General features: G+C 47.9%; 15 protein-coding genes and 2 long non-coding RNA genes across 23 annotated transcripts; 6 read left to right on the top strand and 11 right to left on the bottom strand.

Annotated features, from left to right (window-relative positions):
* The first annotated feature begins 15,377 nt into the window (after positions 1-15,377).
* LOC108024111 (diencephalon/mesencephalon homeobox protein 1) lies at positions 15,378-50,225 on the top strand. 2 transcript variants are annotated; one of them, XM_050889142.1, is made up of 6 exons: positions 15,378-16,170; positions 22,566-22,616; positions 28,758-28,978; positions 47,369-47,543; positions 48,729-49,428; positions 49,646-50,225. In XM_050889142.1, the coding sequence occupies exons 1-6, from the start codon at positions 15,573-15,575 to the stop codon at positions 49,905-49,907; spliced, it is 2,007 nt and encodes a 668-aa protein (XP_050745099.1). In that variant the 5' UTR covers positions 15,378-15,572; the 3' UTR covers positions 49,908-50,225. The 2 variants fall into 2 exon arrangements, with proteins under 2 accessions (XP_050745099.1, XP_050745098.1); XM_050889141.1 differs by having other exon boundaries at positions 47,369-47,558.
* A 3,402-nt stretch (positions 50,226-53,627) lies between these two features.
* On the bottom strand, positions 53,628-55,555 carry LOC108024248 (uncharacterized). The gene is made up of 3 exons (XM_017094130.3): positions 55,296-55,555; positions 54,936-55,208; positions 53,628-54,357 (listed from the first exon to the last, which is right to left on the bottom strand). The coding sequence occupies exons 1-3, from the start codon at positions 55,365-55,367 to the stop codon at positions 54,262-54,264; spliced, it is 441 nt and encodes a 146-aa protein (XP_016949619.1). The 5' UTR covers positions 55,368-55,555; the 3' UTR covers positions 53,628-54,261.
* A 12,617-nt stretch (positions 55,556-68,172) lies between these two features.
* Positions 68,173-123,705, top strand: LOC127011590 (uncharacterized). The gene is made up of 3 exons (XR_007764688.1): positions 68,173-68,306; positions 68,391-68,490; positions 123,457-123,705. It is a non-coding gene; the product is annotated as an uncharacterized LOC127011590 (long non-coding RNA).
* Positions 70,365-71,142, bottom strand: LOC108024127 (uncharacterized). Its single transcript, XM_017093909.2, has one exon. It carries the CDS (start codon positions 71,091-71,093, stop codon positions 70,545-70,547), a length of 549 nt encoding a protein of 182 aa, XP_016949398.1. The 5' UTR covers positions 71,094-71,142; the 3' UTR covers positions 70,365-70,544.
* LOC108024081 (uncharacterized) lies at positions 71,757-72,690 on the top strand. The gene is made up of 3 exons (XM_017093856.2): positions 71,757-71,813; positions 71,878-72,336; positions 72,397-72,690. Exons 1-3 carry the CDS (start codon positions 71,783-71,785, stop codon positions 72,570-72,572), a joined length of 666 nt encoding a protein of 221 aa, XP_016949345.1. The 5' UTR covers positions 71,757-71,782; the 3' UTR covers positions 72,573-72,690.
* LOC108024212 (membrane metallo-endopeptidase-like 1) lies at positions 77,604-79,522 on the top strand. The gene is made up of 2 exons (XM_017094071.3): positions 77,604-77,839; positions 77,902-79,522. Exons 1-2 carry the CDS (start codon positions 77,631-77,633, stop codon positions 79,475-79,477), a joined length of 1,785 nt encoding a protein of 594 aa, XP_016949560.1. The 5' UTR covers positions 77,604-77,630; the 3' UTR covers positions 79,478-79,522.
* On the bottom strand, positions 79,618-121,400 carry LOC108024213 (sex peptide receptor). Of its 4 annotated transcripts, none has more exons than XM_017094072.3 (5): positions 121,382-121,400; positions 89,238-89,720; positions 87,029-87,159; positions 84,293-84,354; positions 79,618-81,950 (listed from the first exon to the last, which is right to left on the bottom strand). In XM_017094072.3, the coding sequence occupies exons 2-5, from the start codon at positions 89,611-89,613 to the stop codon at positions 81,227-81,229; spliced, it is 1,293 nt and encodes a 430-aa protein (XP_016949561.1). In that variant the 5' UTR covers positions 89,614-89,720; positions 121,382-121,400; the 3' UTR covers positions 79,618-81,226. The 4 variants fall into 4 exon arrangements, with proteins under 4 accessions (XP_016949561.1, XP_016949564.1, XP_016949562.1 ...); XM_017094075.2 differs by lacking the exon at positions 121,382-121,400 and adding an exon at positions 103,420-103,522; XM_017094073.3 differs by lacking the exon at positions 121,382-121,400 and adding an exon at positions 89,788-89,843.
* An 11,923-nt stretch (positions 123,706-135,628) lies between the features above and the next one.
* On the bottom strand, positions 135,629-137,561 carry LOC108024133 (hornerin). The gene has a single exon (XM_017093915.3). The coding sequence runs from the start codon at positions 137,403-137,405 to the stop codon at positions 135,819-135,821; it is 1,587 nt and encodes a 528-aa protein (XP_016949404.1). The 5' UTR covers positions 137,406-137,561; the 3' UTR covers positions 135,629-135,818.
* A 2,380-nt stretch (positions 137,562-139,941) lies between these two features.
* On the bottom strand, positions 139,942-140,819 carry LOC108024136 (lysozyme). The gene is made up of 3 exons (XM_017093918.3): positions 140,626-140,819; positions 140,338-140,487; positions 139,942-140,269 (listed from the first exon to the last, which is right to left on the bottom strand). The coding sequence occupies exons 1-3, from the start codon at positions 140,786-140,788 to the stop codon at positions 140,124-140,126; spliced, it is 459 nt and encodes a 152-aa protein (XP_016949407.1). The 5' UTR covers positions 140,789-140,819; the 3' UTR covers positions 139,942-140,123.
* Positions 140,820-141,758: 939 nt separating this feature from the next.
* LOC108024128 (ubiquitin carboxyl-terminal hydrolase 16) lies at positions 141,759-147,386 on the bottom strand. 2 transcript variants are annotated; one of them, XM_017093910.2, is made up of 5 exons: positions 147,223-147,386; positions 146,317-146,744; positions 145,269-145,879; positions 144,079-145,208; positions 141,759-143,784 (listed from the first exon to the last, which is right to left on the bottom strand). In XM_017093910.2, the coding sequence occupies exons 2-5, from the start codon at positions 146,695-146,697 to the stop codon at positions 142,580-142,582; spliced, it is 3,327 nt and encodes a 1,108-aa protein (XP_016949399.1). In that variant the 5' UTR covers positions 146,698-146,744; positions 147,223-147,386; the 3' UTR covers positions 141,759-142,579. The 2 variants fall into 2 exon arrangements, with proteins under 2 accessions (XP_016949399.1, XP_016949400.1); XM_017093911.3 differs by lacking the exon at positions 147,223-147,386 and adding an exon at positions 147,068-147,171.
* Positions 147,387-154,778: 7,392 nt separating this feature from the next.
* Positions 154,779-166,602, top strand: LOC108024130 (frizzled-3). Of its 2 annotated transcripts, none has more exons than XM_017093913.3 (2): positions 154,779-155,222; positions 164,654-166,602. In XM_017093913.3, the coding sequence occupies exons 1-2, from the start codon at positions 155,016-155,018 to the stop codon at positions 166,178-166,180; spliced, it is 1,734 nt and encodes a 577-aa protein (XP_016949402.1). In that variant the 5' UTR covers positions 154,779-155,015; the 3' UTR covers positions 166,181-166,602. The 2 variants fall into 2 exon arrangements, with proteins under 2 accessions (XP_016949402.1, XP_050745101.1); XM_050889144.1 differs by lacking the exon at positions 154,779-155,222 and adding an exon at positions 162,559-164,589.
* Positions 162,340-163,268, bottom strand: LOC108024137 (uncharacterized). Its single transcript, XR_001768132.3, has 3 exons — positions 163,145-163,268; positions 162,811-162,948; positions 162,340-162,588 (listed from the first exon to the last, which is right to left on the bottom strand). It is a non-coding gene; the product is annotated as an uncharacterized LOC108024137 (long non-coding RNA).
* Positions 166,603-169,012: 2,410 nt separating the features above from the next.
* LOC108024134 (crossover junction endonuclease MUS81) lies at positions 169,013-170,982 on the top strand. The gene has a single exon (XM_017093916.3). The coding sequence runs from the start codon at positions 169,101-169,103 to the stop codon at positions 170,367-170,369; it is 1,269 nt and encodes a 422-aa protein (XP_016949405.1). The 5' UTR covers positions 169,013-169,100; the 3' UTR covers positions 170,370-170,982.
* Positions 170,399-173,900, bottom strand: LOC108024129 (RUN domain-containing protein 1). The gene is made up of 3 exons (XM_017093912.2): positions 172,515-173,900; positions 171,217-172,017; positions 170,399-170,708 (listed from the first exon to the last, which is right to left on the bottom strand). The coding sequence occupies exons 1-3, from the start codon at positions 173,684-173,686 to the stop codon at positions 170,519-170,521; spliced, it is 2,163 nt and encodes a 720-aa protein (XP_016949401.1). The 5' UTR covers positions 173,687-173,900; the 3' UTR covers positions 170,399-170,518.
* Positions 173,901-175,525: 1,625 nt separating this feature from the next.
* LOC108024135 (3-oxoacyl-[acyl-carrier-protein] reductase FabG) lies at positions 175,526-176,375 on the bottom strand. Its single transcript, XM_017093917.2, has one exon. The coding sequence runs from the start codon at positions 176,367-176,369 to the stop codon at positions 175,614-175,616; it is 756 nt and encodes a 251-aa protein (XP_016949406.1). The 5' UTR covers positions 176,370-176,375; the 3' UTR covers positions 175,526-175,613.
* Positions 176,376-178,014: 1,639 nt separating this feature from the next.
* On the bottom strand, positions 178,015-181,005 carry LOC108024131 (synaptic vesicle glycoprotein 2C). The gene is made up of 8 exons (XM_017093914.2): positions 180,535-181,005; positions 180,282-180,460; positions 179,631-179,812; positions 179,333-179,568; positions 178,980-179,272; positions 178,762-178,921; positions 178,575-178,702; positions 178,015-178,508 (listed from the first exon to the last, which is right to left on the bottom strand). The coding sequence occupies exons 1-8, from the start codon at positions 180,987-180,989 to the stop codon at positions 178,453-178,455; spliced, it is 1,689 nt and encodes a 562-aa protein (XP_016949403.1). The 5' UTR covers positions 180,990-181,005; the 3' UTR covers positions 178,015-178,452.
* A 37,306-nt stretch (positions 181,006-218,311) lies between these two features.
* Positions 218,312-219,013, bottom strand: LOC108024082 (uncharacterized). Its single transcript, XM_017093857.1, has one exon. The coding sequence runs from the start codon at positions 219,011-219,013 to the stop codon at positions 218,312-218,314; it is 702 nt and encodes a 233-aa protein (XP_016949346.1).
* Between the last annotated feature and the right edge of the window lie 23,467 nt (positions 219,014-242,480).

Raw genomic sequence — 242,480 nt, 5'->3', positions numbered from 1 at the left:
CCGGACAACCCGAGATTCCCCTAATACTCCACGTGTAATACTGGATATCTATGGTGGATTGTCTTGTTGACTGCGTTCGACTGGACCGCAATGAGTGTAAATAAATCCAAAGGGAAAATGCTTGGGTTTTCCGAGCGAACGCAGGATTACACGGGGCAAAGGAAGCGGGGCGAAGGACTCGAGGAAAAGGACGCGGAGCAGGACGGACAAGGATAACAACTTGGCCGATTGTCAAGAGGGCTCTAAAGCTTTTAGCTTAAATACACTTTGGGCCAACTACTTGGAGAAGAACTTGGGGTTGAGGCTGTCGTCCTGCCATTGACATATTTGGCCGGCCGCGTCCTTGCGCGGGAGTAATTTAATTTATCGTTTCTATTGTGTGTTAAGGGCACTGCAATGGAAAATCGCCATTAAATGCAACTTAACGAAATTGCCAACAACTCACTCGGGTTCCTCCCCATTATTTTGGCCTGCGTTGCTTAACAGGCGGAAATTAAATCAAAATGCGACGTGACGCATACGCACCGGGGTCCCATGGCTATGGGCAGGCGCAGTGGCCACACATACACGTAAGCCCACAGTCAGAGGGCTCATTACCACTAATACCGGTGCGGGAAGCAATATGCAATCCTTTGAGAGGAGGGAAAAAGCTCAAGTTTCCCCTTTCCTGTTCCTTGAAAGCTGCTTGCAAAGTGCTTGCACACTTTTCAGCGCTCGCAGTCAGCAATCCCCGACTTAGTCGGGACACGAACCTAGGGCTAGCGCGTCCTGAGGTTCGAGGACCTCTAGACTTATGGATAAGCATTATCCCTCGAAATAGATTCACCAGGAAGGTTACCCAAACCTCTTTATAATCACTGCGCAAAGAGAGAGGTAGACTGCAGCTTATAGCACAGGAAACCTACTTTTTGTATATTTTATTAGGAGTGCAACACATCTTTTAATACCTATACGATTATTATAATAGAGGCAACAATTGAATCTCGAAAAATAGGACAATGAGGCGTTATTAGAGCTCCAAGCGTTAATATGAAAATACTATTTTACATTAAATTATAATGATTTACTTTTAATTTACATATCAAGACCCTGATAGGATACAAAAAGAATATTTCGGAATATTTATTGGATTCAAAGAAGATAGTCATCAACAATAAACGCAACACAACTGGAACATTTTGAAAATACGCCCTTTAGCAAAATGAAATGTGATGTGCTTTTTGTTTATAAATTTTACTCTCTAAAATACATAAACAACCCACTCTATGTGTTATTGGATTCCCAATTTTTGAGCAGCCAGTGTTTAGTTTGCGCTTGTGGATTGCTCGACAAAATCCAAGCCAAACCAATGGCCCGTTCTTCAAGGAATGAAAGAGAGTTATTGGAATGGGCACTGCGGAAGTCAATAAGCCCGAGTAGGATTACCTTGACTGCTGCGGAAAGGGCCATGGTATAGGAAAATAAATGGTAGGGTGTGGGTCTTTCCCCTCAAGTGCCGAACCACTTCAAAGTGCAAATGTCAAAATGCACTTGAAGCCACCGAATCGCTCGATTACTTATTAAGCATTTACTCTAATTTCCATCGCGCCTTCTAAAATTGTCTAATTGCAATCTGCGGATTGGGGAAATGCCTATTATGCAATCAGGACTGCATCTGCATCCCAGTCTGAATGTGGCTTTCCCTTCGTTCTGCCGTTCACGCCACTTGCGCATTATTCAAATTTTGAATTTTCAACTGAAAAACAAAAGCGAAGGCGCTCCATTCAAAAAATGCAAAAAAGAAAGGACAAGAGAAAGAAAAGGATTGAAATGGTATGGAGAGCCGTCGCCGTTGCCGCAAATCCTTTTATGATAATTTCTCAAGAGTGTCGTCCTTTGATCAAGCAAGTGCCCATTCAAGCATGAATGTGAATATGATTTCCAGCCACACACCCATGTGGACTTAATAATTCGTTAAGCGAGATTAAAATTGCTAACTGCAGCCGCCCGACCACCATGGGCCCAGATCGCTGGTTCCGAATGAAATGGAAAAGGGCACCTGCGGTGCAAAAGGTTCATGAATCAATGAAAGCTGCTACATTACAGCATAACGTTCATTTTTTCAAATTTGGCACATCCAAATGTTATTTTAGAATTGTAGAAACCAACAAAGTCTCAAGGGGAAACAGTTTTTACGAGAAGTCTAGGAAGCCCTGCTCGTCTTGTTGAGGTATATCCCAAATAAATAAATTATACTTATGAACCTAAGGTCGATAGCTCGTTTTGCCCCACTGTTCTCGAGAGCCACCTGCCCATATCGGGGACTCGTTAGTAGTAGGATTTATTTTGCTGCCCTCCACGCTTTGCCCATTATTTTTTTGTAATATGCAAAACTGCAGTGGCTCTACACCTCCTTGAAAACCCACTTCCCCACCTTCCCCACCTTCCCCACCTTCGCCGTCAATTTTCGTTGGCTTTTTTCACCGGGTCCGTCGCTTGTTTCCTGGGAAATCATTGCAATTAAAGCGTAATTGTTTTTACGCATTTGTCCACTCCCCTCCTGATCCCATTCTGCACCGACTGCTTAGCTCGGCTCGTGTCTTTTCAAGAGCCTTCGGAGGAAAAAAGCGAACGGAGAAATTAATTTACAACATTCATAATGCACTGCCTGCGCTTAATTTTCGCGCATTTGGTGGGAGTGGCGTTGAAGGACCAGAACCCCCACGATTTGCCGGCGAATACGAACGTACGAATTCATTTGCATAATTTTTTAATACTCCATTTCGCCATTTCGGGCGGAGCATCGTTAGCTAACGAGGTGAGGATGCGGTGAGTCCGGGTCCTCGGGCTCTGGAGTCACGAGACGTGGGGGTGTCCTCATTATTATGTTTGCGCACCTCGTGGAGCACACACGGTTATAATGCCCCTATTCTCAGTCTGGCGTTTTAAACTCGATCTGCTCCCCGAGGACGGAGACCACTCCATCAAAATTACGCTGAAATAGGTTTATTTCCTTTAAGAAAAGCCTTCTTCGCCTTGCTTTCTCGCACTTCTCCTCGTGTGCGACGGGCACTTATGGTTAGTTACCAATTACAATGCAGTTATCAGAAGGTGTCATTTTTTAGAATACTTTCACAGTTTTTGTGCAAGACTCCTCAGTTTAGGGAACACTATTAACATTTTTTCGTTTCTGGGGGTGCTTCTAGTTTCTCCGTTGTTTGCTTGCACATGATTTGTCAAAACTTCGATTCATGCAATTACATAGATACTTGAAGCCCATTAACCATTACTCGCAAGCCACCGAGCGCTGCCAACTGCCGTTTAGTCTATATTTGAGTTTCGCTGGGGCTCCGCCAATTATCCAATCAAGAGGCGTGTGCAAATCGATTTCCAAAACGGGAAAAATGAAATAACTCGATTGAGACCTCTCAGAGGCGTATCACCCATGGCATATCCTAAGACTTTAATTGGTTCCAACGAACGGAAAAAGCGGGCACACCCTTGAGAGGCACTTTCACGTCGTTGCCTCATTAAAAAAGGTGAAAAACTGCTGTAATTGTTTTTACAGAAGCGGCGGAAAAGCGGAGAAGCCAAGTGTGAACGCGGCCCGTAATTGGTTCTGACTGCTAAATGAACCATTTACCAATTAAACCCGATTGCCAGCCAAACCTGGGAACTCCAGAGCCGGCGAACCATGTGTGAGTTTTTCACCTGGCCTAGGGAGGAGACCGCTCCGAGCCATGTGCCACGGCGATAGTCGTGAATGGTCAGAGTATAAAAATTGTACAAATACCATATATCCGCCGTCGAGGAACATCAGTTACCACTTCGTCGTACAGATGGACTCATACGTATGTCAATGCCAATCAATTCTGAGCCAATACACAAAGTTCCTAGCTTTAAGGCATCTACCAAGGCCAAGTAGTTTGAGGAATCAAAGGATCATAGCTCTGTAATACTTTTAAAATGGCGAAGTCACGCTACAATCTCTAAGCATTGCTCGTTAGCTGCCTCTCCGAAATGCTTTAGTCACGCTTGAGGGCCCAGTAGAATTGGTTGAGGAACGGAGGAAAAAAGGCTCTTTAAGGAGTTGTGTAAACGTTGCCAGGCTGCTGGAAATCGTTGGGAAAGAGCGGAAAGCACTCGCAAAAGTTGCTGAGCCATCGGTCGAGTGGAAAAGCACCTGTCCCTCCCGCTTCTGGCTGTCTTTTTCCAGCGCAAGGAGAGGCGGAGCCCGGGTGCCTGAAAATCCTTTGTGTTCGAGGCGGAGGAGGGCAATTCGAGGCAATTGGCGTTAATCACTAATTAATTGGGCTATAAGTCAGCCTCCGATCGCCCGTCATAATGAATAATGACTGGCGGGTTGAAATGAGATAATGAGTGGCGGAGGTGACCAAGTGGCGGAGTTCTTGATGGTTCGTTATACATTATTGGTCACAACACGAATTATTCGAGGGTGTTGGTTCTAAATTATAATTTCTAGTGATATAGAACGTGGATGGAAAGAAGAAGTTGAGATGGCGAAGAACTCATGTTTTCTTCTTCACGCTTCCATTTATGATAGTTTTGGTGACTTAGACTTTGTTTTGTTTAAAAGACTCGTCCGAAAACAGACTGGGACATTCGGTTGGTCAAGGTACAATTGAATTTATGTCGAGCCGAGGAGTTTGCATTATATTTTAATTACCAACAGCTCTTCGAGTTTCGCAGACGATTTCCTCCCGAAATGTACTCAGCTGCTGTTGCGGCCTTTGTTTGTCCGGCCAACTGTTGCTACCGAGGATTGCTGTGTTTTGCCCCTTGAGTCTCTCGACCTTTGGTCCCCGGTCCTTCCCTCGCCGGGGAAAGGTCAATGCTAATCCCTAATCCCGTTCGGCCCTATTCGCACCTCTCCTGTCAAACGGCGTATTGACATTGGCACTTCTCGGGCAGGATTATTATCATAATTACTCGGCATCCTGTCGTGTTTGTTCTGCAGATAATACAATTACAAGTAATTTCTGCTGCCCACGACGATGGGCCCATTCTGAAGCCGGACAAAGGCGCACTGCAAGTCCTGCCAGGCCCTGCAAAGTTCTGCCGAGTGACCTGACAGTCTGACAACTGTAGTGTAAATATTTTGACAGAAGAATGCCAAAAATGAGTGCTTCTTCTGCACAAGGCAGGAAGATCCGAATGAAGAGGAGGAACAGGTCTCAAGGATCGGGATCGTACCTCGGATGAGTCAGCCTCGAAACACGCAGACGACAGGGCAAACTGATGGGAGAAGGGGAGCGTCAGGAGTCTTGATCACACTGGGAAGAATACGAGCGAGTTATACAGGAAATATTCTGTTTATGTAGCTTTCTAGTGGATTACTAAAAGCGAACTAAATCTTCTTCGATCCTAAGCAGTTTTTAGATAAATGTAGTGCCAAAGGCTACAACGATGAATCAGACACTCGACCTTTAAGCCGACAGGTTAGCCTCTTGAACTCCTCGAGAACGCGGCAAGTAGTCGAGGACTTTAGTGATGGAAGCCTGGCCAACGTCCCAAAACACTTTTTAGCAGTTCAGAATAACAAAAGAGGGTATCGGTGGGTACATCGGTGCGTCGTCCTGTGCAATGTCCTAAACCAGCGACTACGAGTGCTGAATCGAAACGAATAATTGAAAGTTATAAGAGAATTATCGCCAACTGATGATTACATACACGACACTGCCTCGTGGCCTAGAGCACTCCTTCACTTTGCAACAATCGAACACACACATGCACTTGAAGTGTCCAGATACACAGGCTTTGCGTGAAAAGACGATATAAGCTGCAACTAAAATAGAAATCAAGGGAAATGGCGAGAAAGGGTGGGGACTTGAAAACAAAACCATAAAGTGCAACTCAGATGGCGGAAGTGAAATGAAATGAAATGAAATGAAATGAAATGGTATGTATGTGCACAAGTGCTCCTGTGTGTGTGAGCTGCATTTCCCTCTGCGTGCACTTGCGTGTGTGTGAACATAATGAAAAAGTACTTCATTAAAAATCAAGTATGTGTTGATTTCCATATGAAAACAACAACAGAGACATGAGCCGGCCGAGGAAATGCTAAGTACACGTACGTAATGCACTAGTGGGCGGTAGGTGCCACGCCCCACCCCTGGGGCGAGCGGTGGGGGAGAGGGGCTGCTCGGACCATTGTCACAGGAAATGAGTTGAGCCGTAATGCAGGAGAAATGGAGAAAGCCCCAGACTCCGGCCCAGAATTGAAATTAAAATGTGTAAATGAAAAAATGAATAAATATGCACGATGGGGACGGCGATGGCGATGGCGTGGCGATGGCGAAGGGGCTCTGCAAATACGGAATATAATTGCTACATTTCGTATTAAGCGCCCGTCGCCCGCTCTGCATAAGCCCACCCACTTCCGCTGCTGGGCAAATGGCAACAATTGAAAACATTCTTTGATCTTTCGCATGGAAATTAATTTCTTGTGCCTTTTTGTTGCTCCTCAGCCATTATTATTCGTATTATTTGCAATGAGCGGGAGCTTTCGACGGGGAATAGCGCCCGGTAATAAGCGATTGGAGCTCTCGATGGGCCTGTGGAAGTGTGATATGGAACCGAATTCCGCGGCAAAATAATGGAGCTCCGAGGGGCTGAACGTTGGTTGTGGCATTCATTTCAGAAGGGCTCGTTCTTGAACCGTACTTAGCATTTGGTAGTGTTTAAAAGCCCGGCAATGTGTGGCACTCATGCCTATAAAATATTACGTTTTAGCTATGACGCGAATTGAATTGCAAGAATGGAAATATTACGTTGGTTAAGGTATAAGTACCCTTTTTATGTAAGTTTAAAAATAAGGTTGCTAAATATGCATTTGCTTGCATCTGTATTGACCTACACCGTGCTTATTATAGATTGGAGATTTAATCTAACCATTTTAAAGCAAAGATAGTTATTGGAAATAGTTGCAAACTGAAGATAGAACGCTCCGTGCCCACTCGTCTGCTGACGTTTTGCGATGATAATGATGAGGCTGATTTACCCAAACCCAGATACTCATATGGGCGCCGTCTGCCCGGTGTGGATTTGCATCACAATCAGGCCTTTCTTTTCTTCTTGGCCTAAGCCACGCCATTTTGTGAAACAATGGAAACACAACCATGGACCGCATTTGTGGCTTGAACGGAAACCTGTGATACGGGGAAAACTCCAGTACGGATACGAGTGAAATGCCTGTCAGGTGCACTGGGAAAAAACGCAGGCAGTAACCGGGAATGTAAAGCTTTCGGGGTGTGAAGTAAGGGAAATATTGCTGGAAATACCTTCTAGAAGCAAGGGAACCCACCTTCAGTAAGCCGGGCGTTTGTACCCTTGGATAATATGTGTTGTCGCGGCCATTTCCGCAGTGTTCCTTCTTCCAAGCGCGAAATTTTGCAATTTGCGCATAATAATCATGATAATAATAATCGCACCCATACTTGGTTTTTTACCTCGGGCCAGGGCGTTGGCGTTCGCCGGAGAAATATCGCAAAAAATGTGGAAAAAGTACGGAAAGGAAAATAATTCTAATGGGGGCGTTCTAGGCGGGGCATGGCGAGCATGTGTGTGTGGGGGTGTCATTCGCCCGGTTAATTGTGGTGGAAATGGGGTATGTGCTCTGTTTCCCACTTGTGAGAATTGCGCAATTTTCAATTATTTCTTGGGGAACTGCAGAGCGAGGTACCCGCCCAGGGGCCGGGAGTAGGTGGGCGTGTCGCTGCAGGCTTTTGCATAATTATAAGCTGCGATTCACTCCCGGCTTGCAAATTATAATTAATGTAAGCCATAGTGTGGGTGTCGCCTTTTTCAAATGCTCATGTGCGGGGCTAAAATTATGCAATGGTCTGATTATGCAACTGTGGAGAAAGTACTCAAAGCAATATGAGTTAAAGCCCTCGCCAAGGATACCTGGAAAAAAGAGAAGTAGTTGTTGCATTACACAAAAGTAATGCTAATGGCCACAGGACTTCTGCCTAAATTTCGACCAGCTGTCGGGACTTATTACGAACTGTGATGGCAACCTAAGGTGTATCTGTATCAATTCCCACAATTCTATCCTCGAGGTTCTCACGACCTGACGAAAGTAACCCAGTCAGTAAGTTATAAATTAAGCAAGAGTCCATTGGACATCACTACAAGTAGTCAATTTATGTCAAATAGTACTATTTTATATCTTTATCCTAAAATTGTGTTGCCTAAATACATTCAAAAGTATCTTCCTCAAATATAATTTACCCGCTTTCGTTCTTCTTTTAACATTTTGATCTTTCCTGTACCTTAAGTACGTTGCAGCTCGATTGAGATGGGTTAGGCCTCACATTTAGCAGTCGGCAGGCTTATTCATTGTCCTCCGCTCTTTAAGTCCTTGCAAGTCCTTTCCATTTCCATCCAATTCAGTTTCTTTGATTGCGATTGCGTGAATATTGAACAAACAAAAAAAAACAAAAAAGCGACAAGAAAGGAAATTAATCAAAATTCGTGTCGAAAATTGTGAATTGGATTCTCAGGAAAGTTGATTGAAACCGCCTAGTGGGTGGTTTTTAATCTCTGGACCTCAAAATGATATTCACGCTCTTTCAGCACAAACAATCAATCGCCTTGCACTTTGGTTTTGTTTTCATTGGGCTCGCTGACGTTGATTGCCAACCGATTTTGTTGTTATTTGCCAGATGGTGAGAAAAGGCAGAATAAAAACGAATAAAAAAATGAAACACAAATGTGTGTGTTTCTTTCGGTGTACTTCGGTTCCAAACACATGTTTCGTGGACGGAAGTCCTCGTAGTGCGAAAGCGACTACTTTATACAGCCGCAGAACGGATATCTGCTGTAATGGCCCGATCGAAACGAGAAAGGTATTCCAAAAACTAAGAAGATTGCACTTCAAGACTTAAGAAATTGGCATTGGCTTAGGAGAAAAATCAGTGAAAATGTAAACGTACAAATTTAGAAAATGTGTGCTGTTGGCCCTGGGTTTTTACCCTAGTCGAACGACACTTCATTCGTTAAAATCCCATGCCCTCTGCAAAAGTTATTCCAGGAACAAGAAACAAGTTATTTTCAAGTTGAACATGTTTTTCCAATTGTTTGTGGGGTTGATGAATCCCCTTTTGATGTTTGGGTTGGGGTCCTCATGGGTGTATTAAGTAGCTCAAGACAAGATCCTTTGTTCTAGGACATTACCATTTTTTGGCGTTAAATAAATAAAACAGATCTCAAAAACTTATAGTTTCTATATGTCGCTGCACGGGTAATTCAATTTTTAATCACGCTGCCCATACTAAAATTGTCTTAATTTAATATTTTAAATACAAAGTGTATTATTTCTTAACCACTTTTTGATTTTTATTTCAAGATTGATGCGAACGATTTCTTTTTAAATTTTAACTAAAAGCCCTTGATATTCTGCACATGATGTATAAGACTTATTGTCATAAAAATGAAGAGTTGGAAAATATTTAGCTAAAAAAGTGCATCCAGTTAGCTATGCCGCACTAATTTGATGAAAAAATTTCTTATTAGATATTAAAATATTTTATTAATTAAGTACGGGATACAGTGAACAAGTGGGCGTGGCCTTGCCAACGAAGCTATATGATTTAAGTGAATGAACTCCCATTTTCTAATTATTTTTTAAACAACAGACTTTTATATCAAATAAAAAAGGGTCTTAGCGAGGCGCTTTGAAAGTGTAGTTATTAATCGAATGTACAAGCATTTTCCGTCCAAAATGACAACAGCTGATCCCCATGACCCCTCAGCTCGCTAAGAGGTGTTTTGGAACTGCCATTCTTCGGTGCTCCCTCGACAGTATTCCGATTTCGTAGTCCTCCTCTCGTATGCAAATCGCACTTTGAATGACTCACCAGCAAGAGCCAGCGAATACTGTCGACCACAGGGTTTCCACAAAAAATAATTTCGAACAAAAAGTTGGCAAGTCTTGCGAACGGAAGGACGCCTCTGGAAACTCCATCGGTCACAGCTTGACGGGAAATAATAAGATTTGCACGCGACTCTGATTTAAAAATTAACAAATAAAATGCCAGAGAGCGTGGATGGTGGGGGAAAGAACTCAAATAATAAGTAATGATGGCAGCGGCGGAAACGCCTGCAATTTGCCACAATTGAAAGTGGCTGCCTTCCCCTGTTTTCGCCCAGCAAGCTGCCATGTTTTCTGTGTTCCGTACTTCTGCCTCTCGTTGTATTATAACGCCGCGCCGTACTCCCATGTTCAGGCGAATCGCGCCCCTTTTGGTTGGCTGCCAAGTACCGCCACCATCGAAAACATCAAAAACCAGGCGTCTAATTGAAGTCATTCCCACTTCCACTTCCCAGTCCACTCTCGCTCAACACTCCCTTGCCCCCGGCGGCTGCTTTGCATAGCCGGAGTCCGCTCATACAATTTGATTAACCCATAAACGAGCGCGGGACCTTCCATCATCATTAGCGACCCGTCGACAGCGAGCTACACTGAGCCGAGCTGGGGTTCTGCTTCAAGTCGCACGACAATAAAAGTATGGGCTACTTTATTGATTGTATTTTCGCAAAGTGACCCCTTTTTAGGTCGTCTTTGTAGCTGAAGCTCGTTTGACTAGCATATATCTTGAAGCGTTGCTCACAGCCACCAATTAATAAGCACCCAACAAAGCCACAAACAGTATGTTAAATACTTATTTAACTGTTTCAAATTAGTATGGTAGTCAGGCTTACTTTTAGCTTTACTTCACTTTGGTCAAATTTACCACTACTACACTTCTTGTTAGATCCCTGTCAAAGCAGGGTGGCTTTATAACGCAACACCTAGACCATGGCTTTTTTGTCAGTGTGGCGACCATCGGAGGTACTTCTGTGCTCGTATGCCACTGGCGGCCACTTCTTCTGTTACACTTCAATTGAAGCTCGGCCATTTTGGATTTCACACTCCTCGCTCCCTTATTTCACTATTGTTACTGTGTTTTTGTGCTGCTTCTAATTTGTTTTGGCTCTGCGCACTTTTGTTGCCTATTTTCTAATTTGAGGCTACAACCACCGTCCATGGGCGAAGTTTCCACAACCCCTAATCACGCCCCACCCTCCCTCCGATCTGGTGTGTGCAGTGCAGTGTTTGCCTTTCGGTTTACTCAAGTGCCAACTCGAAAGCCTGTCCCATAAATTGGTTCGTCGTCATTGTCGAGCACACTCTTCGGCCACTTCGGAAGCTCACACAGCCAGATATGGTGGTACACTGGAAGAAAAGGACCCTGGGCCGAACAGCAGTGCGTCTGAGGTGGGTGGGCTCCTCGCCGGACCTTGTTTTGTGGGTTATCAGCCAAATAGTCTCACAAAATGTATTTTCCTGTTCTGGCTGTTCTGCACACCTTCTTTCCTTGCAATTTTCCCGTAATAATCAGCCGATGTTGGTTTCGGAAATATCATTGTGGTTAGTACTCGGGCTCGGTTGCAGAAAACGCGTTTTCAAAAAGCATCTGGGCGGTGAGATTGAAATTTCTCTGCATGTAAGTACAGCATGAAAACCCAGTACCACCCGAACCAGTCCAAGAACTGAGCATATAGCCCAACGGCTGTCGGCGAGCATCCTCGCCTCGAGTGCTCTCGAATGATAAATCATTTTTCCCGGCGCTCACGCAAATGATGATCGAGTATTTTGTACTGCAGCTCGTACGTTGCTTTGCCGGGTGGAAATTAGTGCAGATAATCCCATTAAAGGACGCACATGTGTATGTGTATAGCGTCTGAGAATCGTTTTCTTCCGTGGTGGGATATACCGTCGCCTATCCCCATTAGCAGTTTGAATAATCCAATGCAAACTGTACAATTATGAAATCCATTACAAACACTTGCAACGACGTTATTCGTTGAAATGTCTATAAAAATACCAGCCTTTGTCTAAGAAACAAATTTAAATAGGCAATGCAATCATTAAACGAGAACTGTATCCAAAAACTACTAGTGGATTAAGAGAATCCCGAGGACACATTATTAGCGAAAAGTTTCATTAGCTAGCGAAGACACGAACCTGCCAGAAACAAGGATTCGCTGATTGGCTTTGTGCAAAATTAGCCATAAACGCCACAGTGGCGCCATCTGTGGGCATGGCCACAAAACTAGGCTTCTCAAAGGCAGAAATCAGTTTCCCACGTTGTTCAGGCGAAACAAACAATTAAATAGTTGAAAAGCAAACTTGAAATTAACAGCGCGAGCAACTGTGGACAAAGCCGCAGAAAAAGCAAGCACAACAATAAATAATAGTAGTGTGATGACGACGATTATAAGTCACAGCTAATACCAAATTACACCACTTGAACGGTAAAATAGTATGCTCTACAAACTTTCGTGGTACATAAATGTGGGTCTCGGAACCTTCGGTAGATAGGAATAATGGTCAAATGACTATACTCGTTGTATACTTTTCAGGAAACGTTAGAAGACGTAAATATATTAGTCACGGTCTTTCTCATGAAATGAATCCTTCAAAAGGTGTGTAAAAGTTTTCGAAAACTTCAGCAAAAGACTTAACATTTTAATATTAATAATACCCCAAAAGTTTGTATCTAATTCATAACTACTGTATTTTGTTTCGCGTTACATATAACCATTTACAGCACAACTTTTTCAGAGTATTTAAGCCTCGCCAGGGTGCCAACACGAAAACCTTCGTTTGAAAACTTGTCTGTGCTCTTCGGGCCATTATCGTCGTTATTATGCCATTGTGGCGCAATTAAAGTTTCAACTAATCACATGGCAACAGTTGTGTGACAATAACATTGTCTAAAGCCCCTGAAAACCCCGTTTCCCCGCGAAGATTTACCGAGATTTGTTCACACCTAACAACTTAATTACTCAACAATGGGCCTGTTGTTACTTATGCCATTTTGATTTATTATTATTTATTGCTGCTTTTTGTCCAGCTTTTTTTGGCAAGCCGTATAGCACCTGTCACTCGGCCATCACTCCAAAAAAATGCGAGAAACCCGCTGGGGAAGCCTACACAAAAGTAACTGAACCTTAATTGTTCATAATTAAGTTTGTCCATTCCGATTGTATGTTGAGCGGTTGTGTGTGTGCCAAGACAATAGTAGTTAAGTAAATAAATCTCGACACATAATTGACAATCGATTTCGGTAAACTTTCGCACTTGAGATCATAATTAAATCATTTGGCGGGCCACGTCGACTACCAGAAATGTGAAGAGCAACTCGAGGCGGAATGGGGCACCCGGTATCGAAATATCCCACTTCACATAAGGGCATATACTAACGTACGAATATATAGCCAGACTGTCCCAGGTAGTCGGGCTGTCAGTCCTTCGTTGGTACGTCAAAATATTTGCAAACAAAAGCACAAAGGTCCGAGCTTCTGGGAACTCGAAGGACATGCCGAAGGACCCAATAAAAAAAGAAAACGCCAACATTGAACTGTAGCCAATAGTCTCCTGGGGGCACTAGTTCTCGCCAGGAAAGGAGAATACCTCTAGGATCGGATTACCCACAATGTTCGGCGAAACTCAATATTTATTTTGACAGGATCCCCGGCGAATGTAATTGCAAGTTAATTAACAATCAAATTCCAGTAAATAAAGGGACTTCGCTTTACGAAATCGCAGCCCCAAATGAATCATCCGGGGCAACCTGCTCTAAAAAATATCGGATTACCCCGCGAATTCTTCAACTACGCACTGCTCGCTCCCTTTTGTTCTTCCGACCGCCCTCTCTTTCTTCCTTAATGACAGACTGCATGACCCGACGCTCCATGCGATCCATACGCTCCATGCGATCCATGCGATCCATGCGATCCATGAGATCCAAACGATCCCTGCCTCGAGTTCCGTTTCGATCCGCTCCCATTTCTGGCCGTGTGAGCGCTGGCATTCCAATTGTCCGACTGGCGCGTGGGTTTCTCTATTTCCCGTGGAGGGCCACTGGGGGGCGTGGGAAAAGCCCCGAAAGAGCCCTGGTCCGACCGTTGACAAGTCTTTCTTCGCTTTCTAATAATTATCAAATTATTGCTCTTCCAAAATTAATTTAAAATACCTATTTAAGACATGCAAAAAAAAAGTAAGACCTACAATTATTGTTTTCGCGCCTCATGCATGCGTGCTTTTTGTTTCAAGACCTTTTTTAGCGACAAAATTTACTTAACAAACACATTAAAATTGGCTATCTTTTGAAAGCTTAAAAAATGCTTAGAACGTAAGTATCAATTCTCAGAGTAGAAGTAGTTGTAGAAGGGGTCGTGTGACCAGTCTGGGCTCAGCCCAAGGTTCTTCCCTGTACTATGATCGAGAGGGTACTAAGCTCCTACCGCACCTACCAATAACTCTGTGTGGTACACTCCACCAAACCAACGCCGGGCCATGGGGACGAGTTTCCTGCGAACCAAAGCCCACATGCGACCCGAAAATCTTTCCAATCCTGCGAAACTGCGCAGCGAAGGACTCTCCCACTGTCGTTCACACAGGCCGTGGTGTAAATGCTAATTTACGCATTTCAATAGTACAAGTTCGGCAAAAATTTTAATTAGACTGCTTTTTTGGAGGGCATTGTTGGGCGGACGGCAACTCGGACCAAAAAGTGAGTAGTTTGCAGCGCAGACCGAATGGAGGCCCGTTTTCGGGCCATAAATTGGCGTCCTTCATTGAACGGAGAGGAGTTTGAGCTCTGAGTTCCGAGTTCCGAGGTCCGAGGTCCGAGTTCGCGTTCGGGTGGTCGAGGCAACTTTTTCTTTTATTTGCCCGGCCTTCTCTCTCTTTTGCTCTCTGGACCTCTTTCACTCACACAAAATGGGCGACGCACACTCTGGCAGTACAACACCAATACCACGACCAGGGGATCACCACTACACCGACAGCTGGTTCAAAACTGGAAGTCGAAGGGAAGACTGGAAGGTTTCGCGTGCGCGAGAGGAGCACGGCTAGCTGCCGCTTGGAAGGCGAGCTCTGCTCTCCTCGCTCTCACGCAGAATAGGTGTTGCACATGCGCCATGTTGCCGAGGGGAAGTCCCACGTAGTGCCGCCTCACTCGCACCCGCTGGGCCGGGAAGAGTGCGGCTAGCGTGCGACAGAGACCGCCCCTGAGCATTTACCGTTGCCGGGCAGAGCAGCCGGCGCCGGCGTCGCTGCCGGCGTGCTGCCGTCGCCGCTGCAGATGTTGCCGCTGCGCTTGCCACGATTTGAGGTCCTCGGAAGGCAAAGCTCCGCTGGCCGTTTACCGTTTGTTAGCTGAATGCCTCCTTGGCCAAATCCCAGCGAAATGCAGAGCCAAGTCGGAGGCCAACCACCAGCAGCAACATCACGCAGCAACCCACGGCAGCAACAGCACGCCAGCAACTGCGACGACAAAACTCCTGGTGCACATTAGCGCAGGCAACAGTTTAACGTGGAAATTATTGCGAATTTGTTGTGTTTTCCTGCGACGCGTGCCAGCGCAATATCGCATTTCGCAGATCGCAATTCGCACGCCGCGTGAGCAGCAGCAGTATTGCAACACAGCGCACTGCACTTGGTTTTTTTCGGGGCACTAGCATGACTTTTTTTTGGCCTCAGCCCCATTTAGTCGTAGTTTCAAATAGTAGCAATTAAAATGCCGCAGCGTTCGCCCTTTGCCATTCAGGAGCTGCTGGGCCTGGCGGTGGCGGCAGCAACAGAAGCGCCAACCGACTTGACGACGACGACGGCAACTGTTGCCGGTGCACCGTTGGCCAAAGAGCGCCAAGCGGCAACACCGCCAAAGACAACAGTGCCAGCAGCAACAGCAACAGCAGCAGCAACAGCAGCAGCAACAGCAGCAGCAACAGCAACAGCAGCGACAGCTACAGCAGCAGCAACATCGTACGGCAGCGGGGCAGTGGCTGCAGCCGAGGGCACTCCGGCAGCCGCCTTGGAGGCCCAGCAGCAGCACCACCAGCAACAGCACCACCACTACAGGGAGCACCACCAGATGACCATGGCCTCGCGAATGGCCTACTTCAATGCCCACGCGGCGGTGGCAGCGGCCTTTATGCCCCACCAGCTGGCCGCGGCGGTGCACCACCACCATCAGCACCACCAGCAGCACCAGCACCTGCCACACCACCACGCGCACCACCCACACGGGGCCGCAGGAGGGCCCCCGCCGCCGCCGCCGATGCAGCACCACCACTCGCACCCGCACTCGCACCACCCGCTGCTGCACGCGCAGGGTAAGCCACTGTCCCCACTACCACAAACTAACGAGCCACCCACCGACCACCCAGCCACTCAACCACTCAACCACACCGAAACCCAACCAGATTCACCAGATTCACGACGTGGAGCAACGAGCTTGCCAAAACAATTAATTACAAATATTGTGTGACGGCGAGTTCCACCCACTGTCAGACAAGACGGTCTCCGAGTCACCCTCGACAGTATCCGATCCAAGTCCTTCATTGCCGGTGATTAGGTGTTGCTACACAAACCGGTGTAATGTTCGATAGGCCCATGTGAACGAGTACTCAGAGCCCATTTCCAAATTTAACATGTTTGAATAGTTTCCCGTCTCACCTGATGCAGATTATTTTAAACTCGACCAAGTATTTTATGCGAGTTTTGAGACCTCAACCAGGTTCCTCGCCGTGTGCATGAACAACGACAAACAAGTGCAAACGCAATTAACAGTCGCAACTGGGTTTGTCACCTGCCAGCCAAACAATCGTCGGCCCAAGCACCCAGCCGCTCGACCCACTCGCCACGCACAGGGAGCCGCTGAGGTGGCATACGGGGGAATTAATCAACGGTGGCCGTCCAAATCAGCCTTGCCCCAGTAGAGCTCCCTCCTTACTCCCCACTCCCCACTCCCCCCTCCCCCCTCCGCACGCCTCGCGCCTCCAGCCCCACCCACCGGCCGCCCAGGGCCCCCCACTCAAGTTGAGCTGCTAATTGCGGAGCGTGTGTGTGCGGAGTGGTCGGTGGGGCAGGGGCGGGGCGATCCCGGACAGGAGCGGACAGAGCTGGACCGCGTCTCCGAAACAGGGGTCTTCTAGCCTAGCTCTAGATAAATGCTTCGCACTTCTTCTACCCGAACCTCCAACCGGTCTCCAGAACGCATGAGAGGGAACGCGACAGTTGCGTGGGTTGAGAGGGGGGCCACTGCAGGGCCCCCCTTCCGCACACTGAGAAAAACCCACACACTCGCAGCGGACTCAACTCGACTGCGGGACTGCGGTCTTGGCTCGGAGCTCATTTGCAAGTGGCAATATCATCCCGAGTCGGGGCGCTGACAGCGGACGCAGATAAACAGAAAGGCACCGAACAAGATGTGGGGAGTGCTACACTGAGCAAATCGGTGGGCTGCTATCAACAAGGCGACGTGCTGCTCTTGAGGCTGTTTTGCTTGGGCAAAGGCACCTACGATAAAATCAATACTCCAGAGAACCCATCGGCCTAGTTCGCGGACTGCAAGTGTTGTACAGCTCTTTACTGAATCGTAGATGGATATCGACTATCAGTTTTGGAAACATAATTTTTTCCTCTGCCGAAAGAGCGGACTGCGGTAATCCTCCACACTCGAGTGGCAGCTGGTATTATTGTTATTATTATTTTAATTAGCGTTGAAACACCATCGTCATCTCCGGCATCCACTGCCCTGTACTGATTCACCGTGCCAATTTCGCTGCGCACTCTACGGGCTACATACGAGTGTACGAATGTGTGTTGACACACGGAGTTTGATCTGTACACCCTGGCAGAGGGCATCTTAGCTTGAGTAACAGCCCAGTCGATGTACGCAAAAAGTATCTTAGTCATACCAAAGCCTCCTTTCGACCGGACTTCTGTATGAGGCAGCTACCACAGAATTTATCAACAATTAGTGCCCTCGCTTTAACTATATATATCTAGTATATACTCTTACCCCGCCACAAATTATTTTTGTACTGAACGAAAAACGATTTTCTTTTTATAAACATTGGATGCCTAATCATGATTGTATGACCTTTTAGGACCGGCTAAACATTTCAAGCACGTACATGGTTTTATCTGCAGAGTATTCAAAGTTCTTCCTGCCGAAGCCGGCTTGATTTCATCTTTTGATTTGTGAAATTTGCTGAGGGGTCACTTCCGGACCCTTTTGCGGACTTCTTTGGCTCCATATCCACGTCTTCTCTTCGGCCGTTACCCCCTCTACTGGTGGTGCTGCTTTGTTTTAAATGTAGTACTTTTTATTGCACATATTTCCAGCTCCGTGGTAATTTGTGCTCAATAAATGTGGGAAAGGCGCTGGCTGTGCACGGAAGTCATTTTGGGCATGTCGGTTCCTAGATTGGTTTTTAATCGTAACTTGTTCACATCGAGGCGCTCAGCTGAAGGACCGACTGCTTTGGGCTAACGATCCCTTTCACTTTCTGGCAAATTTATTCATTTAAACCATCTTCCCCATTCTTGTACGGGTTAAATCTTCTTTTTTGTGGAGCATTTAATAGCGAGCTTAACGGGGAATGAAATGGCATATATTCCATAGATAAATATTGGACTCCAAGTTAGGTTTTAACTATTTTAGGGTGTGCCGTAGTCGAGGCTTAGTCGTGCTTTTAATGCGGCAACCATGTATCCGTACCACATTTCAGGGTATGTCACGGTCGAGACTCGCGCCTGTTGTTCTTAGTGCTTAGTTCTGAGCTGGTGACTGCTGCTTTGTGCTTTTCCCTCATGTCATCCCATTTAATTTTGCATATTGTCATCCCGTTCTGCTACTCATCGCACAAATATTTCGGGCCTGGGTTGTTGGTTTTATGCCCATTTGCGTGCCAGTTCGTCAATTAAAAGTTCGCGTCAAGTTCGGTCGGATTTCGGGCGGATTTCCTGTCCAGCGCTGAGTACTTGGCGCCTTCCATTAAGTGCCTTTGATCTTTTACCAAAGGCGAGCAGTCGGAAAATTGGTTACCCACCGACAGCGCGGAGGGGTGGGGAAAGCAGCGAAAGCGATTTTTCCTCGCCTTCCCCTCATATAATTGACAATTCGCACTCTGGCTCCTCGCCGCTTTGTTGTGACACTCGCTTCGATGTGTTTACACCCGACAGCGAACACCCGCAGCCCCACCCGCAATTCTACGTGTGCTCGTGGACCTCTGCAAGTATTTCGGCAATTCACTCGCGGCTCGAAATTAACCATTTTGGATTTTCTTGTCGGGCTGCCAAGAATGCAGGAGAATTGAGGTAAAAATACACGCGTGCATGAAAATATATCTATCAGTCCGCTGTGCTTAACAGAGCGAAGATTTCCCATGAACCGGGGGCTGAAGGTATTCCAGCTCGAGAGCATGTACCTTGCTGACCAGCTTTCCGTTGGCGACGGAAGTGTTGCAACCGGTGGCTCCGGAATTGCTAATTGCGGCCTGTCAGTCTGCCGAAAACCCTATCGCACCGCCCGGTGCGCCCTTTGATATTTGAGCCACTTTGCTAATAGCCTGCCCCAGCAGCGCGTATCTGTGTGCCCCTCGGCTGATAGAAATATTCTCAATTGTAGTTTCGCCTCGGACATTGTGTGCGGTCGTCGTTTGACTTTGCTTTGATTTTGGGTTGACGTAAATTAGAAAAAAGCGAGTGAAAACGGGGCAATGTGCGGGAAAGCATGTCGGTGGTCGGGGAAAAGTGTCGGCGAGCGCCCTTCGTTTCTGAGTGAGCGGACTAGCCGTCGAGTGCCCCAGCCCACAGCCCACAGCCCACAGCCCGCCGCCCGCCGCCCACAGCCCGCCCCACCCATGCCTAACCCTTGCTTCCCGCTCTTCTGCGTTGTCTGAGGTGTGAAAATGTTCGACGTCAGCGTTCCACGAGTGCAGTTATTGTTTCAGTTGTTGTGCTGCACTCTGCCACCGCCTTTCTGCCCACCCAGCCCTCGCAAGCTTGTTTTTGGCACTTTGTCACACTTTTTCGCTTTGATTTTTTGCGAATTTAAAAGTCAATTAAAGCAACTTGACGAGCGAAGTGCCGAGTGCCACTCAAGGGTTAATTTGTCCGTGCCAGTGTGAGTGCGAGTGCGCGTGAGTGTGAGGGCGAGGGCGAGGCGTGCCTGCCTGGGTGAGGGTGCAGTTGACTCACTGCATTGGCTTTGGGCGGAATAAGCGGCAGTAACGGCCGATTTTCCGCACACAACACCACTGAATGGCTTTTAGGCCAGAACTATGATAGTTCCGACAAACAAAAGTCCCAGCAGCAGTTCTGAAAAATGCGTCGAATAACACGGACTATTTTTGTCCGCCAACTCCCCTCAATGTAGGCATTCGAGTACTTATAAGCCCGATTTTCTGCCCCGTCACACGGCAATCAGAGCCGGGTAATTCGGGCAAAAGCCCGACTCGCCTTGGCTGCACACCCGACCGCCTCCAGAGGCGCCGTTTGGGGGGCTCTGCGCGACTGGGACAGGAACCCCCTCGGAGAACGCCCCTGCGCTGCGCTAATTTTATATCGCAAACAAACACGATTTGGCACTTGAGCTCGCTTCTTCAGCGGCTCGAAAGTGGGATTCCGGTACGGATTTGGACTTGGATTTGGCTTGGGTTTGGATTTGAATTCGAGATCGGAGCTCGGAGCTCGAAGCTCGGAATTCGGTTGCTTTCACTGGCCAGCAGCCGCAGCATTCGACAGCGGCAGCAGCAACGTCAGCGGCAACACCAGCAATCACAACTACGACTGCTAATTATTCATAGCACGGCCATCTATCTGGCCATTTGGAGAGGCTACTCAGCACTTTTTCGACTGGAAATTGTTTCAATTGTGGCCGCGCCGTGATTCACCTGGTGGGGAGACCGAGTTCACGCTGGATAGGTGATAGCTGGACGTCGGTCGTCGGTCGTCGGTCGTCGGTCGTTTACTCGCCTGTTGTCAGCCTGGGTCTCTGGGCTGGTGGTGGAGCTGGGGAAGCATAGCCCCACCGAAAGGTGGTTGGTGGTTATATCATTATTATATATTACGAATGTTATTTAGGTATTATTTGCCAGAGCGATACTTTGGCGGAAAATGTCGAAGCGATCCCATCTCAAGAATGCCTCTCAAAAATGTGAATCGAAAAGTGTACCACAAGTTTGCTATCTATATTCATGATTTAAGCCAAGTTTCACTTAAGATAGCTATAGATAGAGAGATATTTCACTTTGCTAAGAACGTCGGACAACCAAGTTTATCGAACTCGATGTTTTATTTTCAGCTGTGAAACTACATTGCCGTAAGACCCGCATAACTTGGAGTGTTGGATTTGAGTAGTTTATAATTAATTCACTTGATTTTCACTCACGACGCCCGGCACACTTGTTTGCCACATGTGCCCGGAGTGGGACACCGAAGCGGCTACTTGCATGGCCTCCGGCGTCGGCGGCGGATTGCGGCGGATGCCCACGACCCACGCGCTCCACGATCGCCCTGTGCGGTCCGCCGCTGCCCCCGGTCGCCCGGGACTTTTCCATGTTTTCCCTTACTTACCCCAAGTTCGCGGTAGGCCCCTTCCGCCGGCGACCCATATCAGCTTTTGTCGAGCGTTAATCAGTTTATAAATACTCCGTCACTTGCAGCTCCCGCGCTTGCTTCAGCAGCGCTTTAGAGCAGTTTCGCTCACTGTGTGCAGTATCGAATTTCATTGCAAGCGGAATTCCTCGTAGAGAGCTAATAAATGCGGTTTGATTGTCGACGTAATCGTCACGTTATTATTGCTGGCATATGTCGAGGTCCCTTTGTGCTCGCGAAATGCGTCACCGGGAAACAATTGAGGAGTACAGCTTGCGTTCCACTTCCAGTGCCACGGCAGGCCAGGCTCCCAGTCCCGGCCCAGTGCCCCTTTAGAAGCCCGAAACAAAGCCAGCCCAAGCACACAGAACCGAGCTTCTGCGAACTCCAACGAGACGAACGCCTTGAAACAATGAAACATCGACCAGAAATTAGCGCGGTTGTCTGTCAAATTTGATTTCGCTTTGATATGTCACTCGCCTGCCGGGAAGGGCGCAGAAGGGTTAACGAGGCGAGGCAGGGGTTAAGACTGCAGAGCGGGCTGGTCTCGATTTCGATTTCGACGCCGAGGCCGCCGATTTGCATTTCTGAGTGCCAGCTATACTCAGAGAAAAGTCTTGCAGCCCCCGAAAGTTTTAATTAGGCTGCCCAAAGAAATATTGGCTAGAGTATTTATTTATATTTAGTATTTAGCAGTATTTACTTCATGCCTTGCATTGTGAACGGGAACTTGCATCGTTTTTACTTGCATTTTTTTACTCACATATTTTCTCAGTGCATACGTTCGCATTCATGAACTATGCCATGTGCAAGCGACGCTTTTCCTGAAGTTTTGAGTGTTGATTTCGAGGCCTTGCTTGGCTGATAAATACAAGAAATCCCAACTTAACGTACAATTGGTTACATTATTTGCAAACAGTGTTTATGTGGATTTGAGACCAAAATACGCCCATTTCCGAGAAGCTATCATCCTGGGCTAGCGACCCATCAATATATTTTGGACCAATTCCGCACTTCTTCCGAGGACAAGCGTTGCAATTTGCTGTTGAATAGAGACTCAGCTGATCTGACTGACTGCCCAGCCACCAAAACTAATGCACTTACGTTCCTCCTCTATTTGCAGGATTCCCGCAGCTGAAAAGCTATGCCGCAGGAGCCGCAACATGCCTGCCCGGTAAGTTCACACTGCTGTGCAGTCCGAGGGATGACAAAATTGGAGGGAAGCCTAAAGGTAGGCCACACATCCCTGGTTCCTCCGACCGAAGTCCCTCTTGCAATCCTTTCAGCGAAACCGAAAAGCCGAATGTCCTTCGCCCACCAGAGGGCTCTCGCCTCGCGCGCTGCCCTAATTAATGGGCATTCCTGCACTTCAATTTGAGTCATGGAAGCCGGTTCCTTTAGGTCCCTTGCGGGCAGGCGGGGCGTGGCCAGGGCAAAGGGCAAGGGGTAACGCGCACAGCGTAAATTTCACATGTCGCGCACATAAATTCCCCAAATTGCTAATAAAATAAACAATTTAGCTAACGAAAAACGAAGAGGAAAACACACGCTCGCACGAGAGGCCAAAGTCAAATAATGAAATTTCCATTTTCATTTTGTTGCATTCGTAACGGGCAATAAATATTTTCAACATACGCTTTTATACGCAATTTGCACGCGCATACATCTCTCCTCGCATCCTCGCAGCCTCGCAGCCTCGCAGCCTCACATGTCCTGTCCTCCTGCCGCCCTCTCTTTCGCTCCCCTGGTGCCGTCCCTCTCTGGCCAACCCTTTCGGCAGGGGCGCACACAAGCACGGGGGAGTCCCAAAACAAAGGCGAGTAACATGCGGAGCGCATAGCTCGTCTAATAAGAAGGGATCTGGGATCTGGGACCTGGATCTGGAAACTGGTTCGAGGCACAGGAAGGACTGGAGGTGCTGGGAGGGGCGGAGACGCGCACAATGGGCCGGGGAACCACCACGAGTGCACCAATAAATCGGAGCCAGCCAGGAGTCGGCAAATCACCGAAAACGGATCCGCTGAGACTGTAGTGCGAGATGCTTTAATTTGGTAATGGCGTTTTGGGGCTGGGTATGATTTGCATGCACTCATGGCTATGAGGCATCCTTCCCCATTGTCGTAGGCTCTTCCCGGGACCCTTGGCCCCACTTAATTGCCCTTTTGGCGCTGCTGCGCGCTGTTGTGCCTGTACTGCTCCCGAGGAGCTCTTCTAGACCCTAATCTCCGACTGGGCCAGGCAGCACGAACTTGGCCACTTGGCCGCGCATTCTTTCCATTCTGTTTTATGGACGAAGTGCCCTGCTTAAGTCTTCCACTCGACGCCTGCATTCTTCCAGAGGAAAGCCGAGGCCGGCGGTAAAGCGGGGAAATCCGGGGCGGGGGCAGCCACTTTTGAGCCATTTGCTGCGAGCAGATTGCAAGACAAGATTACACAAAAGCCAAGAAAAAGCGAAGAAGCCGGGAGACTGACAAGTAGGGCAATTTGCCTCGAAAGCGGGAGGGAAGCCGACGGACGGAGGGACCGAGGGACCGAGGGAGTGGGGCTGTTGCACCATCGTGTTGCACTTGTCATGGCTAAGATTTTAATTGGCATTTTTCCCTCCGTGGTGGGCTGCCACCCCAGAATCCTTTCTCCTGCGCGTGTCTAAGTTTTATTTGCTGGCCATGTCGAAAGGCAGGCGGCCCAGAAGATGTACGGCTTAATTGAAACACGCAAGACAAACACACATGTGTGAGGCGAGACCAATCGCGATTCACGCCGCACCAGTTGACTGAATACGTGAACATGTCAGGGTGATAAAGGGCACAAGGCGGGCCAACGAAGCGGGAGAGGGTTAAGGCCTTCGCGGGGAGCAGAGCAACTTAGTCTGGGATCGGTAAGGGGATCTGTACCGTCGGGAATGGTGGAATATCTTCGGCGATCGGCTTGGGGAACAAGGGAAACCTACGGGTTGCGAGGGGAAAGAAAAGAGTGTAGGAATTTTACCTCTTATGTTGCCTCCCTGCCTCAAATTGTCCCTTCCTGTATCCACTGTTTTCAGTGCAAGCCTAGAGGTCTGGTCTGGCAAGTGTACGCAAGTGTAGTCGCTCTGACATTGTGCGCCATTCGTCCCCGTCTAATTGCTCCTGCCTGCTGCCCCCTGACCCCTGACGCCTGACCCCCCGGCACCTCCCCACCGACCCTGTGCCGTCTCCCTCTGCCAACCTCGTGTCGGCTCTTTCGGACGGACCCGAGCCCCTGGCCTCCGCTCCTGTTCCTCGTAATTTGCGCACTCAATGGAAAATTGTTAATTAGATTCCTTGCTTGTCGTGCTCGCCTCTCTCCTTGTTCCATTGTCTCGTCGCCACTGGGAAAATGAACCCACCAGGCTGCCTCCCCCTTGGGCGGCGCGTTTTAGCCGGCTTTGAGCCAGCGTGGGCCAACGTGATTGCTGTTGCCAGCAACGCTGCTGTGCGCCACACATTTGTATTGGTCTTGTCTGCGAGGGCTTAAACTGGGATCGAAAACCCCTAAATGCGATTTACGAAGTTCAAGTCACCTCCGAACTATATTTAAAAATCGAGGAAATGCATAAATAAATTGGAATTTGACATCCTGTGGTAAAAAGAAGCCTAGAATGCTATGTAAATATTAGCCCACGAGCTCAAAGTGCAGCATCAGCGCATCAGTAGTAGCGGCAACAACAAGTGGCACAAGTTCTGCAGAGACCTTTTGCTCTTTCACTTCCTGCAAGCACCTCGAAAGTGGGCTTTTTCCTTTCTGGCGAAGCCCTGCCGCCTTACCAAGAGCTCGAATGATGATACTGAAAGAGATAGACCCGTGTTCGGAGAAAGAGACCAAATACAGCTGGAGAGTGCGGCTGCATATGCCTAAGACGTGTTTCAAAGGCCTGTTTAAATCGAATTCGTTTACCAAACAACCAACTAATGAAGTCATTATGTGTGTAATAAACTCAAAGTGATTGGAGGATAGTCCTCAAATACTTATCCAACTTTCAGTCTGCCGGGTGATTTTCTTTTAGCTAGTCTAGATTCTCAGCCCACAGTCTCAGCTGTTATTTTGGACACAACAAGTTCACTTCCGGTTGCCTAGGATGCATTGATGGGCATTACAAACGCAATAAATCGGTGCCCGTCACCCGATGCCCGATGCCCGATCCAACCATCCAACCGCCGACTCCAAGAACCGAGCCATCAAAACTGCTAATTGGAGCGTTTACTGCCCCTCACCACAGCCCCTTCCGATTCTCCGCGCCGGCGTGTGCGTGTGTGGCCTCTGTTTGATTCCTCAAGCAAATAATTCAATTTCATTTCTAATTAGTCCGAAAAAAGCGTACGAAAATGAGCGAAAACGCGAATGGCAGTTCGCACTCCCACGCCCACGCCCACGCCCACACCCACCACCCACACATGCACAAAAACGCAGCCACTTTGGTGCTAATGCAAACTGCGGCTTGCGAATGCCCCTTCAGCGGCGACGTCGTCGCTGCCGCTGCCTCGGCCGGCGGCGACAGCGCAGCGGCGTCGCTGCCGCGTTGCCAACAACTCAGCCACTTTATTAGCGTATTTTGCCACGAAACTGTTTATGCGACACACACACCAGCGCACTCCAGCGCACACCAGCACACACCAGCACACCAGCACACACGCACTCGCACACATGCAGCTGCCGCGACCAGCACACAGACGAGGAATTAGTCATTTTGTTGGTTACTTGATGCAAGGCGGGAGGGAGGCAGGGAGGCAGGGCGGGGGCAGTGGGGGCAGGGACGGAGCCTGGGCGGAGAATGCGGAGCAACGAGGCCGGAGGAGGAGCCACACTGCCAGCACTTTCTGCACTTAGTTCCGAGTAAAACTCAACTGCGGATGCCGTACGCTTTCCAGATCAGCATTGTAAATTATAGGGAACTTACCTCAATCACACTGTGTTTTCGGGTACAACATGGATAAAACGAGTCATCTTCTAATGTTACTTTTATTGGTCCATAGACTCATCTAGGTCGTTCTTAGGATCACTTTTTAAGGTGTCGGAAAGTATGCAGGGAAATATTTTTAACTTCGGATATTGGCCTCGCTCCACATTGTTCTCCCTGTAATTTTGGCCAGCAGAGGAGACGCAGCTTACAAAATGAACAAGGCGAAGGAACAGCACGGTCTGCAACGGGAAGGGAAGTGGCAACCCCCTCTTGGAAGCGACAACATTTTTTATGCGCTTTTGAGCAAATTAGATTTCCTAATTAAATTTTCTAGTGAAATGCGCATAAATTTCATAAAATATACTTGCCAGGCAAGAAAGAGAGGGCGACTTTGCATTCTTTGTGCCCCAAACGGGAAGAGGGAGAGGGAGGGCACGAGCGGGTGAGAGGGGGACAGGGAGACAGGGAAAGGGGGAGGAATGCTGTCGCCCCCCATTTGGGTGGCGACATTTTTTGCTGTGGCATTTTCCAGCTGACGTCGCCGACATCCTTTCGTCCTGCAGCCTTCGTCGTCGTCTGCTTAAAGTAATTAACTAAGAAAATTTTAATTGCTAATATGTTGTGATGCATGTGTGTGTGAGAGCGTGTGTTAGTATGCGTGTTGGCACGTTGGCGCTTTCAGTGTGTGTATGAGCTCATTAAAGAGAGAAATGAATTCAACGTTGCCTACTTTTGTGCGCTCTGAATTAACTGATTCGTGGATATGCGACTCGCCTGTTTTGGGTTTTCAAAATATGGAGCTTGAATACGTTTAAATTCATTTCTTATTCAAAGCCTTTATAACGTATTATTATAAACACCTCTTGCAAATCACACACCATCAGAACACAAAAGTCCGGATATCAGCATTTGTGACGTTAAGGCTCGACATTCGATTAAATAAATACACTTTTTAAAATGTTTTTTATGTTTAGAAGTGGCCTCGCACGCCTAATTTAATATTTTTGAAAAACAGTGCAGCCAAAACCAAAATGTCAAAAACGACCCATTATTTAAGGGAAACCAGATGCTTCGATTTAATTAGATTCTGACCGTGAAATACACACCCAATAATTGAGAGAGCGCTCGAAACGATTTCCCCACACCCCCACGAAAAACCCGAACAATGAAATTCCCTTTAACATACCTTGATTCATCCTGGCGAAATGCATTTCTGCCTGGTAATTCAAGATGCAGTTTTCAGCCTTCATTACACGCATTTTCACTAGCAGCTCTGGAGAAAAATATCACGAACATTTAGTGGGAAAATCGGGAAAACGGGAAGTGGAATGTTAATGGGGATGAGGATGATGCTTCACTTGAACCACTCGTCGGCCGCAACAGCCTCCTTCTACTTCATTTTTCATATCGAATTTCAATGCAAAATGTTTTTGGCTGCACGAATGCGCCTCTGCCCGCGCGTGTTTTGCGTTTCATACTTTTCCACACTTTTCCATGCTTTCCACACTGCGGAGTGGTCCAGGCCACTCGATCGCCGAACAGCATTTATGTTTTCCGGGTGCTCCAGGCCCCAAGTTCGATTTGGCCAAAACAAGGTTGCTTGGCAACCCTCGACGTCCTCGGTTCCTCAATTCGCCAAGTAGGTTCGGCCCTACGGCCTCAACTCATCTCCAGTCCCCAGGCTCATCAGCAACCTCGACTCATCCTCAGGCCGCTCAACTTTTTACACAGAAAAACCAAATTGGAAAAATATTACAAGTTGACTCTTTTTAGTACGCATCAAGGTATAATTAACGTAAAACTATCCAAAGGGCTCAAGCGGGGTTGTATCCAAATTTCATTATATAAACCTTGGAATCTTCATTTATGACTTATGGCGTTCAACTAGCGCACCATCATATAGGAATTATTAGGGGAACTTTACGTTTTTTTCACTGTGCAAGACTCCACTGCCACTCATCGGAACTCAAATCGCGCCTGTCAACGCGTGTCAGCTCCTTCCTCGAACCGCACTCCCATCCAGTGCCATCCTCCTTCGACGCTTTCACTTTCCCCGCATTTCACAGCCTTCTCAAGTGGGGTTTTCCTTGGAACAAACTGATGTGTGCGACAACCCCAAACAAAAAGGACGGGTGTACGGCGCACAAGTGGGAAACTAGATACAATTATTAAATATTAAAACAACACACCACCAATCCACTTCAAGTCGCGCTCCGGTGCCATGTGTTTTCCGGCACCGGGTCGTGGGACTCCCATCAACTAATTTGACAAGCACGCAGGGGAAACGATTGAGTGGGCTAGGGAGTGTAACTATTTTTGCATCCGAGGAGCGTAAGCTATGTAGGCTCGGATACTGGCAGGCAGACCAGCAGTGACTGATGTCCCCAATATTTGCAGGCTCCCTGGCGCCCAAGGACTTCGTCATGGAGAGCCTGAACGGGTTCGGAGTGGGCCCCAACAGCAAGAAGAAGAAGAAGAAGCGGCGGCACAGCCGCACCATATTCACCAGCTACCAGCTGGAGAAGCTGGAGGAGGCCTTCAAGGAAGCCCACTACCCCGACGTCTACGCCCGCGAGATGCTGTCCCTGAAGACGGAGCTGCCCGAGGATCGCATACAGGTGAGTCAGCCCGGTAACCCGATATCGCGCATTGTCTCTCGCCGAGCTCAGGTCCTTCCACTCTTCTGTTCGCTCGGCAAATTAACGAACTAATTATGTACATCCGCCGAGTAGGTGTTTGCTGTTGGCAAAACAAAAACGCGGCCAAGGAATTTGCATTTCCTCCGGGCCGCAGAGGCTTTGTCTTCAGTCCTCCATGGGCTTGTTTGGATGTCTCCGCCCTGATTTTTCACACCTCCTTCAGTCTGTGTGTGCAGCGTCGTCATGCCAAGCCGTTTATAACCAGCAATCGGGATCGGAATCTCGAGTGCAGCCCGTTCGCCAGGAGCCCCTGCCGCAGCGGGTGTAGAGCTGGATGAGTCGTAAAGCTGGGCGTTTGGCGTCGAAAGAAGCTGAACTTCATATGAAGAAGAACTGCATAGGCCTTTTCGTACCTATTACCTATTTTCCAACATATTCGGAACTACCGACACACATTTGGGATGTGCTAAGCTGAAGTCCCCATTCTGATCATGGCATAGCCCCCGTTGAAAACGCCGCCGAGCGTTCTGCGAGCCGGGACCTAATTGAATTCGAAAGAACGACGCGACGTGGGCCTAGGTAAAAGTGCGCAGCACTGCGAGCGACGCAGAGCCCGGAAATAATTTAAAGTCTGATTCACGCTGGCAAGTGAGACGGCGATAGGGTGGAGGGCAGCGCAGGAACTTTCAGCAACGTTTGCGAATTTATAATTAAGCATTTTAATGGCCGTCATTGTCCTAAGCCCCGGCCGCGGGAGCGAGCGGGACGGAGCACCCGCGGCTGCCAGTGTGTGCGTTCGTCGAGTAAGCCTCAGCGGCCAAATTGCCACCCTTAAAAGGCAGCCCCAAAAGGGCGGTGTGTGCGATTAATTAGCACGCAAAAGCCGTGATTATGGCGCGGCTGCTTGCGAGCTGCCTTTTTCATCCACTCGCTGGCTGGCAGTTCCGGGTTGTCGAGCGGCTCTTTCGGGACCGCTCCTCGAGCCTCTTACGGGAGCGCTAATGGCACGCTCTTCGCGGTTCCGGGCACTTAGATACCAGCACATGTCAGTGCCAACTCGATTTGAGGGCGATCGCTTTAATTTTACCATCTTTTGGCGTAGTTTCCCAGGTGGGAACGGCTTCTTTGCACACTTTGTGCTACTTCGAAAGGAGTTTTCAGTAGGCCCAATTTGGATTTCTGTTCCTAAGGCACAGCCATAGCACTTCTCAGTTCATAGTTCGAAATATCGCAATAGAAAATGTAGTCGGTGTAACTTTGTTTGGGCTTGAGCCATCCTGAACGAACGTTGTTTATTTCAACTCGGCGGAGCACATTCAGCATAGGAAAACAAAGCTGCCCGAGTTGTCCGGCGAGTGCGTAACTGTGGTTAGTGCTCACCTGAAGATATGATCGCTGCTAATTAAAACGCAGCTCAGGCATGCAATTAACCCACTGAGCCCAGGCCGTCGCCCGCACACCCTCTCACATTTCAACTGGCTTTCTGCAGTTCAAATTGATTTTCGAGTGTGTAAAACTTTCCAATTACAGACTTTGGAGAAGGACATCCACACTCGCACTTGCGCTGGCACTGGCGCAGGTCTATATATATATGTAGAGCACTCTGAAGGAGCTTTGGCTTTGGGATTGGGATTGGGATTGGGTTCTCGGGCTCCCGGGCTCCCGGGCTCTCGGGATCGAGATTGCTTCGGGGCGCATGAAGCGTTGCTAAAAGCGAGTCCAATTAGTAGCATTACTACTAACACTTCAATTCTGGCCACTAGGGGCCACCCCCCACTCCCCCACACCCCCGCACCACTTTCTCCAGTGCGCTCCGTCTCTCTCCGACTTGGCAGTAAGGGCAATAGTCAACAAAAGCAACAAGGGCAGGGGCGGGGGAAAGCCGGAGTGGAGCAATGGCGCCAAAGCTCGGCCATTTTGTGTGCTCAGCTGTGCGGGTGGGGAGGTGGGCGGCGAGTTCGAGGGGTGGGGTCAGGAGGTCGCAGAGGGGTGGTGAGCTGGGGCCTCGAGGAGTGGGCACTACGCTAGTGGCACATCAGTTGTGGGAGTGGCAGGAGCGTAAATTTGCATTTAACGTTGTTTGCGGTGCCCACAAATGGAGTCCACCCCTGTCCGCCCGTGGAACCCCACCCGTGGCCTCCCCCTTTCCCCCACAGTGTGTGTGTGTGAGGGGCAAGGACTCGACAGTTAGACGGCCAAAAAATACTGGGGAGGACCGAGACAACCGCAAAACGATGCACAAGGACGGGAACGATGAGAGGACGAGCCAGCGACCCTGCCTTACAATAGGCACTGAACCAAACATCTTGTCTGTTCAAAAACCAAATGAGTTGTATAACTCATTCGGGGAAAGTAACAGCACTATTCAGACCAAAAGCTTTAGAAGCCTTCTGTTCCGGAATGACAGTGGCTCTGGAAAACTAACAACATGTACGTAAACAAACTCAAAAATGCTCCCCCGAAGCACACGGATACTGTCTCCCACTCACACAGGCACACGGGCAGAGCCGGCTCGTCGCATGCGTTGCATATTTTCAGGCACTTAAGCTATTTCCACGAAATGCACACACACAGGCACAGGCACAGGCACAGGCTCAGGCACAGTACCCTGTCAGCAGAGCCACACCCACTTTAACCCCCCACAGCCCACCTTGCCTGTGCTCGGCAAAGGAAACTACGACTACAAGTACACACTCCGTATTGATTTTAATTGAAAAATTGTTAATTTTCCATGCCAGTAGCAGCAGCAGCCCCGCCTGCCCCGCCTGCCCCGCCTGCCACGCCCACCCGTACACCAGCCTCGCCTCCTACCTTCGCCCCAACTTTCGCTCAGCTCGCAGCTCGCAGCTCGCAGCTCGGAGAGCCCAACTGTGAACTTGAAGTGAACTTGTTGTGCTGCCAATTTTCGCCGTACGTGTGTGCGTGAGAGCTGGCCTTGTATTGGTGTGTCTGCGTGGTGTGCGAGAGTGTCTGTGAGTGTGTGTGCACGCTGCCTCTGCTGTGTTTTGTCTGGGTAATTACACGTTTCTGTGTGAATAAATTTCCAACCCCGCAAATTTCGAGGCGGATTTATTCATTCGCTTTTGAGTTGACTTTGAAAGCCCTTGATGGGGTTTTACCGCCTTATTGGGACGTACGTACAGAGGCTCGGGAGGCAGCTGCAGGTTTTGCTTTCCACTTGGGACCGGCAAACTAAAATTGGCCCGAGATCCCGTGCTCCTCGCCATATCGTAGAATCTGGCGAATGGATTTGGGTAAATATTATTAAAAACCTCTATAAACGGTGTAATGCCAAGGTAAAAGTAAGAAATCGTTCGATACCATGGGGAAGCCTCTGCGAGTTCGAAAAAGAACCGCTTACATGGGTAACCACAACACTACTTGGTAGAGCTGTGGTAATCATCAGATAATCACTCCTCCACACTCACTGCTTTTTCATTCGTATCCCCAAGTTTCAGACTTGAAGTCTTTTCCCCCGGCGAGCGGTAGAAATTCTCCGCAGTGCAGGCCCTTTTGAGGTTCTACGAAACTAATTTGATGAAGTGTCGACGCTTCCAAGGGAAAAATGTCTGGATAGAGAGCGACCGCCGCCGCATGTAAGTGCATGCGGTTGTGTCCCAGACGTGGATTGTGAAGTCATTGGAGTAGCCACGCCACAGTCTCCGATTGGCACACACAAGTCCCTGGGAACCCGAAAAAACCGGCCCGAAGAGAGGGCAACTCACCAGACTTATGGCAGACAGGTCTGCTGCCCGATGCTGCCACTCGACGGAACACTGTCTGCGGTGCTGGCGATCCACTTGCCCGCCAGCTCTGACAAAAGTTCACAAAAGTAGCTAAATCGGGTTTAACAAGCTTTTGAAAACATTGGAGATCTCTCGCAGAAAAATAGCTGAAGGCAGTAAATTGGGTTTTAAAAATATCTAAGCTGAAATAGATATATCCCATAAATTCATTAGCGATACAAGAGATTGAATTGACTTTCAGATCAATTGGCATTTTCCACATCCTTTTAGATGTATGTGAAATATATGAAATCATTCTAAATGTCTTTTTAGGTATCTGAAAGTGTGCAACACCTTATTTTAAGCTCCGAAGTACAAAGGACACTTAGTACATTTGGAAAGGCTTCTCTCCTTATGCACTGCATACTTTTAGACACCTAAAATGTCTTTTAAAGGTGATTTTAAATCCCCACATGTCTACTATCGGTAGAAGAATTTCATGGCCATATCTACAAAAACCGAACTCCGCATCCGCAGCTCTGGCTACCTACCTCAGCTCTCACTTTGCTGCATTCTTCGTGCTCTATTCCCCGTTCTTCAGTCCTCGCCAGCGATTCTCGCCTTTTCTCATGATCGTGAAACTTCTTCATTTTGTTGACTCTGCGCCGAGTACCAATTCGTTTAAAATGGTATCAGTTCCAAGAAAAATATTATTTTTTCATAATTTCTGGAGTGCCTTAATCTGTTCCCTGCAGTTCGATGTGCATAATCACGGCGACCGGCAAGCACCCCGTTCTGGATTTTCTGGTCTCTGGTCTCTGCTCTGGCTTTCTTGAGTGAAAACAGGCGGTCTGGAGAGTTGGTTCGCGGTGCCCCGCAACCCCTCGTCGCTCCTCGGGGTGTTGACGTGCCCCGCCGCACAAAATAAAACGTCAATTTCAAGAGTTTTTCTTGGTAATAATTAGTAGCTGAGGTGGGCATTTAAATACTCGTCGTCCGTCGTCTTCCATTTTGCTCCAGTGATTCTTCTAGTCCCCCGCCATCGGCAGATTCCTCGTATTCGGGTATAAATACACTCGCCCCGCAGCCGAATAATAATGCATATAATTGCATTTTAAGTAGTTGCTGCCTGGAGTATTGTGTTACCTTTGGGCTCATGTCATCCCTGACATCGAACGCGTATGCCTGGTGCTTTTTCTCTTTCCGTGGCCCTGGAACGGGGGCTGGATAAGTGGATTTGAATATTCCGCACTATGGGTTTCGAGGGAAATGCACCGAGAGCCCGAACAGCAAGTGGGTGGCGGTGGCTGGCCATCGAGAACTTGGCCAAAGACTGACCTTTTGTTTAGGCAGATACATTCGCTTGTTAATATGTGATTGTTATCGTATTTATAGCCATGATAATTTATCTTGAATTTTAATATTGTACGCGCACCAGTCAATTACCGCTCATTTCCGCCACAGACAATTGGTAAACGCCGGTCCCGGCAAGAAAGCCCCGAATAACTTCCCGGGCGAATGCAGGGCTTGTGTTGTTGTGAAGGCTTTTCGCCCTCGGAACACCATTGCCCCTTACCTTACCTTGCCTCAATGGCAACAATGTGCCATTGTGGTTTGTCCGAAGGTCCTGCGCAATCCCATCCCCGGGTCCCTCGGGAGTGTTGGGATAACATTTCCGGGGTGAAAGCGCGGAGGGCAAGTGCGCAGTAAGTTGCCGGGAAGGATGGCCAGAGGATGATGCTGCGATGACACGTGTAAGTGCAGCCACATTGTCGCAATTACACTCTTTCTGAGTGGTGCGCAGCGCGCCCGGCTTGTTTGTTGTTTATTTCGGGTGCAGCACCGCCCCCGAACACCACCCACTGCGCGAAAACGTGACCTCAGCCGGATTTGCCGCTACCCCGGCGGATGGTAATTACTCTTCTTGCACGCACTCGCCATCACCATCCGCATTCCAAATATCATCGAACTTATTAGTGCGAAGTGAGCACGGCGCTCGCTCATTTATCCAATCTAGCAGCATGCACGACTCGTCTAGGCCTCACCGCTCCTTCACACTACAATCGTTTGCTTTTATGTTATAACGCCAAATTAACAGACGTAGACATCACCAAAATGTGGGGACATATTTCCCACATAAATAAAGCACAACTTGCTACTACTAACTTAGCCGGAAAATGTCCACCAGCGAGGCCAAATTGTATATGAATTTAATCCGCGATTTTATCTCGACCCGGGCCCAAACGAAGCACGAGAGTGAAGAAGCCCGGGAGTGAGATAATCGAAGCACTTTTCCCCATTAACTGCTCGAGTGAAGTCACAGGCTGTCATCGGACGAAGTAGATCAGTTGGCCCGTAGCCCCGTAGCCCCGTAGCCCCGTAGACCCGAAGCCACAATCCAAAACCCAATCCGAGGAAGAGGGCAATCTGTTGAAGCCCTCGATCGCCCGATTGAATAAGGCCTATTATCGCGCTTTGAAAGGCGTAATTACCGCACGACAATCCAAACGGAATGTGTTAACTCACATTTGTATTTACTCAGTAAACACTATCGTCAATCGTTCGGATTGGGAAACCAGTCTAATTTCCAGCTCCCACACACAAAACTCGTTGCTCCAATTGGACTCATCGAGCAGTACAGATACGTGTATGCCCATATGGGGGAGAGGAAGTGTGAGAAGCGTCTGTTGTACATCGGGAAATTAGTCATTTCGAGACCGTTCCCTTGCTGGGATCCCCAGCCTACAATAAAGTGGGAAGATGTAGTTAGAGCCGGAACTAGACTAACCTGTTTATTTGAATTGTAATCGACTGTACTGTGCGTAGCCCATCACCAACCCCTTTTTTAAAGGACAACTCTTCTCTGTAATAAGAAGCACTCAAATATGTATACCCTTATTTTTGAAGTCCCGCGATGACATGAGTGCGAAGCTGCCCACGGGAACACACAGATAGGAGGCGTGCGGATCGCAATTACAACCAATTACGCCAAACAACCGAATTGTGAATACCCCGGGCGAAATCCACTGCGGACACATACTACTCGAAAACTCGGACAGCTCAGGTGGAACGAGCTGCGACAGAGCAGCCACGAAGTCTGGCCACACTGCGCACGAACTTAGATTGCCCTGATCACTCTAATTCCGCAACTATGGCAAATTTCGGGCAATTTGCGCCACAGCCTTTCGCTTTTTCGCAGCATTGTCTGCGCCCGGACAATGGCACCCGAAGAGCGGAGGGGCGCGTTGGGGAGAAAAATATAATTAAAAAGGTGTTATTATATTTTCACGCCTCGGCTGCGCGGAAAAGTTACCAGACTAGTCCGCCGGGGCGGGGGGTTAAACAAAAAGCGTCAACGACTCTTACGAATTATTTGCAGAATCATCAAATTAAAGGTTTGATGTTGATTTCAACGAGCCCCGCAGCACGAGGATGAGGATGGCGGTGCATTTGCCACGTCCACACAGCCACATCCACACCCCGACCCACGTATGTGTGTTTACCTGTGTGCCAGGTGAGAAACGAACAGTCATGGCCTGCAACTGGCCCCCTTGCGATCGAGTGTCTGTATAATTTTCGTTCGTTCTCTCGAATTGGCTGTCATAAGTTTTGAGTAGAAAATTGGTGTGCAACAAGCAACAGCAAATCCGATCTCATCTGGCAACGCAAACAGCGAAGTTGCTGTTGCCGCAAAGGACTCCTTGATTGCGATAATGAGTTATACTTAATTTTCTCGCGCCGAATGTACCCCGGGCCACTTGACGGCTCGAAAACAAGCAAGCCCCTCGAAGGCCGCGGGAGCACTGTGCAGGACAGCGGGGGTTTCAGGTAGACGCGGGGACTTGGAGTGGATAAGTACTCTGCGAACGGCAGTCCACGTAGTGACGAACTCGCATCTGTACGGGCAGACACGGTTTATCGCCTCGCCCTGGTCGTTATTATTTATCACTATTCGCCAAGGTCAGACCCCGAAAGGGCCCACTGAGTTCCTTTCTGCCGCCGCCCTGCCCATTTGCTAAAAAAGCAAGCGGAGTTTTGGCACTTTCATTGTTTGTCAGGCCCCAAAGGCCTCCGAAAGGGTTGCTGGCGGCAGGAAAATTAGGCGCGGCCCGGCAATTAGGGCAAATAGTTTTCCGAACTTCGGAACCCGTTCTTGATTGATGGTCATTCACGACTGGCTGCCTCTAATTGATGTTTGTCCGAGCCTGGCGAGTGGGCGGGGGCCCGCTTCCGCCGGTCGTTTCCCCCTGCGCTTCCATTGCGCCCCACTAATCCACACTTTCATCTCTGGCAGCGCACATTTTCCAATTTTCAGGCCGAAGCCGAACATGAAAATGAAACTGAAACTGAAGCGAGATCCAGATACAATTGACATTATTAATCGCGTTTCACGCTAATTTGCAACAACAAGTGGCTTAGACTGAAATATTTTACAATTTGAGCTTGTGAGCCCCTGGGGACGTGGGCCGGCAAACAGAAAACAGAAAACACAAAGCACAGAACACAAAACACACAACACTTGCAGAAGGAGGTTTTGAGAAAATTAATTTTACAGATTGAAAACATGGCAGAGCGCCGTTCCCCGGGGACGGGCGCTGCGACGGGCGGAGTGGGGTGGGCGGGACGGTGCGGGGCAATGAGCCTTGTCATCTCCGGACGTACCACCTTTCCCCGTAATTGAGGAATTGTCGGCGAATTATGGTCGCATAATGGACTCGGCCGGTGGGGCTGCGCAGCATGATCCCGACCATTTATATGGCGCAACTCAAGCCGCAGAAGTTGTGCACTTTATCAACTGTTGCGATTCGGAGGCGTGGCGCCACGCGGCGCTCCGCTGCCTCTGTCGGTGACACTTCAATTGGTTTACGCAATGCAAAATAAATTCACACAAATTCTAGGGCACTGGGCATAGGCGAACGCGGGCTGCCCTCGAAAAGTGTGCGAGTGCGGGAAAACATTTTGGATTTCCCCACTAGGAAATCACTGGAAACCCTTGAAACTAGGAATGAATACTGTGTGCTAATCTGGAACGGCAAGTGCGACTTGGGTATTGAAAGTCTGGGCTTACACAGGGTAGGGTACCCAAAAGCTGGCGCGGTCAAAGACGAGTTTGGGGCTCACGGGGTGGCGCAGGGGCGCGACGTGGCGCCTGCCACGGTTCAACTTTGGCTTGGTGCACGCAAATCAGACAATTTGTATCCAGCGGCGAATATAATTGAAAAATGATTGGTTTACCATTAATGAAAACGATGATGACAACGACAACGGCAACGGCAACGACAGCGCAACAACAACGCCGCCTGCTGTCACCGACAGACACCTGCAGTTGCGTCTTCGATTGTTGGGTCAATCGGCCATCGAACGCCCGATAATCGAGACAATAATGACGACGACAGGCGCGATATTAACGAAATAATGGGGGATCACGAGTGTGATAAAGTAACCGCTGAGTGCCGACAATGTGCGAGTTTATTGCGAAGGGGAAGGGTGCTGGAACTCGCCCCTTGTGCCATTTCCATTTAAAGTACCAGCACAGAGTTCTTCAGCTACGAACACACGACTTGCATGAAATACATTATTGGCTGGCATCGATAAGGCATAAACTTAATTGTGCATAGCCCTTAAAACACTATAGTAATCGTACTAGTCGGACGATTGTTTAGTAACTGCAGAAAAAAATAATAAATTATTATGAGAACAAGGAGTGCCTCAACTAACGCTGCATAGGAAGCCCAGGAATATGCGTGCTGACTGTTCTACCTTTTATAGTTTCCGAGATGTCAGCGTTCACACGAACAGAAAGACATGGCTAGATCGACCTGGCTGGTGATCCTGATGAAGGATATACTTTATGGGGTCGGAAACGCTTACCCTTTTACCCTACGAGTATGCTATTGTATCAGATGTGACACTTTAACTCAAAACTAAACGAGACACCCCTACTTTTTTAGTTTGGGCATGCAAATATATTCCTGATTTGGGAACTGCATCGCCCAAATATTCTGGAATTCCACAGTCAAACAAATCAGCCTCGGGGCCGTTCGTCATGCTCCTCTCTGCTCCATAACTTCGAGGAGCCGCCTGCCGCCCGGAGAGTGCCGGAAAACCCACCCATTCCCCAGTCGCAGTCGCCTCGTAATCTGTGTCACAGGACTTAGTCGCATTGCCGCACGTCCGGCGAGGAATTCCTATTTTGCGTAGCTACCCGGGAACTCGAGGAACGCGGGACTTATTAACATTAAATCGCCGGCAGCTGCCTGTCGCCGCAAATTGGAAATTCCATCATTAATTCTAATAAGATTATTAGTTCCCCGATCGAGCAGCTTGGCTCGGGCTGGGCCGGGCCGGGGTGGGGATTTGTATCTCGACACCTCGAAGTCAAGTCCAATCAGCCGCAGAACTCCGGTTCTACGGTTAACGGTTGCGGTCGACGGTCGTCGGTCGTCGGTCGTCGGTCGACGGTCGACTGTCGTGTGAATCGCGGACCTGAGATATGTATCTGCCGGCTACCCCGAGAACCACCACCCATCGACGGTTTCCCGGACAACGCTCGGGCAAATCCAATAAGCATAAGTGTGCGTCAGAGTCCCAAGAGATCCGAGGCCATTGAGTGCGAAATGAATGAAATTAGCGCGCGTTAATCATAAACAAACGAGCGGGCGAGGGTTTTCCCGGGAAGCAGGGTGATTGGGCTGGCAACCCTTTGTGGAGGAAACCAAGGACTGGAAAACAAACAAACAAATTGCAACAGTTCTCACAGTGTGGACGCAGACGCGGACGGACAACCTGCTGCGATGACACGCGTTCCCCGCGCACTTGCCAATTTGCGACGATGTTTACGACGATGATAACTACTCAACTGGGAAACCGAACTTGGGGCAGCACGTTTTAGTGAGTCCTAGACGAGATTTACTCGGGCAGAGATTTATGTGTCGGTGGTTTTTTATGGGAAAGCACCTCTGCCACTACAATGTAGCATGAGGCGAAGACAAGAGGAATAAATGTTGCGAAAATAGAGCCTGAAGGGGTTAAGAAGAGTATCGATCCCTAATTAAAGTTGGTACAAATCAGAACCCTTTAACGTCGCAAAGAACCAATACTCTACTGGGGTTACCCCGTCTGAGCAACCACTTAGGCGGAATCCATGAATAGACGTACAAACTGGTCCGATTACTTACTGCACACACTAATTGTCTCGCGATTGCTTACGTCAAGTTTTGGCATTGCAGCACCCACAAACCGCCCCTTTGCGGCCCCTTTAACCCCTGTTCGCCCCATGCGATCTTCTAACGTAATTAGAAAATCGGTTCATTAATCATTGGGCATTTAAACATCGTTTGGCCGTAATTAATAGTTCGACGGCAATGGCAATTGCATTGCGAGCCCAAAGTCGAGTAAAGGTCATTAATGCGAGTATGACTCGCATGTGCAGTTTTCCTCGGGCTGTGTGCCCCAGTTGTTCCGCCACCCCCTTCCTCCTGCCTTTAACCCCCTCGATAACGCCAAAGTCAAGCCTTTAGTTCCGTTTGCGTAAATTAATACTCGACTTACGGAGAGAGAGTAAACCAAAAAATCATTTCGCATTTACATTTCTTAATCCGGAAAGCTGAAAAGCTCGCCGCTCCTCTTTCTGCGAGCAGACCTTTTTGTTGAGTGAAACAAAAAGAGTTCGCGCCCGTTTATCTCGTATGAAAGTTGAAAATTGAAGTTCCAGCGGAAAAACGCGGAGGTGGCGGAGATAAAAGAGGCAGACAAGCGACGAAGTTTATGGCAAAACTCAGTGGGTTTTAAGATGCTCTTGCCAGGGTTGGCGAGAAGTATTCACAAGCTACTAATTCTAAAATGTAGTGCTGTACGTGGTACAACTATTTAGCATTTAGCACAGTACTAGAAACATATTCCAGTTACGTGTTAAGTGTTGATCCTTACAACAAGGCACTAAGAAGAATATTAAAACCTTGTTTTTAAAATGGTTTCTGCACCGCATACAAAGCCTAAGTGTATTTTCTGCCAAAAACAAGCCTTTTTGGGACCTCCAAACTACTTCTCGAAACTGTCATACCCTTTGGACAGAGTTTGAAAACCGAATTCCACGAATGTCAATTGAATATTGCATATAAACTGCGGACTGCCGTTATGAAATTTCCACACGCCTCGCCGAGCTGACTGACTCGCAATCGCTCGACTGTAGTCCCTCACCCAGCGAGGCCCCACGGAACCACCCGTGAACCACCCAACCACTCAGTCGTTCGAGTTGATGAAGTAAACCAATAAAGGCCGCACACGAACTCAATGGCAAATTCCCTCCCGATTGCAGGGCAAAATCGAATGCACAGGTGCACATGTCACCTGAAAAGGACGAGGAGTCCTGCGACCCGTTGCATATGCAATTTGCGCAATTTTGCAGCCCCAGTGAGCAGATATTCGCCACCCACCCACAGTCCGCACCCGTAATACCCGGCACTGCCCGAAAATCCCCTGGATGGGGAATCGAAATACTCGCCCATTGAGAACCATTGATTGGTTACCAATATTTTAATTATGCCGGAAATGACCAGAAGGCCCGTGACCTCTGTGTGTGTCCGGCGACACAGGGTTAAGCAGCGTGTCCTTGGTCCTCGTAAATTACGGATAAATATCCCAAACACACGGCGTTGACGTGGATAACACACTGCAAACAATTTTGGGAATGGGATGTTCTGTTTTTAATATGCTCTGCTTGGATTTTATTTACCATATTGAAATTGAAATGTAGAATATTCTTAGAACAGGCATCAGGATCTCTGCGGAATCGCTTCACAGTGACTTCGTCTTCGGCCAATTTCGCTTGGCCAGCCATCAAAAGGCGTTTCCTTCAACCGGACAAGGGGCGTGGCCCCTTTAGCTGTGCTCCATAAAAATGTCCGTCAAACTATTCACCCTTACACGCCCCTGCAAGGAAAATAATAAATTTTCAATCAGCAAATTGATGTCGTGATTCGCAGCGTATTGGACTGGAAGTTGAGATGGGAATGGTCAAGTAATCATTTAGCGGCAGATTGTCCAAGCTGTTATCTATATTAAAGTGGTTGCTTGCGCGGATCCACGGGGACTCGGGGTTCAAACCACTGAGTGGTTGACATTATCTACTCCAGTCCTGATTGTTTGCATTTTAGCAGAGTATTGTTGGGGGGATGTTTTATGTTTCCCAGTCAAGTGCGTTAGCATCGATTGATTAAAATTGTGATTACGGCTGCCCAGATATTTAATCGATTCTGAGTTGATTTACTGGAAAATAAATGTAATCGCATTTTAAAAATGGACTGTCTCCTTTTCCGTATTACAAGTTGGGGTCAGTGTCTTTAAATTAAATTATTTTAGACAAATGAAAATTTAAAAACAATTTTAATACAACTTTCGGATAAAGAGTTTATTTTAATTGCTTAAATTATTGTTAGATCCCGATTCTGAAGTTGGAATTGTAAGAAATTTTGGTTTGATTCTGTAATTTTCTACATCAAAAGTTTTCCCTGCGGCGGGGGTCAAATGTTAACCCATTTTTACGGATCCTTCAAATGAACTTCTAGATTCCATGACTTTAGTTATTGTATCTTGATTTAGACGTGGGATACCTCTATGAGTTTGTTTAATTCTCTAAAGTTCTACATTCAAACCGATCTTATACAGGAGGGTAAAAATTTTGAGCCATTTTCTTGTTCGATTTTTCCGTAATACCACTGGCAATAAAATATTTGGCTTAAGCGATGGTCAACATTTTGGACCATTTTCATGTCCGATTTATTCGTATTTCCTAAGGAGCTCAGCATGGGAGCCCAAAACTGCACTTCTAGATTCCATAACTTAAGTTATTGTATCTCGATTTAGACGTGGGATACCTCTTTGAAATTGTGGTTGAATTTTCTTATATTTTCCCTTAAAATATTTGGCTTACAATATGGTCGAAATTTTGGACCATTTTCATGTCCGATTTATTCGCATTTCCTAAGGAGCTCAGCATGGGAGCCCAAAACTGCACTTCTAGATTCCATAACTTTAGTTATTGTATCTCGATTTTGACGTGGGATACCTCTTTGAAATTGTGGTTGAATTTTCTTATATTTTCCATTAAAATATTTGGCTTACAAGATGGCCAAATTTTTGGACCATTTTCATGTCCGATTTATTCGCATTTCCTAAGGAGCTCAGCATGGGAGCCCAAAACTGCACTTCTAGATTCCATAACTTAAGTTATTGTATCTCGATTTAGACGTGGGATACCTCTTTGAAATTGTGGTTGAATTTTCTTATATTTTCCCTTAAAATATTTGGCTTACAAGATGGTCGAAATTTTGGACCATTTTCATGTCCGATTTATTCGCATTTCCTAAGGAGCTCAGCATGGGAGCCCAAAACTGCACTTCTAGATTCCATAACTTTAGTTATTGTATCTCGATTTTGACGTGGGATACCTCTTTGAAATTGTGGTTGAATTTTCTTATATTTTCCATTAAAATATTTGGCTTACAAGATGGCCAAATTTTTGGACCATTTTCATGTCCGATTTATTCGCATTTCCTAAGGAGCTCAGCATGGGAGCCCAAAACTGCACTTCTAGATTCCATAACTTTAGTTATTGTATCTCGATTTAGACGTGGGATACCTCTTTGAAATTGTGGTTGAATTTTCTTATATTTCCCATTAATATATTTGGCTTACAAGATGGTCGAAATTTTGGACCATTTTCATGTCCGATTTATTCGTATTTCCTAAGGAGCTCAGCATGGGAGCCCAAAACTGCACTTCTAGATTCCATAACTTATGTTATTGTATCTCGATTTAGACGTGGGATACCTCTTTGAAATTGTGGTTGAATTTTCTTATATTTCCCATTAATATATTTGGCTTACAAGATGGTCGAAATTTTGGACCATTTTCATGTCCGATTTATTCGTATTTCCTAAGGAGCTCAGCATGGGAGCCCAAAACTGCACTTCTAGATTCCATAACTTATGTTATTGTATCTCGATTTAGACGTGGGATACCTCTTTGAAATTGTGGTTGAATTTTCTTATATTTTCCATTAAAATATTTGGCTTACAAGATGGCCAAATTTTTGGACCATTTTCATGTCCGATTTATTCGTATTTCCTAAGCAGCTCAGCATGGGAGCCCAAAACTGCACTTCTAGATTCCATAACATAAGTTATTGTATCTCGATTTTGACGTGGAATATCTCTTTGAAATTGTGGTTGAATTTTCTTATATTTTCCCTTAAAATATTTGGCTTACAAGATGGTCGAAATTTTGGACCATTTTCATGTCCGATTTATTCGTATTTCCTAAGCAGCTCAGCATGGGAGCCCAAAACTGCACTTCTAGATTCCATAACATAAGTTCTTGTATCTTCATTTAGGCGTGCGATACCTCTTTGAAATCGTGGTTAAATTCCCTTATGTTCCTTATTAAAATATTTTAGATTAGTTTTTTTTAGATAGTCCAAATTTTGGGCCATTTTCATGTCCATATTTTAAGATATCCCAGTTTTGAAAACTTATACCTCTATGAATGTTGACCGAACTCTCTAGTACTACTTTAATTTTTTTCTATTAGGCGATGGTCAGCATTTTACCCAATTTTCAATTGGGTCTTTGTTTAAAAGCTTTCATAATTATAACTGACACAATATTTTATATGGATAGACAGAATTACTTCTAGTTCTCTTGTTTTATATTTTAATCAAAGAGCACTCGAACCCAACTCTTGTTGAAGAAATCACAACATTTAATGACTGTTCAAGTGTATCCATCTATCAGTGTGTTAGTATTTGCAAACCCAATTTCATGTTCTAGAGGCAGTTGTGTAGGCCTTACGATTCGGTCTGGCAGCGAATTTCCGTTTTGGAAATTTATGGCATTTCCCTCTTTGATTTCCGCCCTCAAAAGGCCCTACCGAAGTTGCCGGCCCCGCTTTTCCGGTCGCCACTCCGGTATCATAATGACGATTGGATCCGATTCTGGGTCTGGATGAAGGGTGCTGAGCTGAGCTGGCGGGTCTCCAAATTGCAAAATGATATAATTCAATGAGAGTTGATTAAATTATCAGACGAGCCAGTGGCCTCCGGACGTGGATGTTGCTGCTTTTCTGCTGCTGCTGCTGCTGCCTGTGTACCTTGTTAATGAAATTTTCCGCTCCTTTGGCAGAGGCTCTCGGGCCTGTGTGTGTGTATTGTTTACACCGAGCCGGCCTGTGTGTGTGCTGTGTTTGCCATTTATTATTGCAAAATGCTGCTGGTGTTGCTGCTGCAGCAGGCTTTTGTCTGTTGTTGCAGCTGATGATGGTGACTGTGACGTTGACGTTGCATGATGAAATAACAAACCGGATTAATTTGATTTTGCAGCCAGAAAGGCCAAGACCGAGGCCCGAGACCCAAGACTCAGGTCCTAGCTTCGGTTCCCAGGGCCCAGTCACCAGTTCCCAGGTCCCAGTTCCCAAAGCCCCAAGTCGCAGGGTCCAAATTCGGAGGGGCCCTTGCCAGGAGCCAAGTATCCGGGTGTGTGGAAATTAATTTGACAAGCGCTGGCAGCGCTCCGGAGCATAGTGGAGGGTAATTTCAAACGCGGGATTTATTTGCACTCCCACGCCCCAGTAATCCAGCTGGATGGCAGGCCGATGCACACTTCGCACAGTGCTAATCGGAAGGATGGGGCTTTCGGCCGATAAATGGTACACCAGATGAATGAAACTAATCCAGGCAGAGCTGAGCAGCTTGCACTGGTCAGCTGCTATCTGTGGCTGTCACAAATACTAAGATATATGTTTATAATCTAAATCATTCATATAATAACAACTCACATAAGGTAATATTGGAACAACAATATAGGTTAATGAAAGGTATATTTCTGTTTAAATGATATATGATTTCTGCACTCTCACAATAATTTATAAATGTTATGGAGGCCACCGTACCAGACGAGCGGCACTCTGCCAATAAACCCGCGATAAGTGCTGTGTTTTCTGGGCTGCACCGAAATGCACTGAGTGGCTGCCTCGAAACTAAGTGCATAAAACTATACGTAATATATATGGAGCGGACGCCTTTGGAAGTCAGAGTTCGGGCTTGCCAATTTCTCAGGCAAGTGGGTTCCCAAGATTTATGGGGCTCCTGGTAGGCAACCAAGTCTTGTGACAGAACCCCAAGCCGAACCACTTTATCTTCGTTTTCCGGGCCTTTTCCCGAATTATTTTTTCGGGAGAAGTGCCACGCCCAGTCGCCCAGACGCCCAGTCGCCCACTTACCCACTTAGTCCGCGCACACGGCTTGTGGCGATTTGTTCAATCCGTGGGGTTGCGTTTGGATTTGGCTGAGCTTCTGGGCTCTGGTGCCTGACTCTTGGCAAGCGAATTCCTCGCCGACTTTAACGCCTCTCGGCCCCTGCCCAACCCTCTGCCGTCCCCTATTTTCCACATCTCGGCTTTCTCTGCTTTGCATATATTGCTTTTTTATTATAAATCATCCTTCTGCTGCCTCCAAGAGCCACTTCAGCTAGGGCTCTTTTTCTTCGACTCCGTCCTCGTCCTCGTCCTCGTCCTCGTCCTCGTCCTCGTCCTCGTCGATTTCACATTGCTGAGCAACCTTCTGGAGTTGCTTCCCTCCGCACCCTTCCGCCCGCTCCTGACCCTCCCCCTTTTGCTGGCAAGACTAATAGCAGAACTAAACGATTTGATGGACCAGAAAAATGACGACTTCTTCCCCAGGACGGAGGGTACGGATTCCGCACCGGGGGTGGTTGAATCCTTTGGCCGTCTGGTTGGCAAATCCTTTTATTGTGACAGTTGTTGTTGCCGGCCGCCTTTTGTGAACAACATTTAATGTTTTCATATTATTATCATTGTTGTTGCCGGCGAAGAATCGGTTTAATGTTTCGGAAGATAATCTAATTTGGTCACTTATATGCGAATATGTATATCATTTGCCATTATGTGTGAAGCAGCGGCGAGTGGGTTGTCGATGGTGTGGCATCGACGTAGCTAAACGCTTGAAGGGGCTCGGTTTCCGGGGGAATCTACCAAGTCAGTATGCCAAGCAGGGATTGCAAAATCACAGGATTATAGGGTTCCCTGGTATTATAAGGGCACCAGATCAGAAGGGAGACACACCAATTGGCACAGGAAATAAATGTATACTAACATTAGGCTTTACAGAATTAAGAAATTATTTAAATAGTATCTTCGATCCCCCTTTGTCCATCTATCTTCACTTCAGCTACACCCCTGCCTTGGAACTCAAACTACAAGTGGGCTACATGTCTGTGCGTTTGGGGCAGCTGAAAGGTTTACGGTTCAAGAATTAGCATTTAAAAAACATTCCATTTACATTTTTTCAATTTGAATGAGTTTTTGTTTAATAATTTGCAATTTGCATTGCATTTTCCGAGGATTAGACTTGATAGCCATTGGCCACTGATGAGGTCGATGTCCATATGGCCGAGCACTCTGAGCGAAAGAGAAAATGGGAGTGATATTCAAATAACTTGCGCTGAAACACCGGAGGAAAACGGCATGGTATAGTCAGTACGAAATAGACCTCCCCAGCAAATGAATACGACAACTATCCTAAGGAGATGACTTTACCCCATAACGACAATAATTGAGCGTTTATTTCCAGGTCTGGTTCCAAAACCGCCGGGCCAAGTGGCGCAAGACCGAGAAGGTCTGGGGTGGCAGTACGATAATGGCGGAGTACGGACTCTACGGGGCCATGGTGCGGCACTCGCTGCCCCTGCCGGACACCATCCTCAAGTCGGCCAAGGACAACGACGCGGTGGCTCCCTGGCTACTAGGTATGGAGCAGAAATGTAAATGCAACAATCATATCGAATCTTCACACTGACCCCTCTAGCACCAATACCCGCATCTCGCACTAGGACACCTCTGCCAAAGGCTTTTCAAGGGGGCCCCATACTTCTCAACCGAGCCCTGAGTCTTATATTTTAACTGATCTTGACATTCACATTCAATAGTTTAAATCCATACCAACGTTTTTATGAAGAGCCACTCTTTTTAAACAGCTGTATAGCTGAGCTACCATACGAAACACATGCCAATATCGAGAACCTTAAGGAGGTTTAATTAAATTTCAAGCCACATAAAGGACCGTGGCTCGGGGATTATAAACAGATAGCGCTCGGGCGAAATTGTGAGCATATTTGACGAGCATGTCCAACGACGCTTTTCCGCTCGCCGTCATATGTTGCGCGCATTTCCCGGGAATGACTTTGCGGATTATCGGGCGGAGTCCCCGGTACAAGTGTCGCTGGTTCGGGGTGACTGCGCTCCCTTATTCGTTAATAATCGCTTAATAAATGCAAAATGCACACGCGACGAGGGCGAAGGGCGCAGGACGCAGGACGCAGGACGCAGGACGCAGGACGCAGGACGAGGGCCCGCCACCGAATTCCCGTCTTATTTGGCATTTATCGTTTATCTATTTCCATTGTCAGCGGCCTCGAAGGGGTGGTGTCGGCCGGGCAGTTTGGTGTGCTTCAGCGGATTTTACGAGCTGGCTGACTCGATAATTAATTCCCAAGTAGCCGTGGCCAAAGGCTCGCTCGAACTTAAGTGGCTTATGGTAGTCTTAGCGGATTTCTCGCCCAATGGGGGAATCGGAACAGGAATAGTTTTTAATTAAGTCGATATGTCAAATTAGTTGGCAATTCGTGGGACCCTAAGCTGGTACAGAATCCATTATTTTGACAGCATGATTGCTTTAAATTTGATTTTTACTGGGCAAGAGAAGAATGTAGTAAGCAGTCCTGCTTCCTTTCTTTCGTTGTTTTCTTAATGATCTTAGCAAACTTTGTTGGAAGTTTCTGTTTTTTGTATGCATTTAAGTAGGATAAACTATCACTGTAAAGTAGTTCGAGTTCTGTGTAATGTATTCTGTGAGATGGTCCCAAGGTTCCTCCAAGCCCAAGCAGAATGTTCAAAAGTAAACCACTGACTCAGCCATTCGACTTCCCCGACAGGTATGCACCGCAAGTCGATCGAGGCTCAATCGGCGCTCAAGGACGACTCGGGGGTGAGCGACCACGAGGACTCGGCTGGCTCGAAGTCCGCCAACTCGGAGGACCTCTGCCGCTCCCGCGCCCTCAGCTCCTCCACGGAGTCGCTGAACGTGGTTAGTCCTGCGCCCAGCAGCTGCACCAACTCCGTCTCCACGGCCCCGCCCACCTCGACGAGCGGCTACGCAGGGGCGGCCTCCTCGGCGGCCACCACGCCCACCGGGGCCACCACCAACAGCTCCGGCAGTCCCCACATCGAGATGGGCTCCCCCTCGCCGCAGCAGCAGCAGCAGCAGCAACAGGTGCCGCTCTACATGGGCGGGGGGGTCGGTGGCGGTGGCGGTGGCGGTGGCTGCGCCCCCAGCTACCATCCGCTCCTGGACGCCGCCAATGCCGCTGGCGCCGGAGCGGCGGCCTCCAGCAAGGACTTTCACATGATCATGAACACCGCCGTGGCAGCGGCAGCAGCAGCCGCCCAGCAGCAACAGCAACACCAGCAACACCAGCAACAGCAGCTCCAGCAACAGCAGCACCAGCAACAGCAGCAGCACCAGCAGCAGCACCAGCAGCAGCAGCAACAGTCGCAGGTCATGGCGGCAACACCTGGCTTGCATGCCCACAACCTGGCCGCCGCCCTCATGGAACACGACCCGGATACCTTCAGGTGGGTCTTAGCGGTAGTTTAAAACAAAATTACTTCTCCTTTGTTGGTTAATTTTACTTAACTTTGAATGATTGATGTTGCTTTATTAGCCACCTAATTTTTGGGGCACATGTGTCTGTGCTTGTTGTGCTTATTGGTTGATTAACATTTTTATGGAAAACAAAAAGTATTATCCGGTTTAAGTGCTCACATTAACCATGCAATACGTGTGATCCAGGAACAACTCAATCGCCTGTCTGAGGGCCAAGGCGCAGGAGCACCAGGCGCGCCTGCTGAACAACGGAGGACTCTTCCTGCAGGTGCGCAGGTTCGCGCAGGGCCAAGTGCAAGTCCAGGACCCAAGTGATATGTTCAAGCTGAAGGAGGAGCACAACAACAACACCCCACAAGCCGTCTCTGCCTCTCCCTCGACTTCCCAATCGAATGTAAAAGCGGAGCTGACTGCCAACGGATCGCTGAAGCACTGCGAGGAGGTCTAACAGAAGCCCCGGGGAGCTCCCATTTCGCAATTTCCCGAGGCGCAAGTGCTTGGAACCCAGGACACACCACACCAAACATAAGAAAACCTTTTTTTTACTAGACCCTAGGACATACTCCTAGCATAAGATCTGTAATCGCACACTTAAGTAGTGGCATGGGCTGCTTGAAGGTGTAAAACACGATACCGTAATATTTTGAATACATTATTCATCGAGGATAGTTTTATTTTTAAATTAAGAGTAACACCTTGGGCACCCACGAAAATGTCAGATTGCTTTACAGCGCTGGTTGAAATAAACGTAGGAATGTATGACAAATCAAGCCGTTGTCTATATTTGGAGGATTCCTTTCATTTTCTGGTTAAATGCGATTATAGTACCTTCACATCTTGTTTATGATAATCAGCAACACTCGTGACGTTTGCAACGTAGAGGATGTGGAGAATGTAGCAAGTGTAGAGTGTCAGAGGATGCGGGGCATGTAGAAAGTAGGTATGTGCGCAATGTAAGCTAGGTGTAGAATGTCGGGGCACTGCCGAACACTATACATGTAAATTGAATCAAGGAAGTAGAACGTAGAACGTATACTTCTTGTAGAATGTATAACATGCGTCGAATGTCAAATGTAGATGACCTCCGGGGGAGTATCTCCATTTTACATGACTACCGTTCGTGTTCTTGCGAACAGCGCCCTCTGGCTCAGAGGTGGGTCTGTCCAAGCAGTGCATCGGTAACGTAGTGCCGCGTCGGTAAGCTAGTGTCGCTCGTCTACCTCACTGAACGCAGAGGACGGAAGTGGCTTAACGCGCTGAGGCGCCCGCGAGGGATGGCTCCTCTGCGACTCAGATGTTCTTCGGACGACCCGGTTCGACTCCCCTTGCGTAGATACTCCGTTCGCCACACACTCTTTGCACTACGCATTGCAATTTAGTGTGCCGTAAACGAAAGGAGAGATAAATCTTCTCTGTAGGAAGCTGAATGGTCGCCGAATATGATTTCTAGACCTTCAGTGCCAATAAGCTGAGAGACAATCCTTTTTGTCTCCTGATTGGCACATTTTTTTTATTTTTATACCCGTTACTCGCAGGGCAAAAGGGTATACTAGATTTGCCCGAAATGTGTAACAGGTGAGAGGAAGCCTTTCGACCCCGTAAAGTATATATATTCTCGATCAGGATCACTAGCCGAGTCGATCTCGCCAAGTCCGTTTGTCCGTCCGTCCGTATGAACGCTGAGACTGACCCATTGACTGTGCCACGCCCACTCCAATGTCCACGAACGGCTTAAGCGCTTAAATCTGCCTACTGCCCACATAACACATACTGAAGTAGCGGGTAGGTGGCGCTTTACAATATCGCCTTTCTGCCTATCTCCACTTGAGCTGAGTAAAGGGTATATGATAGTCGAGATACTCGACCATGGCGTTCTTCATTGTTATCATTGAAATAATACATTATAATATAATAACAATAAACTAATAATACAGTTTTGTTGCTCAAGAACACTATAAAACATTGATGCATTAGCAACCGCATCTATGTAGTTTTAGTAGTTTTTATGGACGGTTGCAAATGGCCTTAAATACCTCATTGCCTGTCCTTTCAAATTAGCCGCAGGACAAGGGGACGGGATGTGCGGCAACTTCTGGCTTAGGTCCACCTTTAACCACGGATAAAATGCGGATGCTGAACGTGGAAAGTACTGCCAGTAGCGAACAGCAGGAAAAGCAACAGTCTATGAACCCCATTTATTTTGTCCGCATTAGCATCCGAAAGCGTTTGCATAGCTGCGGCCTGGTCAAGAGGGGTCCAAAAAGGGGGCAGAGGGGAGGAAGCGGGCGCTGGGCCCGCATTTCAACGCGTCACTTAACTACCGCAACATTTGGCCTGAATGAGATTGAAGTGGGGGTGGAAACAGACCCCAAAAACAGTCTAAGGAAAAGCGTCTCAAATTAAAAAGATCCTCATTAAAAAACAAACGAGCGCAAAATACACAGTTTCTGAAAAAATCCCAATTGGTAAAAGTTTTTAAAATTTAGGGTAAACAAAGAGCATATTATTTTATTGGTATATATATTTTAATATATTTTTGTATTATTATATTAGTGAAATTTATTGCTGTGGTTAGGTATCACGTTTAATTGGAAAAACTTAAAATAAAATGGGAAACTTATGCAAAGTTAGAGTATTTTCATGCTTATTTTATTTTTGAACGAATTTTCACCAGTGCAGGACCAAGCCAGATAAATTGCACGAGGAACGGCGGCCTGACTTTGATTAAACGCGCGTTTGATTTGAAAATGATTTCATTAATTAGGGAAGGTCCACCTCTTAGCCCCGCCCAGTAACAAATTATACTTCGGGCAAAGGCTAGCCCCAGTCCTTGTGGTTATTATGGCCCTCGAGGACTCATTTCGTTTGCCGACCATTGATGTTTTATCGCGGATATTTCGACAGCTAATTAGGCCAGGAAAGAATTATGAGCCGGCCAAGATTGCCATTGCCATGACACTCTTTCCAACTCAAATGCGGCCTTATTAACGGAAAAGAACTCTCTCTAAACTGGGTCCTCTTCCGAATTGCCGGCTGCATAAATCACTCGCCGGCAGGAAGGGCGGTTCCACAAAATTTCCACAAATTCAATATGAGCTCGGTCCACACGATTGCATTCAATCACTCAAGGATTGACCCTTTGCTCCGCTTTTCCGCTTTCCCGCTTTCCCGCCGCATCATCCTGGCAGAAGGCTGAGTAACTGGTAAACAAGACTAATTAATTTTACTTTACGTGACTTGCATTGCCGAGAAGGTCGATGGAGGGGCAAAAATTAGTGCCCATGAGGGTGGTGCTAAGAGCCGGCGGCAGAGAAATAATTAAAAGATCATTTAGCCAAAGGGGCGGGAAGCCCAGCCGGAAAAAGTGTGACTATATTAGCACCAGACAGTCATAAATGTATAGGACCAGTACTTAATAGGACCAAAACGTGGAAGACTGGGAGCTCCAGAGACTTAAAAGCACCCCTTGAGGGCACTGATACACATCACCAACCTGCCCTAGCGGGTTGTGGTCAGTGCTCCATTCGTAAATTTTATTTTTTAGAGGGGCTTATTTTGAATATACTTCGCTCTTCATTTGGTCGCTAGCCGGACTTGGCTGAAAATTTGCTTATGCTCTGCCAGCACTATGAATAAATCGCGCCAGAAATGGACAGGAATAGGGGCGAAAACTTCATCAAACCGAGAACAAGAGTATAATAATGAGGCGGCAGCCTTGCGCAGCAACAACAAAGGCCGGGCGGGAGTAATAACACCAAGGTGAGTGTTCATCTGAGGGCGCTGGGTGGCGGTGGTGGCAGGTCCAGCAGATTTCAAAAGTCCACAACGGCAACAGCTTAAAGAAGCCAAGACAAGCCCAGAAGCAGATAGGAGGTCTTGGTCTTACTTTCAGTAAGAATAAGATGGGGTAAGCAAAGGTGTGCAGCTGGGCCACCTGAGGGTGCGGAGTACTTGCTTTAAAGCGGGCTACGAATGTTCTATAAACTGTGTTTAAGCCAACCGCTAAAGAGCCAGGGTGGCTTGGCCACTAATGCTCAATAGTCTCAGCGTGGATCTTGGATATCAGCAGATCATATGCGTATAATATATTTTGTGGTTTAGAAATAGACATTTTATATTGTTGGTCCACACCGCAATCCATATTCACTCATTGACCAGAATATATAAGTACATTTTACGTATTGGTGTACGGATATGTATTTCCACTTAAGCATTACAAAACATTTGTATATTTATAATCATAACAATTCAGTGCTTATAAAACGGTTCACAGAAAGCACCGTGCCTCGCACTTACCAACTAGCTATTTCAAAGTTTATTTACTTGTGACACACAAATATTACTTAACTGAGGTACATAAATGAGTACAGATCTGTATATACATGTACGCTTTGTTAGCCAGTTATCAGGTGAGAAACACAAAAGGCAGAAGCCCAGGTACGAATATCTCATCGGAATTTCGCTCTCTTCGTGGTTTCCATCCGGTATTTCTCATGGTTTTGCTCGCTGCTACATATATTCCTTTCTGGAGTCGGCTGCCCTTATCCGCCTCACTTCTTGACCTATATCTGGCGACTATTAGATAGTCATGGCGACACCCAATAACTGTTCCGGCGACCAAATCACTCCATATTCTCCGACCCCAGCGCCTAACTATCAGCCCGCAGTGCTCAATGCAACAGATACTCGCTCTCACGCACACAGACCCCGCTCTCGCACAGATACACACTCGGACCACTGTGGAGCAAACTAGTAGCAGAGCCACCGAAATCAAAACTGGGACTGCCCTCCGGAATCCGAGTCTATATGGTCTGGGTGGCTACCTCCCTTTGGCGACTGCGCCTGTAGTTCCCGTAGGCCTCCAGGCCGTTGATGCAAAATGCGGTCAGCCCGAAGAACTGCAAAGGAAAGAGCGGCGGGCATTAGAGGGGTGTAAAGAAGGTCGCCCTGCGGCCACCCAAATCAGAGATCCTACACGGAAAACGCGCAGTACGCATTGGGCAGACCTCTAAAGAAGTCTCAGAAATGCATTCCTAGTTCCCGAGACCTAGCGTTCCCACGGAACGGACAAGCGGACAAACGGACAAGCGGACAAACGGACAAGCGGACAAACGGACAAACGGACAAACGGACATGTCTACATCGACTCGTTCTGGTGAAAAATGTATATCATTCTGACATTTAGATACCTTTAGCCGACTGTACAAACAAAAGGCCTTCCTATTAATACATATTTTATACACTCCCACATTACCTAAAGAAAAGAGTGCCTTTTACTTTACAAAATCTTGATACTGTACTGCGGGGCGAGGCACGTTTCGCCTCTAACTGGTTTTGGCAGAAATCGGCCGTGGACAAGGGCCAGTGTGCCGTCAGCTCAAAAGCCACACAAGGAACCTATTTTCCCACCAGAAACCACCCGAAGGCTGGCCGGTCTTGGGGGCGGGAACCGCCCACTGCGGGGAGCAGAACTTACCGCTGCCGCCGTGTAGGCCCCGATGTCGAGGGACAGGACGAGGCCGGAGGCCGCGAAGTAGGCCAGGGCCAGGGAGGAGTGCACCGCCAGGGACCAGGTCGTGGGATCGCACCGGCAGAACTGGCGCTGCCACACGCGCAGGTACCTGGCCAGGAGCAGGGCCAGGGTGGCCACGAAGCCGATGGACACCACCGCCAGGTAGAAGCTGCCGCGGAAGTTGCTCACGCGCACGGGTCCGCAGATGATGCACAGAAGTCCCACGAAGCTGCACAGCTGTGGGGAGAGCGGGATGGGCGATGAATGGGGAACCGATGCGAGTGCGCGAGTGCGCGAGTGCGGAGCAACTCTGTGGCTAGTTACCAAGCAGGCCAGCTTGCAGAGGCCCGGCATGCTGCGCAGGTACTTGCGATCGTAGTCCTGGCTGCCCGACATCGCGGCAGCCTTCGCTTCGCCCAGGGGTCCGGCGGATCAAGGGGTCCAGATACTGCAGCCGATCCAGCCAACCCAGCCAATCCAGCCAATCCAGCTTGTCCCAGAACCGAGTGAAAACAGCGCCGCGACTAGCTGACTAATTCAGACTGCGCTCGCCAGCACGCACGGAACGCCACTGAGCAGAACGCCGCTGAGCACGACGAACTCTGCTCGCGAGCACTCGGAATTCTCCCACCGTCTCGCCACTCCAACTCGGCGGCAAACACCACGCGAGAGAGCCACCAGGCACAGTGGGGCGGGACGGCCGGAAATGCGGGCGAACGTCGGTGCTTTATCATTCTGAGTATTCCTATTTTCGAGTAACAGCTCTGGAAAATATTGTAGGTATTTGAAAGCAGAATAAAACATTGAGTACAGATGAAGCTTGTTCGGTGAGATAGTTGAACTCGTGCACCTTACATTTTCTCTTGGCCTCAAATAAATGTTTGATCTTTTTGTTGCTCAGACCCAATGAAATCGAGTGCGAGAGCGATGGTGTTAGTATGAGCTCCGATTCTTGGTCTCGTTATTCAAATGTTCACCAGGGAGTGTTGGGGCTGAAACCTACAGCATGACTCACCTCCTCCAGGGACACTCAAATGTTTATTTTCAAGCAAGTTGGTGGTGGGGTGAGGAAAGCTTTTGATGACGTGCCAAGCTTTTTCTGGGCAGAGTGACGCCGTGTTTTTCCACTTCCAACAGAAGATCGCCCAAGCCTCTGCCGCCGTTCCCTCGGCTTTGCTTCCGTGCCCACCTGCATCATTGGCCCTAGAGCCCTTGCCCCCGAGCTGATGAGGCCGCTGGACGGCTGAGGCTCAACTCAACTCCGCCTCGTCGTGATAAGTCCACTCGACGGCAATTCGTTATCAGCCACGGCCGAATCGCTTATTTTCGTACTTACCGCAGCGGGACTAATTGATTACGTAACTAGGCACAACTCGCACCCGAAACCGAGATGCAAGTGCAAATATTTCGAATCCAGTGCAGTTGCAGCGTGATTCCCAGTTCACAACGAATGACACAAGCCGCACATCGCACCGCACAGCACACCAGGGCACACGAGCGGAAATTCGATTTCCACAGCCGAAGTGGGAATACGCTGCCTCACTATGTTCGGGAATGTACATTAAAAGAGCTCGGCTTTCTGGGGAGTTCCCAATACCTATACTTATTTTCCAAATATTTGCCTTTACTACAGTACTTATTTACTCATTTGTGCACCGTGGGCCTACTTAAGGCATTATAATGCATTCCTACGTTCATATTCTATTCTATTCTACCTCAAAGCGTAGCCTACCAACGGACTGCTCTTTGAAAAGTCTTGAATACCTTACAGGGTAGGCGAAACACTCCGGCACGACGTCAAATTGAGTTATATTAATTGGCTAATATTCAGGAGGTGGTTCGTTTACCGAACGGGTGCATCGGAGGCGGGGCCACCCCGCCCAAGGTCGCTTGCACAGTCGCCTCGACCGACTGAGGCCCGTATACATGCCCAGATTCTAAGGCAGAACGGAAAATTTCGAGGGCGCTTTCCACTCGACGGAAGTCGGCACCAGCAGCCGGAAGTGACCAGTGTAAGCGTAGGCACAGTGCACAGATACTGTGCATCTGCACTTGAGCAACGAACCGATAAACCTTGCATGTCGAGGGTAGCAAACAGTCAGAGCATGCTTCACGACTCCCAAAATAGCACAGATGCTGTGGCACGAGCATGCCATCGATAAGCAGCGAATCTGCTGATTAGGATGTGTGGGGAAACCCTGAGTGCCGACTTTCAGTCAGTGATTTTGTTGGCAACGACTTCCACAGGCTGTAGTTACTCTTCAGGTCTCAGTGTTCATTGGCGATTTGGCCCTTTTGAGGATCAATCGCAGTGCAACCATCGAACCCTTCGTACTTCAACAGAAGTAGACCATAATTGATTTGAAAACGACTGAAAACCCAGTTGTGGGGCCGCAGTGCTAGCCACGGGATATTCATCTGACGCCCAATGCACTCTGCTGAAAGCGAATGTTTAGCGCAACTTATTGGCTGGCCGGGGTCGCTTTCGCTTTCACTCGATTTCCCCCACGTCATGGATGGGGCCCGGGACTGGGAAGCGTGGGTGCATCTAATTAGAGGAGCAGTCGCCGTAATTGGCAGCTGCTGCATCAGCGATTTTGTGTGCTTTCCGACGGGATAATGGGGGCAGCACCAGGCTACCGGCATGTGAGCTCCATAGGAGTGTTCTGGCTTTCACGTACTGTATGAAACAGGAGGTAAATTCAAGGGCGAGCGAACTAAGTAGATTGAAAAATTAACAATGTGAAATGGCTCTTTTAATAATATAGAAGAAACTCGAACCCGGAACTGCTTCGCCCCCCCTGGAGATTCACTGGGGGCTCCGAAGGATGACAAACTTGGCCATAACTTGGGCAATTAGTCGGAAGTTGGAGTAACCGCTGGCGACCACGGGGATAATTAATCGCAGGCCCTCGAAAGATATGCTAGGTATTCAGACGGGAGCCATTTCTCATCCTCGACAAAGGAGTGTGCCAGCTGGGAATCTGCCAGACACAGAGTTGCCCAGATACACGGCTCGACTCGAATGCAAATTTCGTGCAGTGGCTGTCAGACTCTGCAGCTGACGTGACGAGACCAAGAGCCCGAAGCACCCCAGGACTCCCCAAACATCCCCGAAGTAGCAACGACCCCGGGTGTCTGAGATAGCGGGCGAATTTGAATCTGCGTTGCCTTCGTATTTGGGTGCCTTCTTCTGCAGCCGACGCCAGCTGCCCAGGGCTAGGCAACCACCCCTGGGCGCCCAGCTTTGCCACTTCCCCCGCTCGCCCAGTTTCACCCCACGCGGAATAGGACATTCATGCGCCTTATAAATGATTATCGTGTGCACTCAAGTGCCAACGCCATCAATCAAGTGTCCAAGTGCAACTGGATGACCTAGCTCCATCCTGCAAATGTCTCATGGGCTGTATCTGTCGCCCCTGGCTCCAGGTCCTCGATTGCCGGGAGTGAGGCGAAGCCCTTGAATTTTCTCTAAGCCCATTGTAAACTCCGTTCTTCTACGAGCATGTGCTGCTCGGAGGAGGCTCCTCATAATTAGTTGGGGACTGTAGTTAAGTGACTCGAAGTCAAGCATTGTACATTCAGTTCGTGTGCAGAATGTGGAGCTGAAGGTTCAGAGAGCATTAGACTTCGCTGGTGGCTCCCCTTAAATTTGGCTTCTGCGGGTAATTTATGCTGATGAACTGCTCCCCCTTCCGTGCCAATCAATTCGCCAATCAATCAGCCAAGTACGTCTTCCTGTGGCCCATTAATGGCCCGCTATAAGTGTATGAAAACGTTGAGTTTCAAATCAACTTAATTGGCCTGTGGTTGGCCCCGTCCGCACCAGGGAGCCCGGCCCCGAGCCCAGAGAGTCCCTACTTTTCACAAGCTTTTCGCACTGTTCCGCCATCCTCACGCTACATCTTGCGCATCCCCTTCGAATTTCGCTGCCCTTGCATTTTAAAGCAATTTTCTGCGCGTGATTTTTGATCAATTCGGGGTTGGGCTGGGGGTCCGAGGACTCGATTGCCTCGAGTGCCCGAACTTGCCTCTTACGTAGACGCTTCGCTGGCTCTGAGAAGTTGTCTGCCACTGCGAAAGCTCGGCTGCAGGTGCAGGTGCCCCAATTGTTTTGCCTGAGTGGCTGCTTTTTTCAATTCGAGTCTGGATGGAGGGCGTGCAGGCAGTCAAGCCGGGAAAAGCCACAGTCAATGTGGCGGGGAAATTGGATTGGCACGTAGACCACTGACCACGTAGGCAAAAAGCCAGGAATTTACGCTTGCACACGGTATTGGTGATAACTCAAGTACATGTGTAGCAAACACTACACCGGTCGACATGGAAACCAGTCGGTTAACAAAGACCACTTCCCGTGCGGCTGGCTGGGCCCTAATTGAGGTCTGGGCTCCTGGCAGGAGCAGGAGCATGCAGAAGTCTTATTATTCAGATGGACCTGGCCCTCATTGTCCGGCTCCTGATGCGACTTTGTGCATCCATTGAATTGAATTGGCAGACAAAGGTTCTGTTTTGAACGGATTATCGGGAGGGAACCAATTAGGTGTCCAAAAGCACGCTGTAGTTGTCCCTAGTGTAAACTATTATTCTACTGAGAGCTGCGCGTGGTATGTGTAATAAGTTCTTAATTAGTTGATGAAGGCAAACGCTACCGTTAGCAACAGGAACTACATAATTCTTGCAACAATAAACGGATTTCGTTGCAAGTGCGACGGGGTTTTCAACGGGCTCTTCAGTTTCGTCTTTTGCAAGAGGCACCAAAAAAAGTTCATAAACATGCAGCAGAAAGCTAGACAAACATTGGTTCCATTTTAGCTTGGCATAAAGCTGAGATAAGTGATATAAAAGAGGATCAAGTTCGGGGAGTTCCCTGTGAGTCCACTTCATATCCTTTTTCCTCAGATTGTCCATCCTTAGTTCAATTACTGAACATTACGACGGGAAAATTGACTTCCGCGAAATTGTTGTCCTAGCGAATATAAAGCGAACATAAAGATATCTCCCAGGCACACATTCTCGGGCAATAGAAATCGCTGCTTGCATACCCGGTCGGAAGAAAAACTTTGTGAAAAAATAGTTTCTCGGTTACTCAAGGCGAACGAATTCTTCCCTTTTGCAAAGGATTTCCTTTCAAGGGAACACAAAAATATCGATTGCACTTTACCTCTAGGAAAACCCTTCTTTTGTTGACTGTCCTTTGGAAAGCGAAGCGTTCTTAGCAACAAGGTACCGGGAAGCGATTGGACGTGGGAGGTGTTTGCTTCCTACTGGGTATCTGTGGCACCCCGGCGTCGAGCGGGAAATGGAAATCTAAGCTGATGATTGGCCCCTCCCTCGCATCGAGTGCCTGTATGTGTGCAGCCTCGCGCTGCACATAATAATCAAATTATCAGCTGCGTCGACTGGCAGCTTTCCCTCCGCCGGAGGTTCGAAGTAACGAGGTGCTGTGATCAAATCGCAAATGACATTAACAGTTTTCAATTTGCCCCGTGCTCGCAGATGGTGCTGGCAAATGTCGCCCATTGAGCGCGAAGCTGAGATTTCCCGGAAAGAACCGCAGTGACTCAGTGTTATTCAATTAAACATTGAATAAAGAGGTGAACCGATTATAAATATATGTGGTAGGGAAGACTCTGGGAAACTTCTCTTCCGGTGTCTCCCAAACGCTGTCTCAGGGCCCTGGAAATTGTGGATTATGTTCCATAATAAGAACATCTATAATAATATTTAACATGATGCTTTTGCTTGATTAAATACCATTTAAAAACACATGTCCTTACCTCAGCCGTGATTGCTCTAGAAAGGCTAGCACAAACTGCAGAAGCTACCTTGTTGCCAAACCTGTGGAAGTCATTATGTTAAGCTGCTTCTCCGTACAAAGTGGCCGAAATAGACAGAAAGAGTTAAATCAAATAGACACATTTGAGAAGCCAGACACTGAGGTCTCGCATACAGATTCGCAATGCCTTTCACTTTATTTCGGCGCACTGTTATCAACCCTTACGATTGGGTTTGACTTCCCTGCCTTGGGGGAAAAGTTGTTAAACAAATGAACAAGGTATTAAATAGGAACAAGTGGTTTCCATTTACATTTAATAGCGTTTTACGATTCCCCCGGATAATCGAAGTAAAACAATGGCCAACATTCGTATGCACAAAGAAAATAATTTACATGAATACGTATTTTTTATCGTGTGGAAACTCAATAAGTTAAGCGAATGTAGTCGAGAAGAGAAGCTAGCCCTTGAGTACACATAGTGGAGTTCCCAAAAGTATATGCAGGCCATGGCTTTTCGACGAAGACACTTGAGCGTTTTTATTCTCTTACTTTGCCTTCTATGGTCGACTCGTCCATGTGCCCGAGAAACTGCGATACTGTGATTGCCGCAAATCGGGATCCTTAAATCATAACAACGATTCCCGCACGCGCTCGCATATTACGATAAATGGCCTTGTCGAGCGCCAAGGAGCAAGGACACTGGCCGTTGGCTGGGATGGGGGTGGGGTTGGGACTGGGATTGGGAATAGGATTGGCACTGGAAGTGCAACTGGGAGGGGGTCTTCGGGCGGAACGCGCCCGTTCCGCTCCTGTCTGCATTTGATTGGCGTTTCGGCATAATTGTATGTTAATAGCCGGAGATGAAGAAGAGATGACCAGTGGCTCAACAGCTGGCGACTGCAGGCGGGGAGAGAGCTAATGCCAAAGTTATTTTCAATGTGCCCTACACTGGGAGAAACAAATACAACTCGCGCTATTAAGAATGGTGAAAACCGAAGATTTGGGCTTGGCGCTTCTGGGAATCCTCCCGCGCCTACGTTTTCTTCTCTCTGCAAGTGAAGGTCGGGCCTTGCTGGGATACACCAGCTCACCTCTCCCAGCTCCCAGTGCACCCAGCACACAGACACAGTAAACCAGGCCACACACAGCTCGGTGCTGTTGTCATACGCGCTTATGAGCTTGACCTTGACATTGGCAGTGAAAACGCTGATAAACTAAGCCCTAATCCACTGGCATTATGTACATTCGGCACTTTGCCACCAGACAAGCGAAACCAGAGTGAAAGCCGAAAGTGAAAGCCAGCTGTGCTCCCATGAACGTCCCGGCAAGGGCGGTGGGTGCTGGGAGGTGGATGCCGGGATAGTGGGTGCTGCTGTCCGGCAGACTGGGCCAAAACAAAGGCCAAGTAAAAGGGCGCCGCCGGGATGGGAAAGCAGGAAAAAGTCCGACAGCCAGCGAAATAAAATCAATTTTCATTGTAATTGGCAACTTAAAGGATTAAGCCGTGGATATATCTATTACTGAACTGCCCGGTTCCCGGGGCGTTCCTCGGAAGGGGGAGCCGGCTGTCTGGCAATGCAATCTCGGGATTAAGGAAGTTTATCTGCTACAAGGGCCAGCTTCAATTGGTTCGAGATAAACGACCTTAAAGTTCCCACTAAAAGGTATTTATACAGTGGTTCTCACCTCACAGTTAAGATCGACAGAATATACTGAGAAAAGGGTCTGTACCTACATATATAATACATCCCAAAACGAACTCAAGCACGTGTACGAACGTACGAAATTAAGTTATAGCCGTTTTCAGGCCCTCAAGCTATTTCCAGTGGCTGACTTTAGTTCACCCAGCATCCAAGCATCCGTGGGATCCGAAAGACCGCAGGTTGGGATGCACTTTACCTGCACTTAATTTCACTTTGGGCCACGAGCCACCGCCTTGGCTCAGACAACTTGGCCTTCGCACTAATTTATGGCCGAGTCTCAGTCCTGTGTCCCTCGCCCTGCGCCCCGTCCTGCGTCCAGCTTGAGCTCCTCTAACACATTATCCGCGTTATTGTCGTATATCAAACATAATGGTTGCCGGCCAGCAACTTCCTGAGCGGCTTTAATGGCGTTCGCATGTCCTGGAGGAGTGTTTCAAGGGGTCGGAGTCGGTCTATCTGGGACGGAGCTGTATCTAGCAGTCTTCCGAAGAATCGCCCCTGCCTCCGCGGGGATGGTCGCAGCACTGTGTTGACAAAGGCAGACTGCAGCATGTGGCGAGCCGAGGGGACCTGGGGCTACCTGTTAATCAATCAATATTTAAATGGAGGGAAGCCGTTTCGCCACTAGCACAGTCCGCGTGCGAGTTTCAATCTCGAGCAGGAGAGTCTGCGAGCTCCCAAAGTTCAGCGGCCTGCCTCCGACTGTTTGTGAGTGGCCGGGCTCAGCCCTTCAGCTGTCAGCGGCTGACGTCAAAGGGAAGGCACTTGGAGTCGCTGCTTTCCGCGGGCTGGGGAGCCCGAAATGAAGCTGTCGCGTGTCGCGTTTGCTGAGATGAAATGTCGCCGAACGGCGCAGAGACGCCGATTTGAAACATTCCCCCCGAAATGCGAACGGTTTTCTGGCCAGATTGAAAGTGCCTGCCACTCCCCCTGGCCAGCCCCGACACGTCCTCGGCAGCACGCTCACACGTCACATTATGCTAATCAGGTGGCGACTGCGACTAAGGCGCGAAATCGATTGCCCTTCAGTCGGAGCGGGCGAGCGGATTCGGTCCACACACACCCAATAAATGCGCAGGAGCACACGCAGGGAGGCCTTGCAAGGACGCGGCGTCGCGCCTAAAACAATTTGCTGCAGCACAAGTGTGCCGTGGGAAGAAAGCAGTCGCAATAAGGAGCCGTGTCTGCGGAAAAGCCCTCGAAAATCCACCGACTCGCGGCTATTTAGTGGGTCTTGGCGAAACTCCCACCGAACTGGCTGGAAATTCGCGGCGTATCCCTGGGATAATGAGCTGGAAAATTGCATTAAAGCTGCGATTTCAAGTAGTCGAAACAAACAATTTTACCCCACCTACAGTAAGCCCCCTAACATTATTCATGGTGCTTCAAAGGAATTTTGCACATCAGTTCACGACGTATCTATGAGCCAGGACTGTGGCCATTCATGTACCTCAAGAACTACACGTTTCTTCAGTTAGTGTAGCTGGCAGTCCCGGGCCCGGGTCCGTGGTGGCAGCAGGATGGGGAAAAGCTGCCCCCGGCAATCGGGGCCCAACTTTTACACCCCAATGCCACACACATCTGGAGAAGGAAGCTCGCACATCGATAATGTGCAAATGCCAAGTACACAAATTCGCATGGGCGAATTACTACGCGAAGCGTGTAATAAAAGTAAAATTTGTCAAGAGAGTTGACTGCATTTTTATGTCAAGACACATTATGGAGCGACGGCGGGGCAGGCCGGTGGGGTGTCCAGGGGGCAGGACCCATAAAGAAGTACTAGTGACTAATAATGTGGGTCTTAGCAGGGCAGTTATTCTTAGTTGCCGTGTAGAAACTTTTCCTGCTCCATCCGTAGTAAAAGATGTCATTTGATTGCGTCCCTCTAAAGTCTCAGCCAGCATCCCGCCTTGCGTGGAGAACTCCAACTTATGCGAGGCCAGCCGCAGACTGAGCATGGGAATGTGTTGCAGTGTCCACCGAAGGCGGCGGGCCGCTGGGTGGGCGGGGCTCCCCACCGCACACCCACGGGTGTCCGCCTGCATAGGCCCATCCGAATTGACGTGTCATCAGTTCTCGGGTGGAGCCACCGCCTTCGCTCCGGGAGAGGAGTGGGGTGGGAGCCGAGTGGCTGGTCGTGTTTCAAAATTGCCGGCAATTTGTATACGCAGTTTTGGGCCGAAACCACTTGAGCCGCATAAAGATGGGCAGCCCGCCTCCTCGGGGAGCCCGGGGAGGGACATATGTCACCCGATCCAAATGGCCGGCGCTCACGTATCCGAGCAGGACGCTCCGCGTTGGTACATCAACTGCGAAGGAGGGAACAATACACCCCCATGGAAACCGCCATGTTATCGGGAGCATCCCCCACCCGAGCTTATCCAGAGATGCTTATCGCAGTTCATATTCTTATTTGCCTTACGGTTATTTTCAGGCGGTCAGAAGTTTTCCGGCTCTTAGGAAGATAGCAAGCAGACCCATACAAAAGTTTTAGAAAACGCATGGGCTAGTCAACAGCAGCGGCTTTCATGGAAACAAAGTATCCACTTCGCTGTCCCACAGAAACGCCTTAAATAGGGCCTTGCTGCTTGAACTCCCTGCGAATGCACTACGTTGCCAGTGTGGCGCCTCTCAAAGCAGGACTCCCCCTAATTAGGCTGGCAGAGTCGCCCATTGCCCATGCCCGAGGTCGGAAAAGTCGGCCGGTGGCGCAGCCAGGCTACTAGCCCCACCTCCCCATTTTTCAGCCATTCTCCGCGGATTTTCCAGGTAATTACCTAATGTAAATGAAAGCCCGGGGCCATCTTCTCCTGGACTACAAATTGCATTCGTTTGGCTGCGAAAGTTGTGTCTCAGTTGCGGGGGGTCCTCGAAAGTGGGGAGGGGGAGTCCCGGGGACCCGAGAAGTTTGTTGACACACTTGGTCTCGGCAATGAATGGCAATAATCGCAAGTTAAGCTCGGCCCTCCCCGCCGGCGAGTTTCCCAAGAAAAGCACTTAGAGCGCTGACTAATGATGCGGCCGCAGAAATCACGCACGCCTATTGCCAAAACAAAGGTTTTTGGCGGGGCCAAGGGCCGGATCCGGGGGTCCTGGTCCCCATACGCGTATGGACTCCTGATTCCGGGTCCGAGTCCGAGTCCGTCCCTCATGACACGTCAGCGGCAGCGTCTCGTGCTCCATTTGCAGGCATTTATATGTGTCAGCGTGTCACGACCGTCATCAATCACATTTTGGGTTATTTGTCAGCCGAATAAATACACTGGGAACATTTTGGGCGGGCTTTCCGAGGAACTGGGTGGCCCTGGCCTTTTCGTACAAAGATGTGTTTTTGAAACTCGAGTGGCTTGCCGATGTGGTCATGTAAATATTTATTTGCTTGCTTCACGCAACTACTTTTGTGCGGGGTGCTCTGCTCAGTGGACTGATGGGAGCCTGGACGCGGATTGGGTCTAAGAAGCCCCTGACATTTATGACTTGCCACTAAGAACCAGCGCGCCTCCATCTGTTATCCCGGCTCGCCCATCCGGACATTCGGGCTGCAGTTTCTGCTGGCCATTTCAAATGCAGCCGAGGGCGTGTGTTGGCCATTTGTCTCGCTTGCGGAGCCGGGGACGGGGGCCGTGAGGAGCGACTGCCTTCCGGGTTCGCCCCTGGCTCCTGGGATCGATTAGGAGCATCGGATAATCAAAACGCCCCTGTCGGCCTCCACTGTTGTCGGCTCGCTATTTTTAGCCGAAAGAGTAAATTACTGAATTATGCAAACTGTTTTATTCTGGCTGTTTCCCCACGCGGCAACTTCTGCTGCTGGGCATTGTTCGGCGAACGGGGACAACCGCGAAAGCAAACACGAGCACAACTAAGTAAATAAACAGGGAGTTTCGTGAAAAGTTTAAATGTATGCAGATGCACGCCCCTGCCGAGGGGAGCGACACCCCTTGCATATGAAAACGAGTTTTGTTTGCTTTCATGAAGCAATTTCCACCGTCGATTGTTTCCCCATCGCTTTTCTGCGAGCCGCTCGGAGGCGACATTAAATCCAATTAAGATGCAAAATTGACCCTCTATCAAGCGTATTACGAAGCCACATTTGACATTTTGATGGCAGCTCGATGTGGCGAAGTCACCCAAAAAGAAGCCTACTAGCTGGTACCCTGTTGTGTTCCCCTATTATCCTACATCTGCATCTACTGTATGCATTGCCACCACATAACTACACCCCCTTGGTGAAGAGTGACTTTGTCACCTGACCACACCTTAATCGAAACATAAGCATTTTTGGGATGTGCTTGCGAGTGTTACCCCGCCAAAGAACTCAGATACCGAGGGGCTTTTCGTGGGACTTCGCAGATCTCGCGAGGTTTTCCGGCTGCTTTGGGCGGATAATTAGCCTCGTGATCTGTCGCCGCCGAACTCATTTGCAAGTAATTAAATTGGGCGACGGTTTGTCAACAAGTTGCCAGTCGGGTCACACACACTTTTCACCGCCAACTCATTAGGAGACCGTGGGAGTGGGGGTTGGCCCTATGTTTTCCTGCGCCCTCCGCGACCTTCACCGCCAGCCTCGTGTTCATCTAATTTCATTTCCGTGGTGCAATCAGCGGACGCAGTTATCCGGCTTCCTGCAGCCTGCTTGTAGTGCGTCCCGTCCTGGGAAATTAAACTGCGAGCACTATCCGGGATCCGGGACGTCGGGGCTCTGGGCACGCCTCGCACCCGCAGGGTTCGGTAATGTTCTTGGGTACATTCTTCGCCGGCCCCGTCGCCCCCAATTTCCGCCGGGCCCAGCAGTTTATAATTATGTGAATGTGGCTGGGCAGACCCGCCGATGCACTGAGAGAAATCGGAGGAAATGTTGTGGGATGTTTTCATGCGTCTTAGTTTATCATGGGTCCTCAGTGCTTCCTAACCTGTGTTCCTCCATGAGCTCAACCTATGCTGGGTTTCCCTTAGTTGCAACTGACTGGGTCAGAAGCCAAGTGCTGATCTGCACTGCAATGTGTTAAGAGTATTACACGAATTGTAAGACAGAAAAATTAAAACTGCATGTTCAATAGTTAGCTTATTCTCTAGCATGCTTTTGGGCGGCTATATATAATTAATAAAATGTATACTTAATAAAAACCTTTCAAAACACTGCACTTCTAGGCAGAGAATAGCCAACTGTGGCTGGGTTAATTCATAGTTGTGTTCGCCTGGTACTTTAAAACAGAAAGTCGGCAAAACCGTCCCAAATGTTTTGACCCGCGATACCAGGCGAACAGGAAATATAGGTAGCTGCAAGGGAATTCCTTCGATTCGCTCCACAAAAATGAGCCGAAATGCAAATTTCTTTTTCGTGGGCTCGTACATACATCCAGGCGAACATAATTTGGAGCAAGTGGAAGTCAGTTCCGGGGAAAACAACCGTTGGTTCGTTCGCTCACCTGGCATACGTGTACTCACAGGGTATGCACTTGTACAAGTGTGTGTGCACTTACCCATCGCTCTCCCCATCCGCCTCTCGCTCCGACTCTCCGACTCTCCGCCCTCTGAGCTTAGCTTTGCAAGTGTATCAATGAGCAGTTCTTGCACTTGTCTCCGCCTCACTCGCTCGACCTGCCAGGAGAGCCCTCGCCCCGCTCTCTGCCTCTCCACCCGCTCAAGGTCTCCGCTCTGGCCTGGAGTGCGTTCCCTAAGCTGGGCTTAACTTAGTTCCTCTTGACAAGTGCGTCAATCAACACCCGCGCGCGCGGTCCCCACTAGTTTTCTCGCGTTTTCTTTCGTTCGTGGTTCCGCGTGTGATTTCTCACCGTTAACTGTGCATTTTCCAGCCATTTTCTGGCCGTTGCAAACCCTTTACCTGCATTACCATAGGTATGTCTTCATTAAAAACTATAATGTTTAATTACCCCTTTTTTTAATAAATTCTACTATTTCCTTTCTTTCCCTTTTTTCAAGGTTTTGCGAGAGGTGTTGGCCTATAACTGCGCATTTTCCAGCCGTTTTCCAGTGATTTGCAAGTCATTTCCAAGCCTCCTGCACCAGCTTATGTATGCAGGTAAGTGTTACCAACTGAAAATGCCTTATATTTTCCAGCTATAGCTACTTAAAATCCATGTACACTGACTTATTGGCTTTGTAATTTAGTCTTCCCAACTGGGAAATCTATACCTTAACCGTTAACTGTGCACTTTCCATCCATTTTCCAGTAATTTTCGTTTCTCTATTCGTTCTTTTTCCTTTTGATCGTGGCACTGCGTTTTATTTTTAAACGTTAGCTGTGCATGTGCCAGCCATTTTCTGTCACTTTCAGCCATTTTGAAGCCTTCTAGGTGCATGCACATGCAAGTGTATTAAAAACTGGAAAGCATTATATAAACCCCGTTTTATGAGTGAAATTTGAGTTGTCCGTTTTTCTTCCTTTAGTTCACTTCTCTCTTTCTCCTTTTGGTTCTACCTTTGCATTTCCAGAGCAGTAACATTGGAACATAAATATGTGTGTGCTCGTTAAAAACTGGAATGCATTATATAAGCCCCGTTTTATGAGTGAAATCTAAGTTGTCCGTTCGTTTTCTTCCTTTCGTTCACTTCTCTTTCCTTTCGGGGCTCTACGTTAGCACTTTGGCCGGTAGCTGTGCATTTCCCATGTGTGTTAATAGATATTATATTTAAAAAAGAAAAAAAAACATGCCTAAAATTATAAGTTCAAGTCAAAGTTCCTTGATTTAGCCTCCCAATCGGGGAAACTTTTCTCCCGGTGCATCCCGTCCAGACAGGCCGACGGTTATCCTGACCCTCATCTGCGCCTGTGACCTTTCTGAGTCCCTTTTTGCGGTGCCCCACGACCGTCATTTGGCGTGTGTGAACAAATCGCGGCGCTCCGTCGATGGGTTATGGCTGGCCTGACCCCGGGCCATCGGGGGGCACTGGAACTGCAGCGGGAAGGGAACGGGGCTCCCCGTTGGCCGGAGTTCGCGGGCTAGTCGCTGCGAAAGAGCCTTTTAATTGAGTTGCGGCACCGCACAGCGATTCGACCAGGTATCCACCTGCACTGTGCCCGCGGATTTCCCGTGATTGATAATGCGATTTTTCATGCAGAATCGAATTTTGAAGTTTTATGAGGCTGCATAGTTGACTTACACACAGGCCTCTTTTGCAATACTGATAGTATTGGTCGATTTGATCTTGCCACTTGGGGAAATCGTTATTTTCCGGCGCTGTCCGCCACTTGACTTACACGTACTTACTATGAAGCCACCAAAGGATGGCCCACGTCAACCCTTTCTGCCCTCGTTTCGCCGCGACATTGTCCCCGGCTTACGTTAGGCGAAGCACGACAAGTTCTGCTTTGGGCAGGCCACTCGAAAGGGGCGGAAAATCGGCGCACGGTGGCCTCCCCTTAACCCGGCTTAAGTACACGCGCCACGCCCACTCGGGACCCTGCGTGGACCACCTACTAAGTGTCATCCTGCCCTCTCGGGACTGCACTGAGAACTAAGGGTGTTTCGGAACGAAATGCGTAGTCCAGTCAATTTTATTTCATATAGAGATTTGCACACCATCACTCTGAAGCACCGAAGAGAGCCGAGCCAATCCAATTCTGAGATTTGTTCTTTGCTGTGGGCCGCCAAAAGGACCAGACCCCTTCCTGGGGGCGGATGGCCTGCAAGCCTACGAAGGCCCACCTGTCAGCTGGTCGGACTCCCAGCACTCTGTTGGCACGCTGGCCCACTCGACCCCACGTCCAGTGGCCAGAGGAGCGCAAGCATGGCACCTACACCGCCCCTTTGCGCCCGAATGCACATTTAAAGACCTCCCACACACACAGGCTAGCGCGAATATCAAAACAGCAACATTAAAATGTGTTTAAAACAAAGAATTCGGCCAACAACAAAAGCATATAAATCCTTCCCCTTAATTACATTTTGAATATATGGTTATTACGATTTTATTCAGGCGGAAACAAGTTCACATCAAGGCTTTAAGAAAGTCCATATTTGTGTGGGTCCACCTAAGGCAGAGGGAGGGGGTAAAAAAAACTAAGGCTAAGCAGGGGTCGACGCCGGGATTCCATTGGGGGTCCGCAGAGGGGGTGCTCCTCACGGGGCAACCTCAGTCCTTGATGATGATGGGCCTCTTGCGGCAGCGGCGGATGCCTCCTCCCACGACGTTGCCCTGGCAGCTCCACTGGCTGGCCCGGACCCACTGGTTGAGCTGGTCGCGGACGCAGTTCCTCCGCTGGGCCTCGCAGCGGGTCTGCAGGATGCAGGCGCCCTGCTGGTCCCTCCAGCAGCTGGCCTGCTTGTCGTCGAGGCACGGCCTCCTCTGGCACTCCCGGGTGCGCTTGCCCTGGCTCAGGGGCCTCTGACGCAGCTTGGAGGCGCACTGGCCCACGCCGCTGGTGCCGGGGATGTTGCGGCAGCGGGTGATGCAGGTCTCCCGGATGGGCTCCAGGCCACTGTCCCGGCGGCGGCAGTTCTTCTCCCTCAGGCGGCAGGCCGGCAGGCGGGTGCACACGTTGGTCACCTTGTTGCGGATGCACACGCTCTTCCCGGAGGAGAGGCCCGTGCACCGGCCGAGGCAGGGGCGCCGGTCATCGTCCGCCTGGGTGGCGGCGACCGCCAGGACGACGAGCAGGAGGCACAGGCTGAGCTTGGTCATGGTTTCTCTTGAGGATTTGCTGGTCTTCGGTGCTGAAAACTAGAGCTGGTTGATTGATACTTTCCGCTGGCCAGGCCGGGTTTATATAGCACCTGGAAGCAACTGGGGTTCTAGTTTCGCGCCGAAAACGCCACATGTTTTCTTGTTTGTCGCGGGCTTTGTTCCCAGACATGAATGGGGGAGTGCTTTTTTACGCCTTGTTGGGTGATCTGTATTTATTTTTATTTATTGCATGTTATTATTTTTGAAACTCTATTCTCGACTCAGAATTTAGATGGAATTGCCCTTGCGCTGCACTTTACACTTGTTTATCCAGGTCCTGAACATTACTTGTGGTGTATTAGGTAACATATACCGCTGAGGGGAGGAAGGTAATAGACTAGATTGTAGTGCTGCAAAGCTAAAAGTAATGAGTGCGCAATTCGTGGTATTTAACCATCCTCATTTCTTAACCGAGACTCCAGTGACGCGCTTCCCAAGTGTGCAGCAGCTGCAACTGCCTTGGGTTAATGGCTCTTGACAACAATGAAGTGTAGACAAAAGCTAGAGCCACGCGTGCCACCGAAAACTCTTATTGGCTTTGCTTTCGAGGCTTTTGTTTCGTTAAGAGATTTGTGGTATAAATAGTGCAGACTGTTGGCCAAAATGGCATCAGAAGTTTGTGCAACTCCCACAAGCAGTCAGGCAGAATGAGCAGCTACCAACTGACTTTCATCTTGGGTGAGTCTTCCGAGTTTCATGAGTTTCTGTGTATTTCCAAACTATCTAAATACTGGCTGCGCAGGCATCGCCCTTCTGTGCGCTCTGGTGGGTGGCACCACCCGGCCGGCGAGCACCCGGCGTCCGCTGACGACCACCGCTCGCCCCTCCGCCCGTCCCACCGCCAGGAGCTGCCCGCTCTTCCCGGAGGTCTGCTCCAGGGGCAGTCCCAAGGTCTGCGGCAGGACTCCGCGCGGCGAGTGCCAGCGCTTCGAGAACATCTGTCACCTGATGCTGGCCAACGTGCTCCGGCTGCCCGAGGGGGTGCGCCACACCCGCGACATCGAGTGCCGCAACGTGAGGGGCGACGGCGCCGCCCACCGCCGCCCCTGCTTCAACCCCTGCCCCGCGCGCCCCGTCGTGTGCAAGAGGGCGCCCCCCAGCCAGCACATCTGCGTGAGGAGCCGGAACGGCCGGCAGTGCAAGGTGCTGGGCAACGCCTGCCAGTTGCGCAACCAGAACTGCCACAGCCAGCCCAGGAACAGTGAGTAGTCTTGCGGGGGTACTCGAGCAGCAACACCCTAAGCACCTTCAACCCTTCCAGACTGGCTCCGCACCGACAGGAGGCGCTGTGGCCAGCTGCAGCTGGGCGACAAGCCGCAGGAGTGCATCCGGGTGCCGGTGCGCAGCAGCCCCAGGACCACCCGCAGGCCGCGATCCACCGCGTCGCCTCGCAGGACCACCACCACCACCACCACCACCACTGCCAGGTCGGTCTGAGGGTCAAGGACATCCGGGCTCCACACTTAGCTCCCCCTGCAAGGAACCCTGCACCCCAATTTTTTTTTCAAGCAACTACTTTGTATTTTAATAAACCAGCTGCGAGTCCTGACTAAAAGGGTGTTTCAAAGAGTGGGCTGATACTAGCAATGTAAGGGAATACCGATAACGAAATTTGCAGCCCAGATATTCAATATTTTATTAAAATATGGTTCTGTACTGCTTGCAAACGTATCAATTAATAGTAGGAACTCTTTTTAATGTCTGAAATGCTTCCAATTTAAATGAAGCTTTTCAACATGATTTATTATTGAATATTAGTTTTCGTATGTGATTGCGTGAGACCTGTACAGTTCATTATGCACATACGGATCCTTTCATCCGAATCTTGCATCAGTGTAGTGCCCAAGCTTTCTTCTCTGGAAAAGTCCCCGCTAATGACCACTGTCGTTCCCCAGCCGGCTTCTCCGCCCATTCCACCTACCCTCTGTGTCTTGGCATCGCCTAGACAACGTGAAAAGGAGGGGGAATTTGGCCGAGAAATCGAAGTAATGACAACTCAAGTTACCATCGAGTTCCATGTTGATTCGAATGGACTCCCCGCTGTCTAGCGGGGTATGTCTGTCCACAGAGCGCTAATTAATTGATGGCTGCCAGCCAAATTGACTGAAATTGCATATTCAGGAGGCTGCCTGTGTTCTGGTTTGCTTCTCGGGCGGAAAGTTTGGTGAATTATACACATTACGCATACGCAGTGGCGAACACGGCTGGGCAAAACAAATGCTCAACTGCCGCTGACTGGCATAACTTTCCCTGCTCTCCTCGTCTTTAATTAAAATCAGAGTCGGATTCAGGTCCTAATCAAGCGAGTTCGGATCGAACGACTCTAGCTTGCGGCGGAGTCCGTCAGCGCTTCCATGGTTTCTGTTGCGGATTCGAGTGCAACGGACCCGTTTGATTGATGAACAGTCGTTGTGGCTTCCACTTGCAGGGAATACTTAGGTACCTTAGGTACCACGCCTGCCGAGTGCTCCATGTACCAAGGTCCAAAGTTACAGCCGCACGGACTGTATTCCTTGCCAAGAGTGCACATGTGAGTGCTTTTGTACCAAGAGAATGTTTCGAAACGGGGCGGGGCAGCGGTAATCTAAGCAGGAATTGCCGGAATCGTCTGGTTCTCGGGAACTCCGAGGAATTCAAGAGTATCGAGTATGGCACCGTATGACGCTTCCATGCATATGTCATACATATGCTAAGATCTAAACTATCACGCATACCCACGTCTTGAACACAACAAGTGTTCCCTGCCATTGTTCTCCCAAAGATGTACTTTCCCCCTGGAATCGGCGTGTTTTCCATCACATTTGCTTCTTATCCCTGCCCCTTTTTGGCTTCCCTTTTGCCCTCCCACTTCCCACTTCCCATTTCCCATTTGATTTCATTTTGCGGTCTCGAACTTTATGACAGTCATCTACATCTGTTGAACTTGGGCCGGCGGCGAGCCGTTTGTCATCTCGGTTCAACTTAATGAATGCGAGTGTATGCCGAATGGTGCGTCGACGGCCCCAGGCCACGCCCCTATTTGTAGCTAGTTCGGGCGCAGGCGAGGTTGTTAACTAATTGCGTTGATTCATAAATTAGGAGCACCTTTGATTGCCGGTTCGTGACTGTATCCACTGTGCCCACACACGCACATACAGTGGGACTTGGCCCCGGCCAATGGCTGACCGCCTGGCCGGGCGTCGAATGCATAGGAAGGCGTCCACCCCTGGCCCCATGCACTGAAATAAATAATTTAAATGGCTTATAAGACGCCAGTAAACATAATGATGTGCGAGTGCCAAACAAGAACGAGGTCGGGGTCTAGGTAATTACGAAATATTTTTAATATCAAGCGAATTTCTTCTGTGCAATGGTGAATGGAGTCCTTAATGAGCGAGCCCCGAAGAAGCGGTGCATATTTAGCCACTTGACCGCCCATACGCGAACCTCTCGCAGGAGCACTTCCTTCGGGTGGAACTTGCAGAGTCATCGGTCGACACCCAGGGGGGCAAAGTCGGCAGGCATGGGCGAAAATTTGGGGATGATAGATGACCCGCCGTTATCGGACAACGATCACACCTGCCCCCAAAAGCAGCAATGCTTCTTTTGCAGGGGCCTAGAAAGCGAAGAAAGTTGCACTTTAATTTCACAAAGCAATTTAACAACTCAATAATTGGTAGGGGCTAGCTCGCTTAAATAAAGAAGTTAGATGCACACCCAAATGGGATCTTCTGCTTTTCCAGTTGCCACGGCTCATAACGGCGGAAACTTTCGGCTGGCTATTTCGAATTCACTTTTTCCCAAAGTGCTCTTCAGAGGGACTTTTAAAATTACGAAATGAGCCAACCATAAACATAAACTACGACGAACTGCCGCAAGCGACAGTTTGCAATTAAGCATAAGCCCAAGGGACGCGAAAATACTCAGACAAACCGCTGAGAAATGCAGCCTCAATAGCAATAAAAGCGGCGTTAGAAGCCTGAATTATCTGAATTACACATTCAACTTACAAATTTAAATCAGGCATAAGTATATGTTCCTAGTTTTTGGAAGAATTTTTGGTTAACATTGAGAGAACGCTTGCTGAACGATTTCCCCAGTAACTCTGTAATTTCCGCTTGAGAATATCCCTCCCCATAATGGTTACAAGTACTGCCGAGTACAATGAATAGCTAGAATTAATTCATGTGGCTTGTGCGGTTGCTAATATTTGAATAAGGCGGTGACTTCCGGAAAATTGCAGCCATTAAGAGCAAAACGAGCGAGAATTCGCGGACCGCAGGCCTTCGAAAACGTGGCACTTAACACCCAGGGCTTGCGCTCAGCTATTTCATCAGAATGTCCAAATATTTGGGAACCCTAATTAGTAGCCCTGGCAACCGGTGTCTTTTTGTGTGTCCAACATTCTCACCGAAGTCCCCAACCGAAAAACAAAATTTTTGTGTAGATATATCTTTGGAAAGAACAAAATAATGGCGACAAAATTGACCGAAAAAACACTGATTGCATTTTTGAACGCCACCCTTGAACCCACCAGCTTCGAGGGCATCTTTAAAAGGTTCACCATTCCCGGCCAAAGGGACGGCGAGGTAAAGAAAATCAGGAACCGATTGCGGAGTCTCTTGGCGGCTGGACTGCGTTTGGGACAGCTCAAGATGCTAAATGGACACTTCATCACAGAGGACCATGTGGACGAGGTGGAGAAGCTGTTGGGCTCCGAGTCCCAGGACGAGTCGGATGATTCCCAGGCCAGTTGGGTCAGTGTCGACCAGAAGTCAATAAGGTTTAACAACGATTTGCATGATGACAGCGTCTAGAAAATTGGATTTCGGTGCGCTTGGAGCATGGATGCCAGGGGTCTCAGGATGGCTTAACACAGCCATCAACATGTCCTTTTATAATGACTCGGTAAATGGGAATTGGGATCCTTGTCCATAGGATATGACGAGGTCGAAGTTTCGGAGGGATTCTCTCAGGCCCCTGTGACACCATCAATAATTTCAATAACAGAATACGCGAATATGAAACTTAATAAGTACATTTACATTTGCGGATGTGCATGAAATATGTTGAAAATGAATTAGCGATCGGCTGAGAGCTTAATTGCCTTTGACCATACGCCTCCATCGATACTCGGGCACCACGGCCGGCTTACCCCGTCGCACGATTCCACACGAGCTCATCGGGGAGACATGGGTGCTGGGTTCGGGGTACGGCTCGGACTTGGGGCGGATGCGGGCCGTAATGGGGGACTTAGACAGACATAAGCCACACGCAGCATTAAATTGGCATTAGGTCAGGCCAGTGGACCTCTATGTTTTTGCCCGAAATTGGATTGAACCCAACTTGTTTTCCTTTCTCGGCCATCGCCAGACATCCGAGCGTTCTGAGGGCGATGGGGCACAACAAGCCACGTTGTCGCTTTAACTTTTATTTATTTTCTTAGACGCATTTTGAAAAGCCAATAAGCAGCTTTCTGATTGATTATCTGCTGCCCGCTCATTGTCTCCGTGTTGATTTGGCCGCAGCACACACGCTCAAGTACAGGAGGCCCTTGCTATGAAGTTCGCTCTCTTGCTTAGCTTTTCTGCCCTATGTCCACAGAGTTAGTGGCCCGATTCACGTTAAATGTAGTTGTACTTGTAGTCCTTTTGTTTTTATAACAAGGTCTGCACCACTAGACACCAACGTTGGGGTCCACTGTAGCTCTACGCCTTTCCATCACTGGGCCCTGCATGTGTAGTTGTGTGAAGGGCGTCAATCAATTTTGAGTGAAATAAATGAGGCTTGTTCAGCATTTTGCGCTGCCAACACTTTGGGGCCTCGAAAGGGCTTAAAATTGTAAATTCCTCCCAGACACATTAACCCGTTCCATCGTTATAAATTGCTGCTATCTCATCGGAAAAATGGAGTGGCGACCCAGGTTCCCGAATTCAGCTCGGATTCCCCTGCCGCTTTCAGCAGGGGCTCAAACACACAGGGAAAGTTGCCGAAAAACCCACGACTTGAAGAAAACTTTCAAGTGCACTGGCGTTTTGCCGCATTTTTGCAACTCCAAAAAGTTGCCTTTCTCCATGTGAACGATCTTAAACTTTGTGGTTTTCAAAATGCAAAAGTTTTCAAAATCGCAAAAACTGCAACAAAAACACTTGTTTTTCATAACGCGCTGGGATCTGTGCAGTTTCAAATTTCAATTTGTGAAGTCAGAATGAAACCTAACAAATAATTTGTTGGTCTGTAAAGGAATATTATACGAAGAGTTTGACTTGGCTGTTATTATTAACATTATTATTTTATCGTATGAAAAAGTTCAGTTGTATTCAATTATTTTCGGTGTAGTTCACTTGTCTAATGGGGCTGAAAGTAAATCCCAATTATGAGATGGCCTCCCAATCAAGGTTTTTCCGGGTTCCACAATCATCAGATGCGCATATTGATTTCGATGGGGAAGATAACGCCCTGAGCGGTGTTCGGTGAGCTTTTAGGTTTATTTAGTTTGGCGCAAGCCCTCTAGTCATGCGATTCGAGCTGAGGTGGATGGCCATCCTCTTGGGCTCACTTCTGACTCTGGGGAAGACGGAATGGCCAATCGATCCCTGCCAGAATTTCTATAAAGCCGCCTGCGGCAACTGGTCCACCATTCACGCCGAAGATCCATACTCGAGCTTGGTGGAACAGTTGGACTTTGATTACCAGGAGAAGTTGGCCGAGCTGTTGGAAAATGAGTAACCTACCCATCCCGGAATGGGAACTGGAAAGGATAATAATTGACTAATGTTGATTCCAGAGAGCAGGTCGAGGAGCCCCGCTTCCTGCAGCTGCTCAGGGACTTCTACGCCTCTTGCCGGCGACCGCTGACTAAGGATCAGGTGCTGGGATTCCTGGAAAGGCTGATCGAAATGCCAAGCCTTGGGGAGGAAGAGCTCACCGTGGGCCTAACCGCCGCCTTTCGTGTTGGAGCTCTCTTGGATTTGACGAGTTTCGATCTGGAAAAAATATGGCAGGCGCTCCTGTTCCGCACGGAAGATTGGAACCCAAATGAAACGAACAGGGAGCCTTTGACTGGCCAAAAGTTTGATCTTCTGTGGGCAGGCGGGCTAGGAGGAGCCGATTTAAGGAGGGACATCTTTTGGCAAGAGCTGAGCTGGCTGGAATCCCAAGTGATGAACACTTCGTCGAACGAAGCCTCTGACGGGGCCCCTGCCTATTGGATGCTGCCCTGGCCGGAGTTCAGGCCCGACTACAGGCGGTTGGCCCGTTTGCTGGCCAACAAGTCCAAGCGATTTATACTCACCTACATCTACCTGAGGCTAAAGCTAGTCCACGGGCCCGGTGAGTCTTGGCGCATAGGACGCGCCGAGTGTGCCGACCACACCAGACAGATCCTGACCCACCCTTCGGTTTGGTTGGTGGAGAGGAGCCATCCCAGGCTCGGGGAGGAGTCCGTTCTGCAGGACATTTTCCAGGAACTCAAGCACCGCTTCGGCCAGAGACTCCGAGCCAACAGAAATAACTTCTCCAAGCAAACGCAGCAGTTTCTGCTCTCGAAACTGGACAGGATGACGTTGCGTCTGAGTGTCCTCCCCAGGAGGTGCTCGGAAAGGAGCTTGGAGCAGCGTATCAACAGGCACTACGAGGATGTCCACCTCAGCCCCACCGACTACTTCGGCAATCTCTTGGTCGGCCTGAAGCACTCGAGGATGCAAAGGGACCAGTACGACCTTTTGTCCATGATTTCCGGGCCTGCCTCCAGGAACAGCTTGTACCCCGTGCGGGCCTACCAGTACGGCACCTATGCCTCGCCCTTCTACCTCGTTGAGAGCAACATGCTGCTCGTGCCCCTGTCCCTGCTGGGGCCGCCCCTCTACACACCCCAGCAGCCCCAGATACTCACCTACAGCGCGCTGGGCTTCGTGCTGGGCCACGAGCTGAGCCACGGCTTCGATCCCGAGGACGTGGTCCTGAACTCGCGGGGCACAGCCAGCTCCACGGTCAGGAGGGAGCTCAGGAAGAACCGGCGGTTCCAGCGCGAACTCAACTGTCTGAAGGGCCGCTTCGGAAGTAGACTTAATGAAAAGTTCGCAGACGGCAGCGGCCTGGATCTGGCTTATTCCGCCTACTTTGACACCGCCCAAACGGATGGGAAGAAGGATCGAAAGGCCAGGGACTCCGCCGACCAGAAGCAGCAGTTCTTCCTCAACTTCGCCCAGTTCTTCTGCTCCAGTGCTGACCTTTCGGAGGACAGTGCGGACCATGGCAGCGACAGGCGAAGGGTCAACGATGCGGTTTTCAACTTGCATGCCTTCCAAGAGGCTTTCGGCTGTCGGACCTCGCAAAGTCGAAGACAGTGTCGCTTGTTTTAATTTGATTAAAGCCCGTCAGTCGATGAACCGCCATTAAAAGTAAGATATGTTCGTTTCCATTCTAAAAGTACCCGTAATATAGCTAGGAAAGAGCTTATAATAATCCGAAAGCATGCAGCCAAAGGCAAAACGCAACTGTGTGACATTAATCAGTTTATTTATATATTATTGGATGCACCGTCGAAATGTATGTACAAAATCAGATCGTAATCAGATGAAGCGGACCGAAGCTGTCGTCGCCAAGTACATATAAATAGTTAACACATTCCATTCAGACAGACAACTTTCAGATATAGTTATGCCTGCAGCCTACAGATGTGTGGTTGCAGCTTGAGTTGTGGTATTGGGCTTAGTGGTGGCTTAAACACTTAAACTAGAAACTGTCGTGTAATTGTAAACCGCTTGTACACACATCAACACCTCAATACACTGGCTTTTTTGGTTCTTACACTAGAAAAAAAATGTATGCGTAGCCTACAACATCGAGTTGAAATTCGTTACGACTGACTTGTTGTGCTATGTGTGTTTCATTTAAATAAGTAAACTCTGGGGCTCAAAAGGTTTACGAATTTAAATTTTTAGATTTTCCAACCCTACAGCACCCTACACCTAAGAACTTTGATTAGGTTACAAAAATATTTTACAAATGGGCACACAAAAGGTTGCTCAGAACAACATTCCTACCTAGGCCTTGACTGCAAAGTCTCGTAAATACCTAAAAATAGAACGTTATTTACTGATTACTAGAACTCATTCAGTTTTGCCTCGAAATCCGAATGTTGTAACCTTTGGGTTTCCCGTAAGTACGCTTCTTATATCTACCAGTGTATCTTATTGTTGCGAACTGCGCATTTCCCCGCCAGATTTTCAGCTATCACTTCCTTAAAGTTCCCCGCGTATTTTAGACCTACTGCGTTCTGCAGACCCTTAGCCGTGAGAAAAACATCTATAAGCCTAACCCTTTATACTTAGTGTGAATATGACAACAACGCACATTAAAAACACTCAGATTTCAAGTGGACCAACAGGGGAACTAGAACATTTACTATTCGGTATGGGTATTGTTCAGGCTTCTCTTTGCGAACTGGGGAGTAACCGTTTCCCTTTTCCTAAAATATGTATCTGTAAACACGTTTAGTCTGTCTATGGGGACTTAATTGATTTCTCTGATACTGGGTAAAGGTATTGTAATCTGAAAATGTTCCTGGTACGTATTCGACTCCTGAAACCTTACTTTTCAGCTCTGTTTAGAGTTATACTTGTGTGTGTGGGGCTTGGGTGCGCTGATTAAGTTGATGTTATGCTAAGGAAATTGCAATGAAATTCTTTGTTTAAAACTCTAGCTAACCGAAACCTTAGGAGTTGGGACAAATTTAGGGAGCTGAGACCATTCACGATGTCAGGACATACCTAATGGCCTTACAGGGGGTTAAATATAAATGTCGCCCTCCAGGAGGAAACTGATGGGCCGAACTGCGGATCTCTGGCGGCCGAGTCCAGTCAGTTCCCAGTCTAGACATTGCGCTCCTCGCTGATGATGTCCATGGTGCTGACCCGGCGCTGCTGGTGGGGCTGGGGATGGGTCTGCAGGTGGTGCGTTACCAGATGCTGGTGCTGCGGAGCCGGCTCGCCACCGATGATGACCACCGTACCGCCCCCGAGGGTGGTGGTGGTGGTCGTCCTGGTGGTGGTGCTGGACGAGCGACGGTGGTCGCTGCTGCCCCGCCGCGGCACCAACATCACCAATTACTAGAGGACCGTCTCGTTGGTGCAGGTGCGGGCCCCGTTGACGATCGAGTACTTCGTGGAGGTGTCCTTCTTGGTCATGAGCCGCCCCAGGAATATCTCTTTGAAGGTCTCCCGGAATTGGCGCGACATGCCGCAGTAGATGCCGAAGTTGATGGGGTAGCTGAACACCAGGAAGAAGTTGGTCAGCATGATGCAGATGTTGGCCAGGCCGTAGTCCAGGAACTCGATGATCAGGGAGCTCACGATGTGCATCACGGTGACCACGGCGATGGGGATCTCGGCCAGCAGGAACACGGAGACGACCACGATCAGCATCAGGGTGGTGCAGTTGGTCTCCCGCAGCTTCTTACACTCCTTCTTCCGGTTCTCCCGGAAGAGCAGCTTGCGCCGCTCCTGCGCCTGCCGCATCGCCGCGAAGAGCAGGATGTTCAGCGTCACCAGGATGATGCAGGGCAGGAGGTGCACGAACAGCACCCGGAACAGGTAGTAGCTGGTGTAGTACAGGTTCACCCCGATGTACTCGTGCACCCACAACGCCGTCTCCAGGTGGCACACCTGGGTGGGCCTCCCGTTCCACTCGATCTCCAGCGGCAGGTAGGTGCGGTCGAAGAACCGCGGCAGCTGGTGCAGGATGGCCAGCAGCGCGATGTAAGCCGTGCACCGCCTCACCCGCGGCATCGTGCACCAAGTGCGGGCCATGGGCGCGTGGCACACGTAGATGTACCTGGCGAGCAGTGGAAATAGGGTGATAAAATTATTAAAAAATTACATGAACAACTTTTCTATTGCTTTAGAAATGTATAAAAAATAACCCTTGGAACACCCTTGGAATGCTTTCTTCTACCAGTTACGTACTTTCCGACGGAACTCCACTAGTACCGAGTACCCAAAATAATGGACTTTATCTGATGTTGTTTTTCCAAAAGAAGTCGCGGAGAAGCCCTGGCTGCGCTCCTGTCAAGTCGTTAAGATCAGCTAACGAGCTCGGGCGTCCTAAACGCATTTGCGTAATATAATTTTATGGCAACGCCAACGGAAGATAAACCAATTTCCCCAGGTGGGAATTTACGATGGCAATGGAGTGACAACGAATTGGCCAAGTCCTAATTTGAGCCACCACCACGACCCCTTGACGGGCAAAGGGAGGGGCAATCAAAGGCCATCTGAAAAGCTAATCAAGTTGGCGCTTTGTAATTTCATAATTTGAGTAATTTGTGAGGGGTCGCCCTGCCGAGGAATGAATTTGTTTCCTGTGAAGATTTGGGCAAAAGTTTGCCCCCTTATAGTTGGTCAACATAGGGCCCCCCCCCCCAAACTTCGCAATCCCGAAATCGAAGAATCTTTGATGCTGGGCCTTTGGCGGGGATTGAGCTCCGTGGTGGTGGTCTAATTTATGCGCATAATAATGGCCACGCCCATTGCCCTGACACTTGAAAATGGCTTTCAATCAATCTTTCATTGAACCTTTGTCAGGCGGGGATTTCATTAAAGTTGAAAGCACGAGGAGTACTAACAAAAGCGCAGAACTCCAAGGACGACGGCGAAAAACGATTGGCAGGCGGTTAGTCCCAAATGGAATTGATATTAATAAATGAATAACATTTAGCCTGCTTATGCTCAGACCCTTCCCCCTCTCTCTGGTAATTTTAACAATTTGGTTAATTTGTTTTAATAGGCTGACCCTTAAAGAGAGAAGAGTCCTTCGAAAACAACGCCCAAACCTCCAAATCTTTTTCAGGGACACAATAAATCAATCAAGAGAACACGTCTGAAGCAGGCAACGATATCGTGTATAGGAATCTGCTACAGATAGACATGTTACGCAAAGCACGAGGATTTTAAAGAACAAAAGGGGAAATCCTATTATCCCCTTTTGGTGGGATTACCATTTGAGTGGGAGCGCTGAGTGTGATCCCTAGGCCCTTGGAAAGGGTAAGTCTGCAAGTCCTAAGGCTTTGTAAAGAATCTATACTTCGCTGTTCGACGTGCTTTTAGGTAGTATTCCATCTTTAGGTGAAATCGGCAAGGGCGTACCTATACATTGTGTTGTCTATAGATCCCCTCGTGAACATCCACTCACGCCCCTTCAAAAGTGTGCCAATGGGCCCGTTCTGCTTGCGGACAAAAAGCGGCCGCCTACATGCACACGCATAGCATACATGTTGTGCTATATGAAATTTTTATGGAGAGTGTCACTCACTCAGTGCGCCCCTCGCAACCCCACACCCCCGCACCCCGTCCATCAGCGAGGGCCATAAAAACACTTGAAATACAATAAGTTGACAACAGCCACAGCAGCAACAATAAAAACAATGAACGCTGAATGTTTTTATCGCGCTACTGCTCCTCGGGCAATTTTCAACGCATTTTAGAGAGAACCCTACCCCTTCCCCACCTTTCCGCCATGTATAAATATTATTTAGCTATTTGCTGGGGCACAAGCCACCCAGCCACCCAGCCACCCAGCCACCCAGCCACCCAGCCACCCCCGCGGCTTCGGCCACTTGAAAACGGCCCAGAGTCGCATAATGGCCAAAATATTTATGACTATTTTTTTGGCGCTCTTCAGCAACCACTTCACTTTGCAAATTTATTTCGAAAGCTGTAAAATTTATGGTCCTACACATGAGTTAATAGAACAAAACGCCAGGCCAGCAGCCCCAGCGTCCTCGGAAATGTGCGGCCCCTTGTGCCCCGAAGGTGGGGTGAAATATATGCTGCCCTTCCGAAATTAGTTGACTGTTCGAATTAGTGGCTCTACTTTATGGTCTCGGTGGCTGCAGAAGTTCGGCTTTAAGGACCAGGGCCATGTGGCTGCGGGCAATGTGCCATCAATCGATCGATTGTCACTCGCATTACGCATACGCAACGCTGCCTCCGCCAAGGTAAGGCAATTCGCTTGTTTTTTCCCTCGGGGCTCTGACACTTTACTTTTGCCCACACAAAAACTGATTTATGGCCGCCTTTGACGAGTCAACGAGTCAGTCGTCCACTCCCTCAGTTACATCTCAACCAGGAGACCCGTGGAGGGCGGTCCCACTTTTATTGGCCTAATTGCACACTTACCTTTGCACGGCGAGGGCCAGGGTTAGCCAGACGGAGATGGTGTGGCACATGGCAGGCATGATCTGTAAGTAAAGATGTGGGAATGTGAGTGGATGTGCTAGTACTATATGGCTTGCAGTGCGGATTGGAGCAGGCACACACACAAGTTGTGTGTTCTGTGGCATACTTTCGGGAGGCAAGTCGTCAAATGAGTTGCAAGTGGGTGTCCTTAAGTGAGGAAATAGCATTGGAAACATATCGCAATTTGTGCCTTGTATTCATCCACCAGGGAAGCAAGTGTACTCCGTATCGTTTATTTCATTATGCTTGGGTCTATGCTGACTAAGTCCACATATTACAACTCCCGTGAGTTTCATAATTTAAGGAATAATATTGATAGTAATGTAATGATAATAATATTACAAACGTTTCGAAACGTTTACTTTATAATCGTTGGGAGGGTATCAAAAAGTTTTCGGTGGGACTTCAAATGCCATTAAAAACCAAATTATACGCAGTCCACCTCAAGAGAACATTCCAACGGGAATTGGACAAGATATACGGCTGCGATACGTGAGTAAATCACCATTTGGCCCAAAGGCCCAGAGAGTCATTCCCAGCCCGTCTGCCAAATCGGATTTGCGGCGCTCAACTGCATTAGCCAGCGGTTAGAAGGTTGAAGGTAAAAAGGCCGGAGTGAGACATCCGAGAGTCTTGAAATAGGCAAAAGGCCGTTTGCCACCTCCCCTCCGCCTGGACAGGTGTCTGCTCCATTTATGGACCATTATGAGTGCGGCTCTGCGGCAGACAGCGCTCCACCAGCATCGCTCTGTGGGCTTGACATCGGACTTAGCCATATAATGCACAATCTGTGGCCTAATCCGGTTTATGTGTCTGACTGGGCTGCAATTACACCGACACGGCCAGATAAACTCGACTGGATATTTTACAATGAAACGGCTTCCCCTTTTTACATTAACATGGTGATGATGCGCGCCATTCTGGGCGCAGAAGGGATGGGAATTGGGATTGGGAATGGGAATGGGAATGGGAATGGGAATGGGTATGTTTATGAGAAGGGGAAGGGGAGTGGGATTTGGATTGGGTGCGGAAGGGAAGGGGAGGAACGTGCTGCCGGAGCACATTCATTCAGGGGAAACGAAATGGAATCTCCAACTTTGATGCTGCAATGGCCGCCTGGTGGTTATTACCGAAATGAGGAGTGCCGCCCCGCAGGATGTGAGTTGAATTTTATGGCAGTCATACGCAGAGATAGTCTTGCCGCCCCTCGCAGCCCAGTCAATCTTCAGCAATCAGGCCCCCGTCCCTCGAAATCCAACTAGACCTCCAGCCCAGCTTGGAATTTAGCTGGTACAAATCCCCGGAGAGTCCACTAACAGCACGTAGCTACAATGAGCCACTACAGTGGGGCGGAGTGCGCTAGAGCTATAGTCTTCGTAAGCATGAGAGTTCGCCTAGCGGAACTAGTATTTAAAGTATCGAAATAGGCAAATTTAATAAATATTTCGGGCCTTGGATCATTAAACTCGGGTCTCTAAATAAACAAAAGTACTGCTGCTGTTTTAATATATGCCACAGCTTATCTTCCTTCAAAGCATGGGGCCAAGCCATTTTGATAAATGAAAATGGGTTAATTGCACTTATCACCCGGGCCTTTCTTTCGCCCCCATTCGGCGCACCACCATGCCTCTTGGCTTTGCCGGGAACCGAGGGCCTAGCTTACAACCAAAGGGGGTGGGCGTCTTATCAGCTTGACACAACTCCATTGAAGTGAGTAAACAGTTTTGCTTTGCCAACCCCTAAGGCCCCGATCCCCGATCCCGGATCCCATAACCCCCATGGCCCCCATTCCGCGCCCTTCGAGTGCCATAAATTGAAAATGTTGATTAATCAAGGCAAACGTGCGAAGGGCAGGAACGGCGAGGAAAGCTCGGAGTTTGCATGGCACTGCTGGAAAAACGCTCTCGAATGAATAAGTGTTGTGAATGGCTGAATGGCTGAGTGAATGGGTGGATGAGGATGTGAATGTGAATGTGGATGTGGGTGGGCGGGGATTCCCCGGTTCGAGGGGCAGCAGGTGGCAAATGGCAAGTGGCACTAGCAGCGTTTTTCATTTTTTCATTATGCTGACAGAAGTGTCACACACAAAGGGGAAAATCACGGGAAATGGGGAAATGTAACGTGGCAGCAAATGCGATAACGATAACGATAACGCGACGGGATCCAAAACAAAGCATCGTTCATCAGTCAGAGACAATGGAACCGGAGGGGCAATGAGTCCGAGAAACCGAAGGAGTGGGATGACAAAAAGCTCCAGCCGAGCGTTTTATTTAGGTCAATGAGCGACGCGTCTTCCCCGGGAAACTTGGGTGGCTGTGGGTGGCTTGCGGAGTGGAAACGGACGGGGGCAAACGTGGCCAGCAGCCAAAGCAAACAGTTCTTCGCTTTTCGACCAGCCTTGGCAATTAGTTTGTGGCAAGAAACCTACATTGCAGAAGCAGATACACTCACAAAGCAAACAGGGCTCATTAAACTAGGAAATAATATTGCGAAGTGTTCTGTTCTTGATTGCAATTTTCGGCACATTGGTATGTAATGATAATCGTTTTAGTTACCTTATCTTATCTAAAAAGTACCCGTTTTTGTTAAAAACCAGTTAGAGAATCAATTTCCTTAGTGCAATTTCCCCAAGTGAAAAATGTGGTGGCCGGTGGCTATTTGGTCTTTTTGACTTACCTCATTGAAAATGCTATAGGCCAGACACATGGAGACCGGATGGAGCGGCTTATAATGATTGCCGAATGTGTACATATACCAGAGGCCGGGTGCCGGAAATATGACAGTCAGCATGTCGCATATAGCCATCCCTGCGGAGGGAGAAAGTGGAAATTATGTAGTAGGAATTATGGTAATGCTTATGCAAATCAATTTGATGATTTTAATGTAAATCGATTGGGTGATTGGCCACCAGAGGGAGCATGGCGATGCTGATGCCCAACTCTCTGTCCCAATTTGGACGCATCTGTAATCCGATTTCGGAGCTTAGAACCGATTCGCTGATCAATTATTTACGATTTCCCAGACCAAAGAGGGTAAATTGGCTGTGGATGCTGCTGGAGTGCAGGTATCATTTGTGGCCAAACATAGAGAACTCCAAGCAACAAATTCGGTTGTCAGATTTCGCATTAATCAAAATACGAATTAGTTTAAATTACACATGAACAATCGTATTGCTGGATAATTAACAATTCATCTAAAGCACGGCTAAATAAAACAACTAATCCAGCTCTGTCATTTCCGCTTGCTCCCGGCCCAGTGACATTTGAACCTCGCGAATGCTCTCAACCGACTGACGACACACCCTGGTGACCCGACCTTTGCGCAGTCATTGGCATGACAGACCTCTGTGGCTTCCCGGCTGTCTGCACATTTAGCTGGTGGTTGCAGCGAGAACCAATTATCCTTTCCTTATCTTCGAAGTACATTGGACCAGGTACCGCATATCTAATCGACTTGTAGAGCATATGTGCGATTTTGTAATATCGAATGGAAAACATTTGTTAAGTTTTAGTAATTATGCAAGTGTAAATTCGTTAGCTTTGGGAATGTTGAAATTCAAATTAATATTTAACCACATCTCGGTGACAGAATAAACACGAAATGTGATGCAAAACTAATGACCATTTTTGGTCACGTTTTCGACAGTGTTTCAAATCGTTTCTGTTGTGGTTGCTGCTGCAGGGACAGAGTTCATTTCTCGTTTGGTCCGCTGTCACTTGAACCGAATGCGATTAGCCTTGGCCTGCGCTTGACACCCGGGGCGGTGGGTTGTGGGTGGTCCAGGCGGCGGTTAGGGGGCGACGGGTCAAAGGGTGACCCTAACCCATTGACAGCCGGACGCGAGAGAAGTACTTTAAAATTTCAACTTCTTAAATGCGCCTGTTTTCGGTTTGCCCGAATATATTTGGGAACACGTGGTGAGTATTTAATTGACTTCACTCAAGTCCGATTACTTTTTCCGAGTACTCTTCGAGAATATTGATATACGATTTTTCTAGTTAATGGTAATATTTATTAAATTTTAAATGAATACCAGAATTCCCGCACTAATCATTTATTCGAGTTGGCATCACTTACAATGATTACGGTCCTTGCCTTTGGGCTTGGCTGCAAAATATCTTGGCTTTGTTAGGAATTTTATACTCTTGTAAGACATCCAGCTCTGTTTTCCCCATCGCCAGACAGCAAACCATTAGCATTACACACGCTATTAGAATATCTCAGCATTACGCGGGGTGGGACAGATCCCATGGGATGAAGTCACGAGGAACGGAGGCCTATGGAGGGGGCTTTAGGAGCACGCACATCGCCAGCTATTCAAAATCTCACAAAACTTCTGAATGATTTAACAATGTGGCACATTAAGCGCCCAAAGGGACGACGCTCCGAGGACACGACTTGAACACCGTGGAACGTTGTATACCCTTCTGATAAAGATGCGTAATCTATAGAATTAAGAACTGATCTTATAAGTCGCAAGCCGCTGACAGGGTTTCTTATCGTAAACAAATTTCTACAGCACAGTATACTTATTATTCAATAGTTTTTATAATGTCCTAATAATGTCCTCCTGTTCAAATATAACCGCCGTGTCAGCTTGCTCATGGGGTCTATACTTGAAATGGTCTTAAATTTTTACTTCTGACTGAAATAATAATTGGGGAAATCAAAATGGCCTAACAATGTCGTGCGCTGGGGCCTTTAATGTTGGCTGACTAACTTAAAAAACGCTTTTAGATGTTAACAATAAAGTCCAGAATATATAACAAAGCATTGTAGGAAACGCTTAAGTGAAATACAGACAGATATCTTGAACAACCCATTGTTTCTATAGTAGCCTTAGGATATAGTAACCCGACGAGTAAAGTTCGATTCGCAAACTCACCCATCAGAACAAAGTTGGTGGGCGTGGCCATGCTCTTCTTGCTCAGGACGAGGACGATCAGGGAGTTGGAGATGATGGTGGTGATCAGCAGGAAGGGCATGCAGTACCCGTAGAGCGGAATGGCGTAGTCCAGGGGGGAGTCGCAGGTGAGGTTCCAGTAGCTGACGTTGTTGTCCTCCATGCGACAAGGCTCGCCAGCCATCTGCTGGTAGTTGGAGTAGTCCAGGCTCTCGTTCCCGTAGTCGGGCAGCTCCAGCTGGGACTCGTTGGCCGGCAGGTGGGGTCCGCCCACGGGGCGCGGATCCCCGAGATCCATTTCCGGGCTGGCGGATGGGGCGAGACGGTACTGGTACAGCACGTCCGTGCTGTTGTCCATAGCGCGTGATTTCTCGATGGGATGCCCCGCCTCCTCCTCAGTTGGCAGGAGAGCTCTGCAGACGCTTCATTTCTGTGGATCTACACCGTGCTATTGATGTTTTCGTCCTGAAAAGAGATACAAGTCGATACAAGTTACTTGGTAAGCGGAAAGGGTGTTTTTGGTACTACACACTACATTCACACGTTTCCTCATCGAGACGGGATCTGAACTGACAGATCCGCAGAAAACGCAGCCCTTTTAAACTGTCCTCAAAAAGATAGTGCTGAAAGATAGTGCGCAAACTTATGAGAGGGGCTCGAAAAAGCACTGGCTCATAAGCACTGAATGGAAAGTACTTTAATGTTTGTCAAAGCCAAACAAACACGGGCCAGAGGCTTTTGCATTTACTAATCCTATTTGTCGTTCTACTTCAAACCAAGCATCGTGTTTACTTTGATTACTTTGTACTCATCTCAAGTTTAGCATTGTGTGGGCAAGATTCCGCTATAAAATGCAGCTACAATTAAAGCCAAACGGCAGGGTAAAACGTCGTGACAACCGCACCCCCAACAGTTCGAGGGCTGATATCAAATTTCGTGACGAAAATTGATTACACTAAAGACTTTCGAAGTATATATACTACAGGTCTGTCGTGTTGTAGCGTGCCGATTTTCTTGGGCATATATGAGTGGCACTCACTCGGTGCGCTTCGACACTACGCGCACGGCTCTTCGGAGTGATTGAAATGCAAGTTTCCAGATTCGGTTTCCCAGCTAAATGCTTGTTTACTTCTCCTGCAGTGTTTTCCATAGACTATTTATACTGGCTACGTACGTATGTGTACTACGACTAAGCAGCTACATTGATTTGTTCGTCCGCAGCTCGTTTGTCCAAAACTTTTGACATTGTCCGCAATTTTGTGAAAAACATTCTGCACCTGTCGGTGTGCAGAATGTCTCCGCGTTGGAAATAATCCAAGCAAACAAACCTTGCAAAAGGTTTAAAGGTAAACAGCAGACCAAAATGTTTGTTTGCCAGCTGTCATGAATATCCAAATCGACCATGATTTCTTCATGAGCGCACTAAAGGCGTTTCTGTTTGACTTGCGCTGCCTGGGGAAATGCAGGATAAATCAAATAAACTAGTGTTTTAGTTTGATTGGTTGTGAGATTGAAAAATCATGAATCAGTCCGTTTAACTATACCCGAGCAGAACGGTGTATTGTATTCGTCGAAGAGTTAATAACTAAGAACGGGCTGAAGGCCTTGCGAGGTTGTAATCACTCGTACCAGCAGTGAACCTGCCAACAATTCTAATCACTTTAATCTCCACTGAAGTACGATTACTGTTTTCCGAACAGCTCGCCACTTTGGGCTGAAACATTATATCAGATACGGATGTGTTCGGCCTTTTCGACCTTCTTTTGGCCATGATCCCGGAAGCCAACTAATAACAGAGCATTCGGCATGTTTATGTCATGTTATGCTGCCTTTTTAATGGTTTTATTTTTCGCATTGCCAATCCAAGAACTTTCCCAATATTTCGACCTCCGTTTGCTGTTTTCCACTTCTCTTTCGTCGTGGCTACATTGACCCACATAAGCGCAAGAAGAAGAATGGCCCGGGGTCAGGGGTCGGGGCTGTCTCCCAAGGAGAATATTGAATGTGGACAGAGACCGAGGAACTCATTTATTCGAAATGTTCTACATGCCTAATGCGATTTAAGTGGGCCATTTGAAGACGGCGAGCAGTGAAAACGGCAGTGCCAAAAGGGGAAAATTAAAGAGCGTTTGTGAAAGGGGATTACCAGTCCCTCCATAAGAAGGGATGATAATTGTTCATTTGCGGTGCCTTGAACAGGCCTGCGCATATTTCCATGACCGCTAAACAAACCATTTTATGAATTAAAAAAACAATGGAAGCTACAGCTCTTGGCTGCTTAATTTCAATAAATGCGACGTTAATCATTAAAATAAACACTTCTTTCGGATTTACAAACATAATTTATGTACACGACTGCATCCGCAGTTTATTTATTTTAGATTAAATTGTACAGCTCATCAATAATGCGAGCACAATGCATTTGCACACAATTGAGCGAATTATTAAATCAGTTCCGGCTATTTTGACGCGGATTGCTGGGCATTAAAGAGGATCCGATCGGGTGGATCGGGAAATGCGGAAGGCGGAAGGCGGAAAACAGCCAATCTGAATAATCAACTTGCCATTGATTGTTGGCTGCCAATCAACGCAACATCAAATGTCGTGGGAGCATGCAAAATGCAATCAAGGCCGTCTGCAACAGCGGAACGGAGCGGAGGAGGAGCGAGATGAGCGAAATGGAAACAGCATGAAAATATCAGGAAAATCGCTTGGAGGACCCGTCAGTTACAGCCGCGAAACCGCAGTGGAAATTACTCAAAGCCGGACCATCTCCTTCCGTTAACCCACTGGCAGTCCTCTCAATTAGCCCTTGAAAGCCCACTCCGAGTCGAAGAAGAATCCCGGCGGGAAATTCTGCTCCACTCCTCAGCGGGCTGTTGGCTATCAGTCACTTTTCTTGGCTGTATTTTCCTGCACAGAGGAAAATGGTTCAAGAAATGCTTAAATAAATATTAAATGAAAACCACTTAGCTACTTATCCTTCAGGATCCGTTGGCAATTGAATCTTACCATCTTATTGATAACCACGTGAAGTACCGGTAACCAGTCGACACAATCTGCCAACTCCATCTACTTGTTCGCGAGGCAAGAGGCGCCTTTTGAAATGCATTAAACATGTCAACTGGTGGACAAATCCCAAATGAAACCAAGTTTCGCGGCCCCGTGTATTTAACTTAGTCGATTTCCCGGTGGCTCACTAATTGTGCTCTCGCCTTGGCTTTCTCTTGACTCACGCTCTGATCTATTTTCCGTCCGGTTCGCCCACCCGCTTTCCGCCCGCCCATTCACATGGACATTAGCCGCCATCTTTGATCCATCACTACGTGAGCGGGGAAAAGGCGGGAGGACGCTTATGAAAAACTTTGGCAAGGACAACGCAGATGCGAATCTTTCTTGCAAACAACACGTGCACATTTCGAAGCACGCCAGGAGAAAATATCACCCTACTTGGTTGTACGGCCAGACAGGGAAATAAATAACACAAATTCGATATAATTCATCTTTAAATTATTTTCTATATGAAACAGTTTTTAATTTTTGTGTGATGAATGGTTGTATCCTAGGCAACCGATAGTTCCTGACCACACAAACATTATTCGCCAGACCCAATTATCCCTTAGCTGACTTTTAACCAACGATACATCCAACTAGGTGCGCCAAGTCTTTCCGCGTGAGCTCACGTACACTCGGATGCACGCTCCCACACTTGGGCATGGGGAAGTCGTCATCATAAGGCGATTAGTGGAACTAAAACTGCCATTAAAATGCCTAGGCTCCAGCCCCTTTTCTCCTTCACTATGCCTGCCCTCCTTGGCATGGACATCTATCTGCAAATGAGTTTCCAATATGTAGTGTAGACCCGCCCCCAGAAAGGCTTCAATAGTAGCAATTGAGCACTATCTCCGAGCTGTGTGAAATTGATGACGAGAAGAGCACTTGAGAATTTCACCATAAGCGAACTCAGTACAACTTTATAAGGCATTTCACCTAGCATTTTCGGGCTCAAAACAAGCATTCAATATATGGGCGAGTTGCAGGGTCGATATAAGCAGTGCATCGGTGTTTGTGGCATTTGCGCCCCACTTTCCACGGCCTGGTTACGCCCACTTTCCCTGTACCGCCCTCCTGTACAAGCCATGCTTTCGAAGGGCCAACCGAAAAAAATCGATCTGGTAGAACGATGTCGTCGCAATCGGGGGAGCAGGGGGATTTGCTTTCGGTAGATGAACTTAATTGTACTTTTTAGCTGAAAAGAGCAGGAAATTCCCCCAAAGGCCTGAATGGCTGAGCGTGGGAAATAGGGGCGTTGGAAAAGCGGGCATGGCCTCTGCCCCAGGACAAGATGGATGAAGGAGGGAGATGGGGCGGGCGGGGTGGCATGTGCCGCTGGATGGCTTAAGTAATTTCCCATTTTCCATTTAGGCGACTCTTTTGGCATTTTGTCTTTGCCCTCCGGTTTTTAATGCTTGTTTTCCTTGGCCTGTTCCCTTCGGGGGCTTTACTTTTTGCTGGCATACACTTAATTTTTATCACATTTGGCAACGCAATAAATAAATTTAACAAGAAGCTGACTTATAAAAAATCGGGCTCCCTATAATAAGGTAGAGGAAAATGTAACCACCTAAGTTTAAGTCTGTCGATCTAGTTTTAGAACCATCATTTTATAAGAGTAGATATTGTATAAATATACATCTAGCTAAATTTAGTTTGTAACCAATTAGTAGGCGCGATTATATTTGTGCCTGTCTATAAAGTGTGTTTGCCATTGACAATGGCACCCCACTTTGCTTTTACCGAAGTGGTTTTCAAGCTTACTTGTAGACTTAATCAGTTAATCGGTTTGAGGATAGGAACTTCTGGCCTCGCACTCCTATTAATTTCTCGGCTTTTACAGCTTGCTGTGAGCAAACAACACGAGATAAAGCAGCGGCGTTGGGCCGAGCGGCAAAAGGAAACTTCCCAGACATGTTGAATTAGTATTTCACATACGTTTTCCCGGTCTCGCACTTTCCACCGGCCTTCCGTGGCTTTCCCGCCAATCGCTTAAAGCGTTTAGAGTTTTCCCGCCTAATCGCCAGGGCGAAACTTTTTCGATTTGGGAATTAAAATAAAGAGGCATCAGCAATAATAACTGGATGGCCCAGGCGGGCCCCAGGCGGGCCATCCAGCCCACCAAGTAAGTGTTTCCCGCCGCCGAATTTTTCAAACTTTTCCCGCCACCCCGCCACTCTGCACACGTGGCTGGGGCTTTCCCGCCACTTTCGACTTCAATGGGCAATGCCAATGCGGAACCCCAGCCCTGCTACGCCTTTTGGAAAGGCCGCCTAGATAAGTGATAAAACGCCACACGCAAATTGGCAGCACCTTGCGTGCCTGAAGCACATAAAAGGATTAGATGTCTGCCTCGACATGACAGCCTGCCACCAATGGCAAAAAATCCGAACGAGAGTATCCCAATCTGAAAAGGGAGTTCCGCTTTATTGGGAAGATTGTTGTGTTCGAAGGGCCGCATCCGCACACACATCGCTTTTCCCGTCAAGGAAAAGCTTCTTGCTTTTCCCGAGGGAGTGAGAAATATTGGGCATTATACGGCATTAACTGATTTGTTTTTCAGATGCTCCTTGCAGGTTCCGAAACTCTGTGTGCAGTGCACTTTGAGATTGGTTGCGAAAATGTATGCGAAAACTGATTGCCCGAGTAAGCGCCTTGTTATTATTAAACCAAGTACTCATCTTGCCGAATGGTTTTCAGTACACTTAATTCCCATTAGATGTGCCCTTCCTGACTGGGGTGATCTTTTCGAGCCCGGTCACCACTGCGGATAAGCAACGTGCTTTCATCGCTCATCCGCAACGTTTCCCGGGGGGACGGGTCGCCGCAGTAATGAATTCGCCTCACGGCTTTCGCCTTGTGCTGCAGTTGCCAGAAAAATGAATCATTCAAACAAAAGTGTATTATCTAGGCACCTGCTGCAGCGGGCGGGGCTCCTCCATTTTATTGCCAATTCAATTTGAATTCCGCAAGCTAAGCCGTGAAATGCCGGCCATCCCGCATCCGCTCCACGCCGGAAATGATGTTCGAATGTGCACAGCAAGGTATGCCGAGAACCTGGAATCCCGGGTTCAACAAACCCTGAATTTATATATTTGAATGTAAATCGCGCGGTGCGTGTGGAATGCAGTTCGTTATTCCAAATGGCACGCATTTACATCGCAAAGCCGGCTCAAAGCCGGGCGCTAAGCACTTACCCGTACCGCTCCGCCGTTGCCTTTACGGTTACCGCCGCACTTACAGATACTTTGGCGTTGGCCCTAGCTTCCCCGTCAGCTTCTTCAATGTATGCAAATGGCCGCCCGTGGAGCGGTGGAGGGCAGTGGTATCATGGCATGGAGGCGTTGAGTAGGGGGAAATAATCGAGGGCATGGGATTTTGTGCGAATATCGATCGGCCAATATTTGATAACCTTTTTTTGGTATTTCAAAAAAGTAATCAATTGACAATTTCTTGTCTTATAAAAAGTGTCCTAGGACCTTTTATTTGTTTTCGCTTTTTTTACACGTCGCTTTGAGCCCAACATTTTTTTTCAGATACACAGAAAAAGGAAATGTTTAGGTAAATAATAGTTGCGACTCCTTCCGATTTCGTTGTGTGACACTCAGAGCCGAGTGGAAACCCTTGGCAAGGTTTAATTTTTAATGTCGCGCTCTGAAATGCAATTATAAAGTGAGAGAAGCAGGGACAAACGCAATTTGGTAGATTTATAAATCCATTCAAAGAAAGTATGGCCGGCAGACTTGAATCGCTGCGGGTTGGCTCACGAGCTTCGAGAGTTATTCCGGCCAAGAGGAGTGATTTAACGACCCCATCGCCAGTTGCTTTCAAGCTGTGCAACGTTCTTCAGTCCATCGCTGATTCCTTACACAATTCCTTTATTAAGCCAAGACCCGAGTAATTTAGCAAGTAATTGCTGTGGTTAGAAAGTTCCTCCAATGTTTGACCGACTTCAAGCCACGGCTTTATTCGGCCTGTGCAATTCGAGTCTCTTTCCCCTCGCAGAGCATTTCAATTTGGTTGCTTTGCAGCTTCTGTTATTTTTACATAATACTGTTGAGAATTTAAGCTGCAGCCGAGTGGGAAAGCACTTGTGGTAGGCAGTGAGGGCAGAGCCACGTGCTCGATATGCAAAGCCGGCCGAAAATATGATCGACTGAAATGTACCTTTACTACCTAAAAATATGTGAGCGAGGTGAATTTAAAACAAGGAAGAACGCTATAGTCGAGTGCCTTGACCATCAGATACCCGTTCCTCAGCTTAAGGGAGTAAATGAGAAATGGAGATACATAACCAGCAAAGCGCTATTTTATGGCGCCACCTAACGGCCACTTCAGATTCTATGTGGGCGGCAGACAGATTTAAGCGTTTAAGCCGCTTGTGGGCGTTACAGTGGGCGTGGCACATTTTTTGTAGGTCAGTCGATAGGCCAAACTCACTGAACTTCAATATTATAATAATCAGTTTTCGCCATTGGGAGTTTCATATCGCACCATTGTCATTATCTCTGAACATAGGGTGTGCTGAAAACCCCACTTAAAAGAGGCGGAGAACACATCCAGCACACATCCAACGGCAAATGCGTCGTTAACATATGTTGCAGTCGAGTTTCGCAACCAAATTTATCCGCGTTTGTATTCCCATGTGTGTGCGAGCTTTTTCTATAACAATTTGCCAAATGTTGGTGGAAAATGTGCGAGTTTTTCATATCTAGGCAGACACATGAAGAGGCAGAGGGCGAACACATTGCCGGGATCCAGGCTAAGTCTTTTCGGCCGCCTCCATTGAAAAGTGGCTAAAGTGTTGGGCGCACTGAGTGCAGGCAGAGCGGAAAATCACAAGGAAGCAAGCCGCAAACATGTGCCAAAGTTAAACAACAGTTTAAAGCGGCACAAGCATACTGAAACTTAATTTGTTGTCTGCTCGGCGAGTGGGACTAAAGTTGATAGCCGCAGATTGAACAGGGCGACTCTGTTTCCAAAACGTATGACAGCTGATACTGGGGTTTGGAGGGCTCAATATATAAAATATATCCAATCCAGCGCAGAAGTGAAGTATTACGGGAATTACCATTCACTTTACTTGTAGTAAATACACATATTTCCGAATATGCAGACGCCCAACTGATGAGGGGATTGGGTCATTAATCTGCACATAACAAGTTGAAAGTTGGCAAAGCCCCAGAACAAAGCCAAAAACTCGCAATAATCCCGGCACACTTGTTCGCAAACTTTTTGCCTTACTATAGTTATGAATCGGGGACTTTAAGTCCCTGCCCACCGCCCACTTTCCGCTCTCCGAACTGGGGGCCAAGAAACATCAAAAAAATGGCAAGACATCCTAATGTTTTACAACATTTTGGCTTTGTCGCCAGCCACTTGAGGCTCGCAAAAAGTGTATAAATATTTACAAAGGCGAGGTGAGCAGCCTCCAGACAGGGTTTAATGTGCTGGAAAGCCACTTGGCTGCCGAATTGAAATAGTTGCCAGTTTCCCGGCCACCTGTTCGATTTTACGCAAAATTAGGCAGCCGAAATGGGCGAACTGGCCCAAAGATGTGACCACTAATTGAAAAAATGATCGCTGGCCATGACATTTTATGGCCGAGATTTGTCAGGTTGCGCGGACTTGCAGATATGTGTATCTGATTGGCACACCATTTAATAACAACAAGTCACTCAAATTTGGCGAGCTCTGATGACAGATTAGACCAAAATACTCGATGTTTATTTTATGGTTTAACATCGCTCGATTTATGGCCAAGCGAAACAGTTTTCCAAATTGTCTCAATTAAACCAGCCGGCAGCAATTAAAGTTTACATAGCCGAAGGGAATTCGAATTTGACACCGCATGAAAAATCAATAAAGGAGTACGCACCGCCGCGAAAATGATTCCAGAGCTTTGCCACAAAAATGTTTTATTGAAAACGCAAACAAAAATGTAAAATCGAAATAGTTGGCAGGTCCCCAGGCAGATGGGCAATAAAGGAACCAACTGAATCAACAGCAGTGTGAAGCTTTACATTTGGAAATGTGAAACTATCTTCTACCCTTGTGGCTTTCTCGTGATTTATTATCTAACGCATTCAATCGTTTTCTAAACGTTCTGTTCTGATCGATCTTAAATTCAATACCTGCATAGGCGAAACACCGAATCTAATAAATATTTAATGAAAAACCAGGAACTGGCACCTGAATTCGTATCATTCCGTAAAAATATTCTCACTCACTAACAATTGAAATCCTTTTTAACCCAAAAAAAGGAAGGCATCGATTCCGATAGGTGGCCATCACACTTTTAATTGGGCAAATAAAACAAAGTAGTCCCCTGGCATATGCGAAGCCCATCTGCACAATATAATAACGTCAGCTCCTCCCCAGGGCTCAATCTTTTGCTGAACGCCCTCGTCCGCCGCGCTGCAGTGGGGAAATTCCGCAAACTCGCTTTAAGTCAAATTTCAGTCCGTGCAGTGACAACAATTGGACGCCATTGGCGTATTACTTGACCGCAACCCCTCGAGCACTGCCCTCCCCCGAAAACCCCTGGCCCTGGCATACGTAAAATAAATTAGATTGGCAAAATATGAAAATATTCCCGGCACAGAGTGCCCGACCAGGAGTGAAGGACGGCGGTTTCCCGGTTTTGAATTCACTTTGGGGTTTTCCTGGCCGAGCATCCTCGTACTACAATTCTGTTCTACCTCTGCCGATTGCGTCCGCATATGTGCTCCACCCATACATTGTCTATTTATTTTCGACTTCTCGGCAACACTACAAAATCCTAATTGAATTGCGTCAATGGGCTCGCTAAATCAATTTTAGGAGACGCAGTTGGTAAACAAAAGATATGCTTGGGTATACCTATCCAGATGTGTACTTGGGCCCTGCGGGCGGTCAACGTGCCAACCGATTTACGATCTCGCCGCAGATATATGCCTGCGAGTCGGTCTGCGTCCATATAATTTGATTTAATTATTTTGTGCCCGCTCGCCGGCTGCCAATTAGTCTTCGTTCGATGGCGCGCTTACTTCCTCTGCCCTCCGCCCTCTGGCCGATTTTTCTATTTTCGTTCCGCTTGCTATTTGCGCCGGCAGCTGAGCTCTTGGCCAACTTTTGATTGACCTGGCCCCTTGTCGCTCCGAAGTCCGAAATCCGAGGGCCGAAAGCTGGAAGCTGCGAACAAAAGCTGCGAGATGTGCGCCCAATTGGATTTAATTATGCAAAGATATTTATCTAGTCCTCTCTCGTTCTGCCCTGCTACCATGTTGTGGGGAAAGCGGGGAAATCGGGGAATCGGGAAAAGTGGGCAAAGTCGGAAGGGAGAGGGAAAGCACAAGTTGGGATAACAAAACATCTAAATCCACTGCAAGCTTTTGGATATGCAAGAAAAACTTTGGCTATAAATTGCTTCTACAAATTGGAGTACGGAAATCCCTAAAGAAACTTGACAAACAAAAAGATTTTATTGGTCTGATAGGCGTAGATATTTTAAAGTTGTTAATAAAATGTGGGTGATTTAAAATAAGACATGTATTTGTATATTATTGCTTTGCCTACGGCGAGACTTTTTGAAATTGGCGTTCCTGGATGTTGTTTTGTAATTACAAATACCTTTGCTAAATCACCAAGAGCTTTTTCGTTTCTGCGTTCCACTTGAATTCATTAATTTAGTTACAACACCCCTGTTAAAACCGAAATAAACATCATTCATAAGCGAGCTCTTTTCCTTGGGATCATACTTTAGTTGAAGCCCCAGACCATCTCATTACGAATCCGACACAGATAAAACCAACCTCCGGGGGAGAGGCATAGTACAATAGTAAGATTGTTTAAGCCACGTCCCTAGGACCTGTCTCTGTCCGAAGGCGCATCTCATTTCCTGCCGAGTGCTGCCATTTTCCAAAGCGTATTTCACAGTCGAACTCTCGCGTCGCCCGTTTCATTTATTATTCTTGTTCAGTGCATAAGTCGCAGCGCCCCCAAAACCCCGAGATCAGACCCCAAGCGAGGGCTAGGGCAAGGTGGAAGTGGAAGTGGAAGACCTTCGAAAATTGTCACGAATCGCGGGCGGAATGAACTATAGTCTGGGGCACGTGTCTGCGAGGGGCGGGGGTGGGAGGCCAGTTCCTAATTAAGTGAAAAGAAAACATGAAAAAGATGTTGGCGAAGTAGAAACGAGTCAAATGTGTTCCACACAAAAAACTCGGATCGAAGGAAAGAGCAAGGATCAGCGGTATCTCAAGCAAAATATTTAAAAATTCGAATAGCTGGCAGATGCATTGGCTGGGACTGACTGGAATAATAATAGCACTAATCACAGGGAACAAGTCGCCAGACAGCTGGCCAACTCGACTGACCAAGGCCAAGAGCCACTTTCCCGGGACTTGGCAGCAGTTTTCGCCTCTCTGATAGCGCACAAAATCACTTAAGTCTCGGCGAACAGCTCCCAGTGGTCACATTAGTATGAGCTCGAAACCGAAGACGGCCGAAACGGGCCATCTAGAGATAATTTGAGGGCCAGCCAGACCGACTGACGGAAAACAACTACCCATCAAAGGCAATATTGAAATATTTAGAGATCCACCCAAGAACTCTTGTGCTGACAATATATAATGCTTGTGTTTTTCGCTTTGCGCCGTACTAAAAAAGTAATTGGGTGTTCCACCATCCAATATACCCCACGTTAGGTTGCCAAAACCGGACTTCTTCCTTACTGGGAAATCATCTTCATGGCTGGACAATTATTGCCTCGCAGCCCCCAGTAAAATCTCCTGGGGGAAAATTTACCGGCAGATGATAAGGACAAGATTCAGGGCCCAACGTTCATCAAGATAATTACTGCGGCCAGCAGTCCCCGTCGTCCGGAATCATAAAGAGTATGTGAAATGTCTAGATGGGGAATTGGAATTATGGCGATGCCCAGAATGATTTGGCAAGTCTCCACTACTTAATCAACGCTGTTTGGGAGAAACCACTAATCGATGAACGCTTTGTTTTGTGTTTTGAAAGCTTAAGTTATTTTTGACCAAATTTCCATAGCGTAAGTACCTTCTTTGACCACAACTGAACGATTGTGTCTTCTAATTTTGCCCGCCCTTCGGACCGACACTTACTTTCCCCGACCGGTTCATACGTCACTTGCCATGTCTCAGCCTCCCTGTTTTCCCGGCCCGTTGTTATGTTCCTCGGGGGACTTCCCTCGTGGTTTCCTGTGCATTCCAGCCGCTCCACACGCCATCCCAATTCCACACATCATCGGAGTTTTCCTTAACTAGTTTGATGCCTCATAATGAGCATTTGTCGCAGGCCGCAGAAGTGCGGGGCACTGTGAGAGGAACAGCGGAAAACCGGGAAAGCCGGGGAAGTCGGGACAAGGCGAGGAAAGTCAGTAACCAGCCGAGCCAGCTGCTGACCGAAATCAATCGAAGCGAATCAATTACTGCCATTCTGCAATATCAGTCGGCAGTCTGCCTGCTCTGTCGCTGTCCTGTCTCCGTCTCCTTCGACCCCCCCATCCCCATCTCTTTCCCTCGCCGAGGGTCGTCGGTCGCCGGTCGCCGGTCGCCGGTCACCCGTCGCCCGTGGAATCGGCCTGGAGTGAAGTGCTCGTCAAGTTTGGTAATCGTGACAAATTTCCACGAATGATGCGCACACTTCATTGAAGCGCCGATATCGATGCCATCGAAGGCACCGAATGCTGCGGCACCGCTGCCAGTGCCAAGTGGGCATAATTATGCGTAAGCTTCTGTATATAAAGTAATGCCCGCTGGGTCCGTGAACTGTTAATTTCTATGAAAATGGCGTTTGGTGCGGCTGTCGTTGCCTTTGTCTCCGATTTTGACTTCTGCTCGTTTGACTCTGGCCAAGGGTTCACTTAACCAATTTGGAGCGTATGCACAGCGCCCCATGGAAAAATACGAAGCAGTCGAGTCCTAATTGTGTGCAAATTGCAAGCTATATTTAAATGTTATGCAAAACTGATCACATTTGGCATTTGAGAACTGTCTCGTAAATAGTATCCCTATATGTGATAGGCGATAGGCGAATTGTTCTCCAACTCGTATCAGGACTTAAAAGGCTGGGGTCCCTTCTTTTAAATTTGTTATGAGGCTGCTGCACTGCTTCAATCTTCCCCCGACAGCTTGTTTATTTCAAATGTTAGGTTCTCCTGTTATTCAAGGGGACCGCAAGGCGTGTATTTCCTGTGTGCTGCACCTGTGATTGCAGCTCCGCTCCGGCGGCCCTGCCCCCCCATAAAGCCGGGCTAAGCTGGATTCGAGCTGCGGCGCCTCCCCCTGCCTCGTAGGCCAATACTAGAGATGATGTTTTTGCTGCCGGTCCTCGAAGTTGTGGCTGTTCGCACCGCTTCGCTGAATGTTGTTGACAGGCTTTCAGGGGACCTCGAGACCTCGAGACCTCGAGACCGCAGGACCAGGACAACCCAGCACCGTCGTACACACGCCCTTTTCTAGGCACCCACACTTACATACTCGAATACGGCGAACTTGGCATCCATTAAATTGAGTTTTTATATTAAGACGCTTGGCAGACGACCGGACAAGCGGTAATGGAATTAGAGTGCCCCCTCTGCCCTCTGCCCTCTCCCTCTTTCCGCACTCGCCGTCTCTTTCGCGGCTGCTGCTATCTAATTTTAAGTCGCTAGCCGGCAATTAAATGCAATTTGTTAATATTTTTATGGGATAAGAGAGCCGTTGGCTGTTGTGCATTTAAGTGGCCGTTGTCAAGTCGGCTGCAAACGAGGCAAAATCGAGTTGTAAAAAGTTTACAAGGTCAGTTCGCCTACAGTATAGGCTTTCGATTGCCACGTCAGTTAGGTATATTCGCACAGGCCCCACGTCGCTGAAACTAATTATATCTTAGGAATTCAGCTCAATAACAGCAAAAGGGGTTTCTAAAAACGAAGACAAGGCGCGACCTCTCGATTATGCAATACACCCACGGCACTGTGCTTTATCGGGTAAGAAACCCCGATTGATATTATCAATAGTTCTTTATGGTACTTTACAGGTTAAAAAACCTTACAAAAGGTTATATGCGAAGCCGTTCACCTTAAAATAGTACTTTAAACTATAACTACTTGTTTGCTTACTTGAGGAAAATGTTTTGAGGTTTTACAAGTCAGAATGGTAAGCCAAACGATCGTCCGACCTTCCGTTCCGAAAGCGAACTTCCTTATCCACCGAAAGCTCGAGCTCAACTGCACGCTATGCAAAGTGCGTCTCGAAATTTTAACTAATAATTAAAGCAAACGACCCAATATTTTCTAATCCTCCCAATTAAAATCCATCAAAACTAGTTTACTCTATGACGCCATGCCTAGTAAACACCCACTTTGTCGCAGACCTTTATGAGGGCACTCTAGTCATTTGATTTACACCTTTCACCGCCTCAAAGTCTCCACTTGAGGCGAGAAAACAAGCGATAAATATTGCACATACGCAGTGGTGTGCGCCGCGAGCCCGAGAAATGCCAGTGGAAAAAGTCGAGTGTGCAGTATATCCGTGGGCAGTAAAGCAGTCACTGTTCAGCAATTTATTGTCGAAGATATGCACGGATATCTCAATTGAGTCGAGCTGTACATAGAACGTGGAACAACTGCGAGCCGCGTGAGTTGTTTCGGTGTTAGCTGGAAAACTGATCCGCCTCTCAGTTCAGGGGCAAACATGAACAAGCCTTTGAGCACTGGCAGAAAAGTAGCACTAAGGTGGTTTGGCATGCATTTCAAATCCATACAAATACATACTAACATTTAACAACGACCGAAAAGATGAACGCCAAATCCAATATAGAGTTGGCGTCATAAGCAGCCGAACTTTTTTCCAGTGCTGACAGCGGTCCCTGCTTGTCAGCCTGTTTGCATTGCTTACCAATATTTCTTTTTTGGCCGAGTCCGGCAGGAACACTCAACAAATATGCAGCCTGTGTGGAGAAGATAGCGACGCAACATCATGTGCACTGCTGGCAGATCCCCCAGCAAAGGGCCTGGAACAATGCGGCGTGTGGGACGGCCCGCACCCACCGCGGCCCCCGTGGAACCTGAATCTGGGCGGGCGAGTGCGGATATGCGCGTGTTTAGGGAGACTCGCCTTAATTAAATTCCGGAATAAAAGGATTTCGCTCTGGCCAGGACTTTAAGCTCGCCTTTATATCTTTTGACAAAAGCCTTAGCGACTTATGCGAGTCAGCTGGCAGCCACAGATTTTAATTGCGGCTATAAATCATAGGCGAGTCGAAAACCTCGGCCCATCTCACTCCCCGGGTCTGTCAACCTAATCCCAACCATATGGGGACTCCCGCCCCGGGTTCCTTCCTGGTGTTCTCGCATGTTGGACCAGGCGCAATGAAACGCCATTATAGAGTATTATGTTTAGACAAGGGACGATAAGCGGAGGTGTTGGGTTATCAATTCCTATTTGTTTCTTTGGATCACCTCACCCTCCCGGTGTATTCGTGTTTCGAGGGATGTAGATGACCGGCCTAAATTACTGCGGTTTCATTGTTCTGGGGCCCGCCAATCATGCTGATGCCTTCACAGTCCGTGGGCCGAGTTCACAGCACACAAAAGTTTCGCATTAAAAAGTTCACTTAGTAGTTGTTATGGTTGATCCGGAACCCCCTTCCAATCGAGGAAACGTGCTGGGAATTCATCAGCATATGAAGCGCTCCTTCGGCTTATTGTGGCGAAGCTTGGATAATTATTGCAAACTTTTGCCGCACGAGCGGGTTGTAGTTGGGATTGGGACTATCTTTATGCGCCATAAATTCGTGAGTGCAAAGTTAGCCGGAAGTTTGCGGCCGCACTTGTTTGAAGCTGCTCTGTGTAGTGTCTTTAAAAGCCCAACTAGTTTAAGGGAGAGCGTTGTGTTTAATGGAAACATTGCTTTGTTTATATGCAGCATGATTGCTGCAGTGGCTTCCCCATCGGACCTCAGAGCCACCTTCAACACCTTTTAGCCACTTCTGAAACTTTGGCACAGCTTAAAACTGCCCCCTAATCAATTCCCGCAGCAGCCAGCGTTTCTTGCTCGACCCCTCGGTTCTGCCTGCCGCAAAGCCGAAAGTCCCGGGTAATCCAAAGTGTGTCAATCGGATCCGCAGTTCGATGTCCGAAGGGCGGAGCCCATAAATCGCTTGGCTAATTGCCTACTTAGACCCACATCTTCGCGCTTCACAACTTTTTAATGGCTGTCAGCGAGACTGCGAGAACCGCACACTTGCCCCCGAACCGTACTATGCACATATGTAGCGTAGTGGCGAGTCGACTAAATGCCCTTTACGGATTATCTGCGGCGGCAGATCTTGGCCAGACTGGCGCGTGTTGCAAATAAATTCATCGTTTTCGGTTTGGCCTTTGTTTCTCGCTGCTTCTGCTTCTGCTTCTGCTTCGGTTTCTGCTTCTGTTTCTGTGCCTTCTCCCAGCAACAGCAACACTTGCCACTTGTTCGCCGAGCATTTTAAAATCAAAAAGCTCGCAGAGCCGCGCCGCTCGTCAGTGGCGAAGGTCACGACGCCGTCTCGTTCATTGTCCAACATTGTTGGCATCGTTTCCACCCACCGCCCGCTGGTCCGCCCACTGGCCAACCCACGGCCACGGCCACGGCCACGCCCACCGCCCAGCGGCCAACTGGAGGCGGCAGGGAGAGATTTAAGATTGGAGAAAGTCATTGCTCCATTGAACGCTTTAATCGTCTCACTCTGTTGATGAAATTGGAAGAATGTGTCCTGTTTCGCCATCATAAAATAATTAGCACTCTATAGGTGAAACATCTCAACATTTATCAGTGTGAATGCACCCAATCCTGTGCACAGCACTTGAAAAATAATACACAATTTCTCTTTTTGTTGCCGCTGAGCCTCAAGTATTTTATTGATTTCATTTGAATGGAGCTCTCCGTTTTTTGCCGCACACGATGAATAAATAATCATTGTGGACTTTTCTGTTGCAGGCAAATTTGATTCAGTGCAAAGGCAAAAGCAATCAATCTTTTATCAAAAGACTCAATGGAACAGCCGAACAACATGGCTAGTTTTTGAGCCACATCTCTGCCCGGATGTAAATTTAATTCGACTTATGAAAAATAAATGATGGGGAGATTCATGAGAGCAGAGGAATTTAATATTGCAGCGCAGAAACTTTTTAACAGGGAAATATTGCATGGTAATTTCCAAAAATGAAATGTAATTATCTTTGTGCTTACCTTGCTGAATTGTGGTTTTAGTTTTTCCCCCACTTTCAGAGCTCCAATATAAATAAACACAAAGTGCTGCAGTTTTTGCAGTTTTTGCAGTTAGCGAGGGGAAGGGGCGAGTCCATATATCACTCATACGCCCGGGGGTTCCAGTTCGTTCTGCTTGTCAGCTGATAAGAGCAGCTCCTCCGGAACAACCACAAAGAAACGAGCTCTCGGGAAGAGCGAGGGATCCCAAATTTGTCCATCACTTCGGGCTCTCTGTCGCCCGCCCCTGATGAATCTGGGCAGCGCGCATGATTTGTAATTTATTTTCGCATTTTCGGGCGCTCTAGGGGCAAATAAATCGTCGCAGCCCGGCTAGTCATTATATTTTAAATAAGGTCCACAAAGTATCTCGGGTCCTGCTAATTGCTACAAGCCCTGCCTTCCTCTGGCCCCACTCAAACACCCAAATGTCCATAAATTTGCTCCTTTTCGGCAAAATAAGGGTCAATGTGTGAACATGCAAAACACCAAAAGGGGAAAGAATCGGTGGAACATCAACATCGAGTCCTGGGAAACTTGCGCTTCTGTGTTTGGTTTCGCCGCCCTGTGTACTTTCCATCCCCCTTTTTCTTCCGTTCGCCAGCTCTTTTTATTTCCCACCGCCGTGTCCGTGTCGCTTGGGCAGTAAAATGCCATTTGAACTACAAAAAATACCTGCTGGAGATGGAGGACATTTTGGAAAGTGTGTTAATGCAGGCAAATGTACAGCAGATGCGATGCCTTTCAACCCACGAACATGGATTTCGGAGCTTGGTGAGCTGCTATCCGATTTCTACTTCTTAGAGTTTAATCCGAGATCCCCATTTAAAATCACCTAAGTGTCAGATGCGCCCTCGAGTCTTCCATCGCTCCTCCGTCCGCTGCTGCAGGGCGACCTTTGTGGCGAAAACTATTCCACGGCGCGCTCTTAATTGCTGTCCCAGAATCAGAAAGTCGAAAGCAGACTGCCCAAGTCGGACTTTGATTTGCTAAGCGACTCCCCAACATGAAAGTAATTGCACTTCTCTGGCCCCGGGTGACGTTGTTTCCAATTGAAACTGGCAGACGGACAGATGGACAGATGGACAGATGGACGTCTGGACGTCTGGACAGCGTCCGAGAAGGCAGGGGCAAGGTGGGAGGCGGGGGAAAATCTGTGCGTGTCTGGGAAACTAATGTGCAGACACTGCGATTTGATCAGTCGGTCTGGGAATCCGGGGGTCTGGGAGCCCGGGGTAAGGTAAACAATTTGCATGAACGCCTCCGGCCTCTGGGCGTATTAGCAACGTTTGACCAAACATTACTTTGGCATCTCAGATGTGTTAATAATACAATTTTATTTGTCTGCCGGTCGGAGGAGGCGGAAAGGAGGAAAGTGGGAAAACGAGCGGAAAATTTACGATGCGTGCAATGAGGCCCCCATGTGCAGGGCAACAAACGAGTTCTGTGGCCTGCGCCGGACCATTTTTGAAAAGGGTTTGACATTTAAGGCATATCCGCACACACAGGGTCCAAATCGAAAAAACGACGCTAAACGAGGTCCGAACGAGCGGCAGAAATACTTGCGCACATAACAAATAAAATAAAGCAAAATTCCGAGGGTTTCGCAGCTGCTCTGAAGGGGTCCCCAAAAGGTCGGTGGTCGGGGCTCCGGGATGTCACTTCCTCTGGCCAGTGCTGAGCTCACACCCGAAAAAGAGCCCCAAAAGCACATTTGCCTGACCAGCATAGACAAATTGAACGCAAAACCTTTTCTCCGCAAAAAGTACAATAATACGGCCACAGTGGTTGCCAATGCGTGCAGCTGTTCAAGGTAAAGTACGTACATATGTGACTGCACATAAGCACATCGGAGACTTTCAATTGAACTTCTCGATTTACAGATCCCAGAAGCGAACATCCCGAAACAAAAGCATGCTGCGATGCCCGAAAACGTTGGCCTGGGAACAATTCAAATACTGTCCTACTAACTGGCAATGCTTATTTCTTTACAATCTCAACCCTTTGAATCAACCAAACTTATTTTAGGAAGCTGACAAGGTCCACTGTTGTTTCTGAGGGCCTTTGGTGGGGACTTCAAAAGGATAAGCAGAGCGGAGTGTGTTACACATTCATTACACATTCAAACTCGCAAAAAGGTAGGCTGACCTTTTTGTTAAATATCCCAGTTGGAGCACGAGCGGCGGGATGAGGGTTCGTTTGATGCCTAATGTGCTTAATGCTTTATGCAGGGCAGTCGGGGGGAAAGTATTATTAAACCAGAGCTCAAGTGCCGCAAGTAATACGTTTAGTTTATTCATTTGGGGACAGGCCCCCGGTGTCTACTTCGCAGCCGCAGAAATGGTGGTAAACAATATTCATTTGTTTTGAAAATATTGTTTTATATTTAGTTGTATGTAAAATTGGCCTCTGGCTCCAGTGTTCGACAACGATAATCTATATTGATCGAGCAGCCCTGTCCGAAAAAAGACAAAGTGACAGTTCTGGATACGCTTCTTGTACTGGGTGCACGGGATACTTTTCTACAATTGGTAAAAGTTCCAATCACCACAATAACGCCAAGCCTCGTTGTTGTTCTAAGCATATCGTGTGAGACATTGTCACCTTTGATTTCCTTCCTTTCGCCCTCATTGATGATTACATTACTTAGTTAAGCCCATGTGCAATCCGCTGCGGCACCCCAATTTTCGGTCACGCAACCCTAGGTAACACAATAGGGGCGGTGGCCTGGGGAGGGGCGTGGCAAGTGTGACATCCCCAAACTACACATTTTTGAATTGAGCAATTTGTAGCTGGTGGCCCGTTTGTTTCGCAATAATGCCAATAATAAGGACGGACGCGTGTTGTTTGTTCGCCACTTGATAAATGATATGGCCGACGGGGGTTAAGCGGGCGATGGGGTGCGGCTGGGCCCCGAAGGTGTTAACTGTCGCAGCGCTTGGGCTTTCCTTCTTTTCGGGCTTCCCCTCCTCATTTCTCCTTGCAGTTTGCCGGGGCCTGGCCATGATTAAGTTGTGGGGCGTGTTTTCCACTGCCAGCAGCTGCTCTTGGGCGTGGACACGCCCCTCGGCCACTACAGATACATAGAGTTTATACTTCAGACCAGTTTATACTACAACCATATATGGGTCGCTTGGAGGCGGGGACGAGAACAATTTGGAGGACAACCGGCTATTCAAATTATGTTATGACAACCGAAGAGATTACGCTGTGTTTTGGTAAATTTGTTCTAGTTGACCTTAAAGAAACTGAGACCCATGCCAACTTTATGGTGTGGTCTTTCCAACACTTTTGAAAGCCAATAAGATATTACAGAAATCTTGTGTCTTGTGATCTTTGCAGTAAAACTGAAACAATAATACATTAACTTTTGCTTTACTTACCGACGGCAAGAGTTTTCAGTCCACCAAAAAACGTTGAGCTTATTTTTGGAAAGCCTTTAAAAATTATTCAGTATTATTTAAAAAATGGATTATTTACTTATATTATGTTTCTATTTCAACCCCTTTTCTACATTGCCAGTAAAATAGGTGGTGACCAGCACATCTCAGAAAAAATGTTGGGACCCTAGTATAAGTATACTACTTTTATCTTCAAAGGACAAATTTGATCAATGTGAAATTTTGGCAAAATATTCTCCCCGAAGGCAGTCGAGGCAATTGATGTCCATTAAAGTCGAGAGTAACAGAAACAGGATGAGCAGATTGCACCTAAACTCAATTTCATTTATGCGGCAATTGTGACAAGGGCCCCATTAATCGAGAACACTAGTACACATCGACCTAATGTCGTCGGGGAATCGAACGGAATAAATATGTAAATTCCAGCAACAAGAAGCCGGCAGATATCGTTATATCGAGCTCTGGGAGTGAGGTGTATCGAACAAGTGGTGCGTAAAACTGATGACTAGACACGTTGACAATCCAGTTTGCCAACGACGACAAGTTGGGCCATTAAAATGCCCGAGGACTGGGAATAAAAACACAGGCAAACGAAGCCGCTGCCCTCGAATGCTTAATAATGGCCTCAACGATGCGAGACGTCTTTCTGCAGAACAACTTCTTCAAGCCGCAACAAAACAGACTGCTATACTATTGTTGTAATGTATTTAATACTACGAAGAAACGCTACATTTGTTAGGGAATATGAATATGAGTCAAATGTCCAAGAATGCCAAACACTGTAAATGGAGTCCATTAAGCCTTGACTTCCCGCCATCTGGCAAGCAATCCCAGATGCAGCTGCAGAAGCTGTGGCATTCCTTCCAGCGCAGTTTGAAGCTTAATTTTCGGCTTGTATAAGTTGTATCTATTGCTAGTAATCAGGTCCTGCTGCCCCAAGTGGCACGCAGCGTGTTGCAGGTTCCTGGGGGACACTGCAAGTTGTTGGTGGATTGTTGTTGGTGGACTCACGCTCATTTAGCAGCGCTTCCACTTGGCGATGTGCGTAACTTTTCAGCTAGATTGCCCTCGCTCTTCCACTTTCCGCTTTCCGCTGCAATCTGCAATTTTGTTTTCCCTGCTTTTTATTTTTGTTGGTCCTCCCAAAGCACGCCCTCAATTGTTTTCCATTCGAGTTCCCCCTCGCTGGGAAATGTTTTATTGTGCTGAACGAGGGTCTGACTTGTATTAGCGTAATTCCCGAGCTCATCTGGCGGCGAACTGTGATTGCGGTCCCTCCAGGAAAACCCCCTGTTGCCAGCAATCTTTTGGAGTTCATTAATTTTTATGCCACAACTTGGCATTCGAGTGGATGAGCTCGGCTTGGAACAGCTCACTCGAATGCAAATCTCAGGTCGCCTTTGTTGCTGCGCTAATAAAAAGCATAATTCCGGGGAATTTTCATATTTATGAGCAATGGCCTGTCCTTTCTGTCTCACTTTCGCTGCCACTTACACTTCCACTTGCTCCAGACCAAGGCCTGCAGCGCGTGTTGCCGCTCTACAATTGTTGCAGTCATACGCATAATGCCCAAGGAACGTGAAACTGTTGCAAAGCGCAATAAATTTTCAAAATATATTATCCCAGCACGAGCACTGACAGCGCGACGACCACGCTGCGTATGAGTGATATTTTGGGGGCAAACCGGGGTTTCGGCGACAGTTAATGTGAATGTGAAAGTGAACGAAGTCGCTCGCAGACGGTCAAACACAAATAGGTTCTGACAAGCTCCGGCGGCTCGGTTTTGATTAAAGGCGTACTTTGCGCTACTTGTGAAAGCTGGCCAAAGCCATCAAAAGAGAAATTTAAATATAAGGTGTTTGCGGGCCAATCTCTATTAAATACATAATTATTCGTTTCTGAGTTCATGTTTTGCCCCTCTAAGCCCAGATGGACATAATGGCCTGAACCTTACCAATTTGTGTAGTCTGGATTAGGAAAACGCCGAGCACAGGTGCACTCCCATTACACTTACGACAGCACGATTCGGCTAGCTTCTCCTCGGGGTGACAACTAAGACAGCTAAAACTGGTAGTTCTTGCTACCTGTCACAGGAAACTGCGCGGCAAGACAAACCAAATGTCGCTCAATCACGGAAGCGGCAGCAATAATGCAGGTGACGGGCAGCAGGGCATGTCTGAGTGCCAGGGATCTCGGCCAAATTGAAGCTGGCAGAACGTTAACAAGGCCAAATCACGGCCGAGCCTGCTAGCCATGTGCATACGTGGGCCCAAATGCCCACATCGCATATGCGCGGGGCTGTGGATTGTCCTCGACAATGGCTGGTTATATTTATCATACATTTTCTTCGCTCTTATTTCGCCGGCTTGCCAAGCCCATATGCAAATTCATTTTTGCCTCCCACAAAGGCCCCACATAAACATTTTTAATGCCTGCATATGCCAATAAAGAGGTCGTAACATCAAACAACAGCAAGAGGAGAGCTGGAAAGCTGGAAAACCGAGAAAGCCAGCCCTTGATATCAAAAGGACTTCTTTGTTTCTAATCGCTCAGTTGGCTGGAGCACGTGTTTACTGAGTTGTTGAGCTGATCACTTGGTAAATATACGAAAAGAATCCAAAAACTGTCTCAACATATTTTTTCAGTGTGTATGTGTGCCACCAAATAATTGTGGGAAGTACATACACTTTTTGTGGCAACTAATTGGCGGAGGGCGTGTCCCTAATTTCCCTCTTTTTGTGGCTATTTCCTCGGTCTTCTTTTCCTCGAGGAAACTTCAAACAAAACCTCAATAGCTGAAACCCCTCTCATAAAACCTTCCACTTCTCCCGCCCCTGGCCAGCATTTCCCCCCTTTTTCTGCCCTAAAATAAGTACATTGTTCGAGAGCTGCGGTTGCTGAATTCTTGTACTCTTGTTTGCTTAAGTTACATTTTATGCACAGTTTATGTTTGACCGGTCCTAAGTTGTTCCACAAATATAAATTGGTTTATTTCTTAAGGGTGCGGTTATTGGTTCGTATCTGTGTGTCAGGGCTGCCGTTCCTCCGTTTTCAGATATACGGACACGCATACGCAGTTTAATTTCTGCAATTAAGTTATAGGATTGTGATTGTCGAGAAAATCGATAAGGATAAGCGATAAGGTATTAGCATTATACAGGTGCAGAGCATCAAAGCATGTTTGATGAAAATACCGATTTCAATCAAGTGCGAGCATCAAACTTGCAAGTAAAATGTTGGGGGATTCTAAGAATTCCCTGTTTGTTGTTTTTTGAATGTTGTTGTCCCCAACTTTGTTGATTTTATGCCGAGCGCATGAGCTGACCGCAAATGGTGCGTTATTCAGTCGATACTTCAAGGGCACATAATGCATTATTTATTCCGTTGCACAAAACATGAACATTAAAAAAAGAAAATATGTTAGGTCTATGAAGCATACGAATCTTCAAAAAGCGTCCCTACTTTTATAAGGGCTTTAGAGGGGAAATTCCGGGATGACAAATAAAATCCAGCCACCTGATATGGTTTACTTTGCCCATCCCTTGCAGCTGCATCATTATATGCCTGGATAGTCCCATCATCTTCAAACCTGGCGCCATCGTCATCATGCTGTAGTTTATCAACTAAGTCTTAATCAAGCTCAAAGTTTTCCCTTGGCTTTTCAAGCGCTGGCTGCTGAGATGGTGAAAAACTCTGCCAAAAGTTTGCATGCTTTACCTTATTTTAGCTGCAGCCAGTTGTGGATCCAAGATCCGGGTTTTATGGCCAAATTAATAAGTTTGATAAAAGGCAGGCGGTTTCTGGGTGCTGCAACTTTTTGAGGCCCCGAACTAAACCTAAGTGATCTCGGCGCAGGACATTAATGTCGAGGCACTTGCGAACCAGTGGAGAAAAATCGATGTCGCAACGCCCACCACGTGGCCACGCCCCCGTAAGGCCGACCTCCATTTGGTCCACCTTCATCCCTTTTTCCCCGCCAGGTGACAGTTTATAATGAGCACTCATTACGATTCGCAGCCAAAAACGAGTACCGCTCTGGGGATATCAGACGGGGATGGTATTTAAAAGATAGTTTTGTTGAATTCCGTGCCATTTCATATCCATTCAGAATTTAACATAGATTATTATGCACACATGTATTTCTATTTACCTCAGAAAAATGTATCATTTATTTATTATGACGATATGGCCAAGAGGGTAACCCAAAGTCAGGTCACATGACGAAAGGACCAGATAAACCAGCAAGCCCAGTCCAAATGTTGCATGTGCGCCAGAAGAAAGCTGAACGACAGTATTTTGTAGCTGTGGGCTTTTCCCCAGTCAGCAATCTCGACTGGATATTGTATATCTTAACGGCTCAGTGTTTCTTTTTCGGCCGAGTGTTTAGAGGCTAAATATGTGAGACCACATGCCACATGGGTGGTATTAAATGTACTATGCTGATGCGCTAATCGGCTTTGGTTGCAGGCTCTGTACTAATCCCTGGGCAATTTCAATTAATGTCTGGCCAACTAGGAGTCAACTGATAAACCCTCTGCAAACAATGGAATTTATGGGTCAACTCCCGTCCCAAGAACCAGTCCGAACGCATAAATCAACCGGAACATCAATAAATCAGAAACTGTTGGCATGCCATCAAAACATGGTCAACTGAAGGACCTCAATTGCATTCATATCCAATTGTGTAATTTAGTTAGGCGCCGAGGGGTTAGGGGCGCAAGAATAGACCAAAGGCAATGGCAATTAATACACATTTTACGTTGACAGCAATTTATTGGCAAAGCAACAAGCAAACAAATCGAAACTACTATTAATTGTAGAACACACTTTGCCTACACATGCTGCGCATCTGTGCCTTTTTTGCTTTTACAATACGTTTACAAACATTACAAGCTCGAAACATCGTAATCAAGGTATAGGGTGACAAGGACCCTGACAAAGTAAATAAGGCAGAAAAAGTTGAAAAGAAGGCAGAATAAGAAGGAGAAGACATTAAAAGGGGCTGTTTAAATGCCTTAGAAAGTTTGAAATTCTTTTCCCCTACATCATTATGCATGTACATTTCTTATATTTACGTAGAAAAGTAAGTCATAAGATTTTGCCAATTAAAATGGACATATACCCAAATAAGATGTTGCTGTCGCCTTTTAAAGTTTTCAAAAAACTTTATGGCAACAAATAATGCGTTTTAAAGTATGGGAAAGATTACAGTGTCTTCGGTTGTCAAAACATATTCCTGCTCAACTTTTAAATTAAAAATCTATGGTTCACCATTTTTTCAAAAATATGCGAAATAAGAAAGTGCAAACAGAAAGACAACTCTGAGGTGACGAAACGATAAGCTCACCCATAAAGTAGAACGCCATTCGTGATTCGGAAATTATGGTAAATGCTTTATGTGGAAAATGGAATCAGAGAAACTTCATTATGCTTGTGTGCGTGCCAACTGTGAGTTGGCGTTTCTCCGCCCGACTTAGTGCCTTTTTCCGGGCTGATTGCATAATCAGTAGTTTGATTAAATAAATGATTAAATAAAATTGATTGATTTGCTTGCCAAAAAAACTTGCTTCTGAACAAACAAAACTATGAAAAAACCCACTCCGGGCACACTCTACTATAATTAATTTCTTTTTTTGCCTCTGGTTTTGCACATTGATTAATTTCGTTCATTTGTTCGCCATAGGCACTGTGTGTTTAGATCTATCACCCGTCAACAATGAAAAACATCTGTTGTAGAAGTACGTACGATTCATTCACGAAACTCTCTCCCTCAAGTTATCGAATTTAGAAGCTTAGTTTTGAGTACCCCTTCTGGAAACCATTTGAATAACGGAAAGTGTACCATAGGAATATGCTGAAATTTTGATTCTCGTTAAGAAAATAATTTAAGATTTGATTCTGCACAAATCGGGATACTATTACTCAAGTTATGGGAGTTAGAAGTTCAATTTTGGGTACCTTTTCTGGAAACCATTTGAATTGCGGAAAAGTCGAACATGAGAATGGGCTGAAATTTGGACTCTCGTTAAAAATAATGATTTAAGTGCAAAATATTAGGGAATTCAATCACAAATTTAAAGAGGTATACCACGTTGAAATCGGAATACCATAACTCAAGTTATGGAAGTTAGAAGTTCTATTTTGGGTGCCTTTTCTGGAAACCATTTGAATTGCGGAAAAGTCGAACATGAGAATGGGCTGAAATTTTGACTCCCGTTAAAAATAATAATTTAAGTCAAGAATGTTAGAGAATTCCACCACAAATTCAAAGAGGTATCCCACGTTCGAATCGGGATTTCATAACTCAAGTTATGGGAGTTAGAAGTTCAATTTTGGGCGCCTTTTCTGGAAACCATTTGAATTACGGAAAAGTCGAACATGAGAATGGGCTGAAATTTGGACTCTCGTTAAAAATAATGATTTAAGTGCAAAATATTAGGGAATTCAATCACAAATTTAAAGAGGTATACCACGTTGAAATCGGAATACCATAACTCAAGTTATGGAAGTTAGAAGTTCTATTTTGGGTGCCTTTTCTGGAAACCATTTGAATTGCGGAAAAGTCGAACATGAGAATGGGCTGAAATTTTGACTCCCGTTAAAAATAATAATTTAAGTGAAGAATGTTAGAGAATTCAACCACAAATTCAAAGAGGTATCCCACGTTCGAATCGGGATACCATAACTCAAGTTATGGAAGTTAGAAGTTCTATTTTGGGTGCCTTTTCTGGAAACCATTTGAATTGCGGAAAAGTCGAACATGATCCCACGTTCGAATCGGGATACCATAACTCAAGTTATGGAAGTTAGAAGTTCTATTTTGGGTGCCTTTTCTGGAAACCATTTGAATTGCGGAAAAGTCGAACATGAGAATGGGCTGAAATTTTGACTCCCGTTAAAAATAATAATTTAAGTGAAGAATGTTAGAGAATTCAACCACAAATTCAAAGAGGTATACCAAGTTGAAATCGGAATCCAATAACTCAAGTTATGGGAGTTAGAAGTTCAATTTTGGGTACCCCTTCTGGAAACCATTTGAATTACGGAAAAGTCGAACATGAGAATGGGCTGAAATTTTGACTCCCGTTAAAAATAATAATTTAGGTGAAGAATGTTAGAGAATTCAACCACAAATTCAAAGAGGTACACCACGCTCGAATCGGGATACTATAACTCAAGTTATGGGAGTTAGAAGTTCAATTTTGGGTGCCTTTTCTGGAAACCATTTGAATTGCGGAAAAGTCGAACATGAGAATGGGCTGAAATTTTGACTCCCGTTAAAAATAATAATTTAAGTGAAGAATGTTAGAGAATTCAACCACAAATTCAAAGAGGTATACCAAGTTGAAATCGGAATCCAATAACTCAAGTTATGGGAGTTAGAAGTTCAATTTTGGGTACCCCTTCTGGAAACCATTTGAATTACGGAAAAGTCGAACATGAGAATGGGCTGAAATTTGGACTCTCGTTAAAAATAATAATTTAGGTGAAGAATGTTAGAGAATTCAACCACAAATTCAAAGAGGTACACCACGCTCGAATCGGGATACTATGAATGGGCTAAAATATAGACCCTCCCATCGGGGTCCAATAAAACATGCTCTGAGATATGCCCTTTCTGCAAACCATTGGGAATACGGAAAATTCAAATATGAAAACCAGTTAAAATTTTTACCTTCGCCTAAAGAAAAATTTGAATGTATATTACTAAAAAATGCAAAACGGGATCCAATAACTCAAGTTATGGAACACTAAAGTGTAGTTCCATTCTATTAAAATCATTAAAAAGGAAAAATAAACCAAATTCGTTTAAAAGAATCCTGTGCTCAAGCATAGTTTATACTTGTAACATTCTTTCCCTAGCAGCTGGAGAAACCGCACTCCCGTCCCCAAGAAGAAAACGAAGGGTCTTAGTGGCAATCTAAGTCCCGACTTCAATGAAAATAGCGGAAAAGGGAAGCCAAACCTGTTGTGAGCCAGCTCCTCCACAGGATCCACACCGTAACCACGCGGTTTCGTTCCCGCTGCTTTCCACTTCCCGCTTTTCAAGCATTGTTTGGTCGCTCCTCATCAAAAGGAAATCCCAGCGAATCCCCTTCCCATTCTCACTCGCATTTTTCACTTGGCTGATGTTTTCTTTTCATTGGCATTTGTTGAGCCGTGTAATAATTGCTACTGTGCTTACCTTCGAGAATGTATGAGAACTAACATAAAAACTCGAAGGTGCCCACAAAAACACATTTCCTAACTTCCCAATTTCCAAAGTAAAATATTTCCTGAGAAAATCTTGAAACAAAAGACTGTTGTTGAAGAGAGATATTAACACAATTTAATAGCATTATTTTTCAGTGGGACTAACACAAATTCAATGATTCTGCTGGCTCCTTTCGGAGGAATCTACGGCTGTGTATAAATGCTTATTAGTTCCTCTCATTGGCAGGGAATTTAAGGTATCTTTTGGGGAATAAATTCCCTTCCTGGCGGACCTAAACCTCATGTCCTTGCCTGGGACGATTTTGTTGCCACACAAGCACTTCGATGTCAATGAACCTGGGCTCCGGATTCTTCCTATGACAGCATCGCTGTTGTTTACAAAGGAAACCCGAAAACGCTCCTGCACGCGCTGCTCGGCTTTTGAGGGCTCCGCTTTTTGGCGACACTAAATCTGAATTCAATATGTTGTCGGTATAACATATTTCATCTTTGGTCAGCCTCGTTTGCATAGTCGCTGTGTGTAAGTGTGGGCAAACAACGTGTTGTGCCAATATTGACTAGGCCCCCAGGCTCTTCTCTCTATATGTATACACATATTCACTGAGAAAAACAAAAAACCAAAAACAAAAAAGCGAAATGCGGAAAGCACAAACAAATAGCCAGGGGAAAAAGGGCCAGATAAATTATTGAAATATTGCCTTTCGGTGGCATGTTTGTAAAGAAATTTAATTAGGGCGATTATATTACCAAGACCAGTTCTGGGCTCTCGTGTTTCACCGGGGGACCCCTCATCACTGGCCGGCATTGATTGGTAATGAGATCACGGAGTTGACTTTGATTGAATTGGGTTTGCCTTTGAGTTGTTTTCCCAGCCATGATTAAGGTGGATTTTAACCTACTCCCATTTCAATTAGTTACAGGCTTGCCTGGTCAACCAAAGCGATATGCTTGCAGTCACAGCCCACCTGTGCTAGTTAATCAGTTTACGATAGATGATCCACACTCCCAATGAAATACCCTCACCATGCTCTTTCGAGGTCTATTACCCCTTCTTTTAGCAAGTACATTAAAGCTAATAGTGAAACGACCTCAAGTAACTCTTTTGCAAATTTCAAATGCCAACATCCAACTTTTAAGCACCCACAATTGCACTTTAAGCATTCAGCAAGGAAGGCCGGCCGGAGAAATCCCCGAAAGCGAAGGCAAAACAAAGAAAACTTTGGCTGTAAAGCATTTAAAAAATTAATTGTGACCTTTTCTTGCCGGGCACTGCGATGCCCGATAATCCTTTCACCGGCATTCATAAACAACCGGGCCAGGAGTCATTAAAATCATGATTAGCAGAAGCCACAGGTGCCGTTAAGTGGAGCCCAAGCGGAAGAAGCGGTGGTTGGGTGGGTCAGCGGGTCACAGGGAGCTCTGTTTGTCTGCCGCTTGACTGGGTGCAAACTTAGCCGGCATTGAAAGCGACCAACTGACCGACCGCAAAACCGGACAGAGGGATCTTAGTGTTTTTCTTTCAATAATTCGGCCCGAAAGGGGGCGAAAGGGCGAATTCCCCGAGTTCAATGAGGTGGGTGGCGGTGCAAGGGCACAAGATGGTGGCCAGCGGCCAAGGGGTTTCGGCCATCCGATTCGGACCTCCGACATTTGCCCTACCCGTGCTGCATTTTCCCGGGGCCTTTCGTCTTTTTCTGGCGTGCCCCTTTTTATTGTGTTTCCCGACCGCACTTATGCTTTGTTTTGTCCCCAGGTCAAAACTCAATGGTTTTCCATGTTTTCGCCATTTGTTCGGATTTTCCTTACACGCCGTGCTCGCTGCTGATAAGCCCTCTTTTCCTTTGCAATTCGGTGCATCATCGACGGGAATCGATTTTATGTCGGCCTAATGTCGTGCAAAAGAGCTAAATGCAGGTAACACTGATAAAAGACCAAACTCTGGATTAAAAGTTCGGTTGTAACTCAGGAAGTGTAAACGTTGAAAAGGTGCCTTTTAAGAAAATGAACTACCGTTTCATTTAAGGACAATGGATTAGTAGAATAAAGATTCGATTTTGTGTTATCTCACTGCAATAAATCTTATAGCACGTATGAATCCGGTGCAAATTGCAAGTACAAATAAAAACCGAAATTAACTTATTTTTCAATCACTTCAGTGCACTTCGCAGATCGAATCTCGAGTAGCAAGCTGATATGTTTTTCGGAAGTTTTTCTCATGGCCAATTAAAATTAATTAAATAGTTTATACTTGGTAGCGGCAATTGGAACTGGATTAAGTACATTTATTGTCGATGCAACACTTTCCGATTTCCACGACCCCTGAATTTCACATCGCAACTGGCCATTCTGCACAGCTCAGCTGAAAGCATTAAATGCCTCTAATTATAATAGTTTTCTGACTCAATAATGGCTTATTGTAATGTAAGGAAAACGATGGGCCGAAACAAAAGAAGGTCCTTTCTGGCCACAAAAACATCGGACACTTCTAACCAAGATAACACTTAATTCTGGATATTCATGTTCCTTTAAGCATTTACAATTTTTTCAAAATTATTCCTTCCTCAAGCGTTTTTTATGCTTGATGTCTAAGGTCCTTGTTCCCCGTCAAAACTAACTTTACTTCCCCACTTTTATCAATTTTCTCGGCTGCAACTCGAACTTAATGTAAAGTCGGGGCAAAGTGCAAGTTACTGCCTCACAAGTTCCACACGGAAAGTGTGTTTTTCATATCAATTTTTGCTCTCCGCTTTTTGTTTCCTCATTTTATTAAACTTTAAGCTGTTTTGCCAGCGCAGACTGCGAAAACTTTGCGCCGGATAAGATCCACAGAACTATGCGGGCCAAGAGTCGGACAAAACGGTTTAAAATGCAATATTTGAACTTTCGAGAGCGAATCTCAAGAACATGGAGCACGCAAAGTGTAGTATTTGGGGAGTTAAAATCAATTTCTGAAGTCGTTGGCACTTTTGTGAGAGCCCATTGGTCCAGGGTACCTTATCACAATCCACAGCATTAATTCCCTGTGATGTGCAGGGCCTTTTCTACAAATGGCCAGAATATCGGGGCAGAAAACATTTTCTTTGATTTCGGCGAGGAATTCAGTAGCTCGTTTATGCCTTGTTTAGGGCCACCGGTACATTTTTGCCATTGTTCGGCTGTCAGTTCGGGTTTCCCATGCCCTTTCACAAAAAACAAAATAGGCCAAGAAAGCGATATTTACCTGATAAATTCCTGGCACTCGCAAACTTTTCTATTTATTTAGCTTTCGTTTTTATGGTCACAGCACAGAAACAAAAATGGGTAAAAAACTGTATATCTGAACTTTCGTATATTTTTTCAAGGTTTTTGTATTTGTTGAAAAGCTTCTCGCATTTGTTGTGATATTTGGTGATTTTCAAGAACGTTTCTCATCAGCAGGAATTCGGTTTTCAACTAGATGTCTTTTCGTCTCCAGTTTTCCCCTTAGGTCTGTGTGTTCGCCTTAAAAAACCCGCAACGACTGAATCAAAACAAACAAATTTCTTTAGTTTTATTCGAAAAAGTGGTAGCGGATATTTCGGCAGCGGCTTCCCGTTCGTCGGCGCTCGGAAAAGCCTCGGAAAAACATCAATGGAGTGTTCCCAGCTGTTGGATATCCGTTTTTTATCCGCCCGCCTTGAGTTTCCACGTTATCCGCGCGTCTGCGCTTTTCCCTCGCTCGGCACTTTTTTTGTTTACATTGCCCCTGCTTGACTGCGCTTGTTTGCCTCGCTTTCCCCATTTCCCCGGCTTCCGAGCCGCTGGCCCGGCATTGTTGCTTTTCCTAAGCGTTTTTTAATCTCTTAGCGCCGCGCTTTGTTTCTGAATTCTCGAATCGAAGCGCTGCTCTCAGCTGTTTGCCATCGACCAGAAGGTCTCCAGGTGTTTGACACTTGGCCCATCCACCCCATCCCCTCGAGAACCCGAGAACCCGAGAACTCGAGAACATCTAGCTTTAACCACACCTCGGCAGAACTTGTTTACACCTTGACATGTCCTGCAGACGGCGGAAAATGGGAAGCATCCCTTGGCAGAAAGATTAGCATTACCTTTTCCGTTTGCGTTACTTGGATTTTTAATGGTGGCAGTTTACAGCCAAATTTACTCGCTCGGTTTTATGACCATCTTTCCTAGAGCTATGCGGTTGCTGTTTTATGCTCTTGACTTTTGGGTCATTGGCTTGCCGGCGAAAGATCCGCGAAATGGGAAAAGTCATCAGCTTTTACGTGGCTCGGAGTGCGTGGAAATGCAATTTCCTCATCAGTTTCGCTTGGGCCCTTTGTCGCAGGCTTGGGTTCGCTTTAATTCCTTGCATGTGACTGGTTTATTTTGGTCGATTTCAATCGAAAGCTGATTCGATTTGGCACTGATTGATCCCTTGTTGCTCGGATCTCCGCAGGATGTGTGGCCTTCTGCGCCCAGGTGAGCCATTAGGAGTTCAACGATTCAACCCCCCAGGACTGCACTTCAGGCCCTTTGTCGGCTCAAACAAAGGGGAAATTGACTTCCTTGTCATATTTGCGACTTGCGACCAAATCGCTATCTGAAGCGTTGCTTTGGTTCCATCCCAAGCACTCGAGTCGCTCGGGCACTCGATTAGATCCCAGTTTATGAGAGGCCTTCCGGAATCAATAAGCCAATTCACTTAGCTCAAGTCGTTGACCGAGTGGACGGCTTGTGCACGGTGAAAAAGTGCGGAAGAGGGGCCAAAGGCAAGAGAAGCCCTGTATCCAAACAAATATTTACTATTTGGATATGGCGTTTGCTTTGTTCAATGATGTAGCAATCGAACTACGTGCAATCCTAGTTACTGCTCCCACTGTAAATACTTATAGTTAATACCGACGTGTAAGAGCACTGCCATTTTCTCTCAGTGTTGCGGCAAGCGGCAAGCAAACGTATTGACTTGGAGACGCTTGGAGTGTCCCCACTTCAGTGATGTTTCTTTACAATAGGCAATATTTTCACAAACCATTCTTCTTTGCCTTAAGTGCTCACGAGTAAAGCTCCCAAGGTTTGAGGTGCAGGCCTTTTACCTATTATATCTGCGGAAACATTGATTTATAAAATAAATGTTTCAGTTGATTTTAACCGAATCAGAACCGTAGTTTTTTGTGCGAGAATTTTAAGCGGACTTCCGCCACAAAAGCAACATGCAACCCCAAATTCTCAGCACGTTCCACTGTCAAATTTTCGTCCTTTGGATTTCGCCCGGGGGACTCTCTCATACGCTTTGAAATGCTAAGTTTTCAGTTGCATTTCCAATTTCCATTGCAGTTGCCGTTTCCGCCTGGTGCCACTATAATTGCATTTTTGCACTGCAGTCCGAGCATCAGCATTACGGTCAGGAAGTTTTCCCAGGACACTAGTGCCAGTGCCAGCCACAAAAGCATGTGGGGCTGAGTTTGAAAGTGACGACGAGGAAGTGCCAAAGAAACCCCGACAAAGCTATTGAAAATACTGCAAGGGATCAAAAAGAAAATTAGAACAAGTTATCCTAATATTAAATAATATGCAACATATCAAAAGCGGGTGAGTACTCACAAATTATGTACAAATGCATTTCCCCACCGATAGCTTATTTGATAACATGCCGCTTTGAAAACCCTCCTTCTAGGGGCCCCCTCTCGTTATAAGTTTTAATGTACAGAGCAAAGTGAACTTTCAAGCCCAGAGACCCAACCTGGTAAATAATCAAGGCCACCATGCTCGTATCCTGGCAGGTATTGGGTGTTGCAGGCAACGCAGTTGTGATTGACATGCCTTTGGGGCTCCACTGGCGATTCGCCAAGAACCCTGACAGCCGTAGGAGCCCCGAGGGCCCGGAAAGTGCGTTTCAATTCCGGCAAAGGCGTCGGTTAATTCGATTGGAAACTGTACGTGCATACGAACCGACAGGTGTCCCATCAAGAGGCCGCATTCACATTGTTGCAAATCCGGTGTCAAGTGCTGAGTCCTTGAAAGACTCTGCTAGAACACCTCAGTACCGCCTCAATGGCACTCGGTGTTTGCGAGTGTTTTAGGGACTACACCCCGTACGGATTGTACCAATTTACCAGTACAAAACCTCCTACTGTAAGCATATCACAATTATCACATGATCTTACTTGCCCCTTATTATATTTAATGGATTTTCAAAATCAATCATAATCACAAATCATTATGTACAGTAACCTCTGCATATATCAAGCTAAGCATGCTGACTTGCGTACCCAACGTGCAATATAAAGAATCTACATATAACATGTCGAATGTTTCGTGGCTTATCAATAATCAAGTCTTTAATTTTACGGAGCGCCAACCTTCAGGGCATTCCAACTCTTTCATCTTGCCGCCGTATTCCCTCCTCAATTCATCAATTCAGGGGCGAAGGTGACGAAATATCCGCACACAATGCGTGTGTTTGTCGCATTGGTATTTCTTTGACAACCAACAAACAAGCCCCTTCCCGGCCTTTTTCTCTCCGTGCACCTATCCCCCCACACGGCCCGGGGCACTTGTAAGGACTTGCGAATGTGTGTGCGCTACAAATTGAATTCAACATATTTGCTTTAAATGCTTTCACCCCGTTTCGGTGGAACTTCCTCTCGCAGCTCTCCCCTTTGAGGGCCCGCATTGACTTTGGTAAAACACTTGTATTTCCCTGTATCTGAAGACATAAATGTTCACATCCCAGTGCCCACTGTTCCATCACTTCTGACAGGGGTTTGATCACCCAAGTCCCAGTGGGCGTGACTGCTCGTGTGGGACAGATTATCGCTTAAACCATGATTACCACAGCAGTGGCAGTAATTAGGGGAACGAACGCGGGGAGTGGGTGTGTCATAAATACTCTCAAGATTGAAGTATATCAGCTTCCAGCCACGAGCGAATGCCCCGCAAATGGGGACGTGGGTGGGTGTGGGAAAGTGAACGATGGGAGCAATTTGCTATTAGTTACCTCGGTTATTGTTATGCGTGTGTGCTGCGTGGGTGTCGGAATTCGGGAAGTGGGCATGTGGGATGTGGCGTGGGATGTGAAGATGTGCGGCAGGAGTGCGGTCTGCTTATGCATTTGCTAACGCTGTGTGCGTGCCAATGTCCCCCGAGGAGCGGGGCTCAGCTCCACATGAGACCAACTCCCCGGCGCACTTACAAATTGTATAAATGGCAAACGAATTTGTCTGTGAAAAGGGAAGGCATTCGCCTCCGCCCTCACGTAATTTCCCCGCTGCGCAGAACCCTGTTCTGCAGTGCAAATGCAACTGTTGGCTTGGAAAATATCACAGGATATGGCGAAAGGAAGAGCTTCCGGTTCGATTCATAGGCAGAAACTATGAGGCGCTCGTACGCCACACAAGACACCAAGCAAATCGATCCAACCCAGAAGGAATATTGTAAATAAGAATACAACTGCAATTTTCTTAGCCTTAGCACCCCGAACAAAGTGCAAATTAACTGTGAGACCACTGCTCCCTTTGTAGTATTTTCATTGCTCATGAAATTCCGATCGGAAGTGGAGGGTAAACCACTGCCGCGGGATTGTTCTGTTCCCAACTTGAATAATTATTCATAATTCAGCGGGAATCACGAACAGTTTGCCCGATCCGGTGGAATTACAAAGGGCGCCCGGCGAATAAATTAGGTTAGCGGAACTTTCCGGGCGGACGGTTGGCCAGTGGCCAGTGGCCAACGGCCTTGAAACTGAAGCAAATTAATGCGAGCCCGGGCTGCTTTGCAGGAACCGAGGGCAGCAGATAATTCAATAGAGCGCGCCCCACACACACATTTAATGTGGCTTTCAGGGGTCGGGTGCAGGGTGCGGGGTGCGGGGTGCGGGGTGCATAACGCATACGCCGCGTGTGCAGCGGCTCCTGTGGCGGCCAACTATGGCGCAGCCCACGCACCCCGCCCCGCCAAAGGGCAGTTTCGTTTGGGCTTATCCCCTCCTCGCCGGGGCCCCGCAACCGCCATTCCCATCGCCCTGCAGCCGCCATAAGCAGCGGTTTTCCGTTGCGCATGGCAACTTGCAGCAAAAAGCGCCTGACAGACGACTGACAGATTTTGCTGCGGAGGTGGGCGGCCCAAGGCCCAAGGCCGACCACCTGCCACGAGCACTCTTTTTGCAGACACCATACCCTGGAAAAGGAATGCCAGATGCGTTTGACTCTCCTTTTTCTGCGGAATCTCGGAATTTATATTACCTTTTTCCTTAAATTGCGCCTTTTCATCTTCATCTCGTGGGTTTCCCAGAATCCCCAGTGTTCTTGCTCGGCTTAAAACCAACTTTTAACTTGTCACAAGGGACCTGAACAATGTATTTATATGTATTTTGTAAGCTTGATTCGTTAAGTCAAAAACCCGTGTCCACCAGATAGGGTATTGTGCTCGCCCGCAGGCGTGAGGAACTGCCGGCTCCAACCGCGGCTTCCGCGTGCTGCGAATGGGCGAAATTAAAAGCATTAAACTCAAGCTTACTTCGATATTAGCGCGACATAATTGTCTGATTAAGTGGATGCCGTGCCTCTGCTCGCCTCCTGGCAGGAGCCTCTGTCTGGCAACGCGGCGTATGTGTAACGTAATTTGGCAGCCTGACAGCTTTTGCGAAACGTGGAACTCGGGGTGCAATTAGCACGTCTCGCTAGACTTTTGGTCTGCTGCTTCTTTGTGTCCTGACGGTTGCCGGCAGTGGTTTGATCACCACGAGGTCCCTCGAGTAGGAGGCTGTCTAAAAGGTTCCGCCGATGCTCGGCAAATTGCGAAAGGGCCCGATAATCACAGGCGATGAGCAATTGTTCCCAGGGCCCGAAAGGGTGGAGGCACAATTAAATCGCCGACTCAAGGATGAGCAGCACCTTGTGGCTGTCACTCCCGGCAGGTCCTGTTGCCGGCGTTGTCTTCGCTGCCGGATAACGGGTCTGCGAGGCCACCCCTCTCCGGGATCAATTCGGACCCACTCCTGTCCTGGCCAGAAAGTGCCTTAATGGGTGGCCTCCCCGAGGATTAGTACGCATTAAGGTACTTCAACGATCTGATGAATGATTTTGTCCTACTTACTTTCATCGCACATGCTTGTAGCGAGTTTCGCAAAATAAAAAGTTGGGTGGCAAACAGCGCAATACTATTTAATAATTACAACTTATCAGATTTCCTCCGTCTGAGGCCGGCATTTGGCTGTGCCACCGGATACCCGAAGGTCTAGTAGGCAGCAGTGGCAGTGGCAACTTCAAACACTTCGCTCGTCTAGCCCCAGTCATAATTAAGAGCAAGTCCCTTTGTTTTCTTGTTGTGTTACTGAGGCCGCAGCAGGGGAAAAAGCGGAATATTAAGTTAATGTTTTAAGCGGCTTGTCAAGCCATGACCTTGCCCCGCCGGAGAAGGCAAATAAATGGAAAAAATGAGCATTTTGCGCCGCCTCTCATTACAATTTAATGCGCTCGGCTCGGAGGCTTAGGAAAGATTTAAACAAGAGCCTCTTCCCCCGCGATCCCGAAAGAAGCCATTAAAACGGTTTAGTTAATTAACATGCCATCCGAGTGCCCCGGTATGTGGTGCTCATTGTAAATGCATGGAATCGATTTCAGTGCCCAACTCTCGTGTCCACCCGCGGGAAAATCGATTGGGCTGGCTGCTGGGCGCAGTTTTCCACAGCCTATGTACTTTCAAAGGCACATAATGATGATATGATATTAAAATATGATGCTGAGGAACCGCAAGGGGTGAATAGCATTACGGAGTGTGTTGAACATACAAAGCTATCCCCTTGAAACTACGAACCAATGCAAGCGGAATCCGCTTCATGACACTTTTAAACGTCGAGTTGTTCTTTAAGTGCTGCCACGTTTCTTCGTAGGCTTTTAATTTATAGCACACTTTTATTAAATTTAAGTAGCCCCTGGCTAGCCACGCACTTTAATAGAACATAGAAACGCCGCCACAAAGCAGCGTTACGGACTCCTCCAGGACCCAGAAGCTGTTCAATTTTGTAGCCCTTCTCGAATTGCGATGTAACAATAAGCCGCTTGTCTTATCTGTGGGAATGCAGGAAAACTGCTTTCCCGCCGGCAGCAACAGTTTGTCCACATGGCGCATGTGTGTCTGTCCGTCTGAGTGCCTATGTGCCTGTGTGCTTGTGTGCCTGTGTGCCTGTGCAATTTTTCTCAAAGCCAACAAAGTGAAAAGTCCTCGCTGGTGGCACGTAATTTATGCACGGCATAAAGAGCGATGCACTCGGCAAACCAGGACAAACTCGACTTGGACGGAAGGCAATCTGCTGTCGCCGGGTCAAATGCTCGAGTGCTAAGCATCAATCACCACTACACTCATGGGCCGCACAGTCGCTGCGCGCGGGGTCCTTTTTCCCGCCGCTCGTGTGTCGCAGACTGTATTGATTACTTATTTGTTGCGGCTGGCAATGCAGCTTTTAATTGAATCCGAGAGACTTATCGACGGCGGGATTAGACTGCAGCCATGGAAACCCAGTGCCGGGTGAAACGTACTTGCTCGTAACGTGTCCTTGCCTCAGTTGGTCTGCAGAGGCAAGAGGGGCGTTAGCAAAACGACCAGCGAGTGCCGGAAAATTCACTCGGGTGTGGGGAAAGGGTTTCCAGTTTAAATTAATTCGGTTGCTAAGAAAGCTGGCTAAATGGGAGCCAGATGAAATAAAATATCCATGTAATACTCGAATGAAATGTTGATTAAATGTGGGTTCAATGCGCAGAAAAACAATTTTTAATAAGAGGGCTGGTTATAAATGAAATGATAATAAGGTGGTGAACACCTTTCCCGAGACCTGTGTGATTATTATGGCTCATATGACAGTAATTCACTGGTAAATAAATAATAAGCTCTGCCAATAGGCTCCCATTAAGCGGTCATGTTCCTCCGGCCGAAGCGAACAATTAATCAACAATTAAGTATCGCTAGCTCGGAGTCAACTCTCCGGAAACTGCGAAAAACCGAGGGACCTGCGAATTGCATGGCAAGTATAAAGGGCAAAACAAAGGGAAAACGCGAGGGGTAATGCAAATGTTCCATGCCTTATTATCGAACCCAGATGAGTCAGCCCGTGTTTTCCCCTTGGATATCCCGCACATTATGCATTCCTTTGGGCCATTAATCCATCTGCGAATCCCTGAATTATTGAAGTTTTATACTGCCACGAGCCACTCGCCATCATAGCTGGGAACACACACGCTGGAGTTATTTTACACACGAACGAGCACGACTGCATTTTCCATTTTTTATTTATTCGGTAAATGACCAGAGCTCTGATTCCGCCTTAATCAATTTACGAGTCGTCAAAGGGTAATGGGAAAATATTCGAACCGGCGGCGACTGCGGAAAAGCGGGCGGAAAACTTGTCGACGGTCTTTGATCACTTGATGTTGCACGGCTGCAAGTTGGCAATCAATATCTAATGAAATTTGGAGCCCCAGCTCGCATTCGAAAAATATCCACGGGCCAGGAAGTGAATGGAGACGATACGCTGAAAATATAGCAACATGTAAGAATGAGGAACGAGGATTGAAGCTGACTTTTAGGACGTCATGAAACAAAATGTAAAAACGTACTTAATCAATAAATTGGCGTTCTTTTCACACTATGAAAACATTAGGTTAAGTTACTGCCCTATGGAAATAAGTGTACGTTGAAAACCCCTTAGAAAGGGCAGTTTGCGGGACATTTAAAGGCTTCCATCAAAGGGTACGCCCAAGTAAACTTTTACTTTGGCCAATTTAGCAGTCGGATGTGGGGTCCGGGGTCGGGAGTGGGGATGGGGAGTGGGAGTGGGAGTGGGAGTGGGAGTGGGGGCCAATGGTCAATTACGAATGCTATCCATGCCCAATGGCAATTTAATGTGCTCCAGTCCGTAGTGTTTTTCGAAAACAATCGAAAACCGATTGACCAGGGCAATAAAAGTCATTAAAAAGTACATTAAAAGCGCTTCGAACACGAAGTCGATTCAGTCCGAGTGGGATTCTCCAAAGAGAATATTTAGACAGCCATTTGGCTACTTATATGCGTACTCAAGTCCGAAACGATTAAACTAACATTTAAGCTGACTGATGGAGTAAACAAAGCGTTCGAGTGGCGCAGACTTGGGGCACTATTGAAATGGCAGCGATAATTGCAGACGAACAGCGTTATCGCCGCGGGGCTTATTGCTAATGAACGGATAAACAAAGGCCATTGTTGGCCCGAGAGCGAAGCTATTCCTGGCAAGTGCAACCGCCTCGAACTTCTGGCAAACGTCCCAGAGCTGTACATGCTGTCCCCTGGCATCTCACCAAGTCCAAGTCCAGCTGCTTTCTCTGAGGGATGCCCACCTGGTGTGACCAAACGAATTACTCCAAACTGGAGCAGTTCCGCCTCGGTGATTCGGACGGCCCGAGTCGATGGAAAACGGGAAAATGGGCTGGTGCCAAAAACTGAAACTAAAGTAGCAAAGTGTGTAGCAAAATGTAACACAATTATATTTTTATAATACGAACATAAGGGGCATCACAATTCGGAGAACCGAATGAGATGGAGGATTCGTCAGTGGGGGATTATAATATTGAAGGTGCGTTCTTAAAATTCAGAGTCCGCAAATGGCCGACATTAGCTCGACTTAACCTACAACTTCTGCCCCATATCAAGGCTACCCGGATCCAATTTGGAAACAGCCGCATTTGCTGTGCCATGCCCAGGTCCCGAGCTCATTGCCCAATTCAGCGATAAGTCAATTTAGTTTACACTCGGTGAGTGCCTTTGCCTTTGCCCTTCTCTGGCGCCTTCTCCCGCCGTTCGGCGCCCACTTCCTCAGCCGGGCGGCAGCACTGTCACCTAGATGTACATCGCCACACAGGTGCTGTAGCAGAACGTCCGCTGGCTGGGAAAGTTTCGCGTGTGCGCGCCCCGAAGTATGCAGCTCGAGAGGAAGAAAGGCGGAAGGCGGGAATGGGCGAGTGCTCACTGCGTGTGCGGCGGGTGTTTGGGAAGTGGTTGAAAATTTGTCGTAAATATTAAAATTTCATACGTTTATGCAAATTCATTTTCGACGACTTTACTTCCTGTCGTGCTTTCGGCTTTCGGCTTCTCCTGCCCACCCCCACAGCTCCGCCCAGCCTCTGCAATCTCATGAGCACTTGAAGATACACACGACCAATACTAGACGACCTGCGAGACAGTATTGCTATGGTCAATATTACAAATTTAATTGGGCAATTTGCCTCAAGGTGTTTGGTGCCATTTCCATATCGGTGACGTCGGTAACCGTTGCGACAAACCTCCTCAAGAGGCTGACACCAAGCTTGTGAACCTGTTTCTGACAGTGTACCCACACCTTTACCCACTGCGGAGTAAGATGAGTTGTCGCTTTATGTGAAAATGAACATTTATTAAGTTGAAATTACATTACAAATAATTTTCGTATTATTGTAATGCACACACACGTGTATTTGCCTACGAATGGGGCACAGGGCCGGGGGCGTGTTGCACGGCGTAATATTTATGTAAATGTGTACTGCTGCCGAGCACCCCGACTATCCCCGTCTCCTGGCGAAGCATCTCTGACGGCTGTCAGTCAGCCGCCTTTCAAGGCCTCCCCAGCTGCCTCTTCCCTGCGCCACTCGCCTATTTATTCATTTACATAAAGTACTTTAATAAAGACTGATTTAAATACACGAGTCGCAGTGCGTGCTAGACGAGGGCGGGCTAAGTAAACGGAATAATTGGCTTTAATAGCGTCCAATTTGTCACATCTCGTATGCAGATTTTCAGCAGGAAAGCAGGAAAGCAGGAAAGCAGGAAAGCAGGTCCGCCTTCAATTGAATTGCCATAAATTGCCCCAGCGTGGCGGCATTACAACCCGGTATTTAATACTAAAAAGAACCACAAATGAATGGCCCTTTAAATATTTGTATTCCGTGGCTTATCATATTTTATTGCATACGCATTGATGTCCTAGTAAATTGTACACTTAATACGTCTGATCCCTTTTCCCTTCTCCTATATAAGTGCCAGGTACCTCTCGTTAAAATGCAAATGGGTAAAGACCAAAGTAGCGGGTGCATTACAGGTCTAATATGCGCCCTAAGCATCGCGCATACGCAACGTTGTCCTTGCAAAGTGCACTTTTTGTTCTTCAGTCTTGCCTTCGCCGTACCGTCTTTATCTTTCCCTTGTTTGCTTGCCCGGCTGGTGAAAATAAGACCGAAAACTGCAGGTTGGAATTTTAGAGGGCGGAAGAGCCGGAGCCCAGCGCCCAGAAACCGAGAACCCGGCGAAACCGTAAAAGCTGCGTTGCCGGACAAGAGCTGCATGCGAAATGCGCTGCAACTGGGCCAAGGGTTATCTCTCGCAACGAAGGGAAGAGCTGTCGGGGTCAGTGGAAGCTGTAACAATGGACGGTTGCTACAGTTGCCACTGCTCTGGCACTCCGCTCACGTAACATTCGTATAACTTTCTTTGTATCTGCATTCGCACCTAGCCACCTAGCCACCTAGCCACCTAGCCACCCAGGCACCTGTCCCCCACGCCCTGGCCCTGTCCCGGCCCCTGACAAATACAAATATCTATTGTGTGGTATTACGGCGCCCATTGTTTGCCAGTTAGCCGAGAGGGGTGCCCGAAAAAAGGGAAGCAAGGTGGGGGCTCCGGACCCCTTGCTGGCACTGCTGTCAACTCGGCTTATTCGCCTTGATATTGCGTGTATTACGGAGCAGAAATGCCATTCAGTCCGGCAGCGGAGTGCATACTTTTCGGCTGCCGCGCAGCGGGCAGAGCGGGCCAACAAAGGCGGAATCGTGCAGCGTTCTGCGGCCTTGCAACACTTGCAGTGTCCGCCGATACCATGCAAGTGCACTTCGCCCTACCCCTCAAAGGGCCGGCTAAAGTCCCAGGAGTACAATCTGGTGATCGGTGTTATCCTTGCTGCTTGTTGCACTGATCTACGAAGAATACACAAAGCATACTTCTCCCAAGGGGTTCCGAGTGCGAACTTCTTTTCAGTATTCGATTCGATTGATTCGCCTTATCCAGCTCCCGACTCAACTTTGCATTTCCCTCTGCGGCTGTCACACGCAGAGATAAGCCCCTCGGCTCTTTCCACCTGTCCCAGGAAAACGAGGAAAATGATTTAAAAGTATGTATGTGTGCGTACCCTCTTAAAGTTGAATCGCAGACGGAGAGATACAGGAAGTGGAAGGACGGAAGGACGGAAGGATTTGCGCCGCGTCCCCCGATCCCGCCGCCATTTTCCCCGCTTTCCCTCCGGTTTTCTGTGCGTGATTTTGTTTTAGATTACCCTGAGCGTGTTTTTATTTCAACATTGCCAACATGTGGCAAAATTATTTCCGCTCAAAAATCGACTTCCGGCAGCTTCCTCTATTCATGCCACACTTTCCGTGCTTGTGTTTTTCGCTTGTTGTTATTTTCCCCTTCATCTGCTCTTTTTTCTGGGAAATTGAAAGACCTGCAAGTGGCAATGAAGGTGAAACCAGGGCGGGGACCCCACGTCTTGCACAGTCGTATAAGGATTTCTCATTGAGGGACGTTTTATTATAAATTATCGCAACTAAAGTGGTTTGATTTCAGTTCAAGCGAAAAGTAAAAACTTGTTCCATTGTTCATACTTGCCACTGGGAAAATGAGTGCCATAAACACATAAACTTTCCCGATTGCCGACGCACTCAAAAAAACAACGAGCAACAACGAAAGAGCAAAGGACAATGGCTGCGTCCGTCTCACTGTCCCAAAAACCGTATAAAGTGTTCCTCAGAATTTTATGTTTTCGTTCTTACCTGTTGCCGGTCGTTTGGCGAGCGCAAGGTATTTTCCAGGACTGTGACTTCCTGGTCTGCCGTGCGGAGGTCAGGACTGCGCCCAGAACTTGCCATCGGTTGCGGTGTTTCATTATTAAACAGCACTTAAACCAGGCAGGCCAACTACCGGGCAAGCCGTTTCCCAGCTGTGTGCCGCCACTCCAGTGGGTCCTTACCCCCGAAAACTCCTGTTCGTGCCCCTCGTGCCCCTCGTGCCCCACTTCTGCCGATCTGTCAGACAAGCTACAGACCGGAGCAATCCCCTCGTGCCCCCACCCATTGGTGAGGGACAGCTTCTGGAGTCCCGAGGAAGGGTTCTCGGAATGTGTTCCCACCGCTGTTCCCAGTATTGCGCTCTCTTAAGCCTTCGCAGAAGGAGAAATCGGCGGTGAAGAGTGTATCTTTTACTTGAGCTGCATCACTGAACTATGAGCACGGTTTCCTTGGACTACGTGTTGAGTATATATTTCTTTTGTCTGACGATTTTATTATTATTGCATTGTATTGGCTATTAACTGTTGAAAGGCGTACCACTGTTCCCCGTTCTTGGATCTCTTTAGTGCTTTAGGTGGAGAAAGCTGAAGCAAAAGCGCCGGTACCCCTCCCTAGAGTATAGAGGGTATACTTCATTTGTGCAAGCGTTCGAAACTGAGTGTTTGAGTCATCCCTTAAAAATATTCCAATGGTGCACTCCGCGAGAGTGGTTTTTAGTTTCGTAAAGATGTGCCAAGAAACAACTTTGCTAGCAAGGGATGTTGAGCCAGGGTTCGATTTTTGTATTGTTCTATAATAAATCGGCGATATTTTTAAAAAGTTCGACAATTTATTCGTAAGTAAAAACATTCGGCTGATACCAAAGCGTATTAAAAAATGGGGTTGCCATGTTTGCCATGTTTAAAACCGGCTCAGTCCTTCCCCTCGACAACTAGGAACAGTTGACTGCAAACTCTTCCCGAAATTTCTGCATATAGGGAAGTCCATGCAAACCTATTTCTTGCTTGCCGAGGGCTTGTACTAGTAAATCCCAGTAACTTTCCGCAGGCTTCGAGCCGCTGAATGGCACCTTGCTACGGCTAAGCACCGGCACTTAATCAGGTTGGGCACCCAAAACATCGTAAAGAGCCAGTCCATGTTTACGCCCTTATCGATGAACTTATCAATCCTGTTATCACCGTCATGGCCTTGTCATTGGAGTGGGCAAAACCTCTAGGAATACCCATCTTATCGGGATTCGTCATACACGTAAGCCCCACGCCGTAGACGCCATCTGTTCGATTTTAGAACTTTATTTCCCCTCCACTAATAGACTAATTACTCGTCGGCCATTACTCATATTAAAGTGTTTTTCCCTGCTTTGAGGATTTTAAAGCGTCTAAATTGGATTACATTTATTTTGTCCTTTGTCCTCTTTTTTGCGGCTGTGCTGCTCTTATCACTTTCGATGCATTAATAATGCAATTTAGTCATTTGCGTGCTTCGCTCAACCGAGTGGTCACATATAATTAAATAATATAATTATTGGCGCGAGAAGAGCTACACAGCCCGCTAATGCAAAAGCAGCAGGTAGTGAGGAATATACATTTTAAACCGGGTAATAGTTGACGAAACTCTGGACTTTAAATGGTGCCACAATGCTCAGCCCTTTCATAAAGAACACAATGTGCTGATTTAGTTTTTGGTTTTATTAACATTTTTGAATTGATATATAATTTTAGATGTTTTTCGTTTCTACATAATAGTAAAGCTTTTCGGGGTATAAAATTGATAGTGGTTGGAGGGGAATACGTATGGGATATGGGAGGTTAAACAGATATATTGAAGGAATCGATGGAATCTCATGCTGCCTGTGCTCGCCTAGCCACGATGGTGTCTGTGTCCATGACCTCGTTTTCCGTGCTTCTTCTTACCCTTCTTGTTCTTTTCCTTGCCCGAGCAGTTTTGGTTCCCGCCTTTCTCGTACTTTTCCTCACCACCGGACGTTGGTCTTTCCCGGGATCGGGATGGTGAGTGTCCACGACGGCCAAGGAACTCGGCTGGTGGTTCAAAAGACTGACCGGGATTACCGTGGGATCCAAGGGGTCCATGTGGTCCATGGGGTCCGGGGGTTCCAAAGGGTGGTTGTTCCCCTTGGGGAAAGGGAAACTCCGGTCCAAAGCAATGGTGTGGCCCTTGATGGCGGCCATGATGGGGACCACGACGGGGACCATGATGGGGCCCGAAATGAGGTCCAAAGTGGCTACCTCCATGATGACGGTGCCTATGTGGAGGCCCGAAATGATGGCCACGGTGGCCCTGCCTTCTCTCCACTTGGCTGTCCGAACTAGAGCTGGAGCTCCAAGAAGAGCTTGAGGAGGAGCGCTGCTTCCTGCCCTTTCCCTTACCCCTCCTCTTTTTCTTCTCCTCCTCGGAAGAAGAACTGGAGCTAGAGCTAGAGCTAGAGCTGGAACTAGAGCTGGAACTAGATCTGGACCTCCTGCCCCTCGACTTGCTGGGGCCTCCAGAAAGGGATAAGGATCTTTCTACTGGACGGCCAAACGGTCGACCCGGGTGGCCATTTCCCTGTCCGTATCCGGGTCCAAATCCGAATCCGAGTCCGAAATCTCCTCGATATTCGTGCTCAAATCTAGGCAGAGATCGGCTCCTCCGGCAGGCCGCGCGGTTGTCCAGGGCCCACGGCAGGCCCATCGACCGAAAAAACTGGCGCTGATCCTGCCAAGGTCCCTGGTAGAATCTCCAATCGAAGTCAAAAGGGTGATGGGGCGGTCCGAAGTGAGGCCCGAAATGGGGTCCAAAGTGGGGTCCCATGTGGTGGGGTCCGTAGTGGTGATGGGGTCCCAGGTGGTGGCGCCGGTGGCGGCCATGATGATGCGGCCCATGACTATGCTTGTGGCCATGCTTGTGGCCAAATCCGTGACCAAGCCCGTGGCCAAAGCCATGGTGGCCATGAGGTCCTCGTCGCCAAGGATTTCGCCGCCATCCGTATCTGTAGAAGTTGATCTCGTCCTCGGAGCTGGAGCTCGAGCTGGAACTGGAGCTGGACGAACTGGAACTAGAGGAGCTGGAGGAGGAGTTCGACTCCTCCGCTGCCCCCTGCCGCTCTCGCTCCTCCTCCCTCTCCTTGGCCTGCTTCTTGGCCAGCTTCTTCGCCTTCTTCTTTTCCTTCTTGGCCTGCTTCTTTTGCTGTTTCTTGCCCTTCCTCGAGCGCTTATCCTGGCACCTGGCCTCCTCCTCGGCCAGCAGGACGATGGAATGCTCCAGCATGCGCTGGGCTTTGGCCATCTTCTTGAAGGCCTTGGAGTACCGCTTCTCCGAGAACCTTGCCTGGATTCTCTCCTCCCGGTCCTTGGGCACCGGCACCTCTTCAAAGTCGATGTCAAAGTCGATCGGCTCCTGGGGAGCCTGCTCCCCATCCTGCTCCTGCTGCTTTGCCAACTCGCTCATCTCGTCTGCTCTCGAGGATTTACCTTCGATGGTGTATTTTTGTTTCGAAAGAATGCTAATGCTTTGCTGGAGGGACTCGCTTGGTGTTTCTGGTTATTGTTCGCTGGGACACGCTCTTCCACAAATGCTTGGAGACTGATGACAACCGCTCGCCGGCCGGCACTTTTTATACGCTCGGAAGGTCGTCGCTTGTCGGCGCCAGCGGGAGGCGCTGGAGCAGCGGTAAGAACGCCCAACTATTGGAGCTCTGAAATGCGTCGGAGACAAAGGGAGAGCCACTGGGGTACAGTAGAGCAGGTCCGAGAACTTTGCGAAGGCTACACTGAAATTCTCGGCACAGTCCTGCCCTCCGAATTTCAAAAGATTTGGAAGTCTTTCATAAGCGAAATCCGCAGTTTATTTAAATTTAGAAACCTTCGCAGAAAAATAAAGCCCCTGGCACATTATGTTTATGATGATATATTAAACACAAGTAGCGAAAGTAAAAAGTTACCTTACCGTTCAAACAATTTTGTTTTGAAAACACTTTGAAACACTAAGGATAGTGATAGGGTCTCGATTGCGGATCAGTTTTCACTGAGATCATTCTTCTATGAGACTTTGATAGGCTAATTTATGATCTGTTTTAAAAATTCGTATAATCGATAAGTAATAGTTGCTAAGTTGTCAGAAAATTCACGTGAAGGTGGGTCCACTGTGGCTCATTGCACTCTCTCAGCACCGCTCTCGGCACTGTGGGCGAGTTGTTTTCGCAATTCGCTATCTACTACGTGGATTAGGCGTCGTTCTCCGATTGGCAAAACAAAATAAAAAACGCAAACAACGCTTTTTGCTCTGGGGAATTTGGTAAACTTTTCGCCATGTGATGAAATGGGCGCCAAAACGAAAATTAACCGATCAAATTATCAAAAAAATGAAATTCGATGTACGCTGCATTTCGCAAGTTTATGAAAATACGAAGCCAGACTAAGAACAGTCTGGAAAAAGGTCCCTAGCGACGTGCTGTTGATCAAACCTTATATGTAGGACACTTGACTGACCAAAGAAAGCCGGAAAAAATTTGGGCACTTTTCTATTATTGAAAACATTTCTTCTATCCCAGAATGTATTTTTAATTATTTCAGGGATCGTATTTATAATAGTTTAGCGATTTTATCATTATCACGGCACTCCAGAAAACATTCACAAGGATACGGCAGGAGGAATATCTCTTAAAAGGAATTTGTCACAGTTTAAACATATTTTCCCAACTTGCAAAGGCTTAATAAGAACAGCACTGTATTTCCACATCAAATCATGTATCATGTTTAATTATTCCATTACTAAATAGAGGTAGTCCCTCATAAATCACACATTACTCGTTTTTGTTAACTTTTCGCATGAAGCTTTTACGATCTTTAAGATCATATGGTAAGATCTTACTTTTGTTAAGTGCAAGCTGGCAGCTTATGGTATTTTCTAAAATTATTTTTCCCATATCAATATTAAAAGTGGCTGAATTTTTCTTGTATTTTTTATTTTTATTCACATAATAATAAATTATATATAATTATAAATTGGACGATTTCATAGAAATCATTTCAGGGAGCACTTATATAATGTGACTAAACATAATTGTTAGCCACTTAAATTCACATAATAACAAATCATATAATTGGGGGCTTGGGGGACTTCGAAGGAAATCATTTATGTATAAAATGAGGATAAATATAGTTCGAAGACCACATTTCATGTATCTTTAGGACTTGGACACGAAAACAAAATATAAGCATACACTTTAGATTTTATTTCGGCTTCAACTTTGTATCACCGCAGATCAACGACTGAGGCACCAGAGCTCGCAATCTGTCGGGCTAGCACAGTTCCTCTGGAGAACCGGTTCGGGGCGGCTAATGAGTCACATAAGGCGTATGGGGTATCTTATATAAGGGTCGGTGTTGGGCGTTTGGGGCAGGCACAAAACACATGCTCAGATACTAAGATATTTTTTCTGGCACTGGGCACTGGAATTTTGTTTCCTTGACTTTGCTTATTTTCCATGTTGCTTGGAAATTTCTTTTTGAACACGTTGCCTAAAACGCTCCGGATGGTTCGGCCGAGGTCGCCAAATTAAATCTTGCGGTCGTACGGGACCGAGAGCCCCACGTATTTGGATGGCCTCTCTAAAAATGAAGAGTGGGGCAGTGCGAGGCGAGCGTAGTTTCATGATGTGAGTCAATTGCTCAGAAAAGCTCTAAAGTTTTCGCAAAAAATGAACAGAGCAAAAAGCTGCGATAACTTGGTAGTTAGAATGAACAGAAATCGCAGGGTATCAGACGGCGATATAGAACACACCGCGTTGACAACTTGTTAAGATACAAACTAATTTTTCACTTTTCTTTAAAATTCCCAATATTGGAAGTGGTTCAATTTCTACATTTTTAACCTGCGAATCTCCGCCGAACAGCAAACAATTTAAGGGAAGAGCAAATGTTGTTAAACAATACTTAATAAACTAATTTTTCTGGATCCACTTCTATTTCAAAAGATGGTTGGATAATATTGTACTTTCCAATTATTTTTGTGTTTATTTATTATTTGTCTTAAATAAAAAATTCAGTTTGCGTCGCATTTTTAGCTATTCGTTTAGCCATAATCGAATTTGTAACGGAAACCCATTACAAAGCTTAATCTTAAACAGGCAAGCTCTGTACAACCCATGGAATCCGCAATTGCTTCCTAAATCCCACAGATGACTTTAAGATTAGGCAGGTTCTGGGTGTTACGGCAGTACCGCTGCCATCCCGCCCAGTGGCGAAACCCGTCCGAAGTCTGAATGCGCTTGGCACAAGCTGCCGACTCCCTCAAATTTTCCTCCAGAAGATCTAGAGAAAGTGGATCTTGATAAAAAAGGAAAATGCGTCGGAATACTGGAATGGAAGACTTGTCAGACCTTCGCACTTGACATTGCAGGTGCCGCCGCGCCGTCCCTCTTGACAGAATCTGCTGTTGATCTGGAACAGTCCGTAGTTCCGCGATCCATTGGGATTCGAGGTGGTTCTGCTGGTCTCCAGTTCGCTCTCGTGCTCCAGCAAGCAGATCCCTTAGATGGGAAAACAAGAGGTCGCAGAAGATGACAGTTATTGATTTGGTATTAATCACTCAATTACTGTTCGGTAAAATATGTAATCGTTCTCGTACTAAGGTACTATCATCTTTTCAAATCATATTGCTCACTCACAATTGGAAAGCAGACTTCGTTCGAAGCCATGCTGCTCGAGCAGCTTGCGGGCCAGTTCGCAGCGCAGGAACCGCTTGGCAAAAACCACGCCGGAATCGCCGACCAAGAGCAGTCCCAAGCCCAATCCCAGCCAGAACCACGATCCGAATAGTGCAGCTCTCATAGTGCGACTGGAAAACCCAGCTTTGAGTGCCCGACTAGCGGCGAAAGCCACGTGAGCTTGACTAGACGCCCCCGGAATGGATTCGGATGAAACGCGGGTCAAATGGAAGGGCAGATCGTCGAAGCCCCATCATAGATAAGCTGGGACTGGGAACGACGACAGCACCCAAGGGTCCCTCTGTTCATCGTGCACTTCCTTTTCTTTGAAACAACCATTCAAATAATAACTAAGTTATATTCAAATTCCCCCTCAAGTAAGCATTGCTTCATGCTCGTAGATTTTATTGCTTGTTCCTAAAGTCATCCCCTAATTTATCACAAAAGCGTTTTCAATTTATTAGTTGATTTATCTTGTTTTTTTCAGCGACTCAGTTTTATCCCACTTAATGTACTTTTCACATTAATTAATTAAATAAAAAATAAATTTGGGCACTAGCAAAAAATAAGGTAGAAAAATTTAATAATCGAGCCCGTGGTCCATATTTTCATATGGCGCATTTTAAAGTTCACGCACGAACTGGGATCTGGCAATAATATTGAAGCGTCTTAAAATATCTATAATTTTCACTAAAAAATGCAATTTTCATAATTTGCCCATTGAATGTTGTACGAGAGGCTCAATAACGCCCTCTCTGAGCCCTGTTCATAAATCAGTACAGATAAAGCCTCGACTTTGGCAAAAAATCACAAGATAACTTTTGCATTCATAATTCGCTTCTCTCTTTAATATACATAGAGTCCGTGGTTGGTTATTTATAATTTAATGGACAGCTAAGCCTAGGTCATAAGATAAACTGTGTTGTATAATTTTTGTTTCGCGACCGTATTAATCTCTGATGCCATTTCCTTCGCTACGTAAGTCCGAAACATTTACTTCTCGGCGAAACTTGTAAATGTCTAAGTGGGCGGTTGTATATCGGCCCGTAATAGTGTGTATAGAAGGTGTACGTTCAAATAACTGAACATTTAAATATATTGGCAGAAGCGAGCAATTGGTTGTTTTATTTCATTCGTATTTGTTATAATAACTTATGAATATCTGCAAATAGTTTTTCCTCGGTTTTCCCTTCTCATCCCTTATATTCCTATTGTTTTGTTATCTCTGCGCTGATTTCCTCCGGCGCTTTATCCTCCATGTTTTTATGATCTCGGTGTGCAGTGTGTCGATCAAGCAACGTTCTGTCATAGTTCTGGGCAACGTTGGAACCAAGATAGTTTAAATCTAACAAACTTGAAAATATCCCCATTAGTGTCTTTCAGTAAATGATCAAACAAAATTAAATGTAAGCCACGAGAAAAGCCGAACTCCTGAGAACTACAATTTTAAGAGCGCGTCTTTCTTCGCCGTGTTGACTAACTAAAGCTTGTCCCAGGAAAACTTAAATGTACAACGAATTTTGAGTGCGAGAAACCAAATGCATTTGTCGTGTGTGAGTATCTGCCTTCTCCTTCGCCGCCACACTGTCGGACTCTGTCTCTGTCAAAAGTCTAGGTTTTACCACATCTTTCACTACTTTCCCTATGCCGTGCATCCATGCTTTCTCTTCAGTCCACGTCGTAGTTTTCTACTTCGATGTTTTAAACAAAATGCAGTTAAAAAAAATTAAATATCAAAATTAAGTTTTTGGGCAGGGTGAAAATAGCAACGAAGCCCAACGAAAACATTAAATTAATTAATGTATACGTGAAGAATATCCTATGCTAGTTCACGGAACCACGGCTGCTCTTCTCCTCCTTTAATGTCCCTCCCTTCGCCTCGCGCCCTCCCCAATCTTTTTAAAAGAACTAATCCCTAGTATATGCGCTCGTAGAAGAGCAGATAGGCCTGGGCCTTCAGCGCCGAGTCCTCGCTGACCTCCTGGACACGGGAGTCGGACACGTAATACCATTTGCCGGGCGGTGCCTGCACGTTAGCGGCCTCTTCCTGCGGCGACTGCTGCTCCTCGAGAGGCGTGGTCGTGACGGCTCCCTCGTCGGAGGTGGACGAGTTGCTGCTGGAGTTGGTGAAGTCGTCGCTGTCGTCCATCGCGTGCAGGTGTAGGTCGCGCGCCTTCTCCTTGGCGAGCAGCTCTTCCAGCTTCTTGAGCTGGTCATCTTCCTGATCCAGCTCCGCCTTGCTCCCATGCGGCAGGAACTTCCACCGTTTGTCTTCCGGCGTCACCTTCGGCCGCACCTTCACGTACGCCGTGTAGTGGCCGCCGTACATTCCACCGGAGTGTTCCACAACGCCGTACAAGGCGTAAAGCAGCTTCTTTTGCTTGCGATCGATGTTCGGCAAGTTTTTGACCTTGGAGCCGCAAAAGGCGGCAATGTCCAGCAGATTGGGATAGCTTACCGGGCGAGTCAGCTTTCGGAAGATGCATCGCGGTCCCAGCTGGAAGCGCTTTAAGTGCAGAATGAGCACTGCCGGAGGACTGGAGACCAGCAGCTGCTTGGTGGCATTGGTGTTCACCGACTTGGCCTTGGGGTCGCTGCCGTTGATACGCAGCGTGCAGCTGTCGCATCCCACCTTGTTTTGCCCCGTCATTAGCTCGACGGCAGTGAAGTTGTTCATGCAGGACTGCACAGAGCACTCCCCGTCCTCGCACTGGTAGCGCGGCGCTATCGTAGTGCTCCAGTCCGAGTAGCTTTGCGTGCGCACCCGCTTCGCGCGGGTTTGGGCTTGAGCCAAGGCCTGGGCCTGGCTTTGGGTCTGGATCTTGCTCGAGTTAGGGGTCTTCTCTGGCTGCACGGCCGCCTGGTCTCCACCTTCCTCCCCTGCAGTTCCAGTGAGGACGCCCTGCTCGGCGCCCCCCGAGATCTGGCGGATCAGGGAGGCACCCTTCTCTGAGAGGCCTGCACTGACAAGGCTCGCTGGTGCAGAGGTTTCCTCCGGGGCACCTGATGATCCAGAGGAGCCCGAGTTGTTGTTGCCTGTGGGGTTGGTGCCGTTGGCGGCACTACTGCTTGTAATACAGTTGGTGGCAGTGGGTGCGGGACTGGTGGCAATGCCAGAGTCTGGAATAGATCAAAAATGATAAGTTGACTTCTTGTGTTCATATCAGACTACCATTAACAACTTAATGCGATTTTTCTTCCTAAATTGCTTATTATAAAATTATGTAGCTAGTTAAGGTAGAGGACGACAATGGTGTAACCTTAAACTTCATGAAAGACATCCTATTGTTAATTACATTTGTTATAAATTAACTTATTGATGTGAGTTTAGCTAGCATAAAAATGTTTTTGCTCACTTATTTATAATTCAAGAAATACGGAAGTGAGCCAGCTAAGCCCTGCTCTTCCACTTACCGTTCTCGTCCTCTTCGAGAGAATCCTTGTCCATGTGCTCCGGCGTGTCGTCACGCTTTTCACCCATCGGCTGGGCATTGCCGTTGCTGTCCGTGTAGAACTTGGTCGGCACTTGGGTCGACGGGGGGGCGGCGTCCTCCACTAGATTATCCTCAACATCGGCATCAGAGTGCTCCGAGGTAGTCACACTGGACGAGGTGGTGTCCTCGGTATGGTCCTTGGGCTGTTCAGGTCCATCGTTGGCCTGGCCGTCGCCGGCTCCCAGAGAAGCCAACGGTGCGCTCGGCTCGCCGGAGTCGGCTAAACCATTTCCGATCCCGCCCTCGTTTCCATTTAGCTTGAGGTTCAGTTTCTGGGCCTGCTTGTGGCGCTGGTGCTTGGCCGCACGCTTGGCCTTGCGCTCCCTCTCCTTCTCCTTCTTCACCTGTGACTTGGAGGGACCTAGAGACGCCTCTTGATCGGCGTGCAGGAAGAAAGACGACGACGTGGCCGTAAAGTTAACACTGCCATCCGAAAACTTGGTGTTGATCGACGTCTGACTGGGCGTCTGGGTGGAGCTGATACTGGAGCTGCTGGCCGCAAGGGAGAGCTCCGGGCTCGGCTTTCGGCGCTGAGGTGGCTGGGGCTTCTCCACCGCCACGGGCAGAGACATGTCCAGGAAGTACTCGTGCCGCGAAGAAACGCTGTGGCAGTCCTGGCAGGTGAGCGTTGATACAAGAAAGCCGCGGAAGACCTGATCCGGGCGAAGGATGCGGTCTCCGGCCTGATTGCCGTAGATCTTGCATTTCTGTCGCAACTCCTCCGAGACACTGTCCTGGTCCTTGTAGCCGAGGTTTTGCAGTATCACGCGCTGGTAGCGCTTCAGATCTTCGTTCCGCACGCTTTCCAGGAGCTGGCGCAACAGCTCGTGGGCATCATGCTGGTCGCCGCCCGTGAACTGCGGACACTTCACGCACAGCTTATCAAAGAGTCGACTAGGCGTAAAGACACTGCCACCTGCTTGGAGTTCTTCGAGGGCATTGGCCAACGCAGCGGTGAGTACGCCCCAGGAGGAGAGGGTGCCCTTGATCATGGGCAGCTCAATGTCGCCCTTATCCTTCAGCTTGAATGTTCCTCCGGGCAGAACGAATCTATAGAGGGGATGGCAAGCTGGGTATATTCTATGTATTTTTGGGTGCATCTGAACTTACTCTTCGCCAGGCTCCGACAGCTCCCTCAACACACTGAGTAGGAACGGCGTCTGGGCGAGGCACTGCATCACCGCATTGAAAAAGCAAGTATTGCCCAGGTTGGTTAGCCCGCGCACCCTGGGCAGACGATCCAGTTCGTTGCGCGGCGTCTCCAGGGCTAGTAGGCGCCTATCCGCGTTGTTGACGCCGACGGTGGCGATGGGCTGGCCAACCCTCTTGGCCATTCCCGGCACACTGGTCAGCGAACCTGAGGGTGATTGTCCTGAATTGGGCGGCGGCGGTGGCATCGGAATGGCCGCCTGACCGCCTCCGCCCGAGCCCGCCGTCACGGCCCCTCCTCCGCCGGAGTCTTCGAATGATCCTCCCGTCATGGGCACCATCGGTGTGAGGTGCTCCAGTGTGGTCTTTATCTTCTGCTCGATGTAGCTAATGGTGGGCGGACTGGGCGTGGCTGTGTTGGTGGGGGGCTTCTGGGCCAGCCGCTTGACCAGCTCCACGCACTCGAGCAGGTTCTTGCGCAGATTGGAGCAGATCTTCATGTCACACTCGTAGCACCAGATGTCGAAGGAGCGCGTATTCATAGCCAAGGCATGCGAGTCCGAGTGAGGCGTCTGCGAAGGGCGAGAGATTGGGATTTCGATGACTACGTACAGATGAGCGACACTGGCTATTTCCGATTTCTTTGTTTTAATAACAACGTAATTAGATTGGTTCCCAACGTAATAAACCATAGATCAACTTGACTATTCAGAATTCGACTTCGAATGTTTCAAACTAAAGCGAAATTAAACTCATGGCTATGTCGGACTGCAGCAAGGTACTATCAGAGACTGTTGTTTCATTTTACGTGGCCTGTCAACTATTTAAGTTCAAAATCGCAGTAGGTGCAAATTACAATTAGCTGGATTTTAGCGAGCTGGTTACCAGTGAAAGCAGAGGCGAATAATGATACACTTGTTGGGAAGTGGGAAGAAAGGCTCTGTAGACTGTGTCAAGGGGAGTGATTTATGTTGACATAATCTCCTGCCGTCCCAGATCCCCTGCTCACCTTGAAGTGTTCCAGGGCATGCTTGTGCCGGGCCCTCCCGCACAGCTGGCTCCCGCACTTAAGGCACAACCACAGCGTGCTGTCGAACTCAAAGTCCCCGGGATCTCCGCCAGAACCGGATGCGCCTGCTGCCTCTGCGGCCGTCTTGCCCAGCTTCTGGCACTGGAGGCACTCGTAGAGCAGGCCAGTTGTCTTCAGGAGCCGTCGCAGCCGCGTGGCGTCCACGGCCTTCTTTATGTGCTGGCAGCTGGCGGCGGTAGGCGTCGCCCCGTCCGCCAGTCCGGCGGAGCCAGTGAGCGGGTTTCTGTGGTGAAGCTCCTCATCGCCAGAGTCCGTGGAGCTCTCGTGGTCGTGGCTGTCCGCCTGACGCTTCTTCACCATGGCGAGCAGCTGCTTGGCCTTGGCCTTGGCCTCCTTGTGGGCGCGTCCTGCAAAGAATGGAGAGAAGAGAGCTGGTTAGCGATTAGATGGCTCTGACTGCAGGAGTTAGAAGCGGTGGCTCCGGGCCACTGCGCCGATGCTTGCTTTCAAAGAAGGCAATCAGGCTGGAAATCTGGGAGCAGGAACGGGACTGCCACATCGTAGTGCTTTCGGTGCGGATTTGGGTTTGGATTGACTGACTTAATTCGCTTTGTTATCTTTGTTGTCGCTCGTCGCACGTTTGGACTACCGTGCCAGGATTTGAGGTTAAGTTCGACGCCCCGCTGCCAGCCGTCGGTCTTGCAAAGCGCCCCCAGTTCCCCGCACTCACCACGACCAAGGGATACGAGGTCCACTGAAACCTATACGTACTGCCCCTTTTCGGGCGATTTCTCGGAAATGGGAAGGACTCTGCAGCAGACACACAGCTCGCGCCCGCACGGTTGCCTCTTGTTTTGCCGAATTCCCGCGTCGCACCGACTTTACCTGGAATTTACTCGCTGCGAAAGGCGCTGCACGTGAAAAGCAAACACATATATCTCACTGAATTCGCTTTTAAGTCGTGCAGGGTATAAAATAAATATGCGTAATTTGCAGCTAGAGGTGGGGAACGGAGCTATCGGTTATCGACCAATATCGGCGCAAGGAAATACCAAAAATACTCCCGGCTCAGAGTGCCCTGAGCAATCGGTTTCTCAGAACTCTATCGATACTTCCACTCAAGCTCGGCGATTGCTCAGTCCGGTTTTCGCGTTTTCACTCAAGTGTTGGTATGTTTAACTCACCACGGTCCGACTTTTGGCGGCAAATACTTTGTTTTCAAAAATGCAAAATTATTTTGACTGTTCGCGCAGTTTAACGATACATTTGGCTAGCTTTAACCACCTAGGGTGGGTAGATTACCTATTTTGCCTAGCGCAGGCTTGAACCGATTTCAGACTTTACGATATTTTAAAAGCATTTAAATGTGAAAGAATTTGTTTGTTACTAGGAGTCTTACGGAATAGAGTTATTTGCTTAGTTTCTTGCCCTCGAGCTAGCGTAATACTGCTTGGGCCCTCTAGCTTACGCATTCCCACAATTTTTTATTTCACCTATGACTATAACTATCCTCTACCCACCTACCTTTGTGAAAAGCGGCGCTTTCTATTCTGCTATACCACTTTTGTTCCGAGCTACATTGTGTTCAGACCAAAAAATACACTTTTATATTTATATTCGTGCCTGACCGATACAAGTTCCATCTCCTCGCGATTCTAACGGCAGATCACAGTGATGGGTCGCCGACGATAGGCGAAAAACAATCGAGATAACTGTACCAAAACACCACATTGTGTGATAAAATGTTTTGCGTTTATCCTGGATTCAATTACCTGGCTCTCCTCGGCTCAAACAAATGTACTCGAGTGCGCAGGGGATTGATCCGACCTGACCTGGTCCTGAAATACAGCAGAATGTGTCCTGTCGACCGACTTAATTCAGCAATCAAAGGCGAGGCAACAACAAGGCGAACGGTGTCTGAAGAAACCTAAGGTAAAAACCCTATCATAAGGAACTTCCAGACATAAAGGCCCTATAATTACCAACACCCAGAACGCTGTAAATGCATCAAAATTGAACCGCCCCTCGGGCCATATTTCACAAAAACACAGGGAGAACAATAAAAAGCGAGGATCCCTCCTCCTCGCGAGACCCGGAGGAGGAGGGATGAGGAGGGTGCTGGAGGATGGTGCCGCAAAGCGTGCATGCGAAGTTCGGCTCGCCTCATGATCCCAACACTGTCCACACGGGCATAGGAACTCTACCAGGTATGCCTGGCGATTTTGGAGTGGCAATAGACATAAACGCAGACTTCTCGATTTAATAAATTAGGTGACTTAAGACTCCCCTTTTGTCGTGTATAACTGAAAAATGGTAGTATTTTCATAGTTTATAGCTCAATGTTATTTCCCAATGCTTGGATTGTCTTTGAAAGATTTGTTTTCCAAATAATGTGGTATTTTTCATGTCATTGGTTTCTAGTTCTTCTGTTCACGCCACTTCGAAAGTATTTTGAACAATTCCCTTGTATTCTGATCTGCTGTGCCTCTAGACTAATTGTAGCTAACCGAATTTTGTGGCTCACGAATGCGTATCCTGTTCTGTACCATCTTCCAACCACCCTTTGAAGGCACAGGAACTGTGCGCATTAGGCCTTAAAGTGCATAATAACAGCAGAGATAATTCCGCGAGAAAGATGAGTGGCGTAAAACCCGCATTGGACACGGAAAAATTCCCCTCCTTGGACGAGGATACACTTGGAAAAATTCAGAACCTTACAGGGGCCACGACGCCTAGGCCACTCTCTGAATCATAGACTTACCTACGAATTGTGGGGCCGGACAACTTTTCCATGCGCACATGTTGATTTTTAGATGTTACAGGATTGCGGTTTTTAAACCTATTTGCACAGGCTACTTGGGGCTCTTTTTTCAGTGCACTCGTTTTTGCCTCGTCTCGATTGCCTTTACAAATTTGCCATAATGAATATTTCGCAGAAGACGTAAAGCGATTCCCGGTTGGCTGCCGTTTTGCTCCCGCTCCATGTGGCTCTGCTGCTCTGGTCCACCTCCAGGCCCCGCTCCTTCACCCATGCCCAACCCTGATCTGGATCCCCCTCGACACGCCCCTGTTTTCAACCTGCAGCTCACAGTATCCATTATGACGATGGGTCGAATGCAAAGCGATGTTTGCTTTTTGATCTTTGTACGTGGATCCTTCTCTCTTGGGTTGCTGGCTCTTATTTCCAGCCCGTGCAATTCATGGAGTCGAAGTTTCACTGAGGGTCGCATGAGTCAGGAGTCGATCCTTCAGGTTGACTTGCCATGAGGTTAAACGTTAATTTCAGTTTATTTTCAATAGTTCAGATGCACTAAAACCCGAATTAAGTATAATAGGAACTTTCCTCTGTGCGCTCTGAGCCCATAAAGAGCTTGATTCCCTCCCTCGGTTCCCATTTGTTTTCTGGTCAGTCTCCCTGGTAATCCCAGGTCCTGAATCACTGTGTGTGTGTCCATCCATTGGTTCCGACTCCAAAGATGGTCTTTTCTTACCTGGCCGAAAGGGTTCCAATGGCATTATCATGCGGACCCGACTGCCGCTGTGTTATCATTTAATGAACGCCCCAGCTTCCATTCCCCGCTCTTATCTAAAGTAAAAGGAAGACCATTCGCCGGCCACAGTGTCGGCACTTGGAAAAAAACCCACGAAAGGAAGCAAAGAAAATGTGTTTTATATTCAGTTAAACTTTGTTGATTTACGTTCGTTGGTCTAGAGCATTAATTATTCTTTTTTTGTACAAGTTTATTCATCTGGATACTGGTTTTAACAACTATAACTATACAACTATAAATGCCACCTTTGCTTACAGTTCATAAGCAAAAATCGCATCCCGAAAATACCGTGACACCATATTATTTTTACAGTGCGCCGCAACTGGGCCCTCGACTGCAGCGCACTGTTTAAATAGCGATAATCGTGGATGCATCTACTAATTAATTGACTCTTTGTGTTCGCTTCACTTTACTTTTCAGCTCTTACTTGCTCGCGATTGCCACCATCTGAGGGCCCTGGCTCGGATGTCCTATCTATCTGGACGGCGATCCAGCAAGAGGCCGACCAGCCGACCAGCCAACCAGTCATCCACCATCCGACCAGCCGCACATCTCATTTCTCGCGGCACTTTCGTTTCATTAAAAGCCTGTTTCAATTTTCTGCACTTTAGTGTCTGATGCACTTTGGCATCTCGAGCCCAGGCGGGCCACTCAGCCGTGTTTTTTCGTCCGATTGTGTCCGATTTTTCTTATGGCTTCGGCCCGCCTTCCTTGTGGCCTTAGGACCGGATTGGGCCTGGACTCTCGCAACATATAGTTGCACTTCGTCCAGCCAAGGGCCCGCATCTTTGCAAGGCTTTATTCGCCTGCTTCCCCTGCTCATCGTGGCTCGACCTGCGATCGGGCCTTTAACCCATGGTCGCAGAGCTGCGGATTGGTCCAAGATGAAGCGCAGAATTGAATATCCCCAAGTCGAAGCTAGTAACGAAGAGGTACCTTTAAGTACTGCACTAGGTTCCAGGTACTAAGTTGAATCTCGGGAAGTAGCTTGTGCAATTCGATTTTCGCGCTGTTTTAAGACAATGGCTTGGCCACGCGGTATCATGGGCCCAGTGTGCTGATAATTTGGACACCTAGTCCCTTATCTAAAGTTTATTTCAGCTGAGAATGGAAATTCCCAGAAACTGGCGTTTGTATCTCTGTGGGGTCGCTCAATTAGCACCTACACAGGGCCGGACAAGTCGAGGGGGGATTTCAAGGTGCCCTCCGCGAAGCTCTTCATTTCCTGCCGGGCAACTTTATTAGCGCACCGCGCGGCTTGCATCTTTGCCGCCGCCTCGTGGCTCTCCGTCCTCGTCTAGCCGGCTGTGCCTCTCCTTCCCTCCTTCCCTTCCTTTCCGCCAGGATATGACAAATTATCTCGCCGCTCGCCGCGCCCCCGCCTCCGAGGTTCGAGCATTGCGTCCCAAAGATGGATGTCTAGGTGCCCGGACGAGTCTTTCGCGATCCCTTGTCATTTCATTTGCCATTTCGCATTTCGGTGTTTTTAGGGGTTTTATTGTCTGGCCGGGTCCATGGCAGCCTGGGACCCAGCTTTGGCTCCCCTCCTACCTGGATTAGACCACGTCCGTTTCGTTGCGACAGCATATCGGTTTCTCCAGGATGGAACCGGGCACTCAACTCCTTTGATTGGGCCTATTGCAGAACTGAGGCACTTGTGTGCGACAGGCACGCAGAAAGGCGGATCTTCAAGGAACTATGTGTGTATTATAATTGCGATGCATAAGGGTTTGCGTAGGGGGAGCACTGTTAGGCACAACTCATAACTACGAGATTACATGACGTTGTTTCAAACAGTAGACACAAATGATTTCTGTGATATGTTCTGTATCTTGTTTTGAGTCCTCTTGGGAGCCCTTGAACCCCCTTAGGTGCCCCTTCCTCTGTATACCTTCTGTGTGCAATCCCCGAGTCGCCATATATGTATTCATCAGGCTGCCTTGTCACGCCGACAAGCCAACTAAAACTAGAAGATTTATGTGGCCAGTGTAACCGAAGAAGCGGGATTATCCAATGCAACTGTTTGGCAGGCGGTGCAGGCCTGGCTCTCCCCACCTCCCCCGCCTTGGCAGAAATTCTAGATTAGCTTAGTCTGGGCAGCGGTAATTCACACGGTGTCCCCGACCAACGGATGGTTCTCCGCATTGTAATTATCGCATTATTCCTATGGCTTCTGCAGGAGGAGCGAGCAACGCGTGGGGAAGAGGAGCGCTGGCCGGCAGGAGAAGTCCCGCTGGGAGTCGCCGAGTGGATTGAGTTGCAGGCGGGCGCCACTCGGAGGGCGAGCAAGTCCACGGATCCCTTCTGCGACTCCGGCCGAGGATGAGGATGTTCAGTTTTTCTTGATATACTCATGCTGCCAAAATCGACAAACTGGTTTGTATTGGTAGGGCAAATTCAATTTCATAGTAACAATAATAATTTGGGGATTTTGTTTGATGCCGAGTAAAATGTAATTTGTTTATCCACTTTTTTCTTGGCCCTAGTCCCCCCTGTTATTCCTTCGTAAAACTACCCGCGAGCGGCGACCGAGAAGATACGTAAAATAAATATTGACGGGCGTCCAATTCGCAAGAGCCAAAGCAAAGAAAACAGCAGAACGGAGGAGCCAAAGGGGAAGCGCAGAGCAGAGCAGAGCAAACATCGTGACTCGGAGCGGCGGCAAAACATCAAGCGCGCTGAATAAAGTACTCAAAACGTATTTAAAAGTACTAAACACAAGTACCAGAGATTAATAAGCGCTTTTGAACTCGGCCGACCAGAAAACTAGTTGGGAGAGCGGCACACCGCTCTGCAGATACTCGCGTATCTGTGGGATACGATTCGGCTGGTGGGTGGTGACTCACGTCGGCCATCCCGACCACCGGACCGTCGCAGCCCGCACATCTTTCCCAAACATCGTGGGGAGACGGCGCTGAAATCAAAGTCAACCGGTCGCCAAATGGAAAATGGCAGATGGAAGTAGGCAAAGGAGACGGCGTGGAAAATATGATCGTTTTCCACGGTGACAGCGCCCAACGGCTGAGCAAATCCTCTTGGAGCGGTGCCGTTTGAAGCCGGAAAGAGTTCGAAATGACCCGCCTAATGTGCTGGGCGAAATACTATTATTACTACACACAGCATAAGCCATGCTAGCGATAAACATAATAGATACACTGGAAATGCATGCTATTTGTGTTTTGTAACATAATAATACCACAAATAACCAAGTGCTTCTGCCATAACAGAGGTCTCTTGAACCGAGCCGATGATCACGGATGACTAATGTTCCCGGTCACTCTCCTCCGACAAGGGGCCCATACCAGCCCAATTGGATTAATCTCCCCGATCCCGAGAGTTCGTCACCCGAGTGCGAGGTGTGCTTCAAGCGGGCACTTAACAGAAACACTATTGGGCACCGAACATGGAATCCTAAGGCCCGAGTGTGGAACGAGTATTGGGCAAACAAAAGAGGCAGGCTAGGTGGGAAGGAAAAGGCCAGTTGCAGGTGCCTACACTAGCCATTGTACCCAGCCATTGCCATTCCCATTCCCATTCCCATTCCCATTCCACCCTCAGATCGAGATCTGTGATGATACTCTTTCGGGCGCGTCTCTGAGTTCGAAAAACAAGCAACAAAGCGGCCTGCCCTGCGCCTCTTCCATCCTCGGACCCCGATACCTCGGGTAGTACTTACTAGGGATTAGCTGCGTTGACTATTGAGAGGTCTGAGGATTGGGGGATCGGCACAACACGCTAAGTGGCTAGAGTGTTATCACTACTGTGTTGTGATCGGGAATAGGCGGCCAAACAATGCGAAGGAACCATCAGTAGGGGGCACATAGGAAGTGTATAGGTTCCAAATTTAAATCAACCCAGGCCAAGGAAAATAGAACAGGTGGCTGCCACCTTCCGATCTAATGCCATACGCGTCTCCTTGACTCCGCCTTCAGTCTCGCAGAGAGCGAGAATCCGCAACAGAATTTGCAGCAATTCGTTTTGATCCGCGGTACTCCCCGAGGCACCCGGCAAAGGCAGTAGGAAGGGCAGAAGGAGAGCCCGGCCGAGGGGCAGAATCTTATCTGGCTGCCGGAAATCAAAGCACACATCAAAGGTCGCCGCCGCCGTCATTTGCAGCGTGTGGGGATCGCGGTGTTCAATTGCATCCACCTCAACCTCCAGCCAGCCCCACCCTCCGCAGGTTCGCCATCTCTCAGTTCTGTTTGATGTTGCTGTTGTGGTTGGTCGACGTTGCGATCGAGTTTCCTCGCCATTCACTTGAGAAAAACGTGGCCAAGTTGGTATTGTAATTGTTACTTGTACTACTACTTCTACCTGTGATGGCATATAACTTGGCAGCCGAAGCCCGATTTCATGGTGGCAAGATCTCTCTGTGGTAGCTTCGATGCTTTCGATGTAAAACTGATGCTCAACCTAACTTTTTTTCTATCAGTGCACGGTCTGGGTCGAGCCGAATGACTCTCCGGCTTGTATGGCACGGCAGTCACTTAGGAGCTCACCTGCCGGCCACTGATGCTCCCCTTCGCAAGATGTCCAATAGGTTGAGCAGCACAATCTTATTGCTAACTAAGTTACAACGCTGCTGGACTTCCCACACTGTACTAGTAACTCTGTTATGAAATAGCACCGATTTGGGAACCACTAAACTTGGGTTAGCAAAGGATGACAAAGGCTGCCTGTACCTCCCAACCGTTCACCCCAAGCACAAGGACATATGTCATCTACTGCCTTCCAATTTGAGTTTCCTTTCCGAGGGAATGGCTAAGAAGCGGCGCATTACTTATATTTTATATTTACATTTATTTGGGCTTAGGCCCGTCGAGCATGTTCCAAGCCGGCACTCGAACAAGTTCGAGCCACTGGGAGCGGACAAAACCCAACGAGCGGCGAACGAGCTCCGTCAGTTTGCTCGACAGACCAGTGACTAGCGGTCACGCCTCGCAGTTCTCCAAGCGGATTCTTGAGAACCCAGCGGAATACGTAACCTACCAGAAGCCGAGGCAATCATACGACAACACAACACATACAATTTTTTTAAGTGCTCGCGAGTGGAAGTAAATGCGAAAACCCACCCTGGAGTGCCCAACATGACACCCTGAAACCAAGTTAGCCCCACAGAGCGCCACAATGTCCGCCAGAGCGGTCCTGCTCCTGGTCCTGGTCGTGGCCGCGACCTCGGCCAGCAGTCCCGGCCACAGTGGCCCGGTGGCAGCCGGCCCGAATGGATTACAGTGCCAGCCCATCGCCGTTTCCGCCTGCCAAGGTCTGGGCTACAACATGACCGCATTGCCCAACCTGGCAGGTCACACCAACCAGCTGGAGGCCGAGCTGCAGGTAAGCGGGCCGAGCTGCGTGGAAGCTTGGAGCCAAGGAACAGGCATGTCCGGGTATGGCATGACCGCGATCCCACGTTGTCGATAAGCCCGGCTTTTGTGTGGCCCATGAAAGTAGTTCCCGTCGCTTACGTGCGAAAAACAAAAACACAGACGGCAGCGTCTAAATAATAAAGTAGCAGGCAGGTAATTGGGTTTGGGAAACTCTAAAAACGCGATTCAGGCACTTAAAACACCCTGAAGTTAAACGATGGAGCTATTCGGAGTTGTGTATCCGAATGTGAAGAACTGAGCCGATTCTGGTTAGCAAGCTTTGCCTTAGATTGTAGAAAAAGAGAAGGCGACAGGCAGCGGCAAACAACAAGTGGCTTAAAAATCACAAACTCAAGTGGAAAGTTCGAACTGTGGAAGACGGACACGAGGGGCGTTTTATGGTCGGACCTGTGGGGGGAGATTTTCGGAGGGCGGCAGCCATCAAAGTGGTGCCCGGCCGCCCCACAGCCCCACCAGCCCCATCCGCCGCCTACACTCCGGTCGCACTGTTTGCTTTTGGCTTTTCATGTTTCCTGACGCTCCAGAGATATCGGATAAACACAAAGCCACGGAGAGCAGCAGTAAACAATGTCTGAGCAGTACTGAGAAGCACATCAAAGCAGGAGACTTTCGCGGTTTTGAGGGTCCGCTTAGATGAATATTTGATGGGTCTAATTGCACTTTCGTTTGGGGCCAGACACGGGGACCTATTTAAATCAGAAATTATCAAAGCGGATTTCGAATTAGTTGGGACTTTTCCCCCAGACGACGGTGAAAAAACACGACTGACTGACAACGTTGGGAAAGCCTTTGGCTCATCCCAAAATTTTCCTGCTGGTTGCATGCCCAAATAGGCCGAGACTCAAGCATTTTGGGCTATCTCCGTTCATAATTTGCCGTAAAAATGGACCATGAAAATCGCCGAGTTCCCTGCGAGCGCGTGGAATGGGCCGCCGAGGGGAAAGACGGCTGAACGGGCGGCCTTTTAGTGGAAAACTCGAAAAAGACCCACAAAAGACGGTACTTAGTCAGGGAGATCCATGCGATGAACCGGCAGAAAGAGGAAAGGAACAAATGGGCGAGAAGAAAGAGCGCCGCTGGGAGGAACATTGACCAGGCCAGCACTGAGAAAAATTATAAGTACCTTCCCATTCCGTTGAGGTAGTCTGGTATTGAAGTGGTCATAAAGAGCAAAGAAAACTAAGGACCGCAGTGAATGTAGAATGTAGAATGTAGAATGGGAAGAACGTAGTACCCACAATATTAATGAAAATACCGCTTGGATCGGTCTGCAGTTTTTTGTTTTCCGCGCGCAGCTCGGGTGGAAGCTGTATCTCTGTTGCTTTTCTTCTGTGTCTGTGCGCTCTGTCGGGTCCATTAACACCTTTCGTTTGGACATCGGTTCCTTTGAGCGTATCTCGCATTTCATGCCCATGCCCGCTTTCGGATAAAAGGCAAATGTCGGTGGCGATGACGCGGTGTTGCTGCGTTGTGTTTCGCTGTCGATGCCAACTGCGGACGCTGGAGATGGCGGGCTCGGGATTTTTCCCGACCAACCTTGCTCTTGGGCTAGTTTTCAGGAGTCAGCAATATCGTTTTCCACGTTAGAAGCATGTTTTAGGCAGTTTTCTAGGCGGTATCAGTTTGGATTCAATGCTTCTAAACTTAAGGAGCGGCTTGGCGTATGTACAACCAACAGTTAGGAAGCTGTTTTTGATTCATTTCTTGGACCTTGAGTTCCGGCAACACCGACGGACAATGAACACAGCCGACAGAGGCTGCTGACCGGAGACCACAGTTTCGATATGGTCTCTTCTTTGCCTTTGCTTGGGTTTTATTTGGCTCGTATTTTTGGAGGGCTGCGGAACGCGTCGCCGCCTACTTTGGCATCGTGGCGCTGGAGGGAAATGGGGAAATAAAATGCATTGTCTGGTCTGAGACTGGGTTGTATCGGTCTTCTCTGTTGTCTACACAGAGAGCATTTCGGTGGCTGAATTAGCGGAGTTTCAAAGAAAATGCATTATTATCACGTCCTTTTAAAGTTCAACAGTGGGCAGACCTCTTTTGTGAGCTACAATTTTCCCAACTGAAACTTTCAACAGGTATCAGATTTTACCCGCAACACTTTTACTGCGTAGAGGAAAACAGCCGGCCAAGCCTCAAGTGGCAATTAACCAGCCTTCCTGCCTCCGAAAACAAAGTCGAAACGAGCGAAAAGCTTGATCGGAAGAACGTAAAAGATCAAAGCGTCTCGAAACTAAACAGAAACGCAGAAACCGAGAGATCGGGTGTACAGCATAAAAGCCATAATACTCTTGAAGTGTGTGTTTCTACGAAATTTTCGAACCCGATAACAAAGTGCTCGAGATCGAAACACTGGAAGCATTAAAAAAGGATGTTATTGTTCATTTGTATAATAAGTACCCTCCATAGCGCACTAAAAAGTGTTCGACGAGATCTACTACATCTACTCAAATGCCTTGGAAAGATCGAATGAGGGAAGACCCCATCGAGAAGGTCGGCTGTGGTATCACTTTCGTGACAATTTCAAGATAGAAAGTGAACACCAAAAGTGCATTTCTCCTGAGGTTGTCAGTTTGCCGGGTTGTTTGTTCGTTACTCCCCAAGCCCTTCCCTCTTCCCTGTTCTGGGAGTGCCGACAAAGTGCTCGTCAAGCGACAATTACAAGTAAATTAATTAAAAGTGCGTCCCACTGGGTTTGCGTTCCACAGATAACCATCGAGGGGCTGCCTGCACATGGACTATTTGTAGTTAGCTCTACACGCAGAGAAGCGTTTTCGTATCTACAAAATAGGTGTCCATTTCTAAGGTTTCTTGCATTCGTGGGGGGTAACAGTAAGGGTTGTTAAAAAGTAATACTTTAACATTGGATAGAGTAAAACTTCAGCTCTTTTCTGACCCCATGCTTGGGAGTTTACTTAAAATGGGGGGTAGTTTCAACACCGAAAGCTTAGGTGACAATCTGAGGCGGCGATTTATGCTAAGTAATTGTAAATATTTGAGCAATAGCACTAGCCGTTGAACGAAGGTCCGAAAGCCAAGCAGTTCTCCAAAAATAAACAAAACTTCACACAGCGCCGCTACCAAATAGATGGCAGCCATAAACAACAACAGCAACGGCGACGACGGCGACGACGGCGACGATAAAATTGTTTGATTTTCAAAATCAGAACCCATTATGAATGCTCAGCAACCAGTTGCTGGTGAAAGGGAAAGGGGCTGGGACTGGGGCTGGGGCTGGGCTGGGCCTCGGAGGAAGGCTTCGGTACCGGGAATGCTCTGCTGGCCAGTGGAATGCCGTCGAACTTATTTTTTATGGCAATTGCCTGCGGCTTATCGCTCTCCAAAGGCCCGTATCAGCCATATATATGAACATATAGGCCGCAATACTTAACCTTAGGCAGGGCAAAGTACATGTATCAGCCGATACCACACTATCGGTATCTAGTCGCATTTGATTAAATAAATTACCGCGAAGAAGGCTAGGGGAGGCGGTGTCATGGGTCCGACTCCCCCTCAGGCAGTAATTTCCAACACTGTAACCCTGGCTTAAATATCATAGCTGAAGGTTTGCAAGTGTATTTGAGCCAACATTTCTGTTGCGATGTGCTTGGGGCATTATGCCCCAGCTTAGATGTCGTCAAGCGATTATAATATCCCGAAGCTCCTCTGTTCTTCCGACAAATAAAAGGCAACTAATGTGTTTGCATTTTACCGGCAAGCCGAGGAAAACGAGGCACCCCGGAGTTAATCCGGCGGACGGCTCTGATAAGATGGGTTACTTTCCTTATCGCAAAGGCCAAGCACCGGTTGTCGTTGCTGCTCCTGCTACCTGGCTTACGTTCCACAGAGCGGCACAGCGCCAGAGCACTCTGTTTGCATTGTAATTATGGCAAAGACTCGAGGCATGGGGCACCCATCAGGGTAGCTTTCGAGTCGACTTAGCGCTGATAATGTCAAAAATACAGAAAACCTGCTGCTTTGTTGTTTCCCTTCGGCGACAACTGACTGAAGTCCGGCGGATGCCCTTTCGAGCACACTGAAATTAAGTGACAGTTGGTTTTTTAAACCCATGTATCTGTATTGTTTTTGTTCTGGTCAATGGCATCGCATCTCATATGTACTAATCAATTAGTACATGTAGTAATTTTGAATGAATTTATTCAAGATCTAGCAAATTTCAAATGCATTTTCAAGCGGATTTGTGTCGAAAAAGTTTTCAGTGCTGCTAGGTATTTTAAAATTGATGCCTGTGTCTGGACTTTTTCGCTGGAATTTTCGGCCTGGCCACAATCCGTCTCCATAATGACGGTGAGACAGTTGCAATGTTGACGAAAATAAAATGGGACAGCGCAAAAAAGCATAAGAAGCCCCAGAGAAACATACAAAAAAAATTAAAAACCGAAAACAATTAGATCATTCCTTTGCGGCAGCTTGTTGCTTTTTCCCCGGCTGCTGGCACACACGCAAAAATGCGGCAACGATTTTCAAATGCCTTCCCAGTCGGCGAATTGCAGGGCAGAGGGTAGGAAGAGGAAGCGGGAAAGAAGGTAAAGATGAGGGGGAAGAGCGAAGAAGGAGGAGCTGGAGGCCTCCATGGAGAAGAATTCTGAGAAATTTCAGCTCGGACCTGTGGATGCGCTTTCTTTAAAAGTGTATTTGAAGAAAAGGTTGAAAGCTGCTTAAAATTATTATTCGTTAGGAAAGGGGTGTACGAATTGCACGTCCATTGCAGGACTTTTTGTTCTTGTTTTGAAAACCAAAACTATGTTTATTGTTGTCCTTTAAAAAGCGATAAATTGGGATTAAGTACTGGTTACTGAGGCCAGTAACTTAGAGGAGGGTATTCCAGGGAACAGCCAGGCCTCGGGACGCGACGCAGATAGGGAGAGTAGAAGCTCGGCGGCAGCGCGTTTGTGTCTTAAGTCTTTTGTTTTGCTCGCATGCATCGGCGGCAGGATGTGGAAGATGACGGCAAGATGTTGATGTTGATGTTGTTTCTGCCGTTGTTGTTATTACTACTTGTTGCTTTTGTTGCTCCCCGTAATTACATGGCAATTAAGTTAATTGAACCGCGCGCCTGCGCACGCGTGAATTGTTCTCACCGACACCCAGCCCGAAGATCTCTTTCTGCCTGGAAATAAAACACGAAAATGAAGAAAAACAGCTGGCATCATTTGCATTGTGGGCTGCGCGTACACCGGCAAACGGCAGCTCCTTTCGAAAATGCCAGAGCTGCAGACGGCAGCACATACATAATCTTCCCCTCCCCCTGCCCCTCCCCAAAGCCCGTGTGGCTCGGCCAGTCAGGTCCTCCGCCCGATCTCATCCGGGAGCAGGCGAGCATCTCTGGCCGGGAACCGGACAAACATGTCCGCATCGTATTGCCAACGGAGCTGGGCGCAGATCGCAGGGCCAGATTATCTAAGCTGGCAGCAGATCGAAACACCCAACAGAACCATCCGCGAGCCTAGGGAACTCAACAGTGAACTCAAAACTCATGTTTTGGCGTTAGTCATCGCATTTTTGGGGCCTAAGCTTACAGTCTAACAAAATCTGTATATCTGCAGAACTAGTGATAAATTTGCACTGTAAATTCGACTGAGTCTTTAGAGTTAAAAAAACTTAAGTACAAATGCGTTCAAACAAAGACCTTCCTGTGTAGAAGGCAGATGCTGGTAGAATGCCCTCTGGTGTTTAGGGGACGGCTCAGAATCCGCAGTCAGTTGGCGCGGAGGTGCTCCTTGGGACATTCCGCTCGACAGGGTTTGCCATTGAATGACAATCCTCGCCAGTCAAAATGTCAATTAATTGTAAGACGACAGTCGAATGTCGTCGGCATCACGTGACAGCTCTGGCAGCGGTCGGCGGGACTTGAAAGGCCGGCTAACTCGACTAGTCAGCTGGTTTAGGCGAATTAGTGGCGCTCGAATACAGTCATTCGAACGGATCCGTATCTCTTGGATGCCGGCCTATCTCAGCTAGGGCTTATTAGGAATGCCAAACCGCTTTGCATCCACCGTTGAGGCATGATATCATTGAGGAGCAGCTTTCGTTTTGGGTGTTTTGGCGATTTATCATCACATCGTTGTCGCCACGGGTCGGCATCTCCACTATGCAAATTCCCACCGCGGCTCAAGCCGCCACCAAGTCTGCCGAAAATTAAAAGACAGATATTCTGCTTAAACAAATTCCCAGCCTTAGTTCATTCATACATGTTAGCAGCTTTGTTCCAAAAACTGTGTATAATTTGTTTTGAAAAATTAAAGTTTCTATGTTGACTTTACTTTATGGCGGCAGCTGCGGTCGCCGCTCGCTAATGGCAAACGCTTTCGCAGCAAATTAAATCAATTCGCTTTGAAGTTGTGCCGCCAAAAAGTCTGGTCCGCAGTTATCCCCGGACAGCTGTCAAATCGCATCAGCCCGAACGGCTTGAAGCGGCAACCACACGAAGCAAAGCGCAAGCCAGATATGTACCACAAAGCTGAAGAGTCGAGCACACGGAACCGCAGAGGCCACAGATTTCTGTGGGTCAAACACGACATAGTGAATAAACTTAGATCAACTTGGGTCAAAACTATCTGCTGGTGTTTGGCATCTCGACTTGTGCACTGGCGGAAACTGAACCACTGTTACGTGAACGGTTTATTGGTTTGGTTTTTACAGCTGCCGCAGCATATTCAAATTGATTTTTAGCACAACAAGTGTGTTTATTAATAGCCAAATCACTTCCTGGGCAAGGCCATTTTTATTGCCATATCCATTCGAAATCCCCATATCCCCAGGCGATTGCCCAGGTGCATAGGACCACGCCACTTCTTTCAGAGGAGCGGTCCGTTTCCTTAGGGTCCGGAATTGCCACTGCCTGCTTTGAACCATACATTAGGCCATTATGGAGACTACCCGAGCGTACCTCAGCTCCCAGTCGCCTGGCTGGGGACGGGTTATCTGGGCTGAAATGAAACTGGAGCGGTTTGCGATTCCGACCCTGTTTTAAAATAGTATTTATATTACGCGGCGTTTACCACGTGGATTGTGCACTATTAGTTTCGCAAAAAAATACATTCAATGTCAGAGTACCGCTCAGCACTCTCCTTTCGCTTCGTTTCTGCGACTACCACTGGCTTTATTTGCTGCTCGCAGCCATTAATCAAATCGAGAACCATTAAGTTTGAGTTTGGGCTTGAGGTGTCAACTGGGCTGTTGGGGCTGCCCTCCTGTAATTGAATTGTGGATAGTGCCGGCTTCGCTGGGGGAAGAGGTACGACAGTGTTTTCGGTCAGGCGGAGTTCATCCGAAAAGAGTGAAACGTGCTGCAAAAAATTCAAATAACGAAACGAAAACCAAAACCAAAAATCAGGGAAAAAGCTGCGAGTCGACAGGCAAAAAGAGCCAGAAGGAGCGGAGAAAGAAAAACCCAAAAACCGAAACGAAATTTGCTTTTCGGGTTTTTAAGTAAATTAAGCAGAACGTTTTTTGAGGTTCCCTCTCTGTCGACGACACAGAAACTTATTTCATGGGTTTTGTAAACTCACCGAGCCCATGGACTAGGCAGGCAGCGAAGTCGTCCATCTGCTTAGCTAAAAGGCGGCTTAGGGCCCACCAACGGGGTTACATCTTGTACAAACTGGGCTCTTAAAGGAATGGCACAATCATGGGCAGGTTTCGCAAAGCTTTTCGGAGATTGTGTGGAGATATGACGATTAGATAATGAAGATTTAATAATGAAGAAGAAGATAAACTCCTTGCCTCAACGGAAAAGTTTTACTAAGTAAGGAAGCACTCTGTTCCTCCAGTGACTTTGGGCGTTGAGCTTCTTGGGCTCTCGGCCACGGTTGTCCCCACCTGCTTCGCCCCTTCTTCTTTTACCTGGTCGCCGCCTCTGTCGCTCCGAGCCCCCCTCTCACTCCCCCGTGGGGTCCGAGCAGGTCTATTAGGCTGATTGCCTTTCCGTCTCTTTTCGAGCTGTTGTGCTGCTCCGCCTGGCTTTCGGCCAGACGATGATGCGGTTCACTTGCCGACTGCATCATTAAATTATTATTGCGGACGGCTATTTTCCAGAGAGCTGCAAAGCCACAAAAATTGGAAATCGCGTGTCTAATGCTCCATTCGAGATGCCCGGCGGCTCTTGGCTGCCGGCCTTCTCCGCTCCTCCACTGCTCCTCTTCTCCTGCTCGGCCTAATGTGGCTTAATTATACAATAACAATATTGTTTGCCAGCAAACAAAGAGACCGGGCCGGCCATCCGGGCCACAAGTCCCCTGGTGATCTGTTCATCGGCCGTCAAAAGCAGAAGGAGATTCTCTTTCCTGAGAAAACGTTTCTCGATAATTTGATGCAGCTTTTTGCTCCCCAGACTTCTTCGGTTTTTTAGGTTGGGTCCTTGTTTTTTCTTGCCCTGCGCAGACTGGTTGAAAATTCCTCAAACTCATAAATGTTGATGCGTCTGGTTCGTCATCCATGTCGGCATTTCTGGTGCGAAGGGCCATGGGCTGGAGTGCACTCAGGGTTAGAAGGGGGATCCAGGAGCTAATCTAAGCCTTTTTTGTCAAACATGTAATTTAGCGAAGCTTTAAAAACTTCAAATATCAATTGCCTTTGCCTTCCGCGCGCTCCCTTGGCTGGAATAATATCCAACCAGCTGAAGTCGAGCCGGGATGATAGATTAGATTGCATGACTGGTAACTGACGAGTAAATGCCATCGACAACTGCAAATGGAGTGAGCTCGTTCACGAGGAAGTGGCATCGGTTTTCCAAGTGCGAAGTCTGACGCAAGTCTTCACCCCAAACACAGAGTGTAGTTAGATTAATTATTAATTATTAATTAGGGAAAATAAACAACTACAGCACAGTGTGCGTCTTGACAAGATTTTAACTTAAAACTGGTGATAAATCTCCACCATCAACTAGCTTACATAAACGCTGATCAAGAGCACCAACCCCTGATGAAAATCAGAAAGCAGCACAAGTCATCATTTTGCAAGTGCAGCTTATTTAATATCAGACATTATCCGGCGCAAACAAACTACAATTGCGCCGTTCAACTGTTGCAAATAGCAAACATTTGTTCAAGTAGCTAATTATTTGATGCTGCTGGCGTGTCGGCGAAACAACAAAGGAGGACGAGATTTTATGGGATTCGTATGAGATAAAATTCAGAAACAAGAAGAAGTTCAACAGAATCAGTGGAGGGATCGAAAAAATAAAATTGTTTATGGTTGGAGGAAAATCACCTTAATCAATTGATTTAAAGTTCTGGGTACAAGTGAAGGAAGCTCAAAGACAGTTCGCAGACACTTTAGAAGCCACTTCGGTACTTGCAATGAAGTAACACAGTAATCTAAGCAATGTTGCCATTATTCCTTCCATTTTGACAGATTGCCAAACTGCTGCCCCTCATAGAATCCGGATGCTCGCGACGCGCCCGATTCCTGCTCTGCTCGTCGCTGTTTCCGCTCTGTACACCGGATGTGCCGCGCCCTGTCACCGCCTGCAAGTCACTGTGCGAAACCGTAAGGGGCGAGTGCGCGGGGATCGCCCCGCCGGAACTGATGGACCTGTGGCCCTCGTTCCTCCACTGCGACGGGCTGCCGCAGCCAGAGAAGCACGAGCTGTGCATGCAGATTCCCCAGAAGGATGTCGTCCCTGGTGGGGGTGCAGTGAGTCCGCCCACTACTGGAGCGCCCTTCGTCGAGGATCACCCGCAGACGTACCGCTTCTGGAAGAGCGGACCGCCGCTAGCTCCCGACCTGAGCGGCGTCCTGTGCCCGCAGAACTTCAGCGGCAGTCCCTTCAACCCGGAGGAGTGCGTGCCACAGTGCCAGAGGGACGCCTTTCACACGAGTGCCCAGAAGAAGATGTCGGAAGTGCTGGTCCTGGGCCTCTCGGCCGTCTGCTTCGTCCTGACCCTGTTCGCCCTGGTCACCTTCTGGGCGGAGCCCACCCGGTTCGGCTACCCAGAGAGACCAGTGCTCTTCCTGTGCCTGTGCTACAACCTGTTCAGCGTTTGCTACCTGGAGCGGATCGTGTTCCACAACCAGGCGCGGATGCAGGACGTCCAGGTGCAGGGGCGTCCGATGCGCTCGGCCTGCCCGCTGACGCCCCCCTGCTTGGCCTCGTACATAACCACCTCCTACCTGAGTCTGTGTGCAGCCAGCTGGTGGCTCATCTTTGCCCTGTGCTTCTATCTCTCCTCCCACAAAAAGTGGTCCAGCGAGGCGCTGGAGAAGCGATCCGGCCTGTTTCACGTCCTTGCCTGGGTGCCGCCCCTGGCCCCGCCCATCGCCGCCCTGCTCCTGGAAAAGGTACGCCCGAGTGAGCTGACCGGAATGTGCTACGCCCCGGGCTTCGTGGAGCTGCCTGCTCTGGTCCTACTCCTCCTGGGGCTCTACTTCACCCTGAAGGCTTCCAGGTCGCTGCTCTCCCTGCAGCAGCAGCTGCAGCCCACACTGGCCCACCACCGGTTCGGGCAAATCAGGAAGCGCTTCGTGGTATTCTCCCTGCTGTACTTCGCGCCCACGGCCGCCGGCGTGGTGGCGGCTCTCTGCGAGCGGTACGCGGACTCGGTGCCCAGCTGCTCCACACCCGAGGACTGCCTCTCACCCACCCCGCTAAGTGCCTGGCCGGCCTTGGTGCGGGTGTTCTTCCAGCTGGTGGGGGGAACTCTGACGGGACTGTGGGTGTGGTCGCGCAAGACCTGCGAGAGTTACAAAAATCGCCTGGGGGCCAGCGGCACGCCCACCTCCTCGATAATTAACCAAAGCAAGACGGCCGGGGCTCTGCCCAAAAAGCATTTGTACACGAGCGGGAAGTCCATGCTGCCCAGTGGGGGAATCACTCCCCTTTACGCCGGCATTAGTTTCCACAATGTGCCCGTCTACAATCCCAATCAGTCGGTGGTCTAGGGCTAGCAGAATCCCCCTCCCTCGCTGTAGATTGAAAAGCATCCCTCCATCAGCAGCTAATCCGCTCAACCGCCCGCTTCATTCCCAGAATTCTAGAAGGCTAAAAGCTCTGATCTAAGTACAGTGTTGTACGCCTAGTTCGTAAGCCTCGAAAACGAAAACTGAAATGTGTTAATAGTTTTATATCATGCCCCGTCCCCAACCACCCATCTCCAGTTTTTATTAGTAGTTCTTTAGCTAATCCTAAGTTTGTAAATAGAAAAATGTTTTATTACTCTTTGAAATATTGTGCATACCTAGTTTTAAGACTACCAATTAAATTTCATAGCCTAATAAGAAATGTATACAACATTTAAATTAAATGAAGATGGATGAATGGTGTGAGTAAAAGTGCGTGGACTGCCCTTTATTTAATAATTTAATTTATATGTCGTCTAATTAATGTTATTTAAACATGTATACGGACTAGGTAAGTAAGCCTTCCCGCGAACTCTTTAGTCACCTGCTTTCTCACCGTGTTGGTAAATGATGCGAAAGGTGCCGCAGAGAGGGCCTACGGTTTGCGTCGTGGAATTCCGAGGGTAAATGATGCGACTCAGTTCATCTGCAACTGCAAAAAAAGCTAAAGTGTTGCTATCTCTTTGGTCCGGGCGACGGCAATTAGAAGGAAAATGCTTAATGACAACCCCATCGTTGATTGCCGTCGTTTTGGTGGATGCACCTGTACATCACCTAGTCCCCCAACAGTATCTCCGCGAGCTTCCTCTTTTCTTTTCCACCTAAGAGTGTCACACACATTACGTAAAAGACTGTGCGTAATCGCGTTTTCAAGAGGCGACTGGCCAGTACCCCGCTCTCTGCCTAAGTCCCAAATAGAAGGCTGTAGCTGTTAAAGTACACATGAGAGACACAATATTTTATTTAAATATTTATGATATAAAATGTATATATTTATGTATAAAAGAATGTCTAAAAAGTCTAAAATATATGGAAGTATACTTTTGGACTCCTAGAATTACCTGTAAAAGTTATGTAAAACCGAAATATAAAAAATGTTTAGTTAGTAGGGCAAAGTCATAGCCTACTGGGTTTTTGGCATGGTCAGGAACATGAGTATAAACCGAGGCACAATTAAAGTGATTGGAGCAGCCACACCGCGCGCCTGCCACATTTCTACCCAACAAATTGCCGGGAAACACAGCAGCAACATCACCACCACAACCGCTCTTAAGCGGGCATGCAATTTACTTGTGCGCCAAGATCAAAGCGATTAATATTAATGCCGTCCTGCCGACTCCAGCTAGCGGACCCGGATTCTCAGACGAGTGGCGGGCTTGACATGGCCCTGGGCCAATCGGGCAGGGAACCAAGCCCACAACGAGGCAGGCCAGAAGCGATTCCAAGCCAGGTCTCACACTCTATCGTCATTCAAGACGGCGATTTTACCCCCATCCTGCACAACAAAATATTAGCTTGTAAGCTACACTACTAGTTCTCATAAGTGCACTTCTCGATCTCATAGCTTGGGTTTTTGGATCGCGATTTTGAAGTGGGATATCTCTATGGGTTTGTATTTTAATTCTATAATATTCTACATTTAAATATTTCTTTTTAACGACGGTCACAATTTTGTCCCATTCTCATGTCAGGTTGATTCGTAGTTTCTATGGGATCTATAATAGATACCCAAAATGGCACTTCTAGATCTCATAGCTTGGGTTTTTGGATCGCGAATTTGAAGTGGGATACCTCTATGAGTTTGTATTTTAATACTCTAATATATTGCATTTAAATATTTATTTTTAACGAAGGTCGAAATTTTGGCCCATTCTCATGTCAGGTTGATTCGTAGTTTCTATGGGATCTATAATAGATACCCAAAACTGCACTTCTAGATCTCATACCTTGGGTTTTTGGATCGCGATTTTGAAGTGGGTTACCTCTATGAGTTTGTATTTAAATTCTCTAATATACTACATTTAAATATTTCTTTTTAACGAAGGTCGAAATTTTGGCCCATTCTCATGTCAGGTTGTTTCGTAATTCCAAAGGCATCTATAATATATACCCAAAACTGCACTTCTAGATCTCATACCTTGGGTTTTTGGATCGCGATTTTGAAGTGGGATACCTCTATGAGTTTGTATTTTAATTCTCTAATATTCTACATTTAAATATTTCTTTTTAACGACGGTCGAAATTTTGGCCCATTCTCAAGTTAGGTTGATTCGTAGTTTCTATGGGATCTATAATAGATACCCAAAACTGCACTTCTAGATCTCATAGCTTGGGTTTTTGGATCGCGATTTTGAAGTGGAATACCTCTATGAGTTTGTGGTTGAATTCTTTATTATTCTACATTTAAATATTTCTTTTTAACGACGGTCACAATTTTGTCCCATTCTCAAGTCAGGTTGATTCGTAGTTTCTATGGGATCTATAATAGATACCCAAAATGGCACTTCTAGATCTCATAGCTTGGGTTTTTGGATCGCGATTTTAATGTGGAATATCGCTATGAATTTGCGGTTGAACTCTCTATAACTCAAAATAAAAAGTTTTCCTTAAGGCAAATGTTAAAATTTTGGACTATTCGAATGTGGGGCGGATAGAGCCAGATGACAGTTATCGATGAAAGGACTTCGAACCGAACAATGAACAAAGAATCTCCAGCCAGGATATGACTAACACGCCGAATTAAAATAGCTTTTAGAAAGGTTTAGATTGAATAAAAAATATCGTGTAGTGCAGAAGGTAGCCTCTAATCGATTTCAGCTATCTACCGATAGTTGGGTGCTAGTGTCACCACTAGCGACCAGAGTTGCCGGATCAATACAGCCGCGCGAACATTCATGGTGAAATTTGCCTTGTTTATTGGATATTTGGCTTGATAAAAGTGGAAAGGTGGCTGTACCAAGTGATGGAAACCCGTCTGGAGGTGCGGCTGCGAGAGCCGAACCCGTTGTTCACTCGCTGGCTAGAGCGCTGGCTGCGGGAGGCGGAGCGGCGCCAGCAGAAGTCGCAGTTTAAGCTTCGCCAGGCGCTGGAGTCCCTGAGAAGCTACCCATTGCCTTTGTCCAGCGGACGGGACTGCTCGATTCTCCGAGGCTTCGGGGGCACTCTCTGCCAGTTGATCGACGAGGAGCTGCGCCAGCACAGGGGCCTCCGTCTGGCGCCCCAGGAGGACGTGGCGCGGGCGCAGTACGAGCAGCAGGTCCAGGAGGTCGTCCGTCAGGTGCAGGTGCAGCAATCAGTGCACCAAAAGCGCCAGGTCAAGCCCAGGAAGCCGAACAAAAAGGATCTGGCGGAATTGGCCGCCCTTGAGGAGCGGAAACGCCTGGTGGAAATGCAACCGTGCGCTTTTCAGTTGCTCCTCCTGGTGGACACCCAGGAGACCAGTGGTAAGAACAAGCGGGTGCTAGACCAAACGCGGAGCTACCTAGAATCGCTGGGAGCCCGTCATGAGGTGCGTCGCCTCACCATCGGCGATTTTCTTTGGGTGGCCCAGGATCCCCAGGGCAACGAGCTGGTCTTACCGTACATCATCGAGCGCAAGAGGATGGATGACCTGGCGTCCAGCATAAGGGATGGTCGTTTCCACGAACAGAAGCACAGACTGCAGCAAAGTGGCCTGAGGAACATCATCTACCTGGTGGAGGACTACGGGGACAACGAGCAGCTGGGCCTGCCACTGGATTCCCTGCAGCAGGCTCTGGCCAATGCCAAAGTTCAAACTGGAGTCCAGGTAGTGCGCACGGAGAATCACTACCGATCCATGAGTTATTTGGCTGCGATGAGTCGTTCTCTGGGTCAGATCTTCAGCAACAAAAGGCTCTATAGCGTGGAGCGCGGCCTAACCGATAAATCTTGCCTGCTTGTGGACTCCCAGCTGGGCTTGCTCAAATTTCGCGCCCTCTATGAAGACTCCGCCAAAAACGCCCAGCTCACTGTGCGAGAGGTCTTCGTGCAACAGTTGCTACAGCTACATTCGCTCTCCCTCGAACGAGCCATGGCTATTGTGGAGCGGTATCCCACGCCACGCTGCCTGCTGGAGGCCTACGAAGAGTGTCCAGAGCCAAAACAGGCGAGGCAGCTCCTCTCCAGCATCCCTTGCGGACCCCTGGAGCGCCCGCTGGGCGACAAAATCAGCCAGTGTCTGCACGAATTCTACACCACGCACTTTCGTTAGGATTAGTAATTGATTTAATGGGACATATCTAAAGTTATATACACGAGTTTATACATTAAGTGAGAGAGAGAATACGATTCGGACTGAAGTCCCCGTTGGACATTGAATAGTGTGATCTAGTCTAAACCAAAAATGTACAAGTCAGCCGCTTAGATGTTGCGGAAGTGTCGGATGGCCAAGTCCACCGGCAGGTCGAAGTCAAATCGGGATAGACCGTCAATGGAGCGCAGAGAGTCGCGGAAACCCGTGCGGGCCACATAGCTGTTCGCCGAGTAGTACGTGTCCACCAGCTCATGGCAGCTGAGGATTAGATTGAGCCACTCCACCAGCAAGTGGGAGCTGTTTGGAAGAAAAGCAGTTTTAATGGGATAAGTGAGAACCGGGGTATACTCTTGTCGCCAAGACATAAACTTAATTTCATTTTGAAATCGTTTAAGCAAATCATGATTGATAACCCGCCTTTTGATATTCCTTGAAGTTATAAAAACTTAATGGTAAATGTTAAACCAAGCATTTGTGGTTGGTTGCCAATTACTACGGCCGTAAGAATAGAAATAAAAAACCTATCTATTTAAAGTACACGATCCTGATTAAGGATCGCCTAAGAAGTTAACTTGTCACGATTATTGTTCGTTCCAGTAAAGTAAAAAGTAATTATACTTCCAGACCGACAAGTATGAACCATACTTTTCGGGTGTATTACTTTTACATATGTATTAGGGTAAAGCCGAAAACTATGCACTACAAAGCATTTTCCTACAGTATTGCATAGTTTGGTTAATGTGTAAACTCTTCCTCACTAACTCTGTCTTGGTTTCCCGGCATTTAGCTCTTGGCAAATACTCACTTGAGTCCGGCGCAGACGAAGGCCTTGAAGTGGGCGTTGTTGCTCCGTTTGTAGGGACGATGCATGGCCAAAATCATGCCCACGGCGCTGAGCAAGCTCTGCTTGGCGGTCACCGCTTGGGCGTCAACAATGTCCAGCTGGAAGCTCTGCGACAACTTGCGGGCAGGCGTGTTGTTGTACTCCTCACCGTGCTTCAACCTATAATAGGCCAGTATCAGCTCCCAGGCGTGCATGGCTCTGCCCAGGCCGAGGAACTGCGAATCCCCTCCAGCTGACGGCGGGACCATCGGAGGTGCTGGGTGCAGACACCTCATGAAGGGAACCATCAAACTGGAGGCAGCCGATTCCGCTGGGATGCGCAGTCCGTGCTGGATGAGCTGCTGCAACGTACGGGCAAAGTTCTTGCGCACCACCGTGGTTAGCTCCCTGCCAATGGTGGCTATGGAGTCGCCGCGCATGTGCGTCGTCCGCCGGCTCTTGCCCTCCTTCTCCCATTCGAAGTTCGAGTAGCTGATATCTTCGTCGGAATCGGAGGATATGGCTCCGCCAGCCGCATATGGAGCCAGCTCGTGACCAGTTGGCACTGCTCGCCGGCAGCGCGGTGGTAAAGTGGTCAGCGCTCCACTCTCGGAATTAATAACCGGATGGCCAGCAGCGGAGGAAAAATTGGATTCGGCCTGCTGTTGTTGCTGCTGGCGTAAGGCGCGCTTGATATTGGCCAACTTCTCGCGGTCGCAACTCAAAGTGGCGGCCAAGGCAGCCACCTCCTGGATGTCCACCTCCAACTGGGCACGCAGGTCCCTAAAACGAGGGAGCGTAAAATCAGGTTGGTGTTCTTTTCATTGAGAATGTCTAAACCATCAAAAGTGAATACATTTTAGGTATACTAACCCAAAACTGTGTGTTAGTGTACGTATCTATTAAAAACCTTTCGGACTTTTCGAAAGTAAATACTTTGATCGGATATGAAAATCCAAAAAGAAATCAGATTTGCTGCTTTTAGAAATATATTTTCTTATCTGCCATTAATAACTTGCCCTTTCTCAAAATCTACAATTATTGTGGGCACCTGTTGCCCAAATGTTTTCGGTATTAACTGAAGGACTCGAAAAGTTGTCTTAATCAGCTTTGAAATTCTACCTTTTCTAGGCCTAAAAGTATACTCCCAAAGAATTAAAATATGTAATGTGCGAATTAAACCTAATATTAAGAAAAAATCAGAGGACCTTGAGCTGGGAAGTATAAATCTACTATCAGAAGTCTCCGAGTTTGTAAAGGGTTTGCTAGGTTTTTCTTACCCCCAGTGGTTGCCCTTGTGTGTCTTCTTCAAGGAGTTCTGCTGGAACTCGTCGTGGCTTCTTGGCTTCGCCAGATGGGTGCTGGCGAACATTTGCATGAGGATCGAAGCCTTGTCCAGCAGTCCGTGGGCTTTGCTGTGCAAGCTCTCCCCGCCCGAATGGGAGCCCCCTCCGGAGGACAGTGGAGGAGCAGCAGTCGTGGCGGGGGCGCTGGCCATCCCCGTAGCCGGGGCAATGGAAGCCGCTTGGGAACTCCGGGCTGTCTGCTTGGCCGCGTAGCTGTTGTAAGCTCCAGACAGAAGCTTCAGTCGATCCCCCACGGATCCCTCAACCGCATCGCACTGCAGGAAGGCAATGAAGCGCTCCAGGTCAGTGATCTGCGTCTTTAGCTGGGCCACCAGCTGCTCCTTCATCTTCAGCGGGCCGACGAACTCACCGATGGCATTGTCCACCTGGTGGCGCAACTGTTCCGTGCTGAGCGCCGGCAGCTCGTGTTGCTCCACCTGGAGATTGAGCTTGGAGCGCAGCTCGTCTAAGATAAACTTTTGCTTCTCGAGCATCACGTGTTGCGGCAAGATTCCAGGCTCTCCAGCCTCGTAGGCTATTTGTTCTAGCTCAGTGAGCTGGGACTTCAGCTGTTGGATGAGCTGGCTGTCGGCACCAGGATCCTTTTCAGCCTCGACGGAGTCTTCTTCTGGCTGAGACTCCTTGGTCTGCACTGCCTCCGGAATGCCCTGAAAGGCAAAGTCCTCGAGGTCGCGAAGCAGTTGATCTCGCTCCTCCGCTGGCGCCTCCACAATTTGGCGAACTCTCAGTTGGACGTGGGCAAAATGGGAAGTCAAGGCCAGCAGGGAACTGGTGAGCAGCTCCTGCTCCTCCTCGATGCTCCGCAGACGAGCCAGTTCGCTCCCAGTGCTCCCACGTCGCGTGTCCGATTTCTCTAGTCCGGGATCCAGCTCGCAGTCCACGCCAGAGCTGGCGCTGTTCGCGTCATCGTAGTTGGCTCCCAACGGAGACCATCGCTCGCTGAGGAGCTCCTGCTGCTCCTGCTCCTCCTGCTCGACCTCCGCCTCCGCTTCCTCCTCATCCTCGACAGGAACAGGGCCAGCTGGCAGCTGACCTTCGACCGTCGGGGAGAAGTCCTTGGACTGCTCCGTCGTTTTCATCTCCATATGGAAATGCTGTCGCGGATTGGATTGCTCTACGTGGTTTGTTTTCCTCGGTTTTTCCGTGCTCTCTATGCTTGAGAAAAATCAATCGCTGGCTTGTTCCGCTTTCTGCGCCAGCTGGCCCAGCTCCCTTGCTCTCTCCTGCTCTTTCCTTCTCTGGCTTCGGAGAACTTTGGTGCCAGGGGATGTGTGATTGGAACGACGAGCGCGCGGCCACGGTTTCTGACGCACTGCCAGTTTCTCTCGAAGCTGTGACCAGAGAGGCTTTTCTTGTGGGGTTTTCCGTCTGTAAGGGGGTGGAAGTATCGCTTTAGGCCACTTTTAAAGAGCTTCAGGGTGGGTTGCTATCCGAACTCACGGAAATAGCTTTTGAACTTTCATGTCCACCTTTCCAACATCAAGTAATTTTCCCTCGCAATAAAGGATAAACTTTGAGGGCTTTAAGCTTTTACAGTCACGGGATGAACACTTCTCTCGATGGCTTTATTGTTGGGGCTAAAAAGCATGGCTCTAAGCGCTATATTTCATGCTGGAAGCTACAAAACCTAGATTTCCTCCTAAACCTGAATCAATTTCTTCAGAGGCAGCCCATAGCAAAGTCTGTTGTCTTCTCAGAGCTCCAGTCAGAAGAACATTTTTAGTTTATTTTTTAAATAAATACCAAACAAGTATTGTTTAGCAAAAGCCCCCAAGGGGCTTCTTAAATAACCAGTTACATTCTATGCCTAAAGTTTATATACATACCTCTAAAGTATGCGATCTCTTGTATTCTGTTGTTCAATATACGTTTGGACATTTATATCTAAAATTCGAAGGCCCGGCGATGATAGAACCCTTTGATGGCTGTGCGCCCCACTAAAAGCTGGAAGGGAATTCTGCACAGCTTGTTAGCTTCCTTCAGTGCAGCATTTGAGCTTCTCACCAGTCCCCTTAAAGCTCGTCCCAAAGCTGTCCCAACATCCCGAGTTGATTACTCTTTTGAGGGGCGGGGACTCGTGAATCAATGCCCATTATGACCTACATTATCAGCGTACGGAACGTTGACCGCGCCGGGGAACATGCGGCTACCCCCTGCACACCTGCGAGTAAACATTGAAATCCCCAGTTATCTTCGAGTGCTTTCTGATAAGAAGCCGGCGGAGATTAAACCGCAGCAAACGCTCTGCGGTCGGTTCTCCTGTCGCTGACAAGGCACGTTATCAACTGCCGGCTGATGATGGGCCCGATAAGTCTGTCAAGTGTCTGACACAGCAACCATGGCGGTCATTTTGGGGTCACCCCCGCGAAGTATTGAACCAGGCTCTCGAAAAAGAAAATATTTCAATTAGTAGAACAGCCAGAACCGCTCTTTTATAGCTATTCCCCTGGAAAGAATGAAACAATGAAACTTTGTTTGAAACTTTCGGAGATTGTCTTAGCTACAAGATTATCATTGGGGCCACCCTTTACGAAAAGTTCGTTTTAAAAATATTAATCTTTAAAATTGGCACAAGGTAAGGGATAAAATAGGTTTGAAGAGCTGTCCACCTTAAGGATGTTTAACTCGTTGATCACTAGAAAGGCTATTTAAACTGAAGCTTTGTTTGAAGCTATTTAAGATTGGGGCCACCCCTTACGAAATATTCGTTCTAAAAATAGTAATATTCACAATTAAAACAGATATGTGAGATCTAAGATTATATGGGCTTGAAGAACTTCCCCTCTCAAGGATGTTTCTAGTTGTTGATCTTTAGTAGGTTATTTGAACTGAACCTTTAAGAAGTTTCATCTTGGCAGAGCCCAGCTTAATTATTTTCTAGCTCTTTTCTCCGCCAATTCTCCCCCGATTGCTTGACACATCTCTTATTCAGTGTGGTTACAACTTATTTATTACAACAAAAAAAAAGAAGTGGGGAAAATAATGGAGGAAACGTAATTACGGGCAGCACGCTTAACGAGGCGTCAGATTGTTCTTGCCGCCATCGATGGGGAGGAGGGCGCCGGTGGTGAAACTAGCCTTGGAGCTGGCCAAAAAGGCCACGGCCTCGGCCACCTCGGTGACTTCGCCCACACGGCCCATGGGGTGCGAGTTGATGGCCCGCTGGAGCACCCCGTTGTACTCCTCGTCGACGATGCCGATGTTGCGGTGGATGTTGGTCACGACGAAGCCGGGATTGACCGAGTTAACGCGCACGCCCTGCGGCGCCATCTCGAGGGCCACGATCTTGGTGAACTGATCGAGGGCGGCCTTCGAGACTCCGTAGCTGAGGGCTCCGGCGAACGGACGAATGCCGGCGCAGCTGCTCACATTGACCACGGCTCCCTTGGTCTTAAGCAGGTGCGGAAGCACCGCCTTCGTCAGGAGGACAACGCCACGCAGGTTGGTGTTCAGCACCGAGTCGAACTCCGCAATGTCCAGGTCGATGAGGCCACCCTTGCCCAGGATGCCGGCGTTGTTGACCAGCACGTCAATGCGCCCGAACTTGGCCAACGTCTGCTCGACAATCGCATCCGCGTCCTTGGTCACATCGGCCACCACGATTTCCGCCTTGGCGCCCTTCAGGTTCTTCTTGGTGGCCTCCAGGTTGGCCACATTGCGACCCACCAGCGCCAGGGTGGCCCCTTCGCGGGCCAGCACCTGGGCAATCGCGGCTCCAATTCCGCTGCTGGCTCCCGTCACGATCACCACCTTGTTGCTGAGACTCATCTTGAACGACTGGAGCCGGAATTCGCCCGGAGCTGAATTTATGGAGGTGCTCTCTCGCCACCGATAAGATAATGCCTGCACTCCGAGAAATGAAGGTGTTATCTATGATAAGTTTAAGAAGGAAAGGCAAGGCCAGACGGTGGTTTTCCCTTGGAGCATGAATGGCTTGCTTGCCTGGGATGTTTGTTTATTTTGGTAAAAATACAACACTCGATTTATGAGCTTGGACTTTATAAGTTTCCAAAATGCCATAAAGTTAGTTTGGGGTTTGGTTAGCTGACCTTCAAAAGGGTCGAGTTTCGACTTTTTGAGTTATACTGTCTGACAATAGGGCTTGAAGTTTTTCAACTGTTATTTTTTAAGCTCCGAAAAACAACCTGGGACAGTTGTGGGTGCTTGGAAGTCGCGCAATCATTTTTCGCAGTGTGGACGTGACGTAAATCGTTCGTTGCTCTCCGGAAAAACAACCTGTGGAGGTTCACCTTGGGCCTCCGAGGGTCTTTATCGATGCTCTAGCATCGCATTAGCGTCCGCGATGCCTCGGCTCGGGTTTTAAAAGTCAGAGCCCAAAGTTTTTAATTAAAACTTTCCGAGGGTCTTGTCTGATTTCAAGCATTTGCGAAATCATGGCTATCGCCTAGAAGACGGGCCTCCTAAGACGCCCCCACCACATCCAAACTTCGAGCTGGGCGCCTCCGTTGTCAGATAATTAGCATTTCCATTTGGCCTGAGTGGGCGCTCGTATATCAACGCCTCCCAGCGAGATAAGGCGCTCGGGGTCTCCAGCTGGAGGACATTGCAGGCGATTATGGTACAGTGGGAGTTCGGTACCCCAGCCCACCAGTGTCCGCAGATAAATGGACTTTTGAGATGTCCAGATACCATTGGCTGCTTAATTTATTTCGACTTAGGACTGCGACTCGGCCGGGCAAGTTCCACTGTATTTACACTTGATGCGGCCCAAAGGGCCTGGCCCACGATGGTGTGTTTGGCACTAATCGTTTTCCTCGCTAAGCGGTTCTCTCTGGCTCGGCAATTACTCAAAATCTATGACTGAGTGGATTAATTAATTAAAGCGGCAAAACAATGCAGGCTCGGGCCCAAACAAATGTGTATGTACGTATGCCTAAAATCCGATTTCCATTATTTGTATCATCGCTTCCAGTAAACGGGAGGATTTAGGTTCAGATTTCATTCGAGTGCGCCTAACTGCGGACTTTAAACCGCTCGAACCTAAGACATGAGGGAGATAGACTTTCAAATTGACTAAAGCAACCATGACTGATTTTATGCTTTTAATTAATAACACATCCAAACACAGAGGGCAAGGAGAAGTAGTTGGTCGTTGGTCTGCGTTTTCGCCTTCGCTGAGTGAAGGATACTCCAGCCACACTTCTCCGCACTCTCGAGTCGAGTCCTTCGATCCAACTCAATTTGTCCCGGGCGGAATGTCACAATGTTGGACTGGCAAACGTGATAAGCCCGGGCTGCTGCCAGCTGCCAGCTGCCAGTTGCTCCGATCCCCGCCTGCATTTCTTGCTTGACTTCTTGTGCAGTCACTTTTAACGCCAAGTCAGTGGCAGGACATCAGAGAACGGAAAACAGGAGTCCCCCAACCCAAGGGTGCATTGATAAGTGCCAGCGGTTTATGGAAATTGATGGGGAGGAATTCGTGTAATTGACAAGTGAAACGAAATTGCATACAAATTGCTTAATCCTAGGAACTTGCAATCTAAAATAAATTAACTTTTAATTAAACCAAAGCAAAAGGACACAAAAAAAAACATCGGGAAAACAAAATGGATTCTTTGACGAGCCGCAGCTTGTAATACCCTTGCAGGTTGATTGAATTCGAGCTCGAGGTGGGGGAGCCGAGAGCAGGACCATGTTTTGGCTTAAATGTTGATTAAATATCTTTGATCTTTTTACAACGGACACTTATTGTCTAATTTATAGTCGGACCATCTGAACAAGGGCCATGCCTTGTGTCCTGCAAGAGTGTGAGGAGAACTAACCTAGGAACTAAGTTAAATACACTATGTACAGCAGTGGAATGGAACTGAGTTGAAAGCTTGTTGGCAGCTCACTTCAAGGCAGCCTTGTTCTTCAGCGGCAGAAAGGCGGCCATCAGGCATCCAGCTGTGCGAAAAGGAGCAGGGATTAGGAGGTCTCCTTCGAGGTGGACTTCGCTCTCGAGCCACTTACCCAGCATGAACGAACTGATCATGAGGAAGGGCGGCACACAGCCCAATCCCATCAGGGCCGGGAAGAAGATATTGCCCAGCAGGGAGCCCAGGCGGCCGAACATCATTTCCAGCGACACAATCATCGTCCTGGGGGATCGTAAAATTACTCAATGACAAACACCCACACATGGGGTCTGGGAACCCACCTGAGCGAGGTGGGGAAGAGGTTGACCGAGGCACTGATCACCGAGGTGGCGGAAATGCTGCCCATGGTCACGAACAGCGAGGCGATGGCCACTGTGGATACCGCCGAACTGGACCAGTACATCCCGATGGAACAGCAGCCGGCCGCGAAGAGTCCCAAGGCTGAAATAAACAGATTAGTTCGGTCGATGTATACATTTGGTAAATTGCTGGCGCTCACTCATGATGCGCTTGACGCCAACCAGATTCACGAGGAATCCGGCCAGCATGTAGGCTACTAGGCCCGCGGCAGCCACAACCAGATTGTTGGTGTAGGTGGATGCGGTTATATTCACAACGCACTCGGCGTCTTGATCCCTCCGCATGGCTGCCTCCAGCTGGCGCTCGGTGCGATTGACACTGAACTCCAGGATGTTGCAGATGCTCGTCGACTCCGACTGACCCTCCATCAACAGTTCGAACTCGTTGATCGACGCAAAGAGCTGTGGCAGCCACAATCGAAAGGTGTTCTGCCTGTAGGATTAGGATTTATGAATACTGTTTCTTGGGGATAAACCACACTCGAGCACTCACCCCAGGAGCACGCAAAAGTTGAGCAAATACACCCAGAGAGAAAGGCCCAAGTAGGGCTTGGTGAAAAGTGGCCGCAGCTGGGTGAAACCAGAACGCAGAGAACTCTTCTTGGCGTCCTGACACTCTGGATCCTGAGTTTCAGCATTCTCGATGGGCATTTTGATCTCAGCCGAAACATCTTCGCCCTTCTTGTGTCTTTTTTCAGGAACGATTACTTCATTGGCTAGCAGCTTGATCTGTTTGATATGTGGTTGATGGGATATGAACAAATTGATCAAGATTGAGGGGTTTCACTCACTGGAAACGAGTCCTTAGGCTTCCGCGAGTTCAGGTGGTACATGAACTTGAAGGCCGCCAAGGCCTCCCGGTTGCGTCCCTTGGACATCAGAAACTTTGGGCTCTCCGGGAAGAAAAAGAAGAGCACAAAGCTCAGGAAGCTTGGCACCGCAGTGATGGCAACGAAAATTTGCCAGGAGGTCACTGAAATAGGTGGGACTTCAATTAGAACATGGTACTTCAAGAAGGATTATATCTTATTGTGCTTAGTCTGAGACAGCAGACTTATTAGGGTTGTAGCACCACTGGCTTAGTGCTCGCAGTTCTATTGTTTAAACACACTTCTGTTCTCTATTCCATAAACTTGATCAGTTTCGTACAATGTTTGGTTAAGATCCGGTCAAACAACCTGCATAGGTATATGGGTGCCATACGGCAGTCGTTTGTTGTTTGCTCACTGCTCCTTGAATTTCGCGGAATCGGTTAAGCTATCTAAGCTGCTTTTACAATTGGGAGGGCGCGTGGGACTCATGTATCGTTTGACTGATTGCCCTCGTGGGGGATGGGGCCTCGGGTATCGCGTATAATCAGCTGTTCCCTGGTAGCTCACCCGGTTATCAGTCCGGCTATCGCCTTATCACAGCTAAACACATAACACGCCCTCGGCACTTACGCGTCAGAGCCCAGATACGGAGGTTCCACGTTTGGGGCAAAATCAGCATGGCCAATCCCGGCAGCGTGAGTGTTGCAATGGAGAACATGATGCCCACTATCATCATGATTCGCTGACGATGCTTCCGTCCGTGGAGTTCCGTCAGATAGGTCATGAGCACGGCGAAGGGGCCACTCATACTGGAGGGGATGAACCAGAACACAGAGATGCAGGTCAGGAGGCAGGTCATTCGTGGCCTGGATGAGGTACTTACCAGAAGCCACCAAGGTACTTGAAGACCATCAGCTGGATCCTGCTTTGACTGAAGGCCCCGCCCAGCACGAACAGCGTATCGGCGGCATAGCCCACAATCAGGAGCTTCCTCCTGCCCTTCGTGTCGGCCAAGTAGCCCCACATAATCGCGGAGCTGATCATGCCCGCATAGGTGATGGCGTTCAGGATGCCCTTATCCAGGAGGCTCAGCTTGAGATCGCACTCGGCGCTGGGCAGAATGTAGGACATCGTGGAGGTCTCGTAGACGGTGCCCATCGCCGCTGGAACGGCGGCCACCAGCAGGAAGATGTTGAACATCCCAAAGCCAGCTGCATCGATGGCGGTCTCGAAATCCGCCGCTGCATCTTTCTGCGGAGGATCTTCTTGCTGCTCCGCAATCTTGGGCAGCTTGGAATCGCCGGATTCGGCGGGCGCGGGTTGTGTGGATTCGCCCATCGTGCTTAGTGCTTGGATCGCCTCTGCTAACTGAACTTGAGCCGCTGGGCGGGTACGTTATATCTTCCAGACGGCGCTGAGGCCTCAAATCATCTCTGTTTGACAATAGACGAGGGAAAACAAGCGATGCTGGTGCCAATTGGCAGTGCCTAGCGACTACGGGTTACCCTGCAGAATCTTGTCTTAAAGAAAACATTAAAGAGCAAACGGTTGGAGAGTATTGCTTGTTGACAAATCACTTCACTGAGTGCCCTTTTCTCCGCCAGTTAGTTGCACTACAGAGAGTTGTGTGCCTTCTCCAGCCAGTTTGCGATTATCTGTCGCCTTAGGATAAAGGCTGAGGGATTTCACGAGGATTCATTAAGGCCTCGAAATGTAATCCTTTTTCCAGAGTGGTGACCCCGCGAATTCACCCTGTAATCCATCAACTCCTTCCATTTCGGGCAGGCATGAAAACAATTAAACGCCTCCCTGTTTATTCAGCGGTTTATGGGCTCCCCATCATCCGCATCATCAACAGTATCAACAGTATCTCTGGCCCCTCGTCGTATACCCGTATGTGATCACTCCGGCTGCGACTGTCCACGCGAATGGGGGGCTTTATTGTCACCGTGATTCGGTTTACTGATTTGGCGGTTCCCTTAAAGTAAACCACTTTGCACGTACACAAGGGGGAGTGTTTCATTGCACCGCAAAAGCGAGCTTCGTGGGTATAGTCAAAAGGTTATTTAGTGGGATTCGGGAAGCCTTTCCCCTATGAAGTGACCTAGGCCGGTACTTTTACTGCATTTATCTGGCACTGGTATTTAATGTTGTTCGGAATCTATCAAAAATTATTTTTATATTTTGAGATGAACTCACCCCTATATTAAACACCCAAGCATTCTTTTTAGATGGTACTTTGTAGTCGCCATCAGTGCGTTCCGGCTTCGCACCTGTTTTGATTGCGGCTCCTATGACGACATGGCAGCACCTCTCTGATTTACGTGGGCTCCCCGTTTCACTTCCATTTTGCAGGCGCCGACTTAGCAACCGTGGCGTCGTCACCGGGCTAAACTAATTGCGATGATTACGGGTTATGAGTTGGTTTCCCTGCAAAACTTTTCGGGATTACGATTACTCATGTAGGAGCTTAGTGCTGTGGTCTGGTTCGGCCGGGGCTGCTCTGGCCTGGTGGTCTGGCTTGGTTTTCGGCGTGTGCTGCGATTTGTTTTCACAGAATCCGAATCTGGCCGGCACAGTGGGGGCTTGTGGGGTCTCATGTGGCATAGATCAGGATTTGACAGTAATTAAGCGGGCTTCGAGCGGAAGAATCCGGAGAAACGAGTAATTAGTCCCCGGCGGGAGCTTAAGCGCAACTTTAGGGCTATAGTACCGCTTAAGTTTCTTCTGGTCCGGCTCCCGAGAAATTATGTTTGCTGATAGGTCTATGATTCCCGGCTTAATTTTTACCAACCTTAATCCACTGCTCTTCGGTGGCTCTCCTTGCGATAAGCCTCTCATGCTTTGTGCTGGTGCTCCTGCCTTTGCTTAAAAGTTAAGAGCCCTTGCCAGAGACATTCTCGCAGGCCCTGTGTAAAATCCAGATTATCTTGCACTTGCACAAAATGATTCATTCATGGTGCTCAGTACAATTTAATTAAGGTAAACAAGACTTCGCCATGCAAGACCAGTATTTAAACGACTAAAAGAAGGCGTTCATGCAAAAGGAGCCCTGCAACATCTGGGCGAAACCACCCCCATCCCAACCCCAAACCCTTGCGTTTCCCATTAACCGCATCGCCTGCTCCCGAGCACTTTCCCTAGGCACTCCTCCCACTGTTTTTGCACAGAGGGCCCTGACCATGCCCAGTGGCCATAAAAGACATGACGAAATCTAGCCAAGACTGAAATTTTTCCACGCTACAGTTTGTTTAATTTCATCAGCTACATCTACAGCGGCGGATGCCAAGGGCGAACCAGATTCGCGGGACTGGGCCAGGGGTGTACGCAAATTTCTTTGCGCTATTATCTAAGTCAAACAGAAGCGAACGGGGCGAGCGCCAAAGTTTTTCACCTCCGACAATCGGAGCCCACAGTGTCAAGGGGGAGGGGTGGGCTCAGAGGGGGAGGTGCACGGAAAAAAACACTACACTTTTCATCAAGCGATAAATAAGAGCCGGTAAAGAGCCGGGTTCAAGTCCTCTACTGCCTTGTAAATGTCCTACGTTGACGATTGCACTGGTGGCCTAATAGTAACTTGGGTGCTTCAACGAGTTCTTAACTATTTCATCCTTGGAGAACTGTTCAGAGTTGTATGTCGGTGCGTTCTGGTCAAAAAGTACGTAGTTCCACATTCAATTTCCCCAGTGTAGTGGTGTAGTTAACGGCTTTTCATTTTGGACAGCGTCACAACTTGGCAACAAATTGGACTTTTGTTTGTGTTTGTTAAAAGGCTTAATTTGTTGTGCTTTCGGTCTGGCTGGGGAAACATTATGAGAGAGTGCGGAAGGGCTGCTTTCGGTGGGTGGCTTCAGGGCGTGCTGGGCGGTGGGTGGACGGCTAAAGTGCTTCAAATAACTTGACGCTGTGTCCAAGGTGTGCGGTGTGTGTGTTGAGGTGTGTCTGCCTAAATCAAGCTCAAACAATTTCAACTATTCGAATTGCCGAGCCATGGCAAGAGCATTAGAGTGCCGCCCACACACACACACGCGGTCCCCGATTACACTGGGTGAAATCACCTCTACTTGGCAGAATTTGAAAAAAGAAATTGGCGTTCGAATTGAAAACAATCCGTGAGACGAAAGCGGCCGAGAGAAGCACTTGTTTTTGTGCATTAATCAGTCATTTCAGTACTTGCTCATGGCAAATAAAGCCTATGAGAGTTGTGAAGACAATGGCATGGCACATGCATTTACCCGACTTGCATTTACTTGAATACCTTGTAACCGAATTTTGCGTTGAGGATATTTTCTGATGCGGTTAGTGCAATGTTTATACTTTCTTCCTTCCTTATAAATCTAAAGATTTTTATGAATAAGCGCTCTATTTTGAATATTTATGCAATGTGTTGTGGTTGAGTTTTAGGTGTATTATTGGTACTGAAGCGCATTACAGGTAACAGGCACGATGTTGATCGATGACACTAGACTTTAGGTCCCACGTTTCTCGCAGTGTGTGGGAAACACACACACGGGCGAGGGTGCATGTGGCACTCAGCTGCTAACGACGTGCCCAAGTAAATGTCAAACTAATGCCCAAGCTCCGCACCGCAGGAGCCGGGATGCCAAGCCACGAACCCACCACCTGCACTTCCATCTCCATCAGCACCTGCAGGACCCCGATCCCCGATCCCCGATCCCCGTTCCCCCGATTTCGGCCCGACCATTCCACCGCAAACTATCGGCGGCCATTGGCAACTCAATAATGTAATGTCCCTCATTGGCGCTTAAAGTTTATGTATGCCCAACCATTTCCACCTCCCTCCTCTGTTTCCAATCGGTTGTTGGCTGGCAGTTAGAGATGAGCTTGAGTCCGTGGCCATCAGTCCCTGATTCCCATCCTGGTATCTAGTACCATCGTACTTTCGGGTTCACTTCCCACTAATACTAAACGGACAATGCCAATCAACATCCTTTACTGGTGCTTTCATTAACAAATGTTTTCTATCCCCTAATAGTCAACATTGTGTATTGGACATTTGATTGTTGTGGTAAAGGAGCTCACTCCATTATACCAACTGAAGTTCCTAGATCGGCCACTCCTCCCTTGTCGTGTCACGCCACCATCCTCGATGGAAGTGCAGTCCCGCCATAGAAGGTGAAAAGTTTTATGCAATTTATTGCATTTAACGCTTGCCAACAGCCAGCGACAATCCCCAAGCCCCGAAGCATGTGTGTGGTTGAGTGAGATTTTGTGTAGTGTGCCCGGGAAAACACAATGCCACCGGGCAAACCGGAGGGCGGAGAAGGGATGTAGGGTTACCGATGAGTGAGCGAATTAGTGCGTGGACTATTACTATGGCAGGTGCCATCGCGTGCTACGTTTAACTCCAACTTCAGCCACTTTGCCGCCACCTGTTGCCACCGGCTGTCTCGGGGCTGACTGCTCCGGGTTGAAAGCCACCCTTCACCGCACCTGTCGCAACGTCGGTGCGTCAGTCAGCCAGTCAATCAATCAAGCAATCAAGCGGCCCAGCTGACTGGCGCGTAATTGGATGGTTATAAAACCTGCTCAGTTAATCACTTAAACGGCAATTCTCCTTCGATTGTGGATAACATTATCGAAGTCCCATAATCAAACTTTATTCGCCCCCACCCGATTTCATTACGCTCCTGTGAACACTCCCCAGTGCTTGGTGTATTTTCATTCTTATTTTCTGCGACACTGCAAGAAACTTCGACTGAGAATGCATTTTTCTCTTGATGAAAACGTACGAACCTAAAGAATTCGCGAAGGGTCTTTTCAAGTATCTACGGATGGAAAGGTTATGGGGTATTTTGGAGGGACATTGTACCTTGCTTAGCGAACAATACTGTAATAGTTTCGGACCGAATCAGCCTAATGGCCTATAAATCCTAGTCGTGCTAGGACGCTAGGACTCGGAAGTTCGAAGCAAGAGTTTTTAAAGGGTTTTGTCGATCAGTGTGCCTATTATCCTGCTCTTCTGCCTCCAAATGTGGCCGTCAACACTTTGTTGTGCTTGGGCGTTCCCGCCGTTGTTGTTGGTTCTTTGATGAGCTTAGGAGGATGTTCACATCCGCATCCGCAAAAGCTTGTTCCGAGCAGCAACTAACGGTAACGGCAACGGTGGGCGCTAACGGGGTAATCGCCGGTAATGTGCGCTCAAGGCTTAGCTCCGTCATCCCGCTCCCCTCCTGCATCGACACCATTTCCATTTCCATTCCCATTTGCATTTTCAGTGTTCTTCTCGCTTTCCCGCACGCTCACACACTAAAAGAAAATAGAGCTTCTTTGAGGTAATACAGCTACGGTAACTATTTTCAATTATGTCTCACATCCCGAAGGATGTTTTCATTGATTCTTGCGGATACATTCACTCAATAAATTAAAATCTCTCTCAAACCCCTTTCTAGAAAGACACAAATCCCTTTGGGAACACAAACTTCTCTCCGTGCAGAGGTTAGAGCGCGAACGATAGGGTCTACCGCAGGAGCTAAGCCGTGCCACATGCTAAATTCCTTGTGCCTTTAATTTGTTATTGTATTGGCGTGCCGAATACCTCCACCGCCACCTCCCCCGCCCACACCCGGCCATCCCCGCGCTCGCACCCCACGATGGCCACTCAAATTTCAGCGCTGTTGTTGTCGTGCGTCCAACCACATGAGGCATTCCACCAGCATTCTGCCCTTCTGACCCTGTCCCTGCCCCTGCCCGGCCCAACCCCTTTGCCAGCCGAACAAGAAACTGTGCAATTTTTTAGGGCCACCGAAAACAAAAGGCAGGCAGACCAGCAACAACAACAGACAGCGAGTACAATAACCAAAATAAAAATGGAAGCATCAGCCGGAAAAACAAGCTCACATGTGTGGTAAAACAGGCGACAAATGCGTCGAGTTTCGAAAGGACGTCGCTGAAGCCGCAGAGGGAGCCCTAAAAAGTATGCTACGATATATTTGAAATGCAGAAGGCGATTCAGTTTAAAAGCAAACCTCTCGCAGTACTTGGTATCGTCTTATCCCCTTTTGAGCAATGTTACAACATCGTTGCTTGAAAACTCAACTAATCGTGCAGTTGAGGAAGTATTCTCCGATCCTAAATACCAAGCCCTAAGTTATGGAAATTTAATACACTTAAACGCTGCCAATGGGGCTTCTGAAAATTTTGTGGGGCTTGGGTGCCGCCTGCGCCTGCATGTTTATCAGCTCATCTCTAATGAAACGTTATGTTATGCCGCCGCTCGCCCGTCTTCCCTTCTCGGGAAAACTTTTTCCACCGAAATGCGTTGTTGATGGCAGCAGCTGCCGACGCTGCCGCCGACTTTCCCGCAGCCGTTAACCGCCCACGCACATTTGCAGCGCTCAGCTTCATTAGATGCGCAAATGAGCAGCGCGAGGTATTCGGGGACTCGGGTTTCGGGGGCACTGGTCGCCGGGTCTCTGGTCACCGGAGCACTGCAAACGGCCGGGCAAAGGTTGTTGTCCAACACAGCTTTCGTTTGGCAATATCAATTCTAATATACCCAATTTGAACAATTTGTTTGTTTGACCTGACAAAGTTTCCGATAACTTGCAGAACAGGGACTCAAAACTACACTTTCGGAGTTCAGAAACTGCTCACTTGAATCCGCATTTTGAAATGGCTTGGCAAAGTAGTGGACTTTCGCCCAGTGTACGTGTGAACTTTAGCAGCTGCCAGCTAACGGCTACCGACTGCTCTGCCCTGCAGATCCAGCACCCCGCCCCCTAACCCATGGCCCCCTCCTGCTTAACCCGCTTTAACCCTCTGCGACCGTCTGGCAGCGACAGCATTTGGTGTTTGGTGGTTTAGCGTTTTGTTTTTGTTGCATTTCCCGTTCCCAAAACGAGGAGGGACTCGGCTCTTTCGGTGGATGGGAAGTGGGTGGAAGTGGAGTAACCATCCAGATCCAGCGCCCCACCCACCGTTGCCACATCATACGGCGACCCTGGGGGCTCAGACCCGAGTCTGCTGCGGAGATGGGTTCGCTTGTGGGTCAGGTCGTTGCGTAGGCTTAAAAACAACTTTGCAGATCGCCCTCCCCCCACTAACCCTTTTGCTGCCCCTCTGGAACACCCGACCCTGCACAGTTCCACTTCTGGAAGCGTTCTGTGGTATTTGCAATCCGGCTTACTTAAACGATTTTTCGCTTCCTTGAATGTTTTAAACAAGTGCATCAAAGTTTTAGCCTTGCCTGATTTGTTTTTGCATCCGTAAACCCCTAAACCCCGGGCTACTACTCTTAACCCTGTGCTGCCCGCTGGCCGATTGCCTTGCTCTGGCAGTTAATTGCTGCAGTTTTAGTTTTGGTTTTTGGTGCTGTGTCGCCGGCGGGCGTTGTGTAAATGTTCTTGCCACGTTTTCCGCACTGTGCCGCACTGCTCGCACACAGAAAGAATGTGCTGTGAGGTGCTGCAAACACCAATTCACATTTTACACATTACTTCAAGCCAGACGCCAGAATATCGAATGGAAATAATACTTGCAATGTGGGACTATTCGAAAATAAAATGTTATGTTTGTCAACACATATGAGTACCAAATACCGGGCTGTTTTTTCTCTGTGTACAAACGTATTCCCAAACCCCCACACCCACACGCGCATAATGCACTTGACACTTGTGTGGGCTAAAAGTTGAGCATGGAAGCTTTCAATGCTTTTTCCCAAATGGAAAACAAATAACAAGAGCGTTAAACAATCAGCAAACGAACAAGTGAAAGACCTCACATGTGTATATATCGGATTCAAAGATACAATCAGCAGGATAATAGCTACAATAGCAAAGCAATGTGGTATGCGTACACTTTTAGAAGTCGGGCACTCACCGCTTATTGAACAAAATACACAACTTTCTAATTATAATGCCCAGTTTTTGTGGGAGTCACAATGAAAATCAAATAATAATTGCGAGTGAAAGCGGCTATACGCTGGGAAAACATTAGCATGAAGTTTATTATCGTGAGCTCTTTTATTCGTATGTGGTTCTCATTCAACATAAATCTAATAATTTTATATGATTTCAGTTAGTAATGGAAGGAAATGTAAGAAATTTGAAGGCGCGACTATTTAATACTCTATATCTGCACCACATGTGCAACTTTTCACTCATGCATTTTCAATAAAACATGAATTATTTATGCATTTTGCGATCCAATTAGCTGCATATTTAAGCATTCGAATTCCGGCACATAGCTTGGCAAATAAATATTCCTCATGTCTTATACGTTTTTGTATTTTAAAAGTTTTGAATTCAGAATTTTCTTCTGCTTTCCCTTGTTACTTTTTGAATTTCAACCATTGTGTTTTTTTGCGAAGGGAATAGCCTTAGAGAGGAGTGAATAGCTCAAAGGATCAGCCAAAATTATTTTTGCTTTCGAGGTCGACGCCTAAAATTAAATATGCATTTTAAAGGAGGACTGAAAAACTCGGCATTATCTAAAATGAAAATATTTGAGTTCGAAGTCCCATCCAGGGTATAGCCAACTTCGTTATTCGTTAATGCTGCGAATGTGGCTTTATTCATGACGATTCTGTTTGAGACATTTAGTAAATATTACTTAAAGCAAAAGCCCGACTAATTGTTGCCTTTTCTGTGCTTCCCAGCGGAACCACAGCAGAATCCGAGTACAAACGCACAGATACGGATATATGTACGCACACGAACATATATGTATGCCTTAGTGATTTAGGAACCTGACTAACCACTTTTCCTTCCAACAATAGGACAAGAAATGAATTTCCCCAGCTCGCTTTAAAGCCGACAACATTTTTTGGTTGCCATTCGGCTTGGGCCATAAAATATTTGATTTGTTATGGAAATTGCATTTGGCGTTTGTGTTCGTCTGTATTTTACATCCAAATATTTTTGAAATTTTTGCTTGGCGATTCTATCTGCATCCCTATCGGATCTGGGCTATCTCTGCTTGATTGTTGCCTTTTATGGTTTTTTGCCATGAAGTGGGGCGTGGTCAATGATTTTTAATAAAATTACAGAGCGTGGCTCCCATTTGGTTAAACATTTGTGCATTTCGTTAGGTCGGAGAGAAGTCGAATTTTGTTTTCATGCAAATGATTCCAGCCCGTCAAATGGAAATGTTCGTTTTCGACTGTACGACCCCAAAAACCAACAGACTCTTCCTCCTAGTCGCTTTAGGCTTTAAATAGCAAGCCAACCCAGTAACGAAGAATTTGAAAAATAGCAATTCTATCTGAAAACCAAGTGAGTGGATAACATCTGGAATTCTGCACCAATTTCCGAATTCCAAAGAGAAGAACAGAGGGCCAGAGTGACCGTTCGCCGGCAGATTTGTAAGCTCCTGCTGTAAGTTTGCATCCCTGGCTTCGCGGTATTTTTCCGGCCCTTTACCTGTGGTCAACTTTCGCACTCGTATCGTTTGTCGAAATCAAGTTTATATTTTATGATGTCCAACACCACTTATTACGATATAACTAAGGACCCCAACTTGGTGAGCAGCCGCATCTTCCTGGGCAATGTGCCGGACTGCACACCCATGGAGCTAAAGCGCTTCTGCCAAGCCGTGGGAGCCGTTGTCGGCTCCAGGATTGAGGGTCACTATGGCTTCGTGCAGTACGAGACAGAGAGGAAGGCTCAAGTAGCTGCTGTGATCCTGAACGCATCCACCTTCAAGTCGCACCAGCTGACTGTACGCTCCACCAACCTTGATTGGACTGAGAAGCTGTATAAAAATTCCGAGACCCCGGGCTTCCAGCTCAGAGAAGAAAAAGATTCTGAGCAGCGGCAGCGTCGCCCTGATCGAATGCAAAAGCTCTTGGAAAGACTGGCAAAGGGCAGCTGGCCTTTGAACTCATCGCAATACGAAGAGGTCATCGAATACTTGGAGGCGGAGAGAAAGGAGCTATGGAGGGCAAAAAGTCCAGTTCCCGAGCTGAAAACTTGAGCTTCTTTATAACATCTATGAGGATACAGCTATAATTACTTTAAAATAACTACTACTTTACTACTTTATTAAATATATAAGAACAAAAGATTTAAGTTTCAGTTTCCAATTCTGATTATTGGCTTTCTGACTGGACAGTTAGTTACATCAACGCCTATGCCTTAAAGGGTTCGTCCCTGATCATTGATTGCGCTACAAACAAGTAAAACCGCTGACAATAAGCAATAAATTATAAGTGTGCTTCACGTATTTTGGTTTCCATACACGGGCACAACTGGACAAATGGATTATGTACGAATCATGGCTGTCGTTTCCTTAGGATGTCCTTGCTCTGCACTCATTAAAGTGCAGGCACTGCACACTGAATCCCTGCATCACATGTCAGTGGCGTTGGCCAGTTAGCCAACTGGTGTGTTCATCAAATTCAGTCGCTCTCCGAGAGAATTTCGAGCCTCGGTTGTGCTGGCTGGCTTCCTTCCCCTCTGGCTTTCAGTGTGTGCCGTCCGTGTGCACTTCCTGTGTGCAGCTGTGTGCGTGCGAGGTCCTTTCCGGCTTCAGCTAGGCGCATCGCATATGTGGAGATGGTCAAGTTCAACATTCAATTAGAATACATTACAGGCTCAGTGACATGCAAACATAAACTGTCTGTCCGACCGTCTGAGAGGGGGCGGGGTCAAGGATGGGGGCAAAAGTTTGTTCACACATACACAGACACAGACACACGCACACTCACCCGTAAACACACATCCTGTCCGCATAGTTTTATATTCATATGCATATTTCAGCTGCGCCCCCAAATGTGAGCAATTTTCTGGTTCTGGCTGGTTGGGCTGGCTGAAAATGTGAAAAACTGGAAGTGGAGGCCTTTTAAAGAGCCACTTTAAGTCTTCGGGTCTCGTGCCACGGCCGCAGCCCAGCAACCACCGCCCCGGGTTTTCGACTGTTGCTTTTGCCAACGCTCTCATCTTTTGCTGGTCGGAAATTTTTGCAGTTTCGGTTTCAATTTTGCCTGCGGTTTTACACACGACAAAAAAGCATTCCCAAACATCAGTTTCCCCGCACAGTCGCAATATTTTCGTATAGTTTTTTATTTAGAAAATAAACTCAATCACGGGGCGGATCTTTAAAAGATGTTGAACAAGTTTCTAGGGTTTTTAGGTCCCTTTTAGTGGTGTCCTGGCAGCGAGTTACTTCGATCGCGAACGACAGATGGAATTATTTAGAAAGACGGCGATCCTTTTAACCTGCACGCTTTAAGAGGTATAGTAAGTGACTTTGAAGTCCTACGTAAATGAACACTTGACCTGTGATTTTAAAGTAAGTTCGAACCGGTTTCTCCCCGTGTGAAGTAAGGGATATGCTACGCTCGACACCTTTCCCTTTCACCACCGACTGCTCTTCTTGGCCTGTTTGCTCATGGCCTTAACATTTTTATGGGCCCGGTTGTGTGTGGGTTTTATGACTTTGTTATGAAGTTTGTTAGGTGTAAATTTGATGGGCTCGGCGGAGGGGAGATCCCACTTCGGGGGCTCGAAACTATATTTTTGCCGGTTCGGCACGCGCCACTAGCCGGGTTCCTTTTCCACTTTTTATATCCCGTACTCTCGCTTTGCAGGCTTAATTGCCAAGTCGTAGGCAACATAATTTATGGCCTGCCTGGCCGAGTTATGCAGTGGAGGTGGACTTGGACTTGGCTGCTCCGCCAACAGGAAGCGGAACTGGAGAATGGGAAACGGCAACTGGAGCAGCAGCGGCAGAAGCAGGAAGAGCTGCAGAGATGCCCCAAACAACCCGAACCGAGAGAGCCTGCAAATTGAATACAAATTCGCTTACAACTAATTAAGCAGAAGGCTTTTGTGGCTGGGGAAAATGGCAAAAACCGGGCTGAAACACCCCATCCCGCCCTCTGCTCTGGCCAAAAACTTTAATTTGGTTAAGCAAACATTGGAGGAGAAGCATAAAGGGCCATCGCAGGAAGCCGAAAGTTGCCACAAAGTGTTGCATTCGCATTCGCATTCGGTTTTCCAGCACTACAAAATTTCACCACGCCCCAGTTGAACCCGCCGCCTCCTCGGGGGACATTTCACTTTCCTGATTGGAATGAAGTACAAAGGAAATTCCATAATGTACTGCCGGCTGTCCACAAACGGGAGACGAGGTCATCTGCATCTGCATCTGCATCTGCATCCGGATCCGCCTCTGCATCTGCATCTCGTATTTCCCGTCGCGTCCCTTTTTCTCTGCCACTGACACTTCACACCTTCACTGCGATGAGAAGATGAGAGAAGTTCTCGAAGCGAATTCCCCAACGGGCTGCGTTTTTCCTGTCCCGTCCTGTGCTGTCCAGCACGAAAAGGGACACCCGGGTTTACTGCAATTTGCTGAATTAATAACAACTCCCAGAGCATTGAAAATTGAATTTAGAGTGTGAAATATGAAATTTATTGCACGTCAATTAGTTTTCGTGCTCTTTGGCCAACTTTTTGCTGTCGAAAGTTTTCCGTTCCCATCATTCATGATAACAAATAATTTAGGTTCCCCCGAGTTGCCCAGCATTATGATCCGAGAATTCCTTCCGGCACTTTTCGCCCCAGGTTTCCAGTTTCCTGAGCTGGCATCACATTTATTTGTTTTCGCTCGGGAACTCCAATGTTTATCTCAAAAGTTGTCCTGTCCGGTTCTCAGCTTAGCTTATAAAGTTGGCTCATATCTTAAAATATTTATTCCGGAATAAATCCAAAACTGTTGTCTAGCTTTCCCTCCTATTCGCCAACATTTCCCGCAAACTGTCCGATTTATGTTGCCCCACAACATTTTTGCCACAACATAATGACGGCGATGATGCATGATACCTGATCCATCCGTCCTTGGACTCGGATGTTTGCTTTTTAAGCGCTGGCTAAACGGTTCAGCTTTCCTTCGGATTCAGAATCGTGGCAATCCGGGTGGCTTTATGGTCTCCAATAATAATGACAAATCGGTTTACCCGCACGTGTGTGTGGGTTTCTGTGGGACAACTTTCACATCACGTCCAGTCACAAAATGAGTCCATAAAGTCCAAAGGCCGGGACCCTAAAAACGTGAATCTCGGTGAGGGCTATAAAAGCCGAAAGATATAGTACGGTTGTGCGGCTCTACAGATGCGAGGTACGAGATACGAGGCGAGCGGATTCATGCGGACACACAAGTTGCATTTTGTTGAAAGCGAGAAGGGCTGGAATAATTGGGGGAGTTTCGGGATAGGGGCCAAAGATAACGATTACGCCTGACTGGGCAGGCCACCCCACACATATGTAGGGGCCTACACTACCAGAAAAAGCCCATTCGAAAGGAGACACAGGTGAATTGTGTGGTCGAATATTTTTGACAGGCAAAGTGTGGGCATTCTTGCTTTTATTCGGCATTATTTGGACTTTTATTGGGTGTTTATTGACTGTTTCACACACTGCTTGGCTTTAAAAGCGAGTGCTTACTCATGTTTGCATGCGATTTATGCCGGTGTTTGCATTTCAGAAGCAGCTCGCACTTGCCATTAAGCCTAGTTTAAGATACACTGGCTTCCCATGCGAACTTTGCTAAATCGAATTTTTTACAGGCAGACGGTGGATCAGCGACCAACTCAATGGATTTCCACTTTCCGACGAAAATTGTGGCTGCTTTCGCAGTGAAGGACCAATAGAGTGTCGCAATTGTGATCGGTCAGTTGCCCGCGCGGTCAGCCAGTCAGTCCAACCAACCCTTTGCCCAATCGAGACCCGTACTCTGGATTAAACAGCTGATCAAACATGATATATATATATTAATATATTGTTTACACTTCATACACTGTGGGTGAGTGAATAATATTAGAGCAGTAAGCCAATGCAGTTTAAGATCCCCACAACACTTGCAGTTAGCATAATGCGGTGCCCAGTTTGAGATTAAAGTAGCATTTGCAATGTAGTAATGGTACACTTTTTTGTGTGCACCCCTGGCATTCAGTCTGTGTGGCATTAGCATGTGTCTTGGCTGGCAATGTCAAAAACCGTTTATGCTCCAACGCCTTCGCACAGTTTGCCGCACAATGGAGGTCCTCGACTGCGCCCCCGATTTTGCCACACCCCCGACTTCCATGCGTTTGGGCCTCCACATTCCCTGCCGTTTGTTTCTGGTGTTAGCTTAAACACGATATTTATTGGCTCACCACACACACTCGCTCGCTTGGCGACAAGCGGAGAGGGCTGTTCAGGGGCGGGCCTGGGGCCTTGCCAGTCCGGTCGCCGGTCCCCGGCCCAGAACAACCCAACCGAAGTGAGCCGAGATCGTCGCCAGCCAACGCAACCTTTCACAGCTTTCACAGCTGACATCTCGATGGAGCTGTCCTGCTATCGTTACGCTTTCACGAGTCGGGTGCTGTGCCTCCAAGCGGGCAACTCCTTTTGACCCTGCTTCCTACATCTTTGAGTCTTAAGGAATGAGAACCCCTTTCCCAAGTTCCACCCGCTGATTCGCCGACAGCCGTAGTCCATCGACAATTCAATTTTCCATGCCCAAGTCTAAACCCCTACATATTTTTATAGGTACTTCAGGGTATTTGCGAATCCCCCTGCCCAAAGCTCTTCAGCACTCTCTGTATTTTTGTTTTCTTCACGCTTGACAACAGGGGATTAAAGTCCTCCCTGCGTTCTTTTTGCCCGCCCCTCCGACGCAGCCCCCGGCAATATTGCACCCTGGGAATGCCAATCGATTCGGTGACACGGTCAGGGCTGTACTGCACACGGAGAAAAATCGTAGCGGTCTGACATACTGCAGAACAATAAATTCGGGAACGCCAGTCAAGTATTTCAGAGCCGGAATAACTAACCCCTGGGGATTGGGGGAAGTTGGGAACGGGACCGCTGCCAAAAACTAACGAATACTGCCCGATTTATTTCTGTGTCCCCGTACTCGCAGACCCGGTCTCGTACATATTTGCAAATGGGCCCTTTTCCGCCCAAGGGCCCCGCGTCGCCCGCCATAATTGTATCTGGCTGCTTTTTCTGCGTGCCCCTTGGATGATGGATGTTATGCAGATGGATGATGGTGTTGGACCAGGCCACTATCGCCCTCCGTAAGTGGGGCACTCGGGGCGGCTCGGGGCCGTGGCCCCCGGACGGACAGCTGTCACAATGTGTAGGGCAGTTTGTCATACGTTTGGGGCTGGGAATGTGGGCATGAGCTGTGAAAAACCGGCGGAAACGGGCTGATCTGGCCGGAGCGCCTCTAAGCGTGTTATCGATAAGTGCGGCGATTGGCTTGGTTTTGTTCGCAGTTGGCGCGGGGATTTTAGTAATTCTATAAAAAAGTTCAACTGACTACGGGCAGATTTAACTTTAATCAAAAAACGCTCACAGTCAAGTGGACTTTTCAGCGTCAATTTCACAATTTCAATTGCCTTAATGGTTACGTTATAAACGTTTTATTAAGTAGGGACCGAGTTAAGCTTATTCGGGCCGTGGCAATCAGCATTAACAGCGTTATCACAAAGTTAATTATTAACTAATGAAAATAAAATGAATTCAATTTGCTATGCGGTTTATCTAAGGTAATTTTAAATTGATTTCTCGTTTTGTGGGCTTTAAAGAAATAAAAAGTGAAAATTATACAGGGAAATTGTTTGTGAATGCTGGAAAAAAACATTTCGCACCCACAAGTGTGTTTTTCCTAAGGTCATTTCATTGAATAATTTAGTATTTTGCATGTAATTTAGGAAAATACTCAGTTTAAAGGCCAAAAAAGAGTGTTTGCACATTTTACATAATTTAAATGAAGCCAAGCTTCTAAAGCGATCCCTTTCCCTTTGCGGCCGGTAAACATTTGTTTAAAAACATTGATTTATCGCAATCACATACCTCGCCATTACATTTCCAGGAAGTTGTGCCTTCAGCTTGTTGGTCTTGCTAACTGCCAGTTCCAATTAATTGAATATTAACCCCTTCTTTTGTCAACTGACACTCACTGGGGAAGACTATTCTGCTATTCTGGTCCTGATTACTCGACACTTGCGTGAACAATAATAGCGCTTATCGCTTATCGATAATTGCGCGGTTTTCCGGGGCTAAGCATAAATGTCAGTCGACAATCGCTGAGTTTTCATTCAATTATCGAGGCAATTTAGGGCATTGTGCCATTGTCATCGCCGGAGTTCGATTGCTTGGGGCCTGTGTGGCCGCTAAGCAGAGGGCCACTCCCTGGCGGATTGGGGGCTGCTGGTCTCCCTCATTCCATTCTACGCCCGTCCGGACCAGACCCCCGTACCAGAACCCAAGTGTGGTGCCATTTTGAGCCGCTTTGTCGCCTGCTTTTCAAGGGAGTATTTATGCCTTGTGCATCTTTAGTCATGGCTGGGAGAATATGGCGATAAACATGTCTGTCCTGGCTTTGCTCTGCGGGGATTCCCTGGGCAGCGGGGTGTGCAGGTCCTTGGAGCCCGAATCCCTGGGTCCCTGGAACCCCGCAGAGGACGAAATGTTGATGCTGATAACACATAGTTACCACCATAATACATGCTTGTCATACTTGCACTCGCATATCATTTGATTTACGCTTTCTGTCGCACTCCAAAGTGATATATATGCGTGCCACGCCCTGACGACCCAGACCCGAGCCCGGCCCCACTGAACCACCCGGCGCCCAGCCACCCGTTTTTATCCACCGCCGCCTCCCCGAATGGCAATGTATTCAAACATTTCAGTTTCGGACTGATGGCGGCGCAGAATCAGCCATAATTGAAAGCACATCGCCCACGGATTAGGGATGGACGCGCGGGCGATCGCTTAGGTTGCTACAAGGAAGTGGATATAATACTTAAAAAATGTACGTATGCACACAACATAATGCACGATCGGGGACAGTTACTGCCCCTCTTGAGGGGAGGTGGAGCCCCTGACAGGGCCCCATAAATTGAGGTCCTGCGTGTGAGCAGTCACTTTGCAGGCGCCTCGTTCGCACGATGTCATCTTCAGGACGGCGATAGAGATTTGCCCTGACAGATGGGGTCATATGCATACGAGGACGGCGAGGGACATGTGTAGCAAGCCATTTTCAGTTTAAGTGGCAATACGATTTGTATTCTTTATGAGTGGGGGCCGTGCGTCCCTGTGCGTGGGTGCGCCAGCCAGCGATCCCTTGGGTTGTATTGGATTTGCTTGTTGATTGCTTTGCAGTTTTCGCTCCCCCACCTCGCCCATTTGTATTCCCATTTTCGTTTTGTATGGGGCGCTGATTATCCTTGAACCGAACACTTCCCGCCCGCAGTGGCGAGAAGTCTAGGATATCTCCTCCTTCGGGGCAGCTGACGCTGGGAGTTTAGTTTCATTTTATTGCATATTTTTGGGAGCCGGCACATGAATGTTATGGCCTTGGCTGTAATTTGTGTGTCAGCAGCAGAAGCAACGGCAGCCGAGCAGCAAATTATGTAACTACACTTGAAATACAACTACACAATGGCCAGATATTACCATTACCCAAGGATGTGGGCTCGGGCGACTGGGCATTGCTGTGGGTGCTGTGTGTGTGCATTACATTACCAGGGCGTGTGCGGGGCGCCTTTGTTGCCCAAACAAAACACAGTGAATCCGAAGGAGCGATTCAGCCCAAGCGGCTGGATAAATCTCCAGAGTCAACCTTATCAGAGGATACCCCTTAGCAGTGGGACACAAAAGTAGTACCCTTTGTGTGTGTATGAACGCAGGCTTTAATTTGAACAGCCAAAGCAGATGGCCAACCGGCTTATGCCAAGAACTGACTTTGAAGAATAACCCGGACTTGGTATTTCACGCACAAGAATTAAAGCTGTGCGGACATATGTTGAATATGAGCTCCAGCAAATATTGGAAAATAGAGTACAATATTATAAATGGGGTTTTCAATCAATAGCCACTCCCAATCCAAAGCTGGCATTCCCACCCCGGATGAAGGGCACTATGCGCCCGCTGAGGGCGTAAGAAGGCTAAAAGCAGAGCTAGGCGCCCGCATGTGCTGAGAGCCCAAGGGGCGGAGGGAGGAAAAGCGTGGAAAGCCGGGGAAACGGGGAGAGCGACGGCGGCGACAACAGCTTGCATAAATTCGTATTGACAGAGTGCGGAATGGAATAACTGTTAACTTCCATTCGACATTCGTTGATTCACGGATTCATCGCCGATGTCTTTGTCAAAAAGTGGGAAAACTGAAAGGCAGCTCCTTCAATTTTCCACTCCTCGATGATTTGTCATGTGAAAACGGGGGAAGTGTGGGGCGAGGCCGAGGGTTGAGGGCGAGGGCGAGGGCGCGGGCGGGGCAACTCGAGGAGAACTCAAGTTAAATGTATGGCGTTCGTAAGTAGCTCGCAGAAAGGTGATGGAGCATCCCAGCAAAGTTTTTCGAGTGGCCCAAACGGAGGAAGTTTTGCAGTGGCCTGGGGAAATTGAGATTTACACTGTTCTTGCGGTTTGGCTTACTTTGCGTCTGCTGACTTATCAATGAGGTCAACAATTGTTCAGTGAAATTGAGTTGGTATTTGTGTTGCACATTTACCAGCCGAAAACCGGCTTTCAATAGTGTTTGGCGCCCTCCGACTTTCTGATTGCCCCGCAGAATTGTGGGCAAAATGAAGGTGTTTCAGATGAATTAGCATAAGTGGAGCGTTATGCGAAATCAATTCGGAAAGCTGGCCATTAAGCACAAGATATCGCGCATACGACGGTGTGCCCCGAGAATTGCGCATACGACGCGTTGCCTCCTTTGGCTGAGCTCATCTGCAGGCTTTCGCACACGCCTCACGAACGTTGTGACTCCAATCAGACGCACCCCGCTCTTCGATTTGCGATTTGGGCTCTCCCAGCAGCCATTTAAAGCCGCGAAATTAATTCAAAAATTATGAAGATTGCTTCCGATATGCGCTTAATATGCTTAAGTACACAAATCACACTCACGCACAACACGCTGCGCGCACGAAAAAGTGCATAATAATAATAATGAATGCGGAATAATAACACCCCAACAACGGCAACAAAATGCCATAATGAAATGCACGCTGCTCTGCCAACAGCAAATAATTTTCAATAGTTTCCACGCCATAAAATGCAAACAAAATGAAGCCTTCAGCGACACACAAATCAGAATACGAGGGCGAACAAAGAGGGCGCCTGAAACAACATCAACAACTGCGATGGCGAAACAAGAGCACTGCGAAATCAATAATAACAATTTATAAATGTTTATTTAATAATTTATATTACCAGTCTCCATCACTTCTTTATTTCCATCCCCCCGCGCCTTCTGCAGGACGGAAAGCATCGGCAAGTTCGCCGGGCATGTGGACATAGGGGGTCGGCTTGCAGTTTTCAGTTTGCAGTTGCCAGTTGGCAAAAGGATTAAGCGGCGAAATTATCTTTGGCTTCCATTAAGCTTTTTTATTTATACCGCGCAGGTGACGGAATATCCATTAAGTGAAGCGAGCCGCAGGAACATCGCCAATTAGCTGTGCAGCCAAGAGCGGAGCCCCCGACCGAATCAATACAGCTGAAAGCGAGAACTCCGGACATTTTAATTGAACGCAAGTTCCCTGGGTTTCACAAAAAAGGACCAGCATGAAGTCGGGTTGGTCCTAATCCCCCAGACTTCGCCCGCCGGAAAGTAGCGACTCCAAGCTGGCTTAAAAATAGTTGTTGCAGCGTGCACAAATAAATCTTTTTCAAATCTTTGTTGATTAAGTTGCAGGAATAGCGGGGAATGCCATATATTTTTGTGCCCGCACCCAGCCTTTCCCAGGTTTGCAGAGCTCCTCACCCAAGTCAGTCAGGCAAGGGGAATGAAATGAGGAACTGGAATACCACAGCGACAGGGCTGCATTTGCTAGCTATTAGGAATCCTATGATGTTAATCTGAGCTTTGTGTATAGTCAAATGGCATTCGTGGGGAATTCTTGGACACTTGAATTCTTGGCAGCCGATGGAAGACGGTCAAGCCTAAATTACTTGTAAAAAGGTGAAAAACGTAAGTAAAGATTCAAAGTTGTCTTTTGTTTTGCCATCAAAGCAAAAATGTGCGTCCTGCATTTCAAAACAAGTAACTTGTGAGTAAGCAAGGGGTGTGTAAGGTTTTACAAATAACAAATGATTGTTCGACCCTCTGATGAACATTATTTCCGAAACCGTAAGGTAACTCCTTGTTGCAAACTCAGTTTGTCCCTTCTAGCCACGCATCCCTATCGCTCCTCGACAGGACATTCACTGTTCGGCTTTCAGAACTGTCAGTTTCCTTTGGCGCGTTTTGGTTTTGTTGGCATTTCCCGCTGTTTGCCTTTCCGCTCTCTTTTTCACATCCATCTGCATCATCCTTCCTGCTTTATGTAAATGAAATTTTGCGATTCGCCTGCCATGCAAAAACAATTACGCGCTTAAATGGCGTGCAATTTCTAAATAAATGTATTGGGCTGCGTGGACGAGCCAGTGAGGAGGAGTGGAGTGCGCAGGGACCGGTGCCCAGCCCTTATCCTTGGGGAGAACGGAGAGTGTGACCCGGCATACCCAACCCTTCCCTCGGGAAGCCGGACAAACCGAGCTAAAGTCGCTACGAAATCGATTGGCAACAAAAATGCAGCAAGTCCGGGCAAACGGAGCGGGAACAACCCCGTTTCAGTGCTGTAGAACTAATTTTGTGCATCATAAAGTTTTATGGCAAATATTACGCCACTTTTTCGGCAGTCTGCGGGAATGTCAAGAGCAGGTCGTAACTGAAAATGGAAAAATTGCCGCTTAAGCGGATTCCCTACCATTCTCATCTCCCGCCTACCACCTGCCATTGCCGTCCGCCGCCTCCCATCCATATTTTAATAACCCGGCCCAAGGAGGCAGCCAGACTCGCGCTCAAATTAAACGAAACGGAACGAAAATAATATTCGCAGAATGGGAAAAATTAATTTCGCCCCGCACTCCGGGCGAGGAATGCGACAGAAATAAGCGAGCGGACAGGCGAAAATGCGGCGGGCGGCCTGTCCCCGGCCGACGTCACTCCAGGTACAGTGAGGCCTGTGCGCAACAGATGACGGGCTGCACAGAAGTCAACGGCCCCGAGGCGTTCTCAATTTTAATTGACGCCAAAAGTTATGCCCTGTAATTGAATGTCCTTTTTATAGATTCCCCCTGCCGACGACGCTGCTTCAAGGCATTTAAAGAGCCCAAACGGTTGTTGAAAGGTAAATCTGACTTTACGTCAGCTACCGAGGTGGAAGCGTGATAGGTTGACGTTTGGGCCAAACAAGTGGTGTGGGCATTGGAGACAGTTATTTGTATTAATTGTTGCATTTATTGTTACATGTTGTTCGCCTGAATTAAGGATCGTGCACTTAACTTGCATCCGCACTTGGCTTCAAGCAAGGCAGGTGTTTCAGCACCACCTTCTGGCGATCCCAATCAAAACCAGGATAGTGATGGGTGCAGAGCGCCCTCAGCAGGTGACCTCTGACTCCATAGAGGGCCAATTTCCGGTTGGCACGCGGGGAAGGGCGTCAACTTCCCGCTCGAGTTGCGGGAGGCGGCGGTTCTGAAACTCACCGCCTTTCACTAGGGCTCCTTGGGTGCCCTAGGCCGTGGGTGCGAGTCTGTCAAGGCAACTGCCGCTCCCAGAGAGTCCTGCGTTCTGCGTGCCGGCTGAATGTCCTTCGCAGCTCCTCCGCTCCTCGGGCGTCCTGCATGAACAGCGAAAATAATTGCGAATACATGAGAGTGTCATATTTCACTGGACAACATAATATTTTTATCTTGCCTCTCCCTCGCTCGGTGCGTTTTTTACATGCGCTTTTTACACGCATTTTATTATCTGTTTGCCACGTACGGCAGCTGTGTCTGCGAGTGTGTGTGGTGTGCGGTGGTGTGCGGTGGTCTGCTGTGTGTCCGAGTGCGTAATGAGGAAAAAGTTTGCGAATTACGCCGGAAACGCCAGCCGCCTCGACACTGCCGCCATTGGAACGGAAAGGCGAAACGGAATCGGATTCCGAATCGGATGAGGTTCGAGAAGGCGTGGCCCTCGTGGTCCGGCTCCGCTGCACTGGGAGCAACCACCTAACCTGTCTGACTTCCGCGTAAAGATCTCCGCCAAAGGACTCTATTTCGCAGGTCGGTTGCTCTTTTGCCCGACTTGAGCACACAATTCCTGTTCCCTACATTCAGTGTTATGCGTTTTTCATTTCATTTCAGAACTGCAGCACGCTTTTTCGCGCAGTGCGTCTTGTTCTCGCTCTGACCTTGCAATCCATGTTCGCTAATTAATTTGTAATTATGTATGTTAATGTGTGTGTAAGTAGCACTATCGCCGTCTCTATCGCAGTGCCTCCCCTCTCTGCCCTCCCCACCCCGGCCGTCCTTTGGCCTGTGGCGGCCACAAACAATGTTCTTAATTTAATGAAAGATTTCGATTATAAATGTCATTACATTTGCAGTCAGGCCCATTACGTGGAGGAGGGGCGCGGGCGCGGGGTTCTGGGCTCTGGGTTTTGGGGAGTTCCCCAACCCCTTTTAGCCGGAAAAACGCCCGGGAAGGAAGTGTTTCCCTCTGAACGCTCGAGGGAATGCGATTATTTAGACATAAAATTGGTGTATTACGAGAGGAATATCAAGACATTATTAGTTGGCGACGCATGAAGCACCGATACCTTCTGCACCGCCCAACTGTAGCCCAGAGTGCGGACACTTCAGCGGGCGAAAAGTTACTTATAAATGGGCAATCTCATGGCAAGTGAGCCGCATGAAAGTGTAATTTATGAAGTAAACAGTCCACTTTAGTGGCTCGGCTCCCGCGGGGGGCCAAACACTCCCCGAGAAACTTGCGAGAAAAGGCCCGCTGGAACACACTCGCGGACAATCGAGTAAAAAGGATAATGGGTCGGGCCTTCGGAACATGTCCTCTGCATTATTAATGAGGCTCAGGACGAGGCGTGCGGCAAATTTAATTAAACTGCCACAGAAGATGGCCGCCGAATGGTGATGTGCGATGCTCGGCTTAGACTCGCCTCGCAGTTGCAGGCTCAGATTCAGCAGAAGGTGAAGGGGACGCAGGAAGTCCATTTTGGCAGGAAAAATGAAAATCGAGAAGGACGGAAAAGTGGCAGGGAGACCTTCAGTCCGATGGTAAACCGATCTGCGGGGTAATTTATTTCTCAATACAGTGGGGAGGGGATCTTTCTATTTTCCCTGGGAATCTTGCTCCGGCTTAACGCTCGTCGAAGGGGTTTCAGTGTTTGAAATTAATTTTCGCAGCTTATTAATAAATCACCAGCTGTTGAATGCATGCGAGAACAAAGCTGAGTTATTAAAGAGCTCAGCACTTCTGAGTTTTGCATGTTTGCTTGCCATTTGTTTAACTTCAGCTTAACCTCCTGTTTGCGGCTGGGAAAATCAACAGTGACCTTTTCGATTCTCAATATCTCCGAGTTACAGGACTCCTGATTACACAGCGCGCACCTTGTTATTTGTTATTTGCGACGAGGAGGGGAAGCCCTCATAATATTACGACGCTTAATAATTTATGTGTGTTCGGGGGAATTCAAGTGCCTTATTGAAATGGGAAACGGCAGTAAAAGTTTTACGATCGCAGCTCTCCTGTCGAACTCGGCCAACCTGGGCCTGCAATGGGTTAAGGTTAAGGCCGTTAACCGAGTTTAATGACTGCGATTCTGGGGCACGGGTTGAGATGAACTCGGTTCGGTTTCGCCGGATGGCTTATGATAAAGTGCCGTAAATTTGCCTGGAATTCAATTGGCCGTCTCTGTTTTTCCCTGTTTTATATTTTTACGCTTTTTATGGCCAATCAATAAGGAAAACTTTTGTAAGTGCCTTGTTTTTGAGTGATTTCCTTTCCGTCCCGCCCTGGACAGTAATCTGTCTTTAAAATGGCTCGATTGTAGCTTCCGTTTCGCTGGCTTGCTCCGAGCAGAAAAACCCATCAAGGTTCCTGGCTGCTGGGGAAATATGTGTTTGATTATATTTTCGAGTGGCTGATTGTTATTTATGGCTGTGGGTGGCTGGCGGTGCTGCTGACCTTGTCTACTGTTTATTCGCCCTGGAGGGGCAACAGTTCATTAAATAAACATAACCTCTCATAATGATGGCAGCACGCTTACACGAGGATGCACACCCAGAGCACACGCGTGTGTGTGCCCACGCACCTGCCACCACCACGTCCACCGACCGCTCAACACCCTTTTCCGCCGTCCCGTCCACTGCGAGGAAGTTCTGCCGCAGTCCTTGAGGGTAAACATAACTTTAAGTCTGTTTTCGAAAACATTTTCGAATCTTGGGCTGGCAATCGGCAAATGACGAGAGCCAGAGTTGTATTCCGACGCGATTCCGTCTAGCCCCAAACCCAAACTGCATTGCTGGAGCCCATAACCAGGTAGCGATGCCAGGACTTACAGGTACTTAGATGCTTGGTTAGCACTTATTGAAATTCCTGACGCCACGAGTCATCACAAGGGGAAAAGATGGTCTTTTAAAAATGTGATTGCCTGATTTTCTCTCTCTGCACTACAAAAATCCCCCTTCAGAGATCGTAAAGCCAAAGGACGGGGCCCATGGGGAGGGGGGAGCTTAGGAGGACGGCTCGCAGGGGCGTGGCAGGGCGCGGGGCGCGGGACGCGGTGCTGTGCCAATTTATGAGTGAGCGGTGCCTAAAAGCATGCAACACTTCTTTACACTTGGTGCCACGCGTGTGTGTGCGCTGAGAGCCTGTGTGTGCGTGCGTGTGTGTGGCGCAAGTGTGTATGAATCAATTTGGCGCTCTGCTTTTGTTTTCATTTCTTTTATAATTAATTGCATTGCTTACGCTTGCCTGGGCCTCAACTGCGGGCGCCCCTCCCCACTTCCTGGCCCCTCCACCGCTCTCCAGTGTGCGCCCCTCGAAATCCCCAGGGGCACCGCCAGACCCCAGGGGCCTGGAAAGCCGGTCCAAGCGGGGGCTGCTCCGGGCTCGTGCCGCTGTGATTATTGGATCAAATTGTGCACAGGCCTGTTTACATACTCCCACTCACGTCAGCAGTGGTGGGCACTGGAGCCTAAGTACTTGCCCTGGCACACATACGAGTATCTGCGACCTTTTACTCGGGACACAAAACGAATGTCTGGATTGCGAGGCTTGTGTCCGGGCCGGCAATAACCTCGAGCTGGGGCTGTACCTGTACGTTTAAAGATATTTAGCTGCTTTTGTTGCTTGATAATTTACATTTCGAGTTGGGACCGGGTATTTGGCCTCTTCGTTAGCTCGGTGCTAATCTGAGTAGCGTAGGAGTGCCTCTTCCGGTCCTGCTCGTCACACGCACAGCGCAGGGTTCCTTCGATCAAAGTGGCATTTGATTAAGTCAGAAAAGTAGAAGAGCGCAGAGCGCATGGGAGTGGCCCTCGAGGGCGCCTGACTACCAGAGAATCTGCCGAGCGGCCACCATATAGGATCTTTTCATGCCGGAAGATAAAGAACTACGACTGAAAGACGAACACAGCTGATAAAATGATCTCATCAAATGTTACTCAGATGTGAGAAACTAAGGAAACTGTAAATAAATAGAAGTGTTTGCTGCATAACCAGCTCAGCTGGAAGGCCTGGACACATTCATTAATAGCCTCTGTGGGTTTTTGTTTCGGGCTAATGTAATTAATCAAGGTGAAAACTGTTGCTCTACCTGTGGGAGTGCTGCGTCGGCTCCGATCTGCAAATCCAGCTTGCTAATAATAATGAATAATTTTCATTAGTCCATTTCCCAGAAGCCATTTTCGGCCGCCTCCAACGTATTGCTTCGTTTTGTTTGGCCAGAACAATGCCTGAATTGGGGGCCGAGACTGTCGGACAAATTACCCCAGTGATTATGGCGCTGCCCTGACCTGAGTAGCAAGCATTTCTGGCGTTTCGCTTCCGTTGAGGTTATCAATTAGTCCATTCCTGTGGCTCAACCGCCGATTGTGCAACAGTTGGACTGCCTTCGTGCTGTGGGTGAGCGAGTGCAGTGTGCGAAATGGGCCGTCGGTTTCCTCAGAAGTGAATTGAAGGCACTTTCGGGGGCCAGCAGAAAAGTCACAGCACGCGTTGAAAATCACTTGTCCCTCTAAGTAGCTCTGTCGCAAACCATTCCAATTTGCGTTTGCATAGGAGCCACAGTTGACCCAGCCGATTCAGTCGGAGCCCAAACGGCTACTTGAGTGCAGGCCGTCCCTGGTCCGACACCATCCCTATTTATTTTGGCCCCGTGGCCTGGGGCTGCTTTCTCCCAGTGCGCTCCTGTGTTTGTTTCTCCGTGTGGATAAATAGTTTGGAGGCTTTTGCGTGCGGTTTATGCTTCGGCTGGCGGCATTGATTAAATGTCGTTTAAATGTGCAAGCAAATCGGGGGAGGCAAACGGGGGCGGCGATCAGGGGGAGGGAGGTGCCCGCATGTGGCCAGGATGAGCCAAGCCAGCGGTTTCAGGAGCAGGACCTGCCTCCGGAATGTTATTGTATGTGCGAGGGCATGTGGGTTTCGCCCGGGATAAAGTGGCACTGGCGGACGGTAACGCATTGAGCTCGATGCGATTGATGGAGCCCCGCACACACATGCCGAGTGCATTGTGCGGCCGCCCTGCATGGGGCGGGGAGGAGATGGATATGTGGGCCGTGGTTCGGTGCACATGTGCCAGTGGTAGACAGATAGAAATCGACACGCAGCTGGTGGGAATGCCTAAAGCAACTGGCTGAATGGCGCACAACTAAGGAACTGGGAACTGGGAACGCCCTCACAATGGCATCAAACGCCACCGAAGCGAGCGGAATCGCATAGACTTCCAGTAATCGCATCAGGAGTATCAATAGCATTAGCGAACCGTTTGATTCGGGACATTTCCCTGGGAGTCTGCTACCAAGGTTGTTGATATGAAATTACTTATTTGCCGCTGGCGGGAGGAGCAAAATAAATTCCCTCCTAAGTCAAGCCTTTAAATACAATACATCAATTAATCAATGGTGTCCCATCAATTGACGTCCCATATCCGCAGCGCAAATAAATTCGCCTCCGCAAAAAGCTCATAAGCATGTCAAAAGCGAGTGGTGAAGGAGGCAGCACACCATTATCAGTGATTGGCGGGAAAATGGCGCTAATTAAAACACATCAAACAGGGCTCCGGGCTCTAAACGTCCAGTGCACAAAGCCTTAACCCCTGCCCGCCGTTTAGCCCCTTGCCACCTGCTAATTGCCCCATCGAGCACCTTGAGGCATTTATTTATTTTAATTTGCTACTCGTCTTCTATTTTGCCCGACGCTGCTTGCGGTTGTGCTTTTTCAGTGGCTGTGGGCGAGGGACATTTTTCAGCAATTTGCTCCATGGTGGTCAGCAGTCAACAGGGCTGCACCTGCCGGCACACACACAGCGCACAGCACCCACTCGCACGTGTGAGTGGGCGCCCTGAGAAGCGCAAATTTAATTAAAGTTGGGAAAACACTATTGACTCGGGCGGTAAATTATGCAGCAGACTACACAGAACAAAGCAGCAGATGAACAACTGGAATGCTAGCGCGTGGAAGTGGGGTGGGGGTGGGGGTGGGGGTGGGGAGAAGGGCGCAATCGAGTGGGTGGTGCGGACAAATCGACAAGAGAAATGGATAGACAATCGCATAGATGGAGATAGATTGCCGAGTGAGCCGCCTGCCCCGCCCTCTCCCCGTTTGATTCACACAGGAAGAACGTGGGTAGCGATAATCAGTGTTTTCCGCGGCAAATTTGTTCTGTAGTTTCGGCATTCTAAGGCTATGGAATGTTAAATCGGGGCAATACCCGCCTCTGGAAGCGGCAGCCCTATCATTGCCATAGTTGCAGTGCACATGGCCATTGCGTCCCAAGCACATCGCGGTATTGATTCGAGGGAGGTCCCGAAAGTAATCCCATTTCTTGCAGTGCACTCACTCATTCGCTGAAGTGCAAAGGAATGGAGAGCCGGGGGACGACGGGCCTGGGATGCCTGCGATGAAAGGGGTAACCAAAGGGGCTTTAGATATGCTCACACGTACGTTGGCTCAACTCCACTCCAATGTGCATTCAAAACAAGCCGGCAAAGGTGGAAAAGGTGGGAGAGCGCTCCAAGGAGTGATGAGGGGGAACGAGTGGGGCAGAGGCCGAAGGACGCCGAGTTTTCCTCGAAATCGAAATTGACGAAAAACGCCGTTCAAAATGCCAAATGAATCTCAGCTTGTGGCATGTGTGTTTTCGCCAAGCAGCTGCAATCTCAGAGGGGGTTTGTTCGGGTAGAAGTGGAATCGGGTGGAAGGGGGCTCCAAAGTGGGTGCCAGGACAACAGCAGGGAATGCAAACAGCGGCGCAAAGAAGGCCTCCGAGGAACGAGCCTTCGATACGCTAGCAGATCGCTTTGATCGCGCCCACAAGGCTTAATGGTGTTCAGTTTCGGAAGTTCAAATTGCTTGAGGAGGGTTTATTTGTGGCCGTTTTTTCCACCGGAGGCAGTAGGTGTCCAGCATGAATCACACAAATTCGTAGCATTAGCAAATTGAATATGCTTGAATGCGCATCGCATCTCAAGTCCCCGTCCGAAGGCATCACTGGAAAGGGTATATTTAGCAGAGCGAGCTGCTGCCACAATTGCAAAGTTTTACGGCGGAATGAACATCGGACCGGCGGTGTGCATAGCGCAGCAGACACTTCAATTCCGCTTACCACACCCCGATGCCCTGGCTTGCTCCTCGATTTCCCCCCTCAAATCGCGTGAAATTGCATCGAGAGTTGATTTCGCTGCGAGTGCTACTGCTTCTCCTGCCTTTATTGCATTCGCGTTCGGTTGGCCTGATAAAAATGAATGACTGCATCAGCGACAGTTGCAGGATGCGGCAGGCATCAGGGGACGCGAGGCGGCAAGCGTGCGAGGAGAGAACGCAGGATGCAGGATGCAGGACATGAAATCAATGCAGTCGTGGTGGGAACCGAGGGGCGGGCGATCCGACATGCGACACTTGCTCATTTGCAGCGTTTAGGACTAAAGTGGCAGGAAGCAGAGCTCCTCCGCTGCGAGTGTGTGTACACACGCAGAGAAATACGTTGTACTCGCAATCTGTGGCTCCTGCAGGGGAGGTGCTACCAGGATTTATCGGGTGTGCCAGGAAATCGCTGCGGTCTTAGGCCACTGAAGCAGTTCGCTTTCGATGTATCAAGGTGCATGCAACGCATGGGAGCCCTGCCATCCCCCAATCTGCACACTTCACGCCATTTTCGCTGGCTAAGGAAGGGCAATAAAACAGCTTATTCCACTTGCTTATTTATTTCACAGTCTCACAATTTCTGGCAATCTATCAATACTCGTCTTTTCTCTCAGCGTGCGTGGCGAAATGAAGTCAACAAGTTGAGCTCACGACCACTCTGACCGTGCTCACACACACATTCACACAGCACACACACAAAGAGGCAACACACACGCATATCATATCTGTGTGTGTGCAAATCAGATGCTTACAAAATCACATTATGCTAATGTCGTGTAATTTTGTGTGCACAAGGAGCGGCATTAGGGATCCGCGGAGGGCGGGGTGGGTCCTTTCGGAGCAGGAGCATTCGGTAGGTAGGACCCATTTGAGGTCGTGTGCCAAGTGGGGCTGGTGGGGCTGGTGGGGGCTCCGGGTGGTGCAGCACCGGAGGTTCCGCAGAGAACCGTCTGTAATTACACGCATAAACCAGTCAAATGCTCGGGAGCTCAAAATTATTTGAAGAACTGCATCGGCAGGGGAAATCGATTGGAAATGTGGACAGGATGCAGGGTGAGCACCCTTCCGATTGAAGAAGGGCACAAACGTCGTCAGCATTTGCCAACAATCAATGGAACTAATGGCAGGGCAGGCAAAACATTACTCATCAATATCAGTAATCGACTGACGGAAAGCCAATTTGCAATCTATTGCTACATGATTGGAATTTAAAAATCGCAATGCTCTTCGAAACGGGCAAGATGAATTCCCTCATTGCGATAGACAACCAATGAATCGGTAAGTCGGGCGAATTTGTGGGGAGGAGATGCAGAAAAGGAGGGAAATTTTGGATTAACCCATAGGATATCGTTTCCTACCTTTCGACAACTTCATATGTATCTCAGGGATGATATAAGGGTGCCTCTATACCCGACGAAAATTAAATTAAACCGACTCCATGCAAATTGTGATCGTGATAATTTGTCAATTATACATTCAGCACATGAGAGCATTCAATCATCGAAACGCTCACCTATTCGTCTCGAGAGTAATCGGGTAATCCGTCACCTTTCAGCTGGCTGTGGAATCAGGAACACACCTTCAGCGCACATGTCCAAAAATGTGATAAATCGAATGATAAGTTGTCGCATTCACCGCTTATCGATGGCCATAACTCAAAGCATTAGCGGGGCAGGAAAATATGCGGTGACGGGGGCGAATGTCAAAGTTGAAGGCTGGTCGTCGACCCCACGGCACCAGGATTCCGAACTGCTTCCTTTGAGCACTCGCGGGGAATGCCTCCCAGCCGCCAGCCAGTGAGCAGCCACCGTCGGAAGTGTGTGCTCGCCTGCTCCCTACGCACATTCATGAAAATCTCATGGCATATAATCAGTGCCACATTCAGGGCAAATCTCCAGGTGCCGCGCCCACCCCCAGCCCTATGGCCCACACCCCCTAAGGCGGCAAACGCATTACATATGCCAATTTATTCATTATATTCGTTTTGTGCTGTCTCTCTCGTTCTCGCCCCCGTTCTGTCTTCTTATCCCGCTTCCTTGCGAACTTTATTCATTTGTTTTAATGCTCTCGCAAAAGGTATTTCGATCTTGACAAGGATAATAGCACATTCAGTTCCAGTTTCAGCGTGGTGTAAAAGAATGCTTTAAAAGCCAACCAACTAAGGGATATGAAGAAAAAAGATTAAGATTTGCAAGTCATAAGTGGCGTACCCACGCGGCGTATGGGTAATTTCAAGAATTTGTGAGTATTGGACACGACAGAATAATTACAGCGTTTTATTGTTGCATACTAACAGTATGACTTCTGAATGATGGATATTTTAGCAAATTACAAATTACAATATCTGAAGATTCCAAAGTGAAACACTATCTGAGGATGTTCCCCGAAGAGGTCATACGTTTCCGTGCTATACTCCCGAGATGTTCGTTTCTTCAGGGTATTCGAGGACCTGCTATTAGCTGTCTCCTTGGTCCTTCCTGCTTTTGTTTCCGCCTTGTGTGTCTGTCTGCGTCGTTTTCTTGACTTGCGAGTCGCTGGGTGTGTTCCCACCGTGGTGTGAGTGAGTGCTAGTGTCGCATTTTGTGTTTGTTTATTTGTTTATTTGCTTGTTTGCTGTGCGTGGCTTGTCTCGGCGGTTTTCCGTCCTTGGGCGGCTCGGGGCCTAAGCATAAGCAGCTGTCAATTTTGACGGGCCACTCACTCGCTTTCCCCCACTCCCAGTACTCCCATTTCCACCGCAGAGCTCCTGGAAAAGCCGGGACATTTACGTCAGCGCTTTCAATTAGGAATGTTTTATGTGCAGCGAAGGAAATTAGCATTTATTGTTGTCGAGCGCGACATCCTCCACTCGCGTTTTCCCCTTTCGCTGGTCATAGGTAAACTCGATTATTTCTGCACCTGCAGTTATGGCTGCAGTTCGACGGGGACTTCTTCCGAGGGACATCGGCGGGGAAGTACCCATTGTATAGAGTAAGACCTCTGGAATCCTGCACTGAAACCCAGGAAATGCTTCCAAATTCGGGACTGCTAAAATCTAATTATACACTAATGGTTTATCACATGTTTGAGACTGCCACAGAAATAGTTTGGGTTTTCAAAAGGATTTCGAAACCATTTTTAGGGTCCCACCTGCAATAACATTTTCGAGTCCGCATCACTCTCCTCCCTTTCCTACGCGATTATTTCCATTTGCACTTCTCCAAGTCTATCTGCAAAGCTCCGCCAAGCCCCCATTTCGAGTTGATCCTCTTCCCTCGTCTCCCCGATTTACAGGGTATGCAATGAAGTGAAGGTAGGAAACGGCTGGCGGCAGACGGAAATGGCATTTTGCGCTGGCAACTGTTGCTCCATCGGAGCTGCTGCTGCAGTTGCCGCTTCCATTACACGGTGCACCCCGCCCACTTATTTCCACCCCAGGCCCAAAAAGCCAATCCCTTTTACAAACAAAGCCCTGAGGGCAGGGGAGAGCGAAAGACGCGGCCAAAATCAACGCAAGGCGCACTTTGAATTACAAATGATTTCGGGTAATTCCGGACTCGCAGTACCATATAAATGCCAAATCCATAGCCATGACCACGCCCACCCAGCGCCCACCGTCCACGCCCACGCCTTAGCAGTAGCATTTGCTAATTTCGAATGCACTTCGAAATGTTTGCCCAATTTGGTTGGCCAACATTTTAAAACATGACTTGACAATCATGCCGCGGGCGCTGGCGAAGGGGTTGGACGTCAGTGGGGGAGGGCAGTGGATTTTCAGGGGCCTTGGGGGGCTTAGGGGCGGTGGACCAGTAACCGTAACTGGCAACTTGTTGGGGGCGTGGCAGGGACTTGTGACGTGACTGTGACTGCGCAGAAAGTTTTATTCATCAAGCTGATAGCGTCGAGCGTTGTTTAACAACAGCCAGGGGAGTATGGCTGAAAAGGGGCGGTGATAATGGAGAGGGGTTCGCCACGGGCGGGGGAAGGCTGGCGTGTAAAAGGATGAAGCGACAACAATTCTTGGGTTTAAACTTGTACACTGATAGAGAACACGTTGGGTTTGTTACGGAGTCGAGGAAAAAACGGAGGCTTGTGTAATCAACAACTTTTTACTGCATACTTTGAGGTCCGCATTCACGAGATTCGAAAACCCATTTCTTTGGAATGATATAGTCTTATTATACTTTTAATTTACTTCTTTTACTGCTTCTTTTAAGTTATTTTACTTACAGTTTCCTTAATTTAAACCCTGGACTAACCCGAAAGGGCTGGCAGATACTTTGCTTATTTTAACCCTCGAGTCATTTCTTTTAGTGTCTTTTAGGCTATATATACGGAATCTCCGTTGGGTGTGAGCAGTGCAGTGAGTAACTGCCGGTCAAGAACGAGAGGTACAGGGCTATAAGCGCAGAAAGAGACAGAAGAGGACACAGGATGCCAGGAGGTTTGGGATATTTTACGCTTTAAAGTTTTGCATTTCTCTGATATTGTTGGAAATATAATTTTAATTAAATTCGAGAGTTTGCTCCGTTCACCATGGACAGTCATTGTGTGCCCTCCTTGACCCGCCCCCTAAGTAGCCCGGCCCTTTGGGACCCCCTGCCTAACGCCAATAACACTTTTCAAAGTGGTTTAAGGTGGTGTGCAGCGTGTTGCAAGTTGCCCGCTGCAACTCATCCTCAACTTTAATTAAATGTATTGTTTTTTCTATCCACCGTCTATATATGGTACGAGTATGTGTGTGCCGTATAGTATGTGCGTGCATTCTTTTCACACGCTTCATTTGCCTCTGCTCTGCCCCTGTCCCGCCCTTTCTCCGCCTTCGGAGATCGCCGCAAAAGTTTGCGCAACTTTTGCGTTTTGTTCCACATGCTTGGCGCACACTTCTCGAACCGCATAGTTCGGTGAGCATGGGTGGCGGCAAGGGGTTTTTCAGGGGGTGCTGTCGTCACTGCACAGGAGTACTGCAACGGCCACAGAAACAGATACGTTGCGCGACTTCAAAAGATAGCATTTTATTTAATCGGGGATCGGGTGCACTATAGAGCTCAAGTGATTTTGATTTATAAACAAAAACAAACCTGTTAATTGATTATTGCACTTCTTGCAGTCACAAGATTTGTATAGTACAACGGCACTGTTTTTATTGAGTTCTGCACGCGGGTCAAACAGCTGGTTATTCAGAGCAAAATAACAGAAATAGCTGGGGTCTTGAAATCACTTACACTTACTTATATACTTACACTTAAAGTATGCAATAAAAAAGAACCTCGTCTCTTGGAAATATCTCGACCAGTACGTTTTTAGCTGCGAACTCACTTTCAACGCTCCTACCCGCTCGACCGCTGCTGTATATCGAACGTTTTTGTGCCTTTGAGAGTGTGCCATGCATCGCGATGAGTTTTATGGTAGTCAACATGCAATTGTGCGATGCTCTTCACTTTTGCTAACTAACACGGAACATGGCAAATCCATTGGGGGTGCCCGGAAAAGCGGGAAAGCGGAAAAGGGGAAAAGGGGAAAAGGCGAGAGAAGGCGGAGGGGGCCGTGGTCCAGAAGGGGCGTGGCGTGGCGGGCAGGAATAGGCTGTGTGCTGTTTGGCAAAAGTTTGCCAGCTGCGCCAAGTTCTAATGAGCAAATTCTTTCGGGCAGCAGAAGTGAGTGGAGTTTCGGCTGGAGATGAGAATGAAAATGAGAATGCGAGTGCGAAAAAGAAAGGCGTGCAGAATGCCGGGGAGAAAGGCGGCAGAATTCCTTGGCAATCCGAGCTATTGCCAACCAACTTTTCTCTTCCTTGTGCCCTTTATTCCGGGAATTTAGAAAGAAAGCACTCAAGGCACTGCATTTGAAATTTGTTGTTTCTTGAATTTTACTCGAATTTATTCGGTTCTGTACTCATTTTCCACTTTGTAACATTTTTTGATATTAAAAATTCGAAGTTGGTCGAGCACAAGGACCCCGTTTAATTGCATTTCTTCGGGTTTCTCTGTGAGTTAATTTCCTTTCGCAGCGTCCCAGCCTCCTTGTTGCAACTGCCGCCTTAACTTTGTTATCTTCGGTTTCTTATCCGTGTCTCTTCCGTGAGTTTTAATCTCGTCGTGCTCTTTGTTTCTGGAGGCCCCACCTTTACATTGCTTCAGCTTTCTTTTCCGGTTAATTTCCCATCACCTTATTGCCGAAGCTCTCGCTTGCTTTCCTTCTGCCGAGGGCGGCACTCGCTCATTTTTTGGCCTCGCCCCATCCAGCCACACGCATAAATTCCATCTGTAATCTGTCCTATCTATTCCATTTATCTCTATTTATTACCGGTCTTTGCTCGCTTTCTACTTGACATTCTTTGGCTGGCTCCTCTACCCTTTCGCTGGACTCACCGCACCCCGTCCGCTCCCCTCGATGCTCCTTCATCGCTGATAGTTCCGCTCATTCCATTTTAATTCTTTTCTCATATAAAATGTCTTACTTTAAATCCCACCCCCGGGTCTCGCAGCTCCCGACTCCTCCGACTCCTTCGCCACCCTTCAACCCATCCTCCAGCAGATTTTCCCGCCTGTCTTCGCCCCGCTCGAGTCCTCGTCTTTCATTGTATCTGGATGAACTTCTTAACGGTTGCTTCTTCAACTTTTCTGCGCTTATCGCCATCGCAAGCCAAGGAGCCCCCATCTGCCACCTCTGAGGCAGCCCACCTCCTCACCTACCACCCCACCTTCCACCCCCTCGCTGGCCTTTCGCTCGCTTTCATTTCAGCTTGTCTAGCAGCAATCCACTTGAAGGATGCCACAATCTTTCGTCTGCTCCCGCCGATTCTGATGCTGATGATGCGTCTTCATCCGCGTCCGCGTCTTTGTCTCGTCCTTGGTTCCGGTCCTCTTCTTGGTCTCGACCAGGAGTAACATCAGCATCGGCGGCACTGGGAGAAAGTGTCCCAGAAAGAAGGGCCACATCGGAAAGAATATAAATGCCATGTTAAACATACCGTAATTTTCATAGCGGTATACGATCGAACTGATCTTTGGTTGGGGTATCAGCTTGAATATTTCCTTGAAAATCCTTTCACTGTGTGCCCACTTTTCTCGCTGTGTAACTCGAGAATGGCCCGCATCGGCATCAAACCACAACAAATTGCAAAAAACATTTCCATGCGACTTACTTACGTTTCTTTGTGGCTCCTGCGAGCCGTCTGAAGTCTGTGCCCTGGCTGCCAGTGTTCCAGATCCTTGCGGATCCTGCCATCCAACCATCCTGCCGCACTTGTCTGCCCCACTTAATGCCTATTTATTGCCCCTTTAATCTGCTGCCAGCGAGGAGGAATCGGCTAAGCTGGAGTCGGAGCTTGGAGACCGGGCATTGGGGGCATCGGGGCATCGAGGCACACAGAATCGTTCATCGGGAGTCGGGTCGGGTCGGCGGTCGGCGGTCGGGCATCGTCGGGGGCATCGAGGCATTCAAGTGAGCGGACGAGGCTCGGAATCGCCTCGCCTGGAATTGAATCTTCAGCACTCGATGTTCGACAATTTAACAATTATGCTAAGCACCGGCAGCAACCCACAGACAAACTCACATGTGTGCACACAAGTGCAAACAATTATCTAATTGATTTTGGTATTACGAAATTTGCCCGGAAATTCGATTCGAAATCATTTGAATTAACAGTTAAACGATTGCATCTCTCCAACTTTACACAAGCAGAAATAATCGTTTCGGAAACATTGAACCAAGCGAAAAGTCCTGGCCGCTTATAATCACATTAGAGGCACAAAATCGGGAATAAGTAGATTTAAGGATCATGCCTTCATACCACAAAAGTGTATTAGCATTTTTAATACCATGTTAATATCCGCTGCTTTCTTGACGTGTACTCAGGATTGCTGTCTTCGCCTACAGCGATATAATTATGGTTGGGCGGGTGCGAAATAATTTTGTTGCAATTTATTTAATAAACTCCGCCGATTCACCAAATCAAATGCTGGCCTCAGATGCAATTCCTCCGCAGATTCTCGCTCGTTGCCCGAGATGATTCGACAATTTCATTAAAATGTTGCACACAACTTAAGTGGAAGTAGGGTGGGGTGGTGAAGAGGGGTGGCACTAAGGGGTTGCCGTGGCAAGGAAAAAACCAATATCAAATATTTAAGCACTTCAAATTGCTCGTTTGCACTTGCCAAAATAACTACGCAAAGTGCGTAGGCGACGGCGACAGGGACGAAGATGGAGCTGGAGCCGTTGCTGGAGCTGAAGATGAAGACGGAGATGATGCAGATGTTCAAGTGGAAGACGTTAAAAGAGCTTGGAGCTGGGAGGAGGAAATTCAGCATGTAAACTTCCTGAGGGCTTACATTGAATGCATATTTTTGGGCTAAATTTGGCAATATATTCTCGGCTTCACAGCTGACTAATTTCAAAGGTGAGCAGGCGAAAATGCAAAAAGTTTATAAGCTTTAAAGAAGTGGAGTAGCAAGTTTTATATCTGACTTTGGGCACATTCCCCAACAAGAACTTCTCGTTATCCTTTTAGAGCGTTATGTAAAATTATTTGAACTTTGCTATCTGTAATTTAATTTCCTATAATCCACTGTTGTGAATGTATCTGTGTGAAAACGATTGAGCTAGCCTTGTAACAATCACACTCTTTAGTTACAGTCTCAGCAAGTTGACAGAACTGCGGACTTAAGTGGCTGCTGAGGCTACTAGGTGAAAAGTTACCTCAAACATGGGGGGCGCACACGCACGACGCACGAAGGACGAGGGAGTCTCTGTTTCTGTTTCTGCTCCTGCTTCTGCTCCTGGCTGCTCCTATCCTTTCGTGGTTGCCAAGGAGTTGACTCTGTTGCTGGCATTATCAAAAATTTAAAGTTTGCCATTATATTATGTTTCCTTAAGTTGCAAATTAAAACCCCTCAAGTGCAGCTGTTTCCGACGGCGTCGGCATCTATAGATGCACTGCGAGAAAGAAACCCCATCTATTCATTTAAAACATAACTTTGCGGTGACTCCCAGGATGTTGTACATCAGTTTATTCATAATTAAGGACCTTAGTCACGCACAGCACCGACTGGGTTGCATACATGGCGTCTGTTGTAGTCCTTTGCAACCACCTCGATGGCCTGGTCCACCGTCAGGTCTGGGTGTTCCGAACGATCCTCGTACAAGAAGTGCACTGCCGCCTTGTCAAGGCGCCCGTTCGTCGATGTCAGGACCATGGCGTACTGAGTCCCAAGTCCTGCGAGCTCCAGCAGACTGGTCAGCGGCTCCTGGTCGTCGAGGGCTAGTGGAGAGCGCACCTCCGTGCTCAGTCCCCCGGCGAAGAGCCGGTCCCGGATGCGCATGGCGCTGTGAACCTGCTCCAAATCCATTACTATGATCACGCAGTCGGCAATCAGATCCCGTCCCGAGGAGTCGGCCTCGGCGACGACGAGCTCGTCCTTCTCGGCCTGTCTGCAACCACGTCCATGTGCCTCCATCGAGTGGAAAGTGGCACTGTGAACAGTCAGGGTTTTGCCTTTGAAGCGCGACCGGTGCAGAGCCAGAATGGCAATGCTGGCCTGTCTTTTACTCTCAAATTGTACGTAGCCGTAATTGTCTTTGATCATCGTACCCAGAATGTTTCCAAATCGTGCACATAGCTGGGCCAGTTCATTGCGGCTGCACTCCGGCAAGTTTGCGACGAAAATTCGACTGGTGAGACGGGTTGGACCCGTGAGCAGCAGGTAACCTTCGATGGGCGAGTTGCACATGATTTCAAATTTTTCACTCGAGCCTGTCAGACGTAAATGATTTAGATGCGCTCGTGAGACTGCAGATTAACCCCCAGTGTTGGAAATGGTTGTGCCGATAGTATCATATATCGTTTACAACCCTGTAGCAGCATACTCACGGTACCCATTGTTAGGTACATTAATACTCTTTTTCGTGGAACTGATTTTGTAGTGGCTCAAAGGTCGTTGCCACATGTTAGACGCCTTTTCGAGCTTGTTAAATGAATAAATTCGCCTCGACTAGTTTCGCAAGATATGAATACAAAAAAAAAACATTTCTTGAAGCGCAAAATTAATAACGTACCGATTTTTCAAATGCATTTAATCAGTCAGGTTTTGTTCCGTTTTCCGCTGTGTACCCTTCACCACACATATCTCTGCGCCAGCATGGTTTATTTAACGAGAACAGAACGCAGGACTCAGACTCAGTCGGCTTGAGTTGCAGGCTCAGATGGAGCTAAAGAATCCGAGTCCTGCCCGCCGAAATGACCCACTTTCTGGTCTTTCGCTAAGGCAGAGCGTCGCCAGCTGGAAAAGGACGAGGAAGCCCCCAAAGAAATCAAACGGAAGAGTTTGCTACACAAGGCGAAGGCATCAGGATGAGATGAGCCGACGACCAGATGAAATAAAGGCCAGCAGACGGTGGCCGAACACGAGGGACGGCCGAAGGCACTCGGAGCGGCAGGATAATGTGAGTGTGCAGTGGCAGGGGCAATGAGTGGAAGCTCGGCTGCAAGGACCCCGTGGTGAGTTTCGCACTCGCTTCCCGCCGCTCTCTGCTCGCCCGGAGAGAGGGCAAAGCTTCAAGCCGGGCTTGAGGACGATATTGCCAAGGAGCTCTCAAGGATTACTCAAAGATACAATATCACAGATATTCTTGAATGACAACTAAAAGTAAAACGTTACAAGCAATGTGTTTCTTAACATCAGTCTTTTTTAAAATATATTTTTACCTTAGTTTAGTTTTCGTTGCGGTATTTAAACTTAATACAGCGTAGGGCAATTAAGGAATACCGCTCAGATACATCGATACAGATATATATATATATATTAATGATACTTGGCTCCTTGAACATTTTCCTTCTTTTTCAATATTCTAGGCTTCGTGGGCTTGGCTTTTCCACTTGGCGCTGGTTTCAAATTCGGATTCCAGCGGGGATGGTCCGGGTTGTCTTGGCCCTTGCGCCTCAGCCCTCAGCCCTCCGCCCTGTCCCTTAACCCTTGCTGGCCCTCTGGCACACGGACATTACAATTGTAAGCGTCAGTGTATGCGCTTGTATCTCTTGCTCCGAGTCTGTGCGTATAAACGTGGCATTGTGTGCGTGCTATTGAGTGTGTCTGTGTGTGGCGCGTGTTTGTGTTTCTAAGTTCGTTTGCCGCTGCTTCAGCTTCTGCTCCCTTGCACTTGAAGAAAAGCCCCTGCTAAAGAAGTACATTTTCGGAATTTCAAATGTGCTGCCAGCTAAATGCAATGGGTAATTTTTTCTAACGAAAAAGAGCGCATTAGTTAAGCGGCTTTTACGAGGGTGCATAAGAAGTCCTTCCGTAGGCGTGAGTCGAGAAACTCCCGAGCTTAATCACCTTGTAGATACCCTATCATAGTATTTTTAGTTTTTCCGGGCCTGCTATGCTATTGTCTCCCAGCGCCCTGACAACTTCTGGCCATTTCAAGCCACATTTTCGCTGAGCGTAGTCCTGCTAACAACTCAGCGTTAAAGTTGCGGTAATGGCGCTCTGGGACGTCGACGGATGGACTGATGGACTGTCACGGGGCGGGTGGAAGTGAAAAGTGGGCGGTACGGAGGGATTGTCCCTCGAATCCTGGTATCCCGGCATCCCGGCATTTCGGGCACAAGGAGGAGAAACAGCAGCCCATTAGGCGAGTGCGTATTACTTATGTAGCCTGCTAACTTGCCTCTCGATTGCTTCCCTTTCCCGCAGCCATATTCCTACGTATATATCTTTCTTTTGCTCCCGACCTTCCCTAGTGCCCCTCGCTGTCCTCCGCTCGTGGAATAATTTTAATTGAAATTACGAAAAAGCAAAATTACTCGCCGCCCCAAAAACCAGCAGCCAAAAGGCGGTCTAGATGGCAGACATATCCACCCGTTTATATACCCACGTACGTATCCATGTCGGCCTAGTACGGCCTAGTCCACGGACTCTCGCCTGAATTATCATTTTAAATCATTTTGTGTGCGACCACAAAAGTATGCAAATAAAATCCCGCAATACATTTTCGGACCATTTACAGGGTACCACAAAATGGGAGTGACCAGCATATAAGCCACCAAAATCCGCCCGTGGCGCCGACTGCATGTTTGTTTTAAGCGGCAGAAGGGCAAACGACTCGTGATTCCATCTCCGCCCGTTAGTTGGGATGCGGAACTTTAAAGCACTCATAAAATGTTGACCCTTGGGCGATTTGATTCAGCCGTTAACTATTACTTTCCGCATTTTGAAAACTTAAATGTTTGCTACGGGTTACAACTCCTCGATAGGCCATGAATACAATGTTTTTAAGTCCAAGACAATATATTTTTTAAACATATATTAGTCAACTGTTTTGGCTTGTATCAGATTTTACCATGAACTTCCTGCTCGCGTGTTTCATTTTTCTTAGAATGCCGTAGTTCCGTTGGCCGTGGTCCGTTGTCCGTTGCGTTGTCCGTTAGTACCACTGTCCGTCCGTTTGTCTGGGCTCTTCCATCTTGTTCTTTGTTTTTATAAGGCCGCTTTGTTTTTGTTTGCTTTTATTATGAAAATTATTTCGTGCATTCTGGCCTATAAAGAGAGCCGGGCCGTAAAAAAGGCCGCACTCGGAATGAAAATCGCATGGCAACTAGACCAGAGATCGTTCGCTTTTACAGCGAGTGCGGTGGGGCTGCGGAAAAAAGGCAAAAAATGAACAACTCGAAGCTGAATAGAAAAAATGTATCACAAAAAGGAAAGATAAAAATAAAATTAGTTTTAATAAAGTCAAAAAGCCACAGGAAGCGAGCTGCTGGGAAAGATGCCACAATGGAAGTTAAATTTGAAAAGCAAATGAAACAGTGTGCGCAGAGCAGGGGAATCGAATTAAATGTGGGCGATGAAAAACACACGCAGGAATTAAAACGGGAAAACTAGGAAAAAATAGCGACGGGTCTGCGGGATATTATTAAACAATGGCGTGCATTATGAATGCGAATTACGTTGTCGTGACGACGCCGAATTATGTGTTTGAGGCCACCCTGAAACCGGGAAAATTTGCCCAAAGCAAACAGCGACAGAGGGCTCTTCATTTTTAATTCACTTGGGTGGCAGTAACTTAATAATTGCGCTTTCTACTCTCATATATTACATATTCAAAAAGTCGCAGAAGCGAAAAGCAATAATTTAAAGCAATCAGAGTGGCAACAATAGCACTTAAATACTAGGAACTTCAGAATGTTCATTTAAACTTTACCCCAGAGCCACAAAGGTATCGAATTTCGAAGCCCAATAAATTGTGAGTTTGCTCGTGAGTTCCCAAGAAATGGCAGTCATTCTACACAAAGTTTCGTTTTCGCCGAGGAAAGCAACTCATAAGCAGCTTAAAAGGGCAGAGCATTCCTCCCAATTGGACAGAAATGGCCTGGCTAGTGGGGAATGTAATTTAAACGCCAGAAAGTATGCCTCAAAAATGAGCGCCAGATTAAAACGAGCAGGGAAGCCGAAAGAGTGTCACGCCTTAAAGACCTCTCCCGGCTTCTGGGGGTCTAAAATATCCCTAAAGTGATTTTGCCAATCGATAGGGCGTAAGTCTCGAGGAGCCGCCATGATAAACGACTCCCTGACTGAACTTAAAGTGTTTACGACGCGAAATGGATTTTTGGAACGGCCCCGAAGCACACAGAACAGAAAAACAGGCCAGGCTTCCATTACAGCTGGCCATTCTGTGGGTGAGCAACTAAAGGATCCTTTATCACATCCCATCGATTGTCTGTCTGCCAAAGTGAATGACCGACCTGGAGCGGGAACGAGTTAGTGGATGAGACTAACTAACCGAAGCCCATGTGGACCCTCTTGTTCACATATTTGTATATAACTAACTAGCTGGGCACACACCGCCGCACACATCAAGTCCGTGGAGTGCTCCACAAATAAGGAGGGAGCCATTCCGTTGGCCGTTGTTGTTTTCGTTTCGTTTCGTTTCGTTACGTTCCGCTTCTGAGTTCTGGCTTCTGAGTCCCCATCCTGCCCACATCCACGTTCATATCTCCTGCACTCGAAGAATCTCTGCAGGGTCTTTTCTGACGACCAAATCGCTCGCCTCCGGGGCACCTTTTAGAAATGCAGTTTACGGCGATCCATCAGCTAGCTGTTGGAGCTCAGGAGACGGGTAACAAACAGTTGGATTCAGATTTTATGAGAATTAAACACCATTTTATTTCGACACGTTGGTCCGTTTGGTCCAGTTATAGCCTTCCAAAGTCTGTGGATATTAGGGTTTTGGGAGAGATTTAACGATCCCCAACTAATCCGAACTGAATGGTAATTTCTCCAAGTGTTGGACTATTTTTTGGCATAGTTCTTCTCATTTTTGCTCCTGTTTACCCAAACTATTTTTGTTTTCCCAAAGCCATGTGTGTGTGTGCCTAGTTTTGTTACACATCATATTTGTTGGCCTTTATCTGTGACGGCAGCAAAGTCCAATTGAATGACCGCCATTCGATTAGGCCTGCGATAAAGGGCGCGCACTGGGATCCTGGAACAGGCGTCAAAAAGTCAGTCCGGCGACACTTAGCTGAGTTATCCTAATAAGACGCAACTGTCACAACAAGATCTCAAAAGCGCAGAAAGGAGGATGAAAAGAATACCCCGACAAATCCGCAGCCGTGCCAAAAGCAGTCGACATCGTGGACCAGTCACGAGTCGGAAGGCGCGTACACCCCGCAAAGTCTAAGTGGATTCAACCCAAAAGTACGCAGTGAACAAGGGATAGACGCCTTTTCTAACAAACTCGCTGAACCTCTGAGTTTTAAAAATATTGCTGCTTACTTTGAGGCACCGAAGCCATTTGTATAGGCGTAAGCGGCTGCCTATACCCGTTACTAGTAGAGTACTGGATTCGTGGGAGAGTATTTAGCAGGTAGAAGGAAGCGTTTCCGACCCCATAAAGCATATATATTCTAACACATAACATCAACATCTGCCCTAAAATATCATTTTCTGCTGATGTATCTCCGTTTCCCTTTTGCTCCTTTAAGCTGACTAATTCTCCTTTTGTGTGTAACCTTTTCTTGAGTATTTGTTTGCTTTAATAGAACTCCCACCTTTCCATATGGTGACTTGGTGTATTCTGGATATTGCAGCATCAGAAGCTTACTATCGAAAGATTGCCCCCTTAAGGGGCACTCTGAAATCGGTCTATTTTATATTTTAACAAATAAAGTCAGTTTATGAATAGTTTTTGCTAATTTCGACATGAAATTTTTGTTTTAGTGCAGACAAACGAGCACTTGTCTAGCCAAACACAGCAAGAAATTGCTGAGCACTCGCAGCAACTGCTTCTGTTCAATGGACTCTCGTCATGGTTGTTTCGCTCAGTGTAGCGCTGAATGGGTGCTTGGCATTTATGGTGTGACTGCTCTGGAACAAACTTTGCTCAACAATGGACCGAGTCCGTAAACTGGGGGCGAGGATCAGAAGGAGTTGGCGAAGTCCAGGCCATTTTGACTGCAGCGCAACTGCTCCGGCGATTGTTGGCGGATTTAACGCAGTTCGCTTTATGGCCCGCCAGTTGACTGCCGGAGTCAGGTTTCAGCCTTGCTCGCAGCCGTCTCCTGCACGGAGAGAAGAGGCGGTTGACAAATGAAATACAGGACCCAAATTCGCTGATTCAGATATGGGCCTATCAAAATGTGTGCTCTGATGTCTTTTACAATCGTGTCCAAAACTATGCAGCGGACTTTCGCAAACATACCACTGCACACTTTTAGACATCTTCGTAAGCGATTTGGCTGCGAATATTTTCCAGTGTGGCCATGGCTATTGCCAGTGGCCCAAGACGCCGAGGAGATGGCGAATCGGATTGGATCGGAACTGCTTAAGCTGGAACGGCTCTCAGTGGACATTACACCCCTCGTCGCGCAGTTCTCGCCGTCAGTTGCAGTTAAGTATACAATTATTAATAGCTGCACTGCTCCTGCTCTGGCCCCATTTACTTCTCAAACATGAGTCCAAAGCGATTCGCCGCTTTAACCTTTTCTGCAGCATCCTCTTCTGGCAAAGTCCTAGGAACCCGGCCTTGGGCACACTTCGAACCTCAGGTATTTAAGGCTGTTTGGCCACCGTTTCTCCCAGACCCAGCAACAGCCTTACTCTATATATGTTGCATTGAAAAAGCTTTCACATTCAATCGTTCAAATGAATGTCAATCATGTCTTTTCGGCTGAAAAGCATAATCCGCCAAGAGCTGCGGAGCTATGCAGTCCCTTTGGTGAAGTCGTGGGCACGATGGTGGATGGAAGCCTCGGCTTCGTCCAGTTCGCATGTGAGGATCAAGCCGAGGATGCCATCGAGGCTCTGGACATGTCGTCCTTCAAGCCAAAAAGAAGCTCGTTGAGGAGGACATGGTAGAGGAAGACGTTGTGGAGGAGGACGTGGCAGAGCAGGCAAATGATAGGCGCCCAGAGCAGGAGGAAGACTTGGTCATGGACTAGGTTGAGGGAAATGATAAGCCAGAGGAAGATACACAGGACTAGGACGAAGATTCCCTCAGAAGACCAGGATGATGAGGAGGATTGCCAAACTTTCTCCATTCGCAAGCAGGCATAAGCATTTAGCAGATAGTTTTGGCTAATTCCCTTAATCGTGAAAATTCGAATAATAATAATAATTCTTAAAACTTTTCGACCCCGCTTTGAACTTTTCACTGCCCGCGAAAACCCGAGCGTTGGGCATGCCTTTGGTCTCCAAAGGCCAGATGCTATCTCTCCTGATCTATGGCGCTGGCCGGGATTGGATTGGCTTTGCTTGGCCCTCGGGCGGCCCTTCGTTTTATTTGGCTTTCAACTTTTGGGCCAACTCGCATTATACGCATAATAACGGCCAAATAATTATGGAGATTTCAACAAGGCCCACAGCACAATTGCATTGACAGGCAGGGGGAGGAAAATGGGGAAAGCTGCTCTTAGCAAAATGTTGATTATATATTTGGACGTAGTTTTAAGTGAAACAGCGAGCCCCTGCCCGCTCCTCATAACTTAAGTCCGTTCCAAAGCAATTGCTACGTGCTCTGCGCAATGGAATTTTCTGTTTCGCTCGGTGCCTTTTTCCACATTATTTTATTTTGCGCTGGAGGAAACTTTAACTGCACCGGGCGAAAAGGGGTGACGAGCCGCCCGCAGGCTTGTAAAATTTGATTCCCAATGAAACCAGAAACAAAAAGGAAAACCAGCGACAATCTCACTCGGCGATGAAAAAGAAATGTAAGCTCCCTTTAAAGGTCGCCCATCAAAGTATTACTATCGAGGTGCCGTAGTTCGAAGCGACTTTTATGGAACTATGCGCATTTTTTCAAGTGTACGTACAATATAGTACGTTCATGTGTGTTTGGCTGGCTTGGCTATTAAATTTCCAGTTCAATGATTAACGAAATTTATGTTTCGGCTTACGTATAACTAGGCACCTCGGTGTGTGTGTGTCGTTGTGCGTGCGTGCGAGTGTGTGTGCGGGTGTGGTTGTAAGTGAGTGCGTGACGCCTTGAAGGTGCCGCTAACGATGCCCCAGGCGGAATGCCGGGTTCATGGGTTACCAGCCACTGCGACTTGCCACTCCTCAACTAAATTGCTCAAAGTCGATTTATCCTGAAACCGATATCCTGCAGCGAATTCATGTTTTACGGAATGCGCTGGGAAGTGCGTAAATTAGATTCATGGGAGAGGAGTGTATCAGGAAGTTGGATTTCGATTCAATTTAGGATTTTCGATTAATATTCTCGGACCCGAGAGCGTACCCTGCAGCAAATAAGTATTATTTAGCGGGGAGCAGAACGCATTCATGGCCAAGAAAACGCGTAGGGATGCATTTGCTGTTCGCATGGTAACTTTACTATGTACGACACCATTTGCGGAGAGAGCTCTTGAAATACTCTGGGTAAGAACGAGATATTAGTATGCAGAACTCCCTAAAGTAGAAAAGAGGAGTATGGAGCTATATCGAGAGTTTATAACCGCATATAATCAAAACGATCATCATATTTAATCAGAACTAACCTGATTTATTTATTAGGCAATCGACGCATCGGTAAACCATCTAAAATAGAAAAAAGATTCCGAAAATAATAATTTTAATCCCCTGAATCAGCCCAATATCGGCGCACCTATATTTTCAAATGCATCGTGGCTAATCATCATATCGCGGCATTGGTAGTTCGCAAGTTCTCGCCGCATAAGCGACAAATGGGAGGCGCGTGCCTCGGAGGAGACGAGGGGAGGGAGGACTCTGATGGGCGGACACCGGGACAGAGGACCTTCCTGGCTGGAAGGATGCGGCTAGAGATGCGTCGCGACGTGTCGGTGGCTCATTAAATATGGATGTCTTGTACGGAGCAGCTGCGTGGCAAGGTCCTGAGCCCGAGCCATTCAATTAAGGCGCATTTTGTTGCCTCTCTAATCTGTTTGAAATATTGACCATGCGCAAAATGGTGTCAGCCGGGCCCAAACTCAAGCTGAAAAGGAAAGGCTCTCGCAGGAGGAGTTGAAGTGAAGTTGGAGTGGATGCAGCGCCAAAGCAAATATGTTCAGGCATGCAAAATAATGAAGTTGGAGCGTAATTAATTTTCAGTTGGTGCCGTGCCGTGCTGTGCTCGGCCAAAACGGCTCAAGATCCCCCGGGAACTAGTTCACACATTTAAGGCCAAAGTCCTGGGGGCACTTTCGCCTAAAGTGCTCAACAGGACGATGGCTAAATGAAATATTAATGGATCCACTCAGTTTTGAAATATTCGGTTCAAAGGTGCTCGCAAATAGTTTGGCATAACTGCGAGCTATTTCCACATTCATGATACTCAAAACTAAGCCATTTAGATTATAATCAACTCAGCTTTATTTGACGATGGTCTGCCTAATGAATTAAATTAAACGTTTCGGTTTCTTATTTGCTCGCTCGCATTTGGGCACAATTTATTTGCGACTCGCAGCAATATCCTGTTGTTTTTGCGCTTGCGAAAATTATGCAAACTAAACATTAAATAAAGCTTAATATATCTTTCATGATTTTGATTTGCGTTATTTATGCACTCATAAATGCATTTGCGTGCACCTGACGAGCGGGAGAAAAAAGTTCTCAGTAGTTGGCAAAATCATAAATAAGAATTGTTGTGCCAGCATTGAGGGGCAATGCTGTATTCGTTGCAACAGGAATTTATTGATTTATTTGTCATCATTTTGCCGTACTTTTCATGATCTCGCAGTTAAATTGTATGGAATTTGATTTGCTGAATTGTCAGCATGATGAATCCAGAAATGCAATTGAAGGAACTTCCTCTGGCAAATGCGACAGTACAGCAGCGATTATTTTTGATCCCTAACTAAATGAGCCCAGTCGCGAAAACTCATACTAAATGCTCCCGATATTTAACAAATATGATTGACGATTAATTGAGTAACCAATTAATCTCCTCCGAAAAGGATAAATATACATTTCAGAGACCGACACTACACCAGTTGTCTCGCAAAAACCTCCACAAACACTTCCACACTGCTCTAATTGAAAAACAAGCTTAGTTTGCCTCTGTGAGCGCAAAGTTTCTCGAAGCAATCTGACTTTTGGAATGCGGATTAGCCCAATTTCCCCCGCTCCTCTGGGGAGCCAGTTGCTTCCACCTGGATCGGTGGTGCGTGTGGGATGTCAAGCTGTTCGGACAGAGGCCATAACCCGTTTAAATCTCGGGCCCCCGCCACGCCTCCTTTCATCAGGGCTCCTTTTTTGGGCCAGTTGACTTACTTTGTTCAATGCCAAACAAACAGCCCAGGAAGGGGGGACGAGGGGGAAGAGCACAGGGAAAAGGAATTTTCTTGGCAGTAAGTTGAATGTTTTTGCTGCCGGACGGGGTCCAGTGCATTGTGTGGGCAAAAAAATAAGAGAGCCTGGCGACTTCATACAGAAACTAAGAGAGACTCTGGCCATATACTATGGCCAGTATGTATTAGGCAGACGAGGGTGGTCCAGCCAATCCGAAGGTTTAGTTTGGTCGGTAAGTTTAGCTTAGTTAAGAGTGCAAACTTGCCAAGCAAGTTCATATTTACATTAATTTATTTGGTTGCCATACTTAGTCACACAACAACCTACATAATAGTATCGCATATACTAGGTTTTCTAGTGTTCTAGTTTCCTATTTAAGTACCTTTTGTAATCATAATCATAATCACATCTCGAAGGATTCAGGAAGGAATCCATTTAAGGGTAGCCAAGCAATTAGTTTTGCTTGTGCCCAAGAGGAGCCACCCTTTCGTACACATAAAGATACTTGTATGTATATAAAATTTCACACAGCTATATATGTGCTGTGTTGGGAGCACATAAAAAGCCGTTTTTCTATGTCAGCTGCATTTCGGTGTGTGTTGCAGTTTGGCGATGCGATGCGACGAGGGGCGGGGTCAGAGGGCCGAGCGGAGATTGAGGTGCTCTGTGACACCGACGACCCCCCGAAAAAGCCGGCGAGCGCCCGCCCGCCGACCCACGGAACGGACGACAAACCGAATTCGTTGTCGTTGGCGCGATAGGAAAAGCTTTTTTCAATTGTTTCCGTTTCGAGGTCATGACAAATGCATTCTCTTTACTTCTTCTCTCCAGCTTGTTTTTCCCCTTTTTGTCATCTCATGCGCAGATTTTCGAGGCAAACAAGCGACGGGCGGCAATGAACTATAACCCCGAACTCCCACGTGCCACGCCCACCCCGTATATGTGCGCACAGTGTCACTTTTTGTCTTTAATGTCGGGACCTCAATAAAAATTGCTTACCTTTGAAGAGACAACGGAATAAAGAGGAAAGTAGAGGCGAACCGAGAGAAAGCAGGCGAAAGCAGGTGAAAGCAGGGGGCTGGAGATGACAACAATGCGCAATAAAACCAACAAGCGTGCACCAAAAGGCAACAAACAATAACTCCATGAGGCTCCTCTGAAAAGTCGACGGCCGGATGCCCTATACTAAGGAATATGCACTTTGATGTAGCTTGAAATGCAGAACAGCAACCCATAGTTTGCACCTGCACACGCTTAGCACTCAGCGTTGACACCAATCTCACAGAAAGGATACCGAGGCGTAGATATTAAATGAGTTTTAGCTTGACTTCCGAGGAACAGACTTCAGTTCTGGCACAAGGGCGCCACTTTAACAAAGTGCGTTGAGCATATTTTTTCCAAGGAAAGGAAACACGAAGCTGCCCCCTCTTCACTTTGCAGGCGATAAGTATGCAACGAAAACTTAAACTCGGCCAAATGAGGCGACAAGGCAAGTGATTTGCATTTGCGTTCGCGGACGCTCGGCCATCGATGGGCTTCAAAGCACGTCCTTCGGGTGTCTGGGAAATCAAAGAGTTTTCCCCCAGTCGCCGTCGATGACTCGGAAAGTTTCCCAAATCAGCTGCTCTGCTTCGTTTTTTGTTCCTCACAATTTTCAACCTTGAAAATACATTTTGATGGTGCATTCTCAGTAGGATATTGTAATCACTTTTATCAAACGTATAATGTTTTAATGATGTGTATATGTACATGTATATGTCTTAAGGTACAAATTCTTAGAGGGTATAATATGACATATTTATAGGACACATTCTTTTGTGGTATAATGGAAATACCCCCTTATGGACCACGTTTTCCGCGGTGTCCTAGCTGAAATGCTCGGCACATCGCAGAGACTGCTGCTCCGTTGTCGCCAAGCTGCTGACTGGTTCTCCCCGCTTTCCCGCAGCTTTCCTTCGCTAAATTTTCCCGCACTGCAAATGTGCTTTGACTTTGGCTTTTCTTCGAGTGGGGAAGCGCTGCTACTGCGGCTGGCAGTCGTAAAAAATGTAGTTTATATTCAAAATAAATGAGGTTGACTTTATTTACGCGCTTATGCTTTTTATGCGCTTTCCAGCAGCAACAACATGCCGGTGCAAAATGAAAATGAAATCATCGCAGCAGCGCAAATCAGTTAAATGCCTGCGGCCACAGCGGGTGGAAAATCGGGCTGTGTGGTGGAAAACTCTGGGGCGGCGACTTTGGTTTAACGGCAGCCGTGTTGTAAGTGATTCGATGCGGCCGTTGTTGCAACAACTGCAAATCACCGCGCTGATAATTACTTTTGTGTGTGCCCAATTCCGCACAGCCCCCGCCCTTCTCCGCCCAATATTTGTATGCCGCACAGTTATGTCCCCATTGTTGTTGCCGCTGACCGACCACATTTTCACCCAGCTTTCCCACAGCACACACCCATGTACGACAGTCTCTTCCCTCATTTTCGCAACCTTTAAAGGTATTTTAGTTGCGATTGAAGTATCCCGATAAATAATAATGATTTTCGAGACTTGATCATAGGTTCTTAAGGCTTTCAGCATCTGAGGATGCCGTGTAATTTATTTCCGGACGTAGGCCAAATTAAAGAACGAAACGGTTTTGTTTGAAGGAATTCTCAACAGCTAAGCACACAGCTGAGCTGCACCACCACTTGATCGTGATTACAATTTAGGCTCCTGCTGCTCAGCACCCTTTTTGCAATGCCGAATAATTTGCACTGGAAAATCGCACGGGCAAGGGTGCTTCAAAGTTTGCGCTCCAACACTGCGCTCTTCATTCGAATTCGTTTTTTGGTTATTTTTCGAAAATTAATAGCGGCCAAAGTGTGCAACATTTTGTCATTGTCCAGGGCTTTTGGGGGAGTTGAAAGCGTTGTCGGGAGCGGCGAAGAGGGGAGCGGGACCCCTGCATTGTTCTCGCCGCTGGCTGCTGTTGTTTCTGTTGCCGTTTCCACAGTGTTTTTCTTTTCGGGTGGGCTGACGGGGTTTTCCGCTCTTATTTTTACTGCCTTGCGCCGGACGCATTTGTTTGTGATTAAACCGAGCATCGGTTTTGTTTAGTTTTTGCGGTGGGCGTGGCATGCAGATAATGTTGTTTGTGCAGCCGAGTCGGGTGCGGGCATCAAATGGATTGCTGCTGCTCCCCAATGTTTCCCCCTTGTAAAGGCTCGCTGCGGATGACACTGCTTTACCCTGCTTGCTGTTCAATGTACACTGTGAAAAAGTGGGCAGAAAGGCAAGTACAACAGATTTTTTCAATCGTAAATATGCTTTTCTTTTTTACTTTGCAATGAGTTGAAAAGTGCGGCGTGGCATACGCTTCTCAGCTGAGAAAGCACTTGTAGGTGTCCAAATTACAAAGTATAAACTTGGGGTTTAAATTACCATTAGAAGGGTATTTATGTACTTCCTTCAGCAACGTATTTGCATTGGGAACAAACAGAGCCCGTTTCCGAAGACTAGAAGTAAGACGTGAAATATGTGGCCTGCTCGTAGGGTCACGAAGATTCTCCAAGTGAGTCGACTGCCGGCCGACTTGAAGTCCGAGTGCACTATCCGGCTTCTGTTTCTGTCTGATGTCAGTGCATATTCCTGGTTGCAGTCAGTCATTAGGCAATTAGCAGTGGAAAATGGGAAATGGAAAGGCCGAAAGGACGGGACTGCGAGAGAAATGCTAATGGCTGCGTGGCCAGTTGGCCGGAGTCATTTGCGGAATGCGAATCAATCATGGATCCATCACCGTCCGTCGACCACGGAGGACAACGCAGCGGCTGCCCACCTGCGGGCCTGCCCACATGCAATATAGAATAAGCAATTCGGAACTTGGCCTACACCACGGCGTCTTCAATCAATCAACCACCCGGGAGCCACCCTGAGCCCCTTAAACGGATAATATCCTCTCATCGAGAGCTTGGGGTGGACAGTAGCCTAGAGTGATCAGCGCTGAGTGCGCTTCCGACTTTGTATTAAAATGCCAGGTTATAGCTACCTACTATCTAAGGGGAGGGGTCTTTGTATACCTTTTTGGGTCATCCTGCTGTTAAACAAAATGGGTTCCTTAAAATTGCATTACAATTTTTATTTTGGCAAATAATCCCTTTTTCCGCTTCGTATCAATCATATCATAACTCCGTGTCGCCATCAATTTCAAACGCTGGCCAATTGTACTCGCAATCAAAAAGCCAATTCAATTAATGAATCAAACACCCGACAAATCAATCAAGGGCGCACTCAATCGCGTGGTCTGACCGAAAACCAAAGCCAATTAAAATTATTTGGCCATCAATCAAAATGTCACCAATCGCAGCTCCAGTTTAAGTTGCCCGTATCGCTGCCCGTCGCCTCCCCATCTCCCCAACTCGATTCCTCCGATGTCATCGGCATCAATTAGTCAATGCCCTCCATCGAATCCGTCGTCCCCATCATCAACTGCAGGATGAAGAAAAGCTGAAGCTGCACTGAGATAAAATCCGTTTCAAAAAGAAACGCGTTTCAAATTAGGGAACGACATATTTGCTTTAAACCTATGAGTTGACAGCTATGACTATTTTATTTTTGATAGGAAAACATATATAATCGTTTAACAATCGGTGGCTATTTACTTGCCCAGCTTTCTATGTCGGCGTTTTTACTTTTTATTTCCTTAGTGTGACTCGATTTCCGTTTTTTTTCTGAGTGGTGGTGCCTTGACTTCCCCATTTATTTCAATCAGCCGGCGCCCAGACCCCTGACCTCTGAATTTCGAACTGCGACCTCTGGCCGAGATCCAAGCAATCGTCGCATCGTCATCGTATTCGCAATCCCGAAAAACCCAATCTGGCCCATTAGCCATATAGCCCATAAGCCATAACCAGCAATCCGCAGCCCAAAATCCGTAACCCGTTGCCCGATGCCCGTAGTCCGTAGTTCGTAAGCCGTAACCCAGTTTCAATTGAACGCATTTTCACATGCCATTGCACGGAGCCTTTCCTCCTTTTGGAAAGGCATTTAACATGCATGTGTGGGGGTAGAGGGCGGTGGCCAGGGGTCAGGCCGGCTTCATGCCCGCACATCTGACGACTTGGCTTATTATTTTTTGTGGCCAAGGCAATAACCGAACCAAATTGAAATCAAACACAGGCACGCACATCAGAAATCATCATCGGACACTCGCACTCGCACACACCGGATGGCACAGCTCTGGTCAGCTTGATAGCAAATGTTTGCCAGAATTCACTTGCTTAAGTCAAAACATAAATCCATTCGCCTGGCAATCACTCTTATTATCACATCTCGTTGGCAGGATCTTCAAAAGAAATACTGTGGTTTATTTTCAATTCTGCCTGTTTATGGATTTTAATATACAGGTTTTAGAAACCCAACAAGTACCGTATTAACAGGTTTTCTAGTGCAACTTATCATGTCCTTATCACTCCGAGGCCAGGTGTACATATCCTGGAGCCATGGCGATTTGATGGCTGACTTTACGTGGCGACTTTAATTGCTTGGGCCGTGCAATGAAACGCGGCCGAAAGCGCCATCAAATCGCGCGGAAAACGCGCGCGCCCCTGAAATCACCTTGCCGATGCATACCAGAAATGGGCGGGCGTTTCAAAGTGGGCGTGTGGGGGCTCTCGCGCGGTTGGGTGGGTTGGGTGGAGCTCGCTGCATGCGTTTAAGGGCAAAGCCGATGCGTTAGCAAATGTTCCACATTGCACTGGGCCGCGGTTTATGCATCGAATGGCGCCGAGAATTTCGGGTGTCCGGATTTCCGCTAAGAGGTCATCAAGGTCAGAAACTTGATTGTTTGATCCAGAAGGGCTGCTGCACTGCTTGCGCTAACAAAACAATGGTCCCACGAGCCGGATAAAGGCGAAAGCACTGCATAAACGCATTAATCTGTGCCTGGCACCGCGCCCTCTCTCTCTCTCGCCCGCCACAGGAAGCGCGGTGGCCCGAGCAGGACGGAAAGTGTGTGAGCTGCACTTTCTAAAAGTGTTTTGCCCGTTTACGAGCCACTGAGCAGTGCAAAGGACGCTGGCAGAGGCGTCGGCACTTGCGCTGATTTTATGCGATGTTGTTTGATGTCGCCGCCAAGGGGGAACTCCCCTCCCTCTTTCCGAGCTGCTACATTTTTGCCAGCTGCTTTGTCAATCAGCGTTGGCAAATGGGCGTGGCAGCAAAAAAGCGGAAGGGGCGTCACTTTTACAAGTGTTGTTTGCTGTACGTCTGCCGCTTGCGTTGCTGTTGTTGTCGCCGCACTGCTTGCCTGAGCAGCACTGCGAACAACTACTGGGTCTATGCGATGCAGTTCTGTGTAAATTAGGTTGCCCTTGCCACTAGCACGCTGTCTTCTGGTTGACCACTCGGTCACGCCTATTCTTACCGTCGGAAAACTCTAGTACCAAATCGCTATAAGCATTTTATATTATATATATTATGTTATCACGTGAACTTTGACCTTCTTTCGCCAACCAAGTACATTAGAGGTCCATCATATTTTTATGCTCCACGCACGAGCTTCAAATATACGCTTTTCCGCATAGGCTCACTAAATAGTTACAGTCATTCGCAGACACTTTAGCTACATTTTCATTTTGTTGCCAAACTCATAAAAATTACAGGCTACTAAAAACTACAAAGTTACCACCGGAAAAATTACGTTTTTCGAGTGTGTTGTTGGTGCCGCCGCTGCAACATTGCCAGAACTGCACACGCAGCACACCCCTTCCCCACCCACCGAACGCCGCCCATGCCCTGCAGCTTTCCCAGCCCGCCACCCTCGCAAGATATATGTTGACAGCTTGTGAAAATATGAGCAGCATTTTGCTGCTGCCAGCCAAATGTGTTGAAAAATTGAAAAATATTTCGCCATCGATGCGCTAAAATATGGTTCCCCTCACCGCCCAGCCACCCCCTTTCCACGCCCCTGAATCGAAAGCAAATCGCTGGCAAATGCAAAGAGGTTGTTGGCAAAACGGGGCGGGCGGGTGGCATAGGTTTCTGCGCCGAAAAGTTTTGGCCTCGTGCCAAAAGACGAAGGAGCCAAGGAAGCGGGCAGTGTGTCCCGACCTGCATTCTACACTGAGGACAAATGCGGAGGAAGCCTGCAATTGGTGGGAGTTCAGTGGGATACATACTCCGAGCTGCCCAAAAACACGAATCTTTGTAGTTACTAGTTTCCATGGGTTAAGCCAAGACCCCTCGTGGACTTCCCAAGGGCTTCAGAACGCCGATTTCTTTCCAGTGCACCCCCTTCCCGGTGGCAGACTCCTCTTCCTGTTTATGTCTTCTTGCGGCGTTTACTTTTGTCGGAAGCTTTTGTTATTTTTACAGCGGCTCCGAGAACAGGGGTTCGGGGCAGCCCAACGACCCAGCGCGGCTTTTACTTTGATTAACTGACGAGCGGCAGGCAATTGGCACAATTGAAGAGGAAAGGCCGGGGCGGGGCGGGGCGGGGGCGGTGTGGGCGTGTGCGTGGGAGTCCAGTCATTGTTGTTGATTTAGGATAGCGCCAGCCAGCGGCAAAAGGTTAACAGAAATTTATCTTTTCATGGCCAGGGGGCTGGGCAAGCCAAAGCCGGGCCAAAAAGATGAGCAACTGAAAATTGGCCTCTTTTTGGCGGCCGTTTGCAAGGAGTGGGAACGTGAGGCCTGGCGATTGTTCTCAATTTCCCTTTTCATTGAGTCGAAGGAGTGGAAAATTTGAGCAGTCGACGCAAGGGGATCCCCGAACCTACAGCTTGAAATGTATCCAAGTGCTTCCACAGAAAAAAACCAGGTCAACCCCACGAGGTTAGTGCCTCGTCTATAGTTGCAGAAGGTATTTTTCTAGAGTGAGCCTCAGTTTGGCCCACACTCCTGCTTTTGAGGGAAGTCGTTCTGACACTCTGTAATTTCTGTTTAAAAGTACTTGAACATTCCCCTGTGTTTCCAGTGCACAAACACACTTCGGGGGAGCACGGGCTCACAAGCCAGCCACTTGTTAACTTTGCTTTTTATTTTGACAACTCGCCGCCCTTCGCCCACGCCCCCTCAAATTTATCTGCGAATCTGGTTAGCAGCTGTTGCGGCCCATAAGCAAATGTTTCGCACTCTCGCCCAAGGACGAGTGGTCCTGCTCCTGGCTGCCACATTTCCTTTATTTATGGCTCGGGCCGAAAAGGCGCCATTTTCATAAAAGTGGGGTTGGGCGGTGATTAAGGCCGGAATACGGAATACGCCCGCCACAGCCCCTTCAGAGCTCAGCACCCCCTGCTCCCATTTCAATTGAATCGAATCGAATCGAATTTAATGCATTTAATGCCAGCACACACACCAAGTGTGCATCTGTGTGTCGACGTGAGAGTGTGTGCTTCCTAATAGGGTAATATTATTTTCAGCTTGCACAGTGTGTACAGAACACCTGCTGAACAGGCTACCAATGCGCCAGACAAGAGGATAGTATTTTGGCCAAAAGTTTGTAACTTGACCACTACGTTTCAGTACGTTTTTTCGAAAGTAATCAGAGCGTAGAAAGTTATTTTTACGCAAAGCAAGCCCTTTGACTCTCAAAATGAGCTCGAAAGAAATGGGGATTGTATTTTCAGCCACATTCCACAAAACTCCACTAGGAGTTTCAGAAGGGGTCTTGTACACATTGTCTCGATCCTGCAAATTTAATCAATTATATAAAAGTTTTGTGTGCAAGCATTTTCATAACATACAACATAATCCGCTTATTGGCATGGGTTTTGTATTGAATTGTCCAGCACGTCAATGCTGAACTTGGTGCAACAGTTTCTAGTAGAATAGTGTGTTTCCATGGCAGTTCGGCGCACAATCAGCTACTTTGTTTCATCATTATCCACTACCCACTGCCCTGGTGCACGGTGGAACAATATTGAGCTTGGTGGCCACCAACAACCACGGCAACAACACCGCTAACACCGAGGGCTGCGTAGCAACAACAAATAAACAGCGCAGAGCAAACATCAATAATCTATTTTATATTAAAGTTTATTATTGTGTCCGCACAGGGCAACAGAAAAATTGCAGCGAATTTGTTGACACTCTGTGAAGGAGACAGGGCGAGGAAAACAAAGCGAAATGGAAATTCGCTCGGGCTTGGCCACCGGGAGACCGGAGTCCCAGAACACCAGAAAAGTGGGCAGCACCTGCTCCACCCGTCAGCACCTCGTCCAAGGACACCACCCCCTTTCGGCAGCCACATGCCACCGCGCCATGAGCTTCGTCTATAAATAGTTAAGTGCTGCAAGCAAACTTTTGGTCCACGAGGGAGGAGTGGCGGGGAAAACAGCTTACGCTAAGTAAGGCGCCCGTTTTGGGCAGGCCAACAAGCCAGCCCCGCCCCCTAAGCACCCCACCCCTCAGCAGTCAGCAGTACACGAGAGGAACAGGGCATCTGTTAGGAACCAAAGTATTTCAGATGGCAAGGTCCGCGGCAGTTATACGTCGGTTTCCTTTAGCTTATTACCAATTAGCATGATACAAGTAACTCCACGTGCTGTGATAATACGTCGATAGACACAAAGAGGGAACTTAAATATATGTTTCTCTAACTATATTTCCATCATCGAGCAAGCATCCAAATATTTAAGAAGAATTTACCTGTTTTTGCTGTTCCAAGAACGTAAAAATGCTTTCATTTCTCGATCACCCTTCCTGTCAAAGCCCCGAGTGACATCCTTTGAGTGGTTTTCCCCTGTGCAGGCAGTCTGGGCATGTGTTAATGAAAAGTTTCGTGGCGGTTCGGTCGGGTCCCGGCCTCAGCCCCAGCCCCAGCCCCAGTCTCAGTCTCAGTCTCAGTCTGAGTTTACAATTTGAGGCAATGGCGACGGCAACAGGCATAAGCCATGTCTGGACTGCAGTGGAGCCAAACTGGAAACGGGAGCGGGGCTGGTCTGGGGGTCAGAAATCTGGACTGGGGCTCATTATCAATGGCATTTGGGGCTTTGCTGGCATGGCAACTCGTCTATGCGGCTCATCGTGCGGATCCCCCCGCCAGTCCACTCCCACTCCCCCACCCAAAGCATTCATTTTTCATATGGCCATCGGGCTCTTCAGAAGACGACAAATTGAATTTGGGGACAAATGCCAGGTCCTTAAAATGCTCTCTTCAATTCGGTTCCAGTTCGTTGGGTCTAATAAACACGGTATTTGGGCCAACGGGGTATGCTGTGCCCAGCAGGCAAAGGACAAGCACTTCCGGCGTGTTATGTTGCTCCGCACCAAAGGCCAATCGGATACTGTCTTCTGGGGCGAAGACATGTCTACAACAGTCTACGTGGCAGGAAGGGCTGCTTCTTCTGTCGGAATATAGAATATAAAACAAGTCGGTGTCCTATTTACAACCGGTCCAAACAACAAAGAGATATCACAGCCGTTCCCAACAGAATAAAATAAGCCTTTGATGCCAGGCTCAAGATACCTGTTTTTTGTCCCCTTCTGCTTTCGTGTTGACTTGTCCGAATCAAATGGAATTATTTACGACTTACGAGCTAAGCACAAGCAAAGGCCAGGTATCTAGATTCGTCTCCGGAGTGCCAGCGTGCAGCTCTTGTCGCAACTTTAAAAAGTTGCTCGTTGCGTCTCACTAATTGCAACAGTTTCGGCCAAATATTTCTTTCTGCCCCCTCGCCGCCTTGCCTCCCGCCTTCGGGAGACGCCTTCTCGCCTTTCTCCAGTCTGCTGGCTGGTGTCATGTGCACAAATTGCTGCTTATTAATGTCAGAAATTTCTAATTGCAATTCCTGCATACAAATTGCTTCAACTAACTCACCCGACAAACCAGAGCCACAGCAGCAGCGGCCATGAAATATTTGGGCTAATTCCACAATAAATGTTGATTATTCGTGCCGGTTAGCCAGGAAATCGGGCTGCACAGTGTTTATCTGGCACAGACTCGGAACTGCCCCGGAAATTGGAATCAACTCAATTTCTTCGCCGCAATCGAGATGTTGGGACCGCAAGATAACCAGATCTTAGTGCAGATTGCAGATAAGTGCAAAATTAAGTCCAACGCGCGGGCTGCGAAAGTGACATTTTTGCAAAGCCTATTATAAATGTGCCAATTTTTATCCACTATCAAACATGTTTTAAAGGTAATCCCAATTGTACAAGAAGAAGATAGGCCATATAGACTAGATAGATATGCCTCTAGCCCAACGTTGAGATCTGCATAGCCTCCTGCTGAACCCTACAACAAGGATTGCACGATGAGTTCGTCCTCTGTCAACTAGGCAAGTACCGTCCTTGAATTTACGTCTTCGTGCAAGCTGATCGGGGAATTCGGAGGAGCGTGACGGGCGGCTTAAAGCCATAGCAGAGCTAGCCCTCGCCTCCCCCGAAAATCGAAACAAACAAATTTCCTTTGCCATAATCAAGCTGAACGAAGGAGAATTTGCATATTTGCACACATACACTCGCAGCCAGACGAAAGCAGGATGTGTATTCCAGTCAGGACAATCCATCCAATATTTGTTTCGCTTATTTCTCGGCTCGGCCCACTCTGCTCGCCTTCTGATTTATTACAGTCCGCCCACCGAGAGACAATTAAGTCGGCCGCTCCCCGCCTAAAGTAGACTTCGAGGACTGCCTGGCAGCCCGTTTAAAAATATGTCGGAAAAATATAAAACCCAGAGCAAGAGCAAAAACGAGAGACAGGTGAACGCTAACGCAAAACAAAAAACTTTCCGTACACAAACACGTAACCAGAACCCAATTTTGTGGCCAATGAAAGGACTCCGGAGGGGGAGGAGTAGGTTTTCAGGGGCTCGCTAGGAGAAAACAGACCGAGATACAATCCACACAGGATATGCGGAGCTGTACACAGTGAAAAACAGCTGGTACCAATCTGGCACGGCTGGTCAAAGAGGTGGTTCAGTTGTTCATATATTTCTGATGAGTGAGGAGCAGCGGAAACTACAGGGAGTGAAGGCACTTGGATCCTTCGAACGGTGCTACGGCATACCCAATAGTTTTTATCGTCGTATAATATGGTTGGCAGCTCCGGCGAATAGCAACGAATTTTCTTCCTCTGCACGGCAAACAGAAATTGACAATTTTGCATAATAACGATAGATTTTATATCGAGCATAGCATCGAGCTGAAATAGTTCTTCCAAAGCAACGCTGGCTCCTGAGGGCAGAGCGAGTCCTGTTTTTTATACCTGTCCGAGGAGCACGTGTGGTCGGTAATCTTATCAGAGCGTCCCCCCCCGGATCTCCTTAACTAGCAATTGGATATTATGTGAGATTTGCGACACCAAAACGGCAGAGAGATAAACTGCAAAATGAAATGGCAAACGACGAAAGGATGGACAACAACACCGTCGGGTGGCAGGTCACCGAGGACGCGGCATTCGAATGCAAGGCACGCTCCGCAGGATACCGAACGGACCAATTTCCCGCCACACACACGGGTTCGGTTGGGGGTCACAGATGGACGGGCGGGCCGCAAGGGTTAATGGTGCGGCGCGGGGAAAAGTTGATTTACTTTCGTTTGCCATCGACACACTCTCATTGCGACGCAGTGTTTATCGATGGTTTGATTATAAGTGCGGAGGTTAAACCGACATAAATTAGCCCCCCGGAGCGGGCGGGGGGCGGAAAGAAAACTAATTAGGGGTACGTTTCCACTGGCTATCTGCTGAAAAGCCAGGCAGAGCGAGCGGCCGTGCAGCCCGCCAAATCCTTAAAATGCCACTTACCCAATTGCGTCTCTGGAGTTGACTCCAGCTCACTAGTGGTGTTAGCTGTTCGTCGATACTGCCACAAATTACTTTGTTTCTCAGAGCCCTGTAATAAATTTGTTCCTGTGTTTGCCATCCCTCATGGATGCCACTTGACTTGGTTTGAAATGCCGCATTCAATATTAGTATTTTCGAGACCCGGATCAGTCGAGTCGGTCAATCGGCCATTGGGAATCCGAGTGCGCAGATAAAAGGCAAATCAGTGGCGAGCCCAGGACGAAAGAACCGCCCGGTATGGGAATTCCTTGGCCCACTGTGCCAAAACTCGGACTCGCCACTTGTGGCGGGTGGGTGGCAGTGGGCGGCAGTGGGCGGAGTGGGCGGAGGGGGAGGTGGGTGGTGCTGGGCGGGCACGTACGAAAGGGCGCCAGCGACAGGTGGAAAAGTAAGGGGAGGGGACGCATGTTTTTGGTTTCGTGCGCTCTGCAATTGCAGTTTACCTTGTGATGCATATTTTGTGCATTGGCTTTAGCTTCCGCTTTTTTCTGTTGCCACCCTCCCCCTTTTCCGGCCCCTGGCCCACCCACCTGCACCTCCCTGTTGCTCTTTATTGCTGCTTACATATATTTAACAATTTCGTATGCTCGTGTCTGTTTGTGTATGTCCTGCGTGCTGTTTGTATTCCTCCGCTGCATCCTTGCCCCTCTGCAAACCCCGCCCCTGCCGGCTCTGGCTGCTTTTTTCGGGGCTC

This window comes from Drosophila biarmipes, chromosome X (genome assembly GCF_025231255.1).
Source record: "Drosophila biarmipes strain raj3 chromosome X, RU_DBia_V1.1, whole genome shotgun sequence".
Classification (NCBI taxonomy): domain Eukaryota; kingdom Metazoa; phylum Arthropoda; class Insecta; order Diptera; family Drosophilidae; genus Drosophila; species Drosophila biarmipes.
Note: the sequence above shows the minus strand (reverse complement) of the source record. Positions and strands in the feature narration are given on the sequence as shown.

Bases quoted from the DNA above. Each gene is read 5' to 3' on its own strand.
- LOC108024134 (XM_017093916.3), top strand. From the start codon at position 169,101: ATGGAAACCCGTCTGGAGGTGCGGCTGCGAGAGCCGAACCCGTTGTTC.
- LOC108024135 (XM_017093917.2), bottom strand. From the start codon at position 176,369: ATGAGTCTCAGCAACAAGGTGGTGATCGTGACGGGAGCCAGCAGCGGA.
- LOC108024130 (XM_017093913.3), top strand. From the start codon at position 155,016: ATGTCCGCCAGAGCGGTCCTGCTCCTGGTCCTGGTCGTGGCCGCGACC. The intron at 155,223-164,653 runs GTAAGCGGGCCG...CCATTTTGACAG, and splicing joins AGCTGGAGGCCGAGCTGCAG to ATTGCCAAACTGCTGCCCCT.
- LOC108024111 (XM_050889141.1), top strand. From the start codon at position 15,573: ATGCCGCAGCGTTCGCCCTTTGCCATTCAGGAGCTGCTGGGCCTGGCG. The intron at 47,559-48,728 runs GTAAATGCAACA...CTTCCCCGACAG, and splicing joins ACTAGGTATGGAGCAGAAAT to GTATGCACCGCAAGTCGATC. The intron at 49,429-49,645 runs GTGGGTCTTAGC...CGTGTGATCCAG, and splicing joins CACGACCCGGATACCTTCAG to GAACAACTCAATCGCCTGTC.
- LOC108024129 (XM_017093912.2), bottom strand. From the start codon at position 173,686: ATGGAGATGAAAACGACGGAGCAGTCCAAGGACTTCTCCCCGACGGTC. The intron at 172,018-172,514 runs GTAAGAAAAACC...CCCTCGTTTTAG, and splicing joins CACAAGGGCAACCACTGGGG to GGACCTGCGTGCCCAGTTGG. The intron at 170,709-171,216 runs GTGAGTATTTGC...TCTTCCAAACAG, and splicing joins TTCGTCTGCGCCGGACTCAA to CTCCCACTTGCTGGTGGAGT.
- LOC108024082 (XM_017093857.1), bottom strand. From the start codon at position 219,013: ATGTGCAACTCGCCCATCGAAGGTTACCTGCTGCTCACGGGTCCAACC.
- LOC108024081 (XM_017093856.2), top strand. From the start codon at position 71,783: ATGAGCAGCTACCAACTGACTTTCATCTTGG. The intron at 71,814-71,877 runs GTGAGTCTTCCG...CTGGCTGCGCAG, and splicing joins CCAACTGACTTTCATCTTGG to GCATCGCCCTTCTGTGCGCT. The intron at 72,337-72,396 runs GTGAGTAGTCTT...CAACCCTTCCAG, and splicing joins CCACAGCCAGCCCAGGAACA to ACTGGCTCCGCACCGACAGG.
- LOC108024136 (XM_017093918.3), bottom strand. From the start codon at position 140,788: ATGAGAGCTGCACTATTCGGATCGTGGTTCTGGCTGGGATTGGGCTTG. The intron at 140,488-140,625 runs GTGAGTGAGCAA...TTCCCATCTAAG, and splicing joins ACGAAGTCTGCTTTCCAATT to GGATCTGCTTGCTGGAGCAC. The intron at 140,270-140,337 runs GTCTGACAAGTC...CACTTTCTCTAG, and splicing joins CTGCAATGTCAAGTGCGAAG to ATCTTCTGGAGGAAAATTTG.
- LOC108024212 (XM_017094071.3), top strand. From the start codon at position 77,631: ATGCGATTCGAGCTGAGGTGGATGGCCATCCTCTTGGGCTCACTTCTG. The intron at 77,840-77,901 runs GTAACCTACCCA...TGTTGATTCCAG, and splicing joins GCCGAGCTGTTGGAAAATGA to AGAGCAGGTCGAGGAGCCCC.
- LOC108024131 (XM_017093914.2), bottom strand. From the start codon at position 180,989: ATGGGCGAATCCACACAACCCGCGCCCGCCGAATCCGGCGATTCCAAG. The intron at 179,273-179,332 runs GTGAGTGCTCGA...CTAATCCTACAG, and splicing joins AACTTTTGCGTGCTCCTGGG to GCAGAACACCTTTCGATTGT. The intron at 178,509-178,574 runs GTAAGTGGCTCG...CTTTTCGCACAG, and splicing joins GATCAGTTCGTTCATGCTGG to CTGGATGCCTGATGGCCGCC.
- LOC108024127 (XM_017093909.2), bottom strand. From the start codon at position 71,093: ATGACCAAGCTCAGCCTGTGCCTCCTGCTCGTCGTCCTGGCGGTCGCC.
- LOC108024213 (XM_017094072.3), bottom strand. From the start codon at position 89,613: ATGGACAACAGCACGGACGTGCTGTACCAGTACCGTCTCGCCCCATCC. The intron at 84,355-87,028 runs GTAAGTCAAAAA...CTTTACTTACAG, and splicing joins CCTATAGCATTTTCAATGAG to ATCATGCCTGCCATGTGCCA. The intron at 81,951-84,292 runs GTAAGTGTGCAA...ACTGCTCGCCAG, and splicing joins CTGGCCCTCGCCGTGCAAAG to GTACATCTACGTGTGCCACG.
- LOC108024128 (XM_017093910.2), bottom strand. From the start codon at position 146,697: ATGGTGAAGAAGCGTCAGGCGGACAGCCACGACCACGAGAGCTCCACG. The intron at 145,880-146,316 runs GTGAGCAGGGGA...CGCCCTTCGCAG, and splicing joins ATGCCCTGGAACACTTCAAG to ACGCCTCACTCGGACTCGCA. The intron at 143,785-144,078 runs GTAAGTGGAAGA...GATCTATTCCAG, and splicing joins TCTCGAAGAGGACGAGAACG to ACTCTGGCATTGCCACCAGT.
- LOC108024133 (XM_017093915.3), bottom strand. From the start codon at position 137,405: ATGAGCGAGTTGGCAAAGCAGCAGGAGCAGGATGGGGAGCAGGCTCCC.
- LOC108024248 (XM_017094130.3), bottom strand. From the start codon at position 55,367: ATGTCGGGCAGCCAGGACTACGATCGCAAGTACCTGCGCAGCATGCCG. The intron at 55,209-55,295 runs GTAACTAGCCAC...CTCTCCCCACAG, and splicing joins TCTGCAAGCTGGCCTGCTTG to CTGTGCAGCTTCGTGGGACT. The intron at 54,358-54,935 runs GTAAGTTCTGCT...TTTCCTTTGCAG, and splicing joins GGGCCTACACGGCGGCAGCG to TTCTTCGGGCTGACCGCATT.